General features: G+C 46.7%; 4 protein-coding genes across 6 annotated transcripts; 2 read left to right on the forward strand and 2 right to left on the reverse strand.

The window, feature by feature from the left end:
• Positions 1-32,240: 32,240 nt before the first annotated feature.
• On the reverse strand, positions 32,241-159,734 carry PIBF1 (progesterone immunomodulatory binding factor 1). 2 transcript variants are annotated; one of them, XM_077343996.1, is made up of 18 exons: positions 159,713-159,734; positions 157,497-157,783; positions 155,829-155,929; positions 152,522-152,720; positions 150,533-150,652; positions 142,624-142,757; positions 142,140-142,248; positions 139,875-140,056; positions 139,337-139,462; positions 121,721-121,819; positions 85,823-85,988; positions 84,132-84,282; positions 75,176-75,266; positions 63,264-63,366; positions 60,046-60,176; positions 55,471-55,555; positions 35,839-36,012; positions 32,241-32,461 (listed from the first exon to the last, which is right to left on the reverse strand). In XM_077343996.1, the coding sequence occupies exons 2-18, from the start codon at positions 157,737-157,739 to the stop codon at positions 32,396-32,398; spliced, it is 2,280 nt and encodes a 759-aa protein (XP_077200111.1). In that variant the 5' UTR covers positions 157,740-157,783; positions 159,713-159,734; the 3' UTR covers positions 32,241-32,395. The 2 variants fall into 2 exon arrangements, with proteins under 2 accessions (XP_077200111.1, XP_077200110.1); XM_077343995.1 differs by lacking the exon at positions 159,713-159,734 and adding an exon at positions 159,029-159,222.
• Positions 159,735-159,884: 150 nt separating this feature from the next.
• On the forward strand, positions 159,885-182,720 carry DIS3 (DIS3 exosome endoribonuclease and 3''-5'' exoribonuclease). Its single transcript, XM_077343993.1, has 21 exons — positions 159,885-160,245; positions 161,743-161,900; positions 162,881-163,074; positions 163,193-163,266; positions 165,050-165,214; positions 165,768-165,935; positions 168,131-168,244; positions 168,324-168,461; positions 168,941-169,087; positions 170,865-170,981; positions 171,890-171,991; positions 172,867-172,931; positions 173,027-173,111; positions 174,367-174,494; positions 174,916-175,002; positions 175,097-175,253; positions 177,163-177,377; positions 178,434-178,602; positions 178,934-179,092; positions 180,854-180,976; positions 182,380-182,720. The coding sequence occupies exons 1-21, from the start codon at positions 159,973-159,975 to the stop codon at positions 182,464-182,466; spliced, it is 2,925 nt and encodes a 974-aa protein (XP_077200108.1). The 5' UTR covers positions 159,885-159,972; the 3' UTR covers positions 182,467-182,720.
• Positions 182,721-184,052: 1,332 nt separating this feature from the next.
• Positions 184,053-197,585, reverse strand: BORA (BORA aurora kinase A activator). 2 transcript variants are annotated; one of them, XM_077343997.1, is made up of 12 exons: positions 197,255-197,584; positions 196,431-196,601; positions 194,594-194,700; positions 194,435-194,480; positions 193,971-194,052; positions 190,842-190,907; positions 190,557-190,613; positions 188,836-189,056; positions 187,468-187,609; positions 186,460-186,998; positions 185,265-185,396; positions 184,054-184,936 (listed from the first exon to the last, which is right to left on the reverse strand). In XM_077343997.1, the coding sequence occupies exons 2-12, from the start codon at positions 196,584-196,586 to the stop codon at positions 184,850-184,852; spliced, it is 1,635 nt and encodes a 544-aa protein (XP_077200112.1). In that variant the 5' UTR covers positions 196,587-196,601; positions 197,255-197,584; the 3' UTR covers positions 184,054-184,849. The 2 variants fall into 2 exon arrangements, with proteins under 2 accessions (XP_077200113.1, XP_077200112.1); XM_077343998.1 differs by lacking the exon at positions 190,557-190,613 and having other exon boundaries at positions 184,053-184,936; positions 188,836-189,038; positions 197,255-197,585.
• A 723-nt stretch (positions 197,586-198,308) lies between these two features.
• Positions 198,309-203,091, forward strand: MZT1 (mitotic spindle organizing protein 1). The gene is made up of 3 exons (XM_077343999.1): positions 198,309-198,463; positions 199,144-199,289; positions 201,810-203,091. The coding sequence occupies exons 1-3, from the start codon at positions 198,415-198,417 to the stop codon at positions 201,831-201,833; spliced, it is 219 nt and encodes a 72-aa protein (XP_077200114.1). The 5' UTR covers positions 198,309-198,414; the 3' UTR covers positions 201,834-203,091.
• The last annotated feature ends 85,267 nt before the right edge of the window (positions 203,092-288,358 follow it).

The raw sequence follows: 288,358 nt of genomic DNA on the forward strand, positions 1-288,358 counted from the left end.
CTTCTGCCAGAGTAACAGCACCTTCAGGTAAATCAAGGCACTCCTGGGATGTGATATTATTAAGAGACACAGGTGTGGAAAGGCCAAAGATGACCTGCTTAACCATATATTCAGGTGGGTCCTCATGTTGGTCTGAAGCAGCAGAACCAAGTTGGAGTCCAGTGGCACCTTTAAGACGAGCAAAGTTTTATTCCAGGTAGAAGCTTTTGTGTGCATGCAGGTAAGTGTATGAACAGGTGTGCATGTGCAGGAAAGCAAATGTCTTGAATAAAACTTCATTGGACTCCCAACTTTTCATCTTTAACCATGCAATTAATCAGTAGTGGAATCTTTGGAAGGACCGACCACAAGTGTGCATGTCCAGGGAGCAAAGGGGTGGTACCTGCCACCTTTCTTCACAAAATGGCACTAAGAAGAGCAGTGGAGTGATGAGGTCACTTAGCAATCGAGAAGAATCTATTTCCCTACCTGGAGTTGGCAACCTTGTAGACTTCCCAATAAACCGGTTGAAAAGAATGCAAAGGTTCAAAGACTTTGAGATCACGGCTAAGGAGGTCTACCCAGTGGGGCTTACTCTCAGGAAACTGTTCTGAGCCATCCTAAGAAGGCTTTCCTGCGAGTAAGCCCCTTGGAAGAGACCTGCATCGCATTCTAAGCAGGCTTGCTTAGGATTCCTCTCCTGATGTGTCATTATTCTATCTGACTATATAAGGAAACGCAGCTATTTTATTTATGTGGCTAATTTTATTTTATTTATTTATGTTTGGAGAGCCAGCATGGTGTGGTGATTAGCAGCAGCGGCCTCTAATCTGGAGAACCGGGTTTGATTCCACAGGCGGCCAGCTGTGTGACCTTGGGCCGGTCCCAGTTCTCTCAGAGCTCTCCCAGCCCCACAGGGTGTTCATTGTGGGAAGAGTAAGGGAAGGCGATTGTAAGCCATTTTGAGACAAATGAGGCTTGCTGACCCAGTTCTCTCAGAGCTCTGTCAGCTTCACTTACCTCACAGGGTGTCTGTTGTGGGGAGACGAAGAGGAAGGGAAGGCGATTGTAAGCTGCTTTGAGACACATGAGGCTTGCTGGGTAACCTTGGGCCAGTCTGAGTTCTCTCAGAGCTCTCTCAGCCTCACCTACCTCACAGGGTCAGTTTTGCAGGGAGAGGAAGAGTAGGCAAGGGTAAACTGCTTTGGGTAGAAAAAAGTGGGGTACAAAAACACCCGCTCTTCTCTGCCCATTAGTTTTGTGCATTCCCATGAATCCTTGGCATTCAGCAGCACCGTGTAACCAAATTAACTTGGGAACTTTTGTTTCTCAAACTTCATTGTAGCCCAACATGGTGCCTTACATTTTTTCAACAGTTACACTTATTATTGAGGGGGGTGGGTAGAGTGGGGATGCCGCCCACCTGAAGCCTCCAAAACAGAGACTCAAATTTAGAAAACTTCAGCTCATGACTGATGGAGTCACATTCACCTATTGTTGCTCACTCAATTAACTTGGTTGATTGGAGATCTGCTTAATCTAATGGATTTCACCAGCTAGATAATGCAAATCAGTCTAAAGCTGGCCATTCCATCAGTAGAGATAACTCGGAATCCACAAGGCTGTGACTTTGATAAAAAACAAAAGTAAAAGGTTCAAGGTGACCTTTCTTTTATGTCCTTTTTTTAGACAGGTTATCTCTGGTTTAATGCTGTTAGAAAGTAGCTTTCTACTTTAAGTAAAATTTAAGATTTACATTTAAATTTGTAGAATTTTAAGCCGCGTGTTTCTGTACGTTGTAACCCACCCTGAACTTTTGGGGAAGGGCGGGCTGAAAATATGATGACAAATAAATAAATACAATGCTGGTGGGTTTGTGTACCTCCCAGGCTTCTCCCCGATCTTTCTGAAACCTGCTTTGCTCCAAGGTTTTGGGAAAGATCGGAGCAAATTCCCACAGGGGCCCTTGCTGCAAACTTGTAAAGAGAATCCAACCCTCCAAAGGTCGTTTTAGGGCTCTTAACATATTTATGGAGCTCTGTTGAGTCAGATAAGTCCTGCGGAGCCAAGAACTTCGGCCATCTAAACAGTGGAAACCCAAATCTCTCCCTCATGCAAAAGCTTGGCCTCTTGTCTAACTCCACGAGTGCTGGACATCTGGGGAAGAGAATGAGAACAGGAGAGCGGAGCTGACCCGGGGACCTGGAGGGCAGAAAGCCTGCAGTTGGGTTTTATGGATGCACAGATGTGCAAGTTGGAGCCGGCTTCCTAAAAGGGTACCACGGGGACAGGCATCCTCAGGCCTTGCTTTCCAGAGGAGACCCTCCTCCTCCTTCTGAAGAGCACCTCTCCCTCCTCTGCAATCAAAGCTGTGTGTGGTAAGGTTCGTTCCTGCAAAAGGCCAAGAGTCTGAGGGAAAAACTGGTAAACAATGAAAGGAGAAGAGCTGGGTTTTTATTGCTTGAAGGAGTCTTAGCACAGCTTACAAACACCTTTCCCTTCCTCGCCACGCAACAGACACCCTGTGAGACAGGTGGGGCTGAGAGAGCTCTGTGAGAACTGACACTGACCCAAGGTCACCCATCCTGCTACCGGGATCCTTGTAGCAAATTGTTTGCTGAATGAAAAATCGCCATTTAAAATAGTGCAAGTTGTCATTATGCATACCTGACTTTGTAGTGGAATCCAGTTGCGTTTCTATCGTTTCCCACAAGCTTCCGGTCTCAGCAAAAATCGCTAGAAAGGAAGTGCTGTTGCCGAGCTCGTCCCGCCCCTGGCCGTCAAGCAGCCAATGGGCAGCCGTTAGCATGCTCCCAAACAGCCCCTTTCCCTTTAAGAAAGGTTTTTTTAAAAAAAAAAAAACACACCCATTGCAACGAATATGTGTTGATTCGTTGCAATGGAGAGACCCATCAGCTGGCAGGTGTGTTTGAGCTGTCGTTTCATCGTTGCCACACTCTGTCAGGTTAGTGAGACTGAGAGAGCTCTGACAGGACTGCTCTGTGAGAACAGCTCTATCAGGGCTGTAACTAGCCCAAGGTCACCCAGCTGACTGCATGTGGAGGACTGGGGAATCAAACCTGACTTGCTAGATTAGCAGCTCTCAGCGCTGGCTAAATGTCTCCTCCCAACACTCTTTTGAGGGGGTGGGGGGGAGGAGCAATAGTTTGCCGGCCTCCTGGCGGGGCCTGGAGATCTCCCAAAACTACAAATCATCTCCAGACTACAGTAATCAGTTCTGGAGAAAATGGCTGCTTTGGAGGGTGGCAATACAACCCTGCTAAACTCTCTCCTCCGTCCTCCTCAGACTCCACCCTTCCCAGAGCCCTCTCCCAAATCTCCATGGATTTGGCAACCCCATTTTGCTTCCACTGCCACGGGAGAACTTTTCGACGAGTCCCTTGGGTTGGATTCCATGGATCCAGCCCTATTTCCTTTGAGCAGCCGGAAATACTAATTCCTGCTGTCGGCTTTGGGAACGTAGACCTTCGTGGGCAAGAGGCCATTGGCTAGAATTGTCCGAACAGCAAACCTCCTTCCAGTCCTCCTGGACATATTGTGCCTTCTCTAGCGACAGGAAGACCTGCTTGGTTCTAGAAGGCCGACCAAATGACCAGCCCTATTGTCCAATTTCACTTCTTAATGAGCAGAGTCAGAAAAATGCATCTCTTTTCAAGTTTGCTCCAAGACAGATGAGCTAGTAACAGAATCTGGACAGAACCCAACCAGCACGCGAGGCCGTCCAGCGCTACTGGACTGGAAAGCAGAGTGTAGCCCTGGGAGAAGTCGTCAGGGTTTGTTCTGGTGCTATCTTCTGCTGACTCCAGCCTCAGAGCGCACGCAGAAGGCCTCTGGCAGGTCACCGTTGATGGTAGACTCGAGACTAAAGACAATGAAGTGAGGGCAAACATCTGTGCCCGTTCGCACCCCATCAAAACAACCTGGCATTAAAATTTCACTTCTAGATATGCAGAAGATGTGCAGACGGAAGGAGGAGGAGAAGAGCTACATTTTGTACCCCAAATTTTATAACTGAAGGAATCTCAAAGAGGCTTATCATTACCTTCCCTTACTCCTCCCCACACCCTTTGAGGTAGGTTGGGCTGAGAGAGCTCTGAGAGAACTGTGAACAGCCCAAGGTCACCATGCAGGCCACCTCGTGCATCTCAAAGTGGCTTACAATTGTCTCCTCTTCCTCTCCCCACAACAGGCAACCTGTGAGGGAGGTGTGGCTGAGAGAGTTCTGAGAGAACTGAGACCAGCCCAAGGTCACCTAGCTGGCTGCATGTGGAGGAGTGGGGAATCAAACCCAGTTCTCCAAGTTACGAGGCCACCATTCTTAACTATTAACCAAGCTGACCCTCGAGGGCACTTATGAGCAACGTATGTCCAAATGAACAGTCCAAAAGGTTTCTACGAGATTCTCTCCAAAGAAACAGTGGGTTTTCCAAGGGCAGGACCTGGAAAATTAATTTGTACTTGTGGAAGGGAATCCAGAAGCTCCGCAATTTGTTAGTTTACCAAAAAAGAAAGAGGCAGGGAATGGGTTGAAGGGTTCATCTGTGCCTGAGCATCACCATGCTGCTGGGCCACAGTCCAAACAGAGGTGTCTCCCATCAGACTTTTAAGGCCCCGTTTATCGTGCATGCTCTTTGTGAGCCAGGGCCCCTTCTATGAAACACAGGAAGTGTTGCACTCCATGGGGAGGAGCATATGTACAAGGAAACAGACAGGTGGGTGCTTCTACGGTAGGGCTGCCAACCTCCAGGTTGTGGCTGGAGTTCTCCTGGGCTCACAACGGATCTCTGAGGGGCAGAGATCAGCTTATCGGGAGGGAGAAAATGGCTGCTTTGGAGGGCGGAGTCTGTGCTGCTATAGCCCACTGAAGTCCCTCCCCCAACCCCACCCTCCTCAGGCTCCACCCCCATAATCTCCAGGTATTTCCCAACCCAGAGATGGAGGGCGCTGGGTTATTACTCTGTGCGCTGGGTTATTACCAAGGCAAGCTGGAAAACCCAGACATATCACGGTTAGCTGACCTGGCAGGATGCAAAACTTTAAATCAGTAAACCTCTGCCCTATTTTGTCCTGGGTTACATAGGTTGTCTTCATGCAAAGGTGACACCGAAAAAGCAGCAAGGGGCAGTTGTCATGAGAGAGGAAAGATACCCTCCAGGCCGTGGCTGGGGCATACAACAGCCTCTCAGTCTTCCTCTACAGCTGCAGGTAAAGATTTGTCTGACTCAAGCCAAAACTCAGAAGGTACAGCTTGCACTGTACATGACCCAAATATAGATTATTCACATAAACATGTCTTCGCAGAGGCCCATGCATGCATTTGCTCCGGCATCGTAAATTCAAACGGAGCGCTCGTGGACACCCCTGCATAATTCTCTCCGCTTTTGTTGTGACTCAGAGGCCGTACGGGGAATGATTAAATAACAATTTCAAAACCCTTCCAGCTGCCTACCCATATTCCAGATTCGGGAAGGTCAAACGGCTTTGGACACCGTCAAAACAGCTGGTTCAGCAAATCTTTTGCAAAGCTTGTTTCGGACATCGGAGCGAGTTCCGAACTTAGCTGGGCATTGTTGCCGCTTCCCAGACGATCAGGATCTGTTCCCCAGGCCAAATTAGCTGCTTTGGAGGGTGGCATCACAACCCTACTAAACTCCCTCCTGCTGAGGTCCCTGTCTTCCCCAAAATTTATCTTCCTCAGGCTCCACCCCCCAAATCTCCAGGTATCTCCCAATAAACTGCTGGCCACCAAATGCCTCTGAATGCCTGAGTTAAATGCTTTTTGGAATATTTTGGAGAAATGTCTGCTTGAAGGTGTTCAGGTGACATACACACATCTATCTCTCTCTCTCTCTCTCACTCTCTCTTTTAGGAACTGAACTTTTAGGAAGAAGAAGAAGAAGAAGAAGAGTTGGTTCTTATATGCCGCTTTTCCCTACCCAAAGGAGGCTCAAAGCGGCTTACAGTTGCCTTCCCATTCCTCTCCCCACAACAGACACCCTGTGGGGTGGGTGAGGCTGAGAGAGTGCTGATATCACTGCCCGGTCAGAACAGTTTTATCAGTGCCATGATTAGCCTAAGGTCACCCAGCTGGTTGCATGTGGGGGAGCGCAGAATTGAACCTGGCATGCCAAATTAGAAGTCCGCACTCGTAACCACTACACCAAACTGGCTCTCTTTTCAGCCAAAGGGGCTCACAAATGGCTTCCTGTTCAAAAAACAGTACAGACAATGATTGCTGTTGATTCTACATATCCCACGATCGACAACTGTGACATTACGTATTAGGGTCTCTAAACACCTGTACTGTATACAGAACCAGTAAATGGTTCAGGTTCTCACCTGAGTTTCAGCTTCATAGTAATGAAAGTGGGAAACTCTGCACTGGAAATCAGCAAGCTTATGTAATTTGTTAAACATTTATTGGGATTATATGACCATACTAGCAAGAAAGCCCATTGCAACCAGGAATGCAATGGGCGCTAGGACCCAGGGGACACCGGCAGGTGCAGATCTCTCTCTCTCTCTCTCTCTCTCTCTCTCTCTCTCTCTCTCTCTCTGTCTGTCTGTCTCTCCATTGCAGCAGGAGCCATAGGAGGTAATCACAGCTGGTTTGCAGTTTGGCAGGGCTCTTTGTGTCTCTGTCTCTCTCACACACATGCTGGCTCCTGCAGATCTGAGAGCAAAGTGGCTAGTGTCCAGGGAAGGAGGGCAGGAGCTGTAGGTGCAGGGCCAATCAGCACCCTGATTGGCCCTATTCCAACTTGGACAGGCAGGACCCTCTCCACCCCCAGGGCTGTTTCACAAATATTAAGAGGAACAATGGATAAGGATATGGTGATGTCAACCTGCCTCTCCCTTCTGAAATGGCAAATGGTGGGGCTGGAGGGGGTGGGAGAGGCCCCAGGTAGGTGTGTACACAGCTATGTTTCCCAGCTATATTCTGCGCGATCATGCCACTTCTGGAGTTTCTCGAAGCCTGAAGGATGTTTCAGGGGGTTCTTAATGGTAGAAAAGTTGTGAAAGCCTGGCTTAGAAGAAGAGCTGGCCCCATGTTACTTGATCCAGCCCAGTAGCCCAGCTCGCACCACACAACTTGGTCAGAGTTTTCTGGGGGAGAGGATGCCAGGGTGAAGGAAAGAGGGGAAGCTGAAGATGGGGAGGTGGCTAAAAGTAAGATGGCAGGGGGGCAGGATGGAAAGAAGAAAAGGAGAGAGGCAAGGGGAGCTTTCAAGGAACAAAACAAGGAAGCAGTGGGGGAAGGAAAGTTGCAGAGATCCTTGCAGGGTCTCTGATTGTTCATTATTTATTGTCGGGCAGGACAAACCAACCTCTTACCATTGCTGACAATCCGCTTTCCCTGGAGCAGATCGCCCTCCCTTTTTCCTTTCTCTGCGCACATTCTGGAGTATTTTCTTCCCCTCTTCCCCTCCTCTCCTCCAGTGTGAAATTGATTAGCCCAGAATGTCAATTTCCTGCTAGTCAGTTTCAAGACTCTGGACACTAAAGGACTACAAGGAAGGCTGCAGTGAGAAATTATGAATCAGAATGTTTTCCCCGGCAAGACTTATACCATCATGGCATCTGAGGCACATGAAAGATGATACCCAGAATTGAACTTTGTTGTTCTGAAAGACCAGCTGCCGCTGGACCCCAGCTTTGTTCTGCCACCATGGGCAAGTGAGGTTAACAAGAAAGTTGCTCTCCTTGTTCTACAGAAAACTACAGGTCATACTAGTCCTGACTTGGACAGCCCAGTCATGCCCAATCTTGGAAGCTAAGCAGGGCGGACCCTGGCTAGTATTTGGATGGCAGACCTCCGAGCACGTGGGAGGTAGTTCCTCCAAGGAACACTAAGGGTCATGACGCAGAAGCAGGAAATGGCAAGCAACTTCCAAACATTCCTTACCCGGCTGCAAAACGATCCGACAATTGCAGGATCCCCTGGTTACGCCATACACATGCCATAAAATAAATAAATATGGGCCATATTTACCCCTCACTGTACGGGAAGGGAACTGCAGATGGCCTAGACCAGGGGTAGTCAAACTGCGGCCCTCCAGATGTTCATGGACTACAATTCCCAGAAGCCCCTGCCAGCGAATGCTGGCAGGGGCTTCTGGGAATTGTAGTCCATGGATATCTGGAGGGCCGCAGTTTGACTACCCCTGGCCTAGACAGCCATGCTCTGCTATGGAAGCATTTCTGCTAGGAGCTGCAAAGGACTCCACTCCAAAAACTGGCAAGTGGAGATGAAGTTTTTTTTTTCAAAGCCTGGAGCCGCAGCCGAGTGGAAACTCAGTCCCGCTTAAATTAGATACTAGTAAAATGAACAGAAAAAGCTCTGTCTTTAATCCAAGGGCAAAGTGGTGCGTTTTAACCGCTGCAATGTCGTTTCCCTTAAAATAAGCCGGACCACAAACAGCCACTATGAAACAGGCTGTCGGTGTGCTGAATGGCAGACTTTAATCCAGTCGCTCCCTATATATATATATATTTCAGAAAAAAATAAAATAAGAATTAATGGGGGGGGGGGAGGGATAAATAAAGAGAAAAGATGGAAAACCAAAACTGGGACATTGGTTTGCTTTCTTCCGCCAAGGCCACCCTAGTTCTAAAAGCATACCAAGAGTCTGGAGCAACCGAAACCAGGAGATTCTGCAAATATCTCTGAAAGAGAATCAGCGTTGCCCATCTGGAGTTGGAATGAAGGGGGTCATCCTATGCAGGTCTACACAGAAGCAAGTCCAGTTTGTTCAGTAGGTTTTACTCCCAAGAAGGTGCCTCTTGGAACTCGTTTGGATGCAGACTGTCTGCTCCATTGCAGGGAATGTGGCCAGAGAGTCTCCCAGTTCCTGTCATTTGCCCAGGTCAGATATGGGCAACCTCTTAATAGGGTGAATTTGACAGCGAGGGTGGCCAAAGAGAGGTGGTTTGCCAATGCCTACCTCTTCATAGCAACCCTGGACTTCTTGGTGGTCCCCAGATGAGGACTAACCAGGGCCAGCCCTTTTGAGCTTCTGAGATCTGGTGAGATCAGCCCAGGTGGTTTGCCATTGCCTGCCCCTGTCTAGCAACCCAGGACTTCCTTGGTGGTCTCCCATCTGGGGACCCACTGGGGCTGGCCCTACTTAACTTCCAGGATCAGATGAGACCAGGCCAGTCTGGGTCTGCCAGCTCAGGGCTGAAAGTGTCTGACATTCAAAATAACAGCCAGAAACCAGTTAGCTCAGTTGGTCCTTGACTACTTCCATGCCATGGAAGCTCCCCAGGTGACTTTGGGCCAGTCGTCCTCTCTCAGACCAACCTACCATACAGGGTTGTTGTGAGGGTAAAATGGAGGAGAGGAGAATTACGTCAGCCGTTTTGGGTTCCCACCGGGGAGAAACTAAGTAAATAAACCAATGTTCAAATAGGAGGTCCTCAGGGATGCACACTCCCCTGTTCATTTACTGGGCCTAGTTAAGAGCCCTTCTGCCAGCTATACTCACTGAAATTATTGTGGGTCCACTCAGAATCCTACAGAAAATGAAGAAGGGAATGGAAAAGAAACAAACCCGACCTGTCAAACAAGCTAGGAGCCAAAAAGGTTGAGAAATCTGGAAAATGATTATCATAAAAAATATTTTAAATGCATGTTTTATCACACTCTGCTAAATGAAGAAGTAGAAAAAGAAGAAACCTTTTATGTCTCACTTTTCACTATCCGAAGGGGTCTCAAAGTGGCTTCCAATCACCTTCCCTTCCTCTCCCCACAACAGACACCCTGTGAGGGAGGTGAGGCTGAGAGAGTTCTGACAGGACTGCTCTGTGAGAACTGTTCTGACAGGACTGTGACTAGGTCAAGGTCACCCACAAGGACTGGCTGCATGTGGAGGAGTGAGGAATCAAACCCGGCTCTCCAGATTAGTGGCCGCCATTCTTAACCAAGCTGGCGGTAGAAGGTATACAAAAACTCTTTGGGTCATACATCCAGTACAAGAAAGTATGCCACAGATACTTTAACATAACAACCTGACACGTTTCGATCCCATCAGATCTTATTCAGAGGTCAATTATCAATCAACACATGCATCGATATGATATCTATAGAAAAAAAGTTGTTTACAGCCAGGGAGGTCTGTACTATAATGGAGTGCCAATAATTTACTTGGGTTTCTGCTAGGAATATAAGAAATTCATAATCACCAGGTTGATTTCTCAAAAGAAAACCTTCATCATTCTGAACTGAAATGAAACCAGCTGTGTGTGACTGGGGGCATCTTTCCCAATTCCTCAATGTTTTTGGTTCCTACTCAGAATCCTAGTCCAGGGTGTTCAGTGGGGGCTTATTCTCAAGAAAATGCTCTTAAGGTTGCATTCGCGCAGAGAGTTAAAAGGATTCCCATTGTGTCTCTTTCTTGCCTGCAGGAAAATATTAATAGCGCTTACCATTTGGTCGAACTTTCCAATGTTTGCTCTTTGGGGAAAGCGATTCCCACCACTGTGTGCTTGGACAAGGCCAGCAAGCTGGAGGCACGGCTCCCCCATGACACAAATAAACAATATTTAACGCAGTTGCTAGAAAACAAGTGGTGTGCTGCTTGGTTTGTTTTATTAGCTTCTTTCCCACACATGACGAATTGCACGCTGAGAATCCACAGGGGCTGCACAATGGAAAAGGAAGAGTGGCTTGCAGGGAACCCAGCTAGGGAAAAGCCCGTGTGCCACCTCCTCTTGGACAGGGGGCATTGAAGGAACTGAACGGGAATCATGCATGCCGTATTGTCGTCTTAGGGAAGCACCATTGTCACAACCGACTTACAGTGACCCTTTGAGGTGAGAGAAGCACGGGAATGACCTGCCTAAGGAGGTGGGGAGCTCCCCCTGTTTGGGGGTCTTTGAACAGCAGCTGGAAAGCTACTTGTCCTGGATGCTTTAGGCCAGTGGTTCTCAACCTTCCTAATGCTGTGACCCTTTGATACAGTCCCTCCTGTTGTGGTGACCCCCAACCATAACATTATGGAAGGGTTCTTTCACAGAAATTATACCAAAACTGACCAATGGTGTGAAAATCCATTGTTCCTGATTGTATATAAATTGTCCCCCCCCCCGGGGTTTCTCAGTTCAGTTCTGCCTCTTGTCCCACCATGCCGATCTCACTCTTTTCTGCTGCTCAAGACAGATGAACACACTATCTCCATCTACCCCGCAAGGCTGTTGTGTAGATGCCCCCCCACCAAGCTGCTGGCCCTGCCGCGACCCCTGTGAAAGGACCGTTCGACCCCAAAGGGGTCCCGACCCCCAGGTTGAGAACCACTGCTTGAGGCTGATCCTGCATTGAGCAGGGAGTTGGCCTAGATAGCCTGGATGGCCCCTTCCAACTCTATGATTCCAGGTGATTGGCCATTGCCTGCTTCTGCATAGCAACTGTGGCCTTCCTTGGTGGCCTCATCATGGCGGTCCTTACTTAGCTTCCAAGTTCTAGAATGCTTCCAGAATCATCACGGTTTCCCCATGGAAATGGCAGGCGTCACACAGAATTGCATGGAATGGCAAATCCCGCTTGGCCATTCTCTGAATGAGCTCATGCACTTGTCATTCCTCCCTCCTGCTTTACAGCAAACCATAATTGGGGGGACAAACAGTATGAGGGATGGACTGGACAATAAGGATACTAGGAAAAGCCCCCGTGTATGTGTGTGTGGGGAGCATCGAGTGGTGGTCAAGAGAGGCGGCTTCTAATCTGGCGCGCTGGAGTTGATTCCCCACTTCACCACACACAGTCCTCTGGGTGACCTTGGGCTTGTCACAGTCCTCTTAGAACTGTTCTCACGGAGCATTCCTGTCAGAGTTCTCTCAGCCTCATCTCCCTCACAGGGTGTCTGTCGTGGGGAGAGGAAGGGAAAGCGATTGGAAGTCTCTTTGAGACTCCTTCAGGTAGTGAAAAGCAGGGTATAAGACCTATTCTTCTTCTTCCTCTGATGACTTGTCAGAACCACCTTGGCACTGTGGAAGATGTGCTCTGAGCGGGTTGTCCGAACACTGTGCAAGCCAGATTAAAAGCCTGCTCTTCCTCCATCCTCTCTTTGTTGGGAGAGGACTTTTTAAAGGTTGACAGGTCCAGTGGTCTGGGCGGGGTCCCCCACCTTGCATCTCAACTCCCCCCCTCCCCCCAAAGTTACCTCAAACCGGAAGAACATAGTCTTTTAACGCAATGTCCTGACGTTGCATGGAATTGATTTTGGAATGTTGGAGTTGTTGTTGGTGTGTGTGTGGGGGGGGGGGTAGAGGGAAAATATAATAAGCTTCCACCCCAGGAACGAACTTGCTTATGCCAGGACGGGAACATTGAGAACCCTGAGCATGTGATTTTTGATTGCTGTATTTATAATCAATTGCGTCAGGAATTACTGTTTTCCATCTTTACGGACTTAAGGGCTACTTCAAGACAAGGCAAATTAAAGGAACTCCTTTCGGATAAAAATAAGAATTTATCCCATATTATTGCCAAACATGCAAGACTAGCAATTAAATGAAGAAGTGCCTGGCTAAATATGTATAAGGGTTAGGACGGATTTATTGAATACATGAGGTATTTTGGAACTTTTAATCAATCTTATATAGTGTTTTACTGTTTTGTATTTTGTACTCTATCTATCTATCTATCTATCTATCTATCTATCTATCTATCTATCTATCTATCTATCTATCTATCTATCTATCTATCTATCTATCTATCTATCTATCTATCTATCTACCTACCTACCTACCTACCTACCTACCTACCTACCTATCTACCTATCTACCTATCTGTGTGTGTGTGTGGGGGGGTGACACCCTGATTTGGGGGGAACTCTATGGTTAGAAGCAAATTCTACCTTGGAGTTTTGCCCCAAAAGCCACAGCATTGTCCCCCTGACGTCTCTGACATCACTTCTGTTTCATCTAGGATTGCCAGCTCTTGGTTGAGAAATACTTGGAAATTTTGGGGGTAGAGCTAGGAGTGGGCAGGATTTGGAGCAGGAAGAAACTTCAGCGGAATGGAATGATATGGTGTTCACCCTCCCAAGCAGCCTTTTTCTCCTGGAGGACTGATCTCTTTAGTCTAGAGATGAGCTGTAGAACCAGGGAAGCCCCAAGACCCACCTGGGGACTGGCATCCCTCATTGGGAGACTCCTGGAAATTTGGGGGTAGAGCCTGGAGAAGACAGGGACCTCAATGGGGTACAGTGACACAGAGTCCAACCTCTAAGTAGGGCTCCCAAAGTGGGTGGGACACCAACTCTTGGGGTGATGGAAAGATCCAGGCGGGTGGCGAGGAGGTTTGGGACAGTAGGGGGCAGTGAGGAATTTGGGGGCAGTAGGGAGTAGGGTTGAGCGCTCTGGCGCACTTTGGCCATTTCAGCATCACTGCTCGGCCGAACCACACTGGAGCACTCAACCCTAGTAGGGGGTTTAGCAATCTGACTCTTCCTGCTGCAGCTGCGTATTCCTAGCCAGAGACATTCCACGGTGGCCTTCCATTGCCTGCCTTTGGATGGTAGTGACCCTGGACTTCCTTGGTGCTCTCCCATCCCAGGGCCAACCCTGCTTAGCTTCAGAAGGTGGTCTGAAGGGGATCCTATTCCTGCTGAGCTCCTTCCCCTCCTCAGACTCTGTCCTTTCCCAGCTCCACCCCAGATCTCCAGGAATGTCTTAACCCAGAGTTGGCAACCTTCTCCCAACGATCTCCATCTTTGGGATGCTGGAAAAGCCTTCTCCTGCTTGCTGGGATTTTTTTGTTGCTTGCTTCTCTCTCTCTCTCTTTCTCTCCAGTGAGGACCCAAAGCAGCTTTTACAAATGACTTCATTCATTCATTCATTCATTCATTCATTCCACACCCACAACCACCCAGAAAGAAGTGTAGATCATATAGTGTGTTTTGAATTTGCAGTAGACCCAACAGCAGGAAAGAGGGGTGTTTTTTTGGGGGGGGGCACTAGGGATGTGGCCTGAGAGCCTGAAAAAGTTTGGGAATCACGGACTTAAAGCATCCATGTTCAGGTCAACACAGCTGCCCATCTGAATCCCAAAAACTTATGCCTTAAAAACTTATGTCTTAAAGGGGCCACCAGACTCAAACATTATTCTTTTCTCTTTTTTTAATGCTGGATCAAACTTTATTCTATTGCTTCAGCCCAACACAGTGAAGCACCTGACTACCTCCTGTCTCTTATTGCCTTCCAACAGAGATCAGAGGAAACACCCCAGGCTTGGAACAGTTTCCCAAATCAAGAGGTTTTTAATGAAAACAAAGCACCAGGTTGGCTTTCCTAAGGGTTGTTCCCATTATGCAAACCTTGGAAATCTATTTACAAGAAAGACAGTTCACCTGCCGGGGCGGGAGGACTCTGGGCATCTCATATGCGCAGAGCATGGAGATCGTAATCAGCCGGTGGTCCCCTGGGGGCCTCCATTGTGTGGGAAGCTGTGGGGGTCTGCATGTTGATTAGCAGGAGAGGTAGAGGAAGGGATGCTCCCTCCCGTGGAGGGTAAACACCGCCTTTGTTCTTGCCCTCCTTGCTGACTGGAAGGAATGTGGTCTGGTCGAGCTAAAAGCAGGGATAATAGAAGGAAATCCAGCAGATGGCTCCTTCCCAATGGGCTTCTTCCAGCACCTCCTTACTGTTAGAGGTAGGCTGGATCTACCCTAAACCGATGATTTCTTTGGGCAGCTAAGTCTTTAAGGGAGCCAGCAAGGTGTGGCGGTTAAGAGCTGGTGGGTTACTCACCTTTCCCTTAGAGCCGTTCTCACGGAGCAATTCTCTCAGAGCTCTCTGCCTCACAGGGAGTCTGTTGTGGGGAGAGGAAGGGAAGGCAGTTTGTTAGCTGCTTTAAGACTCCTTCAGATAGTGGAAAGCGGAGTGTGAAAACCAACTCTTCTTCTTCTTTAAGGAAATCCACCTATGGAGATGTGGATTCCTACCTCTGGGCTAGGACTGCTCTTGTATGTTTGCAAACCTCTAGGTGAGCATGAAGACATCCAGGCAAATATTTGCCACTCAGTGTCTTCACGCTTAGCTTCCCATGTGGCCAGTTTATTTTTGCGATTTTTTGTAACCTCCAGGTGAGGTCTGGGATGACAACAGATCTTGGGAATGCGGAGATGGGCTCCCAGGCAGCAAATCTGGGTGTCGGCCTGAAGCAGCAGAACGAAGTCGGGGTCCAGGGGCACCTTTAAGGCCAACCGAGTTTTATTCTGGGTCTGAGCTGTCGTGTGCAGGCATGCAGTTTCAAGTGAAAGCTTAGATCCAGAATAAAACTGTGCTGATCTTAAAGGTGCCCCTAGACAAACTTTGTCCTGGAGGGAACAGTGATTGGGAGGGTGGACTTTATGGCCTTGTTACCCCACTGAGGTCCCTGTCCTCCCCAGGCGCCAGGTTCCAAATCTCCAGGAATTTCCTACCCCGGAACTGGCCACCCTACCCCCCATCCCTTGCTGGGGGCTGGGATCTCCACTCCTGAATCTGCCCCCAAGTGGAAGATGCTTACAGTATGGACACCTAAGCTGAGTTATGCTGCTGAGAATCAGGCATTTCCCAACCCTAAGAACAGTTCATGCGCTTGACCTGGCTACCGTCATGCATCCCAGGTGAGGCTGCCCTACAAACATGCACTCCTGGTGCACCTGTTTCCCCAATTCCTGATGCTGTTAAATGGTTGCCCTTTTTGGAAGGCGGATTCAGGTGGGCTGACATGTTGGTCTGAAGCTGCAGAACACAAATTGAGTCTGGTGGCCCCTTTAAGACCAACCGAGTTTCATTTTGGGCACAAGCGTTGGTGTGGAAGCGCACTTCATTAGAAGGGTGCTAGAGAGATTGGGAATTCACTGCTCAACTGGAATCTGCTTTCCAAGTATCCAAAAGATAAATTGGGGTTGATTAATTCTATAACCTAATTTTGCTTATAAAAAACAGCTAAGGGACACACAAGGTCAATCTGATGATTTCCCTGTCATCCCCTTCTAGCCATTCAAAGTCTACAATTTTTTAAATTAAAAAACCAAGAACAAAAAAGAGCCAGCTTCTGGAAGCAGTTAAGAGTGGCAGCCTCTAATCTGGAGAACCAGGTTTGATTTCCCGCTCCTCCATATGCAGCCAAATTGGGTGACCCTGGACCGGTCACTGCTTTCTCAGCCTCAACTACCTCACAGGGCTCCTGTTGTGGAGAGAGGAAGAGAAAGGTGTTTGTCAGCCGCTTTGAGACACATGAGGCCTGCTGGGTGATCTTGTGCTGGTCACAGTTCTCTCAGAGCTCTCTCAGCCCCACCCACCTCTCAGCATATCTGTGGGGGAGAGAGGAAGGGAAGGTGATCTGAGCAGGTTACAAAAAAACTGCTCTTCTTTTCCAAATTACAAATGTTGAGTATCATGTTTCATTTGACAACCCATTGATTATATTTTTACAGAATACCTGCCACCCAAATGCGTTCAGTGACCATTCTTCACAGACCTTACTTATGACCAGGCTTTGTGGATGTAAGTGTTGACAGCCAGCATGGGGCAGTGGTTAAGTGGGTTGGAGCAGTCCTCAAACACTCTGGTTCAAATCAACAATTATGCTGTGGAATCTCTCATCCTATCCTGCCTGGTTGAATCGTTGTGAGGATAATACTCTGGGTATTTCCGCACATCTAAAAAAATAGTTACACCAGCATAACATCATAGTGCTAAAAATGATCATTTCTCCGGCCATTCCTCACCTTCTTGCTGTCTTGTTTCCGTCTGCCGCCTTTTTGTGCTTCATACATTCCACATGCCTGCTTGAAATGGTGGAAGACAGCAACACAATTTACATGCAACTCTCTTCCGCCTGTCAATCTAGCCAGACAACCAATCCCCTTTCTCAGAGTTTTAAAGGGCCGGTGATGCCCACTAATTTTTTAAAATTCAAACCTTCTCTGTTGAAACACCTATGCATCTAATCATAGATGCATAGTGCTTGTTGAAAGCCACCCATTATGGAATCACGAGTCTTGACACTTAAGAAAAATAATCTTGTTCCTGATTTTTTTTTTTGGGGGGGGGAGGACTTTAGAGAGGCAGGCTTTGTGTAACAACTTTGGGGAAAAAATATTTTTGGCTTTGCCTGCACGCCTATTCATTGCTCCACGCAGTTCGCTTAAAAAAAAACTCCCATCCCCAGGAGCCTTCATACATTTCTTTGGCTGGTGGCCCGCTGGTTGCTCGCCTGTAGCTCGCACAACATAGTAAGAGAATCTACTTTATGCAGTTTTCCAGCTAGCGCTTTAAAATGGTGGATGTTGCTTTAGGTTTACTGGCCAGACACAGGAGGTTGGCGACATTGTGCAAAACACCAAATATATAGCCTCTTCATAAGTATGACACTACATTAATGGTGTGTGAAAAGGCCCTCAGGTGAGGAGACCGCTGTAAGCCCCTTGGTTCCACATTGAGGAGAAAGAAGGGGTCTAAGTAAATTAAACAAACAAATTAATTAATTAAGCAAAGATCTAGCAATCTATATATTAAACTGGGCCTGGAGCTATCACCAAAACAGGCTGGCTTTGCAGCATTAGCAGTATGCCTGAACTGCAGGGCAGCCTGAGTGGAAGGTAGAAAGGCCATACATCATACAGAGATGCGGTAGCCACCCTCCTCCTTGGTAGCTACTCAGAGTTCGGGAGAGCTTTTAATCCATGACCTTTATCTTTTCTTTTTCTTTTTGCAGAACACTGGCTATTCTCTTTCAGCATACAGTATGTCCCGGTCATGGCACAGAGTGTGGGAATTATTGTGCCGCAGAAACAAAACGCTGCAAACTGGTCGGGCACCCCAGTGACACATATCACTGTGTGCTAAAAGAACACGGAAGAGAGACTCCGTTCTAACTCCAGGACTGGCTTATTGTAAATGCAGCTTGCATTGTAAGTTGGAAAGGGAGAGGGAGGGGGGAGAAACACCCACAAACAAACAAAAAAAACCAAACGATCTTCAGGCAAAAAGTGCTCAAAGATTCCATCCGAGAGAGAACGCTTCCTGCAATTAAGTTGCATTTGCCTTTAAGAAGGGCCTGAACAGACAGGCTTTGATTATTCGCAGTGCGATTCTTCGGCTGGAAATCAAAGTGCTCTTTTCAAGCGGCTGTTTTTAAGAAGCCCATGCGCAGCAGCCACAGTCTGCGATCATACAACAACCAGAGCCGATGGGCCGCCGTAGACTTGCGAACTCGACATTTAATATTTCAGATCCCCGGAATAACGGAGAGGCACAACCTCGCTTCTCTACCTGCTCCCTTAGACGCATCCATGTCAATGACTTTGCTTGAATTCCAGCCGCCTCTTCCCCTCCCACCACCCCGTCATGCATTTGAAACAGACCGACAAGGCCACATGTGTCAAATGCATAGCCTGCGATCAAGTGCCAGCACCTCAAAGAAGACAGGCCCTGGCTGCGATCCAAAGGACGGGGAGCCTCTGTCTGTGAGCTGCTCCCCCTCCGTCCTGCGGGTCAAAGAGCTTCCAGACAGAGGCAAGCGACAAATCCAGTTGGTCTACGGATGACAGTCTCCAGGTGGGCCAAAAATACAAAACGGGTGACACAGGGTGCTGCAGTTGTACAAAAGAAGAAAACCCACTGTGTAGTAACAACATAACTGAGTAAGAGTTTATAGCCTTTCTCAGCTTACCCCTGAGAACCCCCTGAAACATTCCTCAGGCTTCGAGAACCGCCAGAGGTGGCGCCATCGTGCAGAATATGGTTGGGGAGCATCGTTGTGTACCCAGAGTCCCTCCCCGGCCCACCCCCTCCAAGCCCATCATTGGCCATTTTGGGGGGAAGGGTTAACATGACCATATACGTATGTCATATCACCGGGTAAATGTTTAACAAATTAAAACAAAATCTTAAAAATGAATTAACTCCCACCATTTGGGGAACCCTTCCATTACTGTCAAGAAACCCCAAGGGTTTTGCAAAACCCTGGTTGAGAAAGCCTGCTTTATACGATATGGAAAAGGTTTACCCAGTGCTTTAAAAACACAAACACAACATTATAATACTCCAAAAGCGTGTCACCGCAATGTCTAACCTCATAGTCCTTCACATATTTTAGGAGTTGTCACTCTGCCATAAAACTATGAAGAAATTCATCAGGACAGGGATGTTCTCTGGACGCCTCGTGGCCCTTGTGCTGTAAAGTTTTCATTTTCAGTCCGTTGAGGAAGCCGCCTTAAGTGAAGCGCGGGCTCGACCGGTTCCTTGGTTGGGTTTGGAATTCCCAGGGGGATGCCTACACTCACCCCCCTTTGGAGGGTTACAATGTTGGGCCTGTGCTTTCAACACACTGGATAAACCTTGTCCATATTGTATAAACTCTTAACTAAGTTGTGTTGTTACTACACAGTGGGTTTTCTTTTTTTGTACAGCCTCCAGATGGGACCTGGGGATCTTCCAGAATGACGACTCATCTCCTGACTACAGAGATCTGTTCCCCTGAAGAGATCTGTTCCCCTGAAGAGGGTAGATCCTGTGGCATGGCACCCCATGGAGGTCCCTGCCCTCCCCAGGCTCCAGTTTACCAACCTGAGCTGACAATCCTAAATCTGTCCTACAGACAATCCTAAATCTGTCCTCCCCACTTATTTTTTAAAGCAAAAAAGGAGGGGGGGGTAAGCCACCAGTCCCACTAACCCAGCCTTTCTCAACTTTTTGACCACAGAGGAACCCCTGAAAAAATTTGCAGGCTTCATGGAACCCTGGAACCAGGCTGGAAGTGATGTCAGTTGGCCACGCCTCTCTGCCACGGCAAAGAGGATGGGGGAGTGAAAGGAGGCAGCTTTCTCAGGATGACCAGGTAAAAGCAGGAAGTCACGGAAAATACCGTGCAAGTCCCACTGTCACCGTGGAAGCTGAGATTTCTAGCTTGATCTTCTGATGAGTTATACTTGCCGCAGTGAACAGCTGTAAACAGGTTGGAGTTCAGTGGATAACCTGAGCCAGGGTGTTCCCGTTCCCTTTCATCTTTGGTTCTGCATCGTCCAGGCTCATCCCAAAGCTGGTGGCCAATTTTTAGGTTTTTAGCATTCTTTTCTGAGGAGCTATGCCTGCTGCAGACAAGACAAGCAGATGCCTCCTTTTATCATTATATCGCGTAACGTAGAGAAACTTGAGAGGGGGACAGAGGAATTCAGTCCCTGCCGTCTGAAGTGATTAAGTCACTGCTACTACCCCTAGAGTTGCCAGTTCTGGGTGGGGGCATACCTGGAGATTTGGGAGGGGGTGGCAGACTCTGGACAGTGTGGGGTTTGGGGAGGGGAAAGACCTCAGTAGAGTACAGTGCAGTTAGGGGGGTCATGCAAGGTTGTAGGGCCAAATTTCTGATCACATAAATTAGATACCATTCTAGCTAAGTCTTCCAACTTAGAATGCAACCAATTGAGATCTTTACAAATAAAATCCACTGTTTTCACAGTTAATAATAATAATGACAATGATGATAATACATACATACATACATACATGCATGCATAAATAAAAGATCCACTGGAATTTCCCTTGTCACTTTATCTCCCTCCTTCAGAGTACATGGAGGAAAATTTTCAGTAGCATCATTCTATATTAAGAAAAGAATTGTTTGAATGGGAAACATCTGGCAAAGTACCAGGCGTATCTGCCAGGACTGCAAAATGATTAGAAACTAGGATGGGATGTGAAAAAGCAAGGGATTATCTGGCAAGAAATAGGCCTCGATCTTAAATTGTTTGTAAGCTGGGGGCAGGAAATCTTCAGTTTCTCTTGCTCTTTTATGAAGTCCCATAATATTTATTCAAATTGGCAGACAACACATCCTTAGAAGCATACTGTTGTGGTTGATGAATGTAGATGATGGTAGGGAAGCCATCTGGAGGCAAAATTTGGTCTCTACCTACGAGGGTCCCCAGACAGGGCCTATGCTCAAGTCACTCCTCATCATCTCCCAACTTCAGCCTGGATTCTCTTCGTTACCCTCGAGTCTGATTCACTTGCAATGCAAGGAGCTGGTATTTGTATCGATACATACTTAAGCACAAATTGCCCATAAATAGCTTTGAATAGCCTGACACCAAACAAGACTGTCCCATGCTGGTTGTCTAAAGCAATTTCTGAAGAAATTTTCAAGGAATTGTCGAAGGCTTTCATGGCTGGAGTCAACAGGCTGTTGTGGGCCAGTCACTGAGGCTGGCATCTTCAGAGGTGGGACATGGCAGGATGGGAATCTCTCCGTGCAAGATTCCCATCTTGCTATGGCCTATCTCTGAAGCTGCCAGCCACACAACCTGCAACAACCAGAATATTCAAAGCTTCAGTTACGTTAACAAGAAGTCAGTGGGAATTTGCAACAATTCCTTATTAAGGGGACAGGAGTGATTTCGTTTTCATGATTCAGCAAGAGACCTAAAAATAGCCTTCCTCAGACCCAGCCGGGAAAGACACCTGCAATTTTGTACTACCCCAACTTTAGCTTTCCACAGAACAAGTTTTAGAACTGGGACTCTGAATGGGGAAAGCCTGCCAGGGAGGTATGCGCTCTCTGTACCTGCCTGCTATTGCTTTGATGAGAACGCTCTCTCATTAACAAGGCCCTTGTGATGGAAATGTGATGGGTGGCTTAAAAGAAATGCATACATTAGTAAAATCTTTCTTAAATGCACCTAGGAATAGGTATGTAGGCGATGAGTCACCACGCACTGGCAAAAGAATTCTATCAATAACAGAGGGGGGGGGGGAAGATGAGTGAAATGAGTAACTTGATAATGGCGGGCTCATTGACACCACCACTTTGATCTGGCTGCTTTTCAGCATTTTAGATGGCCTGGTTGCTTTCATGTCAGTCTTCAAAACAGTTAGGGGGATATATCAGTCAGAGCAGGGGGTGGAGTGGGGGAAGCACAGTGGCTAAGATTTACGGCGAGGAAATACAAGGGCCAAATATAATTCCAGTGAGGACCTCGTACCTTAGGTAAACCTGTATCGTCCCCTGCCCCCTCGGCTAGAAATCTCCTTTGAAAGAGGAAGATGATGAACTTGTTTGTCTTTAAGCTGCTGCCGGACTTGAATCGAACTAGATCATGTTACCAGTAGAATGGTAGCTCTGCATCTTGACTCTTTCCTGGGCAACATCCCTCCCACCTTCATGCTGCAGTGTATGGGCTCAGAGATCCCCATTCATAGAATCCTACAGTTGGACAGGAACTCCAGGATCATCTAGTCCAACCCCCTGCAGAATGCAGGAAATTCACAACTACCTGCCCACCCACAGGGAACCCAGTTCCATGCCCAGATGATGCCCCCCCAACCCTCCCCCCAGAATCCATGGCCAGTCCAGCCTGGAGGAAATTTGCCTCCTGACCCCATAGTGGTGATCAGTATTTCCCTAAGCATGCAAGAAAGGGCCAAAGGAACTTCTTTAACTTATTTAGGACAGTATTTGCGTCCAGTGGCACCTTTAAGACTAGCACAATTTAATTCTGGGGATAAGCATTCTTGTGCATGCATACTGTGAAGAAAGCTTATACCCAGTCTTAAACTTGTTGGTCTTAGAAGAGCTGTTTTTTATACCCCACTTTTCACTACCCAAATGAAGAAGAAGAAGAAGAAGAGTTGGTTCTTATATGCCGCTTTTCCCTACCCGAAGGAGGCTCAAAGCGGCTTACAGTCGCCTTCCCATTCCTCTCCCCTGAGTTCCAAAGTGGCTTACAAACACCTTTCCCTTCCTCTTCCCACAACAGACTATGAAAGCATTGAACTGTCCGCTTCCACTGACCTGGGGGTGGCGTTCACATTTGGTTACCGTTCCTGGGGAAGTGGGCGGAGCCTGGATGCCTACACCTGCCTCAAACCGCCTCCTTTCTCTCCCGGCAGTCCTCCTCGGGCATGTCCAAAAGGTTGGAAAAGGTTGTCCTGGATACTTTGCAGATTATATGCAATTGTGACTGCTCCTTAAAAGGCCAGATCCTGAAGATGAAACTCAAAAACTTTGGCCACCTCATGAGAAGGAAGGACTCCCTGGAGAAGAGCCTAATGCTGGGAGCGATTGAGGGCAAAAGAAGAAGGGGGCGACAGAGAATGAGGTGGCTGGAGGGAGTCACTGAAGCAGTCGGTACAAACTTAAATGGATTCCAGGGAATGGTAGAGGACAGGAAGGCCTGGAGGATCATTGTCCAGGGGGTCACAATGGGTCGGACATGACTTTGCACCTAACAACAACAACAAACTGTCTTGTTCTGAAACTAGGAGGTAATCCAGAGTGAGGAGGGTTGACTAAATCTGTTTCTTTGGGTCCCAAGCAGTTTCCTCTTTTTGCCTCCTTTTTGGTGGTTGTTCCGTACCATTAGGAAAACACACATTTTGCTATAGAGTATGCAGCAACTGTTAAGGCAGTGGTCCCCAACCTTCTTATCACCGGGGACCAGTCAATGCTTGACAATTTTACTGAGGCCGGGGGGGGGGGGGGTATTCTTTTGCTGAGGGACGTTGCTGCCGCCACCTGAGCCCCTGCTCCGCTTGCTTTCCCACCAGCACCCCTGACTTCCCGCCGCCTGCTGGGGGGTGCTGGTGCTGCCAGCAGCAGCTGTGCAGTGCCACACCAAGGGGAGCTCAGCCTATGGCAGCCGCCAGAAAGCACCAAAGGTGAGCCGGCGGCAGAGTGGCAGGGCAGCTTCCAAGGCAGCAGCTGGGGAGGAGGAGCCGCAGCCCGGTACTGACTTATCTACGGACCGGTTCCGGTCCCCGGACTGGGGGTTGGGGACCACTGTGTTAAGGTACAGACTTAGATTATTAACATCACAGTGCAGATTCTGAAGTCCATCCTTATCCATGGTTCCTCTTCATATTTCGGAAACTGCCCGGGAGGTGGAGTGTGTCCGGCCCCAGAGAGTGTCTGGACTTAAATCCGGCCCAATCTGGTTGCACCCTGATTGGGCCAGCCCCTACACGAACCACCCTACCTAGCTGCCCACTCACCTCTCCAACAGCCTGGCTGCAGACGAGCCTAGCTGTTGGAGCCAATGTGTCTCTGGCACCCCAACTGCTCCACTCGGCAGGAGATGCGGCTAGTGGTGAGTAGGCGGCAGCAGCACCGCCGCAGTGGCTCCAGCACCAGAGACCGTCGAGAGGGTACGGCTGCGACATTGGACAACGGTAGGTGCTGGCGGCATGGGGCCCCGAGAGGAGGCCGCGCTGCCACCAGAGCACAGGAGGCGGTGGTGGTGGAGGCCCCTTCCAACTAGTTTTACAAAAAAGTAAGATACTTCCATCAGCTTCACGCTAAGACCCTCAAGAAGAAGAAGAAGAAGAAGAAGAAGAAGAAGAAGAAGAAGAAGAAGAAGAAGAAGAAGAAGAAGAAGAAGAAGAGTTGGTTCTCATATGCTGCTTTTCCCTACCCGAAGGAGGCTCAAAGCGGCTTACGGTCACCTGTCTGCTTGAAGGTGTTCAGGTGACATACACACATCTCTCTCTCTCTCTCTCTCTCACTCTCTCTTTTAGGAACTGAACTTTTAGGAAGAAGAAGAAGAAGAGTTGGTTCTTATATGCCGCTTTTCCCTACCCAAAGGAGGCTCAAAGCGGCTTACAGTTGCCTTCCCATTCCTCTCCCCACAACAGACACCCTGTGGGGTGGGTGAGGCTGAGAGAGTGCTGATATCACTGCCCGGTCAGAACAGTTTTATCAGTGCCGTGGCGAGCCCAAGGTCACCCAGCTGGCTGCATGTGGGGGAGCGTAGAATCGAACCTGGCTTGCCAGATTAGAAGTCCGCACTCCTAACCACTACACCAAACTGGCTCTCAAGAGGCCTACAAGAAACATGTTTAGATATGATGCTTAGTGGACTAGAAATTAGAGCTTTCTTGACCATCATGGAAAACAGTCTTAGTGCTTTTCTCCTGTTGACTCTTCCTTTTGTCTTCTCTGTGTAAAGTGAATGTCTGACGTCCGCCTCATGACAGAAATGCTGTCATTTCCTTTGTGTAGAAGAGAGTGTTTAAATTACCATTTCACATTTTAAAAATAGGTTTTTCTTTTATTCACCCAATTCTGTATGCTGTGGTCTGATTTCTAAACCATGCTCCAATTAATTGTCGGAAGCTGTATTGTGCTTGGACTTTACATCCGGCTAGAAGGAACAAAGCACAATTTGCTAACCTGTCAAAACATTCCCATCTTCAAATTGACTGAAACCGAATCCCGTTTGCTTAAATACAAAAAAAGTCACAAGCGGTCAATCAGCTTCTCCATAGAATAATGCTGTCTTACCAGCTCATTTTCTTCCTGTTCTATTGTTCATCAGCTAGAAATATATCATCAAATAATGGAATATGTGTGCAGGGTGTAGCAGTTAAGAGCTACAGCCTCTAATATGGAGAACCGGGTTTGATTCCCCAGTCCTCCTCCACATGCAGCTGGCTGGGTGACCTTGGGCCAGTCACAATTCTCTCAGAGCTCTTTCAGCCCCACTTACCTCGCTGTTGTGGGGAGAGGAAGCCACTCTGAGACACATGAGGGCTGCTGGGTGACCTTGGGCCAGTCATGGTTCTTTCAAAGCTCTCTCAGTCTCACCTACCTCACAGGTTATCTGTTGTGGGGAGAGATGGGGCAGGTGAATTTGAAGTTACTTTAAGACACATGAGGCCTCCTGGGTGACCTTGTGCTAGTCCCAGTTCTCCCAGAGCTCTCTCAGCCCCACTTGCCTTACAGGGTGTCTGTTGTGGGGAGCCGAAGGGAAGGCGATTATCAACTGCTTTGAAACTCCTTCAGGTAATAAAAAGTGGGGCACAAAAAGCCAGGTCTTCTTCTTCTTCCTTTGCCCTTGTATCCTGCCACTTCTCTCTTTCAACTGCCACAAGTTCAAACTGCCCTCTTGCAGCGCATTTCAAAAGCACGTCTTAATCACACTTTCTGTGCCTTGTCAGGAAGTCAGGACAAGAGTGACTAAAACGTGCTTTTGAAATTTCCCTGCCCCATTTCCGTTTCCCTGACTTTCCAGAAAGCAGCACCCCTGCAATGTTTGCCTTGTGCTAGAGCTGCTGAGGACAATCACAAGGATAAAGATAAAATGTGCTAATTTTTTGGGGAGGGGTGGTGGGGAGTGTCAGGTTGTGACGATCATCCTTCAAAGTCCCGCCTCTCCTACTGGGCTTTGAAGGGATCCTTGCTTCATGCAAACCTAGGAAGTATTTGTTAACCAATCAGAGTCCATGGAACCCTCTTGGGTAGGAGGGGCTGAGTCAGTGGGAACGAGAAAAACGCCCCCCCCCCCTTTGGGATAGGGATTTCATGGCTTTACTAGAGTTGGGAGGGTTAGCTCAGCTTGTTTTGGTGGTACGGATGAGCATCCTGTTAAGGGCTCACGGATCCTCACGGGTGCTTGTGGGATCCCTGGCGAGGTGCTCTGTGAGAGTAAAGAGCTGCCTTGAACCTGTTCAGACAAAGGGGAATCAAATCTCAACATATATATATATGACTGAATTATGTGTCTTTTTCATTTTAAATTTCACTTTAAATTTATATATATATCTGACTAAGTTGGAGTTCAGGGGGCACCTTTAAGACCAACCAACTTTCATGCTGGCTACCAACCTTCATGTGCATGCACACTTGTTCAGATGCATGCACATGGAAGTTTCTGCCCAGCAAGAAACTCGGTTGGTCTTAATGGCGCCCTCTGAACTCCAGCTTGTCCTGCTGCTTCAGACCAACGTGGCAACACCCCCCCTCAATCAATGTGTCTGTAGAAATGGGCATGCACACCAAAGCTTGTGCCCAGAACTTATTTGTTTGTTCATTCATTCAGTTTAGATACCTACGATGTTTCGGGGTAGTGGGAGAGAACAGTGGGAAGGAGAGGGAAAGAGAAGATACATGGAAGCATTTGCAACAATTTAAAGTGAAAAAGACACAAACGTCAACATCAGTCAGAGGCAAAATGAACACTAACAGTTAACAGAAGCCTTAGACTAGGGACATGTTGGGTGTCAGAATGAAACCTGGTTGGTCTTAAATCAATAATGAATCAATAATAAATACATGTGCCGCTTGACTCAAATTTTGTTCTAGGCGGAGGGCAGAAAGACTAGGGGTTTAGTGGTTAAGAGCAGGGGCTTCTAATCTGGAGAGCCAGGTTTGATTTCCCGCTCTCCACATGCAGCCAGCTGGGGGACCTTGGGCTAGCAAGAGCTGATCTCACAGAGCAGTTCTGTCAGAACGCTCTCAGCCTCACAAGGTCGTAGGGAGAGGAAGTTAAGGTCTTGGTAAGTCCTTTGAGACTCCTTTGAGTGGCCGAAAGCAGGGTATAAAAACGAATTCTTCTTCATCTCCTTCTGTTCCTGCACTCAAATCCTTCCCTTTTATCTCTGAGTCCATCCTTGAGGCCAACCAAGTTTTATTCTGGGTATAAGCTTTCGTGGGCATGTACCCTTACTTCTTCAGATACCTGCCCACAAGAGCTTATACCCAGAATAAAACTTGGTTGGCCTTAACTGGGCCACTGGATTCAAACGGTGGCTGCTTTGGGCTGGAACGGCTGCTTTGGCGGCCGAAGTGCACAATCCTATGGTTGAGGCCAGCAAGCCATCCCCATAGACTGGAGGTCCCAAAATCCTCCCTCCCCCATATATGCTTCGTAGAGCACAAGGCCCCCTCAAGTCCCACAACCTCAAGTGACTGTGTCCACGATTATATTGTTAACAGTGGGGTGATGACAATGTTATGAGCTGCACATCTTAACACCGCCCGCGGTGCCGTGGGCGTCGCGGACTAAATAATGCCGTAAGGGCTGGGTGGGAGGAGTTAGGGCGGGCTGTGTCCGGGATGAGGAAGGGTGCCGATTGGCCCCTCCTCTGGACTGACAATCAGAGGGCCCAATCGGCAGGTGTAAAGCGCCTGCCGATTGGGCCCTCTGATTGGCCCGCCGCCGCCAAGGCAACAATTGCGCTGCGCGCAGCTCGCAGTTGCTCCCTTGCCGGCGGCCTGATGCATCAGGAGGTGCGAAGTGCCTCCGACGCATCAGCCCGCCGGCAAGCGAGCCCCGCGCTGGCCTGCTCGAACTAAAAAATGGCAGCCAACAACAAGAACCCATTGAGGAGCCGCCGCCGTGCACACGCCACGCCGCCAGGGAGCCGCCGCACGAAGCCACGGCCTCCCTTCTCCACTCCTTTTCCGGGGTGCCGCTGAGACAAGGACGCCGCGCCACCGCCGTCCGCCCTCGAAAATGCCTCCTCTTTCAGGTACGCTTTCTTCCCTCACGCTGCCCTTGCCTGTCCCTCGCTCTGCCCCCACCTGCTAGCGCCCATTGTATTTTTTATACAATGGGCTTTTTTCCTAGTTTTATATATTACAAGTTAAAGATATCTTTTCTTGTTCCCTGTAAACCACCCTGAGCCTTCGGGGATGGCAGCATATAAATATAATAAATAAATAAATAAATAAATAAATAAATAAATAAATAAAGAGTTGGTTTGGCCATTATATAATGTACTTAAAAATGGGTTGGAATTGTGATCTGTGGATTTATATTGTAAACTGCCCTGAGCCACAAGGGAGGGCGGTATAGAAATGTAATAGAATAAAATAAATTTTGTTTAATTGCTTCAGATGAACCCAGTGACTCACCTGAATCTATTTTAAGTATCTAAATTATGAAATGCTTCATTTCCCGCCAGATAGACCTTTGCAGTTTGTCTCCATCTGGTCTATCGGGACAGCCGGAGGGCTTTGATTTACCTCCCCCAAATAATGCAGTTTCAGCCCACTTCTGTGACTGTTCGCACGTGGATGGAAAGTGCATGGCTTAGTGGGTGAAAGCACCCATTATGATAAGCACAGCCCAAGGGAAGCGGTTTTGAAATTCTAGGGAGTACCTAGATTACATGGGACCAATCTTTAATTTGAAGCTGGTGTCCCTGTTTTGGCTTGATGGTAGGCTGAGGTATAAAGGAGAGGCAACGAGGGGGGTAGTGGATATTCTTCAGTCCAGAAGGCAGTTACCCCAAAATCTTTCCTTCTTTCTCTTTCCCGAAAGCTGCCAAAGAAGTGCTGAAGGAAATGGCTGAACTTCACAGGAAGTCAGAATTATTCACTAACTTGCAGAAAGGCCACTGCAGAGCAAAAAGCAGTGGGCACTAGTGGGATGGTGGCGGCTGAGGGGGAGGCAGCGATGGCGAGGAGCAGAGGGGTCTGGTGCTCCCCTGCCCACCTCCCCCTTGCAAGGCAGGCCCCGGGCCGGCTGGCAGTGTGTGTGCGAGTACCTTTCATGAGGTGTCTTTGGCAGCACCACATCCCTCACGGCACAGCCGGAGGCTCCTTGGAGAGCTCGCACTGTCAGCCACATGCTCTGCCCGGCCTTGTGTGCTGCCTCCACACCACCGCCAGCCACCCTCCACCGTTGGCTCCTCATGTGCCCTGTGGCCACCTCCTCCTGGCTGCCACCGCCCGGGTGGAAGGCTGCACACACGTGAGCCACGACAGCCAGATTCATCTGCAGCCAGGCTGCCAAAGAGGTGAGCGGCTGACTTGGGAGCGCGGTTTCTGAAGGGGCTGGCCCAATTGGGCTGGATCTGAGTCCGGACCATCTCAGCGAGCCAGGCACGCTCCACCCACTGGGGCATTTCACAAATATATATATAGGCACATGGATAAGGATGTGAGCTGGAACCAACAGGAATAATTGTGTCTGCATGAAATTTGAATCCAGTGGCAACTTTAAGACCAACCAAGTTTTATTCAAGGGATAAGCTTTCGTGTGCAGGCCCACGTGGCCAGATATCGGGAAGCATCCATGCAATGATAAATCTTATACGCAGAGAATTGAACTTTGTGGGTCATCAAGGTGCCGTTGGATTCACACTTTGTTCTGCTGCTTCAGACCAACATGGCTACACACCTGGAGGTATCTGTTTGAATCAGAAAAGGCAGATCATTGTTTTGGAGAGCTTTAGATAAACCCTTAGAAAGGATGGCCTCTAGACCTCACGTGAAACCCCCCTCCCCCCCCATTCATCAAGGGTATTTCCATAACCTTTGATCAAAGAAGTTATCTGCTTCTAGACAATGTCTAATTGTAGTTGTTTTCTCATGCGCAGATAGGTTCCCCTCCTGTGAAAGAACTCAGGAAAGCCCCCAAGGGGGGGAGGGGGAGACAAGAATGGGAAAAGGTGACCCAGAAGGCATGAGAGACAGATTGCCCCAGGTTGCTCTTAACCACAAGACTCCATGAAACGAATGGGCATTTCACCTACCCTCTATGACAGTGGTAGTCAATCTGCGGTCCTCCAGATGTCCATGACTACAATTCCCATGAGCCCCTGCTAGCATTTGCTGCCTACTTTGGGAATCTCACATGTTTTCACTATACTCACCACCAGTGAGGGATGCTGAGCTCCCCCTCACTGGCAGTGTTCAAGCAAAGGTTGGATACACACTTTTCTTGGATACTTTAGGGCAGGGGTAGTCAACCAGCAAATGCTAGCAGGGGCTCATGGGAATTGTAGTCCATGGACATCTGGAGGACCACAGGTTGACTACCCCTGCTTTAGGATGCTTTGGGCTGATCCTGCATTGAGCAGGGGGTTGGACTAGATGGCCAGTATGGCCCCTTCCAACTCTATGATGCTATACTCCATGTATATATTTGTAAAAAAATAAAATAGATGTTACAAAAAAGACATTTTACAGCTCCAATGTTCTCCCATCCAAAGAAAGCTACAACCTGTAGAGCTGCCCCGGACTTTTCTCTGCACGGGGAACATAAGAGCTGGAAACAGTGTTTTCTGGGGAATATCAATATGAACAATTTTTATTCTGCCTCAACAACAATGGAGTAGAGTTGTTTTCTGGTATCCTAGAAGGCAAGAACTATGGATTGAAATGAAATCAAAGCAATTTTCATCTGAAACATAAGAACTTCCTGACAGGGCAGGTCCTCCATGGAACGGGTTTCCTTGGGAGGTGGTGGGACTCAAGCAGAGTCTAGTTAGCCATCTGAAAGCGACGCTGACTGTGAGAACTGAGGCAGGATAAGAAGAGAGGAGTCAGTGCTTGGCTCTCATGGCCCCTTCTCACATGCTCAGAGTTAATGCGATCACCATTGTAGCGTCAGCAAGGAATTGGCCTTCAGGCCAGATTGGCCTAGGGACCTTGGAGATGTTTTGCCTTCCTCTGGGCATGGGGGTGGGGTAGGTAGTTGTGAATTTCTTGTACCCTGCAGGGGGTTTCACTAGATGACCCTTGAGATCCCTTCCAGCTCCACTGATTATGACAATTGGGTATGCCCAAATTCCCTCCAGTACCCACCATTGCTTTCTCTTCCTTTGCAGGTGGATCTCCTGAGGTTCGGTCTACCATCTGATTCTATTTACTTCCCTAATTGTCCCCCCACCCTACCCCAACAGTCTTTCAGTGCACTCCAAAGAACGCTTTCTTGAGTGGACATCCCACTGAATAGACTCAAGAAAGATTTTTTAGTAGACCTGCTTAAAGAGGGCACTGCTTGGGCCTCACGGGCAGAATTTTGAAGAAATGGCTTTCTGAGCATGGAGCCAGCATGGTGGAAAACTGCGTGTTGAATTTATACTCACCATGTGGTTGTCATTGTTCAATAAATAGGAAAAAAACAGCAATTTGGATTTGTTTGTATTCACTTGAGATTAAATGACATAGGAAACCTTTTGTATACAATAAATAGTTACCATTCCAAATTATTTTGCATTATAATCTTTACATGGAATGTAACATTCCAAATTATTTTGCATTATACTAGTCATAGTTACATGGAATGAAACATTCCAAATTATTTTGCATTATACTAGTCATAGTTACATGGAATGGTAACTATTTATTGTATACAAAAGGTTTCTCATGTCATTTAATCTCAAGTGAATACAAACAAATCCAAATTCCTGTTTTTTTCCTATTTATCTCTGGAACCTGTTAACCAGTTTCTTTACACTGTATGTTAATTTACTCTCACAGTTTACCTATAAATATGAACTGCTTCCTTCCATCCCAGGACATTGTATCTGAGGAAGTGTGCCTGCACACAAAAGCCCATGCCTTGAATAAAGCTTTGTTGGTCTTCAAAGTGCTACTGGATTCAAAATTTTATCTATCCAGAGGTCTTTACATGTCACCAGTTAAGCACACAGATTAATTTCGGAATCTGAAAAATCACAGCACGGGCCAGATTTTTTCTTTAGAGTACCAGGTGTAAGGACCAGGTCTGATAACACAGTATATTTACGGCTTTATTTTTCGGCAAGGGTCCTTAATTCCCCGTTGCTGCAGAGGTGGTGTGAAAGTAGAAAACTAGACATCGATGTCGTTTAACGTATTTAGTTTAAAAAAAGTGTTCAGCGCATGAATACAAGCAACGTTTAGGTCTTCAGATTACTGAACGGCTGGGTTTTTTTTCTGCTTCACCTTCTTCATCCATGGAGGTGGTGCTTTATTTGTCTGCAAAAATTTAAAAAAAAAATACATTCGGGGTAAATAAAGCAGGAGGCAGCGGTGTGCCACTTCTTTATATTCATTGCATTTATTTATTTGAAACGTTTACTGGCTGCCTGTCTTCCTTGCAGTGCTTGAGAAGGCTTACATGACAAATTAAATACACAGAGCCAAAATTAAAAACCCCAATTTAGGATTGTTTAAATCAAATGATCGGAAGTGAGGGGGCCTTCCTGGAGAGACTCCACCACAATTGCGGGGCTGCCACCGAAAAGGCCCTCCGTGGTATACCCACCAAATTAATTTCTTTGATTAACGGGGCAGTGCTACCTTCGCTTTAAGAGTTTCTTGTAAGCTGACTTAAGGGATATAAGGACAGTACGGAGCAATCCATTTGCTTCGATGTGTGGTTCCCATACAACATGAACAAGTGTTTTCCTGGGTGCTGTACATCAGTGGTCCCCAACCTTTTTATCATTGGTCAACGCCTGACAATTTTACTGAGGCCCGGGGGGGGGGGTAGTCTTTTGCCAAGGGACATCGCTGCCACCGCCTGAGCCCCTGCTCCGCTTGCTTTCCCGCTGGCGCCCCTGACTTCCTGCCGCCCACTGGGGGGCACTGCCAACAGCAGCTGCGCAGTGCCATGCCCAGTGGAGCCCCAGCCATGGTGGCCGCTGGAGAGCACCAAAGGTGAGCCGGCGGCAGAGTGACAGGGCAGCCCCTGAGGCAGCAGCCGGGGAGGAGGGCGAGGAGGAGCCGTGGCCTGGTACCGACTGATCCATGGACTGGTCCTGGTCCCCGGTCCCTGGACCAGGGGTTGGGGACTGCTGCTCTACATTCCTAGTCTAAACAGCCTGCAGAAGGATGGCTTGTGGATTTTAAAGTTTATCACTACAGAGGAAGGGTCTAAGCTGGCGAACAATTTCTTCAAAGGTCTCCAGGATAGCCAAGCTACCCCTCTGTGTTTCTTGGTGCAAAGGCTGAAAAACACCATCTTTGAGTGTGCAGTGTTAGAATGCCGGTGGACAGGTCACCTGGTTCTTTTCGCTGACTGTGGAATCCCTTTGGGAAGATCCTACAACCGGTGAAGAAACGTTTAATCCAAGAAGCCAAGTGACAGCCTTAAGGGGCAGTGTTCACTTTCAGCCCTCCTGTCTATCTCAGAATGGTGGACTGTATCATAATAGTAATGATTAGACTCAGACACAATCTACTGTGTTAATAAGTGCCATGAAAGGAAGCATACATGGCTCCACTGAGGCAAGGTAAGAGAAGCTTTTCATTACCCGAAGGAGACCCAAAGTGGCCTACAGAGACCTTTCTCTTCCTCTCCCTGCTACAGACACCCTGTGAGATAGGTGGGGCTGAGAGAGTTCTAAGAGAACTGCTCTGCAAGAACAGCCCTGAGAGACCTGACTGGCCCTAGGTCACCCAGCTTAGAACTTCTAGGTGGCCACACAGAGAGGAGGTCTGTGTTAGCTGCTAACCTCCTGGCAATCAGCAAAATACTGTTGTCAGAGTCTTGTGGTATGTAATCAAAGTTTTTATTCAGGCAAAGCCTTTGGCACTTCATGTTGCAAAAGACTGGGTTCTCCACTGTAATAGCAGAATAGCCACTGGTTTGGGGCTTATTTCCAATAGTTAAAAAGGAAAAAGTAAAGGTCTGACCCTTGGGGTGACGCCCTCTAGCGTTTTCATGGCAGACTCAATACAGGGTGGTTTGCCAGTGCCTTCCCCAGTCATTACTGTTTACCCCCCAGCAAGCTGGGTACTCATTTTACCGACCTCGGAAGGATGGAAGGCTGAGCCAACCTTGAGCCGGCTGCTGGAATCAAACTCCCAGCCTCATGGTCAGAGCTTCATTTGTAGCATGTTGGATGCCTTACCACCCTGCACCACAAGAGGCTCTTCCCAATAGTTACAGCTAAACAAAGTCTTCTTTAGAAAGGTTTTCGAGGCTAGAATAATCAATTCCTAATGCTGTCTACACCGGGCTCAGACGGTCTCCCCGGCACAGTTCTGGAACGACAGCAGCTCACCTGCGTTGCCCAAGGCAATTCTGAAGAAGATTTTGCTTAGAGGGTCTTTTGGCAACACTGACAAGCTCCTATGAGTCTTCCCATAAATGGAACCGCACAGTGCCCTTCTGTTCATGGAAGTTACCAGTGGATCTGGCCTTCCCATGAACATTATGGGGGAACCTGCTGAGGCTCCACACTTTGTGCCACCCACTCGCCCAGGGAAGCAGACGCAGGTGGACTCCTCACCCAGCTGTTTTTATGGAGCATTCTCCACAGAAGTAAGAAATTCCCCTGGTGTGAGGTAACTACAAGTCTGTGTGGTGTGAATGATAGGACAACTGTGCGTTCAAGTGGGATGTCTCTGGCTTGCCATAAGATTATTTGCAGGGGGATTTTACTCACAGGCTTTGTTAATGGAACTGCTTGGTAATGTTTACTGGGATAGTGCAGTCTATTTCTGTGTGTCTGTTTGAACTAGGACAGCCTTTCTCGGCTTCTTTACCATTGAGAAACCCCTGAAACATTCTTCAGGCTTCAAGAAACCCCAGAAGTGGCATGATTGTGCAGGCTGAGAGATCGACCGATCCGGTGTGATCCATGGTGGGGTGTGAACATGAGGTTATTTTTTATAAGTCTATTTACTTTAATTTGTAGCCTGTCTGTCTTCCCAATAAGGACTAAATGCAGCTTACATTGATTGCTAATCCTTCCTGTTATCCAACTTGGTGTGTTGTTGTTAGGAGCAAAGGCTTCTAATCTGGTGAACTGGGTTTGATTCCCCGCTCCTCCACATGAAGCCAGCTCAGTGATCTTGGGCTAGTCTCAGTTCTCTCAGAGCTCTCTCAGCTTCACCTACCTCACAGGGTATCTGTTGTGGGGAGAAGTAGGGAAGGCTATTTAAGACACATGCAGCCAGTTGGGTGACCTTGGGCTCACTACAATGCTGATAAAGCTTTTCTGACCAGGCAGTAATATCAGGGCTCTCTCAGCCTCACCTACCTCACAGGGTGTCTGTTGTGGGGAGACAGAAGGGAAGGTGAATGTAAGCCGCTTTGAACCTCCTTCAGGTGGAGAAAAGCGACATATAAGAACCAACTCTTTTTCTTTGGTCTCTCTTCCAATTTGGATATGCTATCCGTAGGGTTGCCAACCTCCAGACAATGGAGATCACTTACAGTAGGGAAAATGGCAGCTCTGGAGAATGGACTTGATGGCCTCCCACTCGGCTGAGGTCCCTCCCCTGCCTTCACCACAACATCTCCAGGAATTCTCCAGCCTGTAGCTGGCAGCGGTGCTACACCATTCTGGTCACAATCTAAACATAACTTAAAACAACAACAGCAAAACTTTTATTTTACTTACAAACAACGTTGGTTTGGGTACAAACACATTTTCTGCCTCGCGCTCTAAAGGCAAACTGACTGATGAACTGGACTGGGCTTTTGTTGGCAGGCTTTGATCCTTTTTCTGAGGTAAAGTGACTCCGTGTGGTTTCCCATGAAGATTTATCAACATCTGTTTCATCGCAGCAAGTTCCTAGAAAGAAAGCCACATCGAAAGACTCAAGCGCCCATTGCAGAACACGCAGTCTTTGTTGCCACACAGAAGTACACCGATAAGACTACTAGAATCATAGAATCATAGAATTGGAAGGGACCTCCTGGGTCATCTAGTCCAACCACCTGAGGCACTATGCAGGACGCTCACAACCCTATCGCTCATCCACTGTAACCTGCCACCCCCTTAAGCCTTCACAGAATCAGCTTCTCCGTAAGATGGCTATCCAGCCTCTGTTTAAAAATTTCAAAAAATGGAGAACCCACCACCTCCTGAAGAAGCCTGTTCACCTGAGGAACCACTCTAACTGTCAGAAACTTCTTCCGGATGTTTAGATGGGATTTCTTTTGAATTAATTTCATTCCAATGGTTCTGGTCTGTCCCTCCGTGGCAAGAGAGGACAATTCTGCTCCTCTATATGCAGTCGTACTACAATTATAACTACCACCACCACCACCACCATCATCATCAGGGTTGGGCGCTTCAGCATCTGAAGCAGCCGTTTGTGCCCAAAGCAGCCAGCATCATGGTGCTGGCTGCTTCAGGTGCGAACAGCTGCTTCGGATGCCAAAGTGCCCAACCCTAATCATCATTATAAATTTCATTTGTTTTCCGCCACTCCTGGTGGTTTACATCAATATACAATAAAAATAGTTTTTCCGCCTCTCTCTCTGATTACTTATGAGAAATCACTTCATAAAGGAAGTAATAAAGCAGAAAACACACACACACGATTTAGATAAATAGATCATAATTTGTGAAATGGTGCAATCGAAAAGATTTGGAGGGCACCACGAAGCACCCCACAAGCTCCTTTGCCACTGGAACGCCTGTCTCTTTTAGAGCTTTTGTTTCTTTTTTAAAAAGGCTTGTTTTGAAAAGAAAGAGAGATCATTTAATCCAATCTGTATGCTTATAAATGACACTCAGATGGCTGGGGTAAGACAACATGTCCTCCTCAGGCAGGGGTTGTAGTTCTTTTTTTTTAAAGCGTCATTCTTTCCAGAAAGTGTTTTGGGTTTTTTTTGGTGGAGGAAGGACATACAGCAAACAGAAAGCAAGGGGGAAAGCGGGGGATGACATAACAGTGCCAGGAAAACACGCACAACGAAAAAGCTGCAATACATACATACATCAGGAGGTTAACATCACTTTAAAATGAAAACAGGAAGACAAAGCTGGATGGAAAGATGAAAAAGCAAGGGAGGGGGCATTCAGGAACACACATTCTTGTACTATTAAATAACCTTTTATTTTAATAAAAAGCAACTTTAATTGCCTCTTTGGCCAGTTTACGCAAAACACAAAGCTTATGGTAAAATATTCCATGGAACCTACATTACTGCTTAATTTTAACCATCACATTCACTGTAACTGCACAACTACTGCAATAGTAATGTTATTTAAAAGGATGGTGTTTAGCTTTTAAAGTATTGGCTGCAGCAGCTAAAAATCTTAAAGATGCTCCTAAAGTGCTAGAAAGCCCTGACCTGGGCGGTCCAGGCTGGCCCGATCTTGCTGGTTCTGGGAAACTAGCAGTTCTGCTTGCACATGAGTTTGAATGCTGGCCAAGGTCTATTTCAGAGAAATGTATAACACCGACGGAATGTGTTACCTGGATTAAGTTGCAGTATGAAGTCTTGGCAGAATCAGACAGAGGAAAGTCAATTTCCCTTTCGCTTATATCTGACGAGACCCAAGAACTTTTGGTACCCATCAGCGTTCTGGGACCAAACATCTGAGGAACGTGAGGAGCTGAAGATGGAGCCAACAGGACTTGCTCAGGATCCCCGGCCCCAAGGATGTCAAATTGACCTCAACCGGGGCCAGGGCCTTCTCAGCCCTGGCCCCGAACTGGTGAAATGCTCTCCCTGTAGAGATCAGGGCACTGTGGAACTTGGGTTACTTCCACAGGGCCTGTGAAACGGAGCTCTTCCACCGGGCCTATGGTTCAGGCACCAAAATTCTGGCTCCCCTGCCCAAAACAGCAGCCAAATTCTGATCATACTGACATCGGTACCTCCCTGCTGGGAAATCAGAGGCGGTCTGAAGCAACTGTATGCAGAATGTTTTAAACTGTTGTTATTTTACCGGTGTTTCTATATATGGTGTAATCTGCCCTGAGCCTCTGGGAAAGGCAGGTTAGAATGATTATCGTTATTACCAACCAGCTGGTGGAGAAAGAGAGCGAGCCGAATGACTGCATGGAAGACAGGTGGCTTGCCACTGCCACCCAAATCCCTGGAGGTCCCCCATCCAAATACTAGCCAGGATTGGCCCTGCTTGGCCTGGGCTATCTGAGACCACGGAACAGGTTAAGGCAGGGTATCTCGACCAGGGTTTCATGAAACCCTGGCGTTTCTTGATGGCCCTGGAAGGGTTTCCTGTATGGGTGTGAGTGAATTAATTTTTTATATATTTTTAAAATTTGTTAAACATTTATTGGATAATACAACCCTATGTGGTCATGTCGACCCCCCCCCCCCGTGGCCAATGATGGGTCCAGAGGGAATAGGAAGGGGAGGGGCACTGGCTATGCAAGTACCCAGCTATGCTTCCCAACTATATTCTGCACAATCGTGACTCTTATGGCTCTTCTTGAAGCCTGAAAAATGTCAGAGAGGTTTATCGACAGTAAAAAGTCTGAGAAAAGTTGGGTTAAGGGGGGTCCAGTGGCCTGGGCCTTATAAAGAAGCAGAAAGATTTCTACTTGGAAGGATGCGAATGGCAAATGAATGGCTTCCTAGCATTTAGCGAGGATTCCTGAACCCCTGTGTCAGGGGTGGGCAAACGGTGGCCCTCCAGATGTCCATGGACTACAATTCCCATGAGTCCCTGCCAGCAAATGCCCTATGAGATTGCTCGGGTCAGGTTCATTTGGGGTTTGGGTCTGCCATTTCTCACCGCTACAGGTGTTCACAGCAATCTGGGCTAGGGTTGTGCACTTCAGCCGCCGAAGTGGCCGTTTGCTGGCTGCTTCCAGCAGGAAGGGCCACTTTGGCGGCCGAAGCACACAACCCTAATGGGCTCTGGAGATGTACAGGGAAGCCTGGAGTCAACATACACCGCTGAGACACAGCTCAGTGGCAAGAGAGAGACAGCAGGGAGGCCTCCGCCGTTTTAGAAGAACGTAAAAACCAGCCGATTCCCCCACCTCTTTTTCAACTTGACCATCATAACAATTTATGTGTCGTGCGGGTTATAATAACGAAAACGTGCCTTAAAGGATGAAAGCATGCCATTCCTCGTACCCGACTGCTTCTGGGCGGCTCTAGAATACCGCAGGATGTAAAATTCTTCTGTTCGAATGGTAAAAATACCAGGCGGGCTTGGTTGAAGCTGCGGTGACGTCTAGAAAACCCATGTCCAATATTTCAGTCATGAGCTCCTTGTATTGCCATGCTGGGCCTCGGAGCGCACCAAGCCGTTTCGTCTCCCGGGTGGACGCTTCTTATCGCTCGGTCATTTAATAGCGCAGCCGTCCACATCGCTCGCCCGTGCGCTGCTGGCATGTCAAAACAGCACAGCTGCACAACAGCTGTTTCAAAGGCCCGCATAGCTGATACCAACATGCTGCTGAAAGTTGTAAACTCTGCAGAGATGTTGCCAAAGCAATGCATAGACCGCATTGCTCGATGAAAATAACTCGGGACAATTATATTACAGCTGCGTGCTTCGGCTCTAAAGGGCCTGGGTTGTAGTCCGGACTGGCTTGCGAGCAAGCACTACTGGAACAGGGAGAATTACCTCCGAAATGAACAGGCTGAGGGTGGTGGTGCGAGGCTTATGTCAAGGCAGAATGTGGATCCTAGCGTCAGGATTGGGGAGGCTGTCACTTGAGGAGGGCAGGAAGGGGCTCACCAGAGGATCGGAGTCATGGCTTTAAACTATAGGTAGAAAGGTATTAGCTAGATATCAGAGTTTTTCACAGCCAGAATAGTTCAGCAGTGGTACTGACTGCCTAAGGAAGTGGTGAGCTCCCCCTCTCTGGTGATCTTTAAGCTGTTGCTGGACAGATCCTTATCCTGGATTCTTTAGCCTGAGCAGGGGTTGGACTAGATGGCCTGTATGGTCCCTTCCAACTCTGGGATTCTATGAGTCTAGTTCAGTTGTGGAATGGGCTGCCTAAGGAGGTGGGGAGCTCCCCCTCACTGGCGGTCTTCAAGCAGCGGCTGGACAGATGCTTATCCTGGATGCTTTAGGCTGATCCTGCACTGAGCAGGGGGATTGGACTAGATGGCCTGTCTGGACCCCTTTCAACTCTATGGTTCTATTTTACTGGGAACCAGCACAGATCTGCTGCATCTTCTGAGCTCTTATAATTGCCCTCCCCAAAGTGACCACAGTCAAAAACTCTTCATGGAGGTGTTTCAGATAAGGCAAAGTAATATTTATTTCATCCTATCTTTGGGAAATCCGCCAGATCCCGGCCAATTTGAGAGAAAAATCAGTTTGAGCTTAGCATTGCCCTGCATGAGAGGAGATCTTAGCAACCCAAACCAGCAGCTTTTTGCAAAGTCAGTGCAGATTCTGTCCACCGACTTGCAAAATGCTCTTAAGGAAAAAACAGATAGAAGATTGTGATCTTTCTTGCACTAGACTCTGATCTATTTTTGCATAAATCTCCAGGAGTATTCCAACAAACAAGTTTGTAGCCTTTGACTGGAAGTGACGCAACACCCCTTGAATAGCTTTCAGTGGCCAAGGATGGGGGACGGGGAGAGGGGATTGGGTAAAATCACCGTAACTATGAGCTTTGGGTTTTGTCATCGTCTGTACGAGATGGGACCGCACTGGAGCAGGTGAAACAAGTGCAGCCCCCCTCCGACCACTCTCCTTTTGTGAGCTCTTCATGACGTGTAACTTTTAAACTCCGTCGTTCGTTTTTGATCCAACTGGACCATGTGCGCAACAAATGTGACAAGTGTTTGTATCCCTTCAGCTACTCCTAATTGTCTCGTGCTGTCCGCCAGTTCCCGGATCCCCCAGCTCTGGTCAACACATGGGGGATCGGGAATGAATTAAGGCTTCAGCAACTTGCAAGAGGACGGGCTCTGCGGGGATGTGTGAGGGAAGATGCAGAAGATGGAATGGGAACGTGGGACAGGGGTCTCAGTGTGCATGCAACTTCTACAACTGGTGGGGGGGTTGGCTACTTGGTCAGATGTCAAGCCCTACCCCCCCCCCCCGCAACAGCCAAGATTGACTTTTTTTTTGTTTAAAAGTTGCCAACCACATGTATGCAATTTGCGTGCGCAAGTTCTGGAGGGACTTCAAAAATGCTGTTGTGACGAACGCCAAGATAAATAATAACTAAACCAATATAAGATCTAGTGTGAGCTTCGGAGGACGGAGTGGCGGCAACCATAGCTGAGCCAACGCCGAGGGAGGACTTGTGCCTGATGTCACCAAACAAGAGTTCCTTGGGAGAGCCTGCCTTTTGTTGGTGAAGAGCGGTAAACTTTTACCTTTCCACGCAACCTCAGTCTCCCCCAGTCTCCACTGAAGACGGCTACGTGACTAATTTACCAGGCAGAGAAAACCATCTTTTTTTTTAACTCACAAGGCCAACATGAATAACAAGTTGGCATTGGGTGGCATTAGGGACGTCTTGTCGAGCCACAATGGATGGACGGACGCGTTCCAGTTTGTTCGACTTGATGGGGACAAGATCCCTGGAGGCATGAGACCTACAAGGCCTCTGGGTGCCTGCCTATTCAGGCAGTCGGCCAGAGGGATGTGAGCCAAAGCAGAGGTTGGAAGTAGCTGATGGTACCTTGAGACAGGGCGTGGTTCTCACAGCTTCAGAGGTGGCTGAGGCAGAACCACACCTGTTCCCTGGATCTTGTTTCCATTGTTTTGTGCAAGCTCTTGGGTGAAACCAGTTATCCATCCTTTCTCCATCTAGTTTTTGATCTGGATTTGTAACTGAGAGATTAGATTGCCAGTGCCAATAACTTAGCAGGGGAGTATGCTCCTCTTGGGCGGGGACATGAATGCCACAAAATGTTATGCCAGGTATAGGAAATATAAACTTAACAAAGGACATAGGCAATACCCAATTAAAGGTATTATTTTTTAAACTCAAAATGTAAACATGCTTAAAACATTAGCATTCTTAAAGCATTTCCTTTATTTAAGTCTTTGGTAATGGCCACTGCTTGCTGTGAATTGCTGCATCAAAATCTGGAATCAACCTCTGTGCTGCAGCAACCTGGAATACACTGCTTAGGTGTGTGCCTGTAAACTGAGTATGCACTTTTGATTTACTGACACTTACTACAGAAAAAAGCTGTTCACAGACCTGCGCTGTCCTAAACAGACAGAATTTGAGAAGCAAAAGACTTAAGTTGGGGGTGATTCAAACCCCAAAACTGGTAAAATAGGCTAACCCTAATTTCAAAAACCTTATCTTTCCACACTGCTCCCCTACCTACCTGTGATTTGTGTTCTCCTTTCATTGGCGGGGGGGGGGGGAGCAGCAGGGGGCATGTCCCCTTTTGTCATGAGGCTTGAGTACACCTCCCAACTCCCAGAAGCTTTTCCTGTTAATCCATCTCCCTTGGACATGTAATCCCAGATGGTCTCTTTGCTCCCTAAAAATACACTTCCCTACTACACTAGATCGGCAATTTTTCTCTGCATCACTGGAAGCATTTTTGTGCTTGAAGAAGGTTTCTTCTTAGAGAGGTCCACCCCAAAATGGACACATATAATATAAACTCACCAAATGCAGCCACTGCCAACACTTGCTCAACCCACGGTCAAAATCATGAACCCTCTAAAGATTCAATAGCCACCTGTCAATGACCAGAACTCCTAAATCAGCCCTTCTTCCCCACCTCTGTGTGATTCATCCACACCAGTCCACCCTCCTCCCAATGGCAGTCTGCTTCCCACTGACCTCCCTTTGGGCACACTTCAGCCCCACTTAGAGGCCTGACCTTCCATCCCCCCCTCCCCCGGTGCTGAGGTTCGAGCATGGCGACTAGCAACAGGGAGACCCAGGTTCCACTCTGCCATGCAAGATGCTGGGTGGCTCCGGGCTCTCTCAGCCTGACGTACCCTGCCCAATCCTTGGGAGAACAAAAACATGGATGGGGAGAAGGATAACTTATAAATTGCTTTGTAAAGCTATGGGGGAAAAGTAAGGTCCAGATGCTTAGAAAATAAAAAGGAAGCGACAAAATCTCATTATGCTTTTAAGGTGGCTCGTTCTATCTTCGCCTCCAACGACACCCCTGCTCTTGCACGCCACCCCCACAACACAGCACCTTCCCTCACCCCACACCTGGATTCCTCCTCCTCTCCCATGGTTTTCCAAGTGCAGTTCCCCCCAAGTATCCTATTGCATGCACTTCAACCTTTTCCTTCTGTGCCCCTCGCCCCAGACCCTTATACCCTACCCAGCAAGATATGCTCTGGCATTCCCATTCCTACGCTTGCCCTAATACCCAGGTATCTTTTGAGTAGGGAAAAGCAGGGTATAAAAACCACCTCTTCTTCACTTGGAATGCAAGAATGTACAACTGAATTCTTCCTAGTGCATTAAAGCCTTTGCATGCTTTTATTCCAGTGAAATCTTTCCTCAAACTGCCTTCTGCTGTTTCTGCCCATATTTTAGACCTGGTGTCAAGCCACAATAAGTGGCAGGACAAGCAAAAGGTTTACACACCTGGCTAGCGACTGCAACGCGACCGAAAGATTCACAGCCAGCAGGAAGAAAGCGAATGTAATTAAGTGCCATTTGAAATATCTGGATGATCTGCCGGCCAACCATCTCTTGCTAAAATTCCTGCCTTTGAACACACGGATAATTAAATATAACCTGGCCCTCTCCAGGGTCGGTTTCCGGTAAACATGCTTAGATTTCAATCTGGCCTGCCAAACAAACCAAATGAAGTTTCCCTTTCGTTTTGTGAGAAGTTCCCTGCCAGCACTGAAGCGCTCAGGTGGTTACGTTGCATTCCTATGCATTTACATTACAATCAACCTTCCTGGCTGATTTCTGTAGCACAGGCAAACAGTGTCTCCTGAGAGCTGAGTGACATCCAGTGCATGTTTATTTGATGTGCCTCGATAAATAAAAATACCGTTCTTGAGAGAGAGTTAAGCTATTCGAAACTCCCCAGGTATGCATGAATGGACCTACTTGTTAGACGCTTCCCTGTGTTTTAAATTCCGTAGCCTTTTTTGTATCTCTGTTTGGTTAATACAAGAGCTCGGCAGGTAACCGAAATGAGAAAAGCTGATAAAATCACTCAGTAGGAACTAGGAACTCCTAACAATCACTTAACAGCATAATTGTGCCTTGCTTCTCTGAGATTTGGAGAAGAGCTCCAGGGCTTACTGGCGATACAGAATCGTCCTTGTAATCGAGTGGAGGGAAAAAGCCATGCAGAACGTTAGTAAGGACCGGGATCTCAAGAACGGTAACGTAGCCGGAGAAAAATGATAATTACCTTGTGGCTGAAGGTGTGAAAGAACTAAGTATTGTTCAGCAGCAATTTTGTTTTTTTAAACAAGATCTAAACAGCTTATAGCCCGCATGTCACAAGGGGGGAAAACGGTTCTAGAGTTTAATTCTGAAATTGTCTCATTTAAAATAAGAAAAGGGATGAGGGGGGGAGGGGAGGAAGGAACTTGTCTGAAAGCATTTAGTTAAAACAGACTATTTTCAACCTCTTCTTATAGCTGTCTTAGAAAGATCTTTACAGTTCCCTAACTAAACAGAAAACAAATCAGGACCCCCAATGCTCTAGAGTAGGGCTGGCCACACTGTGGCTCTCCTGATGTTCATGGACTACAATTCCCACGAGTCCTTGACAGCATGGGAATTATGATCCATGGACATCTGGAGAGCCACAGTTTGGCCAAACCTGCTCTAGAGTTAGCAGAGCAGTGCTCCAGATGCCACAGGTCTCCCTCACTGATTCTCTTGTGCTTTCTGCAAGTTGGGGCAATTTCATTACGGAGCAATGCTAACCGCAGGCTTGCAACAAGGAAACTGATCCAGAAGGAGCTCCGCCTGCCCCGTGGCTTCAGAGCAGAGAATCCAAACTGGTGTGCAGGTGATTAGACCGAACACAGTTCAGGTCAAAGTCCAGCTTGCCTGCCACAAGCACCAAGGAAGAGACGTAGGCAACAAAACTGAGAGTTCGAAAGGCTGTACAGCAAGTCTTAAAGGGTTCCAAAGAAGGCTTTTGCCAGATTGGGTAAACCCCAAAAGCAGAAAACACACTCTTCCAAATGGATAGTTTTCAGAATTGACAGTTACCTCCAGTATGGATCGAGGGAGGCTGTGATAACCCCAAGGAGCAATTGCAGCAGCCCTTCACGGGATCTCATCCCCACCACTAGCTCAAGGTCCCCCAGCTGGCTGCACGTGGAGGAGGAGTGGGGAATCAAACCCGACTTGCCAGATTAGAAGCCCCTGCTCTTAAGCACCATGCCACACTGCAGCCACGGCAGCAAAGGGAGAGGGAAAAAGGAGGGAGTGAAGCATTAATTTATTTACAACTCTTCTATGCCATGTCTCTCTGCAGCAGCGTTTAACTTTTTTACCATCGAGAAACTCCTGACACTATCTTCAGGCTTCGAGAAACCTCAGAGGTGGCACAAGCGTGCAGAATATGGTTGGGAAGCAGAGATGCATGCGTGCCCCCCCGGCCCCCCCCTTCTCACTTCCTCCTTCATGAAACCTTGGTTGAGAGAGCCTGCTCTACAAGGACATGATGTGCAACGAGCACCAGATATGGACAGAACTAATTCATTGTAAAATTCATTTTTTTAAAAATGCCCTCTGGAAGGAGACCACAGAGAGAGTGCATCAGCCACGGGAGCAGTTCTGTGCAACTTGAAAAGTCCCATGCTGCGTTCTGAACATGAATGAGTCCTAATAAAAAGGCATTATCTCGCTTTCCATGGGACGTCTGTGAAACACAAAGTAATCTTTCAAGGGTTCAATTAAGAACAAGAAAGGGGAAATGACTGGCTGGAAACTTATGAGAGACCACACATGCCTCGGAGGGATAGAAGTCCCACAATGTTGCGAGTCCAGGGGCACGCTCGGACCTCTTGCCTGCAAGGTTCCATGAACTGAAATGGCTCTGAAATTGTTGATGAAGGACAATATTAAAACGTAATTAATCTGGCCGAGTGTATTCGGGGCAGATGGATTTCTCTGCTGGACGGCTGTGACTCTTCAGCGTGCAGGAAGGAGAGGATGCAGGAAAAGAAGAAGAAGAGTTGGTTCTTATATGCTGCGTTTCTCTACCCAAAGGAGTCTCAATGTGGCTTACATTCGCCTTCCCTTTCTTCTCCCCACAACAGACACCCTGTGAGGGAGGTGGGACTGAGAGAGCCCTGATATTACTGAAGAAGAAGAAGAGTTGGTTCTTATATGCCGCTTTTCTCTACCCGAAGGAGGCTCAAAGGTCACCCAGCTGGCTGCATGTGGGGGAGCGCAGAATTGAACCCGGCAGGCCAGATTAGAAGTCCGCAATCATAACCACAACACCAAACGGGCTCTACACCAAAAGGGCTTGAAGAACTGGCTTGGAAGGGGAGCCTCTGCTGATTGAGACCTCCGGTTCTGCAGCACAACTTCCGGCCTGCTCACAGGGTCTGGGACAAGGCAGATCTCTCTGGCTACCTTCTGATTTTCTTGGTTTGGACTTCTTCTGGGAAACAGGAACCGCCCGGACTCTGATAAGGCAGGTTCCCCTGTGGCTTGCCCACAGCCAGCTTGGTGTAATAGTTAAGAGTGGCGGCCTCTAATCTGGAGAACTGGATTTGATTCCCCAGTCATCCCCATACAGCCAGCTGGGTGGCCGAGAGCCAGTCATAGTTCTCGCCAAGCGCTCTTGGCCCCACCTACCTCACAGGGTGTCTGTGGTGGGGAGAAGAAGGGAAAGGTGCTTGTAAACCGTTTTGGGACTTCCTTAGGTAGTGGCCTCTGAACGGGGTGCTGGAGGAGAATTGTACCAATGGCACGGACTTCCCAAACAGACAAGGAAGTAGGTTCTTGATTAGATCAAGCCTGAACTCTCCCTTGAAGCTCAAAGGGCTTAGCTGAAGGTCACATTCTAAGAAGACAAGAGCCGCTGGAAGGGACAAGGACGTTAGAAAAGACGGAGGCGGCAGGAAAGGAGGAAGACCCAACAGGAGACGGATTGAAACATGTCAGTTTGCAAGACATGAGCAAGGCAGTTAACCAGAGGGCACTCTGAAGGTCATTCATTCATAAGATTGCTGTAAGTTGGAAATGACTTGGTCCTTTAGGCAGTTTTTTGGGATGGAGTGACTATAGTAAGAATTACAGTATTGTCTTAGCTTGAAGTTGGTTTGACTGGATTTGTATTTGATATGCTTTACACTTTGATGTAAGTCCCCCTGAGGCCATTCTTGGAGAGGGACGGCCTAAAAATCTAAGTAATTAATCAATCGATCAATCAATCACACACACATAAAGGTAAAGGTATCCCCTGTGCAAGGACCGAGTCATGTCTGACCCTTGGGGTGACGCCCTCTAGCGTTTTCATGGCAGACTCAGTACGGGGTGGTTTGCCAGTGCCTTCCCCACACACACACATATCCACTACTAATCTGATACTGGGGTAACATTGACCCAAACAAAGTTTCTTTTAAAATAATTATTGACAACAGCTCCCATTTAATGTAGGAATAGGCCACTACATTCTGGGTGACTGCTTGAGGCATAGGCATTCCCCTAAACAAATATGGTACTTGGGATCTTTAGCCACCCTTAGTTCATACAGTTGACCCCTGGCTCTCTCACACCGATTTCCCTTTCGTTTCCTGGAGACATCAGCTAAAAGCTGCATTGCAGAAGTAAGTGAGCATCTTTCTCCCTAGCAGGATCATGTTGGAAGAGAAGGACCTTGTGGTTTCTCTTAGCCTTCAGAGGGGGCTATGAGAGCGATTTGGGGACAGATAGGCTAGTGCCCTTGCACCCCCCCCTGCTTCTGCGTTTATGGCTGTTCCCTTTGATGTGTAGACTACTCTCAGGCACCTTCCTCCCTTTCTGTTCCTTTTACAACCCTCTCTCTTACACACACAGCCAGTCCTCCTTGGAGTTCTCCATCTTTGGCACCATGGAGGCAGGCGTGGATTACTGCACTGCCATCCATCCTACATAGACCACATTAGGTCTCTACCTCTATCCTGCACTATCTAGAAGAAGAATTGGTTCTTATATGCTGCTTTTCTCTACTTGAAGGAGGCTCAAAGCGGCTGACAGTCGCCTTCCCTTTCCTCTCCCCACAACAGACACCCTGTGAGGGAGGTGAGGCTGAGAGGGCCTTGATATCACTGCTTGGTCAGAACAGTTTTATCAGTGCTGTGGCGAGCCCAAGGTCACCCAGCTGGCTGCATGTGGGGGAGTGCAGAATCGAACCCAGCTTGCCAGATTAGAAGTCCACACTCCTAACTACTATACCAAGCTGGCTTCCTAGTAGGACAGCTCCTTAATATATTACTAAAGAATACTGAAGCCATACTGGATAGACAAAAAATAATAAAATCTAACTTCTCTCCTTTGTTTAAACTATTCAAAACAGTCCATCTCAAATCAGACTATTTAGTAATCATTTCTGTACAAAAACTTTGAATGGCGTTTGCTCATTTACGCTTTCAAGTTATGCCATCAGCCCTACTCTCAGGCTGTTTTTCTGGTGTACCTTTTGCCCTTCGCTATGTATTTGTGGAGAACCTGCTGTTGAAGACCTTTATCATTATGTTTTGGATTGCCCACTATACTTGGAGCCACGAACCAAATATATTGAGATATGTTTGAGTGGCCAGAACTTCCCTGCGAATTTGGACAAAATAGTCTTTTTATTATCGGATACAAACCCCCTAATTATAATTATAATAATAATTATTATTATTTAATTTTTAGACCGCCCTTCTCCCAATAGGTCTCAGGGCGGTTTACAACATAAATAGTTAAAACACAATAAAATCCCCATAAAAACCCCAATTAACATCAGCAAAAGTTACATGTAACATATAGTGGTGGTGGTCACAATTCTGATCTTAGTTCAGCCTGGTGGAGAGAATAATATTCAGAAGAGGGTGGCACCAATACAATAGATCTAACAATGATCTCAATGTTAGAGATCTCAATATTGAATTAGTTATAATGTTTCACTATTTGCATTAGCAGCAAGGAAAATTCGAGCCAAACTTATGCCACCAGAGAGCTAGAAACCTGAATTCTTATTGTCTTTTATTATCTATATGTACTACCGCATGTATTGTTCTAATTCTTTTACTGTTTTTATATCAATTGATATGATATCGCATTGTAATGGCCTATGGCTGGTAACAATAAAGTCTTATGTATGTATGTATGTATGTATGTATGTATGTATGTATGTATGTATGTATGTATGTATGTATGTATGTATGTATGTATGTATGTATGTATGTATGTATGTATGTATGTATGTATATTACTAAAGAATTTGCAGCTTGCTTTGTTGCAGGCACACAGGCCACATGCTCAGCTCCTGCTGCTGCTGCTATAAGCCTAGTGCCGCCTGCTCACTTTAGGCAATATTGTCCAAATATTCCAACAGACCGTGCATGCACTCAGAACGGCACGTGGTTCAGTCGCCTCAGGGACTTCAGGTTAGAGGCGCATCCTCTTGCCAGCCCTGTAGCTCACTGCACTTGTGACCTTTAATGGTCGGCTGAATAATGATAACAACAACAATAACAGAAATAGTACAATGATTTGTATCTATCCAAATGCTCAGGGTGGGTAACATCAGTAAAATGAATTAAAAATTTTAAAACAATCGACCTACACAATCAGCCCCTTTAAAATACCCAGACAGGGGTGTTGTGTGGAAGGGAGCTGCTCCTTCTCCTCCTAGCGGTCAGGCCAGCTTTTCGGTGGGTGTTATTGTGGGCCTCGACTATAAGCCCGGATGAACAGCTCCGTCTTGCAAACCCTGTGGAAATGACTGAGGTCCTGCAGGGCCCTGATCTCCCTTGGGAGCCTGTTCCACCAGGCTGGGCCAGGACTGCAAAGATGCTGGCCCTGGTCGGGCCAGATTCACGCCTCTCATGCAGGGGACTTGGAGCAGATCCTGATCTGAGGATCGTAACATTCTCGGGGGTTTATAAGGAATACCCAACGAGCAGTTCTGCCTCTGGCCAAGAGAGCTGCAGCTGTACTTGAAGCAACAGAAAGAGCCAGCATCCTTTCGGTGGATGGCACTCACAAACCGCGCTGAGCCTCCGGGGAGGGCGGTATATAAATATAATAAATAAAATAAAATAAATAATTAAATAAATAAAGACACTGACAAAAAGAAAGCAGGGAAGGGGGCTGCAACACCACAGATCAAGCAGTCCCTAACACCAAAGGAGGAAATTTAGAACTGATGCGGGATAGAGGAAGCTTTTACATGTTTTATTATTATTATTATTATTATTATTATTATTAAAAAGGTAAAGGTATCCCCTGTGCAAGCACCGGGTCGTGTTTGACCCTTGGAGTGATGCCCTCCAGCGTTTTCATGGCAGACTCAATACGGGGTGGTTTGCCAGTGCCTTCCCCAGTCATGACCGTTTACCCCCCAGCAAGCTGGGTACTCATTTTACCGACCTCGGAAGGATGGAAGGCTGAGTCAACCTTGAGCCGGCTGCTGGGATTGAACTCCCAGCCTCATGGGCAGAGCTTTCAGACGGCTGCCTTACCACTCTGCGCCACAAGAGGCTCTTATTATTATTATTATTATTATTATTATTATTATTATTATTATTATTATTATTATTATTATTATTAGATTTATAGCCCGCCACTCCCTTGCTCCCTTTGGGGGCTAAGTGACCCAAATTCTTGGGGGCAAGAATGAAATCCAGGTAACTTTAAATCTACCTGGAAAGGATACCAGATCATCCAGAAGTGTTCAATGCCCAGAAATCAGAAAGGATAATGTAGAAGAATTGGTTTTTATACCCCATTTTTCACTACCTGAGGGAGTCTCAAAGAGGCTTACAATCACGTTTCCTTCCATTCCCCACAACAGACGCCCTGTGAGGCAGGTGAAGCTGAGAGAGCTATGAGAAAACTGCTCTGCGAAGACAGCTCTAAGAGAACTGTGACTGGCCAAGCTGGCTGCATGGGGAGGAATGGAGACTCAAACCCGGCTCTCCACATTAGAAGCTGCCGCTCTTAACTACGACAACAAGCTGGCTCCCTTTAAAACACTGAGAAAAGATGCTTATAATACTGTTCTCTTATCTACAACTCCTGAGATCCAATAAATCTACTACTTCCCAAGACGTGACTCATTTCCTGACACAAAAAGGCATCCATTTCCTGCAAAAGACATGTAGAGACAGGTGCAGGAAAGTTTTTTATGCACAATTTTTTTTTGGGGGGGGGGAGGTTCAGAAAAGTCACCAACTAAAAGGAGCATTACTTAAAGAGCTAACATTTTGCAAGGCAAATTTGGAAAACCATGGCGGAATTTCTTCGCAATCCGACAAGCACTCACCTGGGAGGAAAAACGTTCAAGAAACCTTACTTCAACAGCCTGTATCATTTAATTAATGGGAGAGTTGGTCACCTTTGTCTTTTGCATGCCTATAAAAGTTCCTCCCTGAGAAATTATTCTTTCACAGGCAGCAGAAAGAATTAGTCCTGTGTTAACACTGTATGACACCATGAATTAAGGTTACAATAAAAAAGTATAATACACCTACTGTACATACGAGCACACTTTTTTTAATAGGCGATATGTCACAGCTTAACAATTCATGGTGAAGGGAAGTTACACATCTAAGACAATGGCATTTCATAAAAGTGTTAGGAGACAGATGGTGGCATTTATGAAACTTTCACACATGAAAGGTACTTGACAAAGCAGAATACTTTGCAATTTAACAGCCCTTTTCATTTTAGGAGCTGGGAGCACTCTGCCGACTGGTTAAACTAAGAACGCATCTGCAAAATGGAATGGAGGGCAGTGTGAGAATTTAAGGGGGAGGCGCAGTTGTTGGCAAAGTGGGAAAGAATTGTGGGGGAATAAAACCAGAATGGCACCAAACGGGAATGGATCCAGCTAAAAAAAGCTAGCTCTTTGCATTCTGCCTCGCCTGAGCCATGATCAAGACACAGAATCCATTTCAAGGAAGGGGAGTCATGTTTCTGAAAGAGAGAAGGGGGCATGGTATAGCCTGATCTCCTCAGATCTTGGAAGCAGGACTGACACTTGGATGGAGGACCACCGAGGAAGACTGTAGAAAAAGCCTATGGCAAACTACCTCTACTTCTCATTTGCCTTGGAAGTCCCTTAGTAGTAAAGGGGTACACATATTATAATGAGCATAACCACGCCCACTACACTGCATACTAATTAGCCTATTTGCATAACCACACTCCCTGACGTGACCGGAAGTGGTGTCATCATGCCCCCACCCCGTACCCCAAGCCCTGGAAGTGCCACCATGACACCACACCCCTTGATGTCACCGGAAGTGCGGTCATCATGCCCCACCCCATGCACCCCCTGACCCGGATGTGCTGCCATTACGCCACACACACCCCTGACGACACCGGAAGCGGCGTCATCATGCCCTATGGCCCCTGGCCTGGCCAAATGCCTGTTCTTTCTACATCTCTATGATGACTATTCTTTCTACAGACAGAAGCATGATTGTAGATGTTCAAAGCAAACTGTCTATTCTGTTAGATTTTTATATTTCAGAGGTGTGTTTTTAATAACATTTAATATTAACAAAAGTGAAACATTACTATAGTTGTGGTAATAGTTGTAAAACCAAAACCAAAAAAGGAACACAACCCAACCTTAACAGATAGGAACTCAAAAGTTGAGCTGTACAATAAAATAATGTAAAAATGTTAATTATTTGTTATAGTGCACAATTAAAAACAGAATAAAAACTACATAAAAACTATACAGAACTAACAACACATAAGACCAAATGCGTTTTGACCCTACTGGGTCTTCCTCAGTGGTCAGGATTGTGACAATACACTCTATTTAAACAGTCATCATTGTGAACCAAAGAATTTATGGAATAAGATCATCAAGATTGATTTCATTCACTTGAGGATAGATATAATGCTAATAAGAAATAATTCTTGTTTCCCCTTTTTTTCTTCTATTTTTTATTTTGGATTTTTATCTCCCCTTTCTTACTTAATCCATTTTTTATTTCATTCTCTCCCCCCTCCTTTTCTTTTTCTTCTTTGGCTTTCTTTCTTTTTCTTTATGTGTATGGCAAATAATTAAAAAGTTCTTTAAAAACAACTTCATTTGCAGTTGTTACAGACAACCCTAGAGTGGTAAACGGCTTGCCCAAGACAGTATGTTGTATGATGGCTGCACTAATAATGTTATTTGTATTACATTGATAATACATTTTTAAAAAATGTACCCGAACTGAGAGCCAGCAGCCTTCCCTATCTTAAACCCAATAATCCTTGGTTGTGACCCAGGGTTTCCATTGTCACCATAGTGGTTGCTATGCTATGAGACCTGTTAAATGATGTCAAGAGAGGTTCACATTAACAGGGTTAGCGATGTGCAGATTGCCAAAAGCCTGGATAAAGCACTCATTAAGCTGTCCAAACAGAATAATAAGAAACAACTGGCAAGTATAATGGAACTCCTCAATGGACTCCCTGGCTTCATTATACACCCACCAACAAAAACACTTTTTTTAAACCTGTTTACCTGGGCATTGAATGCTTTGTCTTCCATTTCCATGGATTCATTAAAAGCCTCGTCATTTTCTGTGTCTTTTTGAGAGTTTCCTCATCTTCAGATTCCTCAATAGGATTCCGGTACATGCAACACAGAGGATTGGGCATCCCCAAGTCCACCTCATGTGCAAGATGGCCTGCAACAGGATGGGTTCCCCAAGATGGTAGCATTGTACTTTCTATGTTTGCAAGGCCATTTACCTCTGCAGTAGTAAGGCATTCGGCCATCTCGGCCTCCTCACTGAGGGGCCAGTAAATAAAATGAATGGGAACATCCCCATCAAAGCTACCTGTAGTAGCTGTAGGGAGGTTAAATACCAGGCACCTCATGGCAGCATTAGGTCTCAGCACGATGGTGGGGTAGCAAGTATTAGGGGCCTGCTAGGAGTGTCCATGTTTTCAGCAAGAGCCGTGGTGAGTGTCTGCTAGCACAAGTGGCTTCTTTGGGGGGCTGTCCAAGCCTCTTTGCTATTGGTCAGAGGTGACAGGGCGTGTTGCTAGAGGGAACAAATAGCCGTACCTGGTCATTCCCATTGGTTGTGACGCAGTAGGGAGGGTTGGTCTATGCTGCACAACACTTCCAACGCTGTCCAGAGGGGTGTAAAAAGATGGCTGCGTTTCTGGTGGGAGCATGGTCTGTGGAAATTGTTTCCGGGGGCAAAGGAAGCAGAAGGTGGGGGCGTGACACCATCACTTCCAGGGAGGGGGTATATGTGGCATAATGGCAGCACTTCCGGGGCAGGGGGCCCTGGGGCCAGAGGGCATGATTTCCGGTGTCATCAGGGGTGTGTGCGGTGTAATGGCGGCACATCTGGGTCAGGGGCGAATGGGGTGGGGCATGATGACGGCACTTCCGGTGACGTCAAGGGGCATGGTGGCATGGTGGCACTTCCGGGACATGGGGCACGGGATGGGGGCACGATGACACCACTTCCAGTGACCTCAGCGGGTGTGGTTATGCAAATAGGTTAGTTAGTATGCAAGGTGCTGGGCGTGGTTATGCTCATTACAATATGTGTACCCCTTTACTACTCCCCTTGTCGGGCTTGCCAGAAGTCAGTTGTGACTTAGTGGCACTTTGTGTGTATTTGTGTGTATGTGCACCCCCCCCCCCAAATGTTTCTATAGAACATGGCCCCTGTTCCTCCCCCATGCTCCCTAGGGGAGGTCTTCTCTTCCCGTGTGAGATGGGGAAAGTTTCCAGGGCTACCATACTTGTCTCACTTCCCCTTTCTTCCTTTTAGGAGTAGGAGGGTGGGGGACTTTTCCTCTCCTCTGCAGTGCTGAGGAGAATGAGATGCCTTCTGCCAAGGGCTTGCCACATGGACAGACCTCTTGGGATGCTGGGGGTGCTCACAGACCCACCCGGGAGGAGGTTGCTGAGGTGAACTAATGTCACACAGAAGCCACCGCCTGCTCAGCTAAATCTCAGGAGTATGAGGTGAATGGAGGGAGGAGGAGGAAGAGAGAGCCAGGCTTACGTGGCAGGCAGGGCCAGGAGTGGGAACTCTCTTTCTCCCTGCCAGCACTTGTGCTGGGGGCTTATTTACAATACATTCCTATGCCTCACAGAGAGGGGAGAAAGAGACTTCCCCATGACTTATATGGCTGCGAGGGGGGAAAGCCAAAGTACATGGTAACGGCTGTGTTCAAAACAAGAAGATTACCTCACGGTGATTTAGAAGTCTTTCTAAATCTGCTGCCATTTGATTCTTGACACGCAGCAACGCTGTCTTTTCTTTATTTAAAAGGCTGGCAGGGGGGGAAAAAGGATAGTATTAGGAAATAAAGTAATAGCGAGGGATTATCTCTCCTAATCTTGTATTCTGGTTACAACATGCATTTTTTGAAGCAAACGGCTGGCAACCATGAACATATGCTGAAGCAACAGCACAGAGGCCCTTTCCTAGTGAAAATGTTGCTGGGGGGGAGGGGAGGGGAGGGAAGGATTGTGGAGGCTTTTCTTAGACTGTGATCTATAGACCGCTTAAGCTACTATTTAAACCTCCTATAGGTCCCCGTGACTTCAATGGGATGAATCCTTCCTCGACGTTAAACGGACTTGTCCTATCCATCAAACCAGAGCGCCGAGACAGTCGAGTTTAATTTCCTTTAAAATTACCTCTTTAAAAATAGAAAAACACATTAAATTAAATAGCGCCTCGATTTACGGCGTGGTCCGAGGCGCCGTGTTCAGTGCTGGCTGTCACCTTTCAAGAAGGCCGCTGGACAACTGGAAAGCATCCAGGCACAGATGACGGAGTTTGCAGGAGATGTGGGGAACTGCGGGAAGCAGCCTGCATTTAAGTGTGTGGGGGGGAAATCATAGAATCATAGAGTTGGATGGGACCTCCTGGGTCATCTAGTCCAACCCCCTACACTATGCAGGACACTCACAACCCTGTCGCTCATCTACTGTAACCTGCCACCCCCTTGAGCCTTCAAAGAATCAGCCTCTCCGTCAGATGGCTATCCAGCCTCTGTTTAAAAATTTCCAAAGATGGAGAACCCACCGCCTCCCGAGGAAGGGGCAGGCACTGTTTTGGGGAAGCCGCAACTGAAGAGAAGGGTTCCGTAAATGTGTTGTTGTGATAAGCCTCCTCAAAGTGGTTTTGTTCAAATTTCCGCTGATGTCACTGAGTGGAAACAAAGGGATGGCTGATGTCTGAGGTCTCCCCGGGCTGGTGTTTACACCAGGCAGATTGCTGGACTGGAGTTGTGTGGGAAAGATGGCCAGCTTTCAGGGCCCAGGGGGTACTGAACGTGACAAGTTAGGAACAGGGGGCTGGCACTGCAAAAAGCGTTTCTCTGGAACCGTCCGCTGGAAAACAAGCTTTTAACTTGCCATTCGAGACGTGTGCAAAAACCAAAGGACCAAAGAGCCACTGATGGTCCCACCTTCCTTGAACATATCCAAGAGCCAGCGTGGTGTTGTGGTTAAGAGTGGCAGCCTTGAATCTGGAGAGCTGGGTTTGGGTTCCCACTCCTCCTTCACATGCAGTCACAGCCCTGTTAGTAGCTGTTCTCACAAAGCAGTCCTGTCAGAGCTCTCTTAGCCCCACCTCCCTCACAGATGGCTGTCTGTTGCGGGGTGAGAAAGGGAAGGCGACTGTAAGCCACTTTGAGACTCCTTCGGGTAGTGAAAAGCAGGCCATAAAAAAACAACTCTTCTTCTTTTTTTAAGGCCACTCATGGTGCTGGCTAAGGAGGCTTCCTGCAGCAGCAAGCTCCACATCTTATTTATGCAGTGCGAGAGAAAGTAGAAGAAACTGGGCCTGAGAATAAGGGGTTCAAATTGTTTTTTGGGCTGCTGGTGTTTCAAGAAGGGAACAAGAGGAGTTCACTCCCCTGGGCTTCCACAAAGGTACAGAGAACAGCAGACGAGGACCCCGTTTGTAGATGTCTGCACTGATGGCTGCTATTCAATGGTTATTTAATGAAACATTGCAAAGATCTGTATTGCTAGTGGATCCTGGTCTACGGTTGGAGGCTCAGATCACCCCATGGCACGAAGTGCCTTCTATTTGTGCCAGCTGGTTCGCCCACTATGGTCCTCTCTTGTAAAGCACTATCTGGCCACAGCGATCCATATTCTGATCATATCCAAGTTAGACTACTGCAATGAGCTTTGCGTGGGACTGCCCTTGTATACAGCTTGGAAAGTTCAATTGGCCTAAAGTGTGGCGGTCAGGCTACTGATCAAGGGATGGTTAGAGTGACAGGACCACCCCTTTTCTGAAGATCTGCACTGGCTGCTCGGGAGTTACTGGGCACAATTGCAAGTGCTAGTTGTGATCTTTAAGGCTTTAAATGCCTTAGGGCCAAGGACCATCTCCTCTTGTGCTTTCCAGACTCTCAGGCATTGCTTTTCAGAGGTGAGGGAGGGGGCAACATGAGACAGGGCATTTTCTGTGGTGACATCTTGCCTTTGAGAGCCAGCTTGGTTAAAAGCAGCAGCCTCTAATCTGGAGAACAGGGTCTGATTCCTCTTTCACATGAAGCCAACTGGGTGACCTTGAGTGGGTCAAAGTTCTCTCTGTCTCACCTACTTCACAGAGTTTCTGTTGTAGGGAGGGGAAGGGAAGTGTCTTTGAAACACGAGGCTTATTGGGTGACCTTGGGGCAGTCACAGTTCTCTCAGAGCTCTCTCAACCCCAGTCACCTCACAGTGTGTCTGTTGTTGAGAGAGGAAGAGTAGGCAATTGTAAGCCTCTTTGAGACTACTTCAGGTAGTAAAAAGGTACAACCTGCCCAGCTCTTTTCTCCTCTCTTTGAAATGCCCCTTGAGGCTCACCCAGGGCCAACTTTACTTTCTTTTAGGCCCCAGGCTAAAATACATCTTTTAAAGACATGCTTTTAATCAAAAGTTTTATCTTTTCAGTTTTTTAATTGTCTGCTTCTCTCTGCTGCTTGTTCTTTAACGGCTAATGTCTCAATACTGTCTGGAGAGGAATGCGATTGTCTGGAGCTTTGCGGTTGGGCTTCATCAATACGCAGGTGACATCGGGCTCCGTGATTCATTAGCCAATCCTCCAGACTGGTTCCGAACTGGTGCTCTGAGGCTGAGGTCTGGTGGCAAAGGCAGAACGCTCTGAGGCTGAATCAAGATCAAACAGAGGTAATGCTGGCTGACACCTTTGAAGGACTGACTCTGCTTGCCCTGTATGGAATGGAGCTTGGGGATGCTCAGGGACTCCGTCTAAGTCTTTGAAAAGCAGGTCAGCATGGTGGCCAGGAGATCCGGATGTCACCTACCTCTGGTTCACCAAAGCTCTCATTCCCTAGGCTCAGCCAATCTGGCCATTCTAATCCAGATCTCTCTACCCTCACAACTGGAGTCCTGCAATGTGCCCTTGAAGACAGCCCAGAAATTACAACTGGCCCAGAAGGCGGCAGCCCAAATTGGTCAGGAGCTAGCTGATGAGAAGGATGAAACCACTGGAAGTGCTTTAAAGCAGGGGTAGTCAACCTGTAGTCCTCCAGATGTCCATGGACTACAATTCCCATGACCTCATGGGAATTGTAGTCCATGGACATCTGGAGGACCACAGGTTGACCACCCCTGCTTTAAAGTCCTCCATGACTCACTGACTTGAAGAACCAACTTCCTGCAAGCCAACTGTGGTCTCCAGGCAGCTGCCTGTTGTCTATCCCACCACTTAACGTGGTCCCTCCGGCATTGATCAGGGACTAAGCTTCCTCCATTGTGGCTCCAGCTCTGTGGAAGAGGTGAGAGGGGGCAACTCCCTGGAGAGCTTCAAGAGGCACTGCAAGACCAGCCTGTTTAATGGGCATTGAAGGGGGTCCAAATAGCAGGTATCTTTTAAGGAAGAGATTTGGGGTCTGCTGTTTATTCTGGTTTTAATTGGAATTAAAAAACAAAACAAAAACAAACCTGTTATGGTAAGCTGCCCAGAACCAGAAGGAAAGGTGGGGCAGAAACTTGTAAAATAAATAAATAAATGAATGAATGAATATTGTGGATTTTAACAGTAAGCCAGCTTGTGCAGAACTCTGAAGCGGCAGCACAAGTAAACAAACAAATAAATATTTGCTTTATTCATGCCCCGTTTTTCTCCCCGACGGGAGCCCAAAGTGGCTGGATCTCGCTCCACTTCTTTCACTGGTGTAATGCTCTGGCCAGTGTCCATTTGGATTGTGTCTAACCACCATGCTCCTTGTCAGCCTGGTTTCCTTTCTCCACCAACCAATCCTAGCATAATTGCTTTCCCCAATACATTGGATTGCATGATCTGGCCAAAGCAAGTGAGCCGGATTTTGCCTTCCAGTGATAGATCAGGCTTTATGCGCTCCAGTGTTTCCTTGTTGGTCCCATGGAACCCGCAGAAGCCTTCTCCAGCACCAGAGTTCAAACAAACCTACTCTCCTCTTGTCTGAGGGTAAGTTTAAGTGACTTATCCTGTCCTCTTCTCCTTCACTTTATCCTCACAACAAAGGTAGGTGAAGCTTCCACAGGGATTCAAACCTGGGTTTCTCAGATTCTGGCAAACGGCTTGCTGAAACAGAAAAGTAAAACCGCAAACGAATATTGGCGGGCGACCTGCTCAGGTCTGACAGGTTTGATTATGTTAAGAGTCCCATAAAAACCTTCAGCAGGAGACCAAAGTTTGCTCGCAGGAAAGCAGTTCTCCTGCTGCTAAACCTGGAGTGTGCAAACAGGCCGCTGAAAAGGACTGCAGGATCTAGGAAGAGCTAGCTGTGCAGAAATTTGCTATGCTTACCCAACATCCTTCTCGAGCTGAGCGATATGTTCTTTATGCAAGAGTATTTGAGAATCTCTCTGCTGTACGGATTCCACCAGGTATCTGTAAGGCTGTTGGACTTGATTCAATAGCGAATTGGCTCTGTCCAGCTGGAGGACGGGGGAAGAAAAATTCATTACATGTTAGGAACAAGAAAACAGGGTCGCACTTCCCTGTAACTGTTGTTTATCGAGTGGTCTTCTGTGCAGCTGCGCAGAAGCCACCAAGACCCATGTAATATTATTACTCGTAGTTCAGAAACTAATAAACCCGTGATCAAGCTTAAATTTTACGTGACAAAAGACTCAGGGAGAACTGTAAGACCCTTGTCACCTCCAACTAGGGATGTGCGCTTCGGCTTGGCCGCCTCGGTGGTCACCAAAGCCCGAGCCGGTGCGTAGGAGGCCCAGCGCCATGGCGTGGAGAGGAGGGGCAGCAGCTGCACCAGCGTGCAGACAGTGGCTGGTGTGCCGCCAACGCTGCTTCCCGTGCCATAGTGCCGGCCTCCGATGAGCTGCTTTGGGCTTTAGTGATTGCCGAGGTGGCCGAGCCAAGGTGAAGCGCACATCCCTACCACCTTCGACCGAGATGCTTTTTATTCTTAAAAAATCCCATTTGTTTCCTGTTCTGTCGACTCTCTTAGAACCTACCTGTTAAATCTCTGGCAGCTTTTACATACACCAGTGCCTCTGAAATGTAACTTAGAACAGGTAGTTATTTAGAGAACAATCAGCACTGCAGATGCTAATCTGGGTCGTTTCAAAGTTTCCTTTATTGGAACATTTTAAACCTGTGCTGTTCATTGAAATTGTCAAATTTAGTAAGCAGCTGCCAACCGGAACACACTTAAATGTTGCTTTCAGAAGTAGAAAACACCATGTATGCTTATTCTGTTCAATAGCGCCCTGGCAATTTTTAAAAAATTATATTTAGACCATATAATGCCTTTTCCCCTATTAGCAAGGAAACCAAAGAGCATACTAAGTATTAAGGCCCATAACCATTCAGAAATACTCCTAAATTCTTTCCCCCTTGAGGATCTTCCCTCCCGTTGTATTTCCAATTGAAAAAAAAATCCATGAAATGTTTTGTTTTGGAAAGAATAAAACAGTTTAAGACAAGAACATTGCAGAACAGCAAAGTGATCAGAACTGCTTCTCTAACAGAATAGGACTGCTGCGGTGTTACTTGTCTCCATAATCTACTTTTTACTGCACTGCCTTGTGCCTTCATAATCCAGTCTCACCATTGTTTGTCTTTTGGCGGTGGTGGTGGGGGAATGTTATCCAGTTTTTGTAATTCTAGACCTGATGAACTAGATGTTTTGTGCCTTCCGATGGAATTGTTTCCTATAATTTGAAAACCGTGGGAGTCCCAGTGAGGAAGGCAGAGGACAAATTAAGTGAACAAATGTTACTTGCTTCATTGGCAGAATGCAGATGTTTGCTCCACTCTAATGGAAAAGGAGCCTCTTGTGGTGCAAGGTGGTAAGGCAGCCGACATGCTGTCTGAAGCACTGACCATGAGGCTGGGAGTTCGATCCCAGCAGCCGGCTCAAGGTTGACTCAGCCTTCCATCCTTCCGAGGTCGGTAAAATGAGTACCCAGCTTGCTGGGGGGTAAACGGTCATGACTGGGGAAGGCACTGGCAAACCACCCCGTATTGAGTCTGCCATGAAAACGCTGGAGGGCGTCACCCCAAGGGTCAGACATGACTCGGTGCTTGCACAGGGGATACCTTTACCTTTAATGGAAAAGGATGGTTGTCTATGGCCAACGAGTACTGTAGATCCCACCTTGCTTTTAGTGCACTGTCTGTACCTTGTGATCTGCTGTCTGCATTGCCACCGTACACCCTGCCTCAAGGAGTTTGCTGTTTGCGGGGATGCCTAATTCTGCCATTCCAAGACCTACTACATTGCTCATCGGTTGACTTGTGCAATCTGAGTGTAGGACTTTATCCTGTAATTCAGTTTGAGTCTCAGAAAGAACGGCAGACTGTGAATGAAATAAATCAATAAGAACAAGCAATGCTATAAGGAAATCAGCCTTCACACCAGTGTTTCCCAACCAGGGTTACCCAGAACCCAAAGGCTACTCCTGGAGGGGTTTTTCTTTCATTTTTTTTACCTTTTTAGAGATTTTTAAAAGGAACCAAGGTGGTTTTAACCTTATTTGGGCAAGTTGACCTGCCCCCTCCCAAAATGGCTGATGATGGCCCTGGATGGGGGGGTGAAGGGGAGGGGCCCCAGCCACACAAACCTTTGCCAGTTGAGGCTCCTGTTAACCTGTTGGTGGCAGCTGCAGTCCCCACTCCTCATCCCCCCCCCCCCCGATCCCAGCCCCCTAAACTCTGGGAATTTCCCAAGCAGGAGCCGGTAGTCCTAAACACAGGATGGCATATATGGTTTGTACTTGTCCCCCTTTTCTATTGTCACTGCAGCTCAGGCCTGCTGCTTATGTCCAGAGATAAAGACTGGTCCATGGGCAGCCACAGTCTCTAGATTGGAGATTTTTATAAGAGATACATATGTCAGCTTGACCCTGCCCAGCATCGCATTTCAAAGGCTCACAGGTAGCTGGAGAAAGTGGGGAAAACCTACGTCCGCCAGTGTCTTGAACTGGTGCTGAATCATGCTTATTATACTGTAATTTATCATTATATTCCGATTCATCAACGTTTTCCAAGAGTGAGTAGAAGCACCCTTCACAAAAAGTCAATAAAGCACATTAAAAAAAAAGATTTCTGTTTTTCTTCCCTTTTTTGCAGTGATGTAAGATGTTACAGGGCAGCCTAGAGAAACTGGAGAGTTTTCAGGTAAATATGTTCTAACTGATAAGGAATCTAAAAACAACTGTATAAAAAAAGGAGAGGTATTACACAGAAAAACATTTTAAAAAATACCTCAAGAATGGTGAACCAGTTTTGCTAGTTCTTTTGCCTGCTCAGAAAATGGAGACTTTTATCTGTCTCGTCTGCATTTTTGTTTAGTCTGCAAAGTTATCTGCCTTTTGATCTGGGCTTTAAAGCGGCACAAATAGCTTCGGAAAAGGTGAGCGCGATCACGTTTCCACCCCAATTGTCAAACCGTAAGAAATACACCGAACATGGCTGAAAGTCAAGAGAGGTGGCCCATTAACAATGCTGGGCTTCCCTGCTGTATCCTTACTCTTTCCCGTGGTGAGCGGCTACTCTACCTCTTGTGAAATCCAGGTTGTTTGCTCCTTCTGATGTTCCAGGTCCTTTGTGAGCAATGAGTTCTGCTTCTCTAGCTGCAGCAGCCTTCTTGCCAAGTGGACACTGTGCCGATGGGGAGAAAAATCAAAGAAGGAGGATGACTGCAGAGGGAATCTTTCCCCAAAAAGAACACTTACAGCTTGTCCTGCCACATGACCCAATGAAATGGCGTTGTTTAGAGAAACTAATGCAGGTTAGTTTAGACATCTCTGATACAACACAGTAGATTGCTTCTTCTCTCTATTGGTAAAAATGCACTGGCAAAAGCTTGGCTACCTAAGGCTGAATAATTAATACAGCGATGGCACACAACCTGTTTAGAGATTAGACAAGCATTTGTTTAGCAACTAACATACTTGATTACCAAATGTAGATCAACCTATCATATTTCCAGTAGCCATTTTATGGCTGCGAAAGTTGGATGATGAAAAAATCAGACAAGAGGAGGATTGATTCGTTTGAACTCGGGGGCTGGTGAAGGCTTCTGCGGGTTCCATGGGCAGCAAAAGTCACCAGCAAGGAAATACTACAGCACAAAAAGCCTGATATATCACTAGTAGGCAAAATCATGCAGCTCTGGCTCACTTACTTTGGGCAAATCGTGTGATCCAACGCATTGGAGAAAGCAATTACGCTACGCTTGGTCAGCGGTAAAAGGAAACCAGGCCGACAAAGAACACGGTGGTTAGATACAATCAAAATGGACACTGGCCAGAACATTACACAACTAAAAGAAGTGGTGCAAGATCAAAAACCGTGGCAACCATGGAGCCATAGGATGGCCAAGTGTCTGAAAGGAAAACGTCATCATCATATTTAACAGGAAAGAGAGACAGGTTCCTAACTACAGCTCTAGCTGAGAGAGAGAGAGAGAGAGAGGGAGGGGGAGAGAGAGGCTGAGACTGAGTGACCGTTTACACACTAGAGGTTTCATGCCAGGCTGCAGGCTGGAGTTTTAGTCATCAGGTTACCCCATCTCTTCCTGCACTCACATGGGGGAGCATTTGGCCTGGTGCACTTCATGCACCCCCAATGTGTGCTCCTGTACGGGAGCTAGGGCAGTGAAGTTCCCAGGGCATAATTGGTCAGTGTGGGACTTCTGAGAAGAAGAGTTGGATTTTATATCCCACTTTTTATTACACAAAAGAGTCTCAAAGCAGCTTACCATTGCCTACCCTTCCTCTCTCCAGCACAGAAACCCTGTGAGGTAGGTGGGGATGAGAGAACTCTGTGAGAACTGTGACCAGCCCAAGGTTGTCCAGCTGACCCTGTGTGGAGGAGGGGGGAATCAAACCTGGTCCTCTAGATTAGAGGTTGCCGCTCTTAACCACTACACCGGGCTGGCGGGAGGGGGAATTTGCCCCAAGAGTAGTGATCTGGAGACAGACAAGGAATGTCCTCCTCATTATCCTCTCAAATTGTTTTCTCACTGCCCCCTTCAGGGCCTTCTTCTCTTCTTTTTTGTGCACCAGACATTGTCTTTTGCAATAGGAAGAATCCTCAGCTACCTAAGGAGATAGAAGAATCATCTCTGGGAAACTGCACCTGTGTTTTTTAAAAGCTGTATGACAGGCAGGCCAGTAAAAAACAAAATGTGGGCTCACAATTTCAGCAGGCTGACCTGCAAGGCTGCTATTAGGAAGAAGAAGAAGAAGAAGAAGAAGAAGAGTTAGTTCTTATATGCCACATTTCTCTATTCAAAGGAGGCTCAAAGTGGCTTACAATTGCCTTCCCTTTCCTCTCCCCACAACAGACACCCTGTGAGGTGGGTGAGGCTGAGAGAGCCCTGATATCACTGCCCGGTCAGAACAGTTTTATCTGTGCCGTGGCGAGCCCAAGGTCACCCAGCTGGCTGCATGTGGGGGAGTGCAGAATCGAACCCGACATGCCAGATTAGAAGCCCGCACTCCTAACCACTACACCAAACTGCATACATTAAAAAGAAACCTTTCCTGGGATAAAATGGATGAGTCCGGATCCTAGGATTCTAAGTGTGAAGGCCACGTGGAGGGTTTCCAAGCAGGCCTGCCGCACCCCCCCCCCCCCCGCCACAAGCGCTGGACTTTGTTTACAGCAAGAGCCGCCTGCATTGGCTGCATTTCGGGTGATTATCCGAAATCCTCCACGGAGCACAAAATTACCTTTAAGCAATCATGAGATAAAAGCCTCTCCTGCAGTTGCCCTTTGCTAAGCTGCAGGAAATTATAGAACCACTGGAGTAAGCATATGAAGTAATTTATTTTTATAAAAGGAAAAAAAAAATCATGGGCTGCAATGCTCATTAGGTAGACATTCATGTTTGTTTTTAAAAAAGGGTGTTGATACAGGTTCATGATAGCATTGTGTGATTCATTTATGCACTCGACAATGTTTGGAATCGAATGCATGAGCACATGAGCCTGCCATTCACTGAATCAGGCCCTTGGTCCATCAAGGTCAGTACTGCCTACTCAGAGGAGCAGCGGCTCTCCAGGGTCTCAGGCGGAGGCCTTTCACGTCACCCCCAGCCTGGTCCTTTTAATAGGAGATGCCTGGGATTGAACCGGGGACCTTCTGCCCTTGTCAAAGAGCCACAGGCCCATCCCATACTGGAGAATCCTTTCTATCTGCTTTAATAATGGTAAGCCAGTGTCTTCTTGTTTAAATACTTTAATTTTTGAATGGTCCCCTCCTTCTCACCCCCATGGAGATGCTACGGTCGATTGTAATACCTAAATTTTATTGTTAACTTATTATTTCAAAAGATTCAAATGGGTAGCTGTGTTAGTCTGAAGTAGCACAGTAAAATCAGAGTCCAGTAGCACCTTTAAGACCAACAAAGATGTATTCAAGGTGTGGGCTTTTAAGTTCAAGCAATCTTCCTCAGACTATGACCTGACCATCCTAATAAAGCTCACGCCTTGAATAAATCTTTGTTGGTCTTAAAGGTGCTACTGGACTCTGATTGTATTATTTCAATGTATAAGATTTTGTCAATGTGTTATTGTAGTAATCTGAATTGATTTAAAAATTTTATGCAGGGATTGATGTAAGATGCAATCTGCCCTGAATTCCCAAAGATAAGGCACATTATGCATCCCAGAATAAAATAAAGTAAAAAAAAATACTAGTACTCTTCAGGGAATCTAAAATTGCATAATGGAAGTATCTCTCTACAAATCTTCTTGTAGCACTCACTGCACTCTCCCTGGCCCCCCTCCCCAAGTGCTGGTTGTGGTTCATTGTGCAATCATGATACCTTTTGGATATCATTTGGATGCAACATGAAGAGGACTGTGTTGCTTAAGTCTACTTAATTTCCATTTGTAATTGAGATGCCAGGGAGATGACGCAAGGAGACGCGGCGGGACTACAGTTCGGTATCGATTTATTATCTGCACTCTGAGCAAGACTGGTGTTCCTGATCAGTGGTGGTCGGAATCTTACCCCCACCCGCGGTGCCACGGGCGCCGCAAACTAAATAAAGCCATAAGGGCTTGGGGGGAGGAGTTAGGCCGGGCTCTGTCTGGGATGAGGAAGGGTGCCGATTGGCCCCTTCCTCCGGACAGACCATCGGCGGGGCCTGATTGCCGCCCCGCCGCCAAGGGAGCACCTGCCAGCCGCGCACAGCGCGGCTGGCAGTTGCTTGCTGGCCGGCGGCCTGACGCGTTGAGAGGTGCGAAGCGCCTCCGACGCATCAGGCCACCAGCACGCGGGACATGGCGGCCTGCCGACTCGCCGGCCGTGCGCTGCCCCGCTAGCGCCCGCTGTACTGTACGTACAGCGGGCTTGATTACTAGTATATATATAAAAAGCAAAACTATTATGCAAACAAGTCATTCACACTTGGGCTAGGAGAAGATTTCTTCAGACAGGAGAGGAAAGGGCAATATTTGCCAGCCCCCTAGTCCTGCAGAATTTTGATGACATCCCCATGCTGCCCAAGGGCGGGGTCCCCTGTCCCCCATGAGCAGCATTTTAGGGAGCACTCTGGGCTGTAGAGAGAAGGTGGAAGTTGCTCTCAATGGATGGAAATCCCTTCTGCTCACTGAAATCCTCTAATGGCTTTAAGGCGCAAGACACAACGGGGATGCTCCATCATCTGGACTGACCAGATGAGTTGACACACGTCCTTTAAATGTGTTCTAAAACTTTTAAAAGAAGTTTTGTTTTACTGCATTTTCAGCGACAGGATCAAGTCAGTATGAAACAAAATAAGGCTCTCTAAAAAAAAAAAAGAAAACCATTTTTTTAAAGTATATTTCCAAAATACCGTCACTCTTTCCTATTGCTTAGATGCAAGGCACTGCCTTCCGCTGAGATGAGAAACGCTTCTGTGCTTATTGTAAGGATCAAGTTGACTCAAATGGATCACTCTTTGGACTGATCGCCTATACAATACTTCATAACAGCATATTGTCAGTCGAGATAAAATAATGCACATGCGACTTAGCCATATTTATCTACGCTTTTCCAAAGTGTTTCATGGGAAATTTCTTGACATATGGCTTGTCGTCTGCTTAAGTGACAAGGTAAAGTAAAAGTATATTACAGGATAGATGAGATGCTGGAATAGCTGGTGGTGCAGGGTAGACTCAGAAAGGGGAGGGAGAAAACTCTGACAGCTAAAGGGCTTCTTGCCCTGCCTGGTATTGCCCAGGTTAGCCTGACCTAGGCAGATCTTGGAAGCTAAGCAGGGTCAGCCCTGGCGAGCATTTGGATGGGAGACCTCCAAGGAATAACAGGGTCATGACATGGTGGCAGGAAATGGCAAACCAACTCTGAACATCTCGTGCCCTGAAAACCCCACCAAGGATTGCCAAAAGTCAGCTGTGACTTCACAGTAAAAAAAGAAAAGGAGGGGGGTTTCTTAGAGACTGTTTAGAAAGCAAAATAATAGCTCACTTGTCAGAAAACCAAGGACAAACCAGACAGTTTTATGCCACCACATAAAACAACTGCAAAGGGGATTCCTCTAATTGGCACCTCTTTTTCCTTGATCCGGAGACTCAAGCTGGTACAAAACGCAGCTCTAGGGTCCTCACTGGAACGCCGTGGAGGGCTTACATCCAGCCTGTGCTGAGGCAGCTGCACTGGTTGCCAGTTGTTGTCCGGATGCGGTTCAAGGTTTTGGTTTTAACCTTCAAGGCCTTATGTGGGTTGGGACCCAGATACCTAAGGGACTGCCTATCGCCCTATGCCCTGCAGGCCTTACCCTCTGCAGGTGACAATTTACTGGTTGTTCCCGGCTCAAAAGAAGCATGCCTGTCCTCAACCAGGGCCAGGGCCTTTTTGGTCCTGCAAAATGGAGCTCTTCTGCCAGGTCTACGGTTGAGGCTGGGAAAATCAATGCCCCGCCCCCCTGCTGTCAAGCTGCAATTCTGGTTACCTCATCCCTCCTTCCTCTTCCCTCTAGAGCAGTGGTTCTCAACCTGAGAATCAGGAACCCTTTGGGGGTCGAACGACCCTTTCACAGGGGTCGCGGCAGGGCAAGCAGCTAGGCAGGGGGGGGGTGCCATCCACACAACAGCCTTGCGGGGTAGATTGAGATAGACCGTTCATCTGTCTGGAGCAGCAGAAAAGAGCAAGATCAGCATGGTGGGACAAGAGGAAGAACTGAACTGAGAAACCCCAGGGAAAAACCCAATTTATATACAATCATGAACAATGGATCTTCACAGCATCGGTCAGTTTTGGTTTAATTTATGTGAAAGAACAGTTGGGGGGGTCACTGCAACATGAGGAACTGTATTAAAGGGTCATGGCATTAGAAAGGTTGAAAACTGCTGCTCTAGAGGTAGGGGTGGGGTGGGGATGGTTCCCACCATGTTGTTGGGTTTGTTTGGTTTATTGTATCTATATTTTTGTGTCCGTTTTAATGGGGTTTTAATGAGGCTTTTAATTGGACGTCTGTAACCTGCCACAAGCCTACGAGCGGCTGGTAACAAATTCAATAATAATACTAAGAGTAATAATAATAATAATGGGCTTGCAACAACCTTTACGATGACATCAGTTAACATTATTGGAGTCATAAACTGCCCCTCCCTAACAGGATCCCCAACATGTCAATTATCAATCATGTTAAATTGCATATATTCAGCTATGCAAATGAACTTTCTTTTACAGGCTCTTGGTTGATCTCTTGCTCTGGAAAACTGATGTAGCCTGGCTCTTCCAGTGCAAAAAGTTGCTGATGTCTGCGTTGCACAAACAGAGTGAAACTTTCCCAGCCCTGGAGAAAGGCTCGGAAGAGATGTGCGGCCTCTGGCGAACACCTGCATCTTGTTTGTCAGGCTCACTCCAAACTTATCACCTGTAGGTAATCTCGAACCAAACGGTGCTATCTAATTGATGAGTAAGGTTATTAAACGGCAGTTGCCAAAGACGGCTTATGCAAATTCAGCAAGAACACAGAAGACTGATTGCGTTTGGGGGCGCCGTACCAATGTGTCATAGAAGGGAGTTTCGGCTCTGCCTTGTCGGGCTCACGGCAAAGGCTCGAGTGAGGAAGGAGCTAAGGCGCCGATTCCACCACAGAAGGAAGCAGCTGAGACCCTTCCAGGGACTTCCCTTGATGTGCAAGAGGAGCCATGGAAGGATTGGCAGAGTTTGGATATGCAGACAGAGCTGCTTAAAGAATAAAATGGTTTGTAGTTCAGAAGAGAAATCACTATAGACAGAAGAGAAAGATAGAATCAGAGTTGGAAGGGCCATCTAGTCCAACCCTCTGCTCAACACAGGATCAGCCTAAAGCAGGGGTAGTCAAACTGAGGCCCTCCAGATGTCCATGGACTACAATTCCTATGAGCCCCAGCCAGCAAATGCTGGCAGAGGCTCATAGGAACTGTAGTCCATGGACATCTGGAGGGCCGCAGTTTGACTACCCCTGGCCTAGAGTATCCATGATATTTGTCCAGCCACTGCTTGAAGACTGCCAGTGAGGGGGAGATCACTACTTCCTGAGGTAGCCCATCCCACTCTAGACTGTGAAGAGTTTTTTCCTGATATCAAGCCAGAATTGTTCTACATTTAGTTGAAACCCATTACTATCCTCTGCTGCTCTCCTCTTTCAAACCCTTAGAGAGCAATCATGTCCCCTCTCAGCCTCCTCTTCTCCAGACTGAACATTCCCAAGTGCCTCAGCCTTCCCTCATAGGGCTTGGCCCCAGGCTCTGGATCATCCTTGTTGTTTTCTCCTGCACACTCTCAATTTTGTCCACATACTGTTTGGAGTGAAGCCTCCAGAACTGCACACAGTACTGCAGGTGGGGTCTAATTAATGCAATATATCGCAGGACTATGACATCTTGCGATTCTGATGTGACGTCTTGTTGATACAGACCAAGATTGCATTTGCCTACTAGAGAACCAGCTTGGTGTAGTGGTTAGGAGTGTGGACTTCTAATCTCGTGAGCCAGGTTTGATTCTGCACTCCCCCACATGCAGCCAGCTGGGTGACCTTGGGCTCACCACAGCACTGATAAAGCTGTTCTAACTGAGCAATAATATCAGGGCTCCCTTAGCCTCACCTCCCTCACAGGGTGTCTGTTGTGGGGAGAGGAAAGGGAAGGCGACTGTAAGCCGCTTTGAGACACCTTCGGGTAGAGAAAAGTGGCATATAAGAACCAATTTTTTTTCTTCTTCTTCTATCGCTGCATCATACTGTCTGCTTATATTTAGCTTCCAGTCCAGAAGTACCCCAAGACCTTGTTCACATACACTGCTACCCAGAAGCCTATCTCCCATCCAGTACGGATGCTTCTCATTTTTGTGACCCAGATGTAGAACTCTGCACTTATCCTTATTGAATTGCATCTTGGTCTTATTTGCCCACTTTACCGGCATGTTCAGATCTCATTGAACTCTATATCTTCTGGGGTGTTCCCTACTCCTCCCACTTTGGCACCACCTGCCAATTTAATGAGTCCCTCCACCCCCTCAACCAGATCACTGATAAAAACATTGAAAATTACCAGATCCAGTACCAAGCCCTGTGGCACCCCACTGTTCACCCCCCTCCAATCTGATGAAATATCCTTGACAACTACTCTTTGGGTGCGGCTTTCTGACCAGCTGCCTATCCGCCTAACCATCGGAAACTCCGGTCTGCAGTCCTCTAGTTAACCCCTCAGAATATCAGATAGAGACCTAACCGTCTACCTGTCTGTGGTCTGCAGTCATTCTTAAGTTCTGGAGGAAAAGCTGGGGAGGAGGAAGCATGCTCAAATAAGCAGGAAATCCCCTGTTGACCTTATCAGGACACTGGAGGAAGTAATTTGAAAATTATCAGGAAGTTCCTATTAGGGTTGGGTGTTTAGGGGCACCTCGGCCGCTTTGCCGATCGTGGAAGCCCGAGGTGGCTGAGGCACCCTCAAGCACCCAACCCTAGTTCCTATCCTAACTATGCAACATATACATCTCCTCCAGTGCCCCCTGCAGGATACCCTTTATATTCTGCTCAATCTTTCACACTGTCGATCTTGCACATTCCCATAGGGAGTCTGCATCAGCATTCTTCTCCTGGGAGACAGCCCTATCTTCTGACTAGGACCAAGAACCCTCCACCCCAGGGTACACTGCAGCATCTGATGTCCCTGTCCTCAAGTCACACAAAGCCAAGAACCATCTCAGCCACACTGTCATAACCAACTGCAGCACCTTTAAGAAATTAGTAGCTTCCTCCAGGAAGGGCAGGGTTTGGATTCTGCCTCCTTGCAAGGCTATGTAAGGCCTTTGCTGGAATTACATCTAAATTATAGCAATAAATTGGCTCCAGTTCCAGTAACTTGGCTCCGGCCTTGATTCCTGGACCTCATCCTCCTCTAGCAGGACATTACAGTTGCATAAGAGAGCTTGGCAATGACTTGGTGAATCCTATTCCATTATAGTCTTTTTCATGTATTGTAGCTGCTTTTGGAAATCAAACTATACACAAAAGTAATGTGGAACACATTTATCAAAACAGCCAATAAAATAGTCTAAAAGCAAAAGCATCTTCCTGAAGTGATAAAAACATGTAATACTGAGTAAGTAGCAACGATGAAACTCATAATGTAGCTACAAAATTGACTAGTAATGAAGTTTGAAATGTAAAATGATTAATATAAATGTACCCCATCTGAAGTAAATATCATGGTTATAGACCAGGGGTAGTCAAACTGCGGCCCTCCAGATGTCCATGAACTACAATTCCCATGAGCCCCTGCCAGAACTGTAATCTATGGACATCTGGAAGGTCGAAGTTTGACTACCCCTGTATAGACAAAGTCCTTAAAAACAAATTCATTGCAATGAAGTGTGTGGGATGTAGGGAAGAAATATTTTGTGTGTTTTTATATACTTTGTTATATATAATTGTGTTAGGTAACACTTTTTTTTTCTTTTCTGTATTTCCTTTATACTATTTTTTGTTTCCTCAAACTTAAAAAAACACAATATGATATTTGCAATTTGCTGTTAATGCATTATAATGTAAACAAGATAGTATGTCATATCACTTATTGTAATTGCACAATACTATTAAAATATTACATTTAATGAGCAAGTTTTATAAATTGCCTGCATATACAAATTCCATGTTGGAATTCATTATACTCAGGTCTGTGCTTTTGAATTTAGGTACAGTTGTTAATGCGCTGGCTACTTTTTCTTCTTTTGAATACTAACTTTGTGTACTTAAGTTCTGCATTTTTTCCTCTTTCAAGCGGATTTTAAAGATGCCACTGAATGAGGAAGAAGTCAAAGAGATGTGCAGAAAAAGGAGAAACAAACAAACAAACAAAAACCCTTCCCCAATTGTATGGGAAGGAGCGGGAGAAAGGTGCAAAAGCTCATCTGATGATAAAGATGGGAAATAAAAGGCGGAAAGTGAAAGGGAAGATAAGAAAGGCAGATTTTAATTTGTAGCATCTACTGATAATGCAAGGAGAAGATACAATCTGGATAATGCTGGAATAGTCTCACGCGTTAGCGGAGTTTGAGCTCTGAAGTTAATGGCAAAGAGAGAGAGAGAGAGAGAGAGAGAGAGAGAGAGAGAAAGAGAGAAAGAGAGAGCGCACATGGGAAAGTCCACAACAATTGTTAGAATGCTTTATGAGACAGCACAACAATGTGAACTTCATTCCCGACAGACAATTAAACTGGCCTACACAATGAAATGAATGAACTCTCCAGGTCTATAAAACAACACTTTGTTATTTAATTTAAAAAAATTAATAGTCTAACTATATTATGTTCTGTGGGGTACAAAGCAAACCCAATGCTCTTAATCACAACCTGTGAGTATAATTTTATACGGCGTTCGATCTTTTAAAAAACAATTTTGTGGCAAAATTGATATGAAAATATTTCACCTCCCAGAAAACAAATAATTTATTTTGTTTCGAAAAAAACCCCCCACATCTTTGAAGTCGTGCCATTTTGGCTTATTCCAGAAACGGTATTCTAAACGCCACTGTTCTGATTCTAATCAACTACAACGAGGACAAAAATGAAAGAGATTCAGACGATTTGCCTTAAAACTGTATACAATCCATGCAGATCAGATTAATTAAAAGCATGCGCGCACACCCACACCCTGACACAAAAACCTACATATTATAGAATTTGCTTTAATTAAAGTCTGGTCTAAGCATGCTATGGAATCCTTTGTGATTCAACGGGCTGTGCCATTTGTTACTACAAGGAAAGGAGTCTAACTGTCAGAGCTTTGATAATTCCCTGAAAGTGAAAAACCAGCATGACTCCTAAAGGGCTCAGCTACAACCTTTCTCCCTATTTGTCTGCGGGACTTGTTCTCACCGGCAACCTGAAATGGTATAGCCCAGTCTACCGCTTCATTCTGCTGAACAAAGCTGGAGTCCAGCGGCACCTTCAAGACCAGGGGTAGTCAAACTGCGGCCCTCCAGATGTCCATGGACTACAATTCCCAGGAGCCCCCTGCCAGCGGGTTTCTGAAAACAAGGAATAAACTAGCCGAAGTGACACTTTTAAGTATCTTAACTGTGCATTTAAAGCAGGGGTAGTCAAACTGCGGCCCTCCAGATGTCCATGGACTACAATTCCCAGGAGCCCCCTGCCAGCGAATGCTGGCAGGGGGCTCCTGGGAATTGTAGTCCATGGACATCTGGAGGGCCGCAGTTTGACTACCCCTGTTCAAGACCAACCAAGTTTTATCCAAGGTGTAAGATTGTGTGGGCCTGCACGCTTCTTCAGGTACACCTAAAGTACCAGTTAGGATACCTTGAATAATAAATCTAATAAATAAATAATAAATAATAAAGCTTTGTTGGACTTCAAGGTGCTACTGGACTTAGTTCTGCTGCTTCAGACCAACTCACCGGAAGCTAGCTTCTGCTCACCGGAAGCTAGCTGCACTTGTACACCAGGGGTCTAAACACGAATGTATGTCCTTAAAGCTATCTTTACTGCTTGAAACATAACACAAAATATGCTAAAAGGGGAGCAGTGTGATTTGGGGGGAGTCATGCCATTCATAAATGCTTAGGACTTCTACATGATCATAGGGACACAAAAAGCAGCGTACTGAATGCCAAAGCTAGTTGTCTATTGGGGGGGGGGAGGAGGGAGTGATTTTCATGGATTGCCCTGTCCTACTGCAGATGCACCTCCCCTCTCGAGAGCCCTTTCCCCACCAGGAAGCTCAGTGGGCTGCAAAGGAAAGGAATTCCATCCTGCTGACAGAAGTGCCTCCTCTGAGCAGAAACTCACCTTTGGAATCATCGCCAAATCTCCACGTCTTCTACCATTCCAAGGCAGGAATCACAATGGATTTTCATAGACACCCTCACCCGCCTAATAATTCACAGTCTTCAAGACTAAGAGGAAAGCAACATAAAGGAACGTGTTTGCAAGCTGATGGTGTTTTTACCTTTGTTTCAGCCGTCTTTTAGCTGTAGTGGGAACATTAGCTCCGTATCCATAGGAGAACAGGACTCGCTCCGCTTCATCTTCATCTTCCACTACAAAAACACAAAAGGGACCCATACAAATACCTTCATAAAATCTTGTTTAAACAATTTCATCTAGAACTTCTATAGATACACATACACACATACAAATGAGATACAAATGATGTAACAATTATTATTTCACAAACATGGAATTGCATAGTTACAGTTGCCGGAATATCTGTGACTCAGTGGTAGGGTTACCAACCTAATGACAAGTGGTCTTTAGACTACAGAGATCAGTTCCCCTGGAGAAAACGGCTGCTTTGAAAGGTGGACTCCATGGCATTGTACCCCTGCTAGGGTCCCTCCCCAAACTCCACCTTCTCCAGGCTCCATCCCCAAATTGCCAGGAATTTCCTGACCTGGAGTTGGCCATCACCAATTTTATATTGTATACTCTTGATCAGAGAACGGTACATTCCTTCTATATTTACTGGAGATCCCTGGCCCAAGGGAGGTTTGCCTGGTCCTGGCCCCAATCTGGTGGAATGAGCTCCCGGAAGAGCTGATGGCCCTGACGGAGCTTTCGCAGTTCCGTGGGGTCTGTAAGATGGAGATCTTCCACTAGGTCTTTGGTTGACGCCAGGACAGGATAGTTACAATCTGGGCTCCTCCCTGGGCCAATGAGATCATCTACTGCTCCCTATTAGTCCAGAGGCGATTATACGCCCTCTGTTGAGAGGGGTTGGGGGATGGTATTTTATTGTGGGGTCTGAAATTTTGTTACCCACTACAAGCTGGCAACTGGAGTGGCGGGCTATAAGTTAAATTATAAATAAATAAAAAATATATAAATATGGGATGGATTGTCCTCTCCCAGTGAGCACACAACTTCAGGTAAGGAGGCACGTGGAACAGTGAGAGAGGGGACACCCACCTAGCCAGCTAGTTTGGCCAAGTCAACCCTGGCAATCGATGTGGTGGCATATGTTGCAGCTAGATCACCCCTACATCCAAGCTTTATATATTTCAAATCAAAGAGACTGACCAGTAGGTGAAGGATATGCAAAGGGTCTGCATCAAAAATGTTTTGATAGCTGGAAATTTATTTCATGGGTAATGTTTTCCCATTGGGCAGACTAGCCTGTTAACAGGCAGATGAGATCTCTACATCCTGAAAACAAAGAAAGCAGAAGGGGAGGAGGAAAAAAATGGAGGAGGAAGTAGAGCAGGGGGTGTGAGGAGGATAGAAGAATAAAGCCTTGTGTTTAGAATCTGCCTGATGCTGTCCCCTTTGCGAGCAACGCAAAGATGGTTGGTGTGTGACTGAACAAGCAGAGAGCAAACAGCCTAGAAAACAAGTAAGAACTCCATATATATTCAGGCAACTGGGAATGTATACATTTATGCAAATCAAAGGACACGTGGGGAGTTGTCGTAAAATATGCTTGATGAGGCAACTAGCAAGGAATTCAATGCAGGTTTCAGGGTCACAGTGACAGCTTGAAGATGACTAGAGAGCAGCGCAAGAACTGAATGAGCACGCTCGCATGGACATGCACTTTGGTCTTTTCCTTTCATATATACACATTCCAGCTGATGAACACTCACACCGACATCAGCACAGTCTCTCAATTACACACATGAAGAAGACCTGCTTCAACAAGTACTAAAAACTGGACTAGAGGAAGCATTTCAATTAGTTTCTCCCTTCAGCAGACAAGGCACGCGAAAGTGAGTCACCTCGTCTTCATTCTCTGCTCGATGAGCGACTTCTCTTCTTGAAGCCAGTTAAAATGCTCAAACAAAGCATTTGCCAGCTGCTGTTGGAAGGGTATTTCTCTCGAGACAGGGGCAATTTAGTAATGTTGAAGCCAGCCCATCTTTATCCATTGTTGTTCCTCTATATATTTATGAAACAGCCTAGGGGGTGGGACGTGTCCAGCTGTCCAAGTTGGAATAGGGCCAATCAGGGTGCAGCCAGCTTTGCCCTGATTGGCCCTGCCCCTGCTGCTCCTGCTCTCTGTCCTTGGACTCTAGCCTCTTTGCTCTCAGACACTTCAGGGTCTGGAGACAGCAGCAGGTAAGGGGAGAGGGCCCTGGGCAAAGGATCGTGGTGGAGGCCTTGCTAATGCTAGGCTGGGCCTGCTGACAAGGGCCTCCCGGCCTGCTGAGTGCTCATTAAGGACTGCTAAGGAGCTCTGTTGGCCCTATTAATGAGCTGCCCACCCCAACTGATCTGTTTGTGAGCTGCCGCCAAAGGCCGCCTTAAGCTGCCTGGCCAGGGGCCAGGAGAGGGGACTCTTTCAAGGTCCGTTCTTAGGAACAGGCTTTGAAGCTAGTTCTGTATATTTCCTGCTGCACACAGTCCCAAATTCCTTCTTGAGAAAGCTACCTGGACACGGGTGTTATTCATTTCCTACAACCCTGTCTATACTCCAGATACCTAAACTATGATATGACCATATATAGTCATGTTGGTCATATTACCCAATAAATATTGAACAAATTTAAAATATATATTTAAAATTAATTAACTGCCACTCATTCAGGAAATGGACTCCGGGGAATGGTAGAGGACAGGAAGGCCTGGAGGATCATTGTCCGTGGGGTCGCGATGGGTCGGACACGACTTTGCACCTAACAACAACAACAAAGTCATGTTGACCCCCCCCCCCCCAATAGCCAGTCATGGACCTGGAGGGAGTGGGAAGGGGAAGGGCCCCAAGAGAGTGGGTAAACAGCTAGGCTTCCTAATTATAATATGCACAATCACACCATGTCTGGGGGTTCTCAAAGCCTGAAGAATGTTTCAGGGGTTTCTCAATGGTAAAAAAGTTGAGCAAAACTGGTCTAGAATGATGACAAAAGTAGTCTTAGCTGAATTGGTATGGACTATGGAGGAGGCAGCTAGGGTCAAAGTCCTAATGATGAGAGGGACCCGAGATACTTTCTTTTGCCCTGAAATAAGCAGCACACTTAAATATACCAAAGAAGTTTCTCCCTGAAGGAAGTACACCCACGAATTACAGTATGCTATATCATAAATAATTGCTGCATTATATTAATTAAAGAAACATACACACACATAGACAGACAGACAGACAGCAGTGGTGGAAAGTGCCATGAAGTCACAACTGACTTCCAGTAACCGTCTCATGAAGTTTTCAAGGCAAGAGTCATCCAGAGGTGGTTTGCCAGTGCCTGTCTCAGCATAGTGGGGCTGGTATTCCTTGGTGACCTCCCATCCAAACATTAACAAGGGCCAACCCTTATTTTATATAGGGTCAGTGAAAAGTAGGGTATAAAAACCCATTTTGGGTCCAATGGCACCTTTAAGACCAACATTTTATTCAAGTTGTAAACTGGTGCTCCGGAGGAATTCCATGATCATTGGAATTGCTGTCTAGAATTTCAGAAAATGTAACATGTTTTATATATCTGTGGTACAAGGAAGATCCCTTCCTTTTTTGGGGTTTTCCTTCTTTTAAAGGATAACACAATGACCTTGATGGGGGGAGAGATGCTTTCTGTAAGGCATCCTAACCTTTTCTACTTTTCTCTTCTGTATCTAATCTAAACTTATAATAAAAATATACTTTAAAAAAGTCGTAAACTGGTGCTGTGCACACGAAAACTTACAACTTGGAACAAAACGTTGTTGGTCTTAAAGGTGTCACTAGACTCTCTCTCTCTCTGATAATTAGTTTCTACCCAGTATCATCTCTATAGAAAAGGACTGTCGTAATACCAGCTTGGAAGATTCCTACTGATTGCTAAATATAGGCTAATTTTACGGGGAGCTGTTGGTTTGAGACACGGTTTTGTTTGAGACACTGGCCTCGGGGGGGGGGGGGAGGGCGTGGAGGCTGGGAAGCCGTGAATGGAGTGAGGAATAGCCAGCCAGAATCATTGGCAAAAGTGAAGGCCGTGGGGTAGAGACAGCTACTTGAGACTGATCTCGTGCAGGGAGCTTAAACAGCCTGCCCTCCACATGGTCCAAGCATGTGCTTACAAACATGTGCAAATGATAAGAACATGGTAAATGAAAAGCTCAGCAGCACCACACGGGTCACTTCAAAAGATCCTTAGCAGGCTCCCCTTTTAAAGGGTTATTAGGCAGGAAACACGAAATATTCTTCTCCCGCCATCTACGATATGAAGGAGCAAACAAGGACTATTTAGTCCAAGAAGTGAATGTTCTCCTCCCCCCTCCTGGCAGCAAATGCAACAGCATAATTATACATGGTAAGGAGAATAATTATGAGCACAGAATGTACAGGACAAAATATTTTTGGCAACAGTCGCTCAGATTTGAATGCAAAAAGGCCCATATATTCCCTGAAACTGCTGGGAAACACGATCAAAACACAAAACATGCCTTACTTCTATATACTTGTAGAAATGAAATTAAAAAAACAAACAAACAACCAAAATAGCTTGGATAATGAGCCATTTGAAGAGATATCTCATATTTTTAATTAAAAGGAAGGAGTGGAGAGAAGCAGGGGGTAGAATATTTGGGCTTATTTATTACTAAGTCATGGAACCAATTTTTTTTTACCCAAACGACTATCCAAATCAAAAGGATTTATCTACATTTATAGCAACTGAACCCAGGAACTCAGCCTCAACCCAGTTCATTTACAAATCTCCCCAAATACCACCTTTTCCTTAACCTAAACTTTAAGCTTTTTCATGCTGGACTATTTTAATCCTCACCTTATCCATTCCTCCCCTGTACATGTCTCCCTTTCTGTCAACACATAAATTCTTGCAAGCTCTTTGGATCAGGAAACTTGCTCTCTTTTCAGCATTTCAACCCTATGTACACTGGGAAGTACTGTACAAGTAGGGAAGCTATGAAATTCACAGTGGGCATCTCATCCTCCCTCGGCCTGTCCCCTGCCTCATGCTCCTGCTACTCCTTCCCTGCTTTCTTCCCACCCTGCTGCAGCCCTACTGACTTCACCTGTCTGCATGGGTCCCCCACATCTGTACAAAGATGGCCCCTCTTTGTACATGGCCCATTGTCTGGGTTTTTCGATATGCATGGGGGCCCAGGTTCAGAATTAGATACATGCTGAGGAACAAAAAAATGTGCAGGGCTCATTGTCTTGAATAAAATAACCTTGGTGAGAGATTCTGGAGCACGAGGGGGTAACGGTGAGCTGATTCACTCTTGCCTCGGTCAGGCTTTTGTTGGATGCTCCTAAGCAAGCCATATTCTCAGCATCAATGTGTCAATGGCATTGCTAATGACTTGCCATATAAGACTTTTCTACGGATTACTGGAATGAAGTAGAACATAAAACACCGAGTAGTATTGTTGTTGTTGTTGTTATTATTATTATTATTTATTGTATGGCATTTGTGTAGTATACCGAGAAGATCCTAGGATTGCCTGACAGTCAGGCAGGAGACTTTCAAAGTTGATTTGACATTGCCTGGCTCCACATCATGACCTTAGTGGTCCTTGGAGGCCTCCCATCCAGATACTAACCAGGGTCAACCCTGCTTAGCTTTTGAGATCTGACAAGATCAGGCTTGCCTGGGTTATCCAGCTTAGGGCTGTGCACTGCTAATACGTGCAGAAGCAGGAATCGCTCAAGGTCTTGTCCCATTCCTGCGGCCCTAAGCCTTTAGGAGGTAAAGGTAAAGGTAAAGGTATCCCCTGTGCAAGCACCGAGTCATGTCTGACCCTTGGGGTGACGCCCTCTAGCGTTTTCTTGGCAGACTCAATACGGGGTGGTTTGCCAGTGCCTTCCCCAGTCATCACCGTTTACCCCCCAGCAAGCTGGGTACTCATTTTACCGACCTCGGAAGGATGGAAGGCTGAGTCAACCTTGAGCCGGCTGCTGGGATTGAACTCCCAACCTCATGGGCAGACAGATTCAGACAGCATATCGCTGCCTTACCACTCTGCGCCACAAGAGGCTCTTAAGCCTTTAGGAGAGGAAGCAACAAATGCAAGTGAAAACAAAGCCCACTACACAGATCTTTTCCAAAGAAGACAATTTTCTTTGTACGTTTCCCTCTTTTTCACTTTATTGTAAAATGAAATGATTTAGCAGCACATATAAGAGAACTAAGTACTTCTAATATTCCAAACGGTTATTTTAAGTTGTTTTAATTGAGAATGGAAGATGCCGGGGCGGAAATCCAGGGATAGGAACTAGAAAGACGTTCCAGAAAGTCCAAACATGTTGCTGCAAATTAAATGGTCCCAGCTGGTTTACTGTCACCACATCAGCACCCTAGCTCTGTTTCAAAGCATTGTATATTTTGAACACAGGCACAGTAGGGTTTAAAAATAAATATTTGTCAGGTGGTTACCATAAAAAGTCACATTTTCATAATGCTCCTTGGATCAATCATGGGAAACTTGCAGGAAAAAAAAACAGTCACATTTTTATGATCAAGGGAAAAGTCCTGATTCTTTGGGGCTGGGAAGGGAAGGGACCTCCACCACATACATTTTGCCATTACTGGTCACAATTGACTAGCAGGTTCCATTTCATGTTACATCCTGGCATTACTTCATCTGTCTATAACGTTTACATCCCACCCTGCCTCCAAGGAACTCAGAGTAGCATGCATCAAGCTATTTATTATATATTGTATGGGATGTGTTGTGTAGCCAGGAGATCTGAGGATTGTCTGGCAGCCAGGCAAGGAACGTTCAGAGGTGGTTTGCCATTTCCTACCTCTATGTCATGACCCCAATGTTCCATAGAGTAGCGGTCCCTAACCTTTTTGGTTGAGGACCACCTCCGGGGGTGGGAAAGAGCCGGTGGTCCGGGCACCACACATGTGTGTTAATGTCCTCTGGTGGTGAAAACGTGCACACGTGGAGCTGCCACGCATGTGAATTTTTACCACCAGGGGGCACAAACGCGCATGCGCGGCAGTTCTGCACATACGCGTTTGTGTCCGCCGGCTTGCCGGCAGCCGCGCCTGCCTCTTCCCCCCGTGCAGCAAGAAGGTAGCCGGGCCGCGAACGAAGCTTTGGGGGGAGAGGTAGGCGTGGCCGCCGCCGGCCCATTACCGAGGTCTTCGCGGTCCGTTAACAGGCCATGGACCGGGGGTTGACGACCCCCGCCATAGAGGACCTAACACCCAAATCCTTGGAGGCCTCCCATTAAAATGCTAGCCAAGGTCGGCCCTGAAGCTTCTCTTATTTTCTCCCTTCAAATAATTCTGTGAAGCAGGGTTAGATGAGAGCAGTGAACTGAATCAAGATAATCCAGCAAATCCATTGTGGTGGGAATTTGTCTCAGATCTCTCCGGCCCAAAGTCCATCCTTCTATGCATTCTGCACCATGCTCTTTCTCTCAATTCCCCTCCTGGAAGTGTTTCGTGTCAGGCTAGTATTAAAAGCACAGGAGCTGTGATGGAAAGTGGCAACTACATCCACTGGGACAGCCTGGGTGGCTGGCTATCTGAAAGCCCTGAATTCACACCCACACAGATTATCTGCCTGATAACGAACATCCTCACTGCCCTTGACTGATTAGACCAGGCTTTCTCAACCAGGGTTTCATGAAACCCTGGGGTTTCTTGATGGCCCTGGAAAAGGTTTCCCAAATGGGTGGAAGTTAATTAATTTTTTACATATTTTTTAATTCGTTAAACATTTATCAAGTGATATGACCATATATGGTCATATTGCCCCCTCCCCCCCCAAATGGTCAATGATGTGCCTGGAGGGGGTGGGAAAGGGAGGGACTTCAGGTCGGCATGTACACGGCTATGGTTCCCAACCATATTCTGCATCACTGTGCCACTTCTGGTGTTTCTCAAAGCCTGAAGAATGTTCCAGTGATTTCTCAATGGTAAAAGAAACTGAGAAAGGCTGAGTTGGACAAATAGATTCCATGGAATATTACTCTGAGCCACATTCAGCCCCATCACAGTCATTTTCTTATGCTCAGCCTTACAAAAGCAAAACACAGCTTATGCCAAGTCAGGACACACAAAGACCTATTTTGCATCTCAAATAAGAGAAAGAAGCCAAGAAGCTCTGTGGAAAGCATGTTATCTTCCTTAAGATTTCAAACCAGGAGAGGTCACAGCAACCACAGTATTCTAACCCTACAGCTTCTAAAGCCTGGATAATTCATAATGAAATTTATAATGTTACATTTTTATGAGAGGTGCAAAAAACCCAGGATATTTATTTATTGCCAAGCATATGCCATGATCCAATACAGAGTCAGACCATTGATTGTGCTGAGAATCTCTTTTCCTCCTATATTCCTCCGGGGAGGGCGGTATAGAAGTATGAGAAATAAATATTTAAAAATGGGCTGGAATCCTATTTTTAAATACTTCAAAAGGTGAACTACAAGGTTTGACTGGAAGATCAGACCCAAACAACATGACCCATTAGACTGCAAGCACATGACATCTGGTCACATGACAGGTGGGAGAGGAGCCAGAATTACCACTTCACTGACTTCTAGGCCAGGTCTGTGGGATAAAAACAAGAGAGATCCACAAGTAGAAACCCATTTCCATTGCAGATTATTCTTACTCAAAAACATTGCCAGTTGTTATGACTTGGAGGAGAAATTAAGTTATGAAGAACCTGGTCTCTTCTTGTTGTTTTTTCTATTTAACAGCCTCCATGCCAATTCTGCCAAGCAAATATGGAAAAAAAGGTCTTCCACAGACCTGGCCTGAGGGATTCTGGCCAGCAAGCAGTAGGCGAGCAGAGTGGTTTGAGCAAGAAATAAAAATTCAATAAATACCCCAACTGCAAATTAAGAGATTATAAAACAGTCACATAGTTAATTTTATACTGGAAGTGTTACATATCGAATATCTACTTCAGATTCCTGTGGTTTAATAAGCAAAAGTCAGATTGATAACCATCAAGACTTGAGATACATTCCGGCACGGTGCCGCAAGAAGCAAAGTGGGAGGGCTTACGTTCTGCTGTTTGCATTATAATCTCGTCCAGCTCCTTTTCCAGCTTTTCATATGTGTCAAGCCTGGCCTGGTAGTCAGAATTTTGCGACTGGAGTTCCAAAATCTGCTTCTCGCTGGCTGCCTGAAGACTGTAAAACTCTTTGGTTAAAACCTATGGAGATGGAAATCAACCCAAAAGTTAATTAAATGAAGGTCTATAAATTACTCACGAAAGGAGGCAAAAGGGCACGTAGGTGAAACATTTGCTAGCTTATTTGAATAGGTATTTGACATAAATTAGGCTATAAATCCTGTGCACAGTTAAAGACAGTTATTAAATGAAAATTTGCATCATGAAACTCAAATCCCAGAACTGTTAAGTTAAATTCAATTAGAAAGGTAACATCTTTCCTTGGATTGGTGATTCACAAAATTCCAACATGCATTTCTCAAGGTCACTTGTGGTAAGGCCCGACACAACATTGTCAGGGAAGAAGAGAAATAGCCTTAGAATGGGTTAACTGCAGTAACATTGCAAGATTACCATCCTTAGTTTCTTCAAACTAATGTATGCAAGCAAAGGGATGAGTTGGACTTTACCAACACTGGTTTCTTATTCAACATTAAAACCAGATGGTTCATTACCACCCAAGTGGTGTTGAGAAACCCCTGAAACATTCTTTAGGCTTTGAGAAACCCCCTAAGTGGTGTGATTGTGCAGAATATGGTTGGGAGGCATCACTGTGTACATGCCCACTTGAGGCCCCTCCCCTTCCCACCCCCTTCAGGCCCATCACTGGCCATTGGGGGGAGCAGGTTGACATGACCATATATGGTCATATCACTTGATAAATGTTTAACCAATTTTTAAAAAATTTAAAATTAATCCATTCCCACCCATTTGGGAAAAACCTTCCAGGGCTGTCAAGAAACCCCCTGGCTGAGAAAGCCTGGCCTAGATGGAAGGGAAATGGCTGTGTATTGCTGGCTTTGCCAACCCAGTTTCTGCTCAAAGAAGCTACAGAAAACCCACTCCCATACCGCTAATTGTGCACAAATAACTCTAATGCTGGGCTGAATTCTGCAACTCATCGGTAGAAGGTAATGTGGGAAATATCCACGATACCCGTACCCACGGATTACTAGATCTAGATCATTCTTCCTTTCTCCCAAATCTCCTCTTGATAAATCAATGAATGTATCCCAGCTTTCCCAAGATTGCATAGATTTCCATTCTCTTTGCAAAGGAAAAGCCACACTGTACCAATACATTTATGCATTTATACTCACGCAGGCTTAAAATTAAAGGTAAAGTTACCCCCTGTGAAAGCACCGAGTCATGTCTGACCCTTGGGGTGACGCCCAGACTCAGTACAGGGTGGTTTTGCCATTTCCTTCCCCAGGCATTACCGTTTTACCCTCCAGCAAGCTGGGTACTCAATTTACCGACCTTGGAAGGCTGGAAGACTGAGTCGACCTTGAGCCAGCTGCTGGGATTGAACTCCCAGCCTCATGGTCAGAGCTTCAGACAGCATGTCGGCTGCCTTACCACCCTGTGCCACAAGAGGCAATCACGCAGGCTTACAGATGCATTGATATTGAATCGACTTGCATGTGCAGTGGGTGAGCTCTCCATAGCCGGTATATTTCACAACATCTTATTTTGTTCCCTGACTGAGCCATGCCACTCTATGGAAGCCTTTGATACCTACTTCCAGTTTTCGCTGGTACTTTTCACACTCCAGCTGGCACTGGGCGAGATTCTTGGAGGTCTCTTCCTGCACGAGCTGTGTACGTTCACTTTCAAAGGACTTCAATTTATTCTGATGGTGAAGTTCAGCCACTTTGCTTTCCGTGCTGAGCTGAAGCTGCCGATATCTGAAAAAAGACCCAAGGTTGGCTGGTGTGACATAAGAAGCTCAGCCCAGTTGAGGCGCTAACATTCAATACACCTGCACAGTACTTGGGCATGGTTTCTTGTGAAACAAAGGCGGGTTTAGATTGAGAGGCAGTGTTAACCTTGTGCTTACCATTGCTACCATTAGGTTTGCTAAACTTAAGAGTGCTAATAACTATGCTACAGTATCAAAAGAGCAAAAGTCCAGCAGCCCCTTAAACAAAATTTGTGCAGGGCATGAGTTTTTGTGAGTCGCTACTCACAAAATTCAAGAAAGGGCCTACCATGCCACAAGTTTTTAAGGGGCTATTGAACTCCTGCTCTTTTCTATTGCTATGGACAGAATAACACAGCTAGCCATCTTGGTTTTAAGCTACAGGATCCGCACCCACAGAAGAGTATGGCCTAACAAAGTCATTCGCAGTTTAGCTGAATTTACGAACTATGTTCTGTGGGTTTTCTCTGGGATCCTGTCGTGGTTCGGTCCTTGGTGGCTTGGGAACCGGACCGAACCCCGCCATCAGAGGCGCCCGCGATCACGGAGGTAGGGCATGGTGATCATAGGCAAGCCGGCAGCTGGGCGCCCCACCCGATCGTTGAGGTGGCAATGGCCGCTAAAGAACCTCAATGTCCCCCTCCACCTTTTGACAAGGGCCCGGAGATGGCCCTTTGTTCCAGGAAAATGGGCCATCAGGAACCCCGGAAAACCTCGCATATGTGCATGAGTCATGATTGTATCAGCATGTTCCCTCCGCAAGTACTGGGTGGGGCAATACAGCCTAAGGAGGTGGGTTTTGTATAAAAGGGAGCTTCCACCTGGAGTTCGGTGGAAGCTCTTACTCCATACCAGCGGACTCCACGTTGCTGAAATAAAGCTTGTTCCTGTTGTATCGTTCACCAGGCCTGGCGTGACGTTTTCTTCAAAGGGGCACCCTGTTTTTTCAGTTAGCAAGCGGGTCCCCGACATCGTAAGAGCTTCCCACCGAACTCCAGGGTCGGCATCGCATCCGAGCGCTTATCGGGACGGATCCAGAGATGGCGTTTTCAAGCAACGGGGCGGTCTCGACCCCCACGAACCCCGGGAACATGAGTTTAATGTCCCCGGGAGATTTCCTCCGAAAATCGGGCGGCCAGGAGCAGCTGTCCGGGACCCCGAGACCCTCGGCAGCGGCGGCCAAGGGAAGGCGCCGGGCCATGGGGTTCCCAAGCACGGCGGGGAGCGCGCCGAGGTCTGGGGGGTTGGCCCCAACCTGGGACACCCAGCTGAGGCAGGCGCTTCGCCCGGTAGGACCTGAGGAATCCCTAGAGGACCTGCGGCGGGCCATGGCGGACTTGGCCAGGCGCTTGCAGGCAGCTGAAGCCCGTGAGCAAGCTCGGGCCGGGCCCGGAGGGACTGGTAATACAACGGCGGAGGGGATCGCGTCGAGTGAGGACGTCTCCAGCGACGAGGACGAGCCCGGCACTGGTGAGCGGGCCCCGGACCCCGACCCGGAGCAGTTTTCAGTCCCGAGTAGGCGAGACGGCCAGCGGAGAGGCAAGACAGCAGAGGATCTCGGGGGAGCGGGTGAGCCGACGGGGCGGCGAGAGCCGGACCAACGCAGGAGCGACGTGCAAGGCAGGGAGCGGCACGGCGTCGTTGGGCAAGTTGGTAGCCGGTGGAGCGGAGCAGGACGAGACGGCGGACGCCGAGAATCCCGGATCCGGAGGGGGTCGGACTACTCTCCAAAACGTTCCCCCCCAGAGCTTAAGGCGCGTTTCGACGGGACGCCGGACGACCTCCCGCAGTTCCTCCTCCACGCGCTGACGCATGCCCGGAGGTATGGAGACCGGTATGAGGACTCCGAGGACTTGGTCTGGGGGGTGGCCTCGTGTCTCCAGGGCAAGGCGGGTCAGTGGTACCTAGGGTTGGCCGAGCGCGGCGACCCGGCAACTCGGGACCTGCAGGACTTCGTGGTCGCGCTCCGCCGACGATTCCAGGACCCCCAGGCTGAGGACAAGGCAAAGAGTAGGATCAAGGGACTTCGACAGGGTACTAAGGGGGTTATGGACTATATAGACATTTTCCGGAGGGAAGCAGGCAAGGTGTTCTCCTGGAACGAGGAGACCCAAATCGAGTACTTCCGGGAGGGCCTTAACCCGAAGCTCAGGGAATGGGCCGTGATCAAGGGGACGGAAGAAGATCTGTCTACACTGGAGGGGTGGTGTTTTGTGGTCGCCAAGCTGGAAGCCAGCCTGGGTTGGGCCGCCGCACCCCCCCGGGAGGCCAAAGGCGGGTCAGCCGAGGCGCCGAGACCGGGCCCCGACAACTCTCGCCCCAAACGACCCCCGAACCCCGAGCGGGAAAGGAGACGCCGGGAAGGTCTGTGCCTGAAATGCGGGGGGTCAGGACATTTCGCAGCAGCGTGCCAACGGCAAGGGGGGGAGGACCGCGGGCTCTCCCAGGGGGGAGGTGCGACACGCCCCCAGCAGGCACGCCGGGCGGAGGACCTCCGCAACGAACCGGGAAGCGCCCAGGCGACGGGAAACGGCCAGGACCTGCTGTAGACGGCGCCGGGCAGCAGGTCCCGCGGTGCGAGGGAAAACCCCTACAGCATGAGGCGCGACCTCCGAACGTGGTAATTTTAGAGCTCCGGAACCCGGAGAACGGACTAAGTTGGGTGGGGGAGGCTCTTTTGGACTCTGGATGCGACCACAGCATGGTCCACCCCCAGATAGCCCGGGCTTTGGGGCTACCGAAGCGCATTCGGAAGGTTCCCCTGGTTTTCGTCCAGATGGACGGCAGCCCGATTCAGGGGGGACCTTTCGGGGAGGAGGTGGGTCCTATCGCCATCCACATAGGGGACCACCAAGAGCTGCGGTGGCTGATCCAGGTCCCCGTAGCGGGATATCGGGCGGTGTTGGGCCTGGATTGGCTGAAGGAACACAACCCCGTGGTGGACTGGCGGGCGGGGACCCTGAAGTTCAACTTGACGGTGGGTGCACGGCATCGGGTCCCCCACGAGAATTCCAGCCACAAGAGGACGGCGGCGCGTCCCAGGGGAGCGGCGGCGGCGCAGCAGGAGATACCAGAGCCCGAGGTCCCGCCAGAGTACCGAGACCTCGCAGCCGTTTTCAGCGAGCGGGAAGCGGACGAGCTACCCCCACACCGCCGCACGGACTGCGCTATCAACATCCCAGAGGGGGCGGTACTACCCAAAGGGCGCATCTACAAGATGAGTGAGGGTGAGCTCAAGGACCTCCGGGAGTTTTTGGGTAAAAATCTGGCCCGAGGTTTCATCCGGCCCGCTTCCAGTCCCATGGGAGCTCCAGTCTTGTTCGTCCGGAAAAAGGATGGGTCCCGACGGCTGTGCCAGGACTACCGGGGCCTCAACGCCATCGCAGCGGGGAACGCTTACCCCCTCCCGCTGATCCCGGATTTGCTGGCCCGGCTGGGCAAAGGGACTCTGTTCACTAAGCTGGACCTAAGGGAGGCGTACTACCGGGTACGCATCCGGGAGGGGGATGAGTGGAAAGCAGCGTTTAACTGTCAATTGGGACAATTCGAATTTAAAGTGATGCCGTTCGGTTTAAGCGGGGCACCTGGGGTTTTCATGAGTCTAATTAATGAGGTGTTGCAGGACCTTCTGTTTCAGGGGGTCGTTGTTTATTTGGATGACGTTCTGATCTACAGCCAAGATCCCCAAGAGCACGTGACCCTGGTGAGGGAGGTGTTAAAGCGCCTGCTGGCAAACCACCTATACGTGAAGCTGGCTAAGTGCGAATTCCACCGTCCCTCCCTGGACTATTTGGGCTACCGCATCTCAGCCCAGGGCATAGCTATGGACCCCGAGAAGGTGCAGGCGGTGCTGGCCTGGGAAAGGCCCCGCACCCGGAAACAGCTACAAAGCTTCCTGGGGTTTGCTAACTTTTTTAGAGGCTTCATCCCCAGATACTCCTCCGTAGTGGCTCCCCTCACGGACTTGCTAGGTACCAAGGGGAGAGGTCCTCGCGCCACGCGGCCCAGCGCAGCGCTCGGCTGGAATGAGAAATCGGAGGCAGCGTTCCTGGCCCTCAAGCAAGCTTTCGCGTCTGAGCCCACGCTACTGCACGTCGACCCAACCCAGCCGATGGTGGTACAAGTCGACGCCCGCGACGCAGCAGCCGGGGCGGTTCTCCTGCAGCGAGACAAGGCGGGACAGCTGAGGCCGGCGGCCTACCTCTCACGAAAATTCGCCGAAACGGAGCGGAACTGGTCTACCTGGGAGAAGGAGGCGTTTGCGATTAAGTTCGCCCTCACCGAATGGCGGCATTGGCTGGAGGAAACAGAGGAGCCGTTCGAGGTCTGGACAGATCACAAGAATCTGGAGGCGCTCCGGCAACCGCGATCCCTGAACGCCAAGCAGATGAGGTGGGCGGAGTTCTTTTCGCGGTACAATTTCAAGCTTGGTCACATCCCCGGCAAAGAGAATTTCCTCGCGGACGCCCTCTCCCGTCTGCCGCATTATGGGGAGGGGTACGCTCCCTGCACCAGGTCCGTGTTTGGTGAGGAGCAGCTGGGACGGGGGGTCGTCACTAGGCGTCGGGCCAGGGAGGAATGGGAGCCCGACCCGGCGACCGCCCCGCTCCGAGACCGCCTAGTGGCAGCCTACGGGACAGACGAGGAGCTGGCTGAGCTCCGGGACTCTTTGATTTTGGACTCCGGTCTCTGGCGGAGGGGGGAGGCTGTCTACGTCCCGGAAGGGCTACGACGGGAAGCCCTCAGCCTCTGCCACGATGCTAAGACCGCCGGGCACTTCGGTTTCGTAAAATCCTGGAAGTTGGCCCGGCGGCGGTTTTGGTGGCCCAGTCTGCGGCGGGACACAAAAGCTTACGTCAGTGGTTGTCCTGTCTGCCTGACCTGCAAGCCGGGGGTTGGCAAGCCGAAAGGTCTGCTGCACCCGCTCGAGGTCCCGACCCGGCCGTGGTCAGTGATCTCCATGGACTTTATAACAGACTTGCCTCCCAGCAAGGGGAAAACGGTGATCTGGGTGGTGGTAGATCTATTTTCCAAACAGGCCCACTTCATTCCTTGCGCCAGTGTCCCCAGTGCTTCACAGTTGGCTCGGATGTTCCTGGATCACGTGTTCCGACTGCACGGGCTGCCGGACAAGGTGATTTCCGATCGGGGCTCACAATTCGTGTCCCGGTTTTGGCAAGCTTTCCTGCGCCTGTTAGACATCGAGCAAGGGCTGAGCTCCGCTTACCACCCCCAGACGGACGGGCAGACCGAGCGGGTTAATCAAGTACTGGAGCAGTACTTGCGGTGTTTCGGTTCCTATCATCAAGACACCTGGGTGCCCCTGCTCCCCCTGGCCGAGTTCGCGTACAACAACGCAGACCACAGCAGCACGGAGATGTCGCCTTTTGCCGTCGTCTACGGGACAGACCTGAGACACTTCCCGGAGCTTGGAGAGGTCCCCGCCCGGGAATCGGCCGACCTTCGCGAGTGGGGGAAGCGTGCCGGGAGCTGCTGGAAGTCGCTGCAGGAGCAGCTCCACAAAGTCAAGGCAGCGCAGAAAGAGGACGCCGACCGGAAGAGACGACCAGCTGAGGAGATCCGACCGGGGGATCGAGTTTACCTTTCCACCCGGAACCTACGGTTGAATTTGCCCAGCAAGAAGCTAGGCCCTCGGTTTTTGGGGCCTTTCGAGGTCTTGGCCCCGATCAACGAAGTTTCGGTCAAGCTCAAGCTCCCCAAGAACCTCCGGCACATCCATCCCGTCTTTCACGTGAGCCTTCTAAAAAAAACTCCGGACGGTGACGTTTGGCACCCCGTGTTTTCCCCGCCAGCGCCCGAGGTCCTGCCGGGGGGGGAGCACCACGAGGTGGCGGATATCCTGGACTCTAGACTCCACAGGGGGAAGTTGCAGTACCTCGTGGAATGGAAGGACTTCGCTTTGGGGGACCGGGAATGGGTCTGGGCAGCGGACGTCCTTGCGCCCCGACTCACTGAACGTTTCCACAAGCGGTATCCTGGCCGTCCCGGGGGGTTGGAGAATGGACCTTTGGGGGGGCAGAATGTCGTGGTTCGGTCCTTGGTGGCTTGGGAACCGGACCGAACCCCGCCATCAGAGGCGCCCGCGATCACGGAGGTAGGGCATGGTGATCATAGGCAAGCCGGCAGCTGGGCGCCCCACCCGATCGTTGAGGTGGCAATGGCCGCTAAAGAACCTCAATGTCCCCCTCCACCTTTTGACAAGGGCCCGGAGATGGCCCTTTGTTCCAGGAAAATGGGCCATCAGGAACCCCGGAAAACCTCGCATATGTGCATGAGTCATGATTGTATCAGCATGTTCCCTCCGCAAGTACTGGGTGGGGCAATACAGCCTAAGGAGGTGGGTTTTGTATAAAAGGGAGCTTCCACCTGGAGTTCGGTGGAAGCTCTTACTCCATACCAGCGGACTCCACGTTGCTGAAATAAAGCTTGTTCCTGTTGTATCGTTCACCAGGCCTGGCGTGACGTTTTCTTCAAAGGGGCACCCTGTTTTTTCAGTTAGCAAGCGGGTCCCCGACAGATCCTCAGAAAACTCGAAAAGCCTATCTGGAAGTATCTGTTCTTAACTCATTTGAAGAAGAAGAAGAGTTGGTTCTTATATGCCGCTTTTCTCTACCCGAAGGAATCCCAAAGCGGCTTACAATCTCCTTCCCATTCCTCTCCCCACAACAGACACCCTGTGAGGTGGGTGAGGCTCAAAGAGCCCTGATATTCCTGCTTGGTAACACTCCCACTAACCCTACAATCTCCTCAATCGGACATATATCTAGGCTAACCCTAACCCTAGTCTGAGAATTCATAATTCTAATATAAATCGCCCTGTTTTTACATATACAATTGTACAACCTACAAACTCCTCAACTGGACCCATATCTAGGCCTACCCTAACCCTAGCCTGAGAATTCATGCTCATATAAGCCCCTATATTTTAATATGTACCATAATGTAAAAAAATACATATATAACCTTTCCTAACCATGTCTCAACATCTTCCCCACCCCTAATACTCTCACTGACTAAACTGAACTGAATTAATGTCTGCAATTGTGTTAGTGATGCAGAGATGGTTTAGAACTGTTTCCTAACTCTTCTCTTTGTATTCATAAAGTTCTTTGGTGTGGGTTACACCTGCTTCTGTAATATGCTTCAAATCACCACTTGATGAGATTGTGTGTATGTATGTGTTTTCTTGTGATATTTTGTAGGTCTGCATAGAGTCATTGTGAACTGATAATACAGACAGCTAGCAAAAACCAGAGTAATAGAATTCTTTGACCTCTCCTCAAAAGACACAATTCTAAACCTGGGTACAGTGGATCTCTTACATTGGTTCTGTTTTGATTCATTAAGTGGGAAAGAGAAAGGGTGTGCTAGTCTCTTACCAAACCAGAGATGCATATCCAGAACCCAGGCTATAGAAGAATACAATACTGGATAACATCAGTTGTTGTATCATGGCATTATTTATTACTTTATTTTCTTATTCTGGGCCCTCAAAGTGGCTTGCAAGATAAGATATACACAAACAGTAGTAATTAAACCCAAAATGGACAACCTGGTCACCTTTAATCAGGTGAAGAGCCAGGAAGGTGTTCTAGGCACGTGGTGGTTGTGCCAGCATTGCTCATACATGACCATGAGCTGCCAGCTAAGGGTTAAGAGCCTTTGGCCAATCCAGCCATTAAAGTTACCTGTGAAAACATCATGTGGGCCTCCCACCTCTCCTGGTTCCTCCCCCTTTCTTTATAGCTGGACATTTGTTTCTGGTCAATTGCTAATCTGCAGGCCAGATGGAAAATGGTGGGATGGGGGGGAGGGGGTTTGGGTTGAAAATATTAATTGTAGGAAGAATGTTTTAACTTTGAACGTTTTAACTATTTTGCAACCTCCCCAGGCAGTGGTGGTTGATGATGATGATGATGATGATGACAGGAAGGGGGCCCAGTCTTATTTAATTGAAGGCGCCCAGTTGTCATCCTTCCTTCCGCAAGTATATTCAAGTAGAAAATGTTCAAAGTTCAAAAACTATTTCAAGCTTTTAAAAATATTATGAAAAGGTGTTTTTAGTTACAGATTACAGTTCACATCTGCTAAAAAGACTGGTATGTCAACATTTGCATAACTTCATGTCAGAAGGCTTCAGGGGTTCATGGCACAATGAAAACAAAAACAGAAAGATGTTGCTTTGACACTTCATAATGACTGACACTGCCAAAGAATTCGGGGTTTCAACAGAGCTATGAAACGTTGGAAACCAACTATTTGTGCTTCCCTTAGAGACTGGAAAACTTGGTTCCAGGTGACATTCTTCTAACAGTTCCACCCACATTTGACCAAAAAAAAAATCTGTTTGCTTTGCACAACCAAATGGTGTTGCAATATAATTAAGGTGGGGGAAATGGAAGACGTTATAGAAGACACCCAGTCCGTTGAAAGCAGGAAGACACAGGCTGCACTCAGACATTCTCTGAATGATGCCATAGCTATCAAGTAACAATGAATGGTATCCAGCCAATCATCAACCAAACCTTTCTATGTTTGTACTGCATCCCAAACCGATGTGGATTGACTTGGAAGGATACAACTTTGATATAAACAAATTAATAGCCAGACTATGAATTAAAATTACCACCTTAAAAAACAACAACGTTTAAACAATAGCTACCTTTTCCATCCTCATAACATATTCTGAAATTTAAAAAAGTAAGTATAAACTCCACAAACTAATATATTTCCTATTGGGGGAGCGACTGCAAATGGCTGCGTTCTCCTTCGCAGTAAGATGAAGTAGAAAATTTTTTTGCATCAATTTTATATTCACCAAGAGAGCTTTTGCCTATATTCATTATTTGTTAAAGAATCTGCTTTTGCCAAAGTCAAATGGCACGACATAGCGAAACGTAACAGCTTTATTAGTAAGTGTGTTCTTGGCTGGGTACTGTGAAGTAATGCAAGATTTTTAAAAATGGCTTAAAAAAAACACACCTTCACTGAAAATCCCTAATACACTCGGCATCTATACTACACATTTCCAGGAATCCTAAACTCACATTTAAAGGAATTAGTCTTTGTTATTATCATTATTTAAAAATGCAACTTGATTAATAAGAAGGGGATCCATGACTCTACATTTGAGTATTTCACCGGAGTAAAAAGAGGTTCTAATAATTGGATTGTTGTATAAAATGTATGTGAAAACATAAAAGAAACCTGCCATATTTTTTCTATGTCTGTTTAAATTTTTTTCGAATTTCTTTAATATCAAATTATTTTTATGTCAAATTAAAGAACTTAACAAGATGAAACACTTGGTTTTCAAAGTTTTGAAATCATCTGAAAAATAACAGAGATCGCATGATGCCACCCTTGTGCATTATGCTTGCTGCCTACAGCCGTACAAAAAGAATATGGCACACTGGTGAAGCACACACTGGCCTCCTGGATGATTACAGCTTGTCTCTCCGTGTCCTTTAAGTTTTTCTGGTTGATGTTTCTTTCCATAACGGATTTCCATTGTGTTTTCTATTGCATATCTGAAAGATTTTCCCTATGGCTGCCCCATAAGACGTTTTCACATCAAAAATCAAAAAGTACTGTAGAATTCTTGTCAATTGTAAGGCGTTTAAATCAAGCATATGTACCTGAAAAAGTCTACAGACTTGATGTGTTTGTATAGATTGATAAAATATATTCAGATATTTTGGCTTGCCCAGAGGTTCTATATATAATCTGTGAAAGCAAGATATTGGAATTAAAGGTAATCAGACTATGTTCCAATAGAATTGTTGAGGAGAATGCCTTAATAAAAGGCAAGGGACCATGGACTGTACTACTATGTATAGTAAGCTCCATATATTATTTTATTATGCAGTTCCTGCATTGTTTAACATGTCACATTATTATTTTTGCTTTGTTTCTGCTTTAGTTTTGCTTAGTTTTAGATTTTTGCAAACTTAGTTCTGTTGCAGTGCTTTCTGAATGTCTAATTCTATTGATTGCACTGACTTACAATCGTGAAATTCACATTTCATCTCATGAGGAAAAACCGTCCATAAATGACATAAATAAAATATAGAGGAGAGATAACACGAGAATATGGAATGAATTTCACTGTGTATCACAGCTCGCTTTTTCAAACTCATTTCCTGCTTCAAGAACTAACTAGTGCTAATATCTCCTCAATATCTCCTCAGCCCAGGACTTCTAAAAAATTCCTCAGGTTCAAGAGACGGATGCCATTTGGCATAGAAGTTGAGAAGAAACTTGTCTCTAAGAAAAGAAGCTCAAAATGCTTGACCATGTAAAATAATTCTCTAGTTCTTTAGATACCAGCCAACTTTATAAATCTTATTGTTTTTAAGGTATTTGTTGTTTCAAAACTATGGGCAGGAAGAACATCCCTTGATTAAAGAAGAAAATCAGAATGTGTGGGCAAGAATGGGCAAGAAGCTCTATAAACCTAGATGAGACAGTCTGAAAGAAGACCCACAAAAACCTGGCTGATCATATGGCTTGCTCAAAAACAAAAGCAGCATGTAACTCACGTTGCTTTAGACATGCTACCAGAGAAGCCACACTTACTCCATCTATTTATTTACTGGCGCATGTAGCGTAGCCGAGAGATCCAAGGATTGTCCGGCAGCCAGGCAAGGGACGTCCAAAGGTGCTTTGCCATTTCCTGCCTCCACATCATGACCCCCAGTGTTCCTTGGAGGAATTCGATCTAAATTCTTACCCAAAAACTGAGCTGTTCTGGCAGGCCTATCGTTGAGGCCAAGCGATAACATCATGAGATGCTGGACTTCTGTTCAAAACATCCACCAACAGAAACCCCTCCAAACTCCGATCCATCCCCATAGTGAGACAAATAATAGCAAGTGCTTTTGATAAAGAATTTTCTGTTTTATTACTTACCACGTTGGCCTTTCTCAACCAGAGTTGCATGAAACCCTTGATAGCCCTGGAAGGGTTTCTTGAATGAGTGGGAGTTAGTTAATTTTCTAGGTATTTTAAAAATTTGCTAAACATTAATCAGGTGCTATGATCATATTTGGTCATATATTCATTTATTATTTATTTATGTACTAGCCAGGGTCGGCCCTAGTTAGCTTCCGAGATCTGGCTCGCCTGGGCTATATTATTCTATCACAGAGGTTGAAGAAATATTCAAGGACAATTCGTCCATGATAATTTGGATACTGGCAGCTAGGCTGTCCATAGAGACCTTTAAACATTAAATTCCCCCCACATGTCCTGTAAGAAGGCAGAAGCAATACAAGTCCCTTCACGGTCTTTTATTTTTGCCAGGACTTGCACAAACTGACTCTCATTTTGGCCAGTCAGAAATAGTAAGAGAAACTCACACTGTTTCCCACTTTCCCAAACACCCAGAAAGCATGAGTGACTATAGGCTCTGCCTCAGGTTCTCTGCATGTCTCAGTCAGTTCACAGTAAAAGAGATGGAAATGCAAAACAACAGATGGCTATTAAGCAGAGTCAGCTATTTGTGGGCTCCTGCCTATCCCAAACTAGATGTACTTGGTAGGTATTACAATAAAGGCTATTTCAGTGTGTGGAGTGGTGGTACAATAAATCTATTAATTAGGTTCCTTGGTGGAAAAATTATATATACACTTACTGAAGTTAGAAATGTATTTTAAACTATGCACATCATTTGTCATAGATTAAAGTATGTTAATAAAACATACAGAGGAACCATACCAATGTTCATAAGCATTTCAATTTTTTTTTCAAACAATGATGTATAGGCAATTTTTATTGAAAACATCACAACTTTGGTTATCTTTGAAATTACCCTTTATGAAGATAAGCTACAAGGTGCTTAAAGAGTGAATTCTTGCAAGGGGCAACACAGATTGGATCCTACTGGAGAGTCAGCTTGTTGTAGTGGTTCAAAGCAGCAGCTTCTAATCTGATGAGCCGGGTTTGATTCCTCACTCCTCTACATGCAACCAGCTGGGTGACCTTGGGCTTTCCACAGCACTGATAAAGCTGTTCTGACCGAGCAGTAATATCAGGGCTCTCTCAGCTTCACCTCCCTCACAGGGTGTCTGTTGTGGGGAGAGGAAAGGGAAGGCAAATGTAAGCTGCTTTGAGACTCCTTCAAGTAGAGAAAAGTGGCATATAAGAACCAATTGTTCTTCTTCAGTAATATCAGGGTTCTTTCTGTAAGCCGCTCTCGACTGTAAGCCGCTTTGAGCCTCCTTCGGGTAGGGAAAAGCGGCATATAAGAACCAACTCTTCTTCTTCTTCTTCTTCTTCTTCTTCTTCTTCTTCTTTCAGCATCACCTCCCATACAGGGTGACTGTTGTGGGGAGAGGAAAGGGAAGGAGACTGTAAGCCGCTTTGAGACTCCTTCAAGTAAAGAACAGTGGCATGTAAGAACCAACTCTTGTTCTTCTTCAGTAATCTCAGGGCTCTCTCAGCCTCACCTCCCTCACGGGGTGTCTATTGTGGGGAGAGGAAAGGGAAGGCGACTGTAAGCTGCTTTGAGACTCCTTCAGGCAGAGAAAAGTGGCATATAAGAACCAACTCTTCTTCCAGATATAGGGTCCGGTCCATTCAGTCAATTTTTCTACAGGCAAAACTACTAAGTATTGCCTAATGGTAATGCTCTCTTGGGCCGAGTATGAGCTTTTCAGCATTTCAACTCACTAGCCATCAACTCTGACGTCTCTTGTGGGCAGAGTCGAGATCCAGCCAGATGCTTTTAATTGCAAGCACACACAAAAGGCAGAGCTACAAACTTAGGAATTAACTATTTTAGTGTTATTTATTTTTCTATATTTAATTCCACCAAGGACCTCTATAATAAATAGTCTCCTGAACGTTCCCTGATGCCTCAGACATTCAGCTTGCCAAAGGGCTTCAGTCTGGCGCTCAAAAAAGAATCGACTGATCCCCCCCCCCTGGCATATTTTTGGCTGAACGTGTTCTTGAACGACAAATCTCGAAAGATTGAATTAGGGATATTTCAGTTCCTCATTAGGCATACTGCGACCTTTTCCTTTCTGCCACACAATCTGTTATTGTGGCTGTACATTTCTGTCATTCCTCCCTCCTCCTCTCAATAGTCTGTGGAAACCCGGGATGCCACGTGTGCTCCCTGAGTGTGGGTCACCACAGAAACTGTTGTGTTTCAGCACTCTTGATTCCTGCCTCACGTCTAAGAAAACAGAGCTGACAAGAGTGGGTTAAAGAAAGTGGAGGTAGGTGTAGCACAGGGGTAGTCAAACTGCAGCCCTCCAGATGTCCATGGACTACAATTCCCATGAGCCCCTGCCAGAGAACTGGCAGGGGCTCATAGGAATTGTAGTCCATGGACATCTGAAGGGCCACAGTTTGACTACCCCAGGCGTAGCATTTCTAATTCAGAAACGGGTATAAAAAAGGATTTGCCAAGTCAGCTTTTACGGACAGTGCTGCCAAATATGCTGTGTTCTTTGACTTAAAAAAAAAAATTAAAATATGAACACAGTGGCCACTTCCACATGAGTTATCTGCCCTGAGTTCAAGGCTACCCATCCATTGCTGAGAAGTCCCTGTAATCTTTCTTGTTGCGCTCATTCCTATTTGGCTCTACTGTCTTGGTACGGAAACCTCTTGGGTGAGCTGCAAGCAAATGTAAAAAGGTGCCATCCTCAGGAGACATTGATACCAGTGAAGCAGTAAACTCTACAAATCTAGAGTCAAATCAGAGGAGTTCTAAGCAATTTTTAAAGCTCAGCTATCAGGTATAGGGTGGTGATCTGGATCAGAATGTGGCAGAAAACGGGGGTGGACGGGACCCAAACCAGGAAGTTGTTGCTTCCACTTTGGGGGCAAGCGTATCATGATGATGAAAGATTATATATAGGAGCTGCAGTTAGTTTTCTGTGGAAAGGTGAAGAGAAGCTGTTTTTTTAATCCCATGGAACTAGTTGTACGGTAAGAAGAAGAGATTTTAATTTGGAGTAAGAAAGCGCAGGAGAAAATGGTTTTAAAAAGTCTCCTCCCCCTCTGTGTGCAGCTGCTAATTAAAAAATGTAAGAGATTCTATAAATTCCGATTACATTTTTCCTGTAACTAGATGTACTCTCAGTAACCTGCAAAAAAATCTTTTCCTTTTAGGCGGCAAGTTACAATAACTAAGAAATGGGACAAGCATACGGGAGCAAATATGGAAAACCATGGATAAAGTGAACTCATTTCCCTGCATCATGTGACTGACCTTTCCTAAGAATTTAAGTAATATGCGCTGGAGGACCATTTGTCAAAGCAGACTAGCCCAATTTCTCCCATTGAAAATAGGGAAGGAAAGAGCTGGAGTAAGACTGGCTCCTTCAAGTAGGTGATGAGTGGAAAGGAAGACTGTGTACTTGCTTCTACATCTCGTGATGGCTGTAATTTCCCAGGAAGCATCTGACTTGGATCAAAATGGACCCCATTCCTAGAAGGGCCAAGAGGGTTTGGCGCTTTACACAGACACACCTTAAAAGTGGGGCAGTCACCTCACTAGTCTCCTCTGGTCCATCTTCTTCCAATCCCACCTGGTTCCCTGGGCCTCTGGTTGAGAGGAGGGAGTATACAGCACTCTTCTTCTCCTTTCCTCATTGCCTGCTTCTTGCACTCAAATGCAGGCTCATGGCATTCTTCTCAGCCCAAACCCCTATCTTCCTAAACAGGGTGACCCATCTTGCATAGCTCCCTTGGACTTATGTGGAACTGGCCAGTTTTGCGGGAAGTGGAAATGAAAGGTGGTGAGGCCCAACTCCAGAAAAGTGTCATGGCTTCTGGAACCAAGCTGAAGAATTCAATATTATGGTGGTGCATGCCCTGAACCCTCCTTATAGTGGAAAAGTGGGGAGTGCTGCCTCTCTGCCTGACTGCGGCCATCTCCAGATAAGCTTTTCCTGAAGCTGTCCTGTCAGGGACTGGCTTAACTGCTCATGTGAAACGCTATTCTCCACTAGCTTGCAGAAGGATGTCAACATTCAGACACACGCTTGATAATTCAGAGTTAATCAGAAACTAATTAGGAAGTAAATTCCATGTGTTATATTTAAATGGAATGAATACCTACTAACCAGTCCCAAATTAAAAGCCAAGGGGTGCTCAGAAAAAATTGATGGCCTCCAGATGTTAGCACACATTCCTGATGAAAACATGCATCTGGTCCATCAATGAATCTGCACTGATCAATAAAGCAACTCAAAACTCTCCACGCTGAAACAGAACATATAGTAACTTTTTGTTTAATAAGTGCAAAGCTGTATTTAAATCCACGGAGACATGGCCATGTCTACGTTACAAAACCAGTTCTGTTTAATCTCCATCCAGATTCTTAAATATAAAAACTTCTATTTAAACTGGGTGTGGGCTGAAAGGATAAAACCCGGTTTCCAAAAGCAGGTCCTGCATTGCTCAAGATAGCCAGGGGAAAAATATATTTGGGGCACTGCTTTCTCTTCCTTCTCGACAGATCAGCACTGTTTACAGTTCCATCCGTGGAACAACCGTTCCTCCTTATCCGCTTCCATTTCCCCCAAAGCTCATTGTCAAGATATTATGGAGCACAGCAGAACTGGTCTGCTATTACCGGCTGCGACTGCAGCTTTATGACCGGCGCCCTCATTAAAATCCCAAGAGAAACAGACAAAACGAGAAAGCACACAGGGATCTGATGCTTTAACACAACAATAACAACCGTCACTGGGTTTGTACTTAGGTGTCGAAACCGGTGTTAAGCCTTTCCCACTTTTCTTGGAAAACCCCTAACAAGACAAATCTAGCTTTACTGATGGTGAAGCGGATGAGAGCAGTCAGTCCCTAGGAGGACTCTCTTAACCTTTTGATCCATACATTTCCTTCCCTTCTGGGTTTGACCCATCTGATCGCATTGATCTGTAGATGGGAACCCTGCAGATTTAAAGGGAATGGCACATATGCAGGGAACTATTAACTTACAGGAAAGTTCAAAAACTAAATGGAGTTGTTCTCTCTTGCCCTGGAGGGACGGACCAGAACCAATGGGATGAAATTAATTCAAAAGAAATTCCATCTAAACATCAGGAGGAAGTTCCTGACAGTTAGAGCAGTTTCTCAGTGGAACAGGGACTATGATCTAATAGACATTACAGAAACCTGGTGGGATAACACTCACATTTTGAATAATAGGACTGAAGGGTACAACTTATTTAAAAGAAACAGAGAAGGGGGAGGAATAGCACTTTATGTTAAGAATATAAATACTTGTGAGGAAACACATATGTCTGAGCATGAGAGTTTAGCTGAGAGCCTTTTGGTAAAATTAAAAGGAGTAGGAAACAATAGTGGTATTATGGTGGGGGTCTGTGGGGGTCTGCCAGGCCAGGTGGAGGACTTGGATGAGATGCTCCTAGACCAGATTACAAAGTTCTCAGGGAGACAGGATCTAGTGGTCAAGGGAGATTTTAATTACTCAGATATATGTTGGAAGACCAGCTCTGTTAAAAATGAAGTCCAATAAGAAGAAGAAAAAGAAGAAGAGTTGGTTCTTATATGCCGCTTTTCCCTACCCAAAGGAGTCTCAAAGCGGCTTACAGTCGCCTTCCCTTTCCGCTCCCCACAACAGACACCCTGTGGGATGGGTGAGGCTGAGAGAGCCCTGATATCACTGCTTGGTCAGAACAGTTTTATCAGTGCCGTGGCGAGCCCAAGGTCACACAGCTGGCTGCATGTGGGGGAGTGCAGAATCGAACCTGGCATGCCAGATTAGAAGTCCGCACTCCTAACCACTACACCAAACTAGCTCTCAAGTTAATTCTTGACTTGTCTAGTAGACAACTTCATTTTCCATAATGTGGAAGGGGCAACCAGGGGATCTGCTATTTTAGACTTCTCACCAGTAGTGAAGAACTGGTTGATGAGGTAAAGGTTCTGGGCACGCTTGGTAGTAGTAACCATGTGATTTTTGACTTTACGATCTTGGGGAAGAGAAAAGCTGTACATAGTCACACATACAGCCTGGACTTCAAGATAACAAATTTTAACTTAAAGTTATGTTGGGTAGAATCCTGTGGTCAGAAAAACTTTATGAAATGGAAGTCCAAGAAGGTTGGGAGTTTCTCAAAAGTGAAATATGGAAGGCACAATCACAGACAATTCCCTTGAGAAGGAAAACTGGGAGGAATCTAAAAAAAAACAAAACAGGGTGGAGTCATAAACAGCTTTCAAAAGAATTGAGTAATAAAAGAGACTCATTTAGGAAATGGAAGGAGGACCTTATAACCAAGGAGGAATATAAACAAATAACCAATGCTTGTAAGGAGAGTGTTGGAAAAGCTAAAGCTCGGTATGAGCTTAGGCTGGCAAGAAATGCTAAAAACGATTTAAAAGGGGGTTCTTTAGTAATATTCAAAGTAAGAAAAATAATAGGGACATGGTAGGACCACTGCATGGACAAGAAAATGACACTATAACGGGTAATAAATAGAAGGCTGAACTGCTCAATTCCTATTTCTTCTCAGTCTTCTCTAGCAAGGGGAATCATGCTCAATGTGACAAAATCATTTCACGTGATGAGGGATAGGAATTGTGCCCTAGGATTACTGTATGAGTAGTCCATAAACACCTAGTTTCTTTAAAGGAAATCATATCTTCTGGGGCAAATGAATTGCATGCAAGGAAACTAAAAGAATTTGCAGATGTAATTTCTGAGCCTCTGTCCATTATTTTTGACAATTCTTGGAAAACCACAACCACTTTCCCAGTATCTTGAAGCCAATCAGGAAGCATGGTGGTCATCTGATTTAACATGTTTAAAGTGATTCCCTACTCCTCTTCCAATTGGGTGACTTTGGGCTAGTCACAGTTCTCCTACAGCTCTCTCAGCCCCACTTACCTTGCAGGGGGGTCTGTTGTAAGGAGAGGAAGGGAAGGCAATTATAAGTCGCTTTGGGACTCCTTCGGGTAGTGAAAAGCAGGGTATAGAAAACCAACCCTCCCTTCTATTGTTGTTCTCCCAGAGACAGTAGGGAGGGTTCTGCTTCTACCAGTCTTACAGAAGGCTCTAAAGGCTGTGTTATTCAACTGGGCTTTTCTCTGAGATGATTTGAAATAAAAACAAACAAACAGAACACTCTCATTTCTCAGGGCGATGTGATGCCAAACTGTTCTAATGTTGAGTTAAGGGTTCTTGCCACTAAACAGTAAATAAGCCCACCATCTATTGTGCAATATGAAGACATTTCTAAGATTTGTATTGCAGGCTAATTTCCTTGATCTTTTGCATTTATGGTTGTTTGCTGTGCAATTTGTATTTTACTCTATTTTATTGTTTGAAACTTCAAACTACTCTGACTTTTAGAAGGGAAGAGAAGTTCAACAGAACTCAAAACCTGTCCCAGTCCCACACTAACTCCTCTCTAAATTACTTTTATCATACAAAAATGCTTCCTATATTTACCAGCTTGCTTTTGCCCTCTATCAATAATTGATTGTCATACAAGTGCAGCCTTTCTTAACTTTTTTTACTGTTGAGAAACCCCTGATACATTCTTCAGGTTTGAGAAACCCCAGAAGTGGTATGGTCGTGTAGAATATGGTTGGGAACTATAGCTGTGAACACACCCACCCTGGGCCCCTCTCCTCCCTCCCCCTCCAGGCCCATCACTGGCCATTTGGGGCAGTCTACATGACCATATACGGTTATACCATTCAATAAATGTTTAACAAATTTAAGAAATATATTAAAAATCAATTCCTACTCATTCAGTAAAACTTCTAGGGCAGTCAAGAAACCCCAGGGTTTCACGAAACCATGGTTGACAAAGCCTGATCTAGCACAACAATGGATAAAAACGTTTTATTTATTATCTGCAGGTTAGCAATAGCCAGTGGCCACAGCTCATAAAACACTCAACACAATATTCTTGAGCACACATAACACTTACAAACACGACACAGTCTTTTTAATATTCTTATAACCCTTATTTATAAACTAGAGGCTTTAACAGCAGTAAGCATCAGTTACTGCTGCAATATATAAATTTGTCAAGTTTCTAAATCAGGATACAACATCGACATAATACTGCCAAGTTTTAAAATGTTTCAGGAGTTTAAACGAAAACATGCATAACATGAGTCACTGTGGCAGCAGAATCTGTACCGGAGGAAATAAGACCTCATTTACAAGTGGGAGAAACGTACTCACACTTCATTGAGAGTAATTCATGAAACTTCCGTTCCAGTAAAGATCAGATATAAAATAATTCTGGAAAATCTGCCTTTGCGCTGATGTTTTTTACTCACAGATTAAGGATGTTGCTATCATTTCTGCCAAAGTTTCCAATTCAGAAATAAAAAAACACTTTTTCTACTTCATGGTCTTTGCGTAGTCCCACCTACAGCAGATGCTCAAGATCCTGAGTTGGTCACCACTTACCTGGTTCAGCTATGAACTGTAAATATCTTGAACTTTGAATCAGAGATCGGTCAATACAAAGCCTGTTGCGACTGGATGGACATTTGAGGCCAAAGCTACTGGTGGGCCTCATTGGAATAGTGCTGAGCAGTACCAGTGGAATGCATTATTGCTCTGCAAAACCCAGTGTTTTTCAAATTTCTTTGGGTTAGCATATCTGAATCCAAATTTAGAATCAGTATATCTGAATTCAAATTTAGGATCATAGAGTTGGAAGGGGCAAGACAGGCCCTCTAGTCCAACTCTCTGTTCAATGCTGGATCAGACCAAAACATTCAGAATAAGTATCTGTCCAGCTGCTACTTGAAGACTGTCAATTTCTGTGGGTCTGTATGCCCCCCCACCCGCATGGAGAATGCCTCTGTAAATATTTAAAAGGTCTCTGTGTCACATGTGGTCTAAAGTAGCGGTCCCCAACCCCTGGTTCGGGGACCGGGACCGGTCCGTTGATCAGTCAGTACCGGGCCACGGCTCCTCCTTGTCCTCCTCCCTAGCTGCTGCCTCGGGGGCTGCCCTGCCACTCTGCCGCTGGCTTACTTTTGGTGCTCTCCAGCAGCCGCCATAGCTGGGGCTCCCCCTCAGCATGGCACTGCGCAGCTGCTGCTGGCAGCGCCCCCCAGCAGCCGGCGGAAAGTCAGGGGCGCCGGCGGGAAAGCAAGCACGTCACTCGGCAAAAGACTACCCCCCTTCTCCGGCCTCAGTAAAACTGTCAAGCGCTGACCAGTCCCCGGTGATAAAAAGGTTGGGGACCACTGGACTAAAGGAAGGGAGAAATATAAATGAAAATAAAGTGAGGATAAAAATTACTAACTATGAAGGTCTTGTCAATGTGTGTGAAGAAAATATATATGGAAGAGGAAAAAGAGAAGGAAGAAAAGCCAACCCTGATATATTCTGTGGGAGAACAAATACAGAGCTGTTAACAGTGGGATAGTTAGGAGAGAAGTTTTAGAACTTTCCAGAGTTGCATCTCTACTGGCACAGAATCCCACCTGTGGGTCTGCACAGAGATCCCAAACTAACAGAAGACAATTGTATGGTCTAAAACTGATTAAAATTAGCATTCAAGCCATTAATTTCTTCTTAGCTCCCACCATTTCAGTTCAATGGCTTGCTGCAGTTAGAACATTATTCGGGGGAAAGAAACACACCCTCACTCAAAAAGCCTGGTTCACCACACATGAATTCTGCCCATTCCAATATTGTCCCTGAGTAAGCGTATTTACTTTCTTATGTAGACATCTATGACTGCTATTTACTGCTAAAGGCAGTGTGATGTGGAAGATAAAAATGGAAGAATCTAAGGTACTTGAGTTAAAAATAGAATTCATGTATTATCAATCAACAACGTCTCTAACTTGTATTGTTGGAATGTGAGTAAGTTCACTGATATGGGGGGCATTGCATTCTTTCAGCATACAACAATTGGTTACCCACCATGAAGGGTCCTTCTCCTCTGAGGATGGACATCTTTGGGTGATTCCTACCATTAACCCACGGAGGCAGGAACTATATATTTCCTCTTCCCATCTCATGTTCCTCTTCCTGTCTCCTTTCAGTTCATTTCCTGCCTCAGCAGAGAGAATAGGGAATCTCTCAGGAGACTTTTTTCTATTCTCAGAAATCATTATTATTCTACAGGTGCATTTTCAGTCCAAGGGACATGCTGAAATAAACCATTTTGTGGGCAGGGCTTGGGTTTGTCCTATTTCTACACCACATGTCTCTCTAGAACAGGGATCCCCAACCTTTATGAGCCTGCAGAAACCATTACAAAACATCACAAAGTGAGGTCATGCATAAGTATAGCAGTAACATCAACATTTCAGCCAGAAGCAGAATGGTGGTTAAAATATATTTTGCCAACCCCCAACTTATCTTCAGTCATACAGTGAAGATAAATAATAAATGCATATTGTATTTGTTTGCTCAGAGCTATTAATACTACGTTAAAACAATACATAATGAGCAATAAAATTATAAAACAGAAAATTCTTCATATAAATCCCCTCCTATTATTTGTCTTCCTATGGGAATTGATCAGAGTTTGAAGGAGTTCCTGTTGGTGTTAGGAGGCCAACTTCTCATGATGTTATTGCCTGGCCCGAACCATAGGCTTGGCAGAACAGTTCAGTTTTGCAGGCCCTCTGGAACTGATTAAGATCCCAGAGGATCCTGATTTCTTCAGGCAGAGCATTCCCTCAGGTTGGGGCCAGGGCTGATGGTCGAGACCAGTTTTATCTCTTTGGGGCTAGGGACTCTAAAAACATTTCGACTGCCTGATCTTAATGTTCTTTGGGAAATATAGCAGAGGTCCTTGAGCAGGAGTCCCCATGTCATTTTAGGCACACCGGCATTTACTTCTTGGGCTTGTTGTCAAGGTCACATAAGGTAAAGGTAAAGGTATCCCCTGTGCAAGCACTGAGTCATGTCTGGGGTGACGCCCTCCAGCGTTTTCATGGCAGACTCAATACAGGGTGGCCTTGTCAGGGCCTTCCCCAGTCATTACCATTTACCCCCCAGCAAGCTGGGTACTCATTTTACCAACCTCGGAAAGATGGAAGGCTGAGTCAACCTTGAGCTGGCTGCTGGGATCGAACTCCCAACCTCATGGACATCACTTCAGACAGCATTTCTCTTGCTTACCACCCTGCGCCACAAGAGGCTCTTCAAAGTCACATAGCTAACGTATAAATATTACAGCCCCCAATTTGGTCACTTTTTGGTATGTCCTCATGAGTCAGATGAAAAAGAATCCACAGGATGGCAGAGTCATAGTTTAGAAAACCTTTTCAAGGACTGTGAAAAGCAGCAACTTAAAACATCATTGGGATCTGGCCCAGTCAAGGTTTTTGCAGCTGGTTGCTACACTCTTGTCCACCTTGAGATTACTCCGTGAAGGCAGAGTATAAAGACTTTAAATAAAATATAAAAACGCATAAATTAAGGGATGGGCCCCTTCAAAAATCAGCTGAAATGCTCCTACAGTAGAGACTGAAACAAGACACTCCCAGGAGAGGAAACACTACAGCGACATGGCTAATGACTAAAACTAGCGTGAAATCAGCAATGTAAAGTGCTCAAACAACATGGACAACTTCTGCTGCATCTTAAAACTTATTTGTGAGCAAACTCAACTGAAGTCAATGACATTTCTTTTTAAGTTAATGTCCAGCATTAAAGGGCAAATTTGTTACCCGCAAAATAATAATCAAAGTTCATGATAATTTTTTTAAAAAGAGACACAAAAAATACCTGGAGCAAGCAGTTGCCCACAAATGGGCAACCTTGAACGTTAGAAGTTCAAGGTTTAGAAGTGTTTAAGTAGAAGCTTTTTATATACTGCTTAACTTCATAAATCTCACAGGAAATGAGGAAACTGTTCAGAGCAACAAACAATGCTGATTTTAAAGACAAATGTGGAAAAATATTTAACAACACAAGGCCAGTCCTTAAATTATAGCATGTTTAGAAACCGATTTCCATAATCAACACTGCAGCCAGAAACTGTTTTTTGGCATATTTTATCCTCTGAGGTCTTCTTAAGCAATTCAAAACCAGCGATAGTAAGCTGAAAAGCAGTAAGCCTTCTCTTCAAAGACATTCATTATTTTTTTTCTGTGCAAAAGTTAAAGTTAACAGACGTGTAATGCCACGATGCTATTTTAAATGGCATAACTGCCTTCTAATTTAGTCACTTAAAAATCATGGGATGCTCATAGGCCCTCGCATCACAGGACTTACAACCTACTATCTGGGGCCATCATCTCGGCTCCCTTCCAGCCGGGCAGAGAGTTTCTGCAACTCTTTTTGAAGTCATAAAGTTTAACGGCTGCTGAAATGCCCAACTGCCTGGGCAGAAATAGGCATTTTAAAACCAAAATAGAACATTTTAAATGGTGACCATGCCTCCCTCCACCCTTCAGAAGAGCAATCAATCCACAGCCCGTAGAAGATACATGATATTAGGAATGCCTTTTGTCTTTTGTGCACAACTGCTTTACAGCTAGGCAATGATTTAGTCTCTCACTTTCTCTTTTTGCACCTCTGTCCTTCAGCTTCTGCTCACACCGGTCACAGCTCCTGTTGGCTGAGTAGGCGTAGTAATAGAAGAGGAGTTGGTGTTTATATCTTGCTATTCTCTACCATGAGGAACCTCACAATCACCTTCCCCTCCTCTCCCTACAAAAGGTGGGGCTGAGAGCATTATGACAGAACGGTGACCAAGGTCACCTTGCAGGCTTGTATGGAAAAGGGGAGAAGCAAGCCTGGCTGTCCACCACTCTTAATCACCATACCACCCTGGCTTTCCAGTGCCAGAACAAGGATTACCATTCTGGTTCAGAGCGATGCATTTATTTAATTACTTTATTTATACACTAGGGGCCAAGCCTGTTGCATTTAGGAATACAACGGGCGCTAGATTGGGGTGAGGGGTGGGGTGGAAGAACTCTGTGGATGGCCTCTCCCTCCCCCCAGGACCTGGAAAGGCTGAAGGCTGGAGGCCCCCAGGAAGGGAACTCACTGGAAGGGAGCTGCAGCCTCTGAGAGGGAAGAGGAAGGAGGAGGGGGTGGTCAGGGGTGTGGGATGGAAGGTGATTGGCTAGCCGCTGGACCAACAGGCAAGCCAATTGGAGGAGGAGGCACTCATGGGTGGGACAACCATCCTGAATGGCACTTAAGCCATGAGACATGCTCCTCCTCCAGGGCCTTACCAGAAATATATTATGTATTATGAACAGATAGGATGGCTTTCATGACCTCAGAATTTAAATTCTGAACAAACTTTGTAAAACATCATACACTATGGCTGTGCTCTACAGACTTTGATTAATTCAGTTATCCTGGTGGGTAGCCAAGTTGGTCTGAAGTAGCAGAACAAAGTTGGAGCCCTGCGGCACTTTTCGGACCGACAAAGTTTGACTTAAGATACGCAAGCACACTTCTTCAGATGCCTTCAGATACCTTGAATGAAACTTTGTTGGTCTTCAAGATGCCCTTGCACTAAAACTTTATTCAATTATCCTGAAACCTTTAAATGAGAAACATGCCACCGATATTTCAAATGTTTTTACACTGAGCTCACAACCGAATGATTACTGAGGTGGTTTGTAATTCAGAATATGAAACAAAACAAGATCCGTAACAATCCAACACAACAGGACCATAAACCAACCATGCTAAATATACAGCAGATAATAACAGAAAGCCACAGAAACAACCAAACAGTATAAAAACAAACCATACCGTAGCAGCAAAAGCTAATGACAGCCAGCAGCAACAGACATATATCATTAAATGCTAGGGGAAAATACCTGAAGCATTACCTAGAATACCTAACAGGGGAGGCACCAGACTGGGAGGAGCAATTTATGGAAATGCTGAAGCTATGGGAAAGCAACCAGAAATTTTTTTGGGAGGGGGGCCTGTCCTGTCCCCACCATTGCAGTATTTCAGAGAGGTTGGTGAGAAGAAAGAAGAGAAAGTCATGCTCTCTGGACGAAAAGTCTTTCATCACCACTGATTTTCAGCATGACCCAAGCCATCGTTCACAATCCAGTTAATGAAATATGCAACTTGCTAAGGCATTTATATACTTTTAAATGTCACAAATATGTCAAATTCCAAATACACCTTTATGAGTAATGTTACAAACTGCTGCACACTATGCTACCTTGGCATATGTTGCTTAATTTATCCCTCCTCATGAGAAGTACAAAAAAACTAAGTGCAAAATGGAAAAAAAACCAAATATTGTAGTTTAAAGAAACTATATTTTCCGCATAGACCAATCTCGTAGCCCTTGTTACACAAGAGCCTTCACACTATGTATTTTCAGTAAAAACACTGCCTTAAAAAGCATTCTAAAAGAGAACATATTTCATCTTTGGTTTTTTTCAGAGCTTTACAAAATTTCATTTTTCTGTTGAAAAAAATGGGGGCGGGAGTATCAGGAGGGGACAACAAAACACACCTCTTTTCCCAAATCCCTTTCCCTCTGGAACTTCACATCTCTATACCAGGTGAATGGTTGCAGGGTACAATTATTTAGATGAGCCCCCCCTCCCCCCAACAAAGCAGGCAATAACCAACTTGAAGCCTTGTATGCAGTGTGTCACTCCATCTTTGTTACATCCTGGTGCTCAGCTGTTCTCAAGGGAACTTTCTTCCTTCTCATGCAGGTACAGAATGGCCTGTCTCATCCAAGTGTTTGGGGTAGCTTAATTAATGATTGATTCAGGTAGGTAGCCATGTTGATCTGAAGCCCCCGAGCCAAACCTGCGTAGAATCCCCAGCCCAAAACGGGTGAGATTGACCTCGACCAAGACCTTTGTAGCCTTGGACCTGGCCTGGTGGAACGCCCTGCCAAACGACAGAGCTGTAAGACAGAGCTGTTCCACCAGACATATGATTGAGGCCAAAAAGAGCATCAAGAAATGGTGGCCTCACTGCTTACGTAGAGGGAAAATCTGACTCTCCAAAGATCTGGACACCCCCTCCCCCCCAAGTTGTGATTGTGTGTGTAGAAATGTAATTAATTAATTACATACTATTTTGTGATTGTTCTAGCCCATGTTGTTAACCCACTCTAAGCTATCCTGGAAGCACAGTCCCCAAAATTAAAGATTAATTTATTTAAGCCACGGAACAAAATTTGAGTCCAGCAGCACTTTTAAGGCCAACAGAGATTTAGTCAAGGCTTCCTTCAGAATGAGGTATCACTGATTAGCACTTTTTGTATGGTTTTCAAACAGATGCAAATCGATGGGACATAGTAATATCATCTAAAATGCATGTGACCAGTTTACCAAACCATCACATGAGTTTTGTCAAATGCCTCGATGAAATCAAGAGCATTCCATGATCCACAATGCTACAAACTCATGCAAAAAAAAACATAGTAAGACTAGTCAGGCAAGATTTATTCATAGCAAGTCCCAGCTGACATCTAGTAATCACTGCATTGTTTTCAAGATGCTTTCGGTCTGACCACTTCAGAATCTGTTCTTGTAGCCTCGCTGATATAAAAGGCAAACTACAATTGCTCAGTCATTTCCTGGGTCTTCTTTCTTCTACCCTGGGATAACAATTTCCTTAGTCTTGTAGGGCCACATCTGAAACCCTGAATAGCTGCTGCTGGTTAAGAATAGACAATACTGATCCTGACAGACCAAATATAAGGCAATTTCTGCATGTACTTTGGCTTTCAGTTTCACATAAGATGCGGAATTCCAGCATTACATGGTCATTTTTGCCTCCCTACTACCTGTACCTCCTCAAGGTTTTCCTATTTATTAGTTTCAGTTCAAGGACAGTTAGAATCATATAATAATAGAGTTGGAAGGGACATCTAGTCCCACCCCCTGCACTGTGCAGGACACTCACAACCTTATCGCTCATCCATCATAACCTGCCCCCCCCCTGAACCTTCCCTCTCTGTCTTTGTTTAAAAATTTGTTTAAAAATTTCCAAAGATGGTCCATCCCTCCGGGGCAAGAGAGAGCAACTCTGCTCCATCCTACATGGCAGCCTTTTAAATACTTGGTTGATTTCACTCAACTCCCATAATATTTCCACTATCTCAATTTATATATCTTGCCGTGCCACATGAAATTACCATGTTCACTCTATGTTTTTCTGTGCCTATTTTATTAATATGGTCAAAACCCAGCAAGCAAAAATCATTCTGCGCATAGTGTTCTTGCGCATGTTGAATTTACTATCAGGCTACTCAATGCTCTTTTTCTGCTGCCATCTGCTCTCTGAACAAGTTCAAGGCTACATTCTAGTCACTGAATTTGTCCCACCTAGGTTATATGGACATTAAAATTTCTCTTATTGTACTAGGAGTTCCCACACACTGAGCATTAGTATGCTGACATCAAGCACCATAAATAATATGCTCCAATATATTTTCTGATGTTTTCCTTAGGGACCTGTGCCACTCCCCATGAAACACCTAAGTACCTGGCCTTTAGTACCTTTGAGCTTATGCTGCCAGTCTTCACAGGATTCAGTTTTTAGGCTTTCTTGATCGATTTCATCAAACCTCCAAAAACGTTCTTTCCAGTCCTCATAAGAAGCACCTTATCTATCACAAGTATACCTTAGGCCTGGGCTTCCCAACCAGGGGCCCATGGGACTTTTGAAGGGTGTCCCTGGGAGCCCTGAAGTGGCATGCTATTGGGGGGGGGGGGTCTAGGCTCTCCTCTCAGTTCTCAGTTCCTACACTTCTTTCTGGCTTACATGAGGCCGAACTGCCATAGCAGTTGGAAAAGTGTGGGGAGGAAGCAAAAGGAGGGCTAAGGGTGCGAGTAATGATGTCACTGGAGGTGTGGTGGTGGGGCAGGGCCAGCTGACATCACTTCTGGGGATCCTCAAAGTCTGAAAAATTATTTCAGGGGCTCCGCAATGTTCAAAAGGCTGAAAAAGGCTGCATTAGGCTGTAGCCACAGATGTCAAACTGCTTTTGACAATATCATCTATACTAGAAATTAAGCCCGCTGTACAAAAAGTACAGCAGGTGATAGCTGGGTGGGTGATTGGATGGATAGAAGGAAGGAAGAAAGAAATAAAGGCAGGAAGACAGAAAGAGAGCAAGCGAGAGGGAGAGAAAGAGGCAGAACGAGAGGCAGAAATGAGAGAGATAAATTGAGGAAGGCAGGCAGGCAGGCAGGCGCCATGAAAGAGGACGGGGCAGGGGTGGAAGGAAGGGGGGGAAGGGTCCGCTGGGCATTTGGGGGGGCGAGTCACTGGGGGGCGGGCAGCCGCGTAATGGTGGGCAGCCTTGTCGGCGGGCAGCCACGTAATGGCAGTTGTCAGCTGAAGGCGGTGCAGCTTAGGGGGTGGGCAGGCTGGGAGGCGCTTTGCGCCTGCCAACTCGTCAGTCCGGGGGCAAGGGTCCAATCACTGCCCCCCCAATCCCAGACCAAGCCCTCCCCCACACCCCTTACTACTTTATTTATACCGCTCCTGCTGAGCGGTGTAAAGATATGGTCAAGCATATTATCAATCTTTTGCTGGGGTCCTCTAAGGAAGAACAAATGAGGACCCCACCTGTGGAACCTCACCTTTCTTCCTGTGATCAACAGTTTCGTTCATTCCCATGTGGATGAGCAAAACATCTTAACAATGGGAAGGCTTCAGGTGTGAAGCTCTGTCAGACTGAAGTTGCAGAACAAAATTTGAGCCCAATGGCACCTTTAAGACCAACAAAATTTTATTCTAGGTGTGAGCTTTGGTGTGCATGCATGGCCTCAGACAATGAAATAGCAATCATCAGAGTGCAAATATAAGAAGAGTAAATTAGTAAACAGCATCATGATGATATCCAATGAATATGCAACATAATGAAGATGTTTATCACAATCAAATAACGGCTTGCTAAAATAACAGGTTCAACTGACATTCACAAAAACATAAGGGGAATAAAAATGTTCAGGTTAGTGATTAATGGCAGCTGCTTAACTAGCTGTGAACAGAAGTAATTAAAAGAAGACCTCTTGCTACCTCCATCTGTCTCCACCCAAGCTTGTTAATCCCCTGCAACCTGTTAGTCACTTTACAACTCTTGAGCTACATCATGTCTATGTGAACCCATGAAGCTGCCTTACACAGAGTCAAACCATTGGTTTTACTCAGTGGGTGCTCTCTGCTACTGGCAGTGGCTCTTCAGGGTGTTGGGTAAAGGTATATCATGTTACCTCCTCCTCGATCCTTTTAACTTGACGAGACCTTCTGCATGCATGGCAGATAATCTGTGTATGTTCTGTCGCTGTTTCCGGTTTATGGAGATTCAGCGAATAAATCACCTCCCAAAACATCCTTGCAAACCGAGGGTTGTGGCTTCCTTGGTTGAGCCAATCCCTCTCATGTTGGGTCTTCCTTTTTTCCTGCTGCCTTTGTCTTTCCCTAGCAGTATTACCTCTTCCAGTGAGTCTCATTTCCCATACTGTGACCAAAGGAGAATAGCCTCAGTTTAGTCATTTTAGCTTCTAGGGAGAGTTGAGGCTTGACTTGATCTAGAACTAATTTGTATTTTTGGTGGTCCACCACAGTATCCAGAAAACTCTCCTCCAACACCACATTTCAAAGGAATCAATGTCTGAAAATATCCTAATCCAGTCCATTTCTGCTCAGTCCTTCCCAGGACTGCAATGTTTAAATGTTCAATTCCCCATTTTACAATTTCAAGTTGACCTTGATTCGTACTTCTCATGTTCCATGTTGCTGGACACATGGAACAGCTTTGAACTTTTCCTTTGCATTCACTGATGTCAGCAGCTGAACACCCTTTTGGATCTAGTCCAACTGCATCATTAAGAACAATTAAAGTTCTTAATGATGTACTACTCATGCTGGCCTCAGCTCTTCCCAGTAGCTGAAGGGAGTGCCATTCACCTGGAGGCCCTGTCTTCCAGCATGGTGTTTTCTTTCATTTTGGATAGTCTTATCATAGGGTTTTCAGTGATTTACCATGGCCTTCTTCTGTGCATTAGTAACCAGGGTTAACTGAAGGGTCAGTGCCATTGTCTATGAAAGATCCTCTGCCAGTGTCCCCTTCCTCTACTGCTGCTGCTCGGCAGGTGCCCCTCAAGGATTCCTCTGCCCCATTCATCACTGCCCCCCTCATCTCCATTCTCTCCTCCTGATGTAGCCACTGATTTCTGAACGGCGTACCTTTGCTACAAGTGTAGCTTTCTGATAGAGTATAGGCTCCTAACAGCATTTCTCTCAGCTACACCAGCATCCATAAACCCCTTCGCCATGTGAAGGTGTGTGGGTCGAAGAGGAGGGCAGATACTCTAACTAATGCTTCTGTACCTCTGCTCGTTAGTCCCAACTGGACTGTAGGAGCCTGACTGCTCATTAAGAGAGCCAGTTTGGTGTAGTGGTTAGGAGTGCAGACTTCTAATCTGGCATGCCAGGTTCGATTCTACGCTCCCCCACATGCAACCATCTGGGTGACCTTGGGCTCGCCACGGCACTGATAAAACTGTTCTGACCGAGCAGTGATATCAGGGCTCTCTCAGCCTCACCCACCCCACAGGGTGTCTGTTGTGGGGAGAGGAAAGGGAAGGCGACTGTAAGCCGCTTTGAGCCTCCTTCGGGTAGGGAAAAGCGGCATATAAGAACCAACTCTTCTTCTTCTAAGAGGCAATGTGTGCAATGTTTCAGCTCCTTATCTAGAGCAGGGGTAGTCAACCTGTGGTCCTCCAGGTGTCCATGGACTACAATTCTCATGAGTCCCTGCCAGTATTTGCTGGCAGGGGCTCATGGAAATTGTAGTCCATGGACAACTGGAGGACCACAGGTTGACTACCCCTGATCTAGAGAACAAGTATATGTATCATATGGCACATATAGTGTAATTAGGAGATCAAAGGATTGTGCTTAAATATTAGCCAGAGTCGACCCTGAAGCTTCCCCCATTTTATTTTATCCCTTCCAATATTTCTGTGAAATAGAATCTAGTTCACTGAGAACAGTGAACTAAAACAAGATATTCCAACAAGTTCCATTTTAGTGGGAATTTGTCCAAGATCTCACTTGCCTAGAGTCAACCCTTCATTCCATTCTACACCATGCTCTTTCTCTCATCTCCCTCCCTGGAAGTGTTATACCAACAACAACAATACAAAGACCACAATATATGGTACATTTGGGCAAAGGTTTTCATCTCCCCTCACTTATCACTGCAGCGATTTCAATAACTAATTCCAAAACCTAATTCCGAATCCTAAATACAAAGCGTTAGAAGACATCATTTTCAGGACGATGTGAATTATTAACCTGCGCCACAACAGAGAAAATGTTGGAGTCCAGGCTCAAAAATGTTGGAATCCAGGGCTCAAAAGACTGCTTTTGTTTACCACATCCAAAGGAACTGCTGTTTTAGATATGGTATCCCTCTTGTCAGCAATTTGTGAACTTACCTAAGGGCAGCAACGTTACGGTACCAGGCACCGCCGAGAATAAAGATATAATAATTGCACTTGGCTTGAAAATTGGGTATTAGTTACACTCTTCATCACAAGCTTTGCCCGAGGCACTTCTTAACTGCCGTTCAGGCTAGGTAGCATTCCAAACACTTTGTATAAACAAACATATTGGGAAGTTTCGCAGCATACCAACAGTGGTAACCAGGGGCTGGCATGCACAATGTACTTTTTGTCTGTGCAATCAGTCCCCACCAGCCAGGCTTTGCTGTCAGATAATAAATGTTTATTCAACTGAATGTGTGCCCTGCCTATCACGTTGGCCCCGGGTGTCAACTTATGTTCAGGTTTCCCATTGGTTTCTCTCCTACTCCTCCTGTCTGTATCTTATGGACCAAAACAGTGCAGAACATTTGGCATTTATGTGATTTATGGAGGTAGCAGGAACAGCCACAACCCTTTCAGCACCTTTATTCCGTCTTGGAGAGCACATTCTGCTCCATGGTCCAGTCAGAGCCTTGGCATAATGGGAGTGAGAGGAGATGATTACAGTTCAAGTGGAGAACATCACAAGAGCATATACTCTCTATGACTACTCTGCAATGGCGATGCAGGCAATGCAAAATCTGTTTTCTGCTGTGACCAGTACAGGAGATAACCATGGGATTTGTGCTCAAATACCCTCTGTGACAGGAGGAGCTATCCTTCTCACCGATTGCAGTTCAATAAGTGGCTCCGTGACAGTTTTTCTTTAGTGTTCGCTCGACTTTAACTTGTAGGGATTCCTTTGGATCCTCACCTTTGTCTTCCCTTGTGTGCATGTCTGCATAGTTCCTGACCTCTGTTTACTGTGTTTAGGAGACAGCCATAAAGTTGATTCCAGCTTTTTCCAGATCAATGACCCTGCTTCAGGAGTTGGGCTGCCAGCTCTGGGCTGGGAAATACCTGGAGACTTTGGGGGTGGAGTCAGGAGTGGGCGGGATTCGGGGCAAGGAGGGAATTCAGTGGAGTCTAATGCTATGGAGTCCACCCTCCAAAGCAGCCCTTTTCTCCAAGAGAACTGATCTGTTGCCTGGAGATGAGTTCTAATTCCAGGGGACTGGCATCCCTCCTGGGAAGCAATCCTGGGTTCCCATAAACATCTCAACCTGTTCCATCAACTTCTGAGCTCAATCAGGGCTCCATGATGCCTCCCTTTCCATGGAGGCACAAGTCACAAGAGTAGCGCGCCAGGCCTTCTACCACCTATGCCAAGCCAAGCTACCAGCCCCCTACTTGGCACCAGAACACCTAGCCACAGTGATCCATGCGATGGTCACCTCTAGACTGGACTTCTGCAACTCACTCTACGCAGGTATGCTTGATCCGGAAAATGCAATTGGTCCAGAACGCAGCGGCCGGGATTCTCAACAATACACCGTGGAGATATCACATCCGGCCTGTATTTCAACAACTCAACTGGCTTCCAATTGAATTCCGGATCAGGCTTAAGGTTTTGGTTCTTACCTTCAAGCCATATGTGGTCTGAGCCCAGTGTACCTAAGGGACCGTCTCTCCGCCTATACCCCCAAAAGAGCATTACGCTCTGCCAATGCCAACTGGCTAGTGATCCCTGGCCCCAAAGAAGTACGCCGGTCTTCAACGAGGGCCAGAGCTTTTTCTGTCCTGGCCCCCACCTGATAGAACGAGCTCCCTGAAGAGATCAGGGCCCTGTCCGAACTCCCAAAATTCCGCAGGGCCTGCAAAAGGGAGCTCCTCCACCAGGCATTTGCCTGAGACCGTCAACAGGTCCCCCCTCAGACATCCCTCCATGGTCTGTCCTCTCTGGGGGCCTTGGCTGGGTTCTGTTCCTGTTGTATTGTTTATGATCACTGAAATTGTGTTATTGGATTGTTGTTGTTGTTGTTGTATTTGTTTATGTTATGTATTAATTTGTTCCATGTATCCCCCATGTTGTATGTAAACCGCCTTGAGCCATATGGAAGGTCAGTATAGAAATCAAATCAAATCAATCAATCAATAAATGATAGCTTTCACACACCTCTGATCCTAACTGCAGTTCTTGACACAAAGGGCAATCAATTGACACACAACCCATTCCACCATAGCTACACTTCAAACTAGAGCCAAGTTCCATTGGGATTTTGGTGAATCAGACGCTACAAATGCAAAGCTTCTCATATCAGGAGATCACCAGGCACTGAAAGTGCTTGTCTTTTCCCCTGCAGTGCCCACTATTTTATTTGACACTCATCTTATACTATCAGCGCTGGAACTATTAGGACCAGGTTCCCAACACTTTCCACAAGAGCCGGTGCCTAGAACCCTTGCTCAAGAGAGCACCACATCTTCCACTGCAGTATTTCCAGACGGGGAAGCTAGAGGGCGTGTCTGTCTCATGGCCAGTGTATACATATCGTGGACAGGTCTGGTTAGCCAGAAACCACTATTTTTGTACAGTCAGGTCCTTCCAAGACACACTTAAAAAGAAAAAAAAGTAAAAGCATGTAAAATAGAAGCTTTGTTGATAAAGTATTATTTGCCAATTCTTTTCCTACCATGGGTCACATATTTATAACAAGGGTATTATCATTATTGTTGTTTTAAAAAGCTCTGTTTAGTTGTTTTCTCTGTTTGCTTGTTTCTAAAATGCGTTTGAAACAGAAACAAACCAAAGCCACGCTACTCACAAACAAGTAGAGAAGTACTGGGCCCTGCTGATGCTAAAGCAAGATTTTTTTTTTAAAGGTAAGGTATACATTCAGGTGGGTGTTCATGTTGCTCTGAAGCCGCAGAATAAAGTCTGAGTCCAGTGGCACCCTTAATACCAACAAAACTTTATTCAATATGTAATACTCTGTCGGTCTTAAAGGTGCCACTGGACTTAAGCCATATACTGGCAGTCTTAGTTTCAAAGAATATCCAATGATATCTGACCACTGAGAAATAGGAAGCAGCGTGTTGACTCGGTCTGGCTGCTCAAAGGATTAAATGGGTGCCAAACCGATTCTGAATACTCTGGTTTGTTAATCTGTTAACCCCCCCCCCCCAAGCAATTTTCACACAAATGCTGATTTCCCACTAAACAGCTAGGTGGCACAATTTACCAATATATTAACCCACGCCTTAATTAACTTTTGACGCAAATTTATGGTTGTATTATAATCCTTTAATTTATCTTGTGTACTCCAGCTTTTAGAGACGCTAAACACTCAATATAGACAGGGTATTGCTTCAGAGGAAAAAAAATACCAAATTAAAATGCAGGATCATTTTAATGACATACAATTATTGCCTTTGACAATACCAATCACCAAGTTTTAAAACAGATCTTTGCCTTTCGAGCCAGGTGGTTTCCATTTCTATAGCATCACGTGCAATTTTATGAAGAATGTAAATGACTAATGATAAAACAAGAGTGCTTTTCTAATGTCCCATCCCCCCCCCCCCATACAATGAAAGGTTACATTTCTGAAATGGCACTACATATATTAATTCAACATGAACTCAGCAGTGCTATGAATGGAGCAATAGCTGATTTTGCCTTGCTATTAAACACTAATTTCGAGTAGAATAAGAAGAAGGAACTGAAACTTAAGAACAAACGTGGAGTGACTAAAGGAAAACAGTAAGGTAAACAGAATAATAGCTAACTACCTAAAAACGGTTGCTATGGAGACAAATTAACATATTTTAAGTGCAGCATGGTATGCCAAAGGCAATATCTGTTCTGCGAGTGGATTAAGGTAGGGGTAGTCAACCTGTGGTCCTCCAGATGTCCATGGACTACAATTCCCATGAGCCCCTGCCAGCGTTTGGGAATTGTAGTCCATGAACATCTGGAGGACCACAGGTTGACTACCCCTGGATTAAGGCACAGGTACAGAAAACTCCTCCGGTATGGTTCAGTCAAACGTACACATTTGTTGGGAAGTTTAGCTCTTGACCTCTCCCTGGCACATACACCACTCTGCCGTGTTTCTATAGGCCAGTTTATCTCTAGTTTGTCTTAGGTAACGGTTTGAAACTTTTAAATTTTTCCAACTGGCTTTTTCATTTCTCCATTTCGATTGTAATTTGTACTGGTTGTTATAGTTTATCAGAGTCCTAAATAGGAGGACCTAGGGACAAATGAAGGAGGAGCAGAAATTCTAAGCAGAGCGGTAATTTTGAGCCACCGTGACCAGCAGCCAATGGATAGTAATGCAAAAGATAGAGCGTCCTCGGTGTTGCGTGTATTAATTTCTTTAATTGGCTGTCTGAAAGTTATGCCAAAGGAAAAAGGCTGAAACTACTTACTGTTCTAAAAGCTGCTCGTATTTTCCAAATGCGTCTTTCTCACTTGCAACGGCTCTCTCTTTTTCAGTCACAGCATTATCTCTTGCTTCTCTCAAATTTCTGAAACACAGAAGGGTTGCAAACGGGAATTTTCATTTTATTCTTAAATATATATATATATATATACACTCTCGAGAAAGCTGTGGTAGTAGGATAGTTTTGTTTGATTCATCTCCAACATAATATGATCTTGTTAACACACATACATTTATTTTTACGCTCTGTTCCGCTTCCGCCACAAAAGTTTCCTTTGAACTTCCAGTCTGGAGTCTTTCTAAAGATGCTGGCCTGAGTCCAGCCGTGCAGTTTAAAAATAAAATAAAACAGGACCCCTTAAGTTTTCTTAAGAGCGAGTGGTGATTTCTGCCGTTCTCTTCTCCCGCTGTCGTTCTGTGGAACTCTTGAAATGTGGGTCTGCAGCGGGAGGAGGGACAGGATGGAAAATGCCACCCACTCTTAAGAAAACTTACTGCGGAATCCTAAGCTGGTCTTTTCAGAATCTGACTCCCAGGAAAGTGTTCATAGGACCGCATTCTTAAGTGCACTTAAGCTTTCTTAACTGTGTGGATGGACGTGGGCCAGCCTTACTGATTATTACAGAAAATGTAGATGTATGTTTTCCTATTTCCTAGAGAATGTCCACTTATATGCTATCCTAAAAGTTCTCAACTTAAACCATCTGTCAGACAATTTAAGGGAAGAAGGTTTTCAGTCTAAAAACTCCAGTCTCCAAAGGCCAACCCTCCCGCCCTCCGACACCTTCGGGACATTTTACTTAGCACTGAAAAAGCAACGGCCCCAACGCATTCATACAATGTATCATTTGTGAACACCAAATCGCCAAACAACCCCTCCCCCCAATTTTTAACAATCAGATATTGTATATATTTAGTAATGACTTTTTGATATAAACAATGAAATATATATAACTGAATACGAACCCCACAACCAAAATCCTGTTCCCCAGCAATCACTCCTAGTCATTATCTGATCTGGTAGGACATTAAATATGAATAAAATAGTCCAATCACAAACAGAATTTAATAGTACAACTTTGCAACTTGGGTTGTGTGATCTGGCTGCCGAAGCGGCCGTTCCCACCCATAGCAGCCGGGGGGGGGGGAGGCACGGGCACCGGTGCATTGGGCGACGCAGAGCTCTGCGCCTGCATGTGTGCATCAGCAGGCGCGCCTGCGCCTCCCCCCACAGCGCAGCACTGGCTGCTACAGGCAGGAACAGCCGCTTCGGCGGCCGAATCACACAACCCTATTTGCAACTGGGGATAAGAAACAATCTAGCCTATTTGGCACATGCAGGATAATGCACTTCAATGTGCTTTTGCAGCTGGATTTTCCTGTGCAAAACAGGAATTTCAAATTGGGAGGGGCAATTGTCCTGACCTGCACGGCCCAAACTAGCCCAATCTCAGAACAGCCTTTCTCAAATTCTTTTTTTTTTACAATTGAGAACCTCCAAGGAACATTTTTCAGGTTTTGAGAAACCCCTGAAGTGGCACGATCGTGCAGACAATGGTTGGGAAGGAGAGCTGTGGACACGCTCCATTCGTCCACATCATCAAGGGCAAATCACACCCATCTACACTGAAGACTAATTCAGAGCGGAGACAAATACAACCCAGGAATTATAATCCTCATTCTGCAGTAGCCTCGCTCACTCGAAGCAAGGTTACGTTACCTCATCAGATCCCATGCTGCATTCTCAATTGTATTGCATGGGTGCTGTTCAATGCTATTTTTATACTTTATTGCTTCTGCATATTGTAAGCTGCCTGGAATGTGCCTTGGAACAGAAAGGACACTTAAGATTTGAGTCCCGTAGTGCCCTAGAGACCAACAAGACTTTCTGGGTATAAGCGTTCAAGGGTCAAAGCTCCCTTCGTCAACCACAAGTAGAAATGGAGAATTCTTTTTATCTCAGCTAGAAGGTGAGAGAAGCATTGCAAGAGTTTTTTTCCCCTTTCTTTTTACAAGGTTGCTGGATTTCCACTCCATGCTCCTGAATGTGGTACTTTCCATGAAGAGCAGCCTTTTTCAACTTTTGGACCATGGAGCTTCAAGGAAGCTTCAAGGAACCCCAGAAGTGGGTGCAGAAGTAAGATGTGGGAGCCAGCCACTCAACTGATTGATCGATCATCTACCATTTCCATTGTGAAGAAAGAGATTAGACCTGTAGCGCAACAGGGGGCTCCAGTGACATCTAGTGATGTTAGCAGTCAACTGAACTTCTGGGAAAGGCTGTGTAACCCCCAGGGAGCTCTTGTGTAGCCCCAGGGTTCCATAAAACCATGGTGGGGAATCCTTACAGTCAGAGGTCCAATCCAACACCTTTAGTGCTTTTGTAAACACTGAAACGCTATGCCGGTTTCCTTGTCCACTTGCAGCCCCTTGCTGTGGCTAGAAAGAGCAGTCTAGCTACATTGACCAATTAAACCTACCCACAGTATCCATCCTGCTTTTGCACTGGCAATTCCCTCTTGTGTGATCCCATAGTTGAGCCTCCTATACTCAATCCAGTCACATATCCTACCAGCATCCTGGCAGGAATCAGCTTGGTGTAGTGGTTAGGAACACCAACTTGTAATCTGGCGAGCCAGGTTTAATTCCCCGCTCCTCCTCCAGATGCAGCCAGTTGGGTGACTGTGGGCTCACCACAGCACTGATAAACCTGTTCTGACTGAGCAGTAATATCAGGGCTCTCTCAGCCTCACCTACCTCACAGAGTGTCTGTTGTGGGGAGAGGAAAGGGAAGGCAAATATAAGCCATTTTGACAGTCCTGGTAGAGAAAAGCAACATATAAGAACCAACTCTTCTTCTGTTCTGACCAAGCAGTAATATCAGGGCTCTCTCAGCCTCACCTCCCTCACAGGGTGTCTGTTGTGCTTTGAGATGGCTTCGGGTAGAGAAAAGCGGCATATAAGAACCAACTCTCCTTCTTCTTCACCTCCAAAACAACAGAATAGCAAAGCTTTCCAACCAATGCTCACAGATGATGGAAAACCATCAATATAAGAATGTAGCGCTGGCTCTCAAAATATTGTTCCATGAGCACATGTTTCCTATCAGTTCACTGTTTTTAAAATGGTCCATAACCTTTTTAAAAAAACAACAACTCAAATTCTCCATTTCTCAGGGGAAAACCTTTTATGGCTAATATAAAAATTATAAACCGCCGTCCCTGTTTTTACTTTTCTTCGACTGAACAAATGATGATGTTCATCTGCCAAATAATAATAATAATAATAATGGAGAAACCGCAGCCAAAAGAAAAGCCAGTGAGCAGCTGCAACTGGAAAGGGGCAGCAAGTTGTCATAAAAAAGAATACCAGAGACTTCAAAAACAGGGAGTGGGAGGCAACTGGGAAAGAGAATTGTCTTCTCCACAACAGGCCCAGTGTGCTTTTTAATGCAGCGCAGCAATAACACCATCAAATAGATCTCCTAGACATTGTATCAGATGTTATGCAATAGGCAAATGGACTCTAAATGCAGTTTAAGTGTATTCCTAAAAGGCAATGTATATATAATTTGAATAGTACATCTAGGATGTTTTAAATTTGCACCTGAAATAAGATGTGCAAACACAACACACAGCCTTTTGGCGCAGAAAAATCTATTATGCAGAAATCCTCCAGGGGGTCAGGAAATGCTAGAGTCTCCGTGAATGTATGGTGGACCCCGCTTAGGCTTATGGCGGAGCTATGGAAACGGCCCTTTGCGAGTGGCTCAAAAGCTATCTACAGCAGTGGTCCCCAACCTGCGGGCCGCGGCCCGGCGCCGGGCCGCAAAGGCCATGGCGCCGGGCCGCGGCTCCCTCTCCCCGCCCCCCCACCCCCGCAGTAAAAAACTTCCCGGGCCGCAAGCCTGCGGGAGGGCGGGGAGAAGGAATCAGGTCCGGGCCGCGCCCGTGCAGGCCGCGCCGGCGCGGCCCGATCCACGGGCGCGGCCCGCGGGTGCGGCCCGATCAGCGGGCGCGGCCGGGCGCGGCTCGCGGGTGCGGCCGGCGGGTGCGGCCGGCGGGCGCGGCCGGGCGCGGCTCGCGGGTGCGGCCGGCGGGCGCGGCCCGATCCGCGGGTGCGGCCGGCGGGCGCGGCCGGGCGCGGCCCGATCTGCGGGCGCGGCCGCGGGCGCGGCCCGAAGCGTTGGCGTGGCCCGCGCGGGCGCGGTCCCTGCGGCCGCGGCCCAATGCCCTGCCGGTCCCCAGCCTAAAAAAGGTTGGGGACCACTGATCTACAGGGCCAAAGGCACCCCAAGAACACAGCAGAAGGCGTGGGACCATATCTGTGGCTAAAGGCCATTACAATCTGACCCAAACAGCGGAGCATAATCACAAATGCTAACATTCAATCAATGTAGCCAGAAAGTACTAATAAAATAAATAAATAATACAATTTTATTTTTAACCCACCCTTACTCGAAGGTTTTGGGAGAGTAACAGCATATTAGGCATGTGCAATTTGATCCAGGCAAAAAGTATGTGGATCAGCCTTTATTTGGGCATCATTTGGCTGAATCCGTTCCAAATCGCCATTTCCAAGTTTAATTGTCCAACAATTTCCCGGGCTCTGGGTGATAGGGGTTTGAAATAGACACACCAAATTTGCAGCATTGCTGCAGGAGCTTCTCCTCAAAAGAAACCCCAGTCTACAAAAAGATTGGTCAAGGGGGGTCCAATTCTAGGGGCACCCAAAGAGGGTGCCCTCATCCAAACCCCCTTATTTCCTATGGTGAGAACAGAAAAGAGAATCTATTTTTTCCCCTCCTCATCACTAAACATTATAAAGTTGAACTTGCATGCAGCCAACTCACTCCCTACCTGATTGGCCCTCTCTTGGGGTATACTGCCAATAGGGAGAGAGCACTCTGCCAATGAGGGCCCATCAGTTCAAATTGCACTCTGCCAATGAGGGCCAATCAGTTCAAATTACATGCAGGCAGTCAGATAAAACCTCTATCCTGAGAATGTTTACTCACGAGTTTGGGCCAATCAGTTTAAATTGCACTCTGCCAATGAGGACCAATCAGGCTTTTCCTCTAGTAGGAAATAATGGTGATTAGCTGACCTAATCTTTTTGCAATTCTTTTGAGGAAAGGCTCCTGCAGCTATGCTGTAAATTTGATGCCTCTACCTCACCCCCCCCACAAGCCTAGAAAAGACTAAAAGGGGAAAATCACCATAGATTTGAATGGCACCATTGTCTTCAACGGCACCATTTGGCCAAGTCAAAATTACACTGTACATCGGAGTGGCCCAACTGCATTTCTCTAAATGTTCTTGGACTACAATTACCACAAGCCCCTGCCAGCAAACTGGAGAGCCACAGTTTGGCCACTCCTGCTATAGGTGACTGGTTTCGAATCCATTCAGAATGAATCACAAACAGTCTGAATCTTCTACTTACACATGCCTACAACATATATAAAAACAATAATTGTCATATTAAAACATCAATTTTAAAACATTCTGAAATCAGATTAATATAAAGAGAGTGTTAATTCCCCAATGGGGTGGCACAGATGTCCAGTATAGCAAAAGCTTGATTGATGTATTGGGTAGGGAGGCCAGAACTTTGGTGTCATTCAAATAAAAAATATTGCCCTCTTTAGAGGCAGCTCTCGCCTGTAGTTTCTTGGCTGCTAAAGCGAAGAGTGACACTCCATAGGAGACAAATGGACCAACATCTGAGATAAGAACAAACAGCTCCTCAGAGCCTGAAGAAAAAATTAAGCCTATTAAAAGTGCTGTGAGAAATTTGGTTCTGGTCTGGCTGGTACAGAGAGGACAGGAGATGATATGGTTACTCCTATAAAAGGACAACCAAAGGAAAAATCAAACAACAGAAAAATAAGGCTACTTAAGGCAAGATTAATTATTATTTGACAGAGGTAAAAGTAAAGATATCCCCTGTGCAAGCACCGGGTCATGTCTGACCCTTGGGGTGACGCCCTCTAGCGTTTTCATGGCAGACTCAATACAGGGTGGTTTGCCAGTGCCTTCCCCAGTCATTACCGTTTACCCCCAGCAAGCTGGGTACTCATTTTACCGACCTTGGAAGGATGGAAGGCTGAGTCAACCTTGAGCCGGCTGCTGGGATCGAACTCCCAGCCTCATGGTCAGCGCTTCAGACGTCATGTCGGCTGCCTTACCACCTTGCACCACAAGAGGCTCCTTTTCCATTAGTCAACCTTGAGCTGGCTGCTGGGATTGAACTCCCAACCTCATGGGCAGACAGCTTCAGACAGCATTTCTGCTGCCTTAACACTGCGCCACAAGAGGTATTACATTTCTATTCTGCTCTTCTTCCACCATGTATTTCAAGTCAGTATATATAGAGTTCTCCAGAGTCCAAACAGAAACTGCCCCGTCTCAGACTGGCTTAGTTTCCAACAGGTTGCTGTATCAAGTACCTTCCACCTCTCATTTCCCTCCCATGACTTTTCAAGCCTGAAACATCCATGGGGCAAAGGTCGGGCAATTGGAGCATTTAAAAATCACTTTTAAATGGCAGCAGCGATCCCGTGGCAGCTTTGAGGATGCTGTCACCTACAGTTTAGCCCAGGAGTAGTCAAACTGCGGCCCTCCAGATGTCCATGGACTACAATTCCCATGAGCCCCTGCCAGCGTTTGCTGGCAGGGGCTCATGGGAATTGTAGTCCATGGACATCTGGAGGGCCGCAGTTTGACTACCCTTGGTTTAGCCCGACCATGGATGTGATTACTGAAATGAGGAGCGCAAAACTCAAATGGACTAGAATTGCCCTTTATTAGACTGTCTTAAGCACTTCCCCTTGTTTGCTATTGAGTTTTTCTACTTTCAACTTTTATTTTTTCCCTATCTCAAATAGTAGCGTTTTATATGTTGGCTACATAATAAATTACGCATTTTGTTAAATCAATAAAACAAGTTGAGGTTTCATGTTGACCTACCCCCCCCAATGGCCAATGATGGGCCTGGAGGGGGTGGGAAGGTGTCCCAGGTGGGCGTGTACACAGTTATACTTCCCAAGCATATTCTGCACCATTGCACCACTTTTGGGTTTTCTCAATGCCCAAAGGATGTCTCAGGGGGTTCTCAATGGTAAGGAAGTTGAGAAAAGCTACAGTATGGCATTTCCTAGTGGCTTCATCTCCCTTTAATATTCAAATGCTGAGGGACAGCGCTCTCTGGGTCCCCTGCTGTGTCCCCCTCCAGAGGAAACAACCAGTTAGCATTTTTCTCTTGTCCTCCTTTTACACTTCTCAGTTGTACAACATTATGTGTGTTGGGCTGGCCTGCCCTTGATAAGTCACAACTCAAGCCAAGGAGGGACAGGCAGCACGAGTAATATCCCTTTGCCATGTATTCGTATTCTGTTTAATGCATTTGTTTATCACTTCATACTAGTTTTGATTGCACTGTTCTCTAATTCTGTAATCTGTCTTGAGTCTCAACGAGAAAGGTGGGATATGGGTAAAAGAAAACATAGCCATGCTGTAACAAACAAACACAGCTGCCTAGAAGCTGCCCTTACAACTAACACAAGGTTGCCCCCCTCCTAAAAATAAGCTTACAGAACGCAGAACCCTGTGAGTTTTTCATCAAGCATGTGAGACACTGTTGCCTTTAACTGAAAATGCGGTTAAAAGGCAATTATTCCATCCGGTTTTACGATGCTCTGGTCGTGAAGAAAGCAAAAAAAATGCACCTTAAGATACTGTTCTATTGACTATTTAAAGTTATGGCCTTTCTCTCTGTCTGGGAAAAACTGTACCTAAAAACCTGGACTCTATGTAAGCAGGGATAACTACGGTATAAATAAAAAAGTGAATTATTTAAATGTTTTACACCAGAAGGTGGCAGTCTTTAAGCTGCCACAGAATTCAAGAGTTCTTGGAAAGTCTGTCAGCTCTCTCCGCTTTTGTAATAAATTCTTACAGAGAGGGACTTAAACCAAGCATTATATTAGCCTTTTAACAGTAAATACGTAGTGTTCATTTCACAGCCCAAGCAAAGGCCCACATAAAGATCGACCCAAATTGCTTCACGCTATGAAATATTTTTTTTTCTTCACCAGAAGATGTACAGTATTTAGGCTTGTAAAAATTATGTATTTGCTGGCAAAGCAAAAAAGTTTTAAAGGGAAATGACACATTTTCCCCCAATACTTGCACATTATTATTAGTATAAATATTTGCCAACTTAGGGTAGCCTTTCACATATCTGACGAAGACAGTTTATGAAAGCTTATGGCACAAGAAATCTGGCAATGTTTTAAGTGCCAGGATTGTGACTTCTCTTCCCCTGCATGAGACTAACACGATACTTCATTTGTTTCTTTGAGAGCTATTGCTCTTCGAATGGATTGTTTATTTGGAGTGTTTGTAGCCTTGTCTCTCTGCCAGTCTTGGCATCATTGACAAATCCACTGTTGGTACAAAGCCTGCCGTGTTCTGCTGTTAATCATGCGGGGGGACACGTGCTTTGATCACTGCTGGGGAACCATGTGCTCAATTCCTAGCTGCCTCATTGTCGAAAAAGACTGCTTCTTGTGGCCACAACAATATTTGGTGTATCTTGATGCCTTTTTGTTTGTTTGTTTGGTTAACACCACACACTCTAATTCGCTTTGCCAGGGGTAGTCAACCTGTGGTCCTCCAGATGTCCATGGACTACAATTCCCATGAGCCCCTGCCAGCAAATGCTGGCAGGGGCTCATGGGAATTGTAGTCCATGGACATCTGGAGGACCACAGGTTGACTACCCTTGCTCTATGCCACAGGTGGCTAAACTGTGGCTCTCCAGATGTCTGTGGACTACAATTACCATGAGCCCCTGCAAGTTGGCAGTGACTCATGGTAATTGTAGTCCACGGAACCTGGAGAGCCACAGTTTGGCCATCCCTGCTCTATGTGATACCTTACATATTCCCAACAGTGGATTAGAAGCTGTCCTGAAAGAGTTTTTTAATTTTTTTCTCCTCCCTTTCCGTACTGTTATAATGAAAATCTGGGCTGATGAAATAAATTCTCTGGAATTTGAAAGCATGCTCACAGTTGGGATCTTATAATTCTACAAGGCCTCTATTTCTGGAATTTCTCTGGTCAACCAACATTGCGGTCTATGGCCTTCTACCCTACCCTTGAACAGAGCAGACTTAAGCTCTAGAACAGTGGTCCCCAACCTTTCTGAGGTTGGGGACCGGCAGGGGACCGGCATCGGGCCGCACCCCACATGGGCACGGCCGGCCCTAATTCCCTCTCCCCGCCCTCCCGCAGTAAGAAGCTTCCCGGGCCGCAAGCTTGCGGCCTGGGAAGTTTTTTACTGCGGGGGGGGACGGGGAGAGGGAGCCGCGGCCCGGTGCCATGGCCTTCGCGGCCCGGCATCGGGCCGCGGCCCGCAGGTTGGGGACCACTGCTCTAGAAAACACCAAGAGTAAATAATGTGGGACCAGCTTACAAAAGGAGACAGAAGGAAATAGCTGTGAGCATCTTAACCAGAAAACATGCAGTTCTTTTGACAAGGTGGCATCATAAAGGGTGAGTGGTATGAGCAGGTCTGAAGTTGCAGGCTGGGGCCAGAGCTGGGGACTAGCTGTAGAAATGCTGAAATCTTCTGCCATTTGCCAAGTCTGCAGAGCTATTTGGCTTTAGGGTTCAATAGTACAAAGTGAAGCTGCTTGCGTCCTCTCCCAAACGCCATGAAGGGTTCACGTTATCACGATCATCCAGCAGCTACCAATCAAATAACAGGTCAAGTTCAAGGTGCTGGTACTCACCTTCAAGGCCATAAAGAATCATAGAATTGGAAGGGGCCATACAGGCCATCTAGTCCAACCCCCTGCTCAACGCAGGATCAGCCCAAAGCATCCTAAAGCATCCAAGAAAAGTGTGTATCCAACCTTTGTTTGAAGACTGCCAGTGAGGGGGAGCTCACCACCTCCATAGGCAGCCTATTCCACTGCTGAACTACTCTGACTGTGAAAATTTTTTCCCTGACACAGACAGGGTCCTGCATACCTCAAAGACCATCTGTCTGCATATATTTCCTAAAGAGAGTCTTGCTCTCTCCATTCCAACAACTAGATGACCCCTGGCCCAAATGAAGTCTGACAGGCCTCGACCAAAACTAGAGCATTCTCAGCCATGGCCTCACCCTGGTGGAACAAGTACTCCAATGAATTCAAGGCCCTATCAGAATCAGAATGCAGAAAGCTAGGGAGTACCAGAAGAACGTCTACTTCTGCTTCATTGACTATGCTAAAGCCTTTGATTGTGTGGAGCACAACAAATTGTGGCAAGTTCTTAAAGAGATGGGAATACCAGAGCATCTTATTTGTCTCTTGAGAAATTTATATGCAGGTCAAGAAGCAACAGTGAGAACTGAACATGGAATCACTGACTGGTTCAAAATTGAGAAAGGAGTTCGGCAAGGCTGTATACTGTCGCCTTGCCTATTTAACTTGTATGCAGAGCACATCATGAGAAATGCGGGATTAGAGGAGTCACAAATTGGGATCAAGATTGCAGGGAGAAATATCAACAACCTCAGATATGCAGATGATACCACTCTAATGGCAGAAAGTGAAGAGGAACTAAAGAGCCTGTTGATGCGGGTGAAGGAGGAGAGTGCCAAAGTTGGCTTGAAACTCAACATCAAGAAAACAAAGATCATGGCATCCGGCCCTCTCAATTCCTGGCAAATAGAAGGGGAAGAAATGGAGATAGTGACAGATTTTATTTTCCTGGGCTCCAAGATCACTGCAGATGGGGACTGCAGCAAAGAAATTAAAAGACGCTTGCTCCTGGGGAGGAAAGCTATGGCAAATCTAGACAGCATCCTAAAAAGCAGAGACATCACCCTGCCAACAAAAGTGCGTTTAGTCAAGGCTATGGTCTTCCCAGTTGCAATGTATGGCTGCGAAAGTTGGACCATAAGGAAGGCCGAGCGTCAAAGAATTGAGGCTTTTGAACTCTGGTGCTGGAGAAGACTCTTGCGAGTCCCTTGGACTGCAAGGCGAACAAACCGGTCAGTCCTAGAGGAGATCAGCCCTGACTGCTCTTTAGAAGGCCAGATCCTGAAGATGAAACTCAAATACTTTGGCCACCTCATGAGAAGGAAGGACTCCCTGGAGAAGAGCCTAATGCTGGGAGCGATTGAGGGCAAAAGAAGAAGGGGACGACAGAGAATGAGGTGGCTGGATGGAGTCACTGAAGCAGTAGGTGCAAACTTAAATGGACTCCGGGGAATGGTAGAGGACAGGAAGGCCTGGAGGATCATTGTCCATGGGGTCGCGATGGGTCGGACACGACTTCGCACATAACAACAACATCAGAATGCAAACAATTCTGTGGGGCCTCCAAGATGGAGCTCTTCTGCCAGGCTTTCAGATGAGGCCAGTGATGAGGACTTTCTCACAACCGGTTCCTCTACCCAGCAACCTGACATCCAACTGTCCCTGACAGTTGCTGTTACCCCTTCAGTCATTCAAGGGTATACATATATCGTGCTGTTAGTTGTTAATCTTTCTTGCTCATACTATTCAGTGTTCTATGTACATTTCCACTGCGCCCACTGATTATGTGTACACCACCCTGAGACTTCACATATCTGTAACAGAGGGCTCACTGTTATAATAATGTGCTAAGGGGTAAGTGGGCAGAGAGTGGGTGTGGTCTGTCCAAGGCAGGGACCAATCAGGACGTGCAAAGGCCATGCCCACTCCCACCAAACCAGCTAGTTTGCCCCTGGACACTCCCCAGGACACATGTAAGTGCCCTGGGGGTTGGGGATTCCATTCCTCTTGGCCCGGGTCAACGGGAGCCAGCAGGGGGAGGGGAGGCCTTTCCCTTCCCATTGCCCCGCAAAGCCCTCTCACAGGAGAATGGCAAGCTGGCACGGCCATGGAGCCGGTGGGGGGAGGGGTCCATTCCCTTACCCCTTGGACCCCTTTCAAAGCCCATTTTAAAAATATAGTAAATATTTTTCAAATATAGTAAATATAAATAAATACTATACTATAAAGAAACATATTAAATAAATAAAATCCTTCACAGTAGTGCATCGGGTTGTGGGAAAAATAGGGTGCCTGTTTGACTAGCTAAGACTACGGAGAGGGAACAAAGGACACCCGGTGCCCAAATACAATTACATTCATTTATTTACATCACTTCTTTCTTCATAAAGAACACCAAGCAGAAGTGCAAATCCAACCGATTGCAAGCAAAACTTGCTTTCCAGGGTGCAAATTTGGAAGCAAACAGGTGAGATTGTGAAGCAATACCCAAGTGAACACTTGATCCAGTCACTTCGGAGGCCACAAGTAATGACTAGTGACGGAGGTTTCAGAGCGTAAGACAAAATACCATTGGGAACACTCAGTTCAGTCACCTCAACAGAGGCTGCAAGCAGAGACTTGCGATTTCAGTTTTAGAACATAGGACCATTAAAAAAATTCATAATACATGAAGTTACTACATTTAGAGGCTCAAAACAAAAAAAATGCCGAAGTTTCAAAACAGAAGCATTAAAAGAAACATGAGTGATTCACCGGTTCACCACACCCTTCTTTCCCCCCAAGCAGGGATAAATATAAAGCATTGTTTTTTAAGAGTCTTCTTTGCAAATGTTCCTTAAATCATAAAGACGTTTAGGATTTGGCAGTAAAGAAACCGTAATTTCATGGAGAATATAATTTCTGCCAACTGGTTCCAGACCAATATTCTTTTCAGCATTGCATGCAACCATTTTTATATCTGTCAAAGCTTCATAAGCAAACAGGCCTTCAAAGCCATTTTATGTAACATCGTGCAAGTCTGTACAGGGAAGGCAGAGATTTCTGTTAGCCTCAGCAATGCAATTTGTGGTTTGTGTAATTCGGCTGATTAGGAGCAGGGAACAAGAAGAAAAATAAGGACTAATACATTCTTTGACCTTATTAGTTAGTTAGCTTTTAGAATGCAAAATTATGTAAAATTTCAAATTCCTTTTCATAGCCATGCATGTCCATGTAAAGTTGCTAGTACTATAGGTTTTTATTTAACTGTTCCTATTTTTAAATTTAGTAAGGTAGAATTTTCTCCTATTTTTTTGTCTTTTTGGCTCTACCACCATATTATAAAAGTTATTTAATAGGAAGGTAATGTATAGCAGTGGTCCCCAACCTTTTTCAGGCCAGGGACCGGGGGGGGGGGGGAGGGAAGAGGGAGGCCTGGGGACCGAGGAGGGGAAGAGCGGCGCTTGCAGCACAGCATTCACCAGTGGGCACAAATGCGCAGGTGCTGAGCTGCTGTGCCTGCGCATTTGCGCCCACCGGCAAGTGACACACTGCAGGGGGGGAGGCGCAAGTGCAAACGCGCAGGCACGACTGCACCTGCACGTTTGCGCCCGCCAGTGAGCACTGCTCTCCCTCTTCCCTCCCCTGGTCCCTGGGCCTCCCTCTCCCCTAGGCTTGAGCGATTTGGCCGCCAAAGTGACCGATCGCTCCTGGCGCAGTGAGCACCATGCCGCGAGTGGGGAGGGAGGCATGCCAGTGGTGCGCCGGTGCCTCCCTTCCGCCCCCCACGGCCGGTGCCTCCTTTCCCCCCCCCATTACTGGGCTGCGGCCCGGGGGCTGGGGAACACTGATGTATAGCATTCTGGGAATTGAAATTGTTGTATAGAAAAAGTAATGGCTATAAGCCGGGAACCCTGTGAGGATTTGCAGAAGGGACATTTCACCACCCAAGCTGATTTTCCTCTGAACATTACTCCACTTTCCCTTCCCTTTTCCTCTCAGCCCTGTAGCTTCTCCCCTTTCCTTGCTTCATTCTCTCTCCAACTCAGTTTTTTTTTCCCCACTTGCTCTTCCTGCATCTTGGCCACCCCCGTCCTGCCATTTTCATTCTCAACTTTCTTGTTTGCCAAGTCCTCCCTTCACAGATCACCTGAAGTTTTGAAATGAAACTGCAGCAGCCATTTTGATTACCTAGCCTCTAATAACATTCTTGGATAGGAACAAATTGGCTTTAGCATGGGATTCACACCTCGTGATCACTGCCTGATCTTAGTCCGCTTATCTGAAGAATGTACCTCCTCGCCCAGAGGTAAATTGCATGTCGCATTTATAGACCTTAAGAGTGTTTTGGACACCGTACCTAGGAGTAGACTGTGGCCAAAACTGAAATATACCTTAATTGATAAAAACTGCTCTGGAGAATAAAAATTCTTATTCTTCTTGTGTGGTTCAAGTCTGCTGTGGAGAAAAGGCCGAACTTATGGAATGTTTCCACCTTGATAGAGGAATAGAGCAAGGTTGATTTTAAGCATCTTTACTTTTCAATTGGTATTTCAATGACCTTGCAAAAGCAGAATTCCACCCTCCATGCCTATTCTCAAAGCCAGTTTGGTGTTAAGAGCCAGTTTGGTGTAGCGGTTAGGAGTGCGGACTTCTAATCTGGCATGCTGGGTTTGATTCTGCACTCCCCCACATGCAGCCAGCTGGGTGACCTTGGGCTTGCCATGGCACTGATAAAACTGTTCTGACCGAGCAATGATATCAGGCTCTCTCAGCCTCACCCCCCTCTCAGGGTGTCTGTTGTAGGGAAAGGGAAGGTGAATGTAAGCCATTTGGAGACTCCTTCGGGTAGAGAAAAGCAGCATATATGAACCAACTCTTCTTCTTCTTCAGTAATATCAGGGCTCTCTCAGCCTCACCTCCCTCACAGGGTGCCTGTTTCAGGGAGAGGAAAGGGAAGGCAAATGTAAGCTGCTTTGAGCCTCCTTCGGGTAGAGAAAAGCGGCATATAAAAACCATCTCTTCTTCTTCGGCTCTACTCCTTTTCACAGGTGACACTATCCTTATGTCTCAAACCCTGGTTGGCTTGAAAAGACTCCTAAACCACTTTTCCAAATATTGTAAATCTGAAGAATTTAAGATTAACTATTCAAAATCCTTCTCTAAAGCCAAGAAAATTACCTCAGCAGTCTGGAGAATTGACACTGCTCAATTAGAACAAATCAACAAATGTGCATATCAAGGTGTAGTTTTTGATCCTTACCTTTAGTGGCAATCACACTCTAAATTTATAATAAACAAGATTAATCCCTCCATGACAGTGATCAAACTTTTTTTTTCTTTTCCAAGGGAGGCAAATATATCCCAAATGGTTTGCACGTATTTAATATGAAAATCATTCTCCAACTCCTTTATGAAGCCTCAATTTGGATCCTTTGAGTCAATGAGAATCTTGATCCGCCTCTCTGTCGCTTCATGTGATGTATTACAGGAACCTCAGCACTTAACACCCACTAAGGGCAGCTGTCCCGCCCCTGAGTGCCTCCTTCTCCAATCGGCTTGCCTGTCTGTCCAGCAGCCAGCCAATTGCCTTCCATCCCCCACCCCTGATCACCCCCTCTTCCTTCCACTTCCCTATAAGGCTCAGAGGCTGCAGATTCCTACTGTCTGAGAGCTGCTCCTTCCAGTGAGTTCTCTTCCTGGGGGCCTCTAGCCTGCAGCCTTTCCAGGTCCTGGGGGGAGGGAGAGGCCATCCACAGAGTTCTTCCAACCCCTAATCTAGCGCCTGTTGTATTTCTGAATGGGCTTTGTTACTAGTCTTCTAATCATGGTAGTAAAAAGAGAATTAAGGGGATGTGTGCTCACCCCACCTGTACCATATGATCCTTTGGGCAGGAAAAACAACTTCTAGTGGGGAGGGGGTAGCACTCCTGAGCATAGAAGCTTCTTCAAAAAAGCCTGGAAGCTCTTCCCTATGGCTGGCCTGCAATCATGCGATTCCCATATGCGCCTGCACTGAAGCCACAAAGATGAACCCTAATATCTCAAGATAATGTCCTGAGTGAAAAAGTTTGCCTTGTGCGGCTATACTCAAAAGGAAATCCTTGTTTCAAAACCTAAAAGAATGACTCTCCTTTAAGGCTATAGCACTCTCCTTACACGCATGGAAGTACAGATTGATGTCCTACAAGAAAATACTCTGTGCCAAGTTTATATAGTAAGCAAAGATTCGAGGCTCAGGAAGGCGTCCACAGGACTGAAATTATGTTATGAAAAAATCAAATGGGCCTGAGTCAGTCGATGGGTTAGAAAACGGCATTCTGAAAGCCAATGTCTGACCCGTTCTGAGCATACAGAGCCAATTCCCATGAACAGATTGGATTGGGGAATCTATGCAACCATATTCCAACTTTTGCTAAAGTGGCAAGTTACTACTCATTTTAAAAACCACACTTCAACAGATCTCTGGAGTCCTGTGATCTTGACATTTGCCGAAACGTTTTCATTAAAGATTTTCTTCGTTATCTTTTTAACAAGGGTTAAGGCAGCTTATTATATTGAATACAATCACTGTGCTTAGAACACTGGAATTAGAGTGCTGTAATAAAGATATGCAAAGTAACAAATTAAATAGTAGATTAACATCTTTGTAGACTGCCATGTTCCTCTTATTTTTTTATTAAAAAAAAGTTTTGTTCTCTGGCTTTCAAGAGACCCATGTGATCCATAAGAACTGCAGGCAGGTCCCAATTAATGCTTGTGCTGACATTTCGAAAGGGAGAGAAGCCATCCTTTTCTTGTCCATTTTAATAGCTCTATACAGAAATTGGGATCTGATCTGCACCTATCACTGTTTAACCTAATTAAATGTTCACAATACATTTTCTGTGTTGTGTTAACCGTTACAAGCAAACTGCAGAGGTGACGCATTTCTGCCCCCCCCCCAATTTTGCTTTCTACAAATCATATCACTGAAGAAAAGAGCTGCAAAGCTTGATCAATACTTGGTGAGATTTCCATTGGTCCCCTCAAGATTATACTACTATTGCTTCTGGCTGATGGCGCTGCAAGCATGTCTAAACCAAAAGAAGTTGGACATCCAGAATAGAAAAAGTTAACTCGTCTAGGTATTGCTTTTCAAGAATGGAACAGTATCTTACAGATGTTGGGTCCCAAGATATATTTCACCATGCCCACTTATAAAACAGGTATATTTTGCAGATGCAGCATAAAGAAAACCATCCACTAAACTGAAATTAGCACTTTGTATTCTACTTGTATTCACAGCAAAGAATTCCTTATATTTCTGTTTTAGTAGGAGAGCTGCCATAGAAGAGGTCCTTCTGATGAAAGGTAACCTCCAAATCTATCATTGGCATGTGAAGATCCCACACTTTGTCTCCTTACTTTACCTATACCACTGTTGCCCCTCCTGGAAAACAGGGCAACATTACCACGGCCAGAACCACCATGAGAATTCGTACCGTTTTGCTTAGAGCTCCCAACTTTGCCTAAACATGGGGAAAGCTGTGTTGGAGCAGAGCCTGTACCAAGAGGAGTCACCAGTAATTCATTCTAGAACGATTTAATTTTTCCTCCTTCCCTTCAAGGATCTTAGGGCAGCATAAGCAGTCCTCCCCATTTTATCCTCACAACACTGCTGTGAAGAAAGCAAGGCTAAGAGACAGCTTGACTGTCTTACCTGCAGAGTGGAAGATCACCCAGTGAACTCCATGGCTCAATGAGTATTTGCACTGCTGTCCTAGTTTGACACATGGCCTCCCTAGCACCAATACTTTCATTTACCTGTTTTCACGTTCGTACATTTCCTTCGTAGCTGTTCGAAGATGTTCTATTTCTTGGGCTGTTTTCAGCCTTATTTGTTCCAGTTCATCATGTAGTTTGTTTTCATATTCTGTTTTATAATGGTCTCTGAAAAACAAATTCAAAAAAATTGTCATACCACATTTCTAAAACGCTTGTGACTTTGCTTCTCTTTGTAGTTCAAGGTGAATTATTGAATCCAAAATGATGGCACATGACAAATTACTCTTAGCAATTTAAATATTCCAAGCCAGTCACAGGTGGAGGAGGGATGGTAATTAAATCCTTTGGCGGTAATATGAAAATTCTCTTTATAAGGTTTGCCTGTCTTAAGATTTCTTCTGCTTGCAGAAATCCACATCATATTCAATCAGAATATGATTTCAAGTACATGAGTATGCCTAATTCTGACAAACTGATCATTAAGCATTCCTGTGCTTATTGTATACAGCTTTTGTCCAAAAGTACTCGGCGGTATGAAACATCTGGTGACGCTGAAAGCACAGACAGCCCTATGTACCTGGATGTCACGTATTTCTCATACATTTCCTCTCTGGTTTTTTTGGCATCTTCTAGTTGAACCTGAAGCCTTTCCAAACGATCTTCTTCATGGGCACAGCGAACGTTGAGCTCCATGTTCTGACGATTGAGATAATCTTTATCCTTTTGGAGCAAGGTAACGGACTGTTGTAGAGTCGCAACCTATGAACAAAATAATTGCAATGCAAACAGGAAGATGGTATTTTAGCTGACAATCACACACTAATGATTTATTTCCAGGTTAGAGCAGCAGATACAGTTCTGCATCACTGGGATGACACTTTACTCACTAGACCAGTGGTCCCCAACTCCCGGTTCGGAAACCGGTCCCGGTCCGTGGATCAGTCGGTACCGGGCCACGTCTCCTCCTCCTCCTCCTCCTTGGGGGCTGCCCTGCCACGCTGCCGCCGGCTCTCCTTTGGTGCTCTCCGGCGGCTGCCATGTCTGGGGCTCCCCCTCACAATGGCACTGTGCAGCTGCTGCTAGCAGCACCCCCCAGTGGGCGGCGGGAAGTCAGGAGTGCCAGTGGGAAAGCAAGCGGAGCAGGGGCTGAGGCGGCAACGTCCCTCGGCAAAAGACTCCCCCCCCCCCGGGCCTCAGTAAAATTGTCAAGCGTAAACCGGTCCCCTGTGATAAAAAGGTTGGGGACCACTGCACTAGATAACCCATATTCACCTTTATATCTGTTCCACAGTTGCATTTCTTACTATGGCACCACATTCATACGTTTCTCTGCGTGTGGCCTGCTGTAAATCTTACAATGCTTAAAGTTTATTGCTTTAAACATAAGCTTATCATTTTGGGTTATCATTCAGGAATTATTACATTCTTCTGTTTGGAGTCTGATCATTCCTCCGCCATCCCTTTCTTTCTTGATATTTAGGCTGTGATGTTGACAGTATAATAATTCATATTCCTTTGCTTCTCTTTTAACCTCTGTTACTGACACCATGCCACCTTGAGGGAATTACAGTCATTCAATAAATTCAGTCTAAGGGGAAAACATTCTTCTAGTGGTCACCAATACCTCCTTGTAAGGATTGGGATACTTTCTACCACACCTATAGTACAGCAGGTCAGGGAGGAAGTAAACATCACAGTAAAGCACATTTATTTAGACCAGGGGTGCCAACATGGGGCCATGGACTCCATGGCAACGGCTGACACCTTTCCTGGTGCCCACCAAGTCTTTTTAGAAATTGGGCAGAGCACAGGGGGCTTTTGTTTAGCAGGGCTTCTGATTGCCTGTGCAGATTTTTTTTTTAATGTTGCTATGGCAGCAGCTGCTACCTCAGCTCAAGGATCTTCATGGTGAACTGCGGCATTCATTTTATGGCAGGCTCCACCTCATGGGGCAGCCATTTTGTGACACAGGCTCAAAAAGATTGGAGACCCCTGGGCAGTACACACGTTTATCTAAAACCATGAGTGCTGCTTAACTTAAGTTTACTCTGTGAAGCCACTTCCAAGGTATGATAAAACCAAGCAACATGTCCTACCAAACAGGCTATGGTAAGGTGGAGATGAGGTTGGAAGTGAACCCGACAGGGATGGAAGAAAGGCTAGTGGAACAAGGCCAAACTTATTAACTGAGCAAGTTTGTCCAATTCATGAGGAAGGCAAGGCTGGCTAGCAACGTACAATGCTAGGCTCCAATGACATTAATTATTCTAAGCACTACACATGCAGTTTTAAGCTTCTTTATGATTCTTAATTTTTTTAACATTATAAAAACTAGCAAGAAAGCCCATTGCAAGCAGGAATGGAATGGGCTCTAGGACCCAGGGGACACTGAGAGGTGCAGATCTGTGTGTGTGTGTGTCTCCCCGCATGTCTCGGTGTGCTTCACAGCAGGAGGCGTAGCAGGTAACTAGGGCTTGTTCTTAGGAGGGAAGGAGGGCTGGTGTGCAGTTTGGGGCAGCTCTCTCTGTCTCCCTCCCTCCGTCGCAACAGGGGCAGCTCTCTCTGTGTAGCTATCAGCAGCTTGGGGAAGCTCTCTCTGCCTCCCTCGTAGCAGGAGCGATAGGTTTTGTCTGGCAGGGCTTTGTGTGTCTCGCTCTGTCTCTAGCATGTCTGAGAGGAATGTGGCTAGCATTCAAGGAGGGATGGCGGGAGCTGTAGAGGCAGGGCCAATCAGGGTGATTGTATTCCAACTTGGACAGTCAGACAAGTCCCACCCCCCAGACTGTTTCACAAATATATAGAGGAACCATGGATAAGGATAAACAAGATGTGAAGATTTCACCTCTTTCGATAAATCATTTCTTTCTTTGATTAGTGCTGCATGAGACACTTCCAGTATTTCGTGTTTTCTTCGGAGTTCCGACAAATCGTGTTCAAACGCATCCCGCTCGCTGTTGAAAGGAAAAGCATACTATGAGCAGAGGAACTGTACAAATCCACAAGCTGTCTGCTGCTTCTGTAATCTGTTTCTCTTGGAGGCATAAAACTAGCTCTGCCCTCCAACTGTTGGTCTCCACTGTGTATTGAGAACAAAGTCACACAATTTGTGTGCTTTCCTTTATATAAATTTCAGTGTGGCGTACTCAGATTAGGATCCAGGAGATACAGCTTCACCTCCTCTCCCACCTGTGAAACTCACTAGTGTCTTTGGGCCATATATATTCCTGCAGCCTCTCTCCAAGTGTTGGTTAACAGCTGGAAGGGAACTGCTTATGCAAGGCGATCTGAATTTCCATCTATTATTAACTGCACTGGGATCTACTTACCATTTTACTTTATCATAATTCTCTTGCCTGTAGTCTCCTTGATGAATCATTTGCTTTGTATCTGCTAATTCAAGGGCTAAACGTTGACATCTGACATCCAGCTCTGATCGATTTCTTCTCTCGGTTTCGTAACTCTGGAAGGGAAAAAAAGTAAAATGACAAAAGTTACAATGGTTATTTCCACACGTCAAGAACGTTTTTCCTTCTAGTCTTTAACAGGGTACCGGGTTGGATCTGGACTAGCACTGTCACAGACACACAGGCCTCCAGCCACTGGGCACCATTTCCCAACCTCCCCACAGAAGCAGGATTTCAGGGATATTATGGGCTGCCAAAGGAAGAGGGAGAGGTATGAAAATGACACCTTGTCTGTGCAACAGCTCTAATCCGGATCCAACCCTGTATCTGTGGAAATCCAAAAATCAAATGATTAGTAATCCACTCAATATTCCTTGGTACTATACACAGTTTCCCTACTAAGGTATGCAGTGTGTTTCATCATCCTTGGTTTTCTATATTAATTTTACCTTATTAATTCTAATGCTTATGCCCACAGGTAGGAAAAAATAACATTAATGGTCTACTGTGAAAGAAGTACTATTCCTAGGCCTGGCTGGGAACAGGACAATGCAACTAGCTCTATTCACCAAGAAGAGGGGTGGGGCTGTCACTGATGTGGCACACTGAAATGCATTCAAAACTGAGAAGACAATCAGAAACAATGTGATGCATGACCAGAGCAATCCTAAGTAGTTCTAACTATGGTATTCAGAGGGGTTCACTCCCAGAAAACCTATAGAAATTAGCCACCGGGAAGGGGCTGAAAAATTCCCCAAGTTTTGTTTATGCCTGGAGCACCTATTTTTAACTTTGTTTCATTTTATTATACACTTTCACGCATAATTTGTGCTGGAGGAGACTTTGGGATACTGGAAAAAGCACTTGACAGGTAAGTAACAGCACCTCTAAGAAGGGGAAAGCAAACTGCTAACAGACAGAAGAACAAAGAATGACTTCCAAAGAATGTTCAAACAAGGGTAGTCACATGACTGCATTTAAGGGTTAAGGGTTGCTAGCATTTAATCAAAGACCATTTTCATTTATGAAAAATAAGTGTGTGTGTGTGTGTGTATCAATCAATCTTTATTTTACGGTCATTTAGATGCACTACTATACAATAGCAGTTTATAAAAAGGGAAGGTAATACATAAAAAAGGTTAAAAATGCAACAACAATAAAACTTTAAAACTTCTCAACCATAAAAGTCAACCATGAATGTATATTTAAATGCCAGAAGTTGGAGTGAATCACCTGGAAAAAATAAGACCTTCAAGTAGGGGAGGGCAGTTTTGGGAACGACTCTTGCGTGACATCTAGTCTGAACTCCTGTTTTCCTTCCTCTTTTTTCATAGCCTTCAGCAAGCCAGCCAAGTGGACCAGGGACCAGCCCAGTATGTGGAGCCACCAAGGTAACTTCCAGGTCAGGGAAAAACCAGCACTTATGGTACTACCCTGGCCAGTTACAGTACTTGCAGATGGTTGTATATCAAAAAGTCTATTGGAACTAGAGTGTTTAGTTTGAAGAGCATTATCATCACTCTAGCAATGGAGTTATAAACATTGCTCAAAGAGAAAAGCACAGTTAGTTTGGAAAATGCTGACTGCTGCCAATGGACCAACGACAAAAGACATTGTGTGTACCAGGGCTGCAAAAATGTCTCATCAATGTCAACATGGTCATGTTCAATCCCAAGCAAAGGTGTGTGTTTAGGCCTTGAGTCATCTTTGGGCAGATTTTGGAACTAAAGAGGTACATTAGATCAGCTTGACGGCTTCTGAATGCTTCTCCAGCTTCACTTTCTTTGGCTCAGCTAACCACCATCTTGTACCAAACTGCCTTCCTGAAATCTCTCTCTCTTTTAAGACAAGTTTCCCATGCAGCATGTAAACAGCGCAGCTGCTCTTCATGTAGTGCAAGCACAAAGCCCCATTGAGGGCACCAACCAGTAGTAGTGAACAAAGGGTCTTTCTGACCTGGATTCAACCAACCACACAAACGCTATTTTCTTGGTCATTAAGCCAAGAGCTGCCTCTGCAAGTGGTTAACATAAATACTCAACTGAGAGCTAAATGCAAAGGATGTTCCCTCCTTCCATGGAACTGAAAACCTCAAACCCAGGAAGTGTTTGCCAGGACATCCCTCGTGGTTCAGCAGGATTATTAATGACTCAGGAAGTCGAGATCCACATAGCTGAGGCTAGCAGTCATTTACACCAAGGCCAGTATTTTTCAATCCCAAATGAGGCAAGTTAATCTTGTCTATTCTAGCAGGATGTCTTTCAGCTACAAGCTCTTCAACAGTTATTATCGTACTGCTGAATGGGTACCACCATAAGGTGTGTGTCATCCTAAGGAGACAACAGACTAAATTCTTTCAGCCCCATTTTAAGAGGCAGATTTGCTTTTCTCTGGACTCCTAGAAACAATAAGTTGTCAAACAAAGCCAGAATAAGTCCTGTATTTAGTCTACAATAAAAGAACATGGAAAGGACTAGCTTAAGATGGCTGATGCTTGTGCTTTCAGTGGTTACCTGGGTGTGAGCAGAAATAAAAGGTTGAGCCAAAATCTATCTGGGCCAAACAATGGACAGGATGTGGCAAGCACATTAGCACAGGGGTAGTCAACCTGTGGTCCTCCAGATGTTCATGGACTACAATCCCCATGAGCCCCTGCCAGCAAACATCTGGAGGACCACAAGTAATAGTAATGGGTTTAAACTAGTAATGGGTGTAAACTAGAACGGCAGAATGTGGAACGATACCAGACAGATTTCAGGGGGTGAAAAATCAAGTAGTTTAGCAGTGGAATAGGCTGCCTAAGGAAGTGGTGAGCTCCCACTTACTTTTGGTCTTTAAACAGCGGCTGGACAGATACTTCTCATGGATGCTTTAGGCTGATCCTGCATTGAGCAGGGGGGTTGGACTAGATGGCCTGTATGTCCCCTTCCAACTCTATAACCTTCTGCTTGCAAAGCAGATGTTTGGCAACTGAACCACAGCCCCTCCTCCAAAGTGGATTGCTGTTCGGTCCTTGACATCATTCCCCTTTGGACAACAACAACCTGTAATACAGTACCCCTTGAACAATCTGATTGTGGAAACAGAGGGACAAAAGAAGAGAAGACAATGAAAAGCGACACTGAAATTCTCAAATGTATCAATATAGAAGACCTTGCATTTCCACTACCAAAGGACAGCTTTACAGCAAAAGGTGTCAATGAATCTTTTAGCCCTCTACAAGGAAACAACCGGGAGGTTCTGGATGACTCCACAGTGGATCTCCCAAAGAAGCATAAAGGAGGATATTGGTCTGTTTTTTGTGTCCTCACCAGAGGAAGGAAAAACAACACACTGATATAGAGAAAGTTACAAAAACAGCGTAGCAGGACATTCCTGGTAACCAAGTGATTGTGGCAAGTCTCATGACACTAAGATCCGTTGATCTGAAAGATGAACTGACTCAATCAGAAGTGTGGGATTTGCAAATACTACCTACATTACAATATCTTGTAATATCTTCCTATGTGTAAAATCCCAAGAAGAAGACAAGATCCCAATGATGTACCCGGTGAAGATGAGCAAGCAAGGGGGCAGTGGGATGAGCGATAGGGATGTGAGTGTCCTGCATAGTGCAGGGGGTTGGACTAATGACCCATGAGGTCCCTTCCAACTCTATGATTCTATGATTCAACACTCTATGGGGTAGAGACCAAACCAGATTTCAGGGACTGAACAATGTGAAAACAATAGCAAAAGGAACAAAAACCAAATGGAACAATTTTAATTTATACCAGATATTTAAACTCATGAGAAGGGACTAAGTTTCTTTTTCCAGGTCCTGAAACCAAATAAGATGCAGCCAATCCAAACACAAATCGTCATCCAGGTGTAATTACTCCTTCAACAAAGCAAATTTAACTTTCTTGTACTACATCTTAATGTTAGGGGTTCCCCTATTCCCCCCTCTATGTTAGATTACGCCTTGTTTTGACAATTATCCGTAAGAAGCTTACTATTCCTGATCCTCTGTTCTACAATCATTTAGGGATTTAGCAGCATGTTAATGAACTGTAAGAAGTAATATCCAAGTTCTCTTCAGCATATAAAAAAACCATTGATGTCACACAATGCTATTTACCCTTAAGCTAAGTACAGACAATTTCTCACTTGCCCAGGCTGATGAATCACTATTAAAACAGGTGGATTTATTTAACCCTGAAAAACTAGTTCTTATGCTTCATATGTTTTTCATTTACAAGGAAGGTTCTCTAAGTTCAAGTGCAACACATTAGCTGGCAACAACAAGCTTTACAAAAGTGATGTTTGTCATATCTGAATAAGGTGACCAGATTGTCCCACTTGACATCTGGGGGCACCTGGCAAATTGTACCTATGTTGAAATAAAATCCTTAACACGCCCGCAGTGCCGCGGGCGCTGCGGACTAAATAATTCGTTAAGCCCTTGGGGGGAGGGCTTTGTCCGTGATGAGGAAGGGACCTGATTGGCCCCTTCCTCCGGACAGACCATTGGCCCGGCCGATTCCCAGCCTGCTGACAAGGAAGCAATTGCGAGCCGCGCAGAGCGCGGCTCGCAGTTGCTTCCTTGAGAGCAGCCTGACGCGTCGGGAGGCGCAAAGCGCCTCCGACAGGTCAGGCCGCCCACAAGGGGAACCCCTGGCAGCCGCACAGAGCATGGCTGCCGGGGGCTCCCTGCCCGACGGCCTGACGCGGCAAGAGGCGCAAAGCGCCTCTCGCCACGTCAGGCCCCCCAACAAAGGGAGTCCCCGGCAGCCACACTCCGCGCGACTGCTGGGGGCTCCCTGGTCTAGCGCCCGCTGTATTTAGATACAGCGGGCTTGATTACTAGTATATATATATATATATATATATTACAATACTATTTTTGCGTTCTATGCATTCTATGAAAATTTTTGTTGCTCCATATAGACCAAATTTTAATCAAGAACCACCCCCCCCCCTCCTGTAAATGGTGTCCCGCTTTACCAATGATGAAATCTGGTCACCTTATATTTGAAAGAACCTTAAAAATGTCTTCCCTCTGTGATGGAAAAGGCCTCTGCTCGAACTATTGGCTGAAGAACTGCAAGTGGAGGATCTACATAGAGGAACTGAAGGAAAATCTTCAAGCAACCCAACATGTTCACCTAAGAGCGCAGTTATATTAAGTACGCAGAAATACAAAATATATAAAACAGAATATGGAAAAATGAAGAAACACAGAATGTAATTGCTAAATATATAAATTATGAAATTTCTGAAGTTTCAAATGTTGACTATAAAAGTATCCCTACAGAAGTAAGGAACATTTTATTTAATGGTCACCTTGTGGCTCAGGATGGTTTATAAGAAAACAGGGATAAAGACAGTGTAATTCAATAATGTCAAATAAATACAGTAACAGTGGTTTCAATAACATGTTCATATAACAGTGCTAACACTAACCGTCACAACTCTAGCCTGTTAACTATGGTCCCATAGGTTGGTTGATTCAGGGTTCCGTTCATGGGAAGCAGTTTCTAGGGGGCCCAAGCAGATGTTGTTGGTTTGGACCTGGAGACCCGCGATAGCTCAGGCAGGGAGAATGTCTTAAATATAATATATATTTATATTTTTATATTTATATACATATTTATATTATAGAATCCTTCCTTTCTTTTTTGCATTCCCTCTATACCAGTGTTCTCCAACCCCCGGTCTGGGGACCGGGACCGGTCCGTGGATCATTCGGTACCGGGCCGCGGCTCCTCCTCATCCTCTTCCCCAGCTGCTGCCTCAGGGGCTGCCCTGCCACTCTGCCGCCGGTTCACCTTTGGTGCACACGAGTGGCCGCCATGGCTGGGGCTCCCCCTCGGTGTGGCACTGCGCAGTTGCTGCTGGCAGCGCCCCCCAGTGGGAGGTGGGAAGCCAGGGGCGCTGGCGGGAAAGAAAGTGGAGCGGGGGCTCAGCCGGCAAAAGACTAGCCCCCCCCTGGGCCTCAGTAAAATTGTCAAGCGTTGACCGGTCCCCGGTGATAAAAAGGTTGGGGACCACTGCTCTATACTATTACTTTGTTTTCTAAAATAAAATATACATGTAAGAATATACATACAAATATTTTACACACACACACACAAACATAAGAGAAGGGGCACAGCATGCAATAGTATAACAGAATCAGACTGTATCAGACAGCTACAACAAACCCATTCAGAGATTCCCCCCCCCTGATTCATTCAATCAAAAATAAATCCTAAAATCTCTCTGTTGCTAGTTTCAAGCCATAGCCAAGCCACTGTGTTCCAGGAAAAAAACAGGATGTAAATTTACAACTAGCCCAATAATTACAAGTTCAGAAAACATTTTTACACAAGTCTTCAAAAAGACCTCCTCCAGCACTCGAGAGAGGCCAAACACCTTACTTCCCAGAAACCCAATGGGGTGGGGGGAGGAATGTTTTAGAAATTGTGGTTTCCCCGTACTGTCCTTAACTCCATGTTCAACTGAAAATATAAAGCTATAGAAAAATAAAACTCAGATTCCAAAACCTTAACTATGGAAAATTTGGAATTGTTAACTATCTGTATCCTAGGGGTTTTGCAAGCAAGGAATCCAAATATGTACATTTCAGTAGGGCATATTTTTCAGGAGGCTCTAATAGCACTGATTCAAACAGACTGGGTAAAATAAATGTCCGCTCCCACAAGCCTGAACTATGTCACCTTTAAGACCAACAAAGTTTAATTTTGGGTATTAGTTTTTGCGTGCAGGAACTAGCGGAGCCGACATGGCGACCCACCTGCAGCCCAAGAATTAATCAGTTGCATTGATCGTCTGAAGATCTGACATTGTGTTGCACTTTGCACCCAAAGCTGAATACCTCAACATTTTCAGTGTCTCCTGATTCGAACAAGACACACTTTGACAGAACCTTCATGCAGGATTCGCTTTCCTCCCCACAAGTCGGTTGAAGCCAAGCTTCTAAGCCAATGCTGACCCCAAGTGGCAAGCAACAGTAAAAGCTCAAATTTAGTCTGATTAAAAGAAAAGAGCACTGGTTGAAGGAACTTGATGCGCTTAAAAAAAAAAAGCGGCAAAAGCTGAAGTATGACAAGCTTAGGAAAAAAAGTGAAGAATCCTCTTGTGTTCTACAGAATTCTTCAGGAGGGATGTTAAGTGGGAAAAGGGGGGAGGGGGAAAGGGATGAATAGAAGGGAAAATGCTTTAGGACACGGAAAAGTCCTAAAATCTGCCACTTATAGTGGCCTTACAAATGCAGGTGTTGGTACAAAGCAAATTACTTATGTCATAAACAAAACATTTGTTCATGAGAACCAGGGACCTGGTAGGTGCCTGACACTTAACCCCTGCCTACCACTTGAGCGAGGTACACTGGCATTGAAGACACAGCCAAGAAGCATTTTCCAACACTTGACAGGAAGTGATGCTCCAGGCCAGCCTTTCTCAACTTACTTACTGTTGAGAAACCCCTGAAATATTCTTCAGGCTTCAAGAAACCCCAGGAGTGGCACCAGCATGCAGAATACAGTTGGAAAGCAAAGCTCTGTACCCGCCCAAGGCCCCTCTCCTCCCTACCATTGACCATTTCGGGGGGGGGGGGGGGGTTTCGATAGGATCATATATGGTCATATCACTTGATAAATGTTTAACAAAATTTTAAAATATTTAAAAGATTAATTAACTCCCTTCCATTTGGGAAAGCTTTGCAGGGCCATCGGGAAAACCCAGGGTTTCACAAAGCCCTGGTTGAGAAAGCCTGCCCTAGAATGCTGACTTATACGTTGTACTTCCCTTGAAACAACACCTTTAAAATACATATTGACAAACAAACCTCCATCAGGTTTTTCAGCTGAGATCTGTAATCGTTCAGTTCTTCAGTTAACAGCTCCTTTTTCACCTGCAGCTCGTTTAGTTCTTTTTTTAACGGATGCACGACATCGTAGAATCTAACCTGCAAAACACAAGGATATTAAAACTAGTTCGTAATTCTTCACAGTTAGTAAGAAATCACAAGCCTTCCACACCATTCTACCTGCCTAGCCCTTCTTGAACCTTGTTTTCGTTTAAATTTAAACCCATTTTTAAGCACTGGTTTGTCTTTTTAAAAGCAAAGTGCTACACATGTGTTTGTTTAAAGAATGCATTATATATAAGTATAATTTTATCCTCTTCTTCCTCTCAGGAGGGTTGGGAGGAGTAGTTTTCTGTGCTCTTCCATTTTAGCTCCACAACAACCCTACAAAGTAGCTTACGCCGAGAGAGGAAGTATGCAGTTCATGGTCATCTAGCAAGCCAGATGGCGATTTGGTCCTGGATATCCTAGACTGTAGTTTGATGCTTTAAAGCAGGCTTTCTCGGACCCACTCCTCCCTGCCCAAAATGGCCAATGATAGGCCTGGAGGGGGTTGGAAGGGGAGGGCCCCAGGTGGGCATGTACACAGCTGTGCTTCCCAACCATATTCTGCACAATCGTGCCACTTCTGGGGTTTCTCAAAGCCTGAAGAATGTTTCAGGGTGTTCTCAACGGTAACAAAGTTGAGAAAGGCAGCCTTAACCAAGAATAGACTTCCAAATTATTCCTTGGTTACCAAACTAGGGATTTCTAGATTGTATTGCAAATTACAGAAACAATTGTCAGTGGACATTCGTTTGTGAGATGCAACAGTACTTTTAAAGATGAAAATCATAAAAGGCTTCAAAGAGTCCTGAATCAGCAAGGAATCCCTTATAATCCTAGTAGCTATTTGCTGTGACATCAAATTAGATTGCTCACAGGCCTCTACGGATGGTACTTCCAAAACTAATGGTTAACAAAACTGAAACAAAACTAAAGTTTGAGTCCATTGGCACTTTTAAGACCAACCAAGTTTAATTCCGGGTCTGAGCTTTTGTGTGAATGCACCCTGCACTGGATTCACCAGGTATCTGATGAACTGTGCATGCACCCAAAAGCTTAAGCTTCATTAATCTTAAAGGTGCCACTGGACTCAAGCTTTGTTCTACTGCTTCAAGACCAATATGGCTACCCACCAGAATTTAACACAGACCGTCTTGTAAAATGAAGCCACGCACAGAATCGGTTACCTGTCATAGCCTGGCTTTTAATGGATACTAACAATGCCCCCCTAGACAGAGCAATACACTTTTAAGTCAACATGCCTAGGAAGATATACCTCTTCTCACAATGGTGTGGCAAACAACTGAGGAGATCAGGGTTACTTGCCTGTCTCAACACATATTAGTTTTTCTTTAAGCATGATGATCAGAAGAAGAGTTGAGTTTTTTATACTGTTTTTCACTGCCTGAAGGAATCTCAGTGGCCTTCCCTTTCCCCTCCCCACAACAGACACCCTGTGAGCTGGGTGTGGCTGAGAGAGTCCTGATATTAAGGTTGATTCTGATATGCCGCTTTTCCCTACCCGAAGGAGTCTCAAAGTGGCTTACATTTGCCTTCCCTTCCTCTCCCCACAACAGACATCCTGTGAGGTTGCTGTGGCTGAGAGAGCTCTGAAAGGACTGGTCGGTCAGAACAGCACTATCAGGGCTGTGACTGCCCCAAGGTCACCCATGTGGAGGAGAAGTGGGGAATCAAATCCGGCTCGCCAGATTAGAGGATGCTGCTCTTAACCACTACACTATGCTTATATCATCACATTGCTCCAGAAACGACTGACACTCTGGAAAGCAGGATCACTCTGCCTCGTATCTGAGAGTTTGCTAGTCACTCCTTTCACTGAGTTTCTTAAACAATTTTCTCTGTCAATTTATGCTTTTCACAAGCTGTTCAGGTTATTCATCTCACTGCAACTTTAGTACTTACAGACACGTATTCAGGAAGTGAAAGTTCATCCTCAGGAAGGGATCTGAGTTTGGAATAGCACTCCTCGGTCAATTCAAGGTCACGTAAGTTGCGACGAATATCTCCTGCCCTCTCTCTCAACTGGTGATTCGTCTCCTCTAGTTGCTTCTGGTGCAACAAAATCGTTTCCATTTCCTGTTTCATTAATTCCTGATGTTTTCTGTGCAAAGGGTAAAGTTATCGTTTACAACAGAATTTTGAAAGAAGTGTTGGTTCTTATATGCCACTTTTCTCTACCCGAAGGAGGCTCAAAGTGGCTTACAATTGTCTTCCCTTTCCTTTCCCCACAACAGACATCCTGTGAGGTGGGTGAGGCTGAGAGAGCCCTGATAGTACTGAAGAAAAAGTTGGTTCTTATATGCCGCTTTTCTCTACCCGAAGGAGTCTCAAAGCGGCTTACAGTCGCCTTCCCTTTCCTCTCCCCACAACAGACACCCTGTGAGGTTGGTGAGGCTGAGAGAGCCCTGATATCACTGCTCGGTCAGAACAGCTGTATCAGTGCTGTGACGAGCCCACGGTCACCCAGGTAACCCCCATAGATAAAAGATAATGTTCTTTAATTACTCAGAAAACTGTATTTCACAAACTGTAAATATGAATAACTACGTGGCACATTAAGACAGAGTTAAATGATGTTTATTAAGTATGCGTAAATATTCATTTGCATTTCCTGACTGTTTTGTGGACTACTTCAAATTATTCATTGCTGATGGCCAAAGGCACCTTAATGAGAAAAACAGGACAATATGGAATTAGAAAGAAGACTCAAAGCAAAGTATGCAACATTATAAAAGAACAATAAAGTTAGAATCCCCCCCCCCAAAAAAAAGTGATGAGAACCAGCTTTGATTCCCCTCTCCTCCACAGGCAGCCAGCTGGGTGACCTTGGGCCAGTCCCAGTTCTCTCAAGAGATCTCTCAGCCTCACTCACCAGTTGTGGGGAGAGGAAGGGGAGGTGACTGTCAGTCACTTTGAGACTCCTTCAAGTAGCACGATACGATACGATAACATTTATTGTATATAGCCAAAGGCCATTACAAAGCACAATTAAAACAATATGGTACAAATATGAATAAAACAATATTTCTCCAATATTGCACACATAAAATTGTAAACATGGACTACTGAGTTACAATAAGAGGGATAAAATGGTGCATCAAAGTAAAGGCTCTTGTAAAAATGCTTTGGCTCAGATCTTCCTGGCAGCCAGAGCAAAAAGTGCCACCCTACATGAGATATAGGGGTTGACATCTGATAACAGATATCTTCAAGTAGTAAAAAGTGGGGTACAAAAAAACTGCTTTCCTTTTCCTAAAGTATCTCCTGCTATTAAAATAATCAGTCCGAGCAATTTATGTCTTTGTCAGACATAGTGTTGGCCTCTATTTTCTAGCAACCATGTGAGTTACATCAGGGGACTACATCAGTTTCAAGTAAATTATTTTATATGCTCCTGAGCTTGAATTCAAAATGGGTTGAAACGGGTGCAAGAAATACGAAACTTGTAAACTGCCCTGAGCTGGCTTTCAGGAGGGGCAGTATATAAATTTAATAATAAATGAATAAATATATAACCCAGGGCGTGCAGTTTTTAGGAATTTAATGTCCCCCCTTTTCATAGTGAAGAAGCACTCTGCACAATTTAAAAACTCAGGTCTAGAATTTTCAAAATCAGTCACACCAATGAAGACAAATCAGAACGACACAGAGCCAGAAGAGACCACAGGGGGCCATTCAGTCCAGGCTCCCATCTTCTTTCTGCCTTCAGCTGAGACACAATGCCAAACCAGGTGCAGTACTCATACGCTCCCCTGGTGTATTCCTAGTCAAACAGTGAAACAAGAAATTATGGTTCATGGTTCCCCTCCACCAAATCGGAGAGATGGGTTTCCCAGAAAAAAACTAGAATTCTGATGCTAGAATTCAGCCAGAGTGTGAATTAATCTGTTTATTTTTACTTATGTTCAAAGAAATTTTAGTAAGTCAAAGAGCAGGGCAGCACTGATATAGAGTCCAGCAAGGTGCAATGGGAAAATATGTATAGTTACAGATACCTAGGCATTCCACCTGCTGCTTTGTCAGGGGATCGGTAGAGTAGCCATCCATTTATAAGCTGTAATTTTAAATGTAGTGGCTGCTACTTTATATTCCGTACCCCAGTTTACAAATTAATTAAACATGCATGTACTCTCTCACACAAGTCCTAGGGATAAATAAATAATCACCTGAAAAGCACAAGAACAAGTCATTGCTCAGAATCACATCAGTCCTAACAATGTGTTTTTACTCTTTCATGCTACAAAGAATCTGGGCAACCTAAACCTCCCCAGAAAGTGAATGAAAACCTCATTCATAGAGCTCACGAGTAATTCAATATTGTGATTACCGTATTGGTCGGCGTACAAGGCGACTGGGCGTATAAGACGACCCCCCAACATTTCAACTCAAAATATTGAGTGAGCCCAGTGGGGGGGGGAGCCGCTCGCCGCCTGCCGCTCGCCGCCGCCCGCCGCCCGCGGCGCTGCTCACCCAGTGGGGGGGAGCCGCTCGCCACCGCTCGCCGCCACCCGCCGCCGCTCGCCGCCCGCCGGCGCAGCTCACCCAGTGGGGGGGAGCCGCTCGCCGCCGCTCGCCGCCGCCCACCGCCGCTCGCCGCTCGCCGCCCGCCGGCGCAGCTCACCCAGTGGGGGGGAGCTGCTCGCCGCTGCCCACCGCCGCTCGCCGCTCGCCGCCGCTTGCTGCTCGCCAGAAGAGCACCCGGCGTATAAGACGGCCCCCCCACTTGGAGGCATGTTTTTCAGAGGAAAAAAGCCGTCTTATACGCCGGCAAATACGGTAACTATAAAACATTATTTATTTATTTATTTATTTAGATTTATATACCGCCCTCCCCGAAGGCTCATTTTTATTATTATATTTACATTATATTTACATTAACTATAAAACCTCATCCTGGCAAAAACATCACAGGACCAAGTTCCTGTAACACATTTTGGATCCCACAATGTTTGATTGGCTTCAGTGTAAGTTTCCATGTGGACACCAAAACCTATTAAAATGTCTGCTACTGTTAAATTATGATTTGAAATACCAGCACAGTTGAGACACAGTGCCAAACCAGGAATAAGCGCAGTTTTCATATACTGTCTCAAATTCAAACGGTGAAACAAACAAAATATGGTTAATGTTTCCCCTCCACCAAATCTGAGATATGGGGCTTCCAAATTCAGAATACATTGATCCCAAATCCTTTTTTAAAAATTCATACCGAGCATCTTCCTGCTGTAATGCCAGCTGGCTATCTAGTCGTAAAGATAGCAGCCGCTTCTCTTGGACAGCATCGTTAAGCCTTTCTTCTAGTTCTTCAATCTAAAAACAAGTCAATTAAACAATAGAAACATCAGAATTTATTGAAGAGAATTCTGTGGATCTCACAATTCTGTGACTTTCCTAATAGGTAAATCTTCACTCTTATCTACTTTAGCTTTCAGTACAGACTGAATTTCAAATCATTCTTAAACTTACTTACTCCCTCCCTCTCTCATACACAAACACCCTACCATGAAAAAGTATGCCTGCTCTTCAACTGCCTTGGGGAAGCCACACAATATTACCAGCTGGGACCTAAGTACGGCAAATACTTTAAGTTTGTTCCTAGTGGAACATGTGACTTCGATCAACATGCAGAAAAGATGAATATCAATTCTGTGAAGAACGATGAAATATTATATGCTGCTTTGGAAACATCAGTAGTTTTAAAGAAGGTTGCCTCTGCTTTCAGAGAAGCACAAGTTCAGATCTTCCTCAGCAGCACAGAAACAGAATTTTTTACAAGTGTATTCCATTTGATTGTCCATTCAGAAAACATCTCTTGTTCAACACTGCCTACAGATAATGCTGAGCCATTCACTCCCCGAGATATATTTCCGTGTAGAAACCACAACAGTACTTATAATAAGACTTACAGTGAAATCCCATGCAGAGTAATTCCAGTAGTCTAAACCCACTCAAACTGCCTTAGCAGTCCAGTTATAAACACATTGACATGAAATTAAGTCCCACCTGTAAAGCAGAGTTGTTCTGCCAGGCCTGTAGCTGAGACCTGAATTACTACCAAAATTCAGGCCTTTCTACTCAAAACACCTGCTGATTAACCCTTACTGACTGCGCTTATATGCCCCATCTCGCTAGAGAGGCGGCGGCTTTTTAGAATGAATTCATTTTTGAACTGTATATATACATTATAGTCTAGCATTTTAATGTTATTTTATTGTTATTTATTAATTAAATTTATAGATTGTCCCTCTCTGCAAACAGGCTCGGGACAATTTACAACATTCTAAAATTTATTCTATCTTTATTTTATTACATTTTTATATCGCCCTCTCTTGCATCTCAGGGTGGTTTACAAAACGAATTCATTGTTATAGTACAAGAAGTTGAATTTAACATGCATTTATAACATTAGAAACAGCAAGAGCATTTAAGCCATTAACTGTATGTGCAACTGCTGTTTGATGGGGTGGCTGGACTAGAGGTCACCTTGTGTTGTGTCTGATGGTGGGGAGGGGGTTTCTGGGGGGAGGGGGTAGTGTTCTTTTCCTTGGCCTTGACCAAAAGATTGGTGCAAGAGCTCTGTTTTGCAGGCCCTGCAGAACTGTGCTAATTCAAGCAGTTTAAAATACAATTAAAACAATAAATACGCCAGAATGCTCCATTTTCCCACTACTTCTCCATGTGTTTAGTGGAGGTATTTTGTTCCAGAGTGGGAAGAAGGAAGGCCCATGTGATTTTATTTACTTGTTCTAGCCTTTAGTGGTTAGCCATCTTGAGCCCTTGGGGAATAATGGGATACAAACAATAATAACAACAACAACCTTTCTACTTGCAACCCTGGACTGCTTTTAACATGTACAGTCATGAGAAGAGCCCTTACTTTAGTCAGGTACTCCACTTTCAGGTTGTCTAAATTCATGTTCTTCCGGGAAAGCTCTATTTTCAGCAATTGGACGGTATGTCGCAGCTCCTTCTGTTCTATCATTTGCCTGGTGATTTGGGTGGAGCCTTCCAAAGAGGAAAGGTCATCATTTGGCAACGTAGTCTCCAAACTAGTATCTTCCAACTCCAAGGAGCTGGAAACATTAACTTTTTTAGTTTCTCTGGAGTTCTTCCGTGACATGCTTGCATCAGTGTTTAAAGACGTTCTGGCTTGTAGTTCAGGTACTTGGAAAAAAAATAAAAGAGCTGATATAAGTAGAATCATTTGTGCATATTATTTCATTTATGCCTTGTTTGCAGTCCAAAATGTGAGAAGCACAAAACGTAGGTCAAAACTGAAAGCTTCAGGTATCCTAGCTAGTATTGTGCAAGTGGTCTTCAAATTAAGGAAATGGCTGCTTAGAGGAAGGGAAAGATGTTTGTAAGTGTTTTGGGACTCCTTCAGGTAGTGAAAAGTATAAAAACCAGCTGTTCTTCTCTGAGGTCTCGCCCCCCCAAAAAACCCTTTGCCCATCCCAAGCACCATCCACAAAATTTCCAAGAGATTCCCAAACCAACGATGGCAACTTCAGAAGCTGGTTTAAAACGAAATCCATCCCAAAGATCAATAAGTTCACTCTTCATGGGAATGTGTGTGTGTCAAAATCTAAAGTCTAATGCACAAAGCAGAAACGACAATGCTGGGGCAAGTAACACCTGTAACACAGGAGGGACACTTCCTATTTTAATTTTCTTTTTTTTTAACAAAATAAGTGGTACAACTGTTGATATTTTTTTGCAGCATTTTATATATGAGTCCTGTTTAGTAATGATCATCTCACTGACTGAAGAAGCAGGTGCTAATTTACAACAGCTTGTGCAGGAGTAAAAACTGCGTTAAGGGAACACACCAGACTTCTTTTAAATTTGCTGCCAGACAAACATGGCTACTTTTACAATCATAAACACCGTCTCAAAAATTATACTGCACTTATGCAGAAGGAAGGGGAGGGGAATTGCTATAACCCCAGAAAAATCACAGAACAAAATTCAGGCGGGTAACATTGTGTAGGTCTGAAGTGCCAGAACCAAGTTTGCACCCAACGACACCATTAAAACCACCAATGTTTTATTCCGAATATAAGCTTTTGTATGCATTCATATTTCTTCAAATACATGTATCTGGAAAAGGATGCATGCACATGAAAGCTTATTTATTTATGCTTATACAAAGAATTAACCTTTGGTGGTTGTAAAGGTACCAATGGACTCAAGAAGGAATTATTATTATGAAATAGAACTGTAATTTGCATGCAGTTGCAAAACGACTCTTTCTTTTTTGCATAGCCCGGTCTTGCATCTGAGGAGAACAACGCTTGAGTCCCGGGGCAACATTAAGACCCAGCTTGGGAGGGGAGTGTTCCTGCACACAAAAGCTGACCCCTTGAATAAAAGGGGTCTTAATGGTGCCCCTGGGCTCAGACGACTCACCTGCCTCCTGCATTTCAGGAGAGGCTGCTTTTTTACTCCGAAGGCAGCAGAGACCAGCGCTGCCCCACACACCCCGGCACGACCCCGCGACTCTGCTCCGGCCTCAAGCTGGCGGCTGCGCATGCGTGTCCCCCCTGCGAAGCGGCTCAGTTACCCTGGTAACGAAACCGACGCCACGGCCGGGAACGCTCAAAACACGTCACCGCGACGCTCCTTTATTCGTTCGCCCGCTCTTTCGCACGGCATGCCGGGAGTCACTACTGGGGTGGCCAAACTAGCTCTCCTGATGCCCATGAACTACAATTCCCATGAGCCCAGACCAGCATACTGCGGACAGGGGCTCACGGGAATTGTAGTTCTTTCCCATCTGGAGAGCCAGTTTGGTAACCGCTGCGCAGACGAAAGGGTGGAAATGGTATGGGTATAGAGGTAAGGAGGGTGAGGAAAGATAGAAACTTCCGGTAACGATGCGTAGGGGTTTGCTAGGCTCACTGGAAGCTCGCTTTGTTTCTGCATCCACTGCATCAAGGGCCTCCATCGGCCAAAACGCAGAGAGGGCGAGCCACTCTTATTAACGCCACGAACAGCCCAATTCCTCACCCACCCCCATACAACAGAGACAAACTCCATAAAATAGAAGTCCACGCAACCCAAAACTCCCCCCTCGTCTTCCTCGACACCCACGTGCACAACACCACCAAAGAGCCACGGAGCACGCGAGGAGAACGCTTCAGGAGGGAAAGCAAACAACTCCCCCTCGTGCTCGCCCGCCCCAAACATGGCGCCGCGTCTGCTGAAGAACCGGAAGTTTAAACCACGGCGAGAGAGGAGCGCTCTATAGACGGCGACCGGGCGCTTTCGGCGCGTCATCATCCGCGCGACGCGCTTTCCCCCGCTTCCCGGTGCCTCGCCCGCCTCCGCTGCTTCTGCCGGCCGGCCGAGCGATGCTGACGTCGCGCACCTTCCTGAAGCGCACGCGGGGCGGCGCCGTGCGGAAGGTGGTTCGCGAGCACTACCTGCGCGACGACATCGCCTGCGGCGTGGCCGCCTGCCGCCTCTGCGGCGGGGACCGAGAGGAGGAGGAGGAACAGGCGGAGGCCGAGGGAGAGCGCCGCGCCGGGCGGCCCTGCCTGCAAGCCCCGCCCGCCTGCGCCGCCAGCAGCCTCTGCCCCCGGCCCCACTACCTGCTGCCCGACACCAACCTCCTGCTGCACCAGGTACGTGGGCGGCCACGGCCCCTGCCCCTGCAGCGCGCATTGTCAGTCAGTGCAGGGCAATGGACTGAGTTGGTCTTAAAGATCCCAGTGTCCTCAAAGCTTTGTTCCACTCCTTCAGCCAACAAGGATTCTCTAAGCCAGGGGTAGTCAACCTGCGGCCCTCCAGATGTCCATGGACTACAATTCCCAGGAGCCCCTGCCAGCATTCGCTGGCAGGGGCTCCTGGGAATTGTAGTCCATGGACATCTGGAGGGCCGCAGGTTGACTATCCCTGCTCTAAGCTTTTGTTGAGATAAGGGGGCTGAATTTTTCCTTTCTTTTCGCTTTTTCCCCTTTAACTGGTCGTCAGCTATTCTGAGCCATCAGTCTCTTCTGGGACATTTTCAGTCTTCGTTCCGATGGGTCAGGATTTTTTAGTTTTCGTTCATTTTCTGACTTGGGATTCCGAACCCAGATCTTGCCTAATGACTGCTGAATTCCAAGCTCCTTGGACAGAGAATGGTTGTCCAGTTGACACTCTGTTTGGTCCATTTTCTGGAACATCTTGTTGATGATCTATTGTTTGTGTATTTTGATTTCTATACTGCCCATTTCTTTGCAGCTCTGGACTGTTTACACTGAACATTACATAACTTACATGGAACATTATACAGACTGTAACATCAAAACAACTTTCAATAAAGCATCAAAACCACATAATATAAATAACAATTAACAGTAACATTGGGAGGTTAATTATTCAGTGGGAGGCCATCTGGGGGGACCAGCTGGTGTTCTGAGTTGGTCGGCCTCAAGCGAATGCCTGGTGGAAGAGTATTAGAGACAGAATTCTGGACTACTTTATATGAGGGAGTGATAGCCAATGAGTACAGTGACTGCCATAAAAGCCATCTCATGCAAGCAATATATGCTGTGCAGTGATGAGTATGTCTGCAAATAGTGGCTAAACTTCTGGAATATCTGAATGCCCAGGGCATGTGGTTATAGGGTGAACATGACCTTCTTTTGACCACCATGCATTGACGTCATAAATCTAATCCCGTATCCATGGAAGTAAATCCCACTGCTTTCAATGTGATTTTCTTGCAAGAATGCTTAGAGTGGTTGTTGTTGTTAGTTGCGAAGTTGTGTCCGACCCACCGTGACCCCATGGACAATGATCCTCCAGGCCTTCCTGTCCTCTACCATTCCCCGGAGTCCATTTAAGTTTGCACCTAATGCTTCAGTGACTCCATCCAGCCACCTCATTCTCTGTCGTCCCCTTCTTCTTTTCCCCTCAATCGCTACCAGCATTAGGCTCTTCTCCAGGGAGTCCTTCCTTCTCATGAAGTGGCCAAAGTATTTGAGTTTCATCTTCAGTTTAGGGTGGTAGCCATAAGTAATTTGTGGGCAGCCTCTGGTGTAGGGGTTTTCTTCCCTGAGAATGAAGCCTTACCCGTCTTGTCCCTCTTGAACAATATATGAACATCTTCTCACAAGGTATTATTTTCTTTCTAGATTGATATACTTGAGGATCCTACTATTACAAATGTGATTATTCTTCAGACGGTTTTGCAGGAAGTAAGGTGTCGGAGCGCGCCCGTCTACAAGCGAATAAAAGATGTCATTACTAACAAGGAAAAACATTTTTATTCTTTCACTAACGAACATCATAAGTAAGTATGGATCGCCAGCAAATCTTCCTTTTTAAAACATGTACTTAATACTAACAAACACAATCTTTTTAGGTGATGTGACAATGAATGAAAATCTGATGTTTTCTTGACTCACAGCTTTGTTAGAAGGGGACATGACTAACTAGCATGGTGCAGTAATAGCATTCACTGAGGAGAATGGGTCATCTCAATAGGCAAACCTTTTAAAGGTGTTTGATCAGTTGGCTAAATGATCGTAGGATTTCCCTGCCTACTCATTCTCAAAGCAGGACATTAAAAACACCAAGGGAACATCCTATGAAGATCAGTTAGAAGTTGTTTACTCACAGGCAGGTGTCCTTAGGATTGCAACCCAAGTGGTTTACATTTATGTATGTACTAGCTTCAAAGCCCGTTTAAAAGAACGGGCTTTGAAAGGGTCCTCCCCGTCAGCTTCCCATCTGCTTTGCAGGCTGCCTGGAAATGATGAGGGCCAGGGGGGTGTTAGGGGTTGGGATTGGGGTTGGGGGGCTCGGGGAGAGGCAGCGCTTCCCAGGGGCCTGGCAAGCACACCCGGTGCCTCAGGGAGCACACCCTGGGTGTGCTTTCCAGGCCTTTGGGAAGTGCTCTCTCTCCCCGCCACACACCCCCTGTAATAGCCAGGGAAGCCTAATGTACTACGTGGAAGCCTAGTGTTTACTGAAGTAGGCACAGGCAATTCCATGGAGGAGTGGAACTTCTGGTTCCTTGGGTGGCCCCCAGACACATAAAAGGCATGCCCTCCATTCCACTCTCCACTTCAGAACCCAGATGACCATCCTGGAATTGATCAAATTCTGAAAGTCTTCCAGAAAATTTCAGAACAGCGCACTTGTGTATGCTCGGGTGGGCGTGTTTCCATTGGAACATGCGCAGGAGAAAAGCTGTCACTTCTCTCACCCTCAAAGCGATGTGTTTTAATGCCCCTGCATTTGTTGATTTCCGTTCCTACTTTTTTCCAGGGACACATACATAGAACAAGAACAAGGGGAAAATCCCAATGACCGCAACGACCGAGCCATCAGAGTGGCCGTGAAATGGTACAGCGAACACTTGAAGAAGCTGCAGACGGAAGAGAAGATCCAAGTTATCTTGCTTACCAATGACAGGAAAAATAAAGAGAGAGCTGTGGACGAGGGCCTCACTGCCTATACATGTACGGCTGGAAATTTTCACCGGATTGTAATCTGCTAGTTAAATGACTAACACTTGGCTTATATTGTTATTACAGGACATTTCTGTCTGTGTGATTTTTAATTTTTTCCCCCTGGTAGGTGAGGAATATATAAAGAGCTTGATAGGAAACCCAGAACTTGTGGATCGACTTGCTTCCTTAAACGATGAAAAGGTACATTTCAGATGTATAATTCAAAATCTCCAGGCTGGGAATGGTTCAAAGTTCCAAATTTGCTTCCAACGTAAAAGGAGGCTGCACTTGTTCCTTATAGAAATGCTGGTGGAACTCGTCAAGTGCACAGGACTCTATGGTTTTAGGTGATTGGGCGGCATGTAACTACCTTGAGGAAAAGAGGTCTGTGACCAAATAAAAAATCTCAGTCCCCAGCTATGGGTGGCAAGGATTGATATTATTCTCCCCCCCCCCTTCCTTTAATCATAGCCTTTATTTTAACCAACTTATTCTGATTGATGAAGGGGAACCTCCTGCATGATGGACTGCTGCAAAAAATGTGCATGCATTAAGATTATTTTTATTATACAGCCAGTTTGGTGCAGTGGTTAGGAGTGTGGACTTCTAATCTGGCAAGACGGTTTGCAGTCACCACATGCAACCAGCTGGGTGACCTTGGGCTCAACACAGCACTGATAAAGCTGTTCTGACTGAGCAGTGATATTAGGGCTCTTTGAGACTCCTTCGGGTAGAGAAAAGAGGCATATAAGATCTAACCTTCTTCAGTAATCTCAGGGCTCTCTCAGCCTCACGCACCTCACAGGGTGTCTGTTGTGGGGAGAGGAAAGGGAAGGCAACTGTAATCTGCTTTGATCTTCCTTCAGGTAGAGAAAAGCGGCATATAAGGGCTGCCGCCCCCTCCCCCTTCCCGTCCCCCTTCTTCCCCCTTCCCCTCCACCTCCTCCTCCTCCTCCTCCTCCTCCTCTTCCTCTTCCTCTTCCTCTTCCTCTTCTTCTTCTTCTTCTTCTTCTTCTTCTTCTTCTTCTTCTTCTTCTAATATAGCCAGGATTATATTATACAAAACGCACAACCCTATTATTAGGGTTGTGCGCTTTGGCAGCCAAAGCAGTCATTCTAGCCTGAAGCAGCCAGCACTGAGCTGGAATAGCTGCTTCGGCCACACAACCCTACCTACGATTATCTGGCAGCCAGAGAGGGGACATTTGGAGGGGTTTTGCCATTGCCTGTCCCCACAACACGACTCTGGCATTCCTTGACAGTCACCCCCCCCCCAAGTGCTAGCCCGCGCCGACCTTGCTTTGCTTCTGAGACCCGCCAGGATTGGGTTCACCTGGGCTATCCAGGTGGGGCCAAAAATGAAGAAAATGCTGTTAATGTTAAGGCTCCAAAGAGCTGTATTTTGATCTTGGAAAGAGGTGCTCTCTAAAGTCTGCCTGTAAAATTCATTTTCATTGCACCAGTGACTTAAACACAAATGGTTTTCAGACTCAGATTTGTTTTCCTTTTTGGCTTACCATAAGTGTAGAAAGTTAACAACTTAAAGGCTAGGGAAGAAATAGCGCAGAAACAATGAAGCCCTTTTCACAAAAGGTTAGTTGTGGGAGTTTAGAGAGCCAGCTTGTGTCATGGTTAAGAGTGGCAACCCCTAATCTGGACAGCCAGGTTTGGTTCCCCACTCCTCCACATCACCTTGGGCTCCTCACAGCACTGATAGAGCTGTTCTCACAGCGGTTCTGTCAGAGCTCTCAGTCCTACCTGCCTCACAGGATGTCTGTTGTGGGGAGAGGAATGGAAGGCGATAGAACTTCACTATACCCTGAGCAGATCATTCACCCAGATCTGGATTTGGCCACCAATGGCCAGGGAAGAGCTAGCAACCCTCTCTATGATGTTTTCTTGTTAGAAGATCTTGCGTCCAAAAACTTTATGGGAGCAGCAGTGTGGGGAATAGTCCCTTATGTTGTGCATCTTGCTCTTTCAGAATGAAATAGAAACTGGAAGGATCATTTTCTTGGAGCATCTTCCTCTTAGCAAACTGCAGCAAGGTATCAAGTCCAACCTTTACCTTCAGGGAACCTTCCGAGCCAACAGGGACAATTACCTGGAAGCTACCGTCTGGGTTCATGGAGATCGAGAAGAGAGGGAGGTTTGTTTGGATTCATGCGTTTTACGTGCACTAATCCTCTGAATCCCAGAGTCAGGAGACCATGTCAGGGGAAAGCCTCAGCCTCTGTGCCCTTTTGTCAGCCCTCCAGGAGAACTAGCTGGCCACTGTGTGAGACAGGATGCTGGACTAGATGGACCACTGGTCTGATCCAGCAGGGCTCTTCTTATGTTCTAATGAAGGCCTTGGCCTCCATGCCCTGCTGTTGGCCCTCCAGAGGAACTGGTTGGCTACTGTGTGAGACAGGATTCTTTTACTAGATGGACCATTGGTCTTATCCAGCAGCGCTCTTCCTGTGTTCTTTGGACCATTATTGGCATGGGCAGTCCATGAAACCAACAAGCTTTCACACATTTCTGTTTGTGCTTGTTGTCCCATTTTGGGAGCCCTCTAGTTTCTTCTTTAAGAAATAGCATTTCTAATCCCACAGTTCACTGAGCTGGGATTTCCCTTTCATGTGTCTCACTTTGTTTCTTGGTTTCTCCAGTTCTACGAATGCTGCTTTCCCAACCTTTGTTTGTTTCTGCGCTCACAGATACTAATCCAAGGGCTCAGAAACCTCAACCGAGCGGTGCACGAAGACATCGTGGCGGTAGAGCTCTTTCCAAAAGATGCCTGGCTGGCGCCATCCTCCGTGGTTTTGCAGGACGATGAGAATCAGGATGGAAACGACGTGGAGCAAGAAGAAGAGAAAGAAAACAGTGTAGGACATGCACACGACACATGTGTCTCCTTTCTTGTTCTTTCCGTCTGGTCTGCCCAGTTTGCCTGTGGGGCATTTCAGCTTTGTGTACTGATCCATTATTGGTTGCCATCATTTAATGCAAGTGCTGGAAAAAATATATAATTATTTTTTCCTGGAATTTGCAGTCACAAGAGTCTCCGTTTTCATTCTTGAAAGACTGCTTCTAGCCTTTAGGGCTGCAGAGAGAGACTGGGAAGTCTGAATTCTCCAGTTCTGATGATTGCTTCCAAGGGTGGGCATGTTGATTTGCAGTAGAGCCCAGTAGATTAGAGCCTAGCAGCACCTAATTTTGGGGGTGTAAGGTTTTGAGAGGCAAAGCTCTGGCAGAGTTTCTCTAAGGCAGCCATCCTTGACCTTTTGCAGGCCACAGCTCTTTGAGGAGGAGCTTTTCTCTAATTCCAGCCCCCCCCTCCCCTGGTCAAACAAGGATGCAACACAGCAGCAGAAACAGAAAATCTTTGATTATTGATCACCAAGAAAACAAGAAACATTCCGACATACTGAAAAAAACGTTTGAAAAGACTGTATGAAATTAACATAATTTAAACAATAATTTAATTTGAAATGTTTAATTGTTCTCAATGTAAATTTATTACATGTACACGCCTATTGTTACCTGCCCTGAGCCAACTGGGAAAGGCAGGCTACAAAAATTATTATTATCATTAATTAATATTATTATTATTATTAAGTTTAAACATCTATCAGGCCTAATGCGATCCTCAGGCTTGGTGCTTTTCGGCAATTTTGGTGATAATTGGCTCCCAATTAGACAATGGCTGTTGTAGGTCACCTCTTGTTGTGATATTGATTCTGTTCCCAGATTTTGTCAAGGAAACTACCTTGCAGAATCTGCACTTAAACAAATATGTTGAGAAACATGTAATACAAATTCCTACAGTTAGGCCGATTCTTCTTGATCTTTTAGACTCAAAAAGGCCCAAGCTAAGAGTGAACTAACGAGACTCATCATACCTTGTCTTCTAGAGACGCAAGACAGATTTCTAGAACATTTGACCAAGAGAAGCTTGGCATTTCTTTTTCTTCATTGCATTAATTCCAGCACACACAAAGGAAAGGCTCTCACAATTTCTTTTTCTTTCCATTGACAAAGGTTGAACTTTCTAGCAGTTAACAATGCCATACGTGATAAAAAGGGTATTCCATTGGATCAGTAACCAGGGCCCCCAATAAAAGCTTTGGGCTCCCTGTCGGCCGTTTTCTAGTCTGTGGCCCCCTTCAAATGTGCCAAGGCCCTTCAGGGGTCCATATGCCCCCTTGGTGGAGCCAGCTTGGTGTAGTGGTTAGGAGTGCGGACTTCTAATCTGGCATACCAGGTTCGATTCTGCACTCTCCCACATGCAGCCAGCTGGGTGACGTTGGGCTTGCCACGGCACTTATAAAGCTGTTCTGACCAAGCAGGAATATCCAGGCTCTCTCAGCCTCACCCACCCCACAGGGTGTCTGTTGTGGGGAGAGGAAAGGTGATTGTAAGCTGCTTTGAGACTTCTTCAGGTAGAGAAAAGCAGCATATAAGAACCAACTCTTCTTCTTCATTCAGTATGTCTGCTCTAAGGTACTCTTGGACTCAAGTCTAATTCCAGATCTAAAGAGTCTTTGGTGAAGTTTCCAGTAAATGAGACAATTCTTGCAAGTTAATTTAGTCTCTGCTGCTGTACAGTTGCAGAACTCAACTTCTGTTGCTAGCTGACTTGGTTTTGGTGTGCTGTTTTGTATCACTTACTCTACTCTTGCAAGCTGGAAAGAGTTCCACAGGCCCTTGAAGTTCTTCACTGTCTTCCTTCAGCTTTTAAGCCAGTGGTACTGGGCACTGACCTCATGCTTCACGTTCGTTCTTTTCACTGTGAAACCCAGACACTTGCTTTGTTCGTTCACGTGCAGCATCTCAGAATCCTGAATCCTGTGCCCCACTGCAGAGTACACGCACCTATCCCCAATCCAGACTGGACGCTCATAGCATTGTCCTCCACATGCTTGAAGTGAGATTTATGCAAAGCATCTTATGATGTCATAAACAGCTGGAGCCAGGAATGCGACAGCTCTTCCCGCAAGGCACGAACTGTTGTGTTACTTTGTCCACCCACATTAAACTCAGCAGACGTTTGACGCCTTTCTCTTTTAAAAAAATCTAGCTGAAAAGTTCTGCAAGCAACAGAATGCTGCGGCCGACGGGCAGAGTCGTGGGCATCATCAAGCGGAACTGGAGGCCATACTGCGGCATGCTGTCTAAATCGCAGATAAAAGAGGTGAGCGCCCCTGCGAGCAAACACGTGCCACTCTCTGTCTTGGTTGGGTGACAGCCACTGTCCCTGCTCCCTCCCACAGGCGAGGCGGCACTTATTCACCCCCGCCGACCGCAGGATCCCTCGCATCCGGATCGAAACCAGGCAAGCGTCCACGCTTGAAGGACAGCGGATTATTGTCGCCATCGACGGTTGGCCTAGGAATTCGCGGTACCCAAACGTGAGTCTGGAGCAAAACTTGGCCGATAAGATCAAGAGGTCTGGAGATCGTTAAATCAACAAGGTAGTCAAAGTGTTCCAAGGGCAGAGAACATCGTTGATTAAATAGGGTGTCAGGGTGGAAAATGTGGCCCCCGGGGATTCCGCAGAATCACAGGTCATCTCCAGACTTCAGAGATCAATTCCCCTGTGTGTGAATCACTAACCTTGCGCTCAGGGCTCTGAGACGCAGCGTCCGCCTGCTCCAACCCAGAGGCCCCGGGGTGGGCGTGTCCACAGCTAGGCTTCCCAACCATATTCAGCATGATTGTGGCGCGTCTGGGGTTTCTCGAAGCCTGAAGAGTAAAAACGTTGAGAAAGGCTGCTACGTACACATGCTTAGAAGTTAAGCATTCAGGATGTTCAGATGAGTTGCATCCCAAAACAGCCTTGGTTTTGTGGCGGTCTTTTAACAACTGTATTTCACATGCGTTTGCCCAGGGCCACTTTGTCAAGAATTTAGGAGCTGCTGGAGATAAGGAAACAGAGACTGAAGTCCTGTTGCTGGAGCACGACGTGCCTCATCAGCCCTTCTCCCAGGCTGTTCTCAGCTTCCTCCCCCAAATGCCGTGGAGCATCACCGAGCAGGTACGTGAAAGGCACAAGTCCACCAGAAGATGCTTTGCTTTGGCCCTCTGTCTCCCGTAGTGCTTGCTGACCGCAGCAGGAAAGCAGAGTAGAATCGTGGCTGGCATCTCTTGCTGCCCAGTTTAAAGGCAGCGCAGAGCTGCATCTGCAAGGAGCCATTGGCTCCCTGTCGGCACAGCCAATCCCAGCTGGGCTTGTTTCTCCTGCCACTGCAATAAGAAGAAGAGTTCGTTCTTATATGCCGCTTTTCTCTACCCAAAGGAGTTTCAAAGCGGCTTACATTCGCCTTCCCATTCCTCTCCCCACAACAGACACCCTGTGAGGTGGGTGAGGCTGAGAGAGCCCTGATATTACTGAAGAAGAAGAGTTGGTTCTTATATGCTGCTTTTCTCTACCCGAAGGAGGCTCCAAACGGCTTACATTCACCTTCCCTTTCCTCTCCCCACAACAGACACCTTGTGAGGTGGGTGAGGCTGAGAGAGCCCTGATATTACTGCTCGGTCAGAACAGTTTTATCAGTGCTGGGGCGAGCCCAAGGTCGCCCAGCTGGCTGCATGTGGAGGAGTGCAGAATCAAACCCAGCTCGCCAGATTAGAAGTCCACACTCCTAACCCCTACACCCAGCTGGCAGTACGTGAAGTGCGATGGGATAATGATATAAAAGAACAATATATGTATTGCAGAGCATTTGCTTAATGTTTTTTTTTTTAATAGTAGTTCTGTGATATGTCATAGGTAGTATTTTTGCCTTTCTTTTTTCCTGCTGTCCGAATAAATAGAAAAGTTGTTGTTGTTAGTTGTGAAGTCATGTCCGACCCATCGCGACCCCATGGACAATGATCCTCCAGGCCTTCCTGTCCTCAACCATTCCCCAGAGTCCATTTAAGTTTGCACCGACTGCTTCAGTGACTCCATCCAGCCACCTCATTCTCTGTCGTCCCCTTCTTCTTTTGCCCTCAATCGCTCCCAGCATTAGGCTCTTCTCCAGGGAGTCCTTCCTTCTCATGAGGTGGCCAAAGTATTTGAGTTTCATCTTCAGGATCTGGCCTTCTAAAGAGCAGTCAGGGTTGATCTCCTCTAGGACTGACCGGTTTGTTCGCCTTGCAGTCCAAGGGACTCGCAAGAGTCTTCTCCAGCACCAGAGTTCAAAAGCCTCAATTCTTTGACGCTCGGCCTTCCTTGTGGTCCAACTTTCGCAGCCATACATTGCAACTGGGAAGACCATAGCCTTGACTAAACGCACTTTTGTTGGCAGGGTGACGTCTCTGCTTTTTAGGATGCTGTCTAGATTTGCCATAGCTTTCCTCCCCAGGAGCAAGCGTCTTTTAATTTCTTTGCTGCAGTCCCCATCTGCAGTGATCTTGGAGCCCAGGAAAATAAAATCTGTCACTATCTCCATTTCTTCCCCTTCTATTTGCCAGGAATTGAGAGGGCCGGATGCCATGATCTTTGTTTTCTTGATGTTGAGTTTCAAGCCAACTTTTGCACTCTCCTCCTTCACCCGCATCAACAGGCTCTTTAGTTCCTCTTCACTTTCTGCCATTAATAAAGGAAAATAGAAAAGTAAACCCCCCCCCCCAAAAAAAAACGAAAGATGCTCCAAGAGTTTCCTACAAGCGGCGTGTGCCACCGTGCCCCTGGCATTCCACGGCAGCATCTCCAACCTGAATTGCCCGTTTTATAATGAAGGTTCTCTGGGAAAGCATCAGCCGTTGCGGGTCGATGTGATGACCCTTGTTTTGCAAGCACTTCATTGAGAAAAAAACGTCTTTTCCAGGATATGAAACGCAGAGAGGACTTGAGGCACCTGTGCGTGTGCAGCGTCGATCCTCCTGGCTGTACGGACATTGACGATGCCCTGCATTGCCGAGAGCTGGAAAACGGAAACCTGGAGGCAAGTACCCCGCCCCCCCCCGCTCCCCCTGCCCGAGAGGGAGGCGGTATTGAAATGCCGTTTTGCCATTTGAGTGTGTCTGATAGTTATGTCGGCATGTTCAGAAAGCAGATGAGTTTAAAATAGCAGAAACCCGTTGTGCTATATCGAAGGAAGACTACTATAATAATAATCAGGGAGAGGATTGTGGGCCAGCCGTTTCATTTTACTGTCCGTAACCTTCAGTTGGGGAGCCGTGTTAGTCCGCAGGAACAGAACAAAGTTGGAGTCCGTTGGCCCCCGGGGGAAAGTGCATGCACACAAAAGCTTCTACCCAGAATTAAACTTTGGTGGTTTTTAAAGGAGCCACTGGACTCAAATCTTGGAAGGTAGGTGAAATACTGATTGCCACTTTGGGGTCAGAAGGCAAATTTCCTCCCAGCCAGTCTGGTCAGAGATTCTGGCGGGTTTTGGGGGGGGGGGTTTGGGGGGGATCATCTGGGCATGGAATTGAAGTCACTGTGGGTGGGCAGGTAGTTGTGACTTTCCTGCATTGTGCAGGGGTTGGATGAGATGACCCTGGAGGTCTCTACCAGTTCTACGTATCTTTGTGGGACTGAGAGAGTTCTGAGATTGCTGGGACTGGCCTGAAGTCACGCAGCAGGCCTCATACATCTCAAAATGGCTTACAGTAGGCTTCCTTTCCCCACAACAGGCACCTTTGGGAGGCAGGTGGGGCTGAGAGAGTTCTGAGAGAGCCGTGACTGACTCAAGGTCAGCTAAGCCAGAGGAGTGGGAAATCAAACCCGGTTCTCCAGCTTGGAGTCTACTGCTCTTAACCACTACACCATGCTGTTCTTAACCGTTCCACGACGCATTGATCTACGAATACACTTTTGAAGATACTGAATGACCTATTTATTTACTAGGTTGGGGTACACATTGCAGACGTCAGCCATTTCATTCGACCAGGAAATGCTCTGGACCAAGAATCCGCCAAAAGGGGCACTACAGTGTATCTCTGTGAGAAAGTAAATTCCCTTTTCATACCTCTTTTCTACTCTGATTGGTTTGCCCTGCTCAAAGTTGGTTTTGTTCCAACCTTGCCCTTCATGCAGCTGTTTTCACTTGCGGGAAGAATCGTGCCTAAGGGCTTCCACGGGGCCGGTGTGCAGCCTCCCCCCTTACGTTCATAGGTGCAAAGGGGTTTTAAAGAACCAGAATATTACAGAAATGTTCTTGTGAAAACTGCCAAGACTCTTTTATCGATACGGCTTATTGTTACTCATGACAGTGAACTTCTTGGGCCAGTTTTGATGGGTGGAGAAACTGGTCAGCTACAGATAAGGAAAGTGTTTCTGTGTTTAGGCATTTCTCCTGGTGCTCAGAACAAGGTCCTTTGACATTTAATATGACCTACCCTCTGTGAGTTGTAGGAAGACTTATAAAATTATGCATGGGGTGAAGAGAGTTGAGAAAGAGATGCTTCTCTCATTCCCAAAATACTAGGATTCACGAGCATCTTCCAATGAAGTGAATGCTGGCAGGGGCTCATGGGAATTGTAGTCCATGGACATCTGGAGGGCCGCAGTTTGACTAACCCTGGACTATGGGGTCTGATCCAGCAGGGCTTTCCTGATGTTCTTGTGGCCGAGTGGGGATTCAAACTCAGAGTCTCCAGATCCAAGCCTGAGAGTTTAGCCACTGCGCCATCCTGGGTCTCCAGAATCTGTAAATGGATTCGTATCTCTCATGGGAGAAGAGCTGCTTGCAGCAGCATAGACTGCAAATGTGTTCTTATTCGGATTAGCCTCAAGCGTATAAAACTGTGCTCTAGGAGAAGATGTGGAAGAGAATAACCATTTAAAGAAAGGAGGCGTTCTGACGCTTGTGTCTTGCCTTGCAGAGGATCGATATGGTTCCGGAGTTGCTGAGTTCCAACTTGTGTTCCCTGCGATCGAATGTCGACAGGTAATCAGGCAGTTTCTTGTTTTCTTAACCATTTGGGGTGACTGTAAGTGAATTCTTCGATTTCATGGGGATGCCTTTCCCACCCTCCTTCCTAGGTTTGCATTTTCGTGTATCTGGGAAATGACTCCCAATGCTGAAATCTTGAAAACCAGATTTGCAAAGAGTGCAATTAATTCCAAGGTAGGATTGATATTTTGTATGGCTGGGGTATTTTTGACAGGAGTGGAAGGATGGGGAAATGCTATTTTTGATCTCTTAGTAACTATGCAAAGGCGCTGAATGCAACAAAAGTTGCCCATAAAATCAAGAAGCCAGGAACAACTAAGCATCATTCTTCTTGGAGCTCTTCTGTCGAAACAGGAGAACTCTAAATTGTTTATGGGGGTTAATATCAGTCTCCAAAAGCGTCACTGTTAAAAAAGAAGAGTTGGTTTCTATATCTTGCTTTTTACCTCCTGAAGGAGTCTCAGAGCAGCTTACTATTGCATTCCCTTCCTCTCCCCACAATAGACACCCAGTGAGGTAGGTGTGGCTGAGAGAGCACTGACAGAACTTCTCTGTGAGAACAGCTCTAAGAGGACTGTGACTAGCCCATGGGCACCCAGCTTACTGCAAATGAAGGAGTGGGGAATCAAACCCAGCTCTGTTGGGTTGGCTGCTTTGACAGCTGAAGCAGCCCAATCCTACTGCAGATTAGAGGCTGCTGCTCTTAACTATTACACCCTGCTGGACCCCAAGTGTTGAGCCCAGGAAATGGATTCTCCCAATGTTTATTGACTTACACAGCACCATTCTGATCCTGTCCTTTCTCCAGGGAGCTTGCTGTGGCTCTTCCCTTTTCGGTGGCCCAGGAGGCCTGACAGGCAGGCGGAACGGAGGCTAAATCTGGAGCTCAATCCCGCACAAGGGCCTCATGGAACCCAAATCAGCCTTCAATGTCCCCTCATCATGGGCAGCGCTGTAGAACAGTTAACATTCAATTTAGATTAGGTTCATAGCAAGTATGAATTGGATCCAAAACGCCACCAGCAAAGTTATGCTGGTGCCCAAGGGAGGGGGTGTATCAAAGGACCCTCAAGAGCAGGGGTGGTCAAACTGTGGCCCTCCAGATGTCCATGGACTACAATTCCCATGAGCCCCTGCCAGCATTGCTGCAAAAGAGCATTGCTGGCAGGGGCTCATGGGAATTGCAGTCCATGGACATCTGGAGGGCCACAGTTTGACCACCCCTGCTCAAGAGTCATGTGGTGGGAGTCTGAAGTGGGGTGGGGAAGTGGCAAAAATCGCCCTCCCGTCCTCTCCCCACAGAATGCACCCCAACGTCTTCAGAACAGCCATCGAATTCCATCAGGTTCAGAGGTGTTGCTTTCAGGGATTGTCATTCTTGCCCTTGTATTTATTGCTTCTCTTTTTCTAACCATCCCTCCCCCATAAGGCTTCTCTTACATATGCGGAGGCACAAATGAAGATCGATTCCCCCAACATGAATGATGACATCACTAAGAGTTTACGCGGACTCAACAGCCTGGCTAAGATTCTTAAGAAGCGCCGGATTGATAACGGGTAAGCAGAGGAGCACCCATTCTGTCACGGTGTTCCTTTCGCTCTTTCCGACTGGCAACAGCTGTCTGGATTGTGGCAGAGCGTATTTTCCATTGACCAGCACTGTAGGGAGAATCACGGCAAATATGTAACAAAGGGGTCTCCAGCCTTTTGAGCCTGTGGATGCTTTTGGAGTATCCACACAGTGTGGATGTCGGCCACAAATTGGCTGTCATAATATGGCTCCGAGAACCCCCAGAAACGGTGCGATTGTGCAGAAAGTGGTTGGGAAGCAAAGCTGTGTTACTTTATCCATCTCTAAAAACGTTTGAGCCTGGTGGTACCTTTTAAGACCAACAAAGCTTTATACAAGGGATGAGCCTTAATGTGCATGCACATTTCAGCAGATAGAGGTACCTACTCATATATGTTTACCTTCTAGGGCTTTAACGCTTTCCTCGCCTGAAGTTCGCTTCCATATGGATAGTGAAACCCACGACCCCATTGATTTACAGACAAAGGAGCTCAAGTAAGCATAATGCGCATGTGTCATGTTGTGATCCAATGGCTTGGCTGCATGGCTGACTTTCACAAACCCCTGTGCATTATGTTCCTGTTGACAGAGAAACCAACTCCATGGTCGAAGAGTTCATGCTCCTCGCCAACATCTCCGTCGCTCAAAAGATCTACGAGGAGTTCTCCGAACACGCCCTGCTGAGGAAGCACCCGGCGCCTCCCCCGTCCAATTACGATATCCTGGTGAAGGCAGCCAAGTCTAAGGCAAGCAGATAAAGGAGCCGTGCTCTGGTCTGGTTTTGTACACCTTCCTTGGTTACTGAGGACCACGGGGGCTGAGGCCTTGTTCCCTGCATGCACTGGCAGAGGGGTTCCCAAAATTTTTGAGCCTCTGGAATTCCGACACAGCATGGTGGGCTCAGCCACAAAATGGCTGCGGTGGAAGGTTGAGCCCGCTGCAAAATGGCTGCCGTTAGAGGTGGGGCCTGCTGCAAAATGGCTGCCGTGAGAGGAGGGGTCAGCTGCAAAATGGCTGGCGTGAGAGGTGGAGCCTGCTGCAAAATTATTATTTTTATTATTTACATTTCTATGCCATCCCTCCCTGAAGGCTAGAGGCAGCTTACAACATACAGTGGATGTAGTGAGAAGTGGAGCCAGGTGCGAAATGGCTGCCACTGCTGGCCGTCAGTCATACAGGGAAGGGTCTTGTGTTGGCAGCTGCTGCCAAAGCAGCTTCTGCACAACTAATCAAATCCCCAGTAGACAATGTGAAGCTTTGCTGGGCAAAAGCCCAATGTGGTTCTGCCCACCTCTTAAGAACTGGCAAGAGTGCCATGAATTAGACACGGGTCTGTCCCCGGTCTCAGTCAAGACAGTGGCTCCTTGTACAGAAATCCTGGCTCAGTGGCAGAGCACAGGCGATCCCAGGCTCCGTCCCCAGCAGCTCTTGCGAAAGGCACCCGGTCGGAGGTGATGGGAAATGCCTGAGATCCTAGAATGCTGTTGCCAGTGTGAGTTCTAACTAGCGGTGTGCGCTTCGGCTCAGTTCGGCCGCCTCGGCGAACACCGCAGTCCGAAGCGGCGCATTATGCGCCGCTTCGGGCTGCGGTGTTCGCCGAGGCGGCCGAACCAAGCCGAAGCGCACACCGCTAGTTCTAGCTAACCAGAAAACTCCACGTTGTTGCGGGACAATTAGAGGATAAAACTATGCCGCTAGGAACTGAGAGCTATGGGGGCGGGGGAAGCTAAGAGGAGCATGCTCGGGGCTGCAAAAGAGGACATCAGGTGCCTCTGCCGTGTGTCTGGAAGAGCTCTTCATATTCCGTCCATTTTGGGAGGAGTTCATGAATATCTTGAGGCGTGCCTATGTCAGAATAGCAGCTTCCTTAGTTTAGCTGTCTTCTTTTCCGCCGTAGCTTTCTAAGCACGTCCAGTGATGCTGCCTGTTACATTTGGAGACAGGTTCATTCATTGGGCGCAATTCGAATCAAGGCTGTGTTGTATCAGGGAGACTGTGACGAACCTCAAAAGAGGTCCCAGCAGCATATGTGAAAATCCGTGGACTGGTTAGGGAAGGGAAACAACACGAAAAGGCGTTGAAATCGGTGGCATCTTCTAGACCAGTAGATCTCAACCTTCCTAATGCCGCGACCCTTTAATACTGTTCCTCATGTTGTGGTGACCCCCAGCCATCAAATTATGCAAGTGTTCTTTCACAGAAATTAAACCGAAGCTGACCAATGGCGTGAAGATCCATTATTCATGATTGCATATAAATTGGTTTTTTTCCAGGGTTTCTCAATCCAGTTCTGCCTCTTGTCCCACCATGCTGATCTCGCTCTTTACGCTGCTCCAGACAGACGAACACTCTATCTCGATCTACCCTGCAAGGCTGCTGTGTAGATGCCCCCCCACCAGCCAAGCTGCTTGCCCTGCCTCGACCCCTGTGAAAGGGTTGTTTGACCCCCAAAGGGGTCCCAACCCCCAAGTTGAGAACCACTGTTCTAGACTGGCAAAGTTGTAGTCAAGGTGTGATATTTCATGTGCTCTCATAACTTGAATTAAACCTTTTTGGTCTGAAAGACGCTACTGGACTGAGATCAGCACAGTGCCACCCCTGGGGTTTTTGCCGTGTTAGAAGTGACCGCTTTGATCGTTTCCCCCCATTTCACAGGGCTTGGAAGTCAAAACCGATTCTGCCAAAGCTCTGGCTGACTCCCTCGACTGTGCAGAATGTCCCTCTTTCCCCTACCTGAACACATTGCTGCGGATCTTGGCAACTCGCTGCATGATGCAAGCCGTCTACTTTTGCTCTGGCATGGATAACGACTTCCACCACTACGGTTTGGCCTCCCCTATTTACACACATTTTACTTCGCCGATCAGAAGGTACGGCAGCTTTTTTCATACATTTGTTTTATTTCATTTATAACACACTCTTTTCCCCCCCAATGAGAGATCACTTAAATTTTTGCGTCTAGATATGAAAGTTGAAAAACCTGTTGCCGATTCTCTCTACCTCTGTCCTGTTTCCCCTCACATCAGTGTTTCTGAATGTTTCCACAGTCCCTTTCTCTGTAATACCAGACTCACTGTTTTGTAACTACTGAAACCTCAAAATAGCCTTTTTCCTGTGTTCACATAAAAGAAGAGTTTGGTTTTATACCCCGCTTTTCACTGCCCGAAGGAGTGTCAAAGTGGCTTACAATCTCCTTCCCTTCCTCTCCCCATAAGAGGCACCCTGTGAGGTAGATGGGACTGAGAGAGCCCTGGAATGACTCCTCTGCGAGAACAGCACTATTAGAGCTGTGAGGAGCCCAAGGTCCTCCACAGCACTGATAAAGCTGTTCTGACCAAGCAGGAATATCAGGGAAGGGAATTGGAAGCTGCTTTGAGACTCCTCTGGGTAGAAAAAAGCGGCATATAAGAACCAACTCTTCTTCTTCTTCAGTAATATCAGGGCTCTCTCAGCCTCACCCACCTCACAGGGTGTCTGTTGTGGGGAGAGGAAAGGGAAGGCAAATGTAAGCCGCTTTGAGACTCTTCGGGTAGAGAAAAGCGGCATATAAGAACCAACTCTTCTTCTTCAGTAATATCAGGGCTCTCTCACCTCCATCACAGGGTGTCTGTGATGGGGAGAGGAAAGGGAAGGCAAATGGAAGCAGCTTTGAGACTCCTTCTGGTAGAGAAAAGTGCCTTATAAGAACCAACTCTTCTTCTTCTTCAGTAATATCAAGGCTCTCTCAGCCTCACCCACCTCACAGGGTGTCTGTTGTGGGGAGAGGAAAGGGAAGGCAACTGTAAGCCGCTTTGAGACTCTTCGGGTAGAGAAAAGCGGCATATGAGAACCAACTCTTGTTGATGGACCATTGGTCTGATTCAATGCAAGGTGTTTTACATGTGATCAGCATATAACCTGCATCCTTGATTCCTCTTCCATGACAGATATGCTGATATCATAGTGCACCGACTGCTCGCCGTGGCCATAGAGGCCGACTGTACCTACCCTGACCTCACGGACAAACACAAGCTGGCCGAGCTGTGCAACAATCTCAACTACAGGCACAAAATGGCTCAGTATGCGCAGAGGGCATCGGTTGCCTTTCACACCCAGGTGATGACTTGGTGTCCTGTCCTTGGTTTTGGCCAGGAATTCAGGCAGGGTGGAGCGGATCCCTGTTGTTTCGTTCTTCATTCTGAGATTAGGATTTTGCTGTTCTAAAGTACAGCTTTGAAAGGGGTTTCTGTTGCTTGCCGCCTCGCAGGATCGTTGTGGTAGGCTGCTAGAGATTCCAGACTGGAAGACCCCAGGAATATGCTGTGCTTGTCCCCTTGTGAACAGCTAGGGGTTAGAGCAGGCTATTGGGTGGACCTTCCCCAGCTGAGTTTAAACTCTTCATCACATTTGTGTGTGTGTGTGTGTGTGTGTGTGTCCTTTTCCACAGTTGTTTTTCAAGAACAAAGGCATCGTGAATGAAGAGGCCTACATCCTGTTTGTACGGAAGAATGCCATTGTGGTCCTGATCCCCAAGTACGGCTTAGAAGGCACGGTCTTCTTTGAAGGAAAGGATAAGCCCAAACCGGCCCTTCTGTACAATGATGAGGTACAAAATTAATTTGCCATGGAAATTCATTCATTCATTCATTCATTCATTCATTCATTCATTCATTCATTCATTCATTCATTCATTCATTCATTCATTCATTCATTCATTCATTCATTCATTCATTCATATTTAAATTTATAACCCAGCCCTATTGGCCCTGCTGTCTCGGGGTGGTTCACAACAGTCAGTAGGTACAAATAATAATTAAAAATTAAAGCAGTTAAAAACAGCCAAACAACTGGTGACATAAGAATTCCGGTTTCCGGCTCAGAATCAGACGGGGAGGCGGCTGCCTTGCCACAGTAGATGCCCTTCAGTTGCTATGTTCGTTTGTCTAAGCTGGCCTCAACCACAGGCCCTGCGGAAGAGCTCCATCTTGCAGGCCAAACAAAACTTTGATAGTTCCATCAGGGTCCTGGGTTCTCCGGGAGCTTATTCCACCAGGCCGGGGCCAGGGCTGAAAAAGCCCTGACCCTGGTTGAGGCTGGCTGTACTTCTCTGGAGCCAGGGACTGTCAGATAATTTGCAGACACTGAACAAAGCTCCCTCTGGGGGATGTATTCAGATAGCTGTGAAATCGTGTTCCCCAACTTTCAAAAAGTATTTGAATCTGAGCAAGATATTGCATAAAGGGAATATTTTAAACTTTGGGATGGGAAGTATTTCTTAAGCAGGTGGATAGTTTGGTGGATTGAGAATCCCTTTTGGGTGTGCCATCACGTCACCCATCTGTCTCTTGTGTAGCAGCCTGGGTCCATATACCCCGGCCTGGTGGAACGCTCTGCCAACTGGCATCAGTGCCCTGCAGGACCTTGATCACTTCTGCAGGGCCTTTGAGACAGAGCTCTTCCACCAAATCTGTGGTTGAGGCCAGGAAAACGACACCTATTATATCTAGTTGGCTGGCCTTCCTGGGGAGAGAGCTGCAGGAAGAGGAAGAGCCATCCACCTAAAGAATAAAACGCCCCTCAGAGGCTGCAGTCCAATCAGCAGGGGCATGTAAAAAGGGTAGAAATTGAACGATCTTGTCTTAAGACTTTGGGAGGGGTCGTGGCTCAGTTGGTAGAGCACCTGCTTGGACTGCAGAAGTTATCCCAGGTTCAGTCCTGGCATCTCCAGGGAAAGGACAAGGTGGTATGGACCATGAGAAACCTTGACCCCAAAGAAAAAGAGGAGCTGGTTTTGATACCCCGCTTTTCACTGCCCAAAGGAGTCTCACAGCTTTCTCTTCCTCTCCCCACCACAGACACCCTGTGAGGTAGATGGGGCTGAGAGAGCCCTGACAGTACTGCTCGGTGAGAACAGCTCTAATAGGACTGTGACTGGCCCAAGGTCACCCGGCTGGCTGCATGTGGAGGAGCAGGGAATCAAACCCAGCTCTCCAGATTAGAAGCCAGTGCAATTAACTTAAATCCCCAGGGAGCCACTGCCTGAGTAGACAGTTCTGACTGTGTTGGACTAAGGGTTTGATTCAGTATAACAGGGGTAGTCAACCTGTGACCCTCCAGATGTCCATGGACTACAATTCCCTTGAGCCCCTGCCAGCATTTGCTGGCAGGGGCTCATGGGAATTGTAGTCCATGGACATCTGGAGGACCACAGGTTGACTACCCCTGCAGTATAAGACAGCTTCATGCGTTCAAGACATGTACTCAGTATAAACTGGAACGACATGACACACTTAAGCAGTCTTGCTTTGTTTTGCAAGACGACAAACCTTGGATTTGAAAAAAATGCTTTTGATTTCTTAAAAACTAGATTCCCTCCCTTACCGTGGAAGGCACAACCTTCTATACCTTCGACAAAGTGACGGTGAACATCATGCTCGATGCGTCCAACGTTCAACACCAGAAAATCCGCATGGCCCTCGTGGAACCCAAGGTGAGGCACCGATGAGGGCATAGGGAGGAAAACCACATTCTGCAAAGCTCTGATTTAAGTAGAGCTTCGCTATAGATGAATGGAGCTCAGGCTGCAAACTCAGGGGCAGCTTCCTAGGAGTAAGCCCCATTGAATAACATGGGGCTTGCTTCTGAGTCGAGCTGTTTAAGATCACTCCCAAAAGTAGTGTCCTATTAGGACCAAAAAGTAAAAATTGCAAGGGGGGGGGAGGTGGGGCAGGCGTCTTCCTAGTTTTAAGATGCATGTCTTTCTTCAGGTGTGTGTGGGGGAAGGTGCACGGGTGGCTTTACTTTTGTAGAAGACTGTTAATGAAGCAACAGAGCAAAGCAAAGGGTCCAGTGGCCCCGTTAAGACCAACAGTTTCATTCAGGATACCACTTCTACTTCTTCAGAAGAAGATTTAGTTCTTATACCCCGCTTTTCACTACCCGAAGGAATCTTGAAGTGGCTTACCACTGCCTTCCTCTCCCCACAACAAACACCCTGCGAGGTAGGTGGGGCTGAGAGAACTCTCACAGAACAGCTCTTATTAGGATTGGGACTAGGCCAAGGCCACCCAGTTGTCTGCATGTGGAGGACCAGAGAATCTGGCCCTCCAGGTTAGAAACCACTGCTCTTAACCATGACACCAAGCAAGCTTGACTTCAGTGCCATTCTGCCAACACTGTCAGAAACCTTGCTGGGCACAAACCCTACCTGGCTGGTACAAGGAAAGGTGTTGGCAGGCACACCAGTCTGGTGCCAAAAAAACAGGGATCCAAAGTGAGAGGGAGAGATTGCCAAAAATTGGTACTGTCTTCCACAAATGCCGGTGTTCCTGTGTACAGTGATGCTTCCCCAGCCTTCTGTGGTACCCCTGTCAGTTAAAAGGGGCAGGCTACCTCATTTCAGGGTTAGTAGCACAGGGCTGGAAGGAACCTCAAGGATCATCCAGTCCAACCCACCTGCACAGTGCAGCAAATCCACAGCCACCTTCTGCTATCCAATCCCCACCGTGGCCATCAGCATTACCCTGTGTGCCTCAGTACCCCCAGAGGGGAGCGTGTTTGGGGATTCCATACTTTGGTTCCTGTGTTTCCAAGTGCAGAGGAACAATTTGCCAAGCTACATTTTGTAGCTGGAAAAACAAAGGGGCTCGTCGGACAAACCCTTCTTTGATCATGGGGGACTCCAGGTGAGAATCCAGCCTCATTTTGTCTGTCAACCATGAGCTTATGAAAAGGGAGAGAGAGAGATGCTCTTCAGAGCGTTTCTGTTCCCTTTGATGATGCTCCTCAGAGCAGTTTTGTTGAGGGTTTTGCAATAGATGGACTTGATTTCTCTGAAAAGTAAAACCACCCTCCTAGCTGACCATTCTACTTCTTCAACCTTTCTTTTGATAGATCTCAGGCAATCACGGCCCCAGCCAGACCACTCAAGGGAGCACCAATAACGAACCGGAGAAGAAGAAGAAGAAACTGGGCAAATAGCTTCATTCCAAGTAGCTGCAGTACTCAAATACAAAATAAATTGACATCGAAGGTAAATTGTACATGGAGTTTTATATCGTTTTGGAGATTACTTTCTTGTTACACGTCATTGGTGACTTTACTGAAATGTTTTTTTTTATATTCATGGTAAAACTGAGTTTTTAAATCTGTATTTAAATGTTTTTAACAGAATGCAGATAACTTCTAGAAATCTCTAGAACATATTTTCCTGATAAAGAATTGTTTGTCTTAAACTGGTGTGTTGTCTTCAATACTAATCAGAGCTATGGCACCCCTCTCCCCCAGGACATTAAGATCAAGCCAGCAAAATTCGCTCATGGTCACCAGCCCCATGGAGATCTCTCTGACTTCAACCAGAACCAGGGCCTTTTCGGCCCTGGCCTGGTGGAGTGTTCTCCCAAAAGCAATCAGAGCTCTATAGCAGGGGTAGTCAACCTGTGGTCTTCCAGATTACCATGGACTACAATTCCCATGAGCCCTTGCGAGCAAATGCTGGCAGGGGCTCATGGGAATTGTAGTCCATGGACATCTGGAGGACCACAGGTTGACTACCCCTGCTCTACAGGACCTTGAATGGTTCCACCAGGCCTATAACATTGCTGAGTTGACTTGACTTCCCTTTCAAAGTCTCCACTGCACATCATTTAGGGCTGGTAAGACCTCTCTGCTCCCCCCCCTCGCCACTGACAGTTAAAAATAGGCAATTACTGGGGAACTGTTTTTAGATTTAATTGCTTATCATTTGCATTTGTACATTTTATTACTCTGTATGTTTTGTTATAATGTACCCAGCCCCAAGTCTGAAGAGAAATGGCAGATAAATACAATAAATAATTGTAATTCTAAAAGATTGGATCCACCATTAACCACAATGGACAAGAGGGAAGTTCTGATTTCCATTTCTTTCACATATGCGTGTGCCTCAGTTCCCCCTAGTCTTGGGCATTCAGCTTCAGTGCCCATTAAAGTAAATGGTGCCATTGACTTCAGGGGGAATTCTGGTGTTTCCATCTTTTGGGGAGGTGGGGGGGGGGGGAGTTATAGCCTCCAAACTTTCAGGGTAGCTCTGGGCTTTCCCCTGACCTCCAAATTTCATGATTGAACCATGGGGTCCACTTCCATGGGTTCCAAAAGAGGGTGCCCCCATCTCTCTAGGTCTATCCAATGGAGTCTGTCCCATTGGATAGAATGGAGCAAGCAGATGGGGCACCCTCTTTTGGAAGCCCTGGAAGTAGAACCCATGGTCCAACCGGGAGGAGCGGAGAATCAGACCCAGTTCCCCAGATTAGAGGGCTGCCCTTCTTCACCACTATACCCCACTGCCTCTTCATAATAGGGCTTCTTAATTTTCCTGCCCAAGTCAACACTCTCAATGTTTTCCCTAATTCTATTACTGTATCTTACAGAGTCCACTTCCAATTCTATTACTGTATCTTACAGAGTCCACTTCCAGGGAGTACAAAAATCTAATATATAACTAAATACCAATTATTTTCTAATTTTGAGTTATCGAAGAGAGAAAAACTTTCAACTCAGATGTGACAAATCTTTATTATGTAAAACAAGATTTTCATTTCAATCTTTTAAAAAAAACAAGTTAAAGTGACTGCAGAACCTTTTGTGCGCAAGGAATGTTTCATCCGATAGTTTAAAAAATGGGATGCTTTCTGGACATCCTTTGGTAGTTTCAAGTGTTGGCATAGGCCTCTGTAGACAAAATAGTATTTTTTTCATTTAAAAAGCCAGGTAGGAAAAACCCTAATATTGTTAAAATATACAATGGATACTACTGAAGTCATTCATGTCAAAGTACATTCCTGTGCACCACCTTCCAACAATGACAGAAGAGAATCCAAAGAACAAATGGACTGGTTGACCACAGAAGCCCCTCCAGCCTTCACTGCATGGGCTCCCTGTGCCTCTGGTGCCCAGTTCAGACCAGTGATATCTCCCACATGCCGTGTTCTTGTGATGTCGCGCTTGGCGGTACATGAGAGGTGCTGTTTGCAGGAAGGGCCGTTTCTCCCGAGGCGCAGTTGTTTGCCGCACCTCCAGTTTACACGAGCGCCAGTGGAAAAAATCACAGCAGTCACAACGACAGCAGCAGTGCGTTCTCACAAATGGCACCTCCGCACGAAACACAGCCAACCCCCTCCCCACACGCACACAACGCATCCACCCAAACACCCTGAATCAAACCCAAGTTCTAAGGGCAGGTCTTGGGAGACAAGTCCTCTGCTTTAACAACTCTTCTGATGGCAAAAAACAGTCATCTGCCAGTTCTAGACTTCCACAGGTTTCCCAACAGCAGTAGTTCAAGTCCAGGCTGAACAAGCGCAACAGAAGATACAACGGCACACGCTCATTTTGACCAAGGACTTTCCACAGGATGGCCGCCGGGATGATTCACAGGCTCGGGTTCAATCCAGTATCCCGGGACAAGTTTACCCTGGCGAAGACACAGAGAGAACTCAGCAAAATACACTCATTATGCCAATTATGTACTAAGGGCCAAGCCCGTTGCATTCCAGAATACAATGGGCACTAGATGGGGGGGGGGGGGGATGGAGTGGAAGAACTCCGCAGATGGCCTCCCCCTGCCTCCAGGACTCGGAAAGGCTGCAGGGAGCTGTTGGGGAACTCACCGGCAAGGACAGCTCAAGTTTTGGTCTTCACAGAAATAGGATTCCGCTCCTGGAGGACCTGAGTGCCCATCGCCACACCCTATGCTCTTCCCCAGCCATTAAGGGTTCATCAAGGAGCCCTGAAAACCTTACCTTTGTTTTGAAGATGCTGCACTTGCTCTGAAGGTCAGAAAGATGTGAATCGCTCTCCCTGTCCGTGACCTGGGCTCCTGCTGTATCCGCAAGGCTGCTAGTACCAGACTGGGTGTTGTAACCACTGTCCACCTGGCAGGAAGAAACGGCAAGGCAAGAGGGACTGTCAGTACCGGTGGTCTGGAGACAGAAGCACTGCTGGCACATGGCCAGGAAGGACAACAGCAGCAGTGCCCAAACTTCAGATGCAGGCTAAACCCTTCCCAAGCTTCCCTTTGGTACTGTACTTCCAACGGTGCTATAATTGTTGGGGATTGTATAACACGAAAATAAAGAGCTGAACCAGTAACTGGATATTAAGAACACAAGGCCGAGGCCGCTGGTCCTAAATTGGTAAAAATAATTTATTCCTCAAACTGAAGCCTCCAAAAATGCTATGGCAAGTCTCCCGTTTCTTAACATTAAAGCAGTGGTCCCCAACCTTTTTATCACTGGGGACCGGTCAACGCTTGACAATTTTACTGAGGCCCGGGGGGGGGGGTAGTCTTTTGCTGAGGGATGTCGCTGCTGCCACCTGAGCCCCTGCTCCACTTGCTTTCCCGCCGGCGCCCCTGACTTCCCGCTGCCCTCTGGGGGGCGCTGCCAGCAGCAGCTGTGCAGTGCCACACCAAGGGGGAGCCTCAGCTATGGCGGCCGCTGGAGAGCACCAAAGGTGAGCTGGAGGCAGAGTGGCAGGGCAGCCCCCAAGGCAGCAGCCCAGTACCAACTGATCTACGGACCGGGACCGGTGCCCAGACCGGGGGTTGGGGACCACTGCATTAAAGGACATGAAGAAATTGAGGGATATTAATTGGTAGACTTGTGGTCAAGTCTTAATGCTCCAAGGTTGCAATTCACTAACATAAACATTTGTTAGCAGACTTAATTCTTAGCCCCTCTAGGAACAGGCCTGTGAGATAAGAAAGGTGAGTGGGTCAGCGTTCCTCTCTCTCTCACTAACTCTATGGTAAACAGAGTTCCTGCCTGCAGGGAGAGTCAAAGACAGGAGCCATCACAGACTTATCTTCTAACAGAAATTCTCATGGTGCAGCGTTGCGTTCCAGTTTTTTTCTCATTAGTGTACCTTTTCTACTGGACTGATGGACTTAACAGCAGCTCCTGACAGGTTGGCCTACCTCCAGAACCAGAGCCTTACCTGGATGCTGCTGCCCTCGCAGGGACTGGTGCTGCTTTCGGCCAGTGGTGAGAGGCACATGCACGACCCTTCTATGCTCAAGGCAGCCACCGGCAGGCCACCGTTCTCCATCGACCCCTTCACCGAGTGGACGTCCAGGGCCTCCTCCGCATCCGCCATGTCCACTGTGCGGTTTTCAATCAAGCTGCCGAGATCACGGGGGGAGGTCAGCCCTTGCGCAGGGGTTCCAGGGCACTCGGGTGATATGGACACCTTGGCCACCACCAGGTGTTGACTGTGAGCAAAGCCGTCCCCATTCAGCGGGCACAGACTGATTTTCGGGAGAGGGGCATCCTGTTCTTCATCAACGCTCTCAGGGGTGGAAGGCAGGTGGACAAAGGAGGTCTGGTATGCTGGGGGGGCCCGGCAAGCCACGAATCTCATGGGCGAACAATTTCGTAGCGGCGAGCACTCCACAAAAGAACTTCTGGTGGGTGGAGGAGTTGGGCGGCGAGAATTCGGCTTAGAAGGAATGTCGGGCGAGCGGAAAGTAAACCGTCCTGTATTTAGGAGAAGACGGGGGGACACACAGAATATATATATAATAATCTGTCAAACTTCAGGATACGTTTTCCTGAACAAGCTTGCATGCGCAGACACAAACACACGCATACAAGATGCACAGATATTTACAGATGTAGAAAGCAAGACCAAAAGAACCATCTCTGTATTTTAGGGACCCGGCCTGAGGAAAGCAAACACAAAACCACAAGAAACTTTCCCGAAAAATGACTGCAAAATGCATTCAGCAAAGCTGCAAGAGCAGAGAGTATGGTGGGAGGAAGTGGGGAAATGGGCACACGGTTCCAAGGGGCGAAGAATCTCAGCTTCCAGCAGCAACCTCAAAAGGACCGAACACCATCAAAACAATGTAATCACCAAGCATCACAAATTATACATACATACATACATACATACAATACAGAACACAACTCTACCTGACTTAACCCAACACGCACCGCAGCGTACCTGACAGTGGCGTCTTTCTTATCTGAATGCCAATTGGAGAGATGGATGGAGAAATGAGGTTTGCGGGGCTCCTCTCGGTGGTGAGGCTTCCCAAGCTGTTAGTCCTCATGTCACCTTGCACTGGGCTGGAGGAAAACTGGCCCTTTGAAGACACAAGGAAAGCCGCTGTTAACGTTAAACGTACAGGTATCCTCAAAAGCTTATCACTTGTTCTCCTAAGGCTGCCAAATTCTTGCAGACTGAGAGAGGCTCAATTTCTCGTTCAAGTCGAAATTCCAACACGGTTTCAATAATGCCTCCCGCTTCTGTGCATGCTGAATTGGAAGCATCATCTAGGATAGCCTCTCTCACCTTTCGTATTGTTGAGAAACCCCTGAAACGTCCACGCTTTGAGAAACCCCAGAAATGGCACCACTGTGCAGAATATGGTTGGGAAGCAGAGCTGTGTGCACACTCACCTGGGGCCAGTCTCCCTCTCACCCCCCCTCCATGCCCATCGTTGGTCCTTTGGGGGAGAGGAGTCAGAGCGACAAGGCCATATATGGTCATATCACCCAATAAATATTTTAACATATTTAAAAAATATATTAAAAACTAATCCACTTCCACCCATTTGGGGAGACCCTCCCAGGGCTGTCAAGAAGACATGTCGCTGCCTTACCACTCTGTGCCAAAAGAGGCTCTCAGGGCAGTGTATATCATAACAATTTTAAGTTTTAAGGCATTCAAAATGGAGTTGTTTTTGCCTCTGATCTACCACAATCTCAGTGAGGAGCCAGATCCCCCGGTGGGGGTCCCCCCGACTGCCAGAACTCACCCACCCCTCCACTGTAGATCAGGTGGCCAGCAGGGGGAATCACCCGAAAAGCAAAGAGCAATTGCCCAGTTACAGCGATGTGCCAATGAGACCTCAACATAACCTGGAAGCGATGTAGGCATGTCAGGGCGCCGCTCTGGTTTCAGGGCAAAAACTCTATGGTCGATGCTAATTCACCCCAACATCATTTCTGGGTCACATTGGAAATCACGTGGGCATGTCACTGAAATGTGTGAAGAAACTCCGCTTCCTAGTAAGCTCCCCCCCCCCCACACACACACACACACACGCACGCGCGCACACAGGCTGTCTGGAGGGATCTGGAAGCCCCCTGGCCAGAGCTCCAGCTGATTTCTGGTGCTTGTGCCAGCTCTGACCAAGAGTCAATAGGTCACAGAAATCGAGACAGCACAGGTGAAAGAGGATCTCGCCACAGAAGGCTGGTTGGACTGCCCCCAGAAGACACACACCTCCCCCATTACAACAGCACCAGTGGGGCCACCGAGCTATCATCCGTATTGCCGGATGTGCATCACCAGCAAGCAGCTTACTGAGCTCGGCGTATTCAGGGGGCTTCTGCAGCGGACTGGGGAGAAGTCTGTGGAGCAGAGTCCCCTGAGCGTGGCCGGGACGTCAGGCGGAGTCTGAGGCGAAGGGGACAGGTTCTCCGATAGACTTCCGTTCTCGTCGAGAAACAGCTTTCTCCTCAGCGAGGAAGTGCTGAGGCTTTCCTGAGACTGGTCTGCCAATTCATCTGGTTTAAAATAAGCACCTGAAGAAGAGCAGGGAGGAATAAACCTCAGGCGTCAAGGGATCTGCACGCATTCAAATATGAGGGAGATTCCCCCCGTTTCAACCACGTAAATATAAGCAAAAGGCTGTTTACAAAACTGTACACTGGCTTGGCAGAGCCACATCAAGCAAATCTTTCCCCTTGTCTCTACGCCAGGGGTAGTCAACCTGCGGCCCTCCAGATGTTCATGGACTACAAATCCCATGAGCCCCTGCCAGCAAATGCTGGCAGGGGCTCATGGGAATTGTAGTCCACGAACATCAGGAGGGCCGCAGGTTGACTACTGCTCTACACAATGCTGTTGCAGTCCATTTTCTCAGCACCTGACTGGTATCTGCCCTGGCAGTAGTCATGTCCTTATGAAACTTAAGCCTATTTTGTTGCTGTAGCAACATGAAATATGCCATTTTGTAATTTATTTAGCATTTAGGAGTGTATTAAGTAGCATGTTTAAAGTAGAAAAACCTTAGTTTTCTACCAGCAAAAAATGCAAATATTACCAAATATTTGCAAAAAATGCAAATATTACCAACATGGAATCAAGAGAGTTGCAAATTTTTCTTTGCTATGCAAATATTTCATCCCCTACAGGACAAAAATATATTTCATCATTTGTTTTTCAGTGCTTCCCAAATTTACACTATGCCTCTCCAAAGGAGGAATTGGGGAGGAAGGAATTCTATAGTATTTTATACTATACGTTTTGAATAAAAGATTGCCTTAAAAGCCAGCTTAGCTTGGTGTAGTGGTTAGGAGTCTGGACTTCTAATCTGGAGAGCCGGGTTCGATTCTGCACTCCCCCACATGCAGCTAGGGTTTCTACTGTGTCACAAAACTCAATGCAGCCAGCTGGGTGACCTTGGGCTTGCCATGGCGCTGATAAAACTGTTCTGATCGAGCAGTGATATCAGGGCTCTCTCAGCCTCACCCACCTCACAGGGTGTCTGTTGTGGGGAGAGGAAAGGGAAGGCGACTGTAAGCCGCTTTGAGCCTCCCTCGGGTAGAGAAAAGCAGCATTTAAGAACCAACTCCTCTTCTTCTACTTCAAAAGAAGAAATATTTTGAAAGATTGAAAGTTGGGGGGGGGGGGGATTGAGAAAAATAAGAAGATTTCTCCTTGTGTATTTCCAGGTTTTCACATCTGTAGTCAACTCAGGGGAGACAGTACAAACCTTGACTGAGCAACCGTCTGACTCAGGGCCCTTGAAAACATGGTGGCTGGGGGGGGGGAGGGGGCGGAGCATGAGCCTCCATCCCACTGAGTCGCGATCCACAGCAGGATTAGGCCCCGGTTGCATTTTGAAAAGTTTAAAAACAATCTTCCAACTGCCACCACATCCTCATGGCAGACTGTGGTTTCTGCTCCTCAGCGGGAGGCAGCCTCGTACGCTCTTCCGTGCACTCCCAACCACAGCCAGAAATTCGCTAGAAATACTCTAGCGAATATTCGCTAGAAAGAAAAACTTTCGTTTTACATACCTAATATTTTTTCCAAGTCAAAATCCACTGGCAGAGATAATACTGTCTGGCAAGCGGCTGTAATGACCAAACATATCATTAGGGACATAGACGGGGTCTCGAGAGAGATGGGGGAGAGAAAGGGAGCAGAGGGGGGAGAGGAGGAGAGTAGAACACCCGTTACAAAGACAGCTTTGCTACCCCACTCCTAAGCAGAAACGTGATAACTTTGGGGAACACTTTCTTTGTTTAAACTCAAAAGCCCATGCCACAAGGCACTCCCCCCCCCCCCCGTCTCATACCAACCATTGGTTTTCCCGAGGTGCCCGGCTACTTCTCTGCCGATTGGGGAAGCGCTGATGAGTTCAATACCTGCAACACATGGAGAGGACCCCAATCCCATATCAAGATAAGCACATGCATTAAAGAAAGCCCCTCCTCTTCAAACACCTCATCAGGTACTTCCAAAAAGGAAACACCTTGTCAGCTTTGACAACGGACCCTCAGGGGTTTCTTTCCGAACTCTCAGCACAGTCCTAGGCGGCGTTTGGCCAAGTAGCTTGGCGGAGGATAGTCCCGCAAGAGTGTTACTCGCCTTTGTGGCCTGGAAGGAAGAACCAGCTTTGGTAGTGTTTCCCTGGTCGGTCACCTGGAAGCCCAGCAGATAATCCCAGGCCAGTAACTTTCCCTCAACCGAACAACTCCAGGGGATGGCTCGGCATATAAAAGCCAGCACAAGCCCCTGAAGACAAGAAGTGCTGCCCTCAGAATATTGAGTTCAAGACTCATGCTGCTTCGCCTGCTACCTACATTGTATCTCCAAAGGCTTTTGAATACGGAAAGATCATTGAAAACAGAGCTGCCCATCCACAATGACCGGGCTGATGCAGGCCTAGCCAGGCTCAAGCTCCGACACCTGGCCGTAAGAGCTGCACCAATCCTGCAATCACAACATTTCTATCTGGGGAATGAAAGGCTGCAAACGCGGATGAAGCCAGCTTCACCCAGTATCCATAACCTGTTGAATACCAAGGAGAGACCCACAGAACATGTCTAGTCCTGTACAATACAGAAGATGGCTAATAGACCACAAACAGGCCTTGGCAGCTGTGCAGACCTGTGATTCAATCAGGGCAAAATATCAGGCCCTGATTGTGACTGCGGTGCAGCCCGTCAAGCTACTTTCCATCGGTCACAGGAATGTGAGCATCGTGCTCTCCAGGGGTGTGTGACAGAGCTCTTTGTCCTCTCCCCAGCCATGACTGAGTGGACAGAGAGCTTAGATACCAGTATTTAGAGGGCTTGCCCAATCTGTCTGCATAACCAGCTTGGTGTAGTGGTTAGGAGTGTGGACTTCTAATCTGGCATGCCAGGTTCGATTCTGCGCTCCCCCACATGCAGCCAGCTGGGTGACCTTGGACTCGCCACAGCACTGATAAAGCTGTTCTGACTGAGCAGTGATATCAGGGCTCTCTCAGCCTCACCCACCCCACAGGGTGTCTGTTGTAGGGAAAAGAAAGGGAAGGGGACGTGTAAGCCGCTTTGAGCCTCCTTCGGGTACAGAAAAGCGGCATATAAGAACCAACTCTTATTCTTCTAACTGTCGTACCTACTGGGCTGCAGGTTTTGTGATTGTAGGATTCCTGTGTGTCATCTGTACACCGCCCGTGGCGCCGCGGGCGCCACGGACTAAATAAAACAGTAAGGGGTTCTGGGGCGGGATGTGTCCGGGATGAGGAAGGGTCCGGATTGGACCCTTCCTCATGACAGACAACCGGAGGGACCAAACGGCAGGCGCGAAGCGCCTGCCGATTGGTCCCTCCGATTCCCAGCCCCAGCAACTGCGAGCCGCGCTCAGCGCGGCTCGCAGTTGCTCCCGGCCTGACGTGGTGAGAGGCGCGAAGCGTCTCTCACCGCGTCAGGCCGGCCCCAAGGAAGCCCCCGCCGCAAACACAACACAAGACTCCAGCCGCCAAGAAGCTGCAGAAAAAAAAGAAACACCCCCGGAGGAGCCTTTCGCCGCTAGCGCGACGAGAGGCAGCAGAAAAAAAAACCCCTGTAGGAGCTCCAAGCCGCCGCGCCGACGAGAGGCAGCAGAAAAAAATTAACCCTGTAGGAGCCTTTCGCAGCTCCACGCAGCAGAAAACAAAACCCTGAAGGAGCCTTTCCCAGCTCCAAGCAGCAGAAAAAAAAACCCCTGTAGGAGCTCCAAGCCGGCACGCCCACGAGAGCTAGCAGAAAAAAAAAACCCTGCAGGAGCCTTTCACAGCTCCAAGCAGCAGAAAAAAAAACCCTGTAGGAGCCTTTCGCAGATCCAAGCAGCAGAAAACAAAACCCTGAAGGAGCCTTTCCCAGCTCCAAGCAGCAGGAAAAAAAACCCCTGTAGGAGCTCCAAGCCGGCACGCCCACGAGAGCTAGCAGAAAAAAAAAACCCTGCAGGAGCCTTTCACAGCTCCAAGCAGCAGAAAAAAAAACCCTGTAGGAGCCTTTCGCAGATCCAAGCAGCAGAAAACAAAACCCTGAAGGAGCCTTTCCCAGCTCCAAGCAGCAGGAAAAAAAACCCCTGTAGGAGCTCCAAGCCGGCACGCCCACGAGAGCTAGCAGAAAAAAAAAACCCTGCAGGAGCCTTTCACAGCTCCAAGCAGCAGAAAAAAAAAACCCTGTAGGAGCCTTTCGCAGATCCAAGCAGCAGAAAACAAAACCCTGAAGGAGCCTTTCCCAGCTCCAAGCAGCAGGAAAAAAAACCCCTGTAGGAGCTCCAAGCCGGCACGCCCACGAGAGCTAGCAGAAAAAAAAAACCCTGCAGGAGCCTTTCACAGCTCCAAGCAGCAGAAAAAAAAAACCCTGTAGGAGCCTTTCGCAGATCCAAGCAGCAGAAAACAAAACCCTGAAGGAGCCTTTCCCAGCTCCAAGCAGCAGGAAAAAAAACCCCTGTAGGAGCTCCAAGCCGGCACGCCCACGAGAGCCAGCAGAAAAAAAAAACCCTGCAGGAGCCTTTCACAGCTCCAAGCAGCAGAAAAAAAAACCCTGTAGGAGCCTTTCGCAGATCCAAGCAGCAGAAAACAAAACCCTGTAGGAGCCTTTCCCAGCTCCAAGCAGCAGAAAAAAAAAAACCCTGTAGGAGCCTTTCACAGCTCCACGCAGCAGAAAAAAAAAGCACCTCCTGGTGTCCCCTGGGTCCTAGCGCCCATTGCATTCCTGGTTGCAATGGGCTTTCTTGCTAGTATGGCACATAAATTAATACTGCTTTGTCTGTCAGAAACCCACTTTACCTCTGAGGAGCCGTACAAATGTCGTGATGCGATTCGCCAACCTCTTCAGATGTTTCTGTCCCACTGAAACTAGGGAGACGGGGTCAGCCCAAAAAGACATCTCTCCGGAGGGGTGATCAAGAAGTGACCGTTTCATCATCACAGAAGGAATAAAAACACTTACACCGAGTTGAATTAAACGGAGGATCCTGCTTTCCGTTGTGGTCAATCCAAGGAGACGGAACTATCAAGCTTTTGGTGAAGAACTGAAAGGGAAATTGAGATTCATGTACACCCTTCATAGTACATGCAGCTAAGAAGCATTATAGGCGTGTAAGTGACAACCTTTCAGTTCTTGGTTTGATCGTAGCATTTTCCAGTACTCCTGATTAAACCAAATACCCATCCTGAGTAAAACGTCTTTCTCAAAAGCCCCAGCTTGCGGAGGTGTTAAGACTGCAGGTGACAACTGATTCACAGGAGACAGGCTGGTAGAGAAATACCATCCCTCAGTGCGAGACATTTTGGGGCCGTACGATCATCTGCTCTTCCTCTCCCCACACACTGTGAGGAAGGCGGAGCTGAGAGAGTTCCAAGAGAACCGTGAATGGCCCAACATGACTCTAGCATCTCAGAAAGGAAAGTTACCTCTTCGATGGCTTTCTGTCTCTTTTCTTCTGCCTCTTTATCTACCCTGCAAAGAGGGGACAAACAAACAAACAAAGAGCTGTTGGCTCACGGCAAGAGAAGGCAGCCGATTTCCCACTTCTTGGCAACTTTCCCCTCGGGCAGCAAAAGCCAACTTACCTGGCATGGCTTAAATACAAGGCCTGCCGGCGGACGTCTTCCGAGTCAATTTCCACCGGGTTGATTAACGCAATCTCATCTATAGACCACACAAATTTTCCCGGAGTCTAAAAGGAGATGAGAACGGCATGATTTACACAAGCAGCAAGCGGCTTTCCATTTTAAAGAGTGGCCAGGGCGGAAGGGCGGGAACAGAGAAGCCCAAAGACAGAAATCTCAACACACTGGATTCCTCCGTTAGGAGATCAGTAAATGGAGAAATTATGATGGAGAAAAGAATACAGGTTTCATTTTATGTTTTAAATTAACCTTTAGGGCCGCTTTTAAAATCTTTTGACCATGGAAGAGCCCCTGAAATCATTTTGCAGACTTCAAGGAACCCCGGAAGTGGTCAGTTGGCCCTGCCCCATCCCTGAAAGTGACATCACTGCCTACCCCTTTAGGCCTCCCTTTGCTCCTTCCCCTTGCTCTGCCTCCTGTAGGCCAGAAAGAAGAGCAGGAGCTGAGAAAACAGCCTGGACCCCCCCCCTCCCAGTACCAAAACACTCCAGAGTACTGTGGACCCCCAGACCCCTTGTTGGGATTCCCTGCTCTAGGGTTACTTGTCCAACTAGCAGGCTCTCTCATACTTCTATAGGTCATGATTTCCCATGGAAAGTAAAACACTTTTAAACGTACACCAGAGGTCTCAGCAGGGTGTCCGAGGGCACACAGACGCCTTCCCTGGTCCCCACAAAGTGTTTTTAGAAAGTGGGAGGAGCTCTTGCCTAGCAAGGCTTCTCATTGGCCTTTGGAGATTTGACTGACAGCACAGATTTCTTTTCTAATGGAAACATGGCTATGGGAGCAGCCACCAGCTCAGCAGACAGATCTTCACCCTGTGATTCAAGGTCAGCTGCGGCAGGCACCTTGGGGATGGTTCTGCCTTTTGTGGCAGCCATCCTGCAGCTGTGCCCACCGATGGCGTCATCATTTCAGAGGTTCCTGCAGGCTGGAAATGGTTGGAGACCCTCGACTGATACCCTGGAAACTTAATTTCTACTAGATGCTGCCACACAAAGCTAACAAGAACTAAAACTGGAAATGTTTCCCAGGGGGAGGTCAAACTGCGGCCCTCCAGATGTCCATGGACTACAATTCCCATGAGCCCCTGCCAGCATTCGCTGGCAGGGGCTCATGAGAATTGCAGTCCATGGACATCTGGAGGGCCGCAGTTTGACTACCCCTGCAAGACCCTAGAATTCCGCAGGTCCAATGGCTGAGATGCTGATACAGACATCAAAGGGCCATGGCTCTCTGGCAAAGCATCTGCTTAGCACACAGAAGGTCCCAAGTTCAATCCCCAGCATCTCCAGTGAAAAGGACCAGGCAGCAGGTGATGGGAAAGACCCTAGCCCGAGACCCTGGAGAGCTCCTGCTGGTTTGAGTGGATCATGGGTCCGGTGTAAGGCAGGTTTGGGTGTTCATGTATTCTTCCACCAGTACTTTCCACTTGGGACAGGAGTTCAAAACCGGCCTTGCTTCATAACTTGGTCGAACATGGGAAAGCGTATTCCCACATTCGTCCTGTCACCAGCCAAGAATTCTGCAAATGCCATAGGACAGGGGCAGTCAACCTGTGGTTCCCCAGATGCTCATGGACTACAATTCCCACGAGCCCCTGCCAGCAAACGCTGGCAGGGGCTCATGGGAATTGTAGTCCATGGACACCTGGAGGACTACAGGTAGACTACCCCTGCCATAGGAAATATACCTGTAACTGAATCACTACCACGCGATTGGACGATGACTATGTCCAAAGGAACGGAACAACCAGCGGCCAATGAGAGTCACTTACCAAAGAGGACTGGGTGGGCTTAAATAACGAAGGGCTTGACAACGTCGGTTCTTGAAGATGGCTATAATCGCTCGGGCTTTCAAAGGGGTTTTGGAGCGGGAGTCGTCCAGGAGTCTCCGGGGTGATCTGCATTTTCATTTCTTTGGCCCCACTCATTGCACCGGGTTGTGCCTTTAAAAAGCAAACAGAGAAGCTGTTTTTGGTGGACACTTGTACAACGGTGATTTCTAAATGTCCTACCTTCGGGGAACTCTTTCCTCTGCCATGGAGCCCACCCTCCCCCAAAGCAGCCGGTTTCGCTAGGGGAACTTACTGATGTCAGGAGATCACTGAAGGTTAGGAAACTGAGGGGGGCTCCAGCCCACTGAACCCTGCTCCCCCCAAAAAAAATCCCACGTTTGTTTCCTGAATGCCAGCAGGCTTCCAGAGAGTGGGTGGTGGGGAAGCAACAGAAGGTGGCCTGGTAGAAAGCACAGAGGGCTGTTGCAAGAACAACTGGACCGAGACCCAGATCGGTCAGTTGAGCATGCTGTCTCTCTAGACCAGGGGTAGTCAAACTGCGGCCCTCCAGATGTCCATGGACTACAGTTCTCATGGGAATTGTAGTCCATGGACATCTGGAGGGCCGCAGTTTGACTACCCCTGCTCTAGACCCATCCAAGGCTGCCAGGAATGAGAAAACCCAGCACACACAGGCCATAAGCACAACACAAACCAATTTGTGCCAAAACAACGCAAGTCAACGGCACCTACAAGCCAACAGCGGACCCATCCAGAGGCGTCAGTCATGACCCAGCTATCCAGCTTCCTTCCCTCTGGCCTACCTCACAGGGCTGTTGTGGAGATCGACAGAGGAACTGGGCCTGGGGTCAAGGCAGGATTGTTTAAACAATGGGCAGCTCTCCCACCGACTGGAGCCCCAGCAGGCGAGAGGCTCAGCGCTTCGATCCGCAGCTTCTGCAGAGCCGCGGACAACGTGGAATCAAGAGCTGCAAAGGGAGTCAAGGCGCACGCCCCATTCGCCCGGCTCGGCCTTTAACTCCCCGGGAATGCGTCCTCCTTTAAACCAGCCAATCCGCTAGCGCGACATCCCTCCCGGCGGGCCAATCACGGCTCAGAGCGGGAGCTGTTTCTCTCTCCTGTCTCGGCGTTCGAACGTTCTCCTCCTACCGGTTCACAGGAGACAGGTGGGCGGAGCTTCGGGGGCGGGGGGCGGAGATGTCAACGACCAGAGAGAGAAAGCGCCGCGTGCGCCTGCGCCTGGGGGGAGGTCAGAGGCGGACGGAGACGCTAAAGAGCTAAAGCGAGTTCCGCGACTAAGAGGCAATTCCGGTTACTGAGTGGAAAGCCGAATAGCCAGCTCGGGATCGGGAAAAACCTGGAGACTTTGGGTGGTGGAGCCAGGAGTGGGCGGGATTTGGGGCAGGGAGGAACTCAGTGGAGTCTAATGCAATGGAGTCCCCCCTCCAAAGCAGCCCTTTCCTCCCGGGGTCTGATCTCTTTAGTCTGGAAATTAGCTACATTTCCACGTGATCCCCAGGAATTCTAGGGGATCCCAGGAATCACCTGGGGATGGGGTAGTCAACCTGTGGTCCTCCAGATGTTCATGGACTACAATTCCCATGAGCCCCTGCCAGCAACCACAGGTTGACCCACTGAGATCCCCGCCGTCCCCAGGTGCAGCCCTCGACTCCCAGGCGCTTCCCAACCTGGATCTGGCAGCCCTCCCTCCCTGCCGGTGGCCAAGGGGGCCTGGGCAGCCCCAGCAGAGACCCTGCCCTTATGCTCCATCCCTCGCCTCTCAAGCCTGGGGGCCACCCTCTTGGGGAGGGGGGGAAGGGGGTGTCTGCAGTCACGCGGGCAGCAAGAGGGTTCGCTGTCGAGCCCGCAGTGTTGATAAACGCGACAGAGGAAAAGGCAGGGCGGCTTTCCCTTCCGGGTGACGGGTCGCCCTCTTTGAGGCTGCTAGGTGCCCTTTTCCGTCATGGCGAATCCCGCTGCCAATTTGAACGCGGTGCGGGAGACCATGGAGGGTGAGTGAGGCCGTGTTTCTTCAGGGCGGGCGGAGGGTCTCGTTTTCCCTTGCCGTGGCCAGCCAGGTGCCCCTAAAGGGGCTTTGGATACCGAGGCTTCCCCTTCTCCCTGTAACTAGTCAGCAGGGGTAGACTACCCTGGACGATGGAGGCTCTATTGAGCCCTCTTGGTCAATGCTGATGGGGGTTTAGTCATGGATGCCCCCCATTGCATCACTTAGTAGTGAGTTCTGTAAGCCGTGCACGAAATCGCCTTGCCTTTTGCTTCTGCAGAGTCAGCTTCCATGTTCAGGACAGTCCTGCTGGATCAGATCAGCATCCCACGCAGTCCAGCATCCTGTCTGCAGATTTGGTGCCTCTACCTCAAACGCCCCCACCGCCAGGTCACTGAATAGGCTTAGGCTAGATTTCCCTTTCACTTTAATGGCTGCATCAGGTACAATGGAGCCAAATCGATTCAGGAAGACCGAATCTTGCCGAATCGAGTTGGCTTTAGTGACTCAGTACCCAGATCAAATCAGAGAATCATGGCTTGGCTTAAAAATAGCAATAAAACCTGATAAGGCGTTCATTCAGGTCCCACCCCCCCCCCCCCCGACTCTGCTAAAGCGAATGCACATCCCTAGTCCTGAATGAGCATCCAACTTCTGTTTGAAGTTTTGTTGTTGTTGTTGTTGCAGTTCTGTTTGAGATCTCCCGAATACTAAACACTGGTCTAGATATGGAGACGCTCTCCATTTGCGTGCGGCTGTGTGAGCAAGGGATAAACCCCGAGGCCCTGTCGGCGGTCATTAAAGAGCTACGTAAGGCTACAGAAGCGCTGAAGGTAAGGCAGGTTGGTGGGAAACCACCCAAAGCCATTCAGGGCACTCAAGTAGATGGTGTTAGCAGTGTCAACAGCTCCTGGTCGCTTAATGCAGGGGTAGTCAACCTGTGGTCCTCCAGATGTTCATGGACTACAATTCCCATGAGCCCCTGCCAGCTAACGCTGGCAGGGGCTCATGGGAATTGTAGTCCATGAACATCTGGAGGACCACAGGTTGACTACCCCTGGCTTAATGCACAAGATTCTCCAAAACTCTGAGGCAGGGTATCCTGTGGGTGCAAGGGGACCAGCCAACCAAGGATTTTTAGAAAGTCAGTGGGGTGTTTGACCATCCGGGCTTCTGAGTTGCTTTGGAAGCATCGTCCACCACAGTGCAAGGACCTTCACCCCATGAATGGAGACCATCTGTGCGCAGGCGAGAAAGCAATCTTAAGCAAGATGCTCATGTTAGCAAAGGCATCCTTTAAGAATTAAAAAAATATGTTTTATTATATGCACCAGAAGAACACGTATTAAACCATTTAATATCACATACAAAAATAAACGATCATAAAACATGGTAGCGATTAGGGAGAATCAGTTGCGCTGAGGCCCGCTCCCATCCTCTCCCCAATATCATTTGACCTTGGCATGCCCCCTCTTGCACAGTGGGTCCAAGGATATGGGCTGAGGTGTCAGCAATATGCAGACTGCACCCAACTCTTCTCTGTTAAAGAGCGGCCAGGTTAGTGTCTGGATGAGCATTTGAAGGCGGTAACTGGAGGGCTCCTGCAGAGTCACTTGAAGCATAACCCCTCAAAGACAAAGGTCCTGTGCTAAGGAAGAAAGGACCAGAAGAGGAAGCCTGCCTTCCCTGTCTTGATGGACTGTGGTTAGCAACTTTGTGCTCTGACAGCTTAGGAGTGATCCTGACAGCGGAGGCTTGGGTCACTGATGTGGATCATCAGGCATTTTATCATCTTTGCCAAGCAAAGCTACTAGTGTTAGGAAACTGGCCCCAGAAGACCTAGCCACAGTGATCCATGTGACGGTCACCTCCAGACTGGACTACTGTGACTTGTCCTATATGGGCCAACCCTTGGGTCTGATAGCATTGTCGTTGACTCAGTGGACAGATTCAGGCAGTTCATCAGACCCGATACAAGGAAAACAGTGGTAGAAGGAAAGTGGGAATCCAGAGAGACCTTAGAGACCAAAAGAGTTTAATTCTGCATGCCCACGAGAGCTTCTGCCCAGAATGAAACTTGGCTGGTCTTCAAGGTGCCACCAGATTCAACCTTTGCTCTCTTGCTTCAGACCAACACGCTTACCCGCTGGAATCAGTGGATCTGAGGAAATGTGCCTGCACATGGAAGCTTATGCCAGACTTAAACTTGCTTGGTCTTCAAGATGCCTCTGGATTCAGACTTTGTTCTGGGCAGAGGGCAGTAAGACTAGTGGTGTTAAAGTACCTACTCTCAAACTCTTCCCTTCTGTCTGTGTCCACCTTGAAGGCCAACACTGTTTAATTCTGGGTGTAAGCTTTCATGGGTGGGCACGCTTCATCAGATGCAGACGTACCCAGAATGAAGATTTATCTGTTGCAAAGAGGCCACAGGACTCGACCTTTGTTCTGCTGCTTCAAACCAACACGGTGTCCCACCTGAATCTAGTGAAAGAGGGATGGGAGGAAACAGTGTATAAGAAAGCGGCACATTATAGATCAGGAAGACAGGATTTAGAAACGCTATGAGAACAGAAATTAACCTGCTGGGGGCAGTGATGCTCCGTATTCCTGGTGCTCCTGTAGGTCTGACCTTGCGGGTGACCTCCTGATGATGCCTGGGTTTGGGCCGCTGAATGGATGCAATGTTGGACCAGATGGGTCAGTGGCCTGATCCAATACAAAACCAAAACAGAAACAAATCCCAACCTAATTAGACAAGTTAGAAGGTAGAGCTAGAAGGAACATTTAAAGTGCACTACAGTAAAATTTAGGGCTTGCCCAGATATAGAGTGGTGATCCTTAGAAATATATTTTAAAGTGTGGGCTCCATACCAGAATATTTTTGACGTATTACATAGATTAGCTGGCGTTTCAACATGAAGACTTTCTTAGCCACTCAGCAAGCCCTAAATTTTACCGTAATTGTGCATTTTAAATAACTTGACCACTGAGGAAGACCCTTTGGGTCAAAACATGTTTGGTCTCGGTTTCATGGATTAAATGTAATATGCAGTACATTATCGTGATTTATATGTGCATGTTATTGTAGTAAATATTTGCATTTTAAATTTTCCTTCTAGCTCAGTCATTGGCCTGATCCAACATGGCTTCTCTTATGTTCTTCTGTCTGGGGCTAAATCTTGCCCACATGGGCCTCATGATCCCCAACCTGGCCTTTCAGGTGGCCAGAGGGAATTTTTCATCATTCATCAGTAGAAAAGCTGCCTGAGATCCGACCCCAAGTCTGTAATGATGCTGTTAATCGTGCGTGCTCATTTTTGGTGCTTCTGCTGTAACCAAGCCCTTTTTCCTAGGCAGCCGAAAACATGACCAGCTGATTCTGCCGCCGAAGAACGTTGGGCTTGGATCCCATTGGAAACACAAGACTGACGCCTGGTGGGAAGTTTCGTCTGTTGCAAACGTGGACATTGTTCATTGTGTGTGTCAGTTTCCAAACTCCTCTCCCGCCCGAATCTTCCCTAAAGACAACATACGTGGAATTTCTGAATGCTTATTAACTGCCGATCCTTCAACTCTCCGTTTTGAATGTTAGAGACAAAATGCTGTAAATGTTGTAATTATGTTTTCTGCATAGTACTGTTTTGTAAGCGTAATTTCGTTTTATGTTTTCGGCACAGGACCTTTGGTGGTCTTTCAGATCTACAAAAATGAACTCCCATGACTTACTGGTTTTACCTACTGTGGTTTGGTTGAAGGATTGGGTTATTATGAACTCTCCTCCCACCCCCATTTTTTTTTTTAACAAAAATAAACCCTTGCATGAAATGGAATCTTTGTGGCAGACTCTGCCACCCTATGCAGAGTTACACCCTGCTGATCCCATGAGTCTACTTGAGGGTGGTTAACTCTGTTTTGGATTTCAGCGGGAGACAGAAGTGTGGTCAGTTTATATATTTATTTTTTGTCTCATCAGGGCTTATAAACTTTATAAAAGAGCTCTAGATTTTTGAGCTGTTCTCTCGGAGAAGTTTAGAGAAGTACAGACTCATGCACAAATGTATCAGAAGCATGTGGCACATGTGATTTGCCCTAATGTTGCTTTCTGCTGGATGTAAAATGCAGTTTGGCTTCCAATCATTTGGGGATGTGGTGGGGGGAGGGAGTTAAATGCTTAGTTTTGTTCTGCCCCAAACAGCAAGGGCTCAGCTGGTTTTTCCCCTGGGTTCTTTTCAGGTCCTCTCTCCATTTTGTCATTTTGCGCTACGCAGACAATAAGGGAACACGGCTGTCCCTTGGAAAGGTTATCTAGCTTAGTTGGGGAAGAGCAAATTATGTTTTTGATTCATGGGGAGAGGTTGCGATCCTGCAGTTTCATTGGGCAATGTTCATTTCACGAGTGTGGAAATGTTGTGCATAAATCAATGGTAGAAAATGCGTGAAATGTTCAAGTCGTAGTCCTACAGAAAACAAGGGTTTTTATATGTTTACTGATAAAAGAACCTCACTTCGTTTAAGCATCAGTTGTGTTTTTCTCTGTCCCTCTTTCTCGTGTATTGGCTTCATCCTTAAGTATGGGATCCTTGCCATTCAGTTCTTGTTATTTATATATCTGCAATAAAAAAAGAGCAAACCCGTTTCCTTGCATTTTACCTTGGGATGCAGAAAGGCAAAAGAAAAGACCCCCTTTCATTTCCTAGTGTCACAGTCTATAGATCTGGGTAGCGATCCTAATTTATTGTCTTCAGCCAGTACAGAACAGTGCAATGTTGGATGTTCAGTAGCCAACACCTTAGTGGAGGGGTAGTCAAACTGCGGCCCTCCAGATGTCCATGGACTACAATTCCCATGAGCCCCTGCCAGCGAATGCTGGCAGGGGCTCATGGGAACTGTAGTCCATGGACATCTGGAGGGCCGCAGTTTGACTACCTCTGCCTTAGGGTTTCAGAAGTCTGGAAACAACTAGAAAGAGCCAAATAGTAACATGGGCCACCAAGTGGTGCAAAAAATTACATAATATTTATTTGTTTGTTTGTTTATTTGTTTATATTCACATTTATATACTGCCCTCCCTGAAGGCTCAGGGCGGTTTACATGGAACTGAAAACTATACAAGAAACCATACATATAAATAACTATACCATTAATATTACTAACTGATAATAACAGAGTGTGACATTAAACAGTAATAATACAAACAGGTCCAGGAGCAGAATGCCTTAATGGATTTCTGGGGGGGGGGGGGGGAGAGGGAGAGGGTGGTTATACCTGGTCTCAACCAAATGCTTGGTGGAAGAGCTCCCTTTTGCAGGCTCTGCAGAACTGTTTTAGCTCCGTCAGGGCCCTGATCTCCTCCAGGAGCTCATTCCACCAGGTTGGGGCCAGGACAGAGATGGCTCTGGTCCTGGTCGAGGCCAAGCGGGCTTCTTTAGGGCCAGGGACCATCAGCCGGTTGGTGGTGGTGGAGCATAGGGCTCTTTGGGGGGCGTGACAGGGAGGTGGTCCCTAAGGTACACTGGGCCAACCTTAGACAAATAAGAGTCCAACCTTAAATATAATTTTAAAATTACAATTAAAAAACCATCTGTATTAAGGTTAGTGGGTGGCATGCCCAACCTCAGTAGCCCAGGGGAGCCCAGTCCAGTCAGATTTTGGAAGATGAGTAGAGTCAGCCCTTGCTAGTACTTAGGAGGACAACCTTCACGGGATACCAGGGCCAGGCAGTGGCCAACCCCCTCTGAACCTCTCTTGCCTGGTGGCCAGGCCGTCTTAGGATCTCCTGGCGGAATTGCACAGGTAAAGGTAAAGATATCCCCTCTGCAAGCACTGAGTCATGTCTGACCCTTGGGGTGATGCCCTCTAGCGTTTTCATGGCAGACTCAATACAGGGTGGCTTGCCATTCCCTTCCCCAGTCATTACCGTTTTACCCCCCTGCAAGCTGGGTACTCATTTTACTGACCTCGGAAGGATGGAAAGCTGAGTCAACCTTGAGCCGGCTGCTGGGATCGAACTCCCAGCCTCATGGGCAGAGCTTTCAGACAGCATGTCTGCTGCCTTACCACTCTGCGCCACAAGAGGCTCTTGAACTGCACATGTACCATACGATAAATAATAATAAAGCTGATGGAGTATTTAAATTATTCATCATGTTTTTAATTAGACGTTTACCTTGCTGTGCTCTGGACCAGGGGTAGTCAACCTGTGGTCCTCCAGATGTTCATGGACTACAATTCCCATGAGCCACTGCACACTGTCTTCAGATGCAGTGGGTGGATTCTCAAGATGCAGGTGTTTATGCAGGAGGGTTTTATTTATTTATTTACTCAATTTATTTTCCGACGTTCCCAGCAAGCCATCTCGCGGCGGGATACAGAATAAAATCCCATATTAAAAATGCACATAAAATCCCCATTAAAACATACCCTGCGGCGAAATAGGAGACTCCCGAGGACTTTGTAAGAGCAAAGAACGCTAACCACTGGAGAAGGCATAGTAAAATAACGATATCGTGTTGCTTTCTTGAGGGCCACCCCCGATCTCTTTCATTGATTGGCTGAGTTGCTGCCACTGGAGTGTTCAGTTGCTCAAGGTTTGCGGTCCAGTCTGTGTGTGGAAAGGCAGAGTGATCAGTCTGGCTGGGATCGAAACCTGTCGCGGCTTAAGGGTACGCCCTGAGGAGAGGTCCCCGGATGCAGGGGAGCAATTGGGGCAGAGAGCCCAGGGGTCAGAAGTGATGAAAAGGAACAGAGAGGAGGTAGAGGAGTAAGAAAGAGGAACGTAAGGGCAGAGGGAGCAAAGAACTGGGGCAAGAGAGGTCCTGAAAAGGTTTAGCGTTCACAATCTCCAGGTCCTGCGTGCTTGGAGAGGTGAAAGAAAGGAAAGCGAGGGAGGCAGGTTGAAAGAGGAAGAGCTGGTTTTTGTACCCTTCTTTTTACTACCTGAAGGAGTCCCAGTTGCCTTTCCTCCCTCTCCCCACCACAGGACCCTATGAGGTAGAGGGGACTGAGAGAGCTCTGGGAGAACTGTAAATGGTCCAAGGTCACCCAGCTGGCTGCATGTGGAAGAGTGGAAGAATCAAACCCAGTTCTTCGGTTTACAGCAGGGGTAGTCAAACTGCGGCCCTCCAGATGTCCATGGACTACAATTCCCAGGAGCCCCCTGCCAGCATTCGCTGGCAGGGGCTCCTGGGAATTGTAGTCCATGGACATCTGGAGGGCCGCAGTTTGACTACCCCTGGTTTACAGTCTGCCACAGCAAATACACAAAACAGCGAGAAAATAATCGGATAGCCAACTGTTTAATTACAGTGAAGAACAAGAAGGACCGGTAAATAGATTGTGTTGGTGGCATTAGTCCACTAGGTGGCAGTCAAACATCAAGAACTCCAGTAGGGTATTCCTAACTCTCCAAGCAAAACAAAGGGGAAGGCATCGGGTTGAAGGGCCATCAGCTACAGAGGATGTTAGGCCGTGCTGCCCCCTGATTTTTGGGCCGGGACAGTTGCCCAGTTCTTCTCGGTACTGCACAGGGAGCCCTTGGCCCCTTCCGCCCAGATTTGGGCTCCCTCCCGAGGCAGGCGGGTCTCCCTAAAGAAGGTGAAATAAATGCTTACCCCCGCCCCCCAGTGTGGCAGTGCCACAGGGGGTGTTCTTTTTAAAAAAGGCATGATTATGTAGTTATGTTCTTCAGATACAAAGAAATTCCCAATGCTGCTCCGCTACGCTGCGGGGTGGTGGCAAGCATTTATTCCTGAAACTGAAATAAATGCTCCACGTGGCAAAGCCACATGGGCCATTTCTTTTCATTTTTAAGAATGAGTTATTGTGGGCGAGGGCGGGGAGAGGCCAGGCCTGGCAGCGGGAGGACCAGGCGGGCAGCTTAGCAAGTAGGAGCCGGCCGAAGTGTCATGCAGGAGTGGCGGGGTGGTTGTGAAGGCAGGGAAAGGGGCAGCCCAGTTTTTCTGCTTCCCAGGCCCAGCATGCCCCCCAGTTAAGCCCACAGCAAAACTGGGACGTGGATTTATCTGTGTTTCCATGCTGCGGGGCAACTGAGGACCTGAGCTGGGCCAGGCCTGGTATGGCCCCAGACCAGGTCCGATTTCGTTTGGAATTAGGAATTAGACCCGTGGCTAAACAAGTAGTGATCCCATCCCAATCCCTCATGGAGGAGCGGTCAGGGTCTGGCACAGGGTTAGGGATTTTTGTGATCCTGGTACTGTTTGGGGGTTTCCAGCCTCCAGGCAGAGCCTGGATTTCTCCGGGGAGTCCTGGCTTTGAATCCCCACTCTGCTGTGGAAGCTTGCTGGGTGACCTTGGGCCAGTCTTGCGCTCCCAGTCTGACCCACCTCCCAGGGTTGTTGTGAAACTAAAACAGAGGCAAGAAGAAGGAAGCAAGCTGCTTTGGTTCCCTCTCCCAAAGAAAGAGGTGCTATAAAACAAGGTAAACAAATCAATAGGTGGGCTTGAGGGCACCCAGAACAAAGAAGAATCCTTCCAGGGACTGCTGCAAAGCCCGATCAAGGCTCCTCTCTGCGTTCTGTCCTCCTCTTTCCTCCGTAATGGAGGGCTTGTGGCTGGGCCATCCTCCTGGACAAAGCAGGGGTTGCTCTTCACCTGCCCAGTGCAGTGCGGGCAAAGCCAGTTGCTCATCCTTCCTGTGCTGGAACAAGGACACCATTTGCAAGTGGGCAGAAATCATTCTTTTGTGACCACTCTCCTTTCCACTACACACAGGATAGTAGGTGGGGGGGGGGGGGGAGGTTCTCAGGACCCTCCAGGCACCCAAACGGTGTGGGTGGGGGAGGCTGGCATCTCAATGCTGGGAAACTCCCTGAGAATTGGGGATGGGGCCTGTGGAGGACAGAAGCCTCAGCGGGGTACAATGCCCCCCTCCGAAGCCTCCCTTTTCTCCTGGGGAATTGATCTCTGTAGCTTGAAGATGAGCTGGAATTCCAAGGGATCCCTGGGTCCCCCCTGGAGGCTGGCATCCCTAGTTGGGAGACGCCTAGAGATCTGGGGATAGAGCCTGGGGAGAAAAGGGATCTCTGTGGGGCACAAGGCCACAAGGTCCATCCTCCGCAGCCTCCATTTTCTCCAGGAAAACTGATCTCTGGAGTCATTCCGGGGGATCCCCAGGCCTCGCCTGGAGGTTGGCACCCTTAAGTCATGCCTGTACCATGGTTGCTCCATTTTCCGAAACCACTCCATGCCCCCCCCCCGTGCCCCATAGTTTGGGAACCGTGGCCGTCCTCTTGGAATTAGCCAGTGAACAATCGCTAACGGTTTTCCTTTCTTGCTGCCTGAGCGTGCGCCTTGGTTCGTGAAGCTGGCAGGTCAGGGATAATGTTGTCTTGAGCCACAGCTAAAATGCTAATCCTTGTAATACGTTTGTCACTTCCAAGGAGGATTAATAGAAGGCCTTCCTGGGTGTCTAGGCAGTCTTTGTGCTGCTAGAAAGGCTGCCGTCCTTTGATCCGAGCCGTGGCCGACTTTCATCCGATATCTAGCAGCCTGACCGGATTGACTCAGAGGCGCCTCTCCTAGGCTGGGATTCTCTGCCTCTTTTCATTTGGGGAGAGAAAAGGTGAACCTGCAACAGAGCTTTAGATAGCAGACTTGCTGCTCTGTCACAAAATTCAAGAAGAAAAGCAGCTTACAAACACGTTCCCCTTCCTCTCCTCACAAAAGATACCTGTGAGATAGGTGGGGCTGAGGGAGCTCTGAGGGCCATTCCGCACCTGATTTAAAAGTGGGAGGATTACCGTTTGTAAACATCATTTTTTTTGGCGTTTTGCATGACGTCGTGGACATCCAGCGTGACATAAGCCAACCGGCTGCAACATCCTCCATTTTATAGCGCTTGCAGGGAAACCCACAGAAGTGGATTACCCCTGCGAAGTAGCGCTAGCGTATTGAGAGCAGCCAGCAAGACACTCGCACAGGACATGTGCGTTATTAAAGTGGCTGAAGTAGCGAGATTTCCAGCCCCAATGCGATCTATGCTAAATGCACATCTCCTCTGGAGGAGAGTATTTGAAAAACACCAGGAAGCTTAAAAGAATAAAATAGTTCTATTAGGAAGAGAAACAACTTTGTATAGAAAGAGACGAGAGAGAGAGAGAGAGAGACCTAACTAACTGTCTAACAGCTGTTATTTGAAAAACATCAGGAACTTCCAAAGCTATCTATGCTAAATACACATATCCTCTAATGCCCCCTGTAAGATATTCTCCATATCCTTTTGAATCATGCACACTACAGATCTTGCATATTCCAACATTCCTTACCATGGTCCCTCCCCTGTTTTGTGGTGCATTTTGTTCCCAAGGGTACCCTGGTTCTTGGAGAGGATTTTCAGAGCGAGCAGCTGTATGATACGTAGGTTTGCTAGCCCTGGGTGGAGAAATAACTGGAGATTTGGCCTGGGGAGGTCAGAGTTTGGGGAGGGACGGACCCCAGGGTGGGGCTACACTGCCTGAGAGGCTGACCTGCAGAACATCCCTTTTCTCCAGGGGACCTGATCTCTTATTGTCTCGAAATCAGCTGTAATCCTGGGAAGTCTTCAGTTCTCACCTGGAGGTTGGGAACCCTATTCATTGGGCAGAGTTCTCCCCACCACCACCAATTGAGGTACCCACTTGGAGCTCTTCCACCAAGCCTTTAGACTGGGCCAGTGATTTGATCTCTTCTTTTGGGCTCTCTGAAAACCCCAGAACCTCCACCAGAAACACACAATGAGAGCAGCTGGATTGAGACGGAGTTAAGGACTGGACAACTGTGAATTATGCTTTAAATCCTTGATAGTTTGGTATATCTTGTGGATATTTTTAATGAGAATAATTTTGGGTATAGTTCATATTTTTCTATTACATAGAATCATAGAATCATAGAGTTGGAAGGGTCCTCATGGGTCACCTGGTCCAGCCCCCTGCACTATGCAGGACTCTCACAACCCTATCACTCATCCACTGTAACCTGCCACCCCCTTGAGCCTTCACAGAATCAGCCTCTCCATCATATGGCTATCCAGCCTCTGTTTAAACATTTTCAAAGATGGAGAACCCACCACCTCCCGAGAAAGCCTGTTCCACTGAGAAACTGTCAGGAACTTCTTCCAGATGTTTAGATGGAAACATATGTGCTGCCGGCCACCCTGAGCCGTATGGGAGGGCGGGATACAAACTCAATAGCAACTTTTTTCCACCTACAAGACCCAACACCCAAAATTCAAGTCCGTTTCAGACTTTCACCCACAGGACTTCACACTTGAATTTCCAGCCTGAATCAGCCCTGCCAGCTTTCGAACTGATGAGGTAAACTCTCTTCCCCCCCCCCAAAACTGGATTGTAACAAATGAAATGGGAACAGCATCTGTTTCTGTAAGACACGGTGGGGGTGGGGAATAGCCCCTGGATTTCTACCGAAAGCATTAGGAAGACGTTCGCTGTTTGACTATGGAGGATTCTTTATCTACTTGAAGCTCTCCGGTATTTAAGAAAGAATTTGCCCAAAGCTGCAATTAATGCCTCCGCACTCAAACTTTGGTGAACGGAGACACTGGGATGCCGGAATGGATGCAGCTCCGCTCCTCTCGGCCTTTTTACGACTTTCAGCCTTTAATTAAAATTTGAACTTTTTCATTGTCTTCTCTCTTCTTTTTGCAAAATGATAGAGCTAGGATTTGCCTCGAGTGTTTGGCAGGGGGCCGGTCCTTTGCGGTTACGAGTTTGTAGACAACACAGCCACAGCACAATAGGGATTAGGAACCAGACTGCAGTTTGTTTGGTCTGGGGCAACGGTGTTTGCTATTTACAATATTGGGCACGAGTGCGGATTGCGCGCGCAGGTATGTGCGTGAATTGGTTCATCTGTGTTTTGGAAGCCACCTCGGAAGATTTGTGCTGAAGAGTTCCTGGGACATTCATTTCCTAGGTAAATACCTCAAGAGGCCATGCTTCGAAGTTTTATGACAAGGACGTATGCCTCTCTGCCTCTTACGGGTGCCAGCCTCCAGGTGGGGCCTGGGGATCTCCCAGGATTACAGCTCACCTCCAGTTCCCCCTGGAGGAAATGGCTGCCCTGGAGGGTGAACTTGTACCCCACTGAGGTCTCCTCAGGCCCCACCCTCAAATCTTTCTAGCTTCTTACATGGAGAAACTCAGTTTGATCTACTTCTCCCCTTTGGAGGTTCCAGATAGACCTCCAGTAACAGCAAACTGCAGATGCAGGAAATGTAAAGACATTTTATATAATTGAAGTTTCTTTACTCCCTGGTTGGAAAAAGAATTGTTATATTTATATTGTGTTCATAACGGGGCTTCGGGGCGGGCAAAGGGACGGCCCTACCACGTCTATGATGCGGCGGGACTGTCCCTTTGCCCGCCCTGAAGCCTCCCCCCCCCAACTGCTGCACGGCAGGCTGCCCTGGCCGGCCGCCTACCTGGCGTGTCAGCAGGCAGCGGCATAATGGCGGCAGTGGGCCAAAGGCGGCCCATGTTGGGGGATGGGCAGGTGGGGAGATGCTTTGCGCCTCCCATTACATCAGGCTGGGGACAAGAGGCCAATGGGCGCTCTTCCCCATCCCGGACTGAGCCCACCCCCACACCCCTTAGTGTTTTATTTATACCGCTCCCGGAGTGGTTTACAGATATTTTTATACTTATGTATTCCTCAACCTCTTTGGTTCTCCACCTCCAAACCTTGAGGAATTTTCTAACTCGGAGCTGGCACCCCCTGTCAGTGGTTGGTGGGAGGCAGGCAACCCCTTTTAGGACGGTATAACCCACTGAGGTCTCTATCCTCCCCTGGATCCATCCCCAAATCTCCAGGAATTTTCCATCCTAGAGCTGGCAACCCTACCTTCCCCCTCCTGCAGCCTCGAATCAGGAGAACACAGTTTGATTCCCCACTCCTCCTCACGTGGATCCAGCTGGGTGACCTTACGGCAGATATAGTTCCTCTTAGCGCTCTCTCAGCTCCATCTTCCTCTCCGGGTATCTATTGTAGGGAGAGGAAGGGAAGGTGATTGTAAGCTGCTTTGAGACACACAAGACCTGCTGGGTGACCTTGGGTCAGGCACAGCTCTCTCAGAGCTCTCTCAGCTCCACCTTCCTCACAGGGTATCTATTGTAGGGAGAGGAAGGGAAGGTGATTGTAAGCTGCTTTGAGACACACAAGACCTGCTGGGTGACCTTGTGTCAGGCACAGCTCTCTCAGAGCTCTCTCAGCTCCACCTTCCTCACAGGGTATCTATTGTATGGAGGGGAAGGGAAGGTGATTGTAAGCTGCTTCGAGACACATGAAGCCTGCTGGGTGACCTTGGGCCAGTCACAGTTCTCTTAGAGCTCTCTCAGACCCATTTACCTCATATGGTGTCTGTTGAGAGAGGAAGGGAAGGTGATTGTAAGCTGCTTGGAGACTCCTTTGGCTACTGAAGAGCGAGGCATAAAAAAACAACTTCTTCTTCCCTTATATCTTTAGCTTGCTAATCCTGTTTGGTCCCTGAATCTGTTAGACATCTCTGTTATGCTGTATGTTGATTTACTGCTCTCCCTATAAGTATGGCCTGGTCATTCCCATCTCATTGTCAGTGAAGAGGTGTACATGCACATGAAGGCTCATACCCGGTTGGTGCCACTGGGCTCACACTTGGCTCTGCTGCTTCAGGCCAACAAGGCTACCCACTTGAATCTATCGACAGTAATTGTTAATTGTTAGTCTTTCAGGTGCCACTCGACTTCCACGTTATCAGGCCAATACAGACTTTGTTCTCATCTACACAAACAGCGGACAAGCTTCAGATTGGAAGCAGCAGATTTTGGCTGGGAGCCAGTGAGGTGCAAACAGACTTAGCCCCGTTTTGCTGGAAATGCAGCCTGTAGTTCTTTCCTCCCTAAATATTATAGTGTGCAGAAATGGGTTGTATTATGTCTTGCAGAAAAACAGGTGTAGGTACAATAAGTTTGAGTTGTTTCTGCCATCTTTGGCTTAAATTTCTGCTTGCACAAGAGGTCAAGCACACAGAGACATTTTGCACTGGATCTGACCTTTTATATATCCCCAGTTTGGCTAGAACTCTCAATAGAGTTGCCATGGACTCGTCAACACTCCTGGGACAAGCAGGAAAAAGAATGGTTTCAAATCACTACAGTGTGTTGTCACATCCGAGAAAAACCTGGAAGTGACATCACACCTTTTTAGGGATTTCCAGAAACTTTGTGGTAAAACCATAGAGTTTTCAGCAATTCCTGAAGAGGACCGATGCTGTTTCTAGGGAAAACCTGGATGTGCCATTAATCCTGTCTAGGAATTGAAAGAAAGAAAGAAAGAAAGAAAGAAAGAAAGAAAGAAAGAAAGAAAGAAAGAAAGAAAGAAAGAAAGAAAGAAAGAAAGAAACCATAGAGTTTCCAGAGATTCCTAGAGTATCAAACGCCTGCTCTCCCAACTGATTTAAAATTCTTAAGCTTCAAATTGACTTCTTAGGGTTATCTGCTTTCCTTTACTTCTAACTGCTAATTTCAACGGCATTTCCCCATTATATTGAAGACAGGATGTTAAAGAGTTTTCATGTCTATTTTGAAGCACTGAATTTGGGAAATCAGCCAGGGACGGTGCCTCCTGATCATCTATTTTCTTGATCTTGCCCAACATTCACAGGGTCACTTTTTAGCTTGGAAGCAGGGTTCTCGTTTTCTCCGTGGCCCCTTTAAACCCATTCCCTTTCCCTTCCACCTCCTACCCGTTTTGGTCTCACTCTTCTCTAAGGGTGTGATCTGGTTTCATTGCTTCCTGCAGTGCTGCAATTCGCCTTGCTGGTGGATGGTGAACACAATAAACCAATTTTTTAAAATGAAGTTGCACCCAAAGGGAGAGACTTTGAGACAATGGGTCTTGCTTCATTGCCTCGCAGGTGGTGGGAAATCCACCCTGGCCCGTCACTATGCTGGCCTTCTGATCTTCGAAGTGTGTCACTCTTTCACTTTGCCGTTCAACAGCCCAACCCTGGACGAGCTTTGTTCAAGACACTTTAATTTAAGCACAGCCACTGGCCCTACAAGATGATCCAAATCCCTTTGCTCAACAACCTCCATCGTCCAGCTCATGGTGATCTGATACCGTCGGAAGCCCCTCCGGTAGACCTGAACCAAGAGGGCAAGAACGCCAAACATATCATAAACAACCTGTTCATACCCTTGCTTGCATGCCATTCGTCTGAGGCCCAGATGAAGTTTGGGCCAGGCGAGAAGGCTGCTGCAATAAAATATAATTTGGACTAATCTTCCTAAGGAATGTCTCGGCCTTAAACTGCCTGTCTGCTCTCCTGAGCAGCAATAATTGCTCTTTGCCGATGCTGGGGACTCTTTTCAATCCTGGCCTTTGTACATCCCGCACCTTTCTGCAGGTGTTCTTTGTAGCAGACAATCTGCCCCTTTGTTTCAGGGCAACGCTGTCGAATAAATGAAATAGACAAGCAGGGGTGTTTTAATGAACACGGCTGATCCAGACTGGAATTTGTAGAATCCCGAGACAAGCAGAGACGCCCGGGCAATGAAGAAACGCAAAGAATCCTGTTCAGGGGAATGTCAATGCAGGTGATCGTATTTCTGAAGGGGAAACCAATCTCAATGCCTTTGCATCTTCTCCTTCAGGAATGCAGTCTGGCAATGTCTGGAAAAGGCAGAAGGCAAATGTGATCCTGGGCTCAGCCAATGGGATGCCCAGCACAGGAACATCCCCAGAAACAGCAAACTTGAGCCCAGTAGCCTTTCTCGTCTCTTATCACGTTAAGTTCCCCATACGTATAGTGCGATGTCATTGCATCCGCCATTTCCCCGTGCATTGGCTGGCAGCTGTTGGGAGGTGCGACAAGAAAACATGATGGGATGACATCATCATGACATCATGCTGGGAAGAAGAGAAGACATGGGAGTGGCTGCCTGGGCATTGGTCTGTGTTTGGCATCACACCTTAGACCAGGGGTAGTCAACCTGTGGTCCTCCAGATGCTCATGGACTACAATTCCCATGAGCCCCTGCCAGCATGTGCAGGAGGACCACAGGTTGACTACCCCTGCCTTAGACAACAGTTCACAGATCAACTTGCGCTCTCTCTTGATTTCACAGGAGTGGAATCGACTGGAATGGAGACTGAGCCCTCCCCAATGTTGGGCCACTTGTCAAGTTGATTTCTGGCAAGCGTGCAATGAATCCATTTTCAAGCAGAAACTCAAGATCCGCATCTGGATCAGCCTTTCTTAACTTTTTTACTGTTGAGAACCCCCTGAAACAGTATTTTTTAGGCTTTGAGAAAGCCCAGAAGTGGCACGATCCTGCAGAATAAGGTTGGGAAGCATAGCTGTGGACACGTCCACCCTGAGCCCCTCCCGTCCTCCTCCCATCTTAAACTGCCTCCTATTTCTTCCCCTCCACTCAGTCCCCCTCAAGCCTGCCTGTTAACACCGATGACGATGTTGCTTCTGGTGGCATGCCCCTTCTGGGGGTGTGGCATGGGGGCATGGCTAACCGTCCTCACTTTCAGGGCTCCTTGAAGCTTGAAAAATTATTTCAGGGGCACCTCTACAGTCAAAAGTTGGAAAAGGCTGATCTAGATCCAGCCAGGCCACTATAACAACATTTTCGTAAAAGGAAAACTGAAGCATAACTCAGTTTGCAGCTGAACTTGTCTTTGGTAAGAAAGACAAAATGGAAACAAACTTGTCTAAAAGAACCAAGCAGTGGTGGGAGGGGGGGAGAATTGAATGATAAACCTCAGTCTTCTTTCGTTAAGACTAAACATGTTCCCCATGAAGATGACTTTCAGTGATGGGCAGAATATAAGTGATTCTATTGACTCAATGGGATCCCAAATTTTGTGGCTGCTTCTCTCTCTTGGTCTTCTCATGAGGACATTTCCTTTTCAGCTTGTCCATGTCTTGGCTTTACAGTCAGCCCACCATATGTAACAGTTCCCATGCCAAAGTGCAGAGTTACCTCCTGCCTTTAAGCACCCTCTGATCCTGTCCTTTCTAGCAGCGGGAAAGAACTAGGCCGAGCTAATATTTTGTTGCCAGATCCAGGATAGGAAAATCCTGGATGTAGCCTGGGGAAGACTGTGGCCAGTGGGGTACAATGTCACCGAGTCCATCCTCCCAAGCAGCCATTTCCTCCAGGGGAGCTGATCTCTGTTGCCTGGAGATGAGCTGTGATTCCAGGAGATCCCCAGGTCCCACCTGGAGGCTGACATCTTTATGGTGAGATCTATGAAGAACCAACTGGTTGATACCAAGTGAAGCTTATTCATATCCTCAGACTGTGCATGTTAAACCGCATCCTTGTCAAGACTTGAATAACAAAGCCTCACATTTCAGCTTTCTTCTATGGGAGACAGGTTGGAATAGTCATAGCTTCTGTTGTCTTTTAGTCCCTTCTGCCCTGGGTTTCTTGGAGCCTTTGCAAAAAACAAAAAAAACAAAAAACCAGGGACTTTTCGCACGGGGATCTTTGTTGCAAATTGGTCACTGAATGAAAAATCGCCATTTAAAATAGTGGAATTCGTCGTTTTGCATACCTGGCTTTGTAGTGGAATCAGTTGCGTTTTTTAGCGTTTCCCACAGGCTTCCGGTCTCGGCAGAAATCGCTAGAAAGGAAGCGCTATTGCCAAGCTCGTCCCGCCCCTGGCCGTCAAGCAGCCAATGGGCAGCCGTTAGCATGCTCCCAAACAGCCCCTTTCCCTTTAAGGAAGGTTTTTTTTTAAAAAAAAAAACACACCCATTGTAACGAATCTGGGTAGATTCGTTGCAATGGAGAGACCCATCCAGCTGCCTGGGGTGTTTGAGCTGTCGTTTGATCGTTTGATCGTTAACACACTATCTCCGAGTGAAAAAAAAAAATCCCCCCCCCCTCTCACGGGCCCGATTTTCGGCTGAATGGAATGTGTGAAATGTGTGTGCTTAGTGACTGAAGGGGAGGGACTGAAGCCGGGGAAGCCTCTGTTTGAGCTGTCATTTGATCGTGGCCACGCTGCCTCCCCCCCCCTCACGGGCGCGATTTTCAGCCGAAACAGTTTGAAAAATAAAGGGAAAATACATCAGCAAACGGGCTTCTGCGGGCTTCTTGTGCTGTAAACAGCTCTGAGGAGGGACTGCAGCCTGGGAAGCCTCACTAGCTAAACGGAGGCTCGCCGGTGCGTTGATCTCCACTCGCTTGGGGGAAAAAAATGGCGATCGCTTCGCCGGAAGTTTGGAGGACAGGCTCAGGAGGAGGGACTTTGAAGAACCCGCAACAATGTTAACGCACAGGTCTTTATCGCTATTGTTGCAGATTGGTTGCAGGAGTGTATCGCTTTCCGGAGGGTGAATCCACTTTTTGGCGATTCCCCTGAAAGCGCTACAACGAAGCGCTTTTTGCGGGTCGGTTTCAGGAGTGTTGCAGATTGTCTACGACGTCATGGGTTATTCCAAATTAGTAGCGTTTTCAATTAGCAACCATTGTGCTATTTTGAAGCCGTGCGAAATGGCCCCCAGTTCTTAATGCTGGAAGATGCAAGATCTGCAGTGTGCATAATTGAACAGAATACCAAGGGTGTCCTGCAGGAGGCATCGGAGGTGGTGTATATTTAGCTTTGATAAGATAGGAGCTCCTCGATGATTTTCAGATTATCTCCTCCAGGGTCCTGATTGGCTCAGCAGGAGACTTCCTGTTTTCTGAGCCCACTTCCTCTCTGATTGCCTCCAGAACAGTTGAACAACAGAAGATTGACTGCAGACAGCAGCTAGCTAGTTAGGTATCTCTCTGTTTCTTTCTATACACAGTTGTTTCTCCTAAATAAATCTATTTTATTCTTTAAGCAACCTGGTATTTCAAACTCTCTGTCTATTCGAACTGTGCCACCACTTGAGAGTTAGTAACTGGGCATACATTTCCAAACGCCAGTAGCCGCAGACTGTAAGGAAGCCATCCTCCAGGTGGGACTTAGGGATCCCCTGGAATTACAGCCCATCTCCGGACTACAGAGATCGGTTCCCCTGGAGAAAGTGGCTGATTTGGAGGGTACACTATGTCAGGGGTAGTCAACCTGTGGTCCTCCAGATGTTCATGGACTACAATTCCCATGAGCCCCTGCCAGCAAATGCTGGCAGGGGCTCATGGGAATTGTAGTCCATGAACATCTGGAGGACCACAGGTTGACTACCCCTGCACTCTGTAGCATTGTACCCCACTGAGCTTCCTGCCCTCCTCAGGCTCCATCCCCAAATCTCCAGGGGTTTCTCATGCTAGATCTGACAATCTTCCCCCCCAAACCCATCTTCCACTGGTGGTCAGGGTTTGGGATGCCAGCTCTGGGTTGGTAAGTACTTGTAGACTTCAGGGTTGGAACCAGAAGTGGGGGAGGATTTGGGGCAGGGAGGGACTTCAGTGGCGTATAACGCTATGGAGTGTACCCTCCAAAGCAGCCATTTTCTCCAGGGGAACTAATCTCTGTTGCCTTGAGATGAGCTATCATTCCACCAGATCCCTTGGCCCCACCCGGAGGCTGGCATCCCTAGCAGTGTTGACCTGGCAATCCTCACAGGCTGGCTATCAGCCGGTCTATAACACAGTGCTCAGAGCTGCGAGGAGAAGGCCAAGATGATTTTGGAGCTTCATAACATTGGTCAGTTTGTACATCCATGCCTCGCCCCCCCTGCGCAAACGCAAGATGCGATTCCTCTTTCTGAGTTATCAATTGACTGCAGAAGTGCATTTTGGGAACGAATCCCGGCCATCGATTACGGGCGTATCTTTTAAGTGACTCGAAAAATCAATCAGAATTGTTTTATAAATATGCTTCGCTTGCACCGTATTCTTGTTTTTTCGAGATCTTTTTTTTAAGGGAAAAAAAAGCTTTATCAATATTTTAAGGAGGAGACAAGTAAACAAAATGAATTTTCATTTGTGTTATTTTATTAGTGTCACATGAAATTATAGCCTATTATTGACTTCTCTGAGAATTTTTTTTTTTTTTAACCCCAGGAGCCGTAGTTTAACATGCACAAATCAAGATCAATATTGGGTACGCATGCTTTCCTTTCTCTCTCTCTCTCTCTCTCTCTCTCTCTCTCTCTCTCTTGGCAAAAATGCTTTGAGGCAATTTTCGGTACAAATCCCCGGACGGTATTTACGCCCCCCCCCTTCCTTGTTTTCATTCTCCTTGTGGCCGAATGATGGCTTTGCTGAGATTTAATTACAAAAACAAAAAAGAAAGGAGGGGGGGGCGAAGGGTTGTTATTTGCATGTTGCCATTGTCCCAGGTGTGTTTTCGGCGGAGTCAATCCACAAACAACTTTATTTCCTCCCCCTTCTTTCTTTGACAAGTTGCCGGTCAGGGCCGTTTCTGCTGACTTCAGGGCCTTTGCTCACGTGAACCATTCTGTCCCATTAGGGACCCCCATCTCGTTTCAAGGCAGTAATCTGAAACGGGAGGGCTTTAGCGGACACTTAAGAGGAGCCTTTGAAAAGCTTGCAAGCCAAGATTGCCGAATGACATTAGCGAGGAACAGCATTTGGCTATTAAGCCATTAGGATCGTTTGTCAAGACACGAAAATTAAAGAGAGGGTCTCTGGCAATACCCCAGGACAAGGCTACAGGTTTAATGGCTTGACGGCTTCTCCTTTTCAGTCAGCCTCTTGCATATATCACGGCCTAGCTTAGTAGCATTGTCAGAGGGGTACAAAGTCATAAGAGTCTACCTGGAGATTTTTGGTGGGTGGAGCCTGGAGAGGGTGGGCTTTGGAAAGGGGAGGGACCTCAGCATGCAGAGGTAGTCAAACTGCGGCCCTCCAGATGTCCATGGACTACAATTTCCATTGAAGTTGAGTTGGGACTCATGGGAATTGTAGTCCATGGACATCTGCAGGACCACAGTTTGACTGCCCCTCATCTAATGCAAGCTTTCTCAGCCAGGGTTTCATGACCGCCCTGGAAGGGTTTCTCGAATGGGTGGGAGTTAATGAATTTCTAATTTTTTTTTAATTTTGTTAAACATTTATTCAGTGATATGGCCATATATGTCCATGTCAACCTGCCTGCCCCTTCCTAAAATGGCCAATGATGGGCCTGGAGGGGGTGGGAAGAGGAGGGGCCCTGGGTAGGCGTGGACACACCTATGCTTCCCCACCATATTCTGCACAATTGTGCCTCTTCTGGGGTTTCTCGAAGCCTGAAAAATGTTTCAGGGGTTCCTCAATGGTAAAAAAGTTGAGAAAGGCCTTACAGTCCACACTCTAAAGCGTCCACTTTCTCCGTGGGAACTAATTTTGGTCTTCTGGAGATCTATAATAATTGTGGGAGATCTCCTGACAACCTGACCTGGATTGGAAAGGCAATGGGTAACAAGATACCTTTAAAGATTTAAATTGGAGAAGAGGTTAGAATTCCACACAGAGAGAGAATAGAGTGGAAAATTTATTTCTTAGTATCCTCTGGGGACCTGAAACGACTTGTAACAATGCTCTTCCTTCTTCCGCTTTATTCTCACCATGACTCTGTGAGGAAGTTTCGGCCCAACATCACCCTTGACAGATTGGGGGTTAGAATTTAGGTCTCCCAGATGTAAGTCCAATGCATTATGTAAGAACTACCCCAAGCCCAAGGAATATATCCTTATTAATTATCTCATTTGTATTTTTCGTCAGACAGGTTTAAAAGGTTTCAGTAATGCTTCAAAGGGCTGCAAAAACAATGACTTCTAAGTAGCCAAGATCTGAGGGATACTTTCTTTTCTGAATTGGAGGTGTGCTTTACCTTCATTTAGGCTGATCCTGCATTGGCCCCTTCCAACCCTATGAGTATGAAAAATTTGGTCTCAGAGTATATAAGAGTTATCTGTTTGTAGATGTCTATCTTCTGTGTTTCTGAGTTAGCTGCTTTTCAGGGTGGTCTTCCTTACTCAAAGAAAGTAAACCCAAATCAGTTACTCAGCCTCCCCTGAGGGCAGAAAACAGTGCTTCATTTTTGAAGTGACAATGGAGATCTAAGCAATGTGACTTCTTTAAAATTCTGGATTAAAAGCACAGATAGACACATGTGGTCATTATGAGACGATGACTTCTTGGGACCCAGACCCAGAGTGGGGATATGTCCTATGGGTAGAAAGGCTGGAGGCCGGCATATGAATCCTTTATGACCAGTTCACGCACCTTGGGAAACCGAGCTGGCCGTTCCAGCCTGATTCTTTTTTTAATGTCACAGTTCATTTGCAGCACCATAACTGGAATCAAGAATTAAAAAGCCCGGTATAAAAGTCAGTAACATTAAACCTTTAAGGCTTGGTGTTTCATGTGTCATAAAAGTCTGTGAAAGGATTTTTATATTCTGTACAGTGTTTTAGTGCTTTCAATCATTTTTTTTCCCAACATAACTTTTGTGAACACTTTAATAGCCTCTAAATGAAAAACTAAACTATGTGTCATTCAAAAAGGAAAGAAAAAAAAACAGTTTATGGATCACAGAATTTAATATGAGTTCTGGACCATAACAAGGAACTGATAAACCTATAACTGAAATTAATTCTAAATGCTGGAAAAAAATATATTTTAGGAGTATATGTGTTAGAGCAACGTAGGAGTGAAAACATTGGCCGCTGACACTTTCTATGGCGGTAAAAGAGTATATGAGAGCAGTCATTTCCCATCAAGTAAAGTTTGTTCTTATTTACGGTCCATCTGCTTCACCTTATGACTTTCACTTTTTGTGTCCTGTTTTCTTCAATATCCACATGCAGGCGGGTGAAGAGGAAGGCTGCTACCCAGAGATGAGTTCCCACGAATGTTTGGACTTTGCTACAACCCCCTGGTTAGTTGGCTCCGGTTTGTATTTGCATGGGAGACCACCAAGGAATTCCAGGGTCACGATGCAGAAAAAGGCATTGATGAGACAGCCATGGATTTATCTTGCCATGGTAGCCCTAGCAGGCATGGTCAAACTGCGGCTTTCCAGATGTCTATGGAGGACAATTCCCATGAGTCCCAACTCAACTTCATGTGGGTCATGTGACTCTAGGAGCCAACTTCCCCCCAGGCTCAGGCAGAGCTGCTGGGAGGAGAGGGATACAGCTAACAGTGGTCCCCTTTCCACCAACAGTTCTGTTGGAGCCAACCCAAGTGGTTTGTAAAAATCGATAGCAATTGAAATATTAGTTGATAATCTAATAATCAGGATTATTTTGTCTATGGAACTGTTGGCTTTTAATAAACTAGATTAAACATCCAATATAGGGATTCCCAACCAGGGTTGCCTGGAGGCCTGGATCTCTTTGAGAGTTCCCCAGGGGCTCCCCGGATTTCCCCCTAAATCCTTCCTTTTTGAACTTGGCCACAAACTTTTCCCAGCATTGTGGTGAAAGCAGAAAATTTTCTCCAGGGGAACTGATCTCTTTAGTCTGGAGAAGAGCTATGATTCCAAGGGATCCCCAGGCCCCACCTAGAGGCTGGTAATGCTAACAGTTACACAGTTATTGATTTTAAAATTAATGAATGTGATAAGGATACATGTCAATGATTTTCAGGCAAGGAAGTCCAAGTCAGGCTGAAATTCTGTTTCAGAAGTGGAAAAAAGAATAGTTGTCATTTTTTTTAAAAAGAGAGAAATGTCTATGATCACATCTGATGCGACTTTTCTAAGATGAAGATCTAATCATGTATCTTCGGATTATGCTTTTGATTATGACAAATTAAGAAAGGAAATAACAGACATGGTACTGGAATGGTGCAGGCCCAGATTGTTTCTGCAAAGGCAATCGTTTGCCCCAAAAGGAGTTAATCACCTTTAAAAACTCATTAAGTGTGTGTGAGTGCAATAATAAAACCAGAAGCCAGCTATGTCCAACAAATATACAGTCTGGTATAAAGTCTAATTCTTCTCAGGAGGAAACCCTGTTACTCCCCTGTGTCATTAACATTTATGAACGATGAGTTCTTTATGAAATGGCAAAATTAAATGCTCACCTTTCAGTACGAGCCCTATATGATACATCTGCTTGGTACTAATAGATGGTTCGTCTTCTTTTTTATGCCGATGAGTTCCGTTGCAGGTATCAGAGGTGGAAGAAGCATTAAAAAAAATATTATATATATCTCACCTGCATTGAGGATGGGGCCAAGGAGAAACAACTATGTAAAGAACAGGGGAGAGAGAAAGTTTAACTGACTGTTGTTCAGGAGGGAATCAGGGAGGAAGTGTGTTCAGAGGAGCAGGAAGTCTCCAACTCAGCCAAATAGGACACAGGAGGAGATGGCTTGAAACATACCCGGAAGTTCTTAATAACTTGATTGCAGTTGACCTTTGCAAGGTGGGTGAAGGTGGTCTTTGACAGAAGGTGTCCAGAGAGACCCTGCATGGAATATTAGGTAGAACATTGGATGAAGAGCTGGGAGACCTCCGTTCAAATCCCTGCTCACATGGAAGCTTGCTAGGTGATTTTGGGCCAGTCATGCACTCTCATCCTAACCTATCACACAAGTTGATTGACAGCTCTGGGTTGAGAAAGACTTGGAGATTTTGGGGGTGGACCTTGGGGAAGGTGGGGCTAGGGAAGGAATGCCATGGATCTCCCCTTCCAAAGTAGCCATTTTCCCCAAGGATCTCTGTCACCGGGAGAGCAATTTTATTACTGGGAAAACTCCAGGTCTTACCCACAGGTACACACTCTTACTCACAGGGCTTTCACTGCAATTCTGGGAATATGTCCACAGAGACCCTTTCGACTGCCTTCCCCAGGAAGGCAAGATGTGAGACAGGGCAGTAGATGGCCAGACTAACAAAGTGTTATTCAAGATATATGTTCGTATCTACTGCATTTAACAAAGTGTGCCTGCACACAAAAGCTTATACCTTGGATAAAACTCCATCCATCCATCCTTCCATCCATCCATCCATCCATCCATCCATCCATCCATCCATCCATCCATCCATCCCTTTTGCAGGCCCTGCCAAACTATTTTAGCTCCATCAGGGCCCTGATCTCCTCCGGGAGCTCATTCCATCAGATGGAGGCCAGGACATAGAAAGCTCTGGCCTTGGTTAAGCCCAGGTGGGCTTCTTTAGGGCTAGGGATCATTAGCTGGTTGATGGCAGCAGAGCGTAGGGCTCTTTGGGGGACATAGGCAGGGAGGCGGTTCCTCAGGTACACTGGGCCCTGACCATGTATGGCCTTATAGGTAATTACCAGAACCTTTAGCCTGAAGAAAACTCATTGCAAATCCTTATGTTTGACTTTGCAAGCAGGACTACATGGCCCTACAACAACAGATGCAGAGAGCAGGTAGCTTAATGGAGGATTCCTTCCTCCTCACTACCAGAGATCCTTCTCTTCCTGAAGAAGCAGGAAGTGGGTGGGAGCCATTTGTCTCAGAATTCTCTGCAATCTCACCGATGACCACTTGAAGTCACTAGTGAGCACACAGATCCAGCTCTGCTGCTTAAACAGCTTAACAACAGCCCTTCAAGGCTGACTTCACCAAATTACTTGCTGATTGAAATTACAACACAATCTCTTTTCATGGAGGTCAGCTGTGAGAATCAACAAGCTTGACCAGAGGCCCAACAAACTGAGGATGCACCTTATGCCCCAGAATCCTCTGCAATATTCAGGGTTCCTTGGCAGACAAATACGGAGACAGAAACTTGGGAGATGTGCAGCTTTATAATAATACAAATATGCATATTTACAAGGAGCTCTGTGAGCTGAGTTCTTTTAACATCCTGCATCTGGATTATGTCTGATTTTCTTTTTTTGCTCACTTAATCTATTCTGTTCTTTAATCTCCTGTACACACTCTGCCATATTCTTTGCTTTTTTCTTTTTTACAGGGGAGTGATTATTTCAGAAAAGCTTAAAATGTGTATGAGATTTGCTGTTATTTTGCGTCACTCTAGTTCTTAAAAGCTACAAGCAACTCTGTAGTGTTAGAATACGTTGGTCAGATAAATCTTCCTCGTTTACCATTCTGTGTTCAGGGATGTGATCTACCCCTTCAGACCGCCCTTCTGGTCTGTGCCTCTTCCCTTTCTTCTAGTTCTCCTTTCTTTCCCTTTGGCCATTAGGTGGGGTGGCGAAGTTCGGTGGTGGGTGGGGGTGCTGTCAATCATGAATTATAAGTGATTTCCAATTCACCTGAAGAAATTACTGCTTTGGAGGGTGGGTAGTAGGGTGTTACCGCCTGCTGAGGCCACTCCCCCTCTGCAACCCCTGCCCTCTCTAAGCCACACCCCCAGAATCTCCGGGAATTCCCCTGGAATCTGGCAGCCCTATCATTGGGGAAGGCTCAGTATAAGGGCTTCTGCTGTGGATGCAGAATGTCCCAGGCTCGATCCCAGAAAACTCCAGTTAAGGACCAGGGGATGTGAAAACCTTCTGCCTGAGACCCTGGAGAGACACGGCCAGTCTAAATTAAAATTGCCATGTCCATCAGACCGGCCACTGGGAAATAGGGGTGAACTTAACGGGAGCTAGGAGGAAAGAAGTCAGAAATAAATGTGACATGCCTGCGTCACCCGGAAGTGACATAGGCATGTCAGGGATAATGTGGTTGTTGGTCTGGTTTGTGGGCAAAAGTTCTATGGTAGAATTAGCTTCTACCATAGAGTTTTGCCTCAAAACCAGAGCATTCCACTACCCCCCTCCAGATGTCACTGCCATGTCTACGTCACTTCTGGGTGGATGGAGGCCCATTGTGTTTATTTCCAGCTTCTTTCCTGTTGCGGGGGATGATTCCCCTCACCAGACAGCTGGTGGCAGCAGAGAGAAGTGCCTGAAAGCAGGGAACCCACACCCCGACAAGGGATGGTGGTGTCTGGTATCCCTAGTCTGAGTAGTCAATACGGACCAATGGTCTACTTCAGTTCAAGGCAGCTTCATGTATGCTCCTGGTGGACATAATCTTTTGCCTCTGTTCATTGTCTAACATGGTTCTTGATTTGTAGGTTGAGGGCCGTGCCTCTCTGGGAGGCAGCCTTGCTAATATATACAGATTATTCACAGCCTTAACCTTAACTGTACTTTCAAAGTTTTCTTGTACACATGCCAGTTTCCCCCGGCCTGTTTTGACAAATGGGATATTCCCGCTGGTGCTTCCTTGCGGGTAACAGCGTGTGAGGAGGCACAATGGCGGCCGCAGCAAAATTTATTACGGTTATTTTGCAGTTTGATATTAAAGAACATGATGTATGATATCAGGTGCCTGACCTTTAAAGATCTTAGGACCCAATTCATTACAACATAAAAATTTACATATTATTTAACATTCCTGCAGACCTTTTATGAAGAAATCGCGGTGTGGATGTATGTGGGATTTGGGACGGGAAAAGCAGCTCTGCTTGTGAAGAATGAAAACTGTCTGAAATAAGGAACACAGGCTGGGCCCCCTCCCCCTTTGATCCCTAGAAATCATGATTCTCAGCTGGAATTGGACAGCAGAAGGCCCCCGAAAGCGAACTGCAGGCATGAAATAGCCTAGGACTTTCTTTTCTGCATATTGCCTTTTGCATTAATTAAGAAATGCCACAAATTACTGTTTACACTATCAGATTAGTAGCTGATTAGGCTCGTGTGAACTTTTAATCTCGGGCCATTAGAAAGAGAGAGAGAGAGAAACAGAGAGAGAGAGAGAGAGAGAGAGGTATATTCTTGTTCCAGTTAAATATCCCCAAACTGCATTGGCAGGGGGAGGGGGGATGACTCTGGGGTAGAAGCTCTGTTTTGCACACAGAAGTTCCCAGGTTCAATCTCTAACATATCTCCTCAACAACAGACACCCTGTGAGGTAGGTGAGTCTGAGAGAGCTCCAAGAGAACTGTGACTAGCCCAAAGTCACCTAGCTGGCTGCATGTGGAGGAGTGAAGAATTTCTCTGTCACCTGGGAGTACCACAGATTTTTGCCCCCAAACCAGAGCGTTGCCCTCAACGTCATCTACGGGTGATTTAGAAACATCATGTTTATTCAGTCTTCTTCCTTCCCCACTCCCGGTAAGGTTAAAGAAATGTAGATATGCTTCCTACCTATCTGCTGGTCTGACAGACCTAAAAGCAAACGAAACCGATAGGCAAAAAGTGGTATCTTCTTGAGATTTATTAAATGCAGTCCTCGGTTATTAAAAGAGCCTCTTGTGGCGCAGAGTGGTAAGGCAGCAGACATGCAGTCTGAAACTCTACCCATGAGGCTGGGAGTTCGATCCCAGCAGCCGGCTCAAGGTTGACTCAGCCTTCCATCCTTCCGAGGTCGGTAAAATGAGTACCCAGCTTGGTAATGACTGGGGAAGGCACTGGCAAACCACCCCGTATTGAGTCTGCCATGAAAACGCTAGAGGGCGTCACCCCAAGGGTCAGGCATGACCTGGTGCTTGCACAGGGGATTCCTTTACCTTTACCTTTAGGTTATTTAAATAATTTTGCAACCAGAACGGAGTCCCACTTTCTGTTACTTCTTCAATGGTTGCAATTGTAGGCTTAATATAAAGATTTAACATCACCAGTATTAATTTCAATTCTAAAGGGAAAGCATATCACATGGGTAATAGCTCTTCAGTAAAGGGGTCACTTCTTCAATTGGCCCAATTGGATAAATAGTTATTTAATAAATCTCAAGAAGATGCCACTTTATGCCCATTGGTTTTGTTTGCTTTGGGGTGTATTTCTACGAGAAACCAACAGTGTTTCCTTATATGGACTGGGCCTGACAGACCTGGCAACCCTGCATTATACTTGGCTGAAGTCCCCCGCCCCACAACCTCGCCCTTCCCAAGCTCCACCCCCAAAGTCTCCAGATTTTTCTCATCCCAGATCTGGCAAGCACACATCCAATACTGACCCTGCTTGGCTACTGCAGTCTGATGAGATTGGGGCTGTGGGGGGTGGGGGTGGGATGAGAAATAAGTCAGATACAATTAAATCAAGAAATCAAAATGGTGAAAGACATGTAGATACGCGTCCTGATATCGTAAATCCCATGCACAGAAAAATTCAAAATCTTCAGAGATGTGAAAATACATGGATTTCATTGCAAAAAGGTTAAAAACATTGCAAAGCCTCAATATGTGCCTCACACAGGCAATCAATATTTAAAATCGTAAACAAGTTCCAAATGGACCAAACACGTTTCAGCTCACTAGCCTTCTTCAATGGCCAGGCATAAGTAAGCACACAAATTGTCAAATCCATGTGCTCCAGTCCAGACATATGCTGAGATTGCCAAATAATGAAGAAGGAGAGTTGGTTTCCATTCCCCACTTTTCACTGCCCGAAGGAGGCTCAAAGCGGCTTCCAATCGCCTTCCCCTCCTCTCCCTACAACAGGCACCCTGTGGGGTTGGTGGGGCTAAGAGAGATCTCACTCGGAAGAGCATTCCACCAGGCGGGTGCCAGAGCCGAGGAAGCCCTGGCTCTGGTTGAGGCCGGTTTCACCACTCTGGGGTCAGGGAACTTGAGCAGATTTTGTGTGCTGGAGAGTAGGCTCGGAGGGTCATAGGGAAGGAGGTGGTCCCACAAGTACAAAGGTCACAGACCATTTAGAGATGGATTGGCTCAATCAAGGAAACCAGATACCTCAGTTTGCAAGACCTGAGCTCGGCTTTTAAGGGCAGGATCTTTTGAAGGTCATTCGTTCATAGGGTCACTGTCAAGGCTGAGGGTTTGGTAGACGCAGGCATCAAGTTCTTTGAAAACACAGTTCTCTTGGGGAACCCAAACACCAACCAAAAATACCAAACATCAACACTAGAACTCATGAAACTTATATAAATCTCAGATGGCCCGCCCAGGAACCTGACTGGCCCTTAATGGCGCCCCCTGATTGGCCCATTCCCGGAGTCTCAAGTCGGTTGGCTAACACTCAATCCCTCATTTGCATTTTGGCTTGTCATACAGAACGTCCATATTCATAACAGTCTCCATAAATTGCAAGCAACCTGATGGCACTTAACACGTATACTCCCCCCTCCCACATTGAAAACAACACATTTTTCTTCTTCGGTCCCATTAGGAGAAGATGAGCCTCACGGGACAAGACAACAATGCTGGCAAAAGTTGAAGGCAGCAGGAAAAGAGGAAGACTCAACATGAAGACAGACCGACTCAAGCAAGGAAACTACGGTCCTCATTTTACAAGACCCGAGTAAGGCCATTAAGGATAGGATCTGTTGGAGGACAGAAATCAGAAGTGACTCTACGGGACTTTATTATTATTATTATTTATTATTATTATTTATTTAATAATTTTCATACTTCACGTGTGCATATGTTTGCACACACCCCTTTTGAACAAAAAACCAAAAAAGCATGGAGTGAGTGAAACCATTTGTATTGCTATGCATATGTCCTGATTAACAAGCAAATTGAATGCTATAGCAGTCCATCATACCACAGGCTGTAGATCAGGGCTGGCCAAACGGTGGCTCTCCAGATGTCCATGGACTACAATTCCCATGAGCCACCGTTTGGCCAGCCCGGTTGAAGACCGATCAGGTAAGGCAAAATGGGAATGATTCCCCTTGTCCATTTGTGAGCTGAGATCGCCTAATGCTGTCGAGGGATCAAGATTTCAGGGAGAAATATCAACAACCTCAGATATGCAGATGATACTACTCTCATGGCAGAAAGTGAAGAGGAACTAAAGAGCCTTTGGATGCGGGTGAAGGAGAAGAGTGCAAAAGTTGGCTTGAAACTCAACATCAAGAAAACAAAGATCATGGCATCTGGCCCTCTCAGTTCCTGGTAAATAGATGGGGAAGAAATGGAGGTAGTGACAGATACTTTGGCCACCTCATGAGAAGGAAGGACTCCCTGGAGAAGAGCTGGGAGTGATGGAGGGCAAAAGAAGAAGGGGACGACAGAGAATGAGGTGGCTGGATGGAGTCACTGAAGCAGTGGGTGTGAACTTAAATGGACTCCGGGGAATGGTAGAGGACAGGAAGGCCTGGAGGATCATTGCCCATGGGATCGTGATGGGTCGGACACGACTTCGCACCTAACAACAACAACAATGCTGTCAAATGCTGTCCAGACATGACTGGAAGAAAGTCAGAGTGGATGAGTCATTCCCAAATTCCCAAAGCTGATCTGTAGGCCCTGTTTAAGTAGCCTTCAGCTAGAAAGTGCACACCGATTCAAACCTCTGGGCCTGCAACTGTGTTTGCCAAACACCGACATAACAGTGCCAGGATTATTATTATTATTTTATTTATTAGATTATGCCTGTAACATAGCCAGGAGGTCCTAAGAGACTCTGGCCACCAGGCAAGAGATGTTTGGAGATGGTTTTCCATTGCATGTCCGGATGACATCATTTCCAGGGCTCCTCGAAGACTGAAAAATTATTTCAGCGGCTTCTCCATAGTCAAATGGTTTGGAAAATACTGGTCTAGGACACATCTCAGCACCGAATTCTCAATGCTATCTGAAACTTTGCTGATATCCAGCTCTCCTAAACTGCTGTCCACTGTTTAAGAAAGAGAGGGGAAGGAAGGAAGGAAGGAAGGAAGGAAGGAAGGAAGGAAGGAAGGAAGGAAGGAAGGAAGGAAGGAAGGAAGGAAGGAAAGATTGTTAAAGGCTTTCACAACTGGAGTCAACTGGTTGTTGTGGGTTTTCTAGGTGGTGTGGCCATGGTCTGGTAGGTTTAATTCCTGACATTTCTGTAGCCAGCCACAGTTACTGATGAAACGTTAGGGACTAAAGCTACCAGACTGCAGCCACACAGCTTGGAAAACTTACAACAACCAAAAGGAAGGAAGGAAGGAAGGAAGGAAGGAAGGAAGGAAGGAAGGAAGGAAGGAAGGAAGGAAGGAAGGAAGGAAGGAGGGAGGGAGGGAGGGAGGGAGGGAGGGAGGGAGGGAGGGAGGGAGGGAGGGACGAAGGAAGGATAGAGAGATGGATGAACAGATGGACGGATAGATGTCTATCACCTGAACATCTCAGGACACAAGATGGGTAACAATATGAAACTGAATTAAAAAAAATTAGAACTAAGAATGGATAGATAGATAAATGAATAGACTGATAGGCAGTCAGGCCAACAGATAAACCAGATTTGTCATGAAGAATTGGTTAAGCCACAGCAAGCGGAAGCCACAGAGAGAGCCTGACTTGCTAAAAATGCAGTGTGTGCCCACTAGAGGGCGCTCCCTCCATACTCTATGGCCAAGTGACATAGAAGGTCATTTCGGCGTATTGATAAATCACACTGCCATGATTCCTAACTGACAGCTCAAACTAACATCAAGCTGGATGAGAGAGAACAAAAGGCTATCAAGCAGCCATTTTCTTGACACTTTTATTCAATCACCAGCAGATTGCTTACGACAGCAATAGCAGCTGTTTTGTCTTCATCTTTCCACATTTGATAAAAGGTGTCAACTCAAATTTTTGTAAATAATTCACTTACCCCTCCGACTCGCTCACGCACACTAGCCCTGGCGGTTCAGCGGATGTGTCCTGCATGAGTGGGCCATGCCAAGGCGGGTCAGGGCCCACTGATACGGGCTGAAGGTCATCTCTGATCTACAAGGAAGCGCCGATAAAGCGGCCGTCCTTCTCAAGGTCAACGATAAGAACGACGGGGAGAGATTGGTAATGCGGACAGAAGGCCAAACAATGCCGAGAGAACCGCGGAAACGTTTTGCTTCTGACCCTTAATGATTTCTGTTCCGTGCTGTTCCTTTGGAAAGGCTTTTGCTGATTCAGCTGGTTAATGCTTGCAAACAGCCGGTGACTTTAAAATCAGTGATTGCAAATGTCCCCTGAACTTCTGATAGCTGAGTCGGCCTGCTAAAAGCCAGCAAGATTTCCTCTGGATCCCCCTTCATGTTCAGAAGGACAGATGTGGAATATTTCACCCAATCATTGCTTCCTCCCTCCCCGCCTCCCTCCTTCACTCCATCCATCTACCCACCAATCCATCCATCATGCAATCATAGAAGGCTATCCAGGCCATCTAGTCCAGTCCCATGCTCAACGCAGGACCAGCCTAAAGCATCCAGGATCAGGATCTGTCTAGCCGCTGTTTAAAGACTGCCAGTGAGGGGGAGCTCACCTCTAGGGCTGTATGCTCCGGCTGCCGAAACAGCTGTTCCAGCCCAAAGCAGCTAGCTGCTGACACTCAGCAGCTCTGAACCAAGGCATCCCTTTCTTAGGAATAAAACGGGAGGCATGATTCACTCTCATACCCTAAAAAAGTTCACGGTGCAGACAAGAAACATTTTCTGCCCTTTGAGGAATGCATCTTCCATCTTTCATGTGAGGCATACCCATTCCAATGGGGCTTTCTGATACAGAGGACAACAGTCTGCTCATAACTTCCAAAGCTAGTGGAGATCCATTGCAAAAGCAGGAGATCTCCAGGCCCCACATGCAGAGATTTATTTACTTATTATTTCAATTTCTATACCCCCCAAAACCAGTCATCTCGGGGCGATGTACCATCTTAGACATGATGTCATGATAACAGCATGTGTTTTCGTCGTCCTTTCTCATCCTATTGGGTTGTTGTTTGTTTTACATTGAATGTTGGTTATTTCATTATTGTAAGCCACTTTTGGGGAAGGGAAGGGCCTTGATCCCTAAACCAAAAGATAAACATTGGTCATAACAGCACTAACAACAATCTGCCCCCAGCAGAAGCTGACTGAGGGGAAACGGCTTTGTACAGAGAAGATCCTGTGGTGGACGAATATTCAGGGCGAGCTGAATGGTCCATTTGTTTAACCAACTGCTTTCTTGGGGCACGCGATAGCTTAAGGAACGAGTGTCCACAATCCTCGATAAGAAAAATACAAAAACCAGCACACCAGGCGAAGCCCAGATCTCTTGGGCTGGCCAGCCAGATGCTCTCCGGAAGTAGGTAAACAGGAACTTCCGGCGTTCCACAGGCCCTGTAAACGGAGCTCTTCCACCAGGTCCATGGTTGAGGCTGGCGTAGCAAGGAAGATCTGTACGGGCCTCCTTCCAGGATGGAGCGGTGTGAATGGCGGCTTGCGGGTTCCATCTGTGCCCCTCTTCCCAGCCCCCTCTATGAGATTTTTATTGGGGGAATGATAGGGATTCAAGTTATTCCCCCCCCCCGGCCATATCTCCTTTTTTGTTATTGTGATTAGTTGGACCTGTGTTATGTTTTTATGTCTGGGGGGTTTAATGGGGGTTTTATGGAGACTGTTGTAACCTGCCACGAGCCACATGGGAGTGGCGGGTAATAAATTGAAATAACAACAACAACAACAACAACAACAATAATAAAGATGGTCCTCTCCTTCCTTTGCTATTCAGAAGTTCACTGCTTCTGAAAATGGAGGTTTATTTATTTGTTCATTCTTGTACTCGTATGCCCCCCCTTCCTCAGAGAGGCTCACACAGTTTGAAACCTAATACAACCGCAATGCATATAAATACATTTTAAAATGTATAATTCATTCTTATCCATTTAAAACACAGTTCTCATGAATATAAAGAACAATAAATGGTATCAGTCTGCTCAATCTGGCTCATTATTCTGGAGAAACGGCAGTCGTTTGGGCAGATCTGGGAAGGGAGGTAAGCAGTATTTCGGCGTTAAGTGTTTAGGCCTCAGTCACAGGCCTGGCAGGACAGAACAGCTCTGTTTCAAAAGCCCCGAGGAACAAGCTGAGGTCCCGTGGGGCTCTGCTCCCCCCAGGTAGTGCATTCCACCAGGTCCAGACAGGGCCGAAAAGGCCAATGTCATTTAGGTTCCACTAACTATTATGATAACAGCAGTTTCTCCTTCTCAAACGGTGAAAGCAAGATCAGAAACTGCTGGAGGAGCAGAGCAGCAATAGATTTCTTTTTTGAAGAAAAAAAAAGACTAATGCTGTTTGGTGAAAAAACAGTTCATTTCCAGTTCTTCCTTGAAATATGTTTGGGTCTCAGCCTTGAGGACAATTAGAGAACACTTCTAATGCCTTCCGTTGTAACAGCTTCATTTACTTTTTTAAGAGTGGAGGGAAACTAATAGAGAGACTTCTGAATTATTGTGATACGATGCTGTATCTAGCGTGGGCAGCAGCCGACGCTCGGAGATTAAAAATGATACATCTTTCCACGCTGCCCTTCCAGCTGCCTTACAAAATATATCTTGGCAACAAATCGTCCCTGTTTATCATGACTCGGTTCAGACTTCCTAATAGCAAAAGTACATATGTGCATTTGAGATCCTGTCTCTTGTCCAAGAGCAGAAGATTTACAGAAGGTAATGGATGGGCGAGAAAAATCAAGTTTCTGTGGCCTGGTGTTCTCACCTAGGAATCCGGCAGCAACAGTGCTTCTTGCAACAGCCCTTGGCAGGTGTCACTCCTCCCAATGTGCCTTTTTGCCATGTTGACACATCTGCTCCGTTGTGTGTGAACTGACCAGTGGGTTTTCCAAGATCCTTGGTCATCTGCCTTGAGTTGGCCGAGACAGGGTGGAACTGAAGTCCAAATCCTTATCCATGCTTCCATTTGTGAAACAGCCTGGGAGGTGGAACGTGTCCAGCTGTCCAAGTTGGAATAGGGCCAATCAGGGTGCAGCCAGCAAAGCTGCCTGCACCCTGATTGGCCCTGCCCCTGCAGCTCCCACCCTCCGTCCCTGACTCTAGCTTCTTTGCTTTCAGATGCGCCTCAGTGCCTGGAGCAGCAGGTAAGGGGACAGAGCCTGCTAACGAGGGCCTCCAGGCCTGCTAGGCCAGCCCTGCTAATGAGGCCCCCCAGCCTGCTAACTGCCTGATAAGAAGCTCTGCTAACGAGCTGACCAGCCCCTGCCTGCCCCACTTGATCCAGCTTGATCCTGTGAGCTGCGGCCCAAAGCCGCCTTAAGCTGCCTGCCTGGGGGTCGGGGGAGGGGACCCTTTCAAGGCCCATTCTTAGGAACGGGCTTTGAAGCTAGTAAATAAATAAAGCCAGATTGGTGTAGCGGTTAAGAGCAGTGGCGAGCTGGGTTTGATTCCACACTCCTTCGCACAGTCCTGATTCTACTGTTCCCTTTCAGACAGCATGTTAAGTCATGCATAACAAGAGGAGAATGCTTATAATATGCATGGTTGCAGCCTTCTGAGATACATAGAAATCACATCCAGAAAGGCCTTGCGTTTGATATACAGAAACAGTGACTTTTGATTGATGGGTTGCCAAAGCTCAGGACTGCAATCTTGCATCACATGTGAACCCATGAAGCTGCTTCATATTGAATCAGACCCTCGGTCCATCCAAGTCAGTATTGTCAGCTCAGACTGGCAGCCGCTCTCCAAGGTAACAGGGTAGAGGTCTTTCCCATCACCTTCTGCCAGATTTTTAACTAGAGACACTGGGGATTGAACCTGAGACCTTCTGCATACCAAGCAGATGCTCTGCCACTGAGCCATGGCCCATCCCAGTTCATGAACTCACTTGGAGGAAATGTCTAGTAATGAGGCCAATGGGATAGCTTTCCAATCAAGGAGCAGGATGCAAGGCAGCACCCCCCCTCTTATTGCTGTCCAGAACAAGCTACTCTTTTAGGAAAGCATGAAGAGCGTCAAGAGGAAATTCCAGTTTAGCATAATTGCAGAGGCGAATCTGTTTTGACAAAATATGCTCCCGAATATTGTGCAAGCAATTAGCAGAGCGGAGAGCTAATATTGCAACAATGGTGGGATCGGTAGAAACAAGAATTGTTGATGTTAATCTATGCAAATGTTCTTCTTTGCTTATTAGGAACCTTGTTTGTTTTGGGAGCACGTGGGCTTTGAAAAGCAACTCAGGGAGCTGGACATTAAAGGCAGACAGACATGTCTCATAGCTCCTGGCTATAGGGTCAGCCAGAGTTTCATGATGTGGGGCGTCCAGTTCAGATTTATTATGAAGTCCAGAAAGATGTGTCACTTGTAAGATGAGCAATATGCTCAGGAAAACAAGCCAAGGGGGTTCAACCCGGTGAGTAATGTGAGGTTGTCATGGCGCTATGATACATTCTTGTACTGATTATTCCAAAAGATGCTATCGTACCTGGGATGCAAATGCTGATGATAAAGGGTGCACCAAATCAAGTGGAATTTTAGGAATGAGCTCATGGAGGGAGGGCCCATAACTTGAGTTATGGATAGATCAGTGGTTCTCAAACTGGGGATCGAGACCCCTTTGGGGGTCGAACGACCCTTTCACAGGGGTCGCGGCAGGGCAAGCAGCTTGGCCAGGGGGTGCCACCCACACAACAGCCAGAAAAGAGTGAGATCGGCATGGTGGGACAAGAGGCACAACTGAACTGAGAAACCCTGGGGGAAAATCCCCAATTTATATACAATCATAAACAATGGATCTTCACGCCATTGGTCAGTTTCGGTTTAATTTCTGTGAAAGAACACCTGCATAGTTTTCTGGTTGGGGGTCATCGCAACATGAGGAACTGGATTAAGGGGTCACGGCATTAGGAAGGCTGAGAACCACTGGGGTAGAGGTAGATTTTTGTCCCCAAGATCAAGCCCAGGGGAAACCCATCCTTTCCATTGGCAGCCAAAGCATGGATTGGCTGGCTCCTGTGTCAAACAAAAAGTTGCCTCCCACTTTTCCCAGGGCAGTTTCCCATGTATTAAAAAAAAAAACCCACCATTTTGCAACTGGAAAATAAAAATCTTGAACAGATATGTTTCAAATTCCACTATGTTTGGAGACTAGGCTGGATAACCATCGGCAGATTTTGTTGACCCTCCAGAGTCATCTGTGTAAACTTCAACCCCATAAGCTGCTTCGATTTCTTATGCGATTCTCTCTTAAGCATCATAGCACATAATTTGCACTGCCTGGGTAGTCCGAGGTGCTTAGTCGTTTCCATAGGCATAAGTCAGGGCTGAAATACTTGTGAAGGGTGGTGGGAGGGGGCATGTAGCTATCAGTGGCCTACATCTCCTGCCTGGCAACAATGGGCAGAAGAAACACATTGCATGACAACTGCATTCAGTCTTTCTTCTCCTCAAACAATCAGCAAACAAAAAGAACGCGGGAGAAACCTGCTGGATCAGACCAAGGGCCCATCAAATCCAGCATCCTGCGTCACACACTGGCTAACCAGTTCCTCTGGAGGGCCAATAATAGGGCACAGAGGTTGAGGCCTTCCCCTGGTGTGGCCTCCTGGCTTTGGGATTCAGAGGTTGACTGCCTCTGAATGTGGAGGTTCTCTTCAGAGCCAGTTTGTTCTGTAGTGGTTGAAGAGCGGTGGCCGCTAATCAGGAGAGCTATTCTCACAAAGCAGTTCTGTCACAGCTCTCTCAGCTCCACCTACCTCACAGAATGTCTGTTGTTGGGAGAGGAAGGGAAGGCGATTATAAGTTACTTTAAGATTCCTTCAGGTAGTGAAAAGCGGGGTATAAAAACCAACTCTTCTTTAGCCACCATGGCTAGTAGCTACTGATAGACCTCCATGAATCTATCCAATCCCCTTTTAAAACTGTTTATTCCTGTGGCCATCACTGCAGCCCCTGCCAGTGAATTCCAAATTTTAATCATTCTGTGTGTAAAGAAATATTTCCTTTGGTCCGTACTTAATCTACTGCCCATGAGTTTCACTGCATGCCCTCGGGTTCTAGTATTTTGGGAGAGCGAGAAACATTTCTCTTTGCCAACTCTCTCCAGCTGAATAAACCCCTTTCCTCTGCACTGTATTCTATTTCCATTTGGATTTGGGGAGCTTTAAATTTTCACTCTGCAACATGCATGATTGATCCGCGGTGACCCTACCTTTCCCCCGAGATATTTAGGAGCAGATATAAGTTGCTACATTTGAAGAACTGGCTTTTAAAGCCCCTAGTGTAAGTGTAGATGTTCTGCATTTTGCTGGATTAACTTCCTTCAATGCTGATGTAGCAAAGCAGTCTTCCCTGATTGGCCAGGGTGTCAGTTCAAAGACTTCCTGTTTCCCAGTTGCAAGGCTTCCCTCCCAAGACTTATTTTGCCTTGTTTTAAAGTGACTGTGCTCCAGAGGCCCACACTTCTCTTGACAGAGATTTGCCTCATTCTCTATGAGGCTCAGAGTCACAAGTAATTAAATAATGCACTCTCCTTTAATACCGACCCCCCCTCGCTTGTTCAAGAAAATAAACATAAACAAGCAGACTTGTGACCATCACTCCCCTCCCTGCTCTGAGCTTCCCCAGTCAAATGAAGAACACTTTCTGTTTCAATTCAGGGGATAGGAAAGAGGAAGGCCTAGGTTCAAATCGATCTGAATTCAGCAGGATGGACAACGGAAAAAATAAAGGAACTGCAGAACCAGCCCTGGGTAATGAATACGATAATGTCACTGTACATATATGTGTTTGGGAAATGTAGTCAGCGGAACCCATATAGCCCCATAATGTACAATTAGGCTCATATTCTCATTGTGTGATTCAGTTAACTGAGATCACACAGGCAGTTGTGAATGAGGCTTCATGTAATGAAAGCCTCCAAGTGACAGTAGCAGCTAACACTCCCAACCTGCCCTCATTGCATGCATTTAGCACCGCCACTGAAATCAGTGAGGCCTAGTGCTTCTGATGGGTGGATCGTGTCCTTCACTGGCAGTTACTAAACATTTTGGGTCTGTTGTCCTTGTAAGCATGCTTTGTTTTTCATTTCTTTCAGAAGGCATATTCAGAAAGCCTGATTTCAATAATGAAACAGAACTAGGAACTATAAAGGCGCCTGTAAGCGGGATATGAAACTCACATAACTGTTTGTATCTCTTGTAACATGAAAGCTTGCTCTGAAGACACCAAAACAACAAATCTGATGCATGTAAAACAATTCTTTTGTCTTCCATTGTTTGCTGCCTGGTTTCAACAGTTGCGTGAGAGGAACAGAAGACATTATATGACGAGTTGTAAGAAAGATTTCATTCGTATCTAAAGCTTTCCTCCCAGCATCACAGTTAGCATTTAATTCATCCAGTAAAAAGCAATCCTTTAACTTTCTCAGACGTAAAGGCTCAGTGCTAGTTTCTGTGCTGTAGAAGAAGGCTAAGATATGGATTTCTTGTAGACCCAGATAAAAGACCCGTGCTCCACAGACAACAGGAGTAGAACACTGAGGTCAGGAGATGACCACCTCACTTTGACCACCTCAGCCATGAGCCAGGGCTTTTCCGGTACAGGCCCCAAGCTGGTGGGATCAGGGCCCTCTGGAACCTTCAACAGTTCCAGTGGGCCTGCAAGAGAGAACTGTTCTGCCAGGCATACAGTTGAGGCCAGGGAATTAACACCAAGGTAATGCTGGCCTCCCTCCTCAAAACACACCCTCCTCAAACTAACTGTCCAGCAGAAATGAAGGTCCCACCACCTTCCCCAAGACCCTAATAATAATAAATATAATTTAATATATATATAATTTATTATAATTTAATAAATATAATTTAATATCATTTGATTCATAATTTAATTTGGAAAGTTAAATTGTTAACAACTGTTATTAATGTAATTTTATTGTCTAGTGTAATTTTATGGCATGTTCATTCCTGTTCTTACCTGGCCAGAGCCAACTGGGGTTGGTGGGCTATAAAAACAAAATTATTATTATTGTAATTATTATTAAGTGGGATGGGGAGAAGCACGGGTATCATTCTGACCCCCTTGAGGAAAGACTGGATACAAATGTGATGGATGGATTTTGAGTGCTTCCGCAACATTTGCCCCGTTTTTTGAGGGGGATGTTCCTGGTTGTCCTGGGCCCACGGGATGTTCGCCTGGCCTCGACCCGGGCCAGGGCCTTTTCAGTCCTGGCCCCAACCTGGTGGAATGAGCTTCCAGAAGAGCTAAGGGCCCTGTGGGATCTACCAGCTTTCTGCAGGGCCTGCAAGACGGAGCTCTTCCGCCAGGCATATGGTTGAGGCCAGGGCAGCTCTCCCACAAATCCATCAGAGGAGCCCCTCCAATATTGAGATCTCTAACATCGAGATCATTGTTAGATCTATTGCATTGGCGCCACCCTCTTCTGAATATTATTCTCCCCACCAGGCTGAACTTGGGGGAAGTTGGGTAAATATGATTAGAATTGTGACCACCGCCGCTTATATGTTATATGTGACTTGTTGTTGATGTTAATTGGGGTTTTTATGGGGATTTTATTGTGTTTTAACTGTTTATGTTATAAACTGCCCTGAGACCTATTTGAAGAAGTCTAAAAATTTAATGATTAATTAATTAATTAATTAATTAATAAAAATGGGGATGGCATGTCTCCAGTAACTGGCCGAGGGACTCGTCATTCAATCCAGAAGCTTTCCAGTTTTTGCAGCATGTACCAGTGGTTGACCTATTGATATGATGCTCACATACAGCATAGCTTAACAGGCAAGCTTAAAGGGGACTGGGCCCTGGAAGATGCTTAATGGATGCTGATCTTCTCAGCTTTCTCCCTCCAGCAGCCATTTCTGAACCAGATATGTTTGTTTCCAGCGTTTTGGAACCCATGCGGGGAGAAGAAGGGTAGGTGGCTGTAAGCCACTTTGGGACTCCTTCAGGGAATAAAAATGTGGGGCACAAAAAACAGCTCTTCTTTCACATCACCTTTAGCATGCTCCTCTTTAGGTGGAGATATTGGGGATTGAACCTGGAACCTTCGGCATACTGAGCAAATGCTCTGCCACTGAGACCCCCCCCCCATTTCAGCAGCCTCCACAGATTTTGTGTGATAACACATATTGGACATCTGGAAACAGTGTCCTGATTACTACAAACGACATGGCTTGTGAGGTGACTTAACCATGAATGATTGAAAATCTCCAGGTGTATTACTCCAGCTTGGTGTAGTGGTTAGGAGTGCGGACTTCTAATCTGGCGAGCCGGGTTTGATTCCCTGCTCCCTCACATGCAGCCAGGCGGGTGACCTTGGGCTAGCCACAGCACTGATAAAGCTGTTCTGACCGAGCATTGATATCAGAGCTCTCTCAGCCTCACCTCCCTCACAGGATGTTTGTTGGCAATTGTAAGCCACTTTGAGACTCCTTCGGGTAGAGAAAAGTGGCATATAAGAACCAACTCTTCTTCTTCAGTAATATCAGGGCTCTCCCAGCCTTACCTCCCTCACAGGGTATCTATTGTGAGGAGAGGAAAGGGAAGGTAAATGTCAGCTGCTTTGAGACTCCTTCGTGTAGAGAAAAGCAGCGTATAAGAACCAACTCTTCTTCTTCTTCTTCTTCTTCTTCTTCTTCTTCTTCTTCTTCTTCTTCTTCTTCTTCTTCTTCTTCTTCTTCTTCTTCTTCTTCTATTTCATAGGGTGCTTCCCAGCATTTATGTTCTGGTAATCAACCCTACTTTTTCCATTTCAGAACAGGTATCTCCAGAAATCAGCATTTTCCCCAAAGACTTTTGGAACTAAGATTTGTTTTAGAAATCATATAACTTTGCTGAATTTTTCTCTCTACCCCCCCCCCCCGCCCCGTCTCTGGTCTCTGTCATGAATATTTATTTACATCCCCCCAGAAATCATTGCTCATCTGAAGGGGAGTTAACAATCCTTAATAGCCTCTTCTGATATGATTGATGCTTTTGTCACTTTCTCCAGTAAATAGGTTTACATTAGCATACAAAATATGCTTTCTGTCCTTTTTACCTCTGCGGGCGTTTCACTGACCACTCACTTAAGATGTAATCTTCCACCCAAGGTTCTGTTGTCATTTCAGGGTCAATCCCGCCCTGCAACCCCCCCCCCATCCCCACCACCACTTGAATGAGGTCTCAACACTTTATAAAAACCTAGACTTTGTGAACACGGTTCTCTCCTCTGGTTGTGTCTAATGGTAGACCCCCCCCCCCACGCCACAGCCTGGGTTTCAGGCCATAGGTAGTTATTCTTCAGGAAAACATATACATTTATTTTGATTGAATTTATTTAAAATACTGCTTGTCTCCTGAACATCTCAGGGCCTAACGTGGGTAGCCAGCACTTGGGTTCTACACTTGTCATAATTAAATTGATGAAAGTCAGGGATTTACAGTCTGGGCACTTTTACACTAAATTACGCACCTTCAACACACTTTGCAATGAGATTTTACTGAGATTTGCAAACTGTCACTGAAGTGGGTTGAAACTGTATTCTTTAGTGTGTGTGAAAGAGCCCTTTCTGACCATTTCTGCATGGGAGGCATTGCGCTGTGCTGCTGCCTGTTTTTTTGGCTCAGGGCTGGTTGTCCTAATGCTTCTTGGCACCACAGGAGGGAGCGTTATAGCAGGTCCTGTCTTTTGCTCCCAACAGAAGCCGCACCCTGCTCTCCTCCTCAACTTTCCAATACTTAAAGACAACAGTCATGTCCCCTCTCAACTTCCTCTTCTCCAGGATTAACATCCCGAAGTCCCTTAGCCTTTCCTCATAGGGCTTGGCCCCTAGGCCCTGGATCATTCTTGTTTCTCTCCTCAGCATCCTCTCGATTTTGTCCACGTCCTTTTTGAAGTGAGGCCTCCAGAACTGCATGTGGTACTCCAGGTGTGGTCTAAACAATGTTGTATACAGTGGGACTATGACATCTTGCAATTTTGGTGTGATGCCTCTGCTAATACAGCCCAAGAGTGCATTTGCCTTCTTTACAACCACATCACACTGTCTGGTCATATTTATCGTACAGTCTACAAATACCCCAAGATTGCGTTCACACACACTGCTCCCAGGAAGTGTCTCTCCCATCCAGTATGCAGGCTTCTCATTTTTGTGATCCAAATGTAGAACTCAACACTTCTCTTTATTGAATTGTATCTTGCTCTCATTTGGCCACTGTTCCAGTGTGTCAGATCTCTTTGAACTCTATCTCTGTATTTAGAACATTTATATACTGCCTCTTTAGAGCTCTGCCCGAGGCAGTGGAGAATTAAAATCACATAACTATCTAAAACAATGAGCCATTAAAAACAAGTCACTGGACAAAAACTCACATACAAACTATCTAGAAAATGGACCTCAAGCCGGAATCCGACCATTGAAAAAGTGTTGGAACATGCAAGATCTGTAGTGTGCATGATTCAAAAGCATATGTAGAATATCCTGCAGGGGGCATCATAAGAGATGTATATTTGGCATAGTTAGAATAGAAATGTCCTGAGTTTTGTTTTTTTTTCCAAATGGTCTTCTCCTAGGTTCTCATTGGCTCAGTTCAAGACTTCCTTTGTGTCCATTTCCTCCCTGCTTGCCTCCTGAACAGAGTAAATGCATAACAATAATTCGACCATTAGTTAGAATGCTTTGGGTCTTCCTCTCCTCTATTACTCACAAAGTTTCTTTCTCTTCCCAATAAAACTATCTTGTTCTTTTAAACAGCTGGGTGGTTTGCCCTTCGTTGCATATTTGAATTCTGTCAACAAAAAGCTACTAACAAAAAGCTCTCTAATTAATTTCCTGGCTGTGTTTGGACCTGGCGGGTAATAGACAGCAGTGCCAGGTGAGCTTCAAGGGAAAGGAAAGCCCAACAGAACATTCCATTCCACCTGTCTGAGAACGAAGCAAGTCACATGATATTGCTCTGCCTGGAAGCACCACTTTCCGAGGAGCCATCAGGATCAGAAAGCAATGCCAGGGATAGAATGTTTCACCTGAGCTTGGAAGGATTCCCACTTGGGAGCCAGCGTGGCGTAGTAGTTAACAGCAGCAGCTTCTAACCTGTCAAACTGGGTTTACTTCCCCGCTCCATCAAATGCAATCAGCTGAGTAACCCTGGGCTTGTCACAGCTCTGCAAGAGCTGTTCTGACCAAGCAGTCCTGTCAGAGCTCTCTTAGCTCTACCTCCCTCACAGGGTGTCCGTTGTGGGGAGAGGAAAGGGAAGGCGATAGTAAGCCGCTTTGGGACTCCTTTGAGCAGTGAAAAGTGGAGAATAAAAACCAACTCCTCCTCCTTCTTCATCTTCATCTTCTGCTTCTGCTTCTGGACCTCTCCTAGAGACAGCCTCCATACATTATTGGATATTATGCTGTTGTTGTGTTGTAGTGATCATTTGCAACTGGGTTGGCTTGTCCACCTAGGATAATCCCGCTGTGACTTATTGCTGTAACACACTTCCCAACAACATGTAGATGAAATCTCCGAGGGGAGTGAAAGAGTAGGTAGAGAAGTAGTTAAACATCTCCTCTCTCTTGGCTTGGCCCTGAGCTTTTAGTGTAGGTTGGCCTACGAATGAAAATAGAACAAAATGCACTCAGCTTGGAATCTGACATAATTTTATAGTCGAGTAAAAAAGAACCATATCGAATGACCCTTCATTGAATTACTCCCGTTTATGCTCTTTAAGGGTTTCTCATCCGGTACTTATTTTTCAGCAGGAGGGGATACTCCCCTTAGTAATTGGTACTTAGTCTAGGAGATAATCTTATCATTTTCACATAAAATATTGATAAGGAATAAACACAGCCTCCCTGTTGTGAATGCAGTGGACTTCACAAAACACTAATATATGGATTAAGGAAAGTTAACATAATCCTTTTATGGAAACTAAAATCAATTACACTTCAGCTTTGTAGCATTATAAATGTATTTAGTCAGCACACAATTTTCCCTTTCCAGCAGCAGCCCTTGCCGATTGACTCGCCAGATGTTAAATATTAAATAGAACTAATCAAAATACGATCGGAGAGATTTTAAAAACAATGATCAAAGACGAGCTATTTATTACCTGATCCTTGTTTCTATTGAAATGCTGGCTCCTGTGATGTTAGAGCTAATTTACTTTACTTTCCTGAATTTAGTTTAGGGTGAACACAATATCTCCCCCCTCCCCCCGATTTAACATGAAGGAAAAATAGAGTTAAGCACTAATGTTGCTATTTACTGAGTGTAATATGATGAAGAAAAAGAAGAACTGGGTTTTTAATACCCTTTTCACTACCAAAAGGAGTCCCAAAACAGTTTACAAACACTTTCCCCCACAACATACATATTTTGGCAGAGGCCCATAGTCCATGGACATCTGGAGAGCTACAGTTTAGAACAGGGGTAGTCAAACTGCGGCCCTCCAGATGTCCGTGGACTACAATTCCCAGGAGCCCCTGCCAGCATTCGCTGGCAGGGGCTCCTGGGAATTGTAGTCCACAGACATCTGGAGGGCCGCAGTTTGACTACCCCTGGTTTAGAATAATAGAATCATAGAATCAAAGAGTTGGAAGGGGCCATTCAGGCCATCTAGTCCAACCCCCTGTTCAACACAGGATCAGCCCTAAGCATCCTAAAGCATCCAAGAAAAGTGTGCATCCAACCTTTGCTTGAAGACTGCCATCCCTGCACTAGCCCTCTCGGGATGATCCACTCAGATGTTCACTCACCACACCAGGAGGTAGGGCAAGCATGAGTGTCCTAGCCCAGCCCTCTGCTTCCACTCAGTCACTGAATGATCTGCACACAGCATGCATGGAAGAAATCCCCATGTGTACAGTCCCTCCCCATTATAATTGATGCCGCTTTTGGAGTGTTGCTCATCATGGGAAGAGGGCAGATATGCAGGCACTTCCTCACGATCAAAAGGAGTCTCAAAGCGGCTTACAATCACCGTCTCTTCCTTTCCCCACAACAGAGGCCCTGTGAGGTGGGTGAGGCTGAGAGGGTGTTGACAGAGCTGCTCCGTGAGAAGGGCTCTAACCGGCCACAGTTTGCACAACTAAGAGCGTGGAATGATTCATGCTTGAGTGACATATTACTTCTGCTACTTGCCCTCTCTGCCAGCGACAGGTTTGCAGAAGGGCTCCTGTGACATAGATATAGGGGGAACCAATGGTTGAATTATTGAGGAGACTACTTGGATGGAAGGCATGTCTCTACAGCTTATAAGGGTTCCAAGGAATGGCGTTAGCAACATTCTCTTTCTTTCTTTCTTTCTTTCTTTCTTTCTTTCTTTCTTTCTTTCTTTCTTTCTTTCTTTCTTTCTTTCTTTCTTTCTTTCTTTCTTTCTCAGAATACACAAAAATGTTGGTGATGGGAGACATTTTGGTGATGGGGACGCACCAAGTCTGGAGGTGGCCCTGTCGTGAGGTCACTTCCTGTTTATTGCAGTGAGGTCCTAGACTCAAAACCTTGGAAGAAAGAACTCTCACAGTCATGGTCTCCTAGACCAGGGGTAGTCAACCTGTGGTCCTCCATATGTTCATGTACTACAATTCCCACGAGCCCCTGCCAGTACTTGCTGGCAGGGGCTCATGGGAATTGTAGTCCATGGACATCTGGAGGACCACAGGTTGACTACCCCTGCCCTAGACTTAACTGTATGATTTAAAAGCTTCCCAGAGCCCCATGATTTACTGAGTAGGCATATGATTTTGTGTTTCAAGCCAGAAGGTGTCTTTTAAATGACAGAAAACTTTAGATGAACATTGGACCCAGCAGGTGACCTGTGGTTTGCTCAGAACTGGAATGGCAGCTTTTTCCTGACATTGCATTCAAAGTGGCATTGTTCTTTGTACATACCACATGCGGATCATCCTGAAAATAAGGCAGGAACAGAGACCCGCATCAGAATTTTCAAAGCATTCCGTCTTTGGCTCCAAAACTTTGACTAGTACCAGAGGGGTCCTTCTGTTATGGACTCTAGAGACAAAAGACATGAAAAGGAAAACATCTGCTAAAATGGTTGTAAAACGCTTCAGAGATGTCATCTCTTTTCCCGAGAAAAGCCTTTGCCAGATAACAGCAACAGAAACAATATTTTCATTTGTATAAATAATTTCAGAATACGTTGTTTAGCATACGCTCGATTAATGTCGTATACCAAAATGTCAACATATCTTTTAATGTTCCAGCTCTTCATAATGCTTTTTTGTCATGTGTTTTTGTTCTTGTTTGCTTCCATTGTTTTGAATCTGTTTTCGGGGGGGGGGGATGTCTTGTTAGAAAGTATTCCACCCTCCTTGTATGTCTAAATATAGTAAATACATTTCTTTGTTTCTTCTCTTCCATTACAAGAATTGAATTGCTTTGCAAGTTGTTTTGCAACTGACCTAGCTGCGATTAATGTATTCCCAATGAAATTGTACTGGATTTCAGATCTGCAACAGAATTAGCACACAATTAATTGGAATTTCACTGCAACATTGGCCCTCACTGGGGAATGTGTCCAAAATAGAGTGATGGCATTCCCTCACTGATGGTCAGTCAGAGACTCTTTTCCACCCCCTTCCTTCTCCTCCTCCATGCCACTTACCAGCACTTGATGTGAGGAGGAAGAACAGGAGGTAAGGCAGGAAGCTGGGGACAGTTGTTCAGGTATGCCCTGCTATTCTCCCCACCCTCCTGGCCAATGGAATTGCAGGGAGGGTCATCCATTAGTGCTCTACTGTGATTGCCCCACGCCTATAGTGACCATGTGTCATGAAAATAGCGGGACAATCCTGACTTTTTGCTGGGAGGGAGGGAGGAAAGGGAGGGGGAGGGGGCGCCACTGCTGCTGTGCTCGGGAGGTGACAGTGAGCCGGGGAGGGAGGGAAGGAAGGGGGGAGGGAGTGCCACCGCCACCGCCGCTGCTGTCGCCGCTGCACTTGGGAGGCAATGGTGAGCCGGGGAGGAGGGAAGGGAGGGGGAGAGGGGCACCACCGCACCACCACCGTGCTTGGGAGGTGACAGTGTGCCGGGGAGGAAGGGACGGGAGGGAAGGCAGGGGGGTTGCAGCCACCACCGTCTTACCTCCCTCCAACCCTGGTCACTTTACCCACACCCCTTGCCCTCCTCGCCACTGGGAGGGCATGGAAGGGCATCCACATGTGCTGCCATGGCTGCACTGCACTCTCAAGCCTCCTGGTCTCTGGGAAAGCCAGAGGGACCTGTCCATCCTCACTCTGCTGTGCAAGCCTGGGCATAAAATCTCACTGCCAGATCCGCCCTGGTCTGTGGAGGTCATTCTGTTCTCCCTCTTACTTTCTATGGCCAGTTTTTAAAATGGGCTTTCCTTCTAGTATGTATATATAAACTGAATACAGAGAGAAACAAGGTTGGATATTTGTTGTGAGAATATACAGCTGGGGAAGAGGATCTTAAGGGCAATCCTGTGTAGATTTATACTAGTCAAAATGCATGGAAAATTACTATACCTCTGCATAGTGATCTGGAATGGTATGGTATGGCCAGGTCATATTGGATATCAGAAGGTAAACAGGACCTCTACTGGGATGGGAGACCATCAAGGAAGACTCTGTAAAAGAAAGCACTGGCAAACCACCTCATTTGGCTTGAACGCCTTGGTTGGGGTTGCCATGGATGGGTTTAGCTTGAGGGCACATAAATGCACAACCAAGCATAGGCTTGCACTTTTGGCCTAACACACCCACAATAGTCCCTTAACCATCTTTAACAGCATGCTTGCTGTTAAAGTAACACACTAAGGGCTTAGTGGGTGGAGATTGGGTGTGGCCTGTCTGAGGCAGGGCCCACTCAGGACTTTGGCCTAATCAGTGGGCCCTCAGTCTTGGCAGGCCCACCCTTCTACCCCAGCCAGGGGCTTTCTGCTGGGATCACCAAGAGTTTGCCCCTGGATACTCATGAGGCCACATTTAAGTGCCCTGGGAGTGAGGGACTCCATTCACATTGGACCAGGAAGCCCTCATGCCACCTCTGCATTGTTTTTTTTTTTTTTTACTAATAACTAAAAAATGATTCCAGGAGCCATCAGAAGGCTCTTCTTCCATGTTAACCCTAGAATAGCCATAGAGCTTTCCATACTAAATGTTAAAGGAGTCCATGGTCTCAGTCTACTTGAAACATGTATGTGATCTGGGTAAGTCCTGATCAGGGTATCCCAGGCAATCTCAAACCACTCAGATCTCAGAAGCTAAGCAGGCCCAACCCTGGTTAGTATGTGAATGGGAGACCTCCAAGGATTAGGATGGTACATCAAGGAACACTAGGGGTCATGACATAGAGGCAGGAAATGGGAAACTGCCTCTGAATGTCCCATCTCCTGGCTACACTATACATAATAAATAGGCGTTTCTAGTAATTATTCACTTGTTCTATCAGTTTCAGAGGAATTTAGACACTAGTTACTTATACTGAGATCCCCTGCAGCTTTAACCTAGTCTAAACCCATTTATTTCAATGGGCTAGACTGGGTTACTCTGTATGGGATCGCAGTTTTGGTGTCAAACTCTTCAGAGCACCCCCTCCCATCTCATTAGTGTTCAATAGTATAGGAAAGATAGCCTCCCTAAGGAAGAATTAAAGATGTTGCCAACTATTATTTTTATGATGTCATCGAGACCCTCTAGATGGTGTTCAAACTTTATGCATCAGACTTCTGTATTATTCATTTTAATGTGGCTTTGCCTTTGATATGTTGTGCAATTTTCAGGGATTAAAATGGCATGCTCCTAATTCTTGGATGTTCTTTGATCTTGTTTATTTCGTTCCTCCTTTAAACATGAGCATTCATTCAGAGCGTGACAGCTCACATCCCATTTGAAGCAGTAATTACGGAGAGAAGCTAGACTCTTCCTAGTAAAACCTGTAACTAGTTTGAGTTACAAGGCCGGTTTTTACTTGCCTTCTTTATACAGCAAAATCATTTGGGAGAATCTGGAAGTTCAGTGAAGGATACTTTTTTGCAGCAATATTTATAAAGGGCAAGAGTTTAGTTTCATGAGGGGCCGACGACACATTAAAAAAAAGGATTCCTGGCAGAAATTCCTAATTTTGTTTCCATTGGCAAAACCATTTTTTTTTAATTTGAAGGCATTAGGCTAATGAAATTGATGATTATGCCATTGTAGATTATGACGGAACCTCAAGAGAAATAACACATTGTCCTAGGGTAGATAGGGAGAGAAACAACTCTGGAAAAGAAGAATTGTTTTTTATACTCTACTTTCCACTACTTGATGGAATCCCAAAGTGGCTTACAATCCTCTTTCCTTCCTCTCCCTACAACAGACGGCCTGTGCGGTAGGTGAGGCATAGAGAGCTCTGAGAGAACTGTGACCGGCCCAAGGTCACCCAGCTGGCTGCATGTGGAGAAGTGGGGAATCGTACCTAGTTCTCCAGATTAGAGACCACAGCTCTTAACCACTACACCATGCTGGGTCCCTCCCCCAGTCCTCCCTGGCCCCACACCATAAAGGTGGAAGATAGCACCTGCCCAGATCACCCTTTCACCTAAATTGGCTAGGTAAGGTGAGGCTGAGCAGACCATCTGTCACAGACTGCAGTGAGGCCATGCCAGGTGTCTCCAATCTGGTGGGAATAACACTGGGACTGGGTGTCTGACCCCAAGCCCATTATCCCCCCCCCCAGGACACAGATACTAGAAGAATACCCCCTGCAGTTTAGAGGTACTATTAACATCATTAGCCAGTGGATATCCAATGGGTACATATTAGCAGTATCTATAATGTGCTATCATGTACCACTGTATTGCACAGTAGCTTCTTTCTTCAATGAAGTGCTATGAATCAAACAGGAAGGCAAGGCAATTGGAAGCCAGTTTGAGACTCCTTCTAGTTGTGAAAATCGGGGTATAAAAACCAACTCTTTTTCATTATTTTTATTCATCTAAACCTCACAAACACCGTTTATGCACTGAGAACTTCACTGCCGCAGCTCCCGTGCATGAGCACAAATCGGGGGCAGATGAGGTGCACCAGGCCAAATGCTCCCCTGTGTGGGTGTAGGAAGAGGTAGGGCAACCTGCCACGACTGAAACTACAGTCTGCAGCCCGGCATGAAGTGCATAAATGGTGCATAAATGGTCAAAGTGGCTTGCAAAGGTGTTCTCCTGTCCTCCATTTTATCCTGACAACAACCACTTTATAATGGACCAAAGATTGCCCAGCAGGCTTCCAGTGCAGAGTGGGAATAAGCACTAGACTCAGTGGCTTAGTGGCAGAGCATCTGCTTGGCATGCAGAAGGTCCCAGGTTCTATCCCCAGCATCTCCAGTTGAAAGGGCCAGACCGCTGCCAGAGACCCTGGAGAGCCACTACCAGTCTGAACAGTCTGTACTGACCTTGATGGACCAGCGGTCTAATTGTCTTCTTCTCCTCGTCTTCTTCCTCCTTCCTCTCCTTTTTTCTTCCTTGATAGATTCAGGTTGGTAGCCATGGTCCATGTTGATTTGAAGTAACAGAACAAAGTTTGTTCAAACTTTGTCATGTTATTTTATTCAATTTCATTTATACCCCCACCTTTCTGTCAAGTGGGGAATCAGTGCTGTACGTTTTCCTCCTCTCTTCCAGTTTACCCACACAAAACCCTTGCCAGACAGATCCTTCTGAATCTGGGCAACTGGCCCAAGGTCATCCAACAAGCTTCCATGGCAGAGATGGTATTCAAACTTTGGTCTCCTATGACATTCTCTCCACTTCACCATACAGACCCACTTATAAGCAATAAAGAAAGCCCGGACTTCAACAGCCCAGGAAAGCCGATCTCATCAGTTCTCGGAAACTAAGCAGGGCTGGCCCTGGCTGGTATTTGGATGGGAGATCATCAAGGATTTAGATGGCGGTTCCTCCAAGGATCACTAGGGGTCATAACATGGAGGCAGGCAATGGCAAATCCACCTCTGAATGTCCCTTGCCAGACTGCCCAACAATTTGCAGGTCTCCTGGCGATACCACACAAGCAACCCAATGAATGAATGAATGAATGAATGAATGAATGAATGAATGAATGAATGAATGAATGAATGAATGAATGAATGATACAGAACAAGAAACCCACATGCTAACATGTAGCCCTTAACTAACTGAGATGGAAACAGAAATTGTGATGCTGGAAGGAGCCACTGAGTCACACTCAACGTTTGCCAATCTTGTACAGTTTTCAAGATCAGAGAAGTTCAGAGGTGATTTGACATTGCCTTCTTCTGTAGATGTAACCTTCAAGGTGCTACTGGACTCTGAATTTGTTGTGCTACTTCAGACCAACATGGCTACCCACTTGATTATGTAGATGTCTTAGAGACACAGAAAACAATGTTTAAAGAGAATGCAACTTATAGAATTTTTAAAAAGTGCGTAAGTTGAGACGCATTACATTATTTTGCACCACCGTTGGAATGTCCTAGGGCCACCTAGATGAAAAGGTATTCCTTTTTCCTCAAATGAAATAAGGAATTTAACGTTGCTTCTGTGTGGGCTTCCTGGTAAGCCAAATGTGCTTTAAAACAACATTCCAGCTGTCCCCAGCGTAATCCTGAACAGGCTTCCAGTTGAAATAATAGTCTCTTTGATGCGGCAACAGGTGCATGGAGTGACAATTACCTTTCCCCTCTTATAAAGCCCCTTCTGTGTCCCTGATGAAAGGAATCAACAAGCTCCATTGGATCTCTCAAGCTCTTCACCACAGGCCACAATTCTCTGCTACAGGGCTGATTTTGGTATACGAGCGGACACACCCGCAGCCCAGCAGAGGCTGGTTAGCCCAGTTGTGAGAGCACATTACGGTCTTTTTGTTTCCATTAAAATGCCTCATCCTGACCCGCCAAGGTATAGACCAGGGGTGGGCAAACTGTGGTCTTCCAGATGTCCATGGACTACAATTCCCATGAGCCCCTGACAGCATTTGGGAATTGTAGTCCATGGACATCTGGAGGGCCACAGTTTGTCCACCCCTGGTGTAAACACATGTAGAAGCAGGCCACCTCTAGATTTATGAGGAAGCTTCAGTTCAGATAGGGGTTGCTGATGTAATCCATAGGCCATAATTGTGTTTGAATTGCTGGTTGATGATAATCATAACAAATTTTATTTTTGGATCCTGCCCTTCCTAATAGCTCAGGGTGGGTAACAAGGTAATGGTGCACCCGTTCAGAAATACTGGAAAATTTATACCCGACTATAACATCAAGGAAAATTTTTGTGCGAGTACAGGTACCCTGTGAACAAATCCATGTCCTGTTTATCAATTTGCATCATACTATGCCAGCCTTTTTCAGATGTTTAACTGTTGAGAAACTCCTGAAACATGCTTCAGAATTCGAGAAACCCCAGAAGTGGCATGATTGTGCAGAATGCGGTTGGGAAGCATAGCTGTGTACATGCCCACATGGGGCCCCTCCTCTTCCTACCCCCTCTAGGCCTATTATTGGCCATGGGGGGGGCAAGTCGACATGACTATATATGGACATATCACCTGACAAGTATTTAACACATTAAAAATATATTAACTCCCACCCATTCAGGAAACCCTTCCACGGCTGTCAAGAAACTCCAGGATTTCATGAAACCCTGGTTGAAAAAGCCTGGACTATACAATATATGAGATAGCAACACTTGGTCAGAATTAATGCATAATACTTATTGAATGTCTGTCTTTTTGAAAATGTTTGTATCCACTGAGGACAGTCCTTGAGGTTGAAGCACACATGGTTCAGTGTTGGTCATTTGACAAGCTCATCAACTTGGAGAGCCAGCCGGGTTTGATTCTGCGCTCCCCCACATGCAGCCAGCTGGGTGACCTTGGGCTCGCCACGGCACTGATAAAGCTGCTCTGACCGAGCAGTGATATCAGGGCTCTCTCAGCCTCACCCACCCCACAGGGTGTCTGTTGTGGGGAGAGGAATGGGAAGGTGACTGAAAGCCGCTTTGAGACTCCTTCGGGTAGAGAAAAGCAGCATATAAGAACCAACTCTTCTTCTTCTCCTCCTCTACTTGCAGCCAGCTGGGAGACTGTGGGCTGATCACAGTTCTCTCAGATCTCTTTCAGTTTCACCCACTTCACGGGGTATCCGTTGTGAGGAGTGGAAGGGCAAGCAATCGTATCCTGCTTTGAGATTCTTTCAGGTAGTATAAAGTGAGGTACAAATAAAAGCTCTTTGTCTTCTTTGTGAAATTATTGCAGTTTATATAATTCAGGCCCTATACTTTGCTTTTATGTACACCATATAATAAATATTTATTTTGGTATTATTTTATTTGATCCAGTTTGACCCTTGTTAGTAGTTTCAGCATATTTGTAGGATGAGTCCCTCCCTTCCTTCGTTTGTTTATACACACATCTCACCAGACCGAACTGTTTGATATTTGGATTGGTAACCTTCAGATGGCCTGCTAACCTCCAGAATTACCATTGACCTCCAGATTACAGAGAATCAATTCTCTTGGAGATAATGGCTGCTTTGGAAGGTGGACTCTATAGCATTATACCCTGCTGAGGTCCTCAGGAGGCAGATTGTTATATCTATGGGTTCAGAGGAGGACACTGGAAAAGGTTTGAGCTCGTTATTAGGATCCCAGCATGATGGTACCAAGAGGCAACTGAGCTGAAATTGAACCAACTCCCCCTTGAATAAGCCCAATTTATATATATGCACAGTCAATAGGATCTTCCCGCTAGTGCATGCTATTGGTCAGTTTCACATTCAACTGACTGGATCTGGCAGTCGGGATCTAGTTGCTCATTGTCTAACTGTAGTGCAGACTTATGATCCTACCTCGGCCCTCAAGCTTCATCCTTGGCAGGTCTACAGACACAACCCTGATTTTGCCCCGCCCTCCCAGATTATTGAAATAATTGCTTATCTGGATGGATATATACAAGGCTCAGGGTATTTGCTCTTTCTGTTTGCGGTGCTGTGCTCTCCAAGCTGCCTGTTTAGCAGAAGAGGGCTGGGTGATAATCACGAGCTATTTCCCGCTCCCCCCAAAATGCCACTTCTGGTTTTTTGCCTTTTGTTCTTCTTCCAAGAGATGTAAAACCATCTTCTTTTTCTGTCCTATGTGTTTTCACACCGAACTTCTTCAAAAGACGAGTGTGACTGCATCACGAAGTATCAGCTTTCCCCAGGGATTCTTGCCTTCTGATCCACGGAACGACATTGTGTTTCCTAATGCAAAGACCTAGAGGCATTTTAGTGCTTCAAAAGACTTAGAGTGGAGCTCTTATGCTACGGGATGGGTGATTGGGGGGGGGAGGGATACATGGCATAAGTAGGGGGGGGCTTTGTGTCTGCTTGACAATAGATGCCCTTGCAAAGCTTCCGTCACAATCTGTAAACAGCCCGTGGCGCCACGGGCGCCACGGACTGTATAAAGGAGTAAGGGGTAGTGGGGAGGAGTTAGGGCGGGACCGGTCCGGGATAAAAACTCGGGGGGGGCCAATCAGGAGCCGCGAAGCGGCTCCTGATTGGCCCCTCCGAGTGTCAATCCCGCCCCAAGCAGACAATGGGGAGCCGCGCAAAGCGCGGCTCCCCATTGCCTGCTTCACTCGCTCGGAAAATGGCGGCCCGCCTGGTGAGAGCCTCGGCTGGGGGGTGGGCCGGGAAGCCTTCTCTCGGCCGGCGGAGCGGCCTCGCAGCGTTGTGGACGCTGCGAGCCCGCTCCGCCGGCCGAGAGAAGGCTCCAGAGAGCCTCGGGGGGGGTGGATGGGGGGGGGGGAAGGGAAGCCTTCTGCCGCCGGCCGCAGCGGGCTCACAGCGTCGTAGACAGAAAAAAAAACCCTGTAGGAGCCTTTCGCAGATCCAAGCAGCAGAAAACAAAACCCTGAAGGAGCCTTTCCCAGCTCCAAGCAGCAGAAAAAAAAACCCCTGTAGGAGCTCCAAGCCGGCACGCCCACGAGAGCTAGCAGAAAAAAAAAACCCTGTAGGAGCCTTTCACAGCTCCAAGCAGCAGAAAAAAAAAACCCTGTAGGAGCCTTTCCCAGCTCCAAGCAGCAGAAAACAAAACCCTGAAGGAGCCTTTCCCAGCTCCAAGCAGCAGAAAACAAAACCCTGAAGGAGCCTTTCCCAGCTCCAAGCAGCAGAAAACAAAACCCCTGTAGGAGCTCCAAGCCAGCACGCCCACGAGAGGCAGCAGAAAAAAAAAACCCTGTAGGAGCCTTTCCCAGCTCCAAGCAGCAGAAAACAAAACCCTGAAGGAGCCTTTCCCAGCTCCAAGCAGCAGAAAAAAAAAAACCCTGTAGGAGCTCCAAGCCGGCACGCCCACGAGAGGCAGCAGAAAAAAAAAACCCTGTAGGAGCCTTTCACAGCTCCAAGCAGCAGAAAAAAAAACCCTGTAGGAGCCTTTCCCAGCTCCAAGCAGCAGAAAAAAAAAAACCCTGTAGGAGCTCCAAGCCAGCACGCCCACGAGAGGCAGCAGAAAAAAAAAACCCTGTAGGAGCCTTTCACAGCTCCAAGCAGCAGAAAAAAAAACCCCTGTAGGAGCCTTTCCCAGCTCCAAGCAGCAGAAAAAAAAACCCTGTAGGAGCCTTTCGCAGATCCAAGCAGCAGAAAACAAAACCCAGAAGGAGCCTTTCCCAGCTCCAAGCAGCAGAAAAAAAAACCCTGTAGGAGCTCCAAGCCAGCACGCCCACGAGAGGCAGCAGAAAAAAATTAACCCTGTAGGAGCCTTTCGCAGCTCCAAGCAGCAGGAAAAAAAACCCTGTAGGAGCCTTTCGCAGCTCCCAGCAGAAAAAAAAAAAAAAAACCCTGTAGGAGCTCCAAGCCGGCACGCCCACGAGAGCTAGCAGAAAAAAATTAACCCTGTAGGAGCCTTTCACAGCTCCAAGCAGCAGAAAAAAAAACCCTGTAGGAGCCTTTCCCAGCTCCAAGCAGCAGAAAAAAAAAACCCTGTAGGAGCTCCAAGCCAGCACGCCCACGAGAGGCAGCAGAAAAAAAAACCCTGTAGGAGCCTTTCACAGCTCCAAGCAGCAGAAAAAAAACCCCCTGTAGGAGCCTTTCCCAGCTCCAAGCAGCAGAAAAAAAAACCCTGTAGGAGCCTTTCGCAGATCCAAGCAGCAGAAAACAAAACCCAGAAGGAGCCTTTCCCAGCTCCAAGCAGCAGAAAAAAAAACCCTGTAGGAGCTCCAAGCCAGCACGCCCACGAGAGGCAGCAGAAAAAAATTAACCCTGTAGGAGCCTTTCGCAGCTCCAAGCAGCAGGAAAAAAAACCCTGTAGGAGCCTTTCGCAGCTCCCAGCAGAAAAAAAAAAAAACCCTGTAGGAGCTCCAAGCCGGCACGCCCACGAGAGCTAGCAGAAAAAAATTAACCCTGTAGGAGCCTTTCGCAGCTCCAAGCAGAAGAAAAAAATTAACCCTGTAGGAGCCTTTCGCAGCTCCAAGCAGCAGGGGAAAAAAACCCTGTAGGAGCCATTCGCAGCTCCAAGCCGGCACGCCCACGAGAGCTAGCAGAAAAAAAACCAAACCCTGTAGGAGCCTTTCACAGCTCCAAGCAGCAGAAAAAAAAAAACCTTTAGGAGCCTTTCCCAGCTCCAAGCAGCAGAAAAAAATTAACCCTGTAGGAGCCTTTCGCAGCTCCAAGCCGGCGCTCCCACGAGAGCTAGCAGAAAAAAAAAAAAACCCTGTAGGAGCCTTTCGCAACTCCAAGCAGCAGAAAAAAATTAACCCTGTAGGAGCCTTTCGCAGCTCCAAGCCGGCGCGCCCACGAGAGGCAGCAGAAAAAAAACAACCCTCGAGGAGCCTGTCGCCGCTTCAAGCCGGCGCCCTGGGAGCCCCGGCAGCCGCCCACAGCGCTGCTGCTGGCGGCTCCCTGCCCTCATGGCCCCAGAACACAATGGAGCCGCCGGGAAAGCCGCAGAAGAACAAAAAAATGCAGAGGAGCCGCCGCAGCCCAGCGCACCACACCTGGTGCTCCTCGGCAAAAACTACGAGACGCCGAGGAGCCGCCGCCCGCCTCCTCTTTCAGGTAGCCTGTCCCTCGCTCTGTCCCTCGCCTGCCGCTCGCTCTGGTCCCCACCTGCTAGCGCCCATTGTCTTCTTCATACAATGGGCTTTTTTACTAGTAATGGTAATAATATCTGTCTGTCTGTCTGTCTGTCTGTCTGTCTGTTGTTTATCATCTATTGACTGCTGTCTTCTTTTGCACTTCACTTGTAACCCCAATGGGGACCAGTTCTCCTCCACTCTGCCCTCACAACAACCCTTGGAAGTAGGTTAGGCTGAGATGGGATGACAGGCCCAAGATTACCCATTGACTTCCATGGCTGAAGGGGGATTTGATGTTGTTCATTAAACAGTTGAGTGTTTCACCAAGGGAAGGTAGGTTGGCATAGGAGGACTATTTTTAAAAATTGTCTTTTGCTGGTTCTTTTGTATTTCACACACACACACACACACACACACACACACACACAAACCCTAAAAACACATGGTGGGAAATTGGGAACATTGGGGGGGATCCAAAATCCTGCTGGTGCAATTATATCACTTCTGGTGGAAAAAACAAGTGAAAAACAGAGGTGACACCAATGTGCAAGTGTCTCTATGGCTTTACCATGGATTCTTGGTAAAAGCTAGAGCATCCCATGATGTCACTTCCTGACAATCCTAACTACTGGTGATCTCACTCTCATTGATTGCCCTTTGGGAATACATCATTTTTTTCCCATTCATGTATGCATGCTCATTTGTTGTATATCACAGGGGTAGTCAACCTGTGGTCCTCCAGCTGTTCATGGACTACAATTCCCATGAGCCCCTGCCAGCAAATGCAAATGCTGGCTGGGGCTCATGGGAATTGTAGTCCATGAACAGCTGGAGGACCACAGGTTGACTACCCCTGGTATAGCTTACATCTCTTTGAGAACCTGATGCTTTCTATATTTTAACAGAATCCATATATTTTTTAAAATGTGCATAGACGTCAGAGTTCTATTGTTTTTGCTTCAGCAGGAGCTACATACTACAAAGTGGAATTTGGGGTGTTTTCGGATCCACTGCCTCTCTCTCACATCCCATGTATGCATAAAATCCCAGATTCGTTATTATCACTGACATTTTATCCACTTGCCTTTGTTTCTGTCCGGCTCGCTGTTTGTTTCATTTCATTATTATCAAACGGCTCGTCAGTGTTAGATCATTGTTCTTCATCTTCGTATCGATTAATTCCGTTTCCACTGGCATCGTTCGGTTTCCAGAGTCTTCAGGCCAGCCTTCAGAAGAAGAGTCATTTGCAAAAGAATGACTTTCATTAACACCGTCCTCTTCAGAGACTCTCTTTATCCGTCCGTTCTTGGGGATATTCCTTGGGCCTCAGATGAGCCGGATGTACTTGCTTGGTCATTAACGGAGCAATTAAAATCGTATGTGGTTATTTTAACCGATGAAGCTGAGATGCATTTTTATTGTAGCAGTTTGTCTTTGAAGCTGAAAAACACTTTTGCATAAAACGTTAAGTGTCATTTGTTGCTTTGAACATGAAATGTAAGGAACGTTTCCATTCGGAATGTAAAGTGCACCGTTAATATTCCAACGATTGCTTTGTGCATCTGCACATGGTGACATAGGCACGTTGTAAAGGTGAAACAAATGACATGCAGATCAGACCCGCACAACTGGCGACCCGCAAGATGAACATAGCCCTAGATTTGCCTAATCGGTTTTAGGAAATGTCTGGGGAGTTGCTAACAGCCCCCCACAATCTGCTGTTGTCCTGTTGGGGCATAAAACTGTTATGTCAGTTCAGGGGAAATCCTTATCCATGGTTCCTCTATATATTTGTGAAACACCCTGGGAGGTGGGACGTGTCCGGCTGTCCAAGTTGGAATAGGGCCCCTGCAGCTTCTGCCCTCTGTCCCTGGACTCTAGCCTCTTTGCTCTCAGACACGCCTCAGTGCCTGGAGCCAGCAGCAGGTAAGGGGAGAGAGCCCTGGGCAAAGGGTCGTGGTGGAGGGCTTGCTAAAGAAGGCCTCTTGGCCTGCTAAGCAGGGCCTGCTAACAAGGGCCTCCCAGCCTGCTGACTGCCTGCTAAGGAACTTTGTCCCAGGCCTGCTAACAACCTGGCTAGCCCCCGCCACACTTGATCCGGCTGCGAGCTGCGGCCTAAAGCCTCCTTATGCTGCCTGGCCAGGGGCCAGGGGAGGGGGCCCTTTCAGGGCCCCTTCTTAGGAATGGGCTTTGAGGCTAGTATAATAATGATAACCTAGAAGTGATGTCAGCCTGTTCTAGGAATCTTTAGTTCTGGAGTTTCCTAGAAGGGTGTGACATGACTTCCATTTCTACCTCTCCCCTTGAAGCCAACAACATCACCATAAATTCCTGCTCCCCACTCCTGCTGGTAGCCAGCTAGCAACCCTAGGTAGTACAATAGGAGGACAGAGCAATGGGAGGGATGGTGGCTCTCAGAAGGCATCTGATGTAGGGTCCCCTGGTTTTACAGCTCTTATCCAGGTGACAGAGGTCAGTTCCCCTGAATTAAAATGACTGCTTTGGTGGGTAGACTCCACAGTGTTAAACTCGATTGAGGTCCCTCCCTGCCCCAAATCCCACCCACTTCTAGCTCCACTCCCAAAGTCTCCCAACTATTTATTTCCCAATCTCCCAAACAAGTATTTCCCAACTCAGAGCTGGTAGCCCTAATCTGATGGCAGAGAGTGCACCCTCTGAAGCAGCCCTTTACTCCAGGAGAATTGATCTCTGTAGTCTGGAGATCATTTTCTATAAGAAAAAAATAGAAAGAACAATGATTTACAAATGTTATTTACAGAAGTTTTTAAATATTCGTATTTATATCCTATGGCATGTGCAGTGTAGCCAGGAGTTACAAGGATTGTCTGGCAGCTAGGCAAAAGATGTTTGGAGATGGCTTGCCATTGCCTGCTTCTGTTTCATGTCCCCTAGTGCTCCTTGGAGGAACTCCATCCAAATCCTTGGAGGTCTCCCATCCAAATACTAGCTAGGGGTGGCCCCACTTAGCTTCAAAGATCTGATGGGATTGGGCTTGCTGGGGTTATCCAGGTCACAGCAAGAAGTACATATTGCATACTGTTCCACTCTTTAGTCTACATACCTGGCCTTCCACGATTTTATGTATATGTGGAGATATCCCTCCCTCCCTCCCTCCCTCCCTCCTTCCCTCCCTCCATCCATCCATCCTATATATCAATGAAAGGAAGTTCTTGGCTCCTAGTCTCAAGTTCTGTTCTTTCCATAGGTCCCCTTTTTTATCATCTCGTGAAATATTGTGGTTGAACCCATTTCAGGAGATGTACTGAAAGTCCACCTTATACCGCCATTTTCACAAGCACTACAACACTTACCTCTGCAGAATGAGTTTTTTTTTTGGGGGGGGGGAAGTTCAGGGAATGTACATAAGTCTCATGATTCTTTTTAATTATTCTGCCTGAATATAGAGCTCTGAGCCCATTCCACTGTGATTGATGGGCTTCTTCCATCTAAATTACCGCCATTTGCAATGTTATGCTTTTTATTAGCAGTCCTCCAAATTTAACAAGTAGGGATAGCTCCACCAAGTTATGAAGTTAGATCAAAAGACAGATGTTCCAATCTGTTTCTTACCCCCCTGAGATGGAATGATTTTTGTTTTTGTAATTCAAGAAGAGGACGCTCTACGCATCAAAAAAAGAGACAAAGAGCGTATTAAGAATGAATTTCACTCTCTTGGGGAGGAAGAAAATGTACATATTAGTACATAACGTCAACTCAAATGGAAGGTTCTACAATTAACCACCAGGACTGCATTTTGACATCCACTGTGTATGAAAAATTGTGGCACCTATTGTTGTTAGTCAAATGGGATGAAAAATACATGTCGTAATTGCCCCAAAGTGTGGAAAGTATGTGAGGAGAGTGGATTAGAGTCACTGCAGTGTGTAACAAATGATTCCCCACAGAGACGCTTATCAGCCTTCCTCGGTGTTTTTAATTTCATTGGAGAGGCTCCTTTGGGCAACTTGGCATATAATTCAGATCTCAGCAGAAAGTATATTATGGTTTGCAAGTCAAAAACAAAGCAAGAACGCGGATTGGCTAAGTCTATCAATCCTCTACCCACCCAGTTTAAAGGTGTTCCGTTAAACTTTGTTCTTTTTGATCCCATAAAGAAATGGGAAAAAGCAAGTCGAAAAAAGTGGAAGCACATAAGACCTTTGCCAATGTCTGCGCCTCATCTTTTGTCTAGTAATCCTCTGCTGGTTCTCACATGCATGAACTGAAATTTTCAGATAGGCATTTTTAATAAGCGGATTAGAATCTAGTCTAATGGAACAGCCCGAAGTGTTACTTCTACATGGATAGTATTGTCATCTAATGCCGTTGTGAAATCCTTGGTTACACTCTTACCATCAAATTCTAGTTCAGGCTTTTACCATGTAATCTTCTTCTGATCACTTGTTCATTGGCTATTTTGTTTATTACCCGTTGGCCTGTTTCCATCTTTAAGTCTTGGGCCTGTTTGTACGTTCAGGTCATGTGGTAAACCCCTTTGATCTGGCTAGTGGTTTTGTGTAAAAAGTATTCCCTTGAACTCTTTTTTCATAATATCTCTTGTGCCTTGTGACAAATTGTTCTCAGCAACGCCCACCTATCCCAAAGACACCTGTAGTGTTCTCTGTAGACTTCAACAAATAACTTTTGGACTTTTCTCAAGAAGACGCCTCAGCTTGATTTTTGCGTCTCTTGGGGTTGCATCTAGCTTTGTGACAGTTAGGCCTTCCACATTTGGGCACTCTCCCTTGTTTTCCAGACTGAAATCCACCACATGTTTTCCTCATCAGGTTCGAAAGGAGGCCGCCTCTCATCATGCTTTGCTCCCATTACCCTTTTCCAAGAAGATTTTTTAGTCTGTGCCTGCTGTGCAAAATGGTGCCTGATCAGATCTTTCTTTTCGTTATGCTTCATCATTCCTTCATTCTGTGCCTTCCCTCAGATGTAGAATCATAGAGTTGGGACCTCATGGGTCATCTAGTCCAACCCCCTGCACTATGCTGGACACTCACAAACCAATCGCTCATCTACCGTAACCTGCCACCCCTTTGCCTTCACAGAATCAGCCTCTCCGTCAGATGGCTATCCAGCCTCTGTTTAAAAATTACCAAAGATGGAGAACCCACCACCTCTCGAGGAAGCCTGTTCCACTGAGAAACCGCTCTGACTGTCAGGAACTTCTTCCGGATGTTTAGATGGAATTTCTTTTGCATTAATTTCATCCCATTGGATCTGGTCCTTCTCTCCATGGCGTTCACAGTCATTCACAGTAGGATAAGTAAGTATACAATTTGGGTCTAAAGCTGGAAGAGTAAAACTGGGCGTGGAAAGGAATGCAAGGTTTGGAACTTTAAAAAAAAAATCAAAATCAAGGGGTATCTCTAGCATGGAAAGGATGACAGTTAAGGAAGATTTACAACAGCAACAACATACGTGACTTGAGGCTTTGTTTTTGCAGTGGATGTGTACACTCAAGGATAAGCATCTGCCTGTATGAACCGACTCCAATCAAAAACATTGTGTTTGAACTCACATGGGATGACAGGGCAGTTCTATCGCAGCGTCCCATCCATGAAGCTTCATTAACACATTCCAATAACTTGGTTTCATCGTTGGGTGAATAGGGATGTCTGAACTGGCACAACTCTAAACTCCTGCCTACGTGATTGATCCAATACTGCAGGATAAATTGTAATCATAGTTGCAAACGAAAGCTACAATGTACCATGTACGTTGTTTGGAATGCTTGCAATTTTTGTTGCCTTTTAATGTGGAAATGCCTCTGGTGAATGGAGCCAAGGCGGGGCAGAAAACAGACAGATTTAAATCTGATGGCCATTTTGATCAATGCCCCCATTTGAGTTCAAATGATGCAGTTGAGACGTGCAAAAAAACAAGCGAAGAATCACTTGTTAAAATGGCCTCGAATTTAATTAATCATGGTCAAAAGCAATTGCTATGTAGATTGATTGTGCTGAATCCATACCGAGACTTTAATTCTGAGAAAACAAATCATTCCTGGCTGAGTCCCATTGGCACAAAAGAGGGTAAGTTGGAGCCTTGCCCCACTCATTCTGTGCGATGTTATCTAGAAACTGGCCTTGTTTAGCCGTTACCTAGCTTTTCCAATTTTTGGTTCTGGTTTTGGGGCCTTGTTAACTTAGCGAAGGCTCCTCCCTGAGAGAGGGGGGAGAGGGAGAGGGAGAGGGAGAGGGAGAGGGAGAGGGAGAGGGAGAGGGAGAGGGAGAGGGAGAGGGAGAGGGAGAGGGAGAGGGAGAGGGAGAGGGAGACGGAGAGGGAGAGGGAGAGGGAGAGGGAGACGGAGGGAGGGGGGATGAGATAGAGTCAGACAGAGGGGCAAGGGAAATCCTGGGCCTAGGACAGTGGTCCCCAACCTTTCTGAGGTTGGGGACCGGCAGGACATTGGGGCACGGCCCGTGGCCCGCGCGGGCCACGCCCACGCATCGGCCCACACCCGCGGGCCGCGCGCGGGCCACGCCCACGCATCGGCCCGCGCCCGCCGGCCGCGCGCGGGCCATGCCCACGCATCGGGCCGCGCCTGCCGGCCGCGCGCCCGCACATCGGGCCGCGCCCCCGCATCGGGCCGCGCCCCCGCATCGGGCCGCGCCCGCGAGCCGCGCCCGCACATTGGCCGCGGCTGCATGGGCGCAGCCCGGCCCCGATTCCCTCTCCCCGCCCTGCCGCAGTAAGAAGCTTCCCGGGCCGCAAGCTTGCGGCTGGGGAAGTTTTTTACTGCGGGGGGGGGGCGGGGAGAGGGAGCCTCGGCCCGGCGCCATGGCCTTCGCCGCCTGGCACCGGGCCGCAGCCCGCAGGTTGGGGACCACTGGCCTAGGAGACCCAGAGAGAGTATAACACTCACATTCTATCTTACTAGTGCCAGAAACCTCAAGTGTAGGGCTTCCAGGTCCCCTGGAATTACATCTCATCTCCAGACTACATCAATCAGTTCATAGAATCATAGACTCAAAGAATCATAGAGTTGGAAGGGACCTCCAGGGTCATCTAATCCAACCCCCTGCAGAATGCAGGAAATTTACAACTACTCACCCACTCACAGTGACCCTGATTCCATGCCCAGATGATGACCCCTCCCAAAAACCTAGAATTCATAGCCAATCTGACCTGGAGGAAATTGACCTCCTGACCCCAAAGTGGCGATCAGCATTTCCCTGGGCATGCAAGAAAGGACCACAGCAGACAATCACTTCTGCTCAGCCACTTACAATCTGCCTAAGTTCACAGAATCAGTATTCTGGCAATCTAGCTTCTGCTTAAAAACCTCAACAGAAAGAGAACCTTCCACCACCTGAGGAAGCCTGGTTCCAATGAGGAACCAGTCTAACTGTCAGGAACTTCTTCCAGATGTTTAGCTGAAAATTCTTTTGAATTAATTTCATCTCATTGGTTCTGGTCCTACCCTCTGGGGCAACAGAAAACAAAAATACTCCATCCTCTGTGTGACAACCCTGCCCATGGAGACAATGGATGCTTTGGAGGATATTAACTCTGTGGGTTTGGTGGACAGGCACAGGTTTCTCTAAACAATCAGCTCTTTATTCAACATCAACACCAACTAGAAACATCAAACAGTGAACACAAGAACTCAGGAAACTTATATACACTTGAGTTGGCCCAACAAGGATCTTGATTAGTCCTTTACAGAGCTATCTGATTGGTCCATAAGCAAGTCCTGAAACAAGTCTCTCATTCATTTAAAACTTGGAAAGAAATGAAGGAAGGAAGGAAGGAAGGAAGGAAGGAAGGAAGGAAGGAAGGAAGGAAGGAAGGAAGGAAGGAAGGAAGGAAGGAAGGAAGGAAGGTTGGTTCCCAGAATGCAAAACTTCAACAAGGTCATTGAAGTAGGGTTGCCAACTCCAGGTTGGAAATACCTGAAGATTGGGGTGGTGAAGTCTGTGGAAGGTGAGATTTGGGGAGGGGAGGGGCATCAATGGGGTAGCACCATAGAGCCCACCCTCCGAAGCAGCCATTTTCTCCAGTAGATCTGATCTCTTTCATTTGGAAATGACTTTGAATTCCAGAAGATCTCCAGGTCTCACCTGGAGGCTCCAATTGAACCGTCATTTCCTTGTGGCATCTGCAATCCAAAAAAATAGGAATTGTTCAGGCTATTCCAAATCAATAATGGATCTTTTTATTTCTTCTTTTTATAATAATTCAAAACTTTATAAATCATCCAAAATCAGAACAGAAATAAATCACAACCAAAATGGGTTCCTAGGTAAATGATATCCCGCTTTCCCAAACTTCCTCAGTGATTGTGATCCTTCATAATGTTTTCACTGCTCCATATTAGTTATCACTTGGGCTCTCTGCTCATCATACTTTTGGGTCCTTATTTGCTAGACCTCACCTGGAGGCTGGCTACCGTAAGAAAGGACATGCCGGGACAACAGCCCTTCTCAAGGTGACTGCTTCCCAATTTTGAAATGGTTACCTGTGTTGCACAAAGAGCAAAAGCTTTCTCTGATGGCTCAAAGACAACCCTTTCCAGTGAGTTAACAGCAGGAGTTGTGATTAAAAGTTCAAAAGACATGGATCCAGCGAGCCTTCGGAATCCCCCTCCCACCATTTCAGGTGTAAATATCTGAGCACTGCATTTTCTCCCAAATGGGAAACTTGGCCTGTGTTCCATCACCCTAAAGAGACAGTTTCTCCGTATCACTCAGCAGACATTTCCTTCTCTCTTCTGCTTCATTTGCGTGCGGAACCCGACTCTTTTACATATCGTGTGACAGCCCGCTAACATGAAGAAACATCTAAACAGTTTCCCCCCCCCTTTCCCTTTTACAAAACAAAACTCATCAACTCAGTCTCTCTGACTGACACACAATGCGCCAGATAAAGGCTTTGTTTAATGAATAATTGACTTTGATACGCTAACGATGGAGGGAGAGCACAAGGAAAACAGGTTCTGCTCAACTTCCAGGGCTGAAAGAAGAAGGAAAAAACCCTCCTATTCATTTGATTTGATATTCTCAAGAGAAGAACACGAGTGAAGCACAAATGTCAAAGCATCCGCATGACTTTACGGGTCTCTTTTCTGCTGTTTTAGCACTGTGGCTTCATTTGTTCTTTAATTCGCTGATGTCTTTCTTGGCTTCTGCACACATCTGGGGAACGTGTATGGAGTGGAAGGTAAAAAGAGCCCTGAGGGGTCAGACCAATCCCCCCCCCCCGATCTAGCATCCTATGTCACACAGTGGCTGACCAGTCACCGGTAGGACAGGGTTTCCCAACCATGGTACTGTGGTACATAAAGTATTGTGAAGGCACTGGGGTTTTCAAAATGGCAGCTGCGGGGGAGCCCTTTCACCCTGTGCCTGCTATTTCCAACTCCAAATGAAGAAGAAAGAAATTTTTTTACTTAAGTGGCCAATGACAGGCATGGAAGGGGTGGGAAAGGGGGCCCCTGGGCATTTAAACCTTTGCTGGCCAAGGTTCCTCTCATTTAGGGGGAGTGGCAGGGAGGTGTGGCCATCTGACATCACTTCCTGGAACCCTGAAGCTTGAAAAAAAATACCTTCATGGTCAAAAGGTTGAAAAAGGCTGCTTTAGTAAGCCTCCGTGTAGGATGACTGAAACATTTGCTAGCTCTTGGTTGGGATATTTCTGAGATTTGGGGTGTGGAGTCTTGGGAAAGCAAGGGAGGGTGGGGTAGGGACTTCAGTAGGGCATAATGCCATACAGTCCACCTTCCAAAGCAGATAGGTTTTCCCCCCAGGGGAACCAGTATCTAGTCAGGAGATTCCAGGAGATCTCCAGGTTCTGCCTGGAAATTGGCAACTATACTGCAGCATCCTCCTGCCAGATTCCCCAACAGCTGATACAAGGAGCCACACTTCCTCTGGTACTGGAGAGGGCAGATACCCATCATCATGACTAGTATCCATTCAGTCCTTGCTGAATTGATCTGCTCCCCTTTCAAAAGCTTCATATAATCATAGAATCATAGAGTTGGAAGGGACCTCTTGGGTCATCTAGTCCACCCCCCTGTAGTATGCAGGACACTGCCACCTCCTTGAACCTTCACAGAATCAGCTTCCTAGTTGGTGGTCATGACCCCAACCTGTGGAAGTGAGTTCCTCAAGATCCTGCTTACTATGTCCTTTTGCACACTTGAGTCTTAGTCTCGGGACCTAAAATGTCTCCATTGGGTTGGGAAGAAGGCTTGGATCCCATGGAACATCTTGGCTGACTGAAGGACTTCTGGCACCACAATATGACTTCTCTGGTCCCTCCCCCTTGCTGCATTCCAAGTATGTTCTCCAGACCCCCAGGAATAGTAGGGATGCCAGCCTCCAGGTGGAACCTGGGGACCCCCTAGTTTTACAGTTCATCTCCAGGTGACAGGAGAAAAGGGCTGTTTTGGAGGGTGGACTCCATAGCATTATACTCCATTGAGGTCCCTCCTGACTCAATCCTGCCCACTCCCAGCTCCACCCCCCAACGTCTCCAGGTATTTCCTAACCCTGAGCTGGCAATCCTAAGGAACAGCCTGGGGAGGACTTGTGAGATCTGTTTCAGGAGGAAGGTTTGACACAAATCACACATTTTCACAAGTGTGCTCTGACCCCTGTGCACATAGGCTGATATCCTTCGAAGGTACCATTTTTAATTCCCAATTTTGAAGGGCAAGGAGTGTGTGGAGCAGAAATGAATCAACATGCATTAAATTTCAATGCAGGGGTTGTGGTCGGGGGGGGGGGGAGGTAGGGAGAAACAGCCGGCAGACACAATCCCCTTGTCTTAACAGTACATTGAATTTTTGCTGCTCTAAACTTGTGGATCATGTTTATACTAATTTTGCTTGGACCATAAATGCCCCCTCCCACCTGTCATTTTAAACCATGCCAGGAAATGAGAGGCAGGGGTGGAGGATCCTACACTAGGGCGACTGACAACCCAAAGGAGGAACAAGACAGTTGCAGCCCCCACCCCCTCTCTCTTCTGAGGCCTAGCTGCTTCACAATGGACTTCCTGGGAGAAGTGGTTACTGGGGGGAACATTCCAATCTAAAATCTCTCTCCTTTTGGCCCCAAAATTGGTTCTTAAGGTTGATAGAGTGAAGGCACTTGGTCAGTTTCATCCGGTCCTGGGGGGTCCTGGGAGTCCCCTGGAATTACAGCTCATCTCCAGGTGTCAGTTCCTCTGGGGAAAATGGCTACTTAGAAGGTAAGCTCTATGGTATTACACCCCAATGAAGTTCCTCCCTCCCCAGACTCCACCCTCTGCAGGCTCCACCCCCATAGTGTCCAGGTTTTTCCCAACCCAGAATGGGAGACCCTTTCCTATTAGCATGCCCTTATGTGAAGTCCTCTCAACTTTCCCCCTCCAACCATTCCGGGAGTCCCACTCCTGCCTGAACGGGGCCTGTTTCCGAATTCTTGCAGAAGTTTGGGGCATGACGGATCACCTGGTTACGCCAGCCCTTGGGTTCCTGACGGCGATGATGAAGGTTGCGCCGAAGAGTGAAGGCTCTATTTTTTCGCTCTGCCCGGATAGCTTCTCCTGACATTCATGACTCATTTTCCATTTCGACCTCCCAGGCAGCTTTAATACTATTTCTTATTTTGGACGGGGAGGATTACTGAGAAAATAACAGGCAAGCTGGATGCATTAAGCATTTGTCATAGTATACAATCTTCTCGTTCTCTGTCATATCATGAATGCAGGGCGAAGAAATATCGGCCCATCTCTTGACAGTAGTGGAGTTTTCCAGTCAAGTGGCCTTGTGCAGTAGCGCAAATTTATCAAAGTACAATAGATGGCCCGGCACCTGAGAACTTTATAACGGACTTCCTTATCACCCTTCCTTTTTGTTAACAGAGATGCGTCTGTGTCGATTCTGTTTTTACAAGCTCGGCTGTCGACACGGGAAAAAGGCTCTTTGTGAAGTATTCGGGTTCTGGTAGTGCTGTTCGAAGAGAGCCGTGAGGGTGAATTATTTGGAAAAAACGTGGCCTGGCAGGGATCATTAAAACAGAGAAAGAAACCGAGATAATTAAAGGCCTTATGATAAATTTTGTCACCTGTATGGAAAATAACACAAAGGCTAATCCATAATGCTTCTCAAGGTTCTTCTAAGATGTTGTGAGGGAGGCGATTGGAACAGGCATCATTCTTGCTACCAGGCGATCATTCAGTCACCCTGAGGCGTCACTAACGGCTGGGGAAGAAAGATGTGGCGTTTTACTGAAGTTCTGCTAGTGAGCATGGAGAATTCTTGTTTATACAACTCAGGATCTCATCTCCCATTACCTCTGGGGCCTGGGGCCTGGGGCCTGTCACAGTGAGCTCTTTCTGAGCCATGAAGGTACGGTGGAAGCCCCAGGCCATGAAGGAGCAGATGGTGTTGTGTCCCCTAAACCTGACAGCATTGCTTCTCTCAGAAATGGAGTCTATACTGCTGAGATGGAAACACATTAGACTGCCTAAAACTGAATTAGATCATGGGTCTGTCAAGGTCACTACTGCATATCCCAACTGGCAGCACCTTTCCAGGGTCTTAGGTACACATTTGGAATTCTTACAGGGCATGGAGAGCACAGAAACAAAATGGCTACCACAAAATGGCTGCTGAAGGAGTCATTACTGGCCACAAAGTGACACAGTGGACCTTCATCACGCGGTGTAGATCCTCGCTGCTGTGCTGGCAGCCTCTGCCAAAGCATCATTTAAAAAAAAATGCAGCAGCAAGCGGATTTTCGCCCAGCATGTGGAAACTCATTTGACACCCGGCCCTGCCCCTGGCTTGCGGCTGCACTCAACCACCACATCTCTTCGGCGCTGGGCCCCAGTCCATGCCTGTGCTGAGCTGTGTTTGCTCCACCAGCAACTGTCTTCAGTGCCCAGCTCTGGGTTGCTCCATGCTGAGGGCTGCTTGCTCTGTTGTCGCTAGGGCCACTGGGGCCACTGCCTCTGCTACAGCCTACGCTGCCACCACAATGGCTATTGCCACAGCCTCTACCACCACTATTGACTGTCTCCCTGCTGGCTGCTTCTCCGCCTCTCATGCCAAGCTTAAGGGGGCGGGAGGTACGTATGTCACATGCATGACAATTTCTATTTCCCTGAGTGTGCCATAAGATGTGTTTCCACATAAAAAATTCTGCATAGTCAGTCAAATCTCCAGTGCTCAATCAGAAACTTTGTTGTGCAAAAAGCCTGGCCTCAACCACTCCCCCCCACCAACACTTGGTGGACAACAGAAAAAGTGTCAGTAAACACCGTAGCACCGACGGGCACCAACCTGGAGACCCCTGCACTAAGCATTTTACACTCTCCGAGTGAATAAGTATTGGGACCTTTGGAATTGTCTTGGTCCTGAGTCCCTCCGAACACATAGAGTCACAAAGTAATCGAAAATATGCAGGTATCAGTTACCTTTGTGGATGAGGCACAGATCCAGACTCACAGCACTTTGAGATTTAAAGGAAAGAATCTTTACTGGGAAGATTATTTACAAATACATATAATAATCATCTGATTCAGTCTCCTTACTGAAGCAGACTCTAAAAGCTTAAAGGGTAATTACAAAACTAGCACATTACAACATTGCAAGTCTCTACGGCTAGGCTGCAGGCAGGACTAAATCCCTCACATCAGCAGATGGAGTGAGCTGAGCTTAATGGTGGCTGCTTACTTGTTTTAATGAAAGCACACAGAGCTTCTCTTTCTCTTCCTGAAGAAAGAGGAAGTGAACAGGAGCCCCATCTTAAGCAAAACAATCCCCAGAGGATGTGCTCAGGGTTTTTCCTCTGCAACCTCACCAGTGACCACTTGATGCCACTGGTGAGCACACAGGTACCCCTTAGCTGCTTTAACTGCTTACCAACAGCCCTTCAAAGTTGACTTTGGCAAATTACTTCTGATTGCAATTCTTACAGTAAGAATAAAAACTGTCTTTCAAGGATGTGCCGTAAAGAAATATTCAACTTGTTACATATCACTGACCAAGCCCTGATTATGTAAAATAAAATACCCACCATCTTCTCTCTTATGACTTTTTCTACAAATGGGTGTGCCAAAATTCTCCCATGATTTCAGCCCTTTCCCCACTCCTCATTAAGGGAAGAATTCAACTCAAAACTTTTCTACCAGAGGAAGATGATGTACACTGAAGGAAGATTTCCCCATGAGTGGACTGGAACCAAAGAACCTTTGCACAATTATAGGTAACAACAAACTATATATATGAATTTCAAGTCCACACCCAGTTCAGTAAGAAACAAAGCTTTATGTAAGGTCCCTTGAACGCAAAAGCATCAGCAGGATCTCAGGTTCTCTGATGAAGGAATCTAAATTAGACACCTGGAAGGTCTCTTCTAGTAATAATGCCCACATCTAGTATTGCATCTTGCCAAAGGTGGTCTCAGCAAGCATCAGTTTTAAATGGGCCGAAATCTGATTCTGCTTCATATTTTTGTGCAAGTCCTTCTCCCCAAATCAATCAGGCATCAGATCCTGTAGTGCAGGGGTGGGCAAACAGCAGTCGCTGGCAGGGGCTCATGGGAATTGTAGTCCATGGACCTCTGGACGGCCACAGTTTGCCCACCCCTGCTGTAGTCACCAATCGAACTTGGCCTCTCTGCTATCAAACGCAATCAACAGCGCTAAGGTAAACGTTTTAAGCAGGCAGATTCTTGTTTGTTTGTTTTTTTTAAACCAAGACTGACTTTAATAGGATGCAAAATTCTGGCGCATTTTTATTTAGTTGGGAACATCTTGCGCACATTAGCATTTTCAAACTGGGGCCTGTGGAGAACGGGGTGTCTGACTTCAGCAGCAGATGTACATTTGAAAGAGGGGTTTCCCCCCCCTTTGTATGTAACATTTGTTCCTCTTCCAGTCCTTCCTTCTTCAAGGAGGATCTTCTGTGGAAGCAGCAACCAGAGGCTTCGGCAGTCTGTATCCGGCAGCGCCTTGAACATTAACATTCTTTTTGTTGCCTGCTTAGGGGGATACAGCTTGGAAAAAACTTTTTAACAGTTTGCTCCTTGCCTATTAATGAGATGAATGTACAACATGTTGCCCGTCTGCTGTATTCCTCTCTCACCCCCCAGTGATTTTCCCCGCAGTAGGAATTCCGGTACTTGTGAAACCACGGACCTCAACTGAGTTTTGAAAGCTGTTTTTCAATGGGAGGGGGGAGAGGGAGAAGGACAGTTTTCCCAGAGCAATTATCCAAACGTGGACAAATGTCACCCCTTAGAACACCCTCTAAAGGGGGATATCAAATACCAGCAGCCAGATTGGCTCCCAAAATTATTTTATCAGTCAGCCGCATTGAATGTTAGTTGACGGGTATTGTAAAAGGTTTAGACATACTTTTGTGCGCAAAGAAAATGCGGAAAATGTTTTCAAGCTATAAGAGGGAATCTATAATATTCAGCGCAGGATGGATGAACAAAAGAAGAGCTCACTTTTTACTACCCAAAGGCATCTCGAAGCAGCTTACAACTGCCTACCCCTCCGCTCTAGCAGATACTCTGTAAGGTAGGTGGGGCTGAGAGAGCTCTGAGAGAACTGTGCCTGGACCAAGGTCACCCAACAGGCTTGAAGGGGAGGAATGGGTAATCAAACCCAGTTCTCCAGATTAGAGGCCGCTGCTCTTAACCATTACACCAAGGTGGCTCTCGATTAGGGGGTGAGGACTAGGGGATGGCATTCCGTGTGAATGGTCATTCCAAGGACCCATAGATTACCAGCTTCTCAGTAGGGCACGGAGATCTTCCAGAACTTGAACTGACCTCCAGAGTCCAGAGAATGGTTCCTGTGGAGAAACTGGCTCCTTCATGCTGAAATATGCAAGATCTGTGGTGTGCAGGATACAAGAGCATATGAAGAATATCTTACAGGGGACACTGGAGATCTGCAATTAGCAGATTTAGATCAGAAGCTTCTTGGTGTTTTTCAGATACTCTCCTCCTGTGTCCTGATTGCCTCAGTTGGGGGCTTCCTGCTCCTTTGAGCACACTTCCTCCGGAAGTAGTCAATTAGACACTTTACAAAGTGATTTCTCTTCTCCACAAAGCTCCTTACTCTTCAAGCGCCCTGTGCTTCTCTTCTCTTTTGAATATGTGAACCCTGCCAACTCTTTGGAGGGTCGACGCCATGGCATTATACCTCACTGAGGACCTTCTCCTCCCCTCCCCTCCCCTGCCCCTCATAAGCCCCCCTCTCCCTGAAATCTCCAAGAATTTCCCAACCCATAGTTAGAAACTCAAGTTTCAGAGCCCATGGCATTCAATGGATAGACGAGAAATTCAGGTTCAAATCCCTGCTTGGCCATGGAAGCTCACGGGGGGACTTTTCCCCCATCACACATTCTTGGCCTAGGCTACCTCCCCATTGACCCATTATGCACAGGGGTTTTAGCGCACATTCGGGGTGGAATGGCGGCGACTAAAATCACGGATAACGCACGGAGCCGGCTGCAACCGGCTGCAGCTTCGGTGCATGCCGCCGAAAAAGCCGCGTCAGTGAAACGCGGAAGAAAGAGCAGCTTCCGGGTGAGTGGGGCGCAACCAGAAGCGGCGCCCGGATCGGCGCGTGCATAATCGGTTACTCTGGGTTTTGCCGCCGTCGCGCCCCGCCCCGTGTATAACCGGTATGCGTCGCGTCTTCCCCCTCCGCGTTTTCCATGCGACCCGAAATCGCCGTTTCGGCGGCCGTGCATAATGGGCCATTGCCAGGTTGTTGTCAGGATAAAATGGAGACAAGGAGTAAAAGGGCTGCCACTGTGGGTGCCCACTGAGGTGTAAAGTGGAGTCTAAGGGAAACAAACACATGTAGTATAATTCGGGGATTAGACCCAAGTGGAATGAGGGTGCTCAGAGGGAATTTTTTTTTTTCCCTGTGGCCTTGTGGTGGCTTTATGCAACCCTGCTGCAATTGTTTTACTCGTATCCTTTCCTTGGGTAACTAAACCTGTGTGTTCTCCAATGACTCTTATTTACCACAGACAGTTGAATTTTCTGTCTCTACTTTCTTCTGTTTTTTGTTTTTTGTTTTTTTTACTGTAGGTGGGGTGGATGGGTGGGGGAGTTGAACCTCTAGTAGTCAGACCAAGTGGAGTATAGAAACCGCTGGGTCGAGCATAGGCTCATTGAAATACATACCCGTAGAAACAATATGTTTGGGCACTTATTCAGCGCTTATTCAGATGTGGCTGAATGTGTGTGAATTGCAACTAATGAGGCTCTTTTGTGAGAGGAAATCATCCTTTAAAAAAAAAAACTGTCATGGTTGGTTTAACGTGAGACACTTGAGGAAGAGCTTTGTGCAGGAGGTGGGCGGGCAAAGGGTACCAGATGTGGTAATCCTTGCTTTGAGAATACAGTATTACAAGGAACCCAGAGACCTTATTTTCCACTGTGAAAAGCTGGGTGCATATTTTCCACCTGCAATTGCAAAGTTCTTATTGTGCACTGATCTCTGTAATCTGGAGATGAGCACAAATTCTGGGAGGATCCCCTGGTCCCACCTGGAAACTGGTATCCCTAACAGAAAACTCCTGAAGATCTGGAGATGGATTCTGGAGAGGGCAAGAACCTCTGTGGGGTACAACACCATTGAGTCTGCCCTCCAAAGCATCCATTTTCTCCAGGGGAACTAATATCTGGCAATCAACTGTAATTCCAGGAAATTCCCAGGTCCTACCTGGAGGCCCATGGGGCCCAGTTTGGATCACCTGGCATGGAGCAAGGTGGAGCTTCTGCCTGCCTTTTCACAGTCTGAAATTCTCCTACACAGTTGCAAGTATTTTTCAATTGGAACAAATTTACTGGTATGTAAGCAGATAGAGCAGAGAGCAGCTACATGGGAGCCATTTTCACTTGGGAAAATGCCCTAGAGCAGGGGTAGTCAACCTGTGGTCCTCCAGATGTTCATGGACTACAATTCCCAGGAGCCCTTGCCAGCTGGGCTACCCCTGCCCTAGAGGAATGCTTATCCTTATCTCCCTCCTCTTCCTATATGCTGCAGTCCTAAGCCACCTGAGATGTATTCACCTGAGATGTATTCTAATGACCATCTACCACTCATTCACGGAACTCTCAGCAGCATGTCTGGTTTATCTTCAAAATAGTATAAGGCATTATAATGCAATCTTGTTTTGATTTTCCTCCTACAAAATGCCTCCTCCCTATACAACTGCCCAGGCTTCTTTTAACAAAGCCCAGTCCTGTCTTAATTGCAAAAGAGCTTACCCTCTTGAGTATTTCCCTATTGTTTCCTCCCAATCACACATTGATTTTCTGAACAAAGCAGCCCATTCCCACGAGGAGTTACAATCACCTTGATCAAATCCAGAATAATTTAGGGGGCAAAGCAAAAATACTGGGAGGAAGATACACATAGTCTGGCCTGATACTATAGGAGGTATTACAGAAAACCTAAACCAGGCTTTCTCAACCAGGGTTTCGTGAAATCCTGGAGTTTCTTGACAGCCCTGGAAGGGTTTCCTGAATTTTGTTAAACATATATCAAGTGATATGACCATATATGGTCATGTCCACCTGCCCTCCCCCCCAATGACCAATGATAGGCCTGGAGGGGGTGAGAAGAGGAGGGTCCCCAGGCGAGCATGTGCACAGCTATGCTTCCCAGCCATATTCTGAATGATTGTGCAACTTCTGGGGTTTCTTGAAGCCTGAAGAATGTTTCAGGGGGTTCTCAATGGTAAAAAAGTTGGGACAGGCTGACCTAAACAATGTAAAGGCAAACATCAGCTCATGTGTGAATGTCCCACCTAGTGACGTGATTGGGTGCAAATACGTTCACAATGGGTTGGACCTCAGGTTGATCTCAGGTCAACTCGCGGTGGGGAAATTCCTGGAGATTTGGGTGTGATGCCTGACTGAGGATGGCAGTGTTGCGGGGGGGGGGGTGTCACTGTAGTATAATAGCGTTCATCCTCCAAAGCTGCCATTGTCTTCAGCGGAACTGATCTCAATCTTCTGGGGATCAGTTGTAATTCCAGGACATCTTTGGGCTGTATCTTGAGGATAGCATGCCTATTCCACAACCTCTGGATAATGCACTTACAATGTGCTTTTGCATCTGGATTTTCCTGTGTAGAACGGGAAAATCTCTTTCTAGAGTGCATTGAAATTGCATTATCCAACATATGCAGAATGGGCCCTAGTTGTATCCTATGACTTCCTTCCACTAAATCTTCCTCCAAAAACAATATACTTCCTCTAATGTAGAAAGACTATTCTCCATCAGAGAAAGACTTTCATCTTAATCAAAAGGCACTCTCCCTAATGGCAGGTTATGAATGCATCATTTTATCATATGTGGTGGACTTGTCAGAAAGCTAGGAAATATTGTGATTCATGATGCGATGCAAAAAATATTGAAAATTACATTTGCCCAAAATGTTTGTTATTAAACATGGTACCAAATTACATTAAAATGTATAGTGAGGCTGTTAAGTCTATGGTAACAGCTGCTATGATTTTATATGCATAAGAAGATTTAAAAAAAACAATTTACTCCTAGTAGAACTTAAAGGTAAAGGTATCCCCTGTGCAAGCACCGAGTCATGTCTGACCCTTGGGGTGACGCCCTCTAGCGTTTTCATGGCAGACTCAATACGGGGTGGTTTGCCAGTGTCTTCCCCAGTCATTACCGTTTACCCCCCAGCAAGCTGGGTACTCATTTTACCGACCTCGGAAGGATGGAAGGCTGAGTCAACCTTGAGCCGGCTGCTGGGATTGAACTCCCAACCTCATGGGCAAAGCTTTCAGGCGGCTGCCTTACCACTCTGCGCCACAAGAGGCTCTAAGTAGAACTTACTGTATACTATAAAGAGTGTAATATCTTGTTTTCATTTGATAATCGGTATTACCTTTCTGCTACGATGTACACATAATCTGTCCCCTCCCCCAAATTAAATAAACATAGTGGGTTGGACCCAACCAACTCATCTGCTCATGAAAACAGGTAGAGGGATCTCCTTCAGCCATCTGGATAGGGACCTCATGGACCAAAGCCACATGAAATAAGGAAAACAGTAAGAATTGGGCAAAATAGAGCAAAAAAAAAAGGTGTCTGGATCCACCAAGTGGATGAATTTTATTTATCTTTCTATATTTCTGTCTGTCTGTCTGTCTGTCCAGCTGTCCATCCATCCATTATGTCTGTCTGTTCATGCATCTCCCTCTCTCTCTCTCTCTCTCTCTCTCTCTCTCTCTCTCCCTCCCTCCCTCCCTCCCTCCCTCCCTCCTTCTCTTTGTCTGCTTGTCTGTCCATGCTTCTATCTATCCGTCTGCCTGCCTGCCTGCCTGTCCATCCACCTATTTATCAATATTTATTTATAAGTTATCTTTTTCACTAAGGAGAATTTACAGCGTGCAAACCAGTGCAATGAAGCAGCATGAGAGATATAACAAGCAATGCAATAGAACTAGGATTTTTAAAAACAATACAAACTGAGAATACAGTTCCCATCAAGTAGTGCAAGTTCATGCATGCACGCATTATTCCACAGCCAGAGCATTCATCTGCCTTTCGTACCAAGTCAGTCAGTGCTAAGGGACATATGGAGACACCTTATATCCTGAATTCCCTTGCTGGGACATGTTACTTCTAGAAGGTGCCAAAGAACAGATGGGGGTGGCTGGCCAGGGGGGGAAAACCATTGGGAGAGCAATCAGAGAAGGCACAGATGCAGTTGGCTTTTTTGCATAGTTTTGTCAAATAAAATTTCAACTCTGCCAACTGTAACTTGCAGACAGATTGAAAACTGAACCAGCAGGTGTCAGAGTGCCTTTCATTCTAAGAAGAAATATATGCTGTTCCAAAGCAGGAGTCACACAGCAGATGAGCAGACAACCAAATTATTTCACCAAGGTGTTGCAAGGCATATTATTTTGTTTTCTTTTCCTGGGGCTGCAGGATGGACAAGTGTTTCCAATCAAGCCTGCTTTCACTTAAAAGGATCCTTACCAGGGACTCTGTGGGCAGTTCCGCACATTGAAAAAAATAGCGTTACTCCAGCGAAATGGCATAACGCTAAAAAATAACGCACCTCCGACCATTCCTCACCTTCTGGCTCTCTTGCTTTCGTCTGCCACCTTCTCACGCTTCTTAGACTCTGCATGCCTGCTTGAAATGATGGAAGAGAGCATTGCGCTTTACACGTGACTCTCCTCCGCTTGTCAATCACGCCAGGCAGCCAATCACCTCTCTCCATGTTTTAAAGGGCCCGCGATAGCAACTAATTTTTTTAAAAGTAAAACTTCACCATTGAAATGCCTATGCATCTAAGATTAGTGCTTTTTATAATTCCACTCCTTTTGGGATCAAGAACCTTGAATCTTTTAAAAGTTAATCTCATTCCTGATTGCGGGGGGGGGGGGGGGATTTAGAGAGGCATATTTTGTATCTTAACTGGGGGGGGGGGGTTGTTTTGTTTTGCCTGAATGATTTAATGCCTATTCGTTGCTCTAGGCAGTTTGCTTAAAAACAAAACAAAACTCATCTCCGGGAGAAGGAAGAGATGCGAGGGCGGGAACTGGAGGAGAGATAGTGCTACTCCGGCTCCACACATTTCCTTAGCTTGCTAGTTGCTCTCCTCTAACTGGTGCTTTTTAGTTGGGGGAATCCATTTTATGCGATTCCCCAGCCAGCACTTCAAAATGGAGGATGTAGCTACCAGTTTGCTGCTTGGATGCTGGGTGTTGGCGACGTCGTGCAAAATGCCAAAAATATGGCATCTTCATAAGGTAAGCATTTCACTATATTTATTGGGTGCGGAATGGCCCTCTGTTGCTGGATTTGAACCCACAAGGTCTGGAGCCCTGCTATGGCATGAGATCAGCCTGGGAACATGTGCTCTAAATACCAGCAGAGCGTCTTCTAGGTCAAATTATGACCCATCAATGTGAGGCTTCTCTAGACCATCTAACTAGGTTGAATCCAGCCAGGGCATTCACTTAGTCTCTTCCTCTGCTCCTTTTTGCATCCTTGATGCCACATGGCTTTTGTCCATGCAGATTTCCTCAACTCTAGCATAGTGGTCACAAGAGACCCTCCATCTATTTTCACCAGGAGAAATGCTGGTTGAATCCATCCTACTTTGGTCTCAGCCGTGTCATTGATCCCCTGGATGTTGGGATCCATAGTTTATGGAACAACAAACTTTCTTTTCCGCTGGAAAATATAACTTAAGGGTACTCGACACAATTTATGTCTTGTAATAACCTTTGCATTCACGAGGAGTGGAAACTTCACTTGGGTGTTAGCACAGCAAATAGATTTAAAGGTGCCCTGCGCTCCTCCTCTTTGACAATTTGAAAATATATCTGCTCTGTCTTGGCAGGTCTGGATTAGATGCATTTGGAGCCCAGGAAGAGGAATAATTTGATCTCCCCCCAACCTGTAGATATGGAAATGCAGAAGTATTGTAACTCATCTCTCTGCTCTGGTGTGGACAGTTCCTGGGCTGTAGTTCACCTTGCTTTTTGTCACCTAATATGTCTTTTCCACTTCAGGAGTCTAGTCTCCTTCCTTTATTCATTTCCTTGAGCAGCGACTTTTCAAAGTTTGTCGTGTGCACAAAACTTCGAAGATGACCAAAGGCAACCTGGGGGCCAAAAGCAGTAGACTGGAAAATATTCCTGCCTGGGTGTTTTTGGAATTCGTTGCAACGTTCTGATTTTCAGAGAATTGGTTGGATTCCACCATTAACAAGAGAATAGGTTTTCACAGATTCCACGTTAAACTACAGGCAAACCTTTGATCACGCCTCATGATGTTCCTGGGGGTTTCGCGATGGTCCTGCAGGAACAGCGTTGTAGGGAAGGTGAATGGGCTGTTAACAGAGGTGCCAGAAATGATGGGTGGGATTCAACCCTACTTGAGTTTCAGTATGCTTCGGGACCCAGGCTTCTGTTAGAAAGCCAGATTAAAGAAACTGAAGGAATTCTGTCATTCATGCCTTATGGTGCATTACAGTACTCTAGTCTCGATGAAACTATAGTTTGGACCCAGTGGCCAAGTCAGGTGTAACAAGGCATGGGGCCATTTTACCAGTTAGGATGAAGGGCTTTTTAGCAGCTGCATTACCTTGCTTCCCCAGTGATAAAGCTGGATCCAATTTGACCCCCAAGGATGTTAACACTTACGTTATACTCTAGTTCTTCCTGGTGGCTGAATATCCCATTTGGTTTACTGTCCTGACTCACTATGTGTAATCCACCTTGAGTTCATGTGAGAAAGATGGACCACAAATACAGTAAATGAATGGATGAATGAATGATTCAATCAATCAATAATGTAAGCCATCCTTATCCATGGTTCCTCTATATATTTGTGAAACAGCTTGGGGGGTGGAACGTGTCCGGCTGTCCAATTTGGATTAGGGCCAATCAGGGTGCAGCCTGCACCTTGATTGGCCCTGTCCTTGGAGCTCCCACCTCTGTCACTGGACTCTAGCCTCTTTGCTCTCAGACCCGCCTCAGTACCTGGAGCCAGCAGCAGGTAAGGGGAGAGGGCCCTGGGCAAAGGGTCGTGGTGGAGGGCCTGCTAACGAGGGCCTCCCAGCCTGATGACTGCTTGCTTAGGAGCTCTGTCCCGGGCCTGTTAATGAGCTGCCCTGCCCCACTTGATCCGGCTGTGAGCTGCAACCCAAAGCCACCTTAAGCTGCCTGGCCAGGGGAGGGAGCCAGGGGAGGGGACCCTTTCAAGGCCCGTTCTTAGGAACAGGCTTTGAAGCTAGTATATAAATAATGCTGTCTATAAGATTCTCTGGACATCTGACCATGCTAATCCACCAAATGCTTTTAGAGAGTGAGCAGAGCTGGTGGGGACTTTTCTCCAGCAAGGTTTCTAGTTTTTATAAAGAACTCAGTATTAATAAATAAATAAATCTGTAACCAGCTACACAGTGAATGAAGACGGTTACATGCGTGGGCATACTTTGCTGCAAGGCATTCTTCTTTCCCTCAAGATGGGGAGCTGTGTTACTCTGTAGCAGCAAAACTAACCAGGAGTCCTGTGGCACCTTAAAGATGAACACATTTTATTCCAGCATAAGTTGTCATGAACAGAGTTGGGTATGGACTGGGAAAATGTGGTTCGGTTAGTGATTGGTGGTATGCCCAAGGGCACGTAGAGGAGAGTCAGCAGGAGATACCCTGTGAGTTTAGTGTCTCTGGTTTACATAGGATCCATTCTATATACTCCTCAACCTCCTGAACCCACACCTGCCAAAATAACCACAATTTCAGTGTGTATAGCATGGAACGTGTTCAAGTTTAGGGCCCTGACAGAACTGTCCCAGTTCTGCAGGTCCTGCAAGATGGAGAGATGGAGCTCTTCCACCAGGCGTTTGGTTGAGACCAGGACAGGGAAGATCTACTGGGCCCCTCCTCTGTGCACTCTTCAAGGTGTCAGGCCTACTGGAGTGGAGGCCCATTGACTTGGGTTATTGGGAGAATTATTAGATTGTTTTTACTGTGTTTTATTGTGTTTTTATTGTTGTATACCACCATGAGCTGGCCGGCCAACAGCAGTGGTAAACAAATACAATTAATAAAATTATTATTATTATTACTATTATTAATCCAAGTAGCAGGTGACTTCCAGCTGACTCCTGTACCTCCTGAACCTGCAACTGTCAAAATGTAATTGACAGGTGGTCATTTTGACAATTGCTGTCTCATGAGTATATAGACCAGTTTCTGTGCAAGCTAGAGACATCAAAGTCACAGGGGACCTTCATCTGATGCAACTCTACATGTCCTCCAACTTCTACCCCACCTCTTGTTTTGAAGTTCAGTAAACATTTAGATTGAGTGGATTTTTCAGGAAATGAATCCTTGCACAAACCAGCACTAACAGCTTGAAAGTTCATGGAAAGTTTGTGCTAGTTGACCTGCCATGAACTGAACTTCATGATCTGCTGAATTTCATCATGAACTGGTTCATGAACCAGTTTGTGACGATCTCTATTCATGATTCACAGTTAAGGTTGTCATCCTGTTCAATGTGACATCACTTCATGTAACATCACTCCCACCAATTAGCCTCAGCCCAACCTCTATGGCCTGAGCTATTATCTGGGCCATGACCCTCTTGTGGCGCAGAGTGGTAAGGCAGCGACATGTGGTCTGAAGCTGTCTGCCCATGAGGCTGGGAGTTCGATCCCAGCAGCCAGCTCAAGGTTGACTCAGTCTTCCATCCTTCCGAGGTCGGTAAAATGAGTACCCAGCTTGCTGGGGAGGTAAAACGTTAATGACTGGGGAAGGCTCTGGCAAACCACCCCGTATTGAGTCTGCCATGAAAACACTAGAGGGCGTCACCCCAAGAGTCAGACATGACCTGGTGCTTGCACAGGGGATACCTTTACCTATACCTTTATTATCTGGGCCAGGGAAATAGAATAGCACTCCCTCCATTCTCTTGCCCCTCCTTGCTGCCCCTCCCCTTGTCTCTCACTGGCTATTTCCTGGGAGGCCTTCAGGCAGGCCCTCCTTGCCTGGCTTCACCCAGGTATTGCTGGGCCCCATCCATGCTCTGCCCATGCCGTCACGGTTGGACTTCTGTTGGCAGCTCCCATGCTTGCTGGCTCTTGCCCAACATCATCTTCGGTGTTCCAGCAGCAGGGGATGAGGCCATCAGCCACCACCTGAAGTTCTGGGACCCAGGAGGAAGGTGGTGAGGCCCATATCCAGTCTTCTGTCCTGGGTGTTCTGGCTGAGTTGACAGGAGCTGCCTGAGGTATAATGAGGGTAGGGGAGTCTCACTTGGTTCCTGAAACAATGGAGAAGTACCTGCTTCTTCCATAGTTGCCACAGTTGCCTTGACTGAGGATGGCCAGGTGCTGGTCCTGGATAAGTATGAATGAACATAAGAAGAACTCAGAACAGGGGTCCATCTAGGTCAGCATCCACTTTCACAAAGCAACCAACTGTTTTTTTCTTGAGGAACAACAAACGGGGCACAGAAAAACAAAGGCCTCCCTTGATGTTATCTCCTACTAATCAGAGGTTCCCTGCCTTTGCCTAAGGATGCCCTCTTAGACACTGTGACTAGAACCATCAGTGGTGGTGTCCTCCATGAATCTAATCCCCTCCTAAAGCTATCTCTGCCACTGGCCATCATGACGTTGTGAATCTCACAACTGATTTGTCTGATCCTTCCTCCTCCCCCAAAGGGTGAAACCCTCCTGGAAACGAGATGTGCATGGCGGCGGCCAGATCGGCTGTTCCAGGCTAATGCTGGCTGTGTCAGCCTGGAACGGCCAATTCGGACACCGCCGTACACAACCCTAGATGAAACGTGTGCACTTGACAGTCAAAGGATCCCGACACAGCAACCTCTGCCCAAGATCAGACATTTGACCTCTTTTGAATGCTATCTACTGTTTCTGCCTCATTGCAATCTGTACCCAACTTCTTTAAGCTGGTCACATCCCACCTTGGGAAGCAAATAAAAGCATTTTTAATAGACTATGAGCCCTCCGGGTAAATATTTTAACCCTTCTCCTCCGACTGTTGTGTTAGTGTGTGTGTGTGGGGTGGGGGGAGAACCCTCAGCATAACCCAGTTGCACGGCTAACCTGATTGTAAAGCACGATTAATATGGAAAAGACGAGAAGTTCCGTAATAAAAACTGCTAACCTAAATCATCCCCGTTTTGTGTACTGGCATTCATATTTAGTAACAGTCCCAAGGCTGAGATTAAAGCTGTTTGGTAGGTTACTTCAAGGCCTTTTTATTGCTAAATCTTATTATGTCTCTAAAATGTAGAAATTAATCACCTGTCATCAAAGCTGCAGTGGATTATTGACTTCTAAATGTCTCTACAAATTGATTCATGACAGGGTGAACCCGGAGACTGAGCTAGCATTGAAATCCTTTTGCATGTGATAAAAAGCGTCTATTAAAAGTGCTTCAAGAAACACTGCCTATTAGGTAATCATCACAAAGTGTTTTTGCCATCGAAAGCTGGGTACGGATGATAGTTTTTTTTTCTTCCAGAGCCTGGAAATCGGTATGATGAAGCTCTTGTTGCCAGCGGTTCTGATCTTCATTTGTTTCTGTCCAGCAAAACGGAGTCTTTTGCACACATAATGAAAGCAATTTTTACATTGCTTTTCTCCAAAAATCCTGCATTTCAAAAGAGAAACCAGTTTTTACTAGGAGGGGATGGGATCTTATTTATTCACTATATATATAATCCATCTTTCTCACTGGGAGCCAGCGTGGTGTAGTGGCTAAGAGATAATATTGAGAACCAGGTTTGGTTCCTCGCTCTTATTCCACGTACAGCCAGCTGGGTGACCTTGGGCTAGGCACAGCTCACTTAGAGCTGTTCTCACAGAACAGTCCTCTCTCAGTACTACCCACCTCACAGAAGGTCTGTTGAGGAGAGAGAAAGGGACATGTGTTTGTAAGCTGCTTTGGGACTCCTTCGGGGGGTGAAAAGCGGGATACAAAATAATCTCTTCTGGGCAGGTTGCAGGACATAAATCATTTTCAGACTAGAATTGGTCCTATGTCCTTCCAGAAAAACAGAGCTGCAAAGTAACAGAGCATTTTGAAAGTATGCAGTTATTAATCACCTTTGTGGATGAGGCACAGATCCAGACGCACAGCATTTTGAGGTTTAAAAGAGAGATAATCTTTACTGGAAAGATTATTTACAGAAATATATCAGAGTCATCTGCTTCAGTGTCCTTACTGAAGCAGAGTACAAAAACTTAGAAATAGATGCAAAGAAAACACATTCCAAGTCCTTATGGCAGGCTCAAGCAGATTACATGCCTACATATCAGCAGATAAAGAGCTGAGAGCCTTAATGGCATCTGCTCCTTTCTTCAGAGCACACAGTTTCTTATTTCTGAAGAAGTAGGAAGTGGGCGGGAATCCCAAAGCAGGGATTTATCCATTGCAACCTCACCTGTGACCACTTGATGCATGAGTGAGCACATAGGTACAGCTCAGTTGCTTAAACAGCTTAACAACAGCCCTTCAAGGCTGACTTCACCCAATTACTTGCTGATTACTTGCATTTCCAACAAACATAAGGCAACCATAGAAAAGGATGTTAAATTGGCTCAGAATAAGCTGAGCTAAGCAGAACTTGCAGCACTCTACACACCAGAAGGGCTGCATGGGGCAATTTGGACTAGGCCACTATGACACTTAGGACTATGACATTTAAGCTGTTTATGCTGAGAGACACCCATATGACTACAGCCCATTCCCACTGGTCCTCACATGATCAGTGGGCAAAAATTGGAGCTAAATGGGGGGTGGGTGATGGTCTTGAGGGAAAAATGTAAAAGAAAAATAAGATCTTGGCTATACTCTACCATAGAGTGTTGGGCGATCCATAGAGCTACCCAGTGACGAGGTTTGCTCTAGGAGTCACCAGAAACTCTATGGTAAGAGTTTCTAGGGTAAGAGATTCTGGTGATGCTTGGAGATATGCTTGTCATTTGTGGATAGTTCTGGGAATCGCCAGGTACTCTATGATCCAACCTCATTTAAGTAGACGAGGCCTTATTTTTCATCTTAATTTCTTGTCCCAGAATTCCCTACAAGCCCCTACAATGACATTTCAGGGCTGCAGTCCCTCAGAACTTTCCTGAAAATGTAAAAGGCCCAGTCCAACTTTGACTGATGCCCCTGTGATTGCTTTCAGACCCTAATAGAGAAAAACGGAATTTTGTGTTACAGACATTAATAGATGATTTACAGCCCCATCATATTTTTCTGCTGTTACGTTCTTTTTCTTTTCTCCCTTTCCCCCTCCAGGTTTCCTTCTCCTATTTCTGTGGAGAATACATACTTGGCCATTCCACAGTGACCCAATTGCAAAGCAGGATTCTTTCCCAAGTAGCATATGGATACCTGGGAGGCTGAACAGTTACTTGTACTCATGAGGAAATACAGTTGGACGTATTTCCTACTGAACCTGCTGTGGACTGAGGCTATACTCCTTTAAAGCAATTGCCACGTTTGCCGCCTGAAGAGTTCTGTCTTGACAGAGGCCCGAAACAAGCTGGATCGTGGGTTTTAATGCCTTTATTGTTATTTATTGCACTTATGCTTAACTATGATTTTAAAATTCTTTGTAAGCTGCCCTGAGGCCGCTGTTAGGTAGGATGGGTAGGATAAAGATCTAAAACAGCCTTTCTCAACTTTTTTACTGTGAAGAAAACTCTGAAATAGTCTTCAGGCGTTGAGAAACCCCAGAAGTGGCATGATCATGCAGAAAATAATTCAGAAGCATAGCTGTGAACTCAGCCACCCAGGGCCCCTCCCCTTCCCACCCCCTCCAGGCCCATCATTGGCCATTTGGGGAGGGGAGGGGCAGGTTGACATGCCCATATATGGTCATATCTGTAAACAGCCCGTGGCGCCACGGGCGCCACGGACTGTATAAAGGAGTAAGGGGTAGTGGGGAGGAGTTAGGGCGGGACCGGTCCGGGATAAAAACTCGGGGGGGGGGCCAATCAGGAGCCGCGAAGTGGCTCCTGATTGGCCCCTCCGAGTGTCAATCCCGCCCCAAGCAGACAATGGGGAGCCGCGCAAAGCGCGGCTCCCCATTGCCTGCTTCACTCGCTCGGAAAATGGCGGCCCGCCTGGTGAGAGCCTCGGCTGGGGGGTGGGCCGGGAAGCCTTCTCTCGGCCGGCGGAGCGGCCTCGCAGCGTTGTGGACGCTGCGAGCCCGCTCCGCCGGCCGAGAGAAGGCTCCAGAGAGCCTCGGGGGGGGTGGATGGGGGGGGGGAGGGAAGCCTTCTGCCGCCGGCCGCAGCGGGCTCACAGCGTCTACAACGCTGTGAGCCCGCTGCGGCCGGCGGCAGAAGGCTCCAGAGAGCCTGGGGGGGGGGGGATGGGTGGGGGGGGAAGGGAAGCCTTCTGCCGCCCCAAGGAAGCCCCCGCCGCAAACACAACACAAGACTCCAGCCGCCGAGAAGCTGCAGAGAAAAAAGAAACACCCCCGGAGGAGCCTTTCGCCGCTAGCGCGACGAGAGGCAGCAGAAAAAAAAACCCCTGTAGGAGCTCCAAGCCGGCGCGCCGACGAGAGGCAGCAGAAAAAAAAACCCTGTAGGAGCCTTTCGCAGATCCAAGCAGCAGGAAAAAAAACCCTGAAGGAGCTCCAAGCCGGCGCGCCGACGAGAGGCAGCAGAAAAAAATTAACTCTGTAGGAGCCTTTCGCAGATCCAAGCAGCAGAAAAAAAAACCCCTGTAGGAGCTCCAAGCCCACGAGAGGCAGCAGAAAAAAAAAACCCTGTAGGAGCCTTTCCCAGCTCCACGCAGCAGAAAAGAAAAACCCTGTAGGAGCCTTTCCCAGCTCCACGCAGCAGAAAAAAAAAACCCTGTAGGAGCCTTTCCCAGCTCCACGCAGCAGAAAAGAAAAACCCTGTAGGAGCCTTTCCCAGCTCCACGCAGCAGAAAAGAAAAACCCTGTAGGAGCCTTTCCCAGCTCCAAGCAGCAGAAAAAAAAAAACCTGTAGGAGCCTTTCCCAGCTCCACGCAGCAGAAAAAAAAAACCCTGTAGGAGCCTTTCCCAGCTCCACGCAGCAGAAAAGAAAAACCCTGTAGGAGCCTTTCCCAGCTCCACGCAGCAGAAAAAAAAAACCCTGTAGGAGCCTTTCCCAGCTCCAAGCAGCAGAAAAAAAAAACCCTGTAGGAGCCTTTCCCAGCTCCACGCAGCAGAAAAAAAAAACCCTGTAGGAGCCTTTCCCAGCTCCACGCAGCAGGAAAAAAACCCCTGTAGGAGCCTTTCGCGGATCCAAGCAGCAGAAAAAAAAACCCTGCAGGAGCCTTTCCCAGCTCCAAGCAGCAGAAAAAAAAAACCCTGTAGGAGCCTTTCACAGCTCCACGCAGCAGGAAAAAAAAGCACCTCCTGGTGTCCCCTGGGTCCTAGCGCCCATTGCATTCCTGGTTGCAATGGGCTTTCTTGCTAGTCACCCAATAAATGTTTAACAAATTAAAAAAAATATATATATAAATTAACTCCCATCCATTTGGGAAACCTTTCCAGAACTGTAAAGAAATTCCAGGGTTTTACAAAACCCTGGTTGAGAAAGCCTGATCTGAAGAATAAATAAATAAATGGTCACCTAGGAGCGTTATGATGTCTTTATTTGTCACAAACCACAGTTCCCTCCTTCCTTTCCGCCACCAGGTTTCCAGGCTTCTTCTGACGAGAATCGTAAAATAAACCACAGTTCTCTCAACCCCGTAAGCCAGCGTGAACCCTAAAACTACCTAAAAGGAAGCAACAATATGAAAAAAAAACCCAGAACAAAATCCTTCCGTTACTCCGATCA

This window comes from Paroedura picta, chromosome 6, assembly GCF_049243985.1.
Source record: "Paroedura picta isolate Pp20150507F chromosome 6, Ppicta_v3.0, whole genome shotgun sequence".
Lineage (NCBI taxonomy): Eukaryota > Metazoa > Chordata > Lepidosauria > Squamata > Gekkonidae > Paroedura > Paroedura picta.

What these genes read in the sequence shown, in the direction of transcription:
- PIBF1 (XM_077343995.1), bottom strand. An exon ending in ATGTACGAACGTGAAAACAG is followed by an intron (nt 121,820 to 139,336) that starts GTAAATGAAAGT and finishes TCTGTGTTTCAG; the next exon opens with AAATTTGAGAGAAGCAAGAG. An exon ending in CAGCTCGAGAAGGATGTTGG is followed by an intron (nt 55,556 to 60,045) that starts GTAAGCATAGCA and finishes CCCCCCTGCCAG; the next exon opens with CCTTTTAAATAAAGAAAAGA.
- DIS3 (XM_077343993.1), top strand. Translation starts at nt 159,973, where the DNA reads ATGCTGACGTCGCGCACCTTCCTGAAGCGCACGCGGGGCGGCGCCGTG. An exon ending in TGGAAAACGGAAACCTGGAG is followed by an intron (nt 170,982 to 171,889) that starts GCAAGTACCCCG and finishes TTTATTTACTAG; the next exon opens with GTTGGGGTACACATTGCAGA. An exon ending in CTGCGATCGAATGTCGACAG is followed by an intron (nt 172,932 to 173,026) that starts GTAATCAGGCAG and finishes CCTCCTTCCTAG; the next exon opens with GTTTGCATTTTCGTGTATCT.
- BORA (XM_077343997.1), bottom strand. Translation starts at nt 196,586, where the DNA reads ATGAGTGGGGCCAAAGAAATGAAAATGCAGATCACCCCGGAGACTCCT. An exon ending in CCCTGAATACGCCGAGCTCA is followed by an intron (nt 187,610 to 188,835) that starts GTAAGCTGCTTG and finishes GTGTCTTCAAAG; the next exon opens with GGCCAGTTTTCCTCCAGCCC. An exon ending in AAGAAAGACGCCACTGTCAG is followed by an intron (nt 186,999 to 187,467) that starts GTACGCTGCGGT and finishes TCCTAAATACAG; the next exon opens with GACGGTTTACTTTCCGCTCG.
- MZT1 (XM_077343999.1), top strand. Translation starts at nt 198,415, where the DNA reads ATGGCGAATCCCGCTGCCAATTTGAACGCGGTGCGGGAGACCATGGAG. An exon ending in GGTGCGGGAGACCATGGAGG is followed by an intron (nt 198,464 to 199,143) that starts GTGAGTGAGGCC and finishes TTGTTGTTGCAG; the next exon opens with TTCTGTTTGAGATCTCCCGA. An exon ending in AGGCTACAGAAGCGCTGAAG is followed by an intron (nt 199,290 to 201,809) that starts GTAAGGCAGGTT and finishes CCTTTTTCCTAG; the next exon opens with GCAGCCGAAAACATGACCAG.